The sequence below is a fragment of the Amborella trichopoda genome, chromosome 9 (genome assembly GCF_054954075.1).
Source record: "Amborella trichopoda isolate Santa Cruz 75 chromosome 9, AtrichopodaSantaCruz75HAP2 v2.0, whole genome shotgun sequence".
NCBI classification, from domain to species: domain Eukaryota; kingdom Viridiplantae; phylum Streptophyta; class Magnoliopsida; order Amborellales; family Amborellaceae; genus Amborella; species Amborella trichopoda.
Window position 1 is genome coordinate 52,787,454 of NC_142344.1, and position 248,902 is coordinate 53,036,355.

Below are 248,902 nucleotides of genomic sequence, written 5' to 3' on the forward strand. Positions count from 1 at the left end.
ATCTACTGAGTTGAATCCCCAACCGTAAGCTCCAGAACGAGCAGCACACGAGCTCCAATGCCGGGTCCCATTCTTCAACTGGGAACACAACCAATGCCGGGTCCCATCCTTCAACTGCAAACACAATAATGATTCATGAAAGACAAACCATCAACATGAGAGACAAACCAAGAGACGCTAGATGAAAGTGGAATCTTTTCATAGAACATGAAAAGATTCTAAGGCGTACCGGATTTGAAGATTGTACTATGAATGAGCAGCGATTAGAGGTCCTTCGAGCGAGCAAGTATACGAGCTTGAGCTCATTGGAGCGGGCCATTGAAGGCAATTGTGCAGCAATTTACAGAGACAAAAAGATACGAGGAAAGATCCAGAAAGAGACGGCCTTCGTGTTTATTTAGCCCGAGTACATGAAGCGGGCCCAATAAATCTGGGCCCAATAAATTCTTTCGTGATTATTTAGCAGGAGGACGCTAATGAATTCTTTCGTGTTTATTTAACCGGAGAACCGTAATAAAGCGGGCCCAATAAAACGAAAATGGAAAAGAATTCAAGGAGGAGAGCCGCTACGTGGCCCGAGTGACCAAACTGAACTCAATTTATTCATTATATTGCGGTTGTGTCCTCTAGTTGTTCACGATATTGAGTTGCCGACTTAGATTTACGTACTCGAGAGGTGAGATGTTGAATTCGGTGCTATCCAAAATCATTAATATTGAAATATTTTTTAATTTAAGTAGAATTTAGATATTTTTATTCTCTCTAAAAATAGAAAGATATTAGGTTAGTTTCAAAAAAAATATTAGGTTAATTTCATCTCACTTATTTGTGTTGTGATTCTTTCTAAAACAAAAAGATATTATGTTAGTTTCTTAAAACAAATGTTATCCTATAAACTACAAAATGATAATAATACAAATCTATCTAATAATAATAATACTTTAATTCAAGATAAATCTTAACAATAATCCTGTCACATACCAATTAATTCATTTCATTAAATTCAAGATAATTGAATTCTTTCTAGAAACTATCGTATCTAAACCATGGTCAACTTTATGACTTGAATAACTTAAGATGTGAATATCCCTAAATATTTTATCCATCATTCATTGATATCACTTAATATATAATATATGAATAATGGTGGGCAAAGATGAAAAATTCCATTATTTTAACTTTTTTTACTCATCTATTAATAAGTTCAAATTTCAAAAATAAATTTTTTTTTTTTTTTTAAAAAACTTTTACCACTCAATCTCCTCCTATGTCTCAACTTGTAAACGTTGTTTCTAGTTCTTAATAGCCATTTATCGAAAGTGCTTATAGTGAAACACTAATGTAAGGCTTAAATAAGTGGATTCATGATTTTCGAAAGCTTGTTGAGAGTAAAGTATGTGAAAATCATGAAAAGGGCGTGAAAATTATTGAGAGCAAGCTTGTGGAGCTGGAGCATGAAGTTGACGCACACGGTTTCTCCATCGCCGCAGCGGAAATCCTCCTCCTTGACGTCCTCGATTGGGCAGGGCACAGGCGAGAACTCGAAGTTGAGTTCCAGGAGAGCCGGTTACCGGAGGCTGTTAGGGAGGGGACTGGGTTCGGGCCTAGGCTCGATGCTGGGATGCCGGAAATCCGGATCTTGGCTGGTTTTCGTCACTTTGGCTCTCTTACGTCCTCACTTTCTCTCTCTATCGTCCTCACTCACTTTCTCTCTCTAACATCCGGCTCCTCTGTTCTCTCTCTGCATCTCCGGGATCTCTGCGGGACTCCAGCCTCGCCTGCCTTTCAAGGAAAGGGCGTGCGTCCTCTCTTATTTTCTCTCTACCTTTTCTACTTTATTTGGTATAAAATTTCGTATTTTTTCTGTAGCGTCTTTGTATTTGCTTCGTGTTGCATTCAAAGCAGTGTTTAGAGTTTTTGTAATCCATGATTGAATTTTTTGTAATCTATGATCGAATTGTTTTTTTCTTTTTTTGTAATCCACGATTGAATTTTTTGTTTTTTTTTGTTTGTTTTTTTTGTAATCCATGCTCGAATTTTATGTAATCCATGATCGAATTTTTTGTAATCCATGATTGAATTTTTTGAAAATTTGTGATTTTTTTTTTTTAATCCATGATCGAATTTTTTTTTGTAATCCATGATAGAATTTTTTGAAAATTTGTGATTTTTTTTTTTTAATCCATGATCGATTTTTTTGAAAATTTGTTTTTTTTTTTTAATCCATATTATTCAAAGAGAAAATGAGAGAGATGATGATTCTGAGGCCACCCTATCCCGGCCATATTATTCACAGGCCACCCTATCCCAACAGCAACAGTGTAGGGATGAGTACGACAGTGTAGGTGAGCATGAAGGATGGACAATTTTCGGGGATTTTAGATTGGGAACACAACAAAACACTAACACTCAGGGATTTGAGAATAGTCAGACGCCTGCTAATATCGATGATTCGTTTTTAGATCGAATCAATGAATTGTTAAACGAATTCAATCAATGACACCAGCGTGACCAAGAAGAACAATAACGTTGTCTATCATTTTATTTTTAGATCATATGTTACTAATTTTATGCTTTATTGTAGTCCATGTATGTTGATATACTTATTCCATGATAATTATATATTTATCCTTTTGTATGATGTAAATTAAATGCTGAATGACGGTTCATACAGGGAAAGAACATATCAATATTCGCATATTCATTCAAAAACGTGAAAATTCTTAATGGAGTATCTTCATTTCTTATTGAATTCCTAAAAAACAATATTTATAATGAATTTTAATAATTTTTTCTGATTTTTTTTAAGCCTTATTCTTACCGATTCACCCGATTCTCAATTCGAATCGCCGATTCGGATTGATTTTTTGGAAGCCCGATCCGAGTCACCGTTTTTTAAACCATTGATTCAAAGGTTTCGAGTCCTTTTGGGACCGATCCCCCTTTTTCCACTCTGAATTCCGCTCCGTCGTTGGAAAACACCTCTCCCACCATAAAGCCGCCTGACCCGCAGGAAAGCGCCTTGAAATCACCGAAAAAAAATAAAGAGTTTTTCGAATAACCCTTCAAATCGCCGAAAAAGAAGAAGAAACGAAATAACCCTGTTTTTCTCTCTCTCTTCTATTTGTTGGGTTTCTCTCTCGGTCTTCTCTCTCCTCTTTTTTGCATTTGTTTGCTTTGACTTGTTAGATACCTTTTAAAAGGTAGCCTATTGTGCATCCTTGGAGATCCATAGTATTAAGTTAATCTTGCATAGGGGTTGTTGATCCCTCTTTCTCCTCTTCTTTGCTATATATGAAAACTTTGTTTCGCCTCTCATGTTTATTTGGTCTTTGTTTGGTTCTTCTGCAATCAGTTTGGGTAATTTGTTTCGACTATCTGATTTGTCTTTCTACTGAGTCGTATTTCGACAATATGATCTGTCTTTCTGTTGAGTCATGTTTCGACTATCTGATTTGTCTCTGTGTCGAGGCATGTCTCGACTATCTAATCTGTCTCTTTGTCGAGTCATGTTTCGACTCTCTGATCTGTCTCTCTGCCGAGTCATGTTTCGACTCTCTGATCTGTCTCTCTGCCGAGTCGTGTTTCGACTCTCTGATCTGTCTCTCTGCCGAGTCGTGTTTCGACTCTTTGATCTATCTCTCTACCGAGCTGTGTTTCGACTCTCTGATTTGTCTCTTTGCCGAGCCGTGTTTCGACTCTCTGATCTGTTTTGGATCTTAATGTTCTCAATCCTGAATCTAAGGTCCAATTGTGCTTGTTGATCCACCGTTGATTTCTGTTAGCTTTTTCACGTGCCTCATGTTTGATGAATGAATTACTCGATCATGTCTATTTCGATTGCCTGTTGATTTGCTATTATGCGAAATTGTGTTGTTCGAGATCAAAGTAAAGAGATTTTTTTTCATTCTTGAAGAAGTGCATATCTTGCCTAGATCTTTGTCCATAATGGTACGGAATATCTGTTGTCCATCTACTACGCCTTTCAGCCTGATCTTAAGCTCTGACTCACCCTCTGTGGACAAACCTTGTGGAAGAACTCTTAGGTTTTTGGGGCATACCTCTGGGGTAGGAAAATAAAATAATGGTCGAGATAGTGGAGGCAAAGCTATGGAACTTGGGTGTGGGTCTTTTTTTAAAAAATTTTAATTTTATTGTTAATCATTGTAAATAGTATTCATGATCCGAATCAACGTATTTGTGTTTTACTCCTCGTAACTCTTCCTTAGCCAGGATTGGGCAGAATAACGAAACAAGTATTAGTATTATCTTCCTTGTCATTAATCCGATTGCCTGTTGATTTGTTGTTATGCGAGATTGTTCTGTTTGAGATATCGATTTATAATGATCGCTAATTTACAGTTGCTCAAACTTCTTTTGTTCCTGCTTTGTTACTAACGCAGGCCTTTAGTTGTCCAAACTCAAGTTGTTATCTTTTAATGCATCTTGAGTTTGAGGGGGAGTGTGCAAAATATAAAAATCTGCATTGATGTTTAGGAGCAATATTTTCAATTGTCCAAACTCGAGTTGTTCTCTCTGCATCTTGAGTTTGAGGGGAATGTGGAAAATATAGAAACCTGCATAGATATTGAGAAGCAATAATTTATTTCTTCTTATGTATAACCATATTAGGAAGGTGACTCATTACGTATGTTAGTTTTTTTTAGTAGTACACAACTTTGTAATCCTATAAATTGTGGCGCTTATTCGCATATTTGATAAGCTCAATAATATATCTTCATGGGGGCTTAAGACCCAATTATACAGAAATATAGTTTTTCACTATAACTTACCTCAATTTTTTGGTGATCTGTATTTTTTACCTGATTGTTTTTATCGAATTTTTGAAACAAAATTGATTCATTACCGATGTTTTGGCTTGCCAACTTTTTATTATTCCCCGACTTGCTAACTAGGATTGAAACTAAATATAATAATACTTGAACTTCAAGTTATGAGAGACTTAGAGTTGATTGTACGTCCAATACTTCGATACAAGACATTCAATGGGCCATTCAATGGGCGCACAATCTCTACCCAAGCTCTTAAGTTTTATTTATTTATTGAAATAAATAAAAGATGGAGGACGAAGACAAAGATAAAAAAGAAGTATTTTATGTACTGAAGTAAATAAAAGATGGATGATGAAGATAAAAGATAAAAAAAAGAAGTCTTGAATGGTATTCGGTTGAGCGCAGTGATTGAAATTGGTTGAGTCGAGTCGGACTCACCGGGTTCGATTCGGGAATCGTCTGTTACAGAGTCGGTTCCACGAAAAAACTGGAAATCGCCCATGTCCAGAGATAACCGGGCAATTCCAAACAGTAAATCGTGAGTTTCACCTCGACTCATCCGGTTCGACTCGAGAATTATCTGCTACCGAGCCGGTTCCACGAAAAATAGGGAATCGCCCATGTCCAGAGAGAACTGGGCGATTCCCAATAGTAAATCGCAAGTCTCACCTAAAAAATATTTTCTTTACACATGCACATCTCACGAGAACAACGCATGCCCACAAGTGGCCGCCCCATGGGAGCAACAAAACTCACCTCACATGTCCTCCCCCTCACTTTTCTACACGTACAATGAAGCATCTATTACAAAGGACTTTATAGAGAACCAAGCAACACTCATCCTTCAATGTAGGATAATTCCCACAAAAAATCAGTAAAGCAAGATGTTTGAATATATATTATTATAGAACCAAATAAAATCACATGAAGTGAAGTGGTTGTGTTGGTTGACAACTTGGATTTTGTGGTGGACATTTAGGGTTCGAACACCTTAGCGCACAACAAAATTTTTTTTGAGTTCGAACCCCTTAGTGCGCAACAAATTTTTTTTTTAGTTCGAACCCCTTAGCGCACAACAAAAAAATTTTTGTTGTCAAAAAAATAAACAAAAAAATACTGTTGTAAAAAATTAGAAAAAGTATAAAATGAAAGACTTTTCAAGATAAAGATAAAAAAAATAATACAATATTTTTTTTATTTTTCTTGTAAACAAAAATACAATTTGTTGTCAAAAAAATAAACAAAGGCAGAAAATACTGTTGTAAAAAAATAAAAAAATATAAAATAAAAGGTTTTTCAAGATAAAGATAAAAAAGATAATACAACATTTTTTTATTTTTCTTGTAAAAAAAATACAAGGTAATATAACAAGTATTTCTTGCAAAAAAAATAAAACAAAAGGCATAAAAAAATAAAATGTACTTTGGTAGCATCATTTTTTTATTTTTCTTGTAAAAAAAATAAAAAGTAATACAACAAGCAAAAAAAAATGTAGTACAATATCTTCTTCTTTTGTCAAAAAAAAGAAGAGAAGATAATCAACAAGTATCATACTTTTCTTGTAAAAAAAAATAAAAAATAACACAATAAGTATTTCTTATCAAAAAAATAAAAGGTATTTCTTAATACAATCTAGGAATAAATGGTCTAATTATACTTTTTATTTGTATAACATGATGGTCTTTAACATAAATTTAGTAATATTAATTTAAAGATAGGATTCATACAATGAGGCTATTTGAAATCTCTCTCTTTCTACTAACAATCTCTTCAACTAATTTATTCTAGAAACCTAAAAAATTAAAGAAAATTGGTACGCATTCCAATAATTTCTATATTGATAACCAAATCTTTTATTTTATTTATTAATTTTTGTATTATAAATCATGTAGTGTACTATTTATCTTACAGTTGTCAATAATACATTTTAAATTAGATGATATTATAAAATATTTTGGATTTGTTATTATTTATATAAGAAAATAATTATAAAATATTGTTGGTATATAATATTATAGTTAGTTAGGTTGTAACAATTTGGGTTTTTTTAGCAGATTAGGGTTTCCGTCAATTCAAGATTTTAGTGGCCAATTTTTCATCGATTTAGTCAACTCTTTATTGTAGTCCATATATGATTATATACTTAATCCATGATAATTCTATGATTTCTTTTGTGTGTTGTAAATTTAATAGTCAACATAAATTTATATAGGGAAAGAACATCTCAATATTCATAAATTGATGAAAACAATGAAAGTTAATAATGTAATACCCTCATTTCTTATTGGATTCCTAAAAAACAACATTTATAATTAATTTTAATAATTTTTTTGAATTTTTTTAAGGCTTAATAGAAACGATTCGGCCCTATTCCTGATCCAGATACCGATTCACCGATCCGGATCAATTTTTGGGATGCCCAATCCGGATCAATTTTTAAAATGCCCGATCCGAATCACCGATCCGTTTTTTAAATGACTAGTTGAGCGCATTGCCTAGCTTAGTTTTAAGAGTGCATGATTGCTTAAGCAGGTCATGTGCATCATTATCGTTGAACTTCTTCTCGATCTTTGAACTTGAAAATTTACATATAACTTTTTAAAGTTACAATTTTCCCAAAACAAGAGTGTTATATTTTTATTAGAATGCAAATCTCACAAAAGAATACATGATAGGAGCAATCTTAATATATTTACAAAATCTCAAATAAAATATTAGCAAAATCTCAAAAAAAAGAAGAAAAGAATACATACTAGGACCAAATCAAATTGTGGGCTCAATCACAAAAAGTGAATGGTTCAAATTGTGGGCTGAACCAGCAATTGGTATCTCTCTCCACTCGATCGCCACGATGTACTCTCTATCATCTAACAAAACTTTTTTTCCCATTAAAATTTTTCACTTTATCTTCCGCATTAAATTTTTTCACCTCAAACATTTGAGATATTATTTTTCCAAAAACACTATGCTAATTCCTTGACCTCTGGTATCACTTGTTGTAAAATCGAGATAGCCCAATCACTCCTTTTGAGCAAATTGGGATATTTCAAATCTCACTTTTCAATACTTAAATAACATGCTCAAGATGCAATAACAAGTGCAATATAATTAAGACAAATATAAAAATAATAAAACAAGCAATATGAAAAATCTTCAAAGCACAACATAAATGAAAGTAGGGTGGGACACGCACATATACGTGATTCACCCAAGGTGAGCTATGTCCACATGCAAGATGACAAAGATGTATTCACTATCAAGATGAAAACTTTAAAAGATTGGGGTTATGTAAGCTCAAACAAAAGAACTTCCTACCATAAACAGCTACTTTTTCGATTCATCGATGCTGTGAAGCAATACCGACAAATGGCCCAAGATGAGTCCGAAATAGTGGTGCTAAGGTTTTCTTGTTAAAAAAATAAAAAACCCAAAAATTTATCCCTAACCTTCAATCTACATCCCAACGGCAATCTTATTATATTGGTAAAATCTCAAATAATATATTCACAAAATCTCAAAAAAAAAGAAAAAAAAAAAAAAAAACTTGCTAGGACCAAATCAACTTGTGGGCTCAATCAAGTGAATCCAAATTGTTCAAACTGTGGGATGAACTAGAAATTGGCATCTCTCTCCTCTCGATCGCCACGATGTACTCTCTTATCATCTCTAACAAACTTCGAACTTCGATGCATCGTCTTGTGCAGTTTTAAGAGTGCATGATTGCTTAAGTAGGTACAGAGCAGTATAATCGTTGAACTTTTTCTTGATCTTTGAACCTGACAGTTTACATAGAACTCTTCAAAGTTACAATTTTTCCAAAACAAGAGTGTTATATTTTGATTAGAATTTAATATATTCACAAAATCTCACAAAAAACCATACAAGTAATCCAAATTGTGGGTTCATCCATAAAAATTGATTTATAAAAAGTGAATCCAAACTGTTCAAACAGTGGGCTGATCTAACAATTGGCATCTCTCCTCTAACCACTATGTACTCTATATCCTCTCTAACAAACTCTAAACTTCAATGTTTGCATGTTATCAAACGCACCATAATGATTTATTGGGTCATGACCTCAAGTTAGTTGCTGTGTTATTTTTCATATATGGGATCAAGTTCAATTTTTTATCGTAAGATATTTCACTTATCATCCACCACTACTAGATGTATAACATAACACCACTAATAGATGTATAACATAATTTGATAGAAATAAAATGAAACTACCCTAGATACTGGATGTTCTTTGGCAATTCGCTTTTACAAAAGGGAAAGGTTTGCATAGAAGATCTATGCTTCTCCTACCATCCAGCCATACAATTTTTATCAAATGAGTCACTCACCGTTTTATCTTAGATTCGATGCCTTAGAATATTATTATTTTTATTTTTATATAAATTTTGTGAATATAAATTTTAGTACGTTCGATCTTCTCATTGGGGCACACATTTACAAAATAAATTTTTAATAAAATATAACGGCTAAAATACCCCTTGAAACTTTTAGGGGTATTTTGATCATTTTATTTTATTGAGAATATTTTTTACAAGTTCATGTTTTATGGAGGATTCGACGCCCCAAATTTGGTGTGAAAATAATTTATATAAAAAAAATTAAAAATAAAAGAGTATAGAGATGTGACATTGTGATTGGGGCAATTTTAGCCCTCCATTCAGAATGGACGGTTGGATAAGGAGAAATATATGAGTTTTATGTTGTAGAGGAAGCATAGAAAGCTTTGGCCTCTACTAAATTACTTATATTTTATAGTTTTGATAGATGATCAAGAGTAGCATGAAAATTTTAATTTGATTTGATTTCTTGAAAAATAGAAAACAAATATACAACCATTTGATAAAAAATCATCATTACCTAAACAAGTTACCATAATATTGTAATGTACCTTTTCGAACTTGTCGTCTCAACAGGTGCCCACAAGTTCGTATCACTTGTTTTTTTTGTCATTCTTTTTTAAAACTCAATCTTTTTAAAAACCAAAAAAACTCCGCTCACTTGCTTTTTTTTTTTTTTTTCTCTAAAAATAAAACAAATTAGGTAGGCTGCATAAACAAACGTTATCGCATAAACTACAAAATTATAATAATGGGGGTCTATAAAGATAATATTTGGGAGAATACCACCCTAAATAACTATCAATTCAAACATGAAATAATCTTAACAATAATCCTATTACGTACTAATATTTTAGACAGTTAAATTCAATTCATTTCATTAAATTTTAGACAGTTAAATTCTCCATTGTTTCTAACATTTTGTCCCTCATCCCTAAATAATCATCAAATATAATATAGGACATATAGGCATATAAATCATCAAATATAATATAGGTCGTATAGGCATATATGATAAATATCTGCAATAGCTTTCTAACAGTTTATCCCTCAGCTATTTCAAATTTAAATCATGTAGTAATTAAAATTTCATTTTTTTTTAAAAAAAACTTTTTAACATTCAAATCTCCTCCCATATCTCAAGCTAGTTTTCTCATTCTTATATCCATTTATTCAAACACCAAGGCTTAAATAAGTAGGTTCGTGAGTTTTGAAGGCTTGTTGAGAGAGATTGCAAGTTTGTTAAAATCATGAAAGGGGTGTGAACACTACAATACAATGAGGTGGCTAAAACGTAAAGTCATAAACAAGGTAGGCATATCAAGATCATGAAAATGCATGTGCAATGAGAGCCGATCCTTCAAAACAAGTATTTCAAATCTCTCTTGGTACAAAAGACACAATCTCTCTCGCATGTCGGATTTTAAATCGAGTGGTTGTAAGAGTGTCATTTACTACACTTAAAGTTTCAAAAAAAAAAAAAAATTGAACCCATGACACATCCTAAACCATCCAATTTGACATCTAATAACTAAAAATACTTGCGACCTTCTTATAGCAAGATAAATGAACACATAATATACTAATATCATTCTTAAAAATGACTGCACTAATTTAAGGTAATTATTGTCCTCATTCCCATTGATGCAAGATACATTTGGACCAAACTAAGCCCAAATGTGATATACTCTTACTTATCACTATAAGGAATAAGACAAACAAACCAAGAAAATATAGACAATTTTAGAACATAAATATCTTAATGGTATAAAATCAATAGCATGTCCTCACTGCCCTGTTTAATCGCCGTCGTTGCCTTGATCAGTTAGGCCTCAAGTAGAAATTTGATTTGGTAAAAAATAAGTCAAATGAGTTTTTTACTAGTTATGGCAAGTTGAACTATCCATTTCGACCGGCTAAACAAAATTGAGAAAAAAATTCTAATGTATTTTATTCTTCTGAGTTTTTTTAATATGATCCAAGGTCTAACCTATTTTAAGTGAATTATACTCCTTACCAATGTGGTGGCTGGTTCTATATTGTCTTTTTTTTTTAAAAAAAAATATCACTTAAATCCTCATGTTATATTACAAAATTATTAAAGTGATAAAATGATCCACTTACCACTACAAAGTCCTATCTCACTCCGGTATCTCCTCAAAAGAAAAAAAAAAAAAAACAAGCTTTCCTAAATTGCACTTATTTAGGGTTGGAAACTCGAAACAATTATAGCAGTTTGGTAACTTGGACTCACGTAGGTTGATCATAATGGTGATAATACCTGTAGTTATTAGGATTGAATAAACCAACTAAGAAATCATGATGAAAACGGGTTTTAACTCTGAACAATAAGGGGTATTATTATCATTTGCCACTTAAGTGAGACAAAGTACGTTTATAATGAGACTTAAATATCAAACACTTACTCGTAAATGGGATAATTTGGCCACCTTAATAATATTGTAAGTTGCTTTGCACATTTAAATTATATTAACAAAAAAAAAAAAAGTTGTTGAAGAGCATAGGGATGCAATAAGAGAACATTCGCTAGTTTTTTCCTAGCGCATGTACACATGTTTTAAGGAAAAGGCCTTGTCATTAGAACCAAATGGTCTCTTTTGCTTAAAAGCCATTTTTTCTCTTCTATAAAAATAATGTTAGCGTCTCACCCAACACACACATGCAAGCACCCTTTGGCCCCCCTCAAAATCCACTAAAAGATCTTTTTAAAATTTAGGACCAAAATATCATTCCAATGTTCAAAATATCGACTCGACTAAGGTACTTGGACATTGGTCGAGGCGAGTTATTTGGCCAAGTTAACTCGGCCGAGTTCATGTCAAGTTAAAAAAAAATAGATTAACACAAAGGCAATAAGGTACATGTATGATAAGTTACATATTTCTATCATTATTATTGGAATAGCATACTGGTAAAAGGATGCAGAAGAGGTTTTTAGTATCAAACCATCTCATGCCGGGGATTTTTTTTTTGCTTTTTTAATAAAATAAAAAACAACCAATTTTTTATTTAAAAAATCAGATTGCGTACACCACAGTTTGGAATTTGCGCCCTATCAGCTTTCATGGCAGTACATGCAATAACATCACGAGGTAGTGGCATTGCTCCAATCTGCCTTCGTTGAAGGTAGACAGATTCTAGACCGAGCACTTGCAGCCCATGAGTACTTCCATTCAAAGCAACATGATCGGAGGATAAGGGTGATTCATAAGCTTGATATGCAAATTGTTGACAAAAAACTTGATGGGGATTACCTCTTTTGTGATGCGCCTAGTGGGTTTTGGCAGTAAATGGCGGGCCTAGGCCCAAGGTTAATTTCAGACAATTTATATGTGAATCAAACGGGTTCTTCAAGGCTAATAGAGGTGTCAGGCATGGTGATCCAATCTCCCAATTTCTCTCTTCTATAGTTGCAAAAGCATTTAGAAACAGCCATTAGAGGTATCAGGCATTTCTCTCTGCAAAACCATTTAGGAAGATGTTTTAGGAACTGCATGCTGAGGGTCATCTCCATGGCTCAGGCCTCCCTATGATGGGCCCAATGTATCGCATATACACATTTGTTTTTAATGTCTCAGCAGAAGAGATGAGAACCTCTGGCTATTCTACAAATGCTTCAAGCTAGCCTCAAGAGTCAAGACTATGTGCTAACATTGCCAAAACTAAGTTATTAGGCCTAATGCTCTTGAATGCGAGTTCTCGAGGAGCTCGCCTCTGCCGATGGGTAAGCATCTTATAGGTTTATTAGGTGTAATGCTCTTGAATGCGAGTTCTCGAGGAACTCGCCTCTGCCGATGGGTAAGCATCTTATAGGTCTCAAGGGGGAAGTGGTAGAGGGATTCAAAAGAAAGCTAGAGCTGTGAGGAAGGGAAAGACCTTCCCCTCATGGAGAGGATAACCTTGATTAAATCCAGAGTCTCCAACTTCCTTGTGCATTTAATATCACTTCTCCAAATTCAGGGGTGTCTGGGAAACTTAATTTGGTGTGGTTGAGAGGTGATGCTGGGAAACTTAATACAGCAAAAATAACACAAATTTTCAGATAAACACATGCAAAATTTGGAGAACCCCTAGAGTTTACTTCTCACCCAAACTAGCGTTCAAGGGTGTCTGGGAAACTTAATTTGGTGTGGTTGAGAGGTGATACTGGGAAACTTAATACAGCAAGAAGAACACAATTTTTCAGTTAAACACATGCAAAATTTGGACAACCCCTAAAGTTTACTTCTCACCCAAACTAACGTTCAAAGCCTAAGTTTTTCTTTCTTTTTCAATTCTGAAAATTATGTAGAATGACCCCTCTAGACCCCACACACCTATTAAATAATAAAATTTTATGTACAAAATATTAAATATCCATACAATAATTAAAAAGAAAAAGTTTATATAAGGTTGCAACCTTAAAATGTAGAATTATAGATGCACCTCAAAACTCCATTAAAAAACTGATGTTTTAATGTTGAAAAAACCTCTAATTCATTATCTTGACATCAAGATGTATGAATATGAAACATAAAATAAAATTTGATTTCCAGAAATAGTGCATCTTGCAATACAATATCTAAACCGTCCATTTTCAAGAGTTTCATATGTTTATAGATCTACTTGATTTTAACCATTTTTTGAGTTTAAAATTTTATAATTAGATATGAAAATAGATTTCGAGATAATCCTAATAATGTTTTCACCAAAATTACATGTTATGATAAGATTTGGAAGTGCGCCTTAATTGGATTGTTTAAGGTTGCAACCTTCTAGAAACCACACCCTAATTAAAATGACCTAAAAAAGTCTAATTTAAACATAAAATTCGTATTAACAATTTTACCCCTAAAAATAGTAACCCATGAATAGTTACCACCGAATAGTAAAAATAAAAAGACAACCCTAAAGTCCTAAAAAATCCTAGAAACCCTAAGCCTAAAATAAAAAAATATATCCCTTGAAATTGAATAAAAATTAAAAATATGAATAATTTTGAATTAAAAATAGGAATAATTTTCTCCCGCTTCAAAGGACAAGTAGAATTTTCACTTAATAAGTGGCAAACGTTGTGTAAATCAGAACCTTGCCCAACCATAGAAGTGATGGTGGAGATCCGCTACTGAGGGAGACGAAACAACATACTTTATAGAGTGTGTGGTTTGGTGCGTGCTGCTGCCAAATGCCTTTTGCCAACTACTACTCGTTTGAGACCAAAAACGATCCAGAAATTACTTTTTTTTGAAAGAAAAAATCTATCCAGCATTATTATCAGCTTCTTTGGTTTAGTAAATAATACTAAGAAAACCCAGCCATAACTGTAAGAGCATCTCTGCCATAACTGTAAGAGCATCTCTCTCAATATGTAACTAGTAAAAGAGAGGCAGGAAACTAATGGCAGAATTGAAAAATCCAATAGAGAGAAAAAACCATAATTAAAAAAAAAATTATGGAAGAAAAAATGCAGACTTGGTTTTAAATAAAGGCCGAATCAATCCTGGAAAGGCCACCAGAAGAAAGGAAAGTGAAATGAGTAGCAAAGCTATAGGTCTATCAGCCTCTTCCTAAGTTACTGACTGCATTACACAACATGCAACATTTTTTTCTCCTTTTTCCTTGTATGCAGAAATGCATGCAAGTTGCTATACTATAGTCGCTGGTTTTTAGGTATATTTCATGGATGATGATAGCTTATGCAGCAATGCATGCAAGTTGCTACACCATGGTCCCTGGCATTCAGGTATATTTCTTGGATGATGATAGCTCATTTCCAGTATTCTTCATTTGAAGGGCTGATTCCTACCAGAAGGAACAAGAAGGCTTTCAAGTTCATTTTGAGATACTATTCTTTTGGATTCCCCCAGTAAAAGGCTAGTTCTTATCAGAAGCTTAGATGGTCCATGTAGAGTACTGCTCCCAACAAACATAATCTGCTGGCATCAAATAAGTAATGGATGTTCTAAGCACCAATACACAAGAAATCAACAAGCAAAAGAAAAGATAACATACTTTGAGAGCGTAATGAAAGCTTACTAGATAAACGAACAGAGCTGCAGGATGAATCACTCAATATGCTACACACTCAATAAATTTTCAAGCCTTGCTCAAAGCCAGGGGGGGATAACTATATGTAAAGGCCAGTAAAGGGCCACTCCAAGGTGGGATATCCTTGTGTATTAAGACACAAAAACAATCAAAATGGTTTCTTCTCGTACATTACCAGGTCATGTATCCCACCTTCGACCTGTGCAGCTCCTGTTCAAACCTGGAAACAGAGGCCCAAGAGAATCAAATTTTCACCATAATACAAGGATACTCCCCAGGCAACCAACCAGCTTGACAGTCCAACAAACAAACATTTCAATGAAAGTAAGAAATTCCATTATTATTTCTGAAACACAATCTCAAGGTAGAGTTGGACATCCTTGCACTCTTTGAATATATAATTCTATAATATCTAGGCACAACTTGAAAAATATCATTTTTTAAAAGAAGTACTATAACAGTCTCATCGCGTTTAGGAACTACACAAATAATTACCCAGAAAAAAAAAACTACACAAAAGAAGCTAATTACAATTCTAAAGATTAAAAAAAAAAATTGCAACATAAGTACATATGACAAAGGAAACAATCATCATAAGTATATTACATATAATCCGACAGACTATGATTTACTCACAGTCCAGTGACCAGTGGGATGGAGATGGAAAGAGAGCAAGACCCACCCACAACTGGGGTCATGCCCTGTTTTGACAGGCGCTCTCTTTCCACCACCACCCACAATGGATTGTATGGCGATGACCATAGGATTTTCATGACTTAGTAGAGTACGAGCATACATCGGATTATAGCATAATCTCAAACAATCAATACCAAACCATACCTCTAACTTTAGAGCCCCTGATCTGCAATGGTCATGAGCAGATTGTATACTTGAAACACCAAGGTCTTGGAACCCTTGCCTAACAGCTTGCATGGTGTATGGAATTAGTTTCAAAATAGAACAATCTTTAGCTTTGACTTATCACCCAAGTATCGAGCATCACTCCCCTTTAACATGGCATCAAGGGAGCCCATGCCCCTGTAATTCTTGAGCCGGCGCCCATTCTAGGGATGAAAGGTTAAAAGAGTCAATACACAAACACCATAATGTCCCAAATATATATATATATATATATAACCATTGTGTCACAAATATCTCATTCTTCTAGGACTCCATAACAAGCATAAGCACATTTAATTATCCTGATCTTAAAAAAACTATGGATTTATAACTCCAACAAGAGGACAGTCAGCAGATATCATTTTCTACACCAAACTGTAGTGGTCCACAGGGCGAAGTTTGAAACTTCAACAAATGACAAAATTTATTGACTAACCCACAGTTGGGAATGAGATAGATCCCTTCCCCAGTTGATTTTCCTAGCCTTATCTTGTATCTGGATATTTAATTTGGTGGGTGTTGGAAAAGAAAGAAGTCTCTAGACACTACATTGACTTGGTGAGAGATATGTACAAGGGAGCACTAACTGGTATGCGAACAACTGGTAAAGTGACGAGTGAGTTTTTAGTGAGAATAGGTCTACATCAGGGGTAAACGTTGAGCCTACATCTCTGTCTTACTTATGGACAACATAACTAGGCACCTACCAGATGAGGTACCATGGTTTATGTTGTTTGAGGACGACATAGTTTTCATCGATGAGGCCCGAAGCGGCGTCAACATAAAGTTAGAACTTTGGAGGGATGCTCTAGAACCTAAAGGTTTTAAAATTAACCGGACTAAGACAGAGTGTCAGAGTATATGGAATACAAGTTTAATAATAATAAGAGTAAAGACGAGGAAGTAGTTAAGATTGATGGTCAAAAAATACCAAAAAGAGTGCACTTTCGATATCTTTGGTCGATCATCAAGGAAAATTGAGAGAATGAGGAAGATGTCACATAGAATTAGAGATGGGTGGGCAAAATGGAGATGAGCAACCTAAGTTTTATGCGATCGCTATACCAATAAAGCTAAAGGACAAGTTCTAAAGGATAGTTGTGAGACCAGCTTTGCTTTAAGGGGACAGAATGTTGGGCGGTCATACCTACATGATGAGTGTAGCTGAGATGAGGATGTTGAGATGGATGAGTGTAAAGAATCAACCCTAATTTGTATCAGTGATAAGACAAGAAGGTATAGAATTCAAACTGAATACATTTGGGAGAACTTAGGTGTTGCTCCAATAGGCGATAAGATGTGAGAAAGTTTTCTTAAGTGGGCTGGCTATGTGCAGCGCAGACCCAGTACAGTACATATCAGGAGTTACTTCAAATAGAAAGCTAAAAAAGGACAAGGGATAGGCTCAAAAGGACATGGTTAGATGTAATGAGAAAATATATGAGGACTTACAGCCTCACTAAGAGTATGTCCCTTGATAAAGCAGAATGGCGGACCAAGATTCATGTAGCTTACCCAAATTAGTCGGAAAAAGGTTTTGATGATGATGGCGTTTATGATGATGATCTTGTAACACTTGATATCCAAAGAATACTTGCTGGTTTTTTAAAGGACTGGGGTGAGATTTGGATAAAGATTGCAACTCATTTGATGCAAAAAGAAATTGCTGTCTTTCTGAGAGTTGCACATTTTTCTCTCATAAGCTTACTTTTTTAGCACTCCAAAGGTGCCTTAGACAAGCCAATTAGTAAACTTCAAGTCAGATTTTTTAAATGCTATAAAATGTGTTCTAATTTGCATCAAATTACCAGACTTATGCTCCAAGAAGTAAGGGTCGAACAAGGTAAACAAGAATGTTTCCTTCAAAGGATCAAGCATGAGTATATTCCAAACCTATGCGGGTCCAGTAATGTCGTCACACCTTGACAAAACCATGTCACAAAAACGGTCATCAAAGGTAAATTAAAGTAGATCCACACAAGTATCAAATACATGGGTGACAATGAGGGCTGTTATATAGCCAAAGCCTCAGAATAAGGAAGGCACAGGAGAATTAGAATTAAAAATCCAATTCTAATTTCATCTGAATGTGGGAATTAGCTGAAAATTCTCATAGATGACCTGCATAGCACTGGCTCTGAAAATTAGATGAATGATGAAACATAACATTGCTTCTTGAAGCTAGGGCTAGCTAATGTTAGTAACTCAATGGAGCCAGTGTACTTAGAATTCAGATGGATAGCAAGCAGTCTCCATAGTCCATACTCTTGGTGATCGCCAAGGATGGTCATATTTAATCATGATATTTGATTGGATCACAGCTAGCTGAATGCTGGGATCATCAATATACATAAATTATGTTGGATCTGTCAGGAGTATGTTTGATCCTTTTTTAGTATAATGAATATTTTAAAACCCTTTACATATCACAAAGCAATTGAAAGCTTAATCCTTGAGAACGTAATTTTCAAGATGCTTAGAACTACTCAAAACTAACAAAAGGCTACAAAGACAGTCACATGTTTGCGGACTGAAGTACATAATTTGCAAGAGAAAAACATAAGAAACCCAAGGTTGTTTTAGCGACTAGCATTTCCCAAAAAGGTCTCCCAAGTCCTTAATCAGTTCCCATTCGACACAATGGTGGCTTCATGAGAATGTGACTGACGATGTATCAAAGAAGGTAAGAAACTACCTCATTTGGGTACAGAGGAATTTAAATTGCAAGTACAAATAAACACACATTAGAACTTAAAAGGAAAGGTTAAAAAACAAAAATGTAACATGAGCATGTTGATTATATGATCTGTCAGGTAATGAGTATAACCAGGTAGAAGTAGCTACCAGGAGCCTCTTCTGTGCCTACCAAGAAACTCCCCATCATAACAGTTGATGCCCCTAGAGCCAAAGCTTTCACTATATGTCCTGAATTTGCTATCCCACCATCAGCAATGACAGGAATGCCATGGTCCTTAGCAATGGATGCAACCTTGTAAACTGCTGTTGCCTACAGATATTCGAAAAGAAGGTTCTATCAAGGAAAAAAGACACATTCTTATATCCTAGTTGATATTAAACAGAAACAAAAGGTCCTGTATAAATGTATGTAGAACTACCCATGCATTTTGTCAAAAAAAACACAAATACTCACCCACATACCACATTGAATGTATGAATATGTAAACATACAAGCATAGATGCATGGATACAAAATTTCAAGAATGGGAAACTTGCTTCACAAAAATGCAGCAGACATACAACATCAGAGGGAATAGAAGGCCGAAGTACTCAGTATATAAGAAGCCAAAATTAACTACTGGAAACACACACAGCACAATAAAAAGAATAATGGATACATGTTCAAACATAGACATAAAACACAATACAAACAAACAAATAAAAGCACGATGATATAGAGTAATAGTTATCATTGTCACCCTTTACCTGAGACGCAGCTCACATGCATTGAAGTGAGAAAATTACGCTGATCTCTTGCCAAAGACCAAGTAATGTTCCTCATAAAATAACGGTCAGCCAGTTTAGCTAGTATCTTTTCATGGATGACATAGGTGAGAATTATTTTGACAATGTACCATGCAATGCTATATAAAACATTGGCTATCAATTTCAATACACTTGTAATCATTGTGTATTGAAAAGAGGAACTCCAAGGCTCGAATCATGAAGCCAGTTTTCTGCCCTTTTGTCCATGTCAAAAGAAGTATGTATGAAGCCCTAGAAAGGAAATTGAAAAACCAATTAAAAAACAAAACAAGATCATTAACTATTTACTTGTACAAAATCTTTTGGGAGTATATTTACTGCTACAAAATTAGAATTTTTATGTTGCATAGAACAGTGTTATCAGGGCTAGACTGGTGACTGGGGACTGGTGAGGCACTGGTCAGGTCCAAACTAGTTGGACCAGTAGGCCCATTCTTCAAACAAGGCTGGAAAAACGCATAAGCAATATACAAAAATTTAAAATATGATTAAAACCAGTATGAACCTGCAGGTTCACACCAGTTCAACTGGTTCGATAGGTCTAAACTGGCTGGTTCAAACCGTTTAAACTGGTTTTGACTGGTTCAATGCTCCTCTTCAATAGGGATCACCCAACCAACAATTGGGGCCAGTTCCCAGTCCAAACAGGCTGGTCAGGTTCTGTCTTAATAAAACTGGCATAATAAACAACTCAAAAAGTAGCTAGGTTTTTCTAGGTGGTCCCATAGCCAAGTGAAATGCTAAAACTTGATTCTGCCTCAACATAACACAAGTCAAATGGATAGGCCTCTGAAGTTAAGGTAGGTGGACCAATGCTTGGGATCTGTATGTTGCCTTAAAAAGCCAAGTTGGCCATTATTATACATGATCACTGTGTTGGAGTAAAAGGCGCTTCACCTAGTTAAAGTTTACATATAGTGGTCTTGTAAAGCCCTGCATCTGCATGTCTTTGTTATGTGTCAAGCCTTTGATCCAAAACCAGTTCCTTCAATACTTAATTTTTTGGCCTATGTCTATGTAAAACCTCTGAGAACAACATCACTTAAACAATTTCATTGGCAATGAAGAATATCTCTACTACCAATTATTAACAAGTAAATCTTGTTGAAATACAATATTGAGGCCACATTTACGACATTTGCAACATAAAGTAACCCTTAAAGAAAAGGCAAAGAGGAATGACATCAAACTCTTCAAGCATTCCATACCAATATCAGCGCATTAGAACTGAAAAGAAAAGCCAACCATCATGGCAAAATAGATCATCAAAGGGTAAAACTATGTTAGCAGAATGGATAGTCAATGATATACCCAAAGAGAATGACAGTTGCAATGATGATACGTCCAGTAATCAGAATAAGGGCTGAGAAACGGAACATACCTGTCCTCTACCAACTGCGCAGACCTCCTGAGTGGTGCAAATAGACCCTGATCCCATCCCAACTCTCAATACATCAGCACCAGCATTTATCAAATTTTGAGCCTGGTAAGCTGTCACCACATTCCCTGCAATCACATCCAACCCCTGATAATTTTTCTTAATATACCCAATCATCTCCATTTGATAAATTGAGTCCCCTTGCGAGCTATCCAAAACCACAACGTTAGTCCCAGCCTTCACAACATGCTCCAACCTCTCCTTATCCGACTCCCTAGTCCCAATTGCTGCCCCTACAAGTACCTTTCGATCTTCTCCAATGGAAGAAGGCACACTCAAAGGTGGGAAAATCCTCATTCTCTACACATCCTCCCTCGTCAACAAATCAACTAGTAATTCATCATTCGAAACAATGGGTAGATACTTGAGCTTTGTGATATCAAAATTGCAGCTGCCTCATCAAAGCTTAGCTTAGAACTAGTGGAGACAGGGATCCTGGTCATCATGTCTCTCACTTGGGTATCGAGATCATTGACCGAGAAGAAGTCTCGCTCAGTGATGATGCCCAAGAGCCTGGAATTTAGGGTCCTGATTCTGTGATTAGGGCATAGGGGGAAGATGAGGAGTCCTGAATCAGGGTTCGAAGAGTGTCAGAGGGGGAGAGACCTACCGGGTCATGAGTGAAACCAATGTGAAAAGATTTGGCCTTTTGAATAATGCATGCCTGATCAGAAGGCTTGTTGTTACAGTGGACAATGCCAATACCACCTAGAGCAGCCATTTCAGCAGCCATGGAGGATTCAGTTACAGTGTCCATAGGAGAGGAGACGCAAGGAGTTGAAAGAATGATGTTTTTCGAGAGGTGGGTAGTTAGGTCGACTGATTCAGAAGGGAAGTCAATGAAGTAAGGGTGGAGGATTACATCATCGTATGTATAGCTTGTGCCCTGGTTGAAGAGCTTTTGAGCTGGGAAACCATCTTCAAAACCAGGGATCGCCATTGACGGGGGGTTATATGATGAAAACTATGCAATTTTTTGGGGATTTAACCTGGTTTTCTCCTGTTTCAATAAAAAAAAATCAGGAGTTCAGTTGTCATACCAGATAATTGGAACACCTGTTATGAAGGAGATATGCCATTCAATGCTCCTCAAGTGCCACTTTTTTATGTGCTCTTAGGTCTGCAAAATGCAAATAACCAAAAACTTGTCATGAATTAGAGTTCATCACAACTCATTTAAACTTAGCAGTATGACACCAAATTATCTTATATAAAAATGTATAGTTCCGAGAACTCTCATATTTTCAGGAGTAATCAAAAGATAGAACTCCTTTGATAAGTGCGAAAAAGAAATCCCTTGGTAATTGGGAAAAACAATAAAGCCCCACTGTAATTGGATTCAACTAAATGTCAGATTACTGCAAAATTAAAGGAAACTTGCAGGCCAAAAAAAGATGTCTTACGACAAAAAAGCTAATAAATAGAGCAACCAAATAACAATGTATACCACCAAAATTTTCAATTTTATTTCACTATAAGAACCCAATGATCATTTCTCACATGTACTCATCACTCAAAATGGGGAACTTAACTACACTAAAATAAAAACAAACAAAAAAGAAAAAGGGATATATGATAAAAATTTAAAAATAAAATAAATCCAGCCAAACAACAATGTACACCATAAAAATGCTATGTTAGATTCCCTACATGAAAACCCAGTGATCTTTATTCCATTCTCAAACTCAACTAAAAGGAAGACCGTTTACACAAAATTACAAATCAAACAAAATATATATATGAAACTTATCGAATTTCCAGTAGAATGCATGCGGCAACCAAAAGATCGATAAGGTAAAGGACCTAAAGCTAAGAACTTTTAACCTACACATGAAAAGAAGAAGAAGGGGAAGATAAAGCTCAATCCTTTCCTTAACCTTCAAACAAACAAACAAAAAAGTCTCAACCTTTTCATCCTGCAAATAGAAAGAACAGGAAGAGGAAGGAAATGGACTCTCCAATCCTTTAAAACCCAAAAGAAGAGGATGAAGTAGATTAGTGAGAGGTGAGCTCGTAGATGATGAGTTGCAATTTTCTTCTATGCGTGACTTACTTGTTAATGTAAAATACCTCTAACTCAATAACTCATTTCAAAACACTTCAGAGAAAGAAATGCTTGTAGAATATGCATGTTGCTATTTCTTTTATGGTTGAGTTACTTCTTACATTAAAATAATCTAACTCAATAACTCATTTCAAAACGCTTATAGAGAAAGGGAGGCTTGTAGAAGATGCATGTTGAAAATTGTCCAAATCAAGAAATGAAAAACCCCAAAGATGGGGTTTAGTAGCTGCAAATTGGGCCACTAAAATTCCCTCTTTAAATAGACTTAATCTTGATAGCGAGATATGAGTTGTTTGGATGTGTTCATCGTAAAAATATTTGAGATCAAATTATAGGTAGTTTTGACATTCGAGAACATATTTCGCAAGGCCCCATTTGGGTGTTCATCGTACATTATTTGAAATAAAATTATAGGTAATTTGACAACCGAGGACATATTTACCAAGGCCCCATTGGGTTCCCGGAAATGAGTATCCAGGGGAGATGCCTTTCCTGGAATTAGTATCTTATGGAATTGGCATCTCTTAAAAGTCATTTTCTTGTCCTTTCCTCATATCTTTGGTCCAGTGCAGAGAGCAGAGAGCTCTCTCTTCAAACCCTGACACCATGCTCTATGAACGCCATAGCTCTCTCTGTCTCTGCATTTTCTCTCCCTCTCTGCCCTATTCCCCATTGTCTTTCAAAACGCCATTACTCTCTCACACCTTCTCTCTCTCTAAACACCACCAAGCTCTTGATTCTACTTCGTAACATGCTCTGATTACTAGCTTATCAGGGTTTATTCAGATAATTAATAAATAAAGCTCGGATAATGGAACCCAATCTAGTTTAGATGACACCCAAGCAACAAAATTCAGCAATCAAAGATCCCAAAACTAAACTCTAGAGTAAAGGAAAACATGGGCTTCAATTTATCAGAGAAACCAGTTGAGAAGGCACGATCCAATGCACTGTACAGCCTTTATCATAAGACATGGATTCCCGTACCGTACAACGCCCTATTTAAAATTTTGGACGCGTTTTTTAACTGTTGCAGGGTTGTCAATAAAGGTCACGCCTTTAGAGAATGAAGAGCAAAATTTATAGAGAGAGAAAAGCGCGGAAAAGTACCTCCAGAAAGCACTGTTTCAAAAAGAGCATCCTAGAGAGAGAAAGCGGGCTCTCTCAGTATCTTGATTAATCACAATTGCATGCCTCCCTAAACGAGTCTTCTGTCTATTTTCTTTATACATAAAAATCTTTATCTCGATTTTTCATTCCCTCTCTCTTTTCTCTTTCTAAAAAGGAGAGAAAAGCAGAAGAGATGAGGGAGGTTTGGGAGAGAAATGAGAGATTTTGGCAGGGTTTCATAGGTTTGATTTTCTCCAAAACGCCTAAACCCCAACCAGAAAGAAAATTAGCACGGAAACTAAGTCATGTCAACTCAATTTTCTCTCCAAAATTTTCTCTAAATCAAACAGAAGTAAAAGCAGTGGACCCGTACTTAAACCCTTCTATAACTACTTCTAAAGCAAACCCTAAACCCTTCCAATGAAATTCCCCACTCTCTTAACTATTTATTTTTAGTAACAACCTTAAAAGCTCATGTGATATCCATCAATCCATTGTTAAATGGAAAAAGTTTACATAATGTTGCAAAAATTTTTTAGAAACATCAATAGGCGAAATTAAATAGTATTTTCCCTCGTTACGGACTTGTTATGTTCATTGTGATTTTGTTTTAAAAACTTCTAAAAATATATGGGAGCCATGATGGTTACGCATGTTTTTTTGCATGAAAAATAACGCCATGAACATGCTTATGCTGTAGTCTTTTAATCCACACTGTCCAAAAAAATTAGATGACACCAAGCCTATGGACAAAAATACTGTTCATTTTCATCCAAGGGCATGGCATAGTGGCTTCTTAAGGTTGCAACATTATTAAATATTAATTTTGAAAAAAATAGTTTACCTTCAAACAAGGTCATAATTAAAATTTAAAAATACAAAAGAATTAAAACATTATTTTTTAATGTACTAATATCAAGCTATTATTGTTCTATGCAGGTGATGTCACATCTTATATAGACCACATCATTCTCTATTATTTCTAATAAGTACTTGTTTTATTAAGAACGTTTACCCCTAAACAACAAAGGTATTATATTATAGGATAAGTGTATCTAACACGCTACATAGGAAAAACACAACAAAAACCATTTTCAATAAGAAAAAGTTTATATAAAGTTGCAACTTTAAACTGTAAAATAAAGTGTATCTCAAAAATCCATCAAAAAATGATGTTTTGATCCTCTAATTGATTATCTCGACATGAAAAATAAAGATTTTGAATACAAAAAACTGTGCATCTTATAGAATATTCTCTAGACCATCCATGTTCACGATTTTCATGTGTTTATATAGATCTACTTGACTTGAACTATTTTTTAAGTTAAAAAATTTATAACTAGAGATGAAACTAGATTCTCAAGCATCTTTACAAATTTTATAAAATTTAGAGATACGCCTTTCTTGGATCGTTTAAGGTAAGATAAATACCAAAAAATAATCCCTAAAATACTTGAAAATAAGTAAGGTGACCACAAAATTTTGCTGGAAGATGTAGTTCCGGTGTCGAAAGCCCTATAATAGCGTAACAATCCATATTCAACAATAATTATGAAATTTAAAATTCTAAAAATAGTGTAGATTGAGTAAACTATAAACACTTCAAAATATTGAAAATAGACGGTCCAAATAACTTGTTACAAGATGAACTATTTTTCGAGCTTAAAATTCTTTTTCTCTTTAAAACATGCATGTGTGAAGATGATCAATTGGAAAGCTTTTCAACTTTGGCACACTCTTTTCTACTGGATTTTTTAGGTGCATACTACATCTATAGCATAGGTTGCAACCTTGTATAGACTTACCTATTTAAAGTGGTTATTTTATCTGACAATACCGCCAAAGAAAGAGGATCCCATAGATAAAGGTTTACTATTTAAATTTCATTTCATAAAAGTACGGCAAAAAATTTGTCTATTATATCTTTAAAGAAAAATTTATATAGAGGCGAAATCAAATTAGAGACCACCTCCAAAATATCATCAAATTGATCACCTCAACATCAAGATGTATGGACATGAAAAAAAAATGGACTTCAAGTTTTAGAAATAGTGCATCGTGTAACATATTTTTGGACCCTCAATTTTCAAGTTTTCATAAATCTACTAGATCTACACTATTTTTTAAGCTTTAAATTTTATAATTAAATATAACAATATATTCCAAGGCTATCACAAAGATTTCCGGTATTAAAACTACAGTTCTCGATACTATTTGAAGGTGCACTTTACTTTGATTGTTTAGAGTGTCGGCTCTATACATACTGCACCCTTTTTTAAATTATCATTATTTTAAATTTGAAAATCCATAAAAAGGCATTTTAATAATTTGACCTATTTAAATGGCTCAAGATAATTACAAAAAATACTTAGCGCTCAGGTTTGGGAAAATAAAAATATAATACGACTAAAATACCCCTAGTTATTCCGAAATAGCAATATGGAACCATGGGATATTTTCTTCACTATTCCAAACCGTGAACAACTGTGGGTATTCTCAAATTTGTCTCAAACCACATAACTAAGCTAAATTGCCAAAATGTTCTTATTATTCACGATTATCAAACATTTTGAGGAGGTATATTTACAAAAAAAAAAGAAAAAGAGGTGAACTCCAAAATAATAAATGAGATATTTGAACCCTTTAATGATGGGAGGGCTTTACATGTAACCCCACACAAATATAAAGTATATTTGAACCTTGCTGTTAGCCGTTAGGCAGCTGGGATATCTTGAGTAACAAACTCTCAAGATTTGACCTTGATTCGATGGCTCAGACTATTTTATTTTTAATATTTATTCTATAAATCATTTTGGACGAAATCTGACAGACTCAAATGATAAAAAAATAAAAAAATAGGATACTTCCGTAATGTAAAATTACCCAAATCCCCTAAAACTTATGGTGGCATTTTAATCATTATTTTCACAACAAATTTTTTTTTTTTTTTCCTGCTAGGTGCACTCCAACGAGAAGACGCCCTGAACTTACCTTTTTAAACTTTAGTACAAAAAGAAACTAAACATAAAAAAAAAAAAAATTCATAACATTGCAACGAGCAATCGTGGTCGTCCATTCAAATCGAATGGTTGAGAAATAAAGCCACATATAATTCATATATGAAGGGGATCGCATAGAAAGTTTTCTCTTTAACGATATTTTTGTCCGCAACCTTATTAAACTCCTAATACTCTACAACAGTCTATTTACATTGGGTAGTATAGATTTGACGCATTTAAAAGCGTCAAAATTTACAAGCCTTTTAAGGCCAACACATAACGTACTGTGTCATAGTAAAATGGTTGGCGTAGAATACTACAGCTTTACTTCAATAAGTAATTTTGCTTCCCTATAAGAACTTCGTTTCCTAGTCTTTGCATTATCCCTTGTTCTCTGATTTTCTTAACCCCTTCTTTTTACTTTGTTTTTTGAACCCAGGAAAACAAACATAGAGTAGGACAATTTAGCCATTCCCTGAAATCAAATTCAATATAAATTTATTTGTTATTTAAAAGGCTAGCAGGTGTATCGTGACGTTCTTTAAAAAAATTATTCAAGGCATTGTTGCTTTGGAAAATACGTTCTACGATATAACAAACAATGCAATGTGAATTGCACAACTGCATCGTAGAGGGGAAATTGGAAAGGAAAGAGAGATGGGTTGAAAAGAGAATTCATAAACAAAGGGAACAATGGCTACATTTCCATGGAAGCGGAGGGCTAGTAAAGGAGCTCCTCGTAAACAGGATCGACTCTGTTTTCCCACTTCCCATGATACAAATCTAGAAGCTTCTCTGCGGGCGTCACACCTGAGTAAAAATGATAATCTGAATCATTCGGAATTTCAGTAGTTCAATGCCCTCTCTCACTCTCTCTCTGCGCACGCACACGTGTGTGACTGCTGTATTGTACAGTATATATGCACAAACATATTTTTATTGTGTGAACTAACTCTTCAGGCTACAGCTACACCATGGAAAAGGAATTGAACTATTCAACTCTTTACTAGTGCTAGCAGCAGTACCTGTTCTAACAACTTCGGCAACTTCGTTGAGGAATCCAGTTTCCTTGTAACCTCTTCTCTCCAAACCTTCCTGAAAATCACAAATACCTATGTGAGAGGAAGCCCACAAAGTAATCTTTTGTGGGTGGGTGGGCGGGCGCAAATATGGATTATTTATCCCTAGTCCTAATTTACTTTTTACTTCCATTAGTCTGGGCATGCTTTGACAATGCTCCGTTAATTAATTTGTTACTGATGAAATTTGAAAGTAAATCTGAATCGTACAGGAGAAATAAGCAAAAATTCAGAAAGAAAAGAACTTACCTTGGCCAGTTTTACAACATCTTGTGCAACATGTCTCAGTAAGCCATCTCGAAATGGTGTCCTCAGACCAGTCTTAGGTATCTGTAAACCTTAATAAATAGTTCTTTTAAGGGCTTTGGCAAATATTCACAGACAAAGGTGGTACTTTTGAAGGCAAAAGTCAAAGGCCATGTTCAAGAGAAAATAATAAACAAACTTCTTTGAAAAAACAAAAACAAACTCTTAACAAGATTTAAGGTCTGAATCTATCAAGATCGAGTCACTGACTATCAGTAAGGATGACAAGTGCTAATCTCAGTTTTCCATTCCTCAATTCAATAATTAAACTGTATCTCCAAGTTATTCTTTTCTTTCCTTGATCATGGTCAACGAGTTTCAATTACGAGGTGGGTATTGAAGAGAAGGGGCGAATGACTTTTACTACTTGTTAAATACATGTGAGTAATACTCGTATCCACGATGATAACGTCTTTGACAATTACTCTGTTCTAAACATTTTCTAAATGTAAATATTAGTATAAAAAAATAGAAATTTTCTAAATGTTTCCAGTATTTTCACCATCTTTGTATTTTCTACTTAAAATATTTTACTTTAGTCCAAGGCTCCAAAACTGTTTCTCTGTTTTTGATGAACTAGCTTTTGTATTGATTGTATAAGATGCCTAGTTACCAGGATCCATCGATCAATGGGTTAATCTGCTCCAGAATCCCAATCACGCGCTCCAGGGAAGGGAATCTCACTCTATGATTCTTAGATTTGAAATCTCAATCCTTCCTATTGGGATAGAGGCTTTGAGTTAGATGGGATCGAGATTCCCTAAGATTGCAATGTAATATAGCTGTGTAGTATAGTATAGTATAATCTAGCAATGCGTATAGTATATTAGTATAGTAAGCAATATGGTATAGTATAGTAGTACATACTATATAGCCGAGACATTAGATTTACATATAGTAGCATATAGTAAAGTATAGATGAATACGGTATATAGCATGCTATTATCGTATGGTATAACAATATGGTATTGTCTAATAATGAGGTATATTATAATAGCACTATAATATACTGTGCTACCATACTAGTTAACTGCTCTCGAGGGCCTTGATTTTTAACTAGATGGAGCTCGGTCCTATATAAACTATCATTTAGTCCCAATTAAGTATGGATCAAGCTCCCTTGAGATCCCCAGATTTCAGGGCGTAAGAACCACGAACACTACCATAGGGAACTTCCTGCATGCCACGATCCCAAACCCGGATCTGATTTGATCCTGATCCTGGTAACCATGATTAAGATGTACATTGACACATGAAAGAGCATAAACAAAATTGTGCGGTTAAAAAAAAAATGGATGGGGCCATAGCAGGAACCCTCAAGTGGGTTCTGCCAATTGTCGCCGAAGGATTAGCAAGGAGGTCGCCAGACCCTTTGGCTATGGAACCCACAATGGAGTCCACCCCTTTCCACATGTGACTAGAGGAAACTTGTTGAGAGTAGCAAATATGAAAGATGTGGTCATAAGTACTCCCAATCTCAAGGGATATAAGAAGGACCTGGTGGGCAGCGACTTTGCATTGGATAATGGAGTTTGCCTCTCCAAAATCTGAGGAAAAGAAACTTGTGAGAGTTGCAAATATGAAGGATCTGGTTGAAATTCTTTCTCAATCTCCAGGAACATGGGAAGGACCATACGGGCAGTGATATTGCATTGGATGGAAAGAAGGGAGATCAACTCATCTTTTCAGCACATGATGCATGGGTAAGGGGCAAAAAGTCCTATTTTGGGGTTTGGTCAAGCTCAGAGCCTTATTTGAAATTGCTAGCCAAATGAGGGCCCCAATTTTGAGGGGTGCAGATGTGCTCTAAGCCCTGCTAGCTGTGGCAAGTTCCAGACTTGGATAGGCACTGAAGATTCTCTTCGCAACGAAATAGAAAGAGAGCAAAAAACAATCTCGCAACATTGGTCCATATTGGTGCCATGGACAACAAAATATGCAATGGTTTATCTTATTCATCTTACTCTGTAGAATTACAATAGAATGAAATCCATTGAGACCAATTTGGACACCCACAACGATTAAATGTAAACTTCATGAAAAGAGGGAAAAGAAATAAACAGAATATAGAAAAACTTTTATGCGCATTTTCTGGATAATAGTCTGGCCACTGAACTATATTTTGCCACGGGTTACTGACCTTCGTCCTTAACATCTGTCTTTCCTCAACTGTCCAGTCATAGGTCATGTCTAATACTGTTTGTAACGCAACCTCATCATATAACAAACCCACCTGCATATGATTACATGAATAAGTTTCATGTTGAGTTGAATATGCCTAACCCCAAGGAACATGAATACAACAATAGAAACAATATTGCTCTCTTTTTTTAATAGAATATGATATGAGCTGGTAATTCAAATCAAATATACATACCATTAAAATGATATATATACATGGCCGTCCATATTTATAAAAAAAAAGAAAAAGAAAGATGGTTACCCAAAATGCAGGCAATGCGCACAATCGTCGCCAAGGGCCTCCATCTGCACCTCTCATCTCCAAGTACCTCTTCAGCCGGACCTGCAATGATAGTGAACGATACAATATGGGCACCAATACCATTTACAAATTCCCACAGCCAACAATTTCCAACGTGTTTCTTGCAATTTGTTTTTTTGAGGAAGAGGTTAAAGGATGTACTTCAGGAAAGATTGTCGTTAAGTGATTCTCCCAATCATTGAGGGTCGGTAGTTCTCCAGGAATTGGAGGTAGCTTACCAGCCATAAAATCCTACACGAAAGCTCAAATATTGACATTTCAAAAAGGTCCATTAGAAACAAATATTACATTGCCATAAGGCCAGGAAAGAACGAGAAGCTAGGTAGACGGCGAACCCGAAATGACATCCCACTGCAATTTATATACTTCTTATTCCGATAGACAAAATACATAGGAACATCAAGAGCATAATCCACATAGCGTTCAAACCTACAGCAAAACAGACAAGAAACACCACAGAAACATCATTAATCAAGTGGATATCTTTAATGTTTCTCAAGATTAATCAATCAGAATGTACATATCAGAAAAATAAAAGGCTGAGGATTCCAGTTAAGAGCATCAACAAACAACAATAACGAATATGCAAAAAATATGAATAGACCAAGAACACCAACCCATGGAACCTTGACCTATGCCAAACTACTCGTCAGAGAATCAGTTGAGTTCTCACTAAATTTTAAGCAAAGTGTGGATCAGTTCATGAATTTCAACAAATGTTAGGAGATTTCAAGTACCTAAGCCACAAGGCTAGTTCCTTGTGTTAACATGGAATAATCTCCCGCTCATGCCTGTTCATGAGAGAGAAGCAAGCAAGGGGAAAAAAGGACATACAAACAACAGAAAGAACCTGGAAGACAGCCATGTGGTTTGACAGCCCATTTCATGCCAATAAAAAGACCGATTTGCCTAGAACAACCATGGCTTAATTCGACAAGTTCATACATTCTTCAACTTTTTCTATTTTCTCCCAAGAACCAAGACTATCTCTAGGTCTCTGGCTGCATTTACAAGTTGGGTGGAAAATATATATCAAGCACAAAAAGAATGCCGCGGTGACTGGCTTGCATTGCCACAGCATTCACCCAGAAGGGCCTAGTTTTTTTGCAGAAAACATTTTTACATACAACAAAATTCAGTAAGAGGACAAACCTTCACAAAAAGCACTGAGTAAACACTCAAGAGAGAAGGCTAAAGGGAGAATAAAGACTTTTTCACATTAGATAGATGAAACACTGCAACTTTGGCTAAGATATAGGCCATCTCATTGACAACTTCTCAAATGTGAGGAGAACAAAATTTTCCAGTGCCTAATAGTATCGAAGACCTCCTCAAACAAATGTAAAAATTGTGGGGGGACAAGTGATCTTGGAAGCCCAAGAGATGACCTTAGATAAGTCGCATTCAACTAAGAGACGACCCTTAATGAGAAGTATTATAGGCCCTTGGGAAGAGATCTGGCTTCAAATCTATTCCAAAAAAACTGCAATGAAAATTAAGGGTCAAAAGTTACGGAGTGCCAAAATTTTTTGAGAAAAGAGACATGATTATTTTGGATTTGCCGCACAAAATGGACTTAAAAGAAGTTAAATGTGTATTTTTAAGATGTATTTTTCTAGGGGGGGTGCCAGTAAAATCAATGAATTACAAGCAAAACAAAGGATCCTTAATTCATAATGTAAGTAATAAAGTAATCAAATAAAGATCGTCATTAAGAAGGGTGTGGACCTTAAACATTCCCTCAACTTGTCTCATGTCCAGGTAAAGGAGTTGGGTTGTGTTAGGAGGTAGACAACGTAAAACTTCGTCAAAACTTATCATGAATCCCAACCTTGGAGGAAAAGTATTGTGGTACCTATTTAAGAACAAATGAGACATAGAATTGTGCAAACTATAGATGGATCAAACTTATGAGCCACACTATGAAGCTCTGGGAGAGAGTGTAAAAGAGCAATGATTAAGACATAAAATGAGTGTATCAAAAAACCAATTTGGTTTTATGCCAAGGAGGTCAACAACCGAGGCTATTTTCCTACTTAGGCAACTGATTAAGAAGTTTAGGGCAAACGGAAAAGACCTCCACATGGTCTTTTATTGATCTAGAGAAAGATTATGATAGAATACTTCGTGATTTAATTTCATGGGTGTTGGAAAAGAAAGGAGTCTCCAAACACTACATTGACTTGGTGCGAGATATGTACAATGGAGCACTAATTAGTGTACGAACTAGTGGAGAAACAAGTTTTCAGTAGTAATAGATCTACATCAGGGGTCAGCATTGAGCCCATACCTCTTTGTCTTAGTTATGGATGACTTAACTAGGCACCTACAAGATGAGGTACCGTGGTGTATGTTGTTTGCAGATGACACAATTTTGATCTATGAAACCCAAAACAACGTCAACACAAAGTTAGAACTCTGGAGGGATGTTCTAGAATCAAAAGGTTTTAAAATTTAGAGACAAGCTTTTTTTTATTACCGTACCTGCCCTGACCTTACTCGCCTAAAGGAACAAGTGGAGTGAGCGAGCCTTAAAACGAGTCAACTCCATGTGAAGGTAAGTGTATCATGGTGACCAGAACGGGTAGGCCGGACTAAGACATAGTATATGGAATGCAAGTTCAGTAATAATAGGAGTAGAGACAAGAAAGTAGTTAAGATTGATGGCCAAGAAATACCAAAAAGAGCGTACTTTCGATATCTCGCGTCAATAATCCAGGATAATGGAGTAATTGAGGAAGATGTCGCTCACAGAATTAGAGTTGGGCGGACGAAGTGGAAATGTGCAAGTGGAATTTTATATGATCGCCGCATACCAATGAAGCTGAAGGTCAAGTTCTATATAACAACTGTGAGACCAACTTTGCTCTACAGGGTGCACTATTGGGCAGTCAAAAAATAATATACCCATAAAATGACGGTAGCGGAGAAAAGGATGTTGAGATGAACAAGTGGTAAGATAAGTAGTGATAGAATTTGAAATGAATACATCCGAAAAAATTTAGGTGTGGCACCAATAGGCGATAAGATGAGAAAGACCTAAGTGGGCAGGTCATGTGTAGTGCAAACCTAGTATAGCACCTGTTAGGATGTGCGAGTTAGTTCAAGTGGAATGTTCAAAAAGGGTATGGGGTAGGCCCAAAAAGACATGGTTGGAAGTAGTAAGAAAAGATATGGGGACTTATAGGACCCTTAATAGAGCAAACTTGCGGACCAGAATTCGTGTAACCAGCCCCAATTAGTTGGGAAAACACTTTGACGATGATGATGATAATTAAGACCTCATTTTTAACCAGTAAAATCATTCTACCAATAAAAATGATGAAGGCTTATACAATAGAAGTATGCATATCAAGTTTTATGGCTTTGAGAGATCAAATGTAAAAGGAAAGCAAAATTTAAAGAGAGAGAGAGAGAGATGGTTGAATATACCTTCGTCCCTAAACCAAGGGAGATAGTCACAAGTACTTTAATGTAGTTTTAAAAATATCTTTTAGAAGTTTTATAAGATAATATGGCAATACTTCATTTTATTCAAAGCGAAAAAAGCTCTTGAAGATTTTAAAATGTGTCTTGGAGAACAGTCCTTCTAAAAAAGTCAAGTTTCAAAAGGAGTATGGCTAAACTACAGTTTGAACCCCATAGAATGCTTCTTCCCAAGTAGGGAAGATTAAGAGCATTGTCGTTTAGAAAGGTGATTAGACCAGGTGGACAAATCAATGATGTTGTGCCTGTGTATGAACTCCGAAAAGGCTTCTCCTCCGTTGTTCTCAAAGGACCAGCGTACACCAAAGTCATCCCCTAGACACCAAGGTATTCAGCCAGAAGCTATTACGTCATCGCGCTCAATGCAAAGGAGCTCCCTGAGCTGAGGATATTTGGGCTGTAAACTGCTGAAAACTGTCATCCAAATCCATCAGATAGGACAGAAAAGGAATTTGTACCTGCAAAACAACCAACTCGGGACTCTATAATAACATAATTGTAGGACAACAAAGAATCCTGATGCCTAATGAAACCCTTGGGCTAGAAGACCAGATCAAGCAGCAGGTCTACGGCCCAAAAAGAATAGAACTTAAATCGAAAAGGAGTGTCTTTTTTTCTCTTGGAAATGATGATGATATTTGACAGGTAGGTATGAGAAAAAACAGAGTTCGAATATTGGGGTAGCCTAAAACCCCTCACATTCCACGCAAGAATCCTAATGAGGAAGGATCCAAGGTAAGGTGCCTGGCTGAGCCTCAACAATGAGCAGAGACTAAGGTTTATCATAATTTATTTCACAGGCGAAATTCTTGAGTTCCCTATTTCCTTTTCCTTTGGCTTTCAATCCCTTGTCTATGTTTGGTCCCCCATTGATAGTGCTTGCCCATAGTTACCGGCATATCCCAACCAAGCGGTCTATCACGCTCCAAAAGCTTGCTCCTATGCTCCAGATAGGGGAATCATGCTCTTCTGCGATTTTTGAACATTCAGATCTTGATCCTTCCGATTAGGGATTGAGATCCCAAGTAACATGGGATCCATTTCTTTGCATCATATCTAAGGGTCAATAGGAAAACAGAAATGAGGTTCCACCAACATGGGATCAAATTGCCTGAGTAGTAGACCCTATTGCTCCTCTTGTCCTCTTTAATAGATAATGGACCTTGAGCTTCAATTAATGCTAAGTAATGGCTGTTTTGCATAACTAATTGACATTTTTAAGTATTATATAATACATTAGTTGCACGTTTTGTTTACAAAATTATTACAACCTAGCTAACCATAATATTATATACTGAAATTGAATTTGTTGGTTTATATTTTATAATTACTTAGTATACAAATAAGAATAAATCTAAAATGTCTTATAATATCATCTAATTTAAAAAATCTTACTTACAACAACAAGAAAAATAATACATTACATAATTTATGATACAAGATTTGGTTATCAATGTATAATTATTAATTATGATATAATAATAAATTCAGTCATTGAAATAAGAAAATCAAACATAGGTGACCAATGACAAGGCTATTTCAGAATTACACGTAAGATCTCAATAATTTTTAAGTTTAAACTCAAAACATTTGGCATTTTTGAGGAAAGCATTAATTAGTTATTAGCATAAGGTTTCCTATGAAGCGTGGATACCTAGTTCAATGTCAATCCTGTGTGTATCTATTATATTCTAATCATAGTACATAATTTTCCTTTTATTTAGTTATTAATTTATTTATGAATTTGTTCCTTATCTCGCCACAATAGTGTAGACCCACGAGTGGTTACCACATATTATAAATCTTTTGGAAAAGCAAGGCGCTATTGGTTGTTGAATGTTTAAAAAAGAAATATCGCCATACTCCTTCGATAGAAGATGAATAAATGAGCTTGTAAAAGATTTGTCCCACATCAAAGAGATGTGGGAGCAAATGGGCATATAAAACGAAATGAACTCATGTTGTCCTCAAGCACGTGACAAGAATGGTAAGTTTGAATGGATATTGTGTGGTTGTTCCATGCCCACGTATGTGGTGGGCCCACTTTACAAGAAATTTTAAACAACTCCACAAATTTCAAGATTTTCAAAAAGTCAAGACCGTTTGATGGCATCATGATACTGATGTATGACAACATGGTACCGGTTCCTGTGTCAAAACGGCCGGATCCCATTTTTTAAGTGGATCCGGAGCGGGCTAGAGGATACCCGATTCCAGATCGAGTCACCCACTTTTTAAACATTGCTTAACATAATAATTTGTATTCAGCAAAGACGGATGGCCATGACTATTATTACATTAAATAAAGTCGTAAAATACAATAAAATAATGTAAAAATCAAATTATTATATAATGATTAGATTTTCTGAATTCTTTTTATACAGTTTGAATCTCTTTAAAAATTGTATTGCTTAATAAAAATATAATCTACACTCAGAAGGAGTACAAAATATTAAATTATTATTAGAATGATTAGATTTCTTACATTGTCAATAAAATATTGATTTTTTAATAAAACGCATTAATTACTTGTGCTACTATATGAACTGCATTGCTCAACTAGGGAACCTTAGGCAAGCAAACTCAGCCTAGGGAAGCCTAGTTGAGTGCATTTGAGGACCTTGATTTTTTCACCAAATGGAGTTCGGACTCGCATAACTTATCATTTGATACCTACAAGTTAGGATCTAGCTCCCCAACATATTGGGATCTCGATTGTTAAATTTTGGGGTGTATGGAAAATGTTCCCAAACCTAGGGACCTACTTGCCTTTCACGATCCCTCGCACCCTATCCGATCTTAGAACCGGTTCGAATCCTAACCCTTTGCCTTCATAGGTGACACCCACAACATTTCACATCTCTTTGATATTTTCGTCTGCCCCAAAGCTTCTCTCTATCTCATTTGAGTCTACTGCGTAGTGAGAATGGTCAAAGGATGACGAGAAAGCACCATCACATTATGGTTTGTCCTCCCCGCAGCACATTTAGTAGGAGCAAGGAGAAAGGGAAGGTCTATGGGAGATTGAGGGTGGGATGTAGGACTGGGGATTGGGATATTGGAGCTTCAGGGTCAAAGGGACACAAAGAAACGGGTAAAGGGTTTTAATAAAACCTTGTTTTCGCCAAAAAGGAGAAGACAAGAGGAGGTCAGATTAATCACGATTATTAGGGGAACTACATGGGGAGGCAAAGGATTGGATAGCTTCAAAGGCAATATTGCAGTGCGTATGTTTTGAGATACGCTAATGAGATGAGGCAAATAAGCTAGCTTGAATGGGTATGGAGTTTGGGGGAAGAAAGGTTAGGGGTTTGAAGGGATAACAGACAAGGGTGTTCCATAGAGAAGGGAAGAAGGCTAGCAAGGGATATGGGGTAAAATTTTGCCCCGGGAGGCAGGGGGTACATGTGTCAAGACGAGCCGTTTGATTGGATCCGATGAGGGGTCATGGGTTGAGGGGGTATGGCATCCAATGGACTAACTGGGGCAGCAGGAAAAGAAGTGATGAGGCCAACTATTTGGGGCAAGCAAGAGAACAGAGGGGAGTATCAGGCAAGCAGGTAGGCAGCTGCAAGCCCATCAGGCAGAGAAAGAGAGAATAGTTGTTGAACGGAGATATGGACAAAGGGTGTTGCCAGCTGTAACATGGGGAGGGGATAGAACATGGGGGTTGAGGACTCTCTGAGGGGGTAGGGTGGGAGATGGGGTCATCAAGTCAGCTGCTTGGGGGGTGACTTGGATACAGTGTGGTTGAAGATTGAAGAAAGGGTGGGCAAGTGGTGGGGCCTTTCGTGGGATGAGGCCTGTCAGATCACCTATCTCGGATGCGATATGCATCAAGGATGGAAGGGTGGAATTCAAAAAATACAAATTTAAATTTTAAGTGGCAGAGTGGATTTGAAAAAAAAAAATTAATTTTATTTCTGAATGCACTATCTTGAGGGCGCAGATATTTTCTTTCCCTGCTGGTCAATTGGAGGCACAACTAGGCTTCTCATAGGCCTAGAGACACTGACGTTCCAGCTGGCAGGGGCCCTTGTTCTAGGCCATTTAGCTCCATTGATGCATTTCGCAGCTGCTCTAGAGGTTTCCAATCTTTGGAATCTCGAAGTCTGGGAAGATTCCAGAGGGCAGGAGAGAATTTGGTCCAGGGAGAGAGCATACCATAAGCTCTCAGGACGATGACTAGGATTTGGCCTGCATTTTTTGCTGGTAACAAGTTTTTATCTGTTGTCTTGAGGAATGGAGGTCTAGGATGGACCAAATTGTACTTGTTCTAGTGGAATAGTTTGGATCTGCTCACTGATGATCCTGACTCAATAGACGTTTTGCAGATCGAATGGAGATAACCTGGGGAATGGTCTCTCAAACAAGGCTTTCAATCTGCAGGGAATGGAATCATGATTGGTCCTAGCAAAACCCATCCAATCTACTGCTTTAAAGGGTGAACACGATCGTCTTTGAATGGTTCAATGTTACAAACATGGTGTGGGATGCCTTCCGCTTATGTCTAGACTCCAGCAACGTGGTGCAGCCTTCTGTTGGGTTCCAGGGGTACAGGAAGAGAGAGGTCCCTTTGAAGGAAAGCCTTTTCTGTTCAAGAAGGGGTCCTCCAAGTCTTGCAAGCCCAGGACAAAATGCCTTTGATAGCATTTAAAGGTGGCTTGAATACACTGACCAAAGAGGCCTGTAGGGTGAAAAGGCATTCAGAGATTATGGATTCCTTAACCGAAATGGGAGTCAGACCAGTCATGAGGACACCTCGTGATAGGGGGTTAAGCATGGTACGATTCTCAACAAAGTGGGAGCGGGAAGGGGGATGAAATGAAGAATGAGGAAATGGGCCAGGAGAATGAGGGAGGCTAGGGATCGTCATCTTTGAGGATTTCTGGTGAGGAAAGGCCATCTATTGTTAAAGTTTGGGATGGGGGAAGGCTGGGAATTAAGGGAGGAGAAGGTAGCCTGATCTGTGGGAAAATAAAATAAAATTAGACAATGGGGAATATGAACTACTGTGGCTGATGGAAAAGACAGAATAGTAGACCAGTTTTCCAGGACTTGGCCAAGTTGACTCGAACTCCGCCGAGTTACTCAGCCTCCACACGGTGTAGAGAAGATTATCCTCACCAACATTGGGGACACTGCACAAATAGAGTACTCGGGCGAGTAGTGTAGAAACTTGCCCTAGTAAGTACTGTGGAACTCGAGGGTGGCTCAGGCAGACTCACCCCAAATTTTACAGTACTCTGGAGAGTTGCTACAGTACTCACTCGAGAACTGTTCACTGATGCAGAAATGTAAGGAGGGTGAAAATCAGCCCCCATTTCATTCCCTTGAACACTGGAGCCCCAAAACCCCATATTTTCATCCAAAAATTCAACCTAAGCTAGATTTTCATTAGATTTACCAGTTACAAGTCGTAGATTTGAGAAACAAATACTACATTTCATCAATATTGTAGATCAAAGACTTGGGCAAGTTTTAACCTGCTTTTGAAAATTTTCGATTTCTTCGAATCAAATGATCATATTTTTGACAAAATCAAATCCTGGGCCAAATGTAGGTGGATTTGGGGGTGGTTCTTAATGTTAACCTCAAAGTAATTGCCATTTAAGGTACAAAGAACAAGTCCCTAATGTTTACTTATAGTTAATGTGTCAAGATTTAATCCAAAGGAAAACAACAGCTATAGTTTCTGACCCATACACTTGATGTGTATGAAAATTGGGGCATCCATAGTTAAAACATGGCAGGTATATCATGTGCATCGCTCTAGGCCAGACACATGATGTGTATGAAGTAGAGGGCTTCACCCATAAAAACAGGAAGGTATACCATAAACATCATGATACATCACAACAAAGCCAGGGTGAAATGAGTTCAAGACCCTGTGGCTGAAAACATTTACAACAAATTGCTTGATAAATATTAATCAAATATAGAAATAAACATCAGTCATCCAAGCCCGTCAAAGTCTCTCACATCCACAGACAATAAATAATAAAACTACTTTTCCTTTTTCAAAGCAAAGGTCTCCTATGGAAGCTAAAAAAGTAAAATTATTGATATCTCTTTTGTAATATTTTTGCTTGGGAAAGAAGGTCCCTGTATTTATTGCATAGGTACATGCATTGGTTCTTGTGAGGTTGCACAATCACAAGCATCTGATCTGAATATTCTTGGATATTAGTGGGAAAAAATCTACTTTTCACCCGGTACATGCTTGCTCTTTTGTAATATTTTTTCACCAGAAAAAATGTTTCTTGGATAAAAAGTATAGTGGGCAATTTATCATACATTGATGTGATTGAATCTTTAGGCCTGCAACCATATAGGACTTGTCAACATTATTATTTTTTGTATATGGACTTGTCAACATTATTTAATTCTTGAAAATCACTCGTTAGTCACGTGTGTAATATCATTAATGCAGAGAAATAAGTTATTGTATGGTTGCAAATTTTCCATTGCACTGATCATAATATTTCTCAAAGTGGCATTGTCCATGCTCCATACTCTTAGTTGGCAAAGGGTAGAGTCATGATTGTTTATCCTAAGTCAAATGATCCACTAATATTCTTACTAAACGATCCCACAGCTCAAGGATCATGTCCCATCACCTATGGAATGACATTCATAGTTAACCTGCTCCTGGATCGTAGGACTGCAATTCTGAAGTGGATTTGCCATCCTGGGATGGCAACCTCGGTAACCATGCACCACCTGGAATGGTTGGTGGCTTCTACCACAGCCACCAACACCAAAGAGATGATGGTTGTGGTGTCCCAGTTGTGGGCGGAAGGCAACTGATGTTATCATCTTTGAAGGATGTAACCTTTACTAGGATGGCCATTTTGAGTGATCCAAACCTTAAATCATCTACACACCTAACCCTACTATTTCCATCCCCAACCCTAAATCATAACCCGTGCTGCACATTGAACCCACATAAAGTTCACAAACCCGGCTCAAGTTTCTCCAAAACCTAGATCAACACCCCCACAACCGAGCCGCACAACCCTCATACTGCTCATCTTAGGATCAATGCCTTTGGTCCTACATCAGAAACGGCAACGATGTCGATTACAGCAGGGTTGTGGTGCTGGTGTTTTGGCAGTAGGGTGGTGGTGATCACTTATCTAATCTGTACCATACATTAGAATGGATGGTGGATAGCGGGGAGGGACACCAATGAATGTATTCTGACTGGAACATCATATCAATTCTTCATAGGCAACCCAGATGGAGTGGTCTATAGTCTTAATGCACTGAGTGGGTGACTTGCAATCGATTATGTGGAGGCTCGCCATGGTGTGAACATAGGGGTTGTGATCAATGCTGCCTCCATTCACAAGCCGAGTACTAGGTGGTGATCCGCTTACGAATTACTGAACTTAGCCTTCATCTGCACATCTTTTGTTCCCAGGGCAGGGGCAAGGCATCTTTGTTCTTCAGATCCCCCCTGTCAGATCTCAGCAAGTGTTTGCAGTTCAAGCGTGCACCTAGGCGAGATGCATCCAACAGCCCTGCCTCTGGTTGCCGCCTTCGATAACAATGTTCTATGTAGATTCTTGTCAAGGGGCTTCACCTATTTGAAATTAGTCTTATCGACATTTCCCATGTTGCGGATTTCCATAGCAATCATGTGCTTCTCCACAAAAAACAGTTTCAATGATTTGGAAATTACAAGGGACGACATAGGCTTTCAGGTGGTGGATAATGCCCAAAGTGATTAAAACCTACACATCAATTTCGCGTGGAACCTGCTGAGTCCCCAATACTCTGACCTCAATGAATCAACCGAAGTCTAGTTAAATATTGACCGAAATGGTGGCTGACCAAGCTCACACTCTAATTCTAGTGCACTCCCAACTTGAGACACATAAGTGAAATCAACCACGGGGAGTTCATCATCATCATCATCATCAACGCCTTTTCCCCACTATTTGGGGTGGGTCGGCTACATGAATCCTGGTCCGCCATTCTACTCTATCAAAGGCCATACTCTCAGTGAGGCCATAAGTCGACATATTTTTTCCCACTACTTCCAACCATTTCCTTTTAGACCTACCTCTTCCCTTTTTAATCCTTCTACTTGAACCAACTTGCACCTCTTAACAGGTGTTGTGTGGGGCCTGCGCTGCACATGGCCAGCCCACCTGAGTCTACTTTCTCTCATCTCCTCACCTATTGAAGCCATATGTAATTTCTCCTGAATGTATTCATTTCAAATTCTATTCTTTCTTGTCTTGCTACTCATTCATCTCAACATTCTCATCTCAGCTACACTCATCCTATGGGTATGTTGTTTCTTGACCACCCAATATTCTGCCCCATAAAGCAAAGTTGGTCTCACAGCTGTCCTATAGAACTTCCTTTCAACTTCATTGGTATGCGGTGATCACATAAAATGCCCAAATTGCACATGTGCTCAAAGACACAGATAGCTACATTCTTATAAGAAATTCTACAAGTGCACATGTGGGTAAAATAAATTCTCTGCTCACCATAATGAAAACATAAGCATGTAATTCATGTTCATCATAGAGAACTCGACATGCAGAAAGTATAACCAAGAAGTGAAGCGAAATAGCAATATAGTGGCAGAAAGAATATAAAATGCTGCGAAAATAAGTATTCATATAATAGATATTTGATGAACAAAGAAAAATAATTTCAGATGCATTACCTACAGAAGAGAGAGACTAGAAATTACCCAAAGTAGTCGTCAAAAACAAATGGAAGCATGCCTGTGCGATTGTTATCAGTATCAGACCAAACATGGCTGCGACGGATGATAAAAATCAGATATGAAAATACTCTTAAGCAACTAATTTATTTGTTATCTCTATTAATCCATGGGTACTAACCTTCTCATACTGAGATAGCCATTAGGCTTTCCTTCAGTGAAAGGTGAATTAGCAAAGAGTGCAGTTGCAATCTATCACCAAAAGTAGAATCCAATTTAGCCTACCAAAAAACATGAGAAAAGACAACTGTTACTGCAAATCTCAAATGGCATTATTCTCACAGGTTGTAAAGCTAGACCAGCACGAAATTTCCTGATCATATCCAATTCTGAAATGAAGTCAAGATTGACCTGAAAATGACAGATATGTAAGCATGAGTTTCATTCACCACCATGTCCTGATTATTTGAAAAAGCTATATAGTAGTATCTAGATTGTCAAGACACTTTTAAAATGACTAGGCATGGAGAAAGGTAGGAGGAACATTAATAATCAAAGCACAAAGATAAAAATAACGTTTTACTCCACCTGAACTGTGCATGTCCGGAACATCATGTCAAGTCCCAAAGTACCAACTCTTGGCATGTAGTTCCTCATTATCTCATACCTTCCCTGCACCATTTTAAGTAACTTAAATCCATGTCAACAGACAACATTAAACAATAAAAAAACACATAGAACAGATGCTGAATTCCCATGAAGTATTTCACAGAAAACTCTGAGCAATATAAAAACAATGACAGTGAATAAATATGAAAGGAAAAAAAAAAGACCAAAGTTTGCACCATTCTATTTACTAATTGGAAAGATAGTAAATGAACATATTGCCCAGTTTTTTGCTTCGCGTTTCAAAACGATGGGGGGAGGGGGGAATGTTACACCTTTATTATAGTCTATTTATTTCAGATATAGACTTTTTGTTTTGGCACTATAATCTATTTATTTCAAATAACAATATCCCAATAACTTCAAATAGATACATGAAGGAATACACACAATATTGTTTTTACTTTTTCAGAAAAATTCTTTGTTGCGTAATATGAAATCATATATTGCACTGATCCGTAGTCAAATTTCTTACAATTTTTTGTGGGGTTTAGCCAAATTTTTAAATTTTCTTATAACTAGTCTTCCATCCGACCAAAACGTGCAACTAACCCTAATTCGTGAGAGACCCTTGCACATTTACTTCCACATATCGTTGAGACTGGTCCTTTTTATCAACAACAATCATTTCAAAATCATGTTTAGAGAATGAAAGTAGCTAGCTATCTTTCTGAAATAATCAATGCAAATCACAACTCGATTTCTCAAATTAACCATTAATTACTCCTAATCAACCATTAGTTTCCATTAGAGCAGCACAAATTCAGTGATATAATCCCAAAACCAGTAAGCCCCCCCCCCTCCAACCTAATAATAGGTTTATTAAAGGTTGACCAAGTTGTTCCATGGCGGGCGCCTAGAAGCAAGGACGCCCAGGGCGCCCAGCAAGGTGTTTTGGCTCCCCGGCTGCCTCCAAATTTTCAAACATTAAATGTAACTTAACACCCCATCGACCTCAAAACTGACTAAACAGCTCATGAAAGAACAAAGCTTTGGTACAGGTGAACTTGACATTGAAAACATAACTTTCTACCATGTGCCATCACTCTCACTTATTATGCCACTCTCCCACACACTTGAAACACGTCCTAGTTGTATTAGAAAATCACTTTTGAAATGTCTTATTTACAGTAGGCACAGTCGGAGACATAAAAAAATCCCCTCCATTATTAGTTTCTATGTAAACCAAATGAGGAGTTAATGTATATTAGCATATATCAAATATAAAAATCAATTCTAGAAGGAAAAAAAGATGCAGAATTGCCACGTTGATTCATCTAGTATAATAATATCACATGCATCACTTTTCTTACTATTCACAGGATGGATAACAAGGTACCTTGGGCATTATGGGGATGTCCTTCACTCCCCACTTTGGCTGGAATCCTATTCCTAGAAAACCTATTGCCATGTCTTCTGCTACAGCTTTCACCTGTGAGGTAGCATAAAATTTGAGACAGCATGTCAAATGAAGGTCAACTTTACCAACTGAAAACATTACAAGTAATCAAATGTCGACTAACCCTTAATGATACGTCATTTCCAAAGGAAAATACCATTCATGAAATCCATTCTTAAACCACAGGTAAGTGAGAGTCCTAAATTACGGCATCAATATACTGAAACATTCAGATCAAAATCCTAAGCAGGGAAGCATGGTTGAACAAAGCTTCAAGATTATACCCATATAATCACATGAAACTGTTTCTTATGACCTGTTAAAAAGAAAAATTACCTTAGGAACCTATAGCAGAGATACAACCCACGAAAGAAAAAGGTCAAAAGAAATTTTTCACATTAACCCAGCCCAATATCTTGACCATGAGCAGATCAACAACAATTCTCACCAGTAGAATAAGTCACTGTTGGGAGTGTATCCCAATCCAAACAAGGAGTACAAAACAATGTGCTTTTGACAGGACTCAAGACTCACCTGAAATATCAGGAACGGAAATTAAAAATGGGCAAACCACGAGCAACATAGAGATGTATTTATCAGATTGTTGTGGAGGAGCTATTTTCGTTTCAGAAGCTCTTGCCTCTATTTTGGCAGCACGGTTGGACACAGACAAGGCAGGATGCATCTGACCCTGTACAACCCCTTGAGGTTTCTGTGTTGCTCGACTTTCAAATGATGTAAAAATACTGCTTGGTTCTTTATTGCAATGAAGTGAAGAGACAAGCCACCAATATTTTGTAGAGTGTATCATAGGCAGCAGATTGTCAGAAAATGAACTTTGTTCAAACTGTCACCAATACTTACATGGCAACTTTATGACAGTCCAATGAATGAGATTCTAAAATAAATTCAATTATATGGCTTTTTATGAACATATGAAACATTCAGCACAGCTTTGTCATTTTCCATAAGTGTCAAAAAGTATCATGAGCAATAAATACAACAACTCAGAGCACAAGTGGAATGTCAGCATCAGCAGGAAAGTAACTTGTTTAAATACACCTTGCTCCTGAGAGCCATATCATCATTCATAATACAACTTGAACTTTTTAAAATGTAGAGTGAAAAATTGATCACAATAGAAGCTCAACTTGGAGTGGCGGCATCTTGGTTTTGGAATGAAATGCAAAGGGGTTGAATCTAGTCCTTGTAATAGGACAAGTAGTTGCAGATACATATGATATGAAAAGCATAAATAATAAAATAAAATCTACAAAATAATCACAAAAAATAAAGTACCGGAGAACTGGTCTAGCAAGATATTCCTCACAAAGTAAAAGACAGGTAACAAAAGATTATATATATAAATATATATATATAAAAGGAAAATGCCGAGGTTAGCCCACTAGCTCATATCTACAGATGAGCCCAACGGCCCAGATTGAATATGGGCTGATCAGAAGGTCATGACCTCATTTCGTATTTGACTTTTAACGTTCTTTCTACCAATCCAAATCACTTGAAATTTTAGGTCTCCATTCTTCTCATCAAGGTGCACCTAATAAAAATATTTTAAAAATAAAATACCCCTAAAACGTTTCGGAGGTATTTCGGTCAATTTATTTCTTGCAAATTATATTTTTGATATTCTTATTAGATTCTCCTATTTTTAAAATATACACGCCTAAAATTTTAAGTGATTTAGATTTGTCGAAAAACAATTAAAATTCAAATACGAAATGAGGTCGTGACCATCAGATCGGCCCAGATTCAATCTAGGCCGTTGGGCTCACATGTAGATATGAGCTAGTGGGTTAACCTCAGCATTTTCCTATATATATATATATATATATATATATATATATATATATATATATATATATATATATATATATATATATATATATATAAGGAAGTTGGGAATCACCTGATAAAGATGTGAGTTGACTTCTGCACAAGTTTGATGTAGCGTTTCTAGTGGAGCACCACTGAGCTCAAACTGACCACCAGGCTCCAATGATATGCTTTGCTTTCCCTGATCAATTTCAACAATGCAATAGTCTTGTGAAGTTACCCAAGAAGGCCCATCAAGATTGCAACAAATTATTACCAATGAAAATTAAGCCTTTTTTGCAATGAGTGAAAATTCCAGAATCTAGAAAATCCTACAATGAAATAATAAATATGACTTCCACCAAAGATGTTGAATATTTTGAAACACATGCCTAGCAAATGATCGTGTCGAATCTCAAGGTGTGAAGCAATCAATACTAATTTCGCTAGTACAAGATTCTGGTAGTAATGAGCGAAAGAGGACATGAAGCCCATAAAGGGTTAACTAAGAAAGCAGAACATACTGATACCTGTACGAGGCCTATAATATGATCTCCTTCCATGACTTTATCCCAATCAAACCTCTCAGCAAGTCCAGTGAGTAAGTCAGCAATCTGATCATATCTAAGAGGCCGTAGACTTCCAAATTCAAAACCAAACTTCTCATGCTCAGTGCCAATCCTGGTCAGACACAATTCATTATTTTGTTTGAAGAAGACACAATTCATTATCATCATAGTTTCAGGAGTAAAAATCATCTCACCAATATGACCTCTACAAGCTACACTTTTTGAGACCCTAGATATTGAAAAACATAGAGAAGATGAGAGAAAATGGGTACACTTGAAAACACATAATCAGGGCACAGCCCTAACTCTTGTATTATATATAATGTATAATCTTACATCTTGAATAAGGATAATTTGGCCTTATACACTACAGAAAATGACTTCACAATCAACCATTAAATTACGCACATATTACAGAACTGCCCCTCATTGCATTCTAAGACTCCCCTCAAATTTTTTTTTTTTTTTTTTTTTTTGAGAAATATTGACCTTTGTATTGCTTTGAGAATGAGAGTACAAATCGTTAGCGATAGCCTGAGAGTGCCTTACTTTATAGGACTCTTGGTAAAAAAGAATAGGTCAACTGACACTATACAAAATGGGGATATAAGTTTACCCCCTTACAAAGTATATAGTGAGTTTACAAAAAAAAGAGAGTCAAAAAGTTGCCCATTCCAAGAGAGGGGTACTCCTAGTCTTCATCCTTTGTGGCCAGCCCAATGCAAAAAAATGGTATGGGCCTAGTCTTCATTGTGGGCCTTAGCTCCGTCCTTGGCTAGCAAATACGCGAGCCCATTTGACGTCTTTGAGGTATGAATCCATGAGACGGGTATATCCCTGCAAAGGTGCACAATCTCATAAAGAGGTGCAAGATACCAGGGGGGAATAGCTTTCCTGGATGCCCAAGAAATGATGTTTCGAGCATCCCCCTCCACTAATAGGTTTTGTCCCCAAGATCGATCGAAATTTTGCAGGCCTCTGAGGAGGGCCAATGATTCGACATACTGTATATCTTGGATGCCAAGGCATTCAGAGTAGGTAAAGACGATGTTGTATTGGTGATCTCTAAAAACCCCACCTGCACTTGCATGGCCAGGGTTTCCAAAAGAGTATCCATCAAAGTTTAATTTGATTGCTTCTTGAAGGGGGGTTTCTAGGCAACACTCCCCCTCATATTGAACATCATGTTTGAACATATATAACTTGTTCTTTAAGAAATCACGTCTATCTTTTGCAAGCCCGTTTTGAAGATATCAGCTATTTGATTTTCGGTCCTAATAAAGCAAGCAGTTATCTCCTCGGCTTCATTTCATGAGAGTTTCATTTACACTAACTTCTTGCCGCCCGTTACACTTTCTTTTGTGATGCACTATAATATCTTTGGCTGATCTATAAGGGATTTCACTTTTACAAGAATCTTCATTTGAATCTTGGTCTATATATTCCTTGAACGCTTTCCCAGGTCATGGAGGAGTTTCATCAATGATCTCCCCCTCAAGACCGTGCTACTCACCACTTCTATCCACATCTTTATTACTAAAAAATGGTGTCTCATCCACAACTTGATTCACGGGTCGACTATGAATTTCATGATGCAATGGTAATTCACGTTTACCTGAATCACCTGCATCCATAAAACAAGGTGGCATATGCATCCTCCTTTTATCAAAGATAGAATTTTAAATCTAGGATAGCAACACCTATATCCCTTGTATTCATTAGCATACCTTGAAAAACACAAATGTCTGCCTTTGGGGACAACTTATTTCACTGGCCTCATCAATATGTACATAGGCATAAAATCCAACCGAGCACCATGTGGAATAATCAAGGTCCTTCCCAAGTGGAACCTGGTAAGGTTATTTTCCATAAACATTTGTAGCCAAACGATTAATGAAATAAACTACTGTATGAAATGCTTTTGTCCAAAAAAATTTAGGAACTCCACTCATAAACATCATGGACAATGCAACTTCATTGATATGCCTATGTTTTCTCTCTACTACTCCATTTTCCTTAGCTGCATGTGTACATGATATTTGTTATTTCACCCCCATTATTCACCAGGAAGTTCTAATGTTATACGATGCAAACTCTCCCTGTCCATCACTACGAAAGTAGACTATAGGTTTTTGGAAGCATTTTTCAAAAGAGATTCTGAATTTCATAAAGACATGAAATGCCTACCATTCCTTCTTTAGAAAGAATATCCAGGTGAAATGAGAGAAAATCCACAATTGTAAACATAATATAAAGAACCAGATAAAGAAGATTGTGGAGCGGGAAATGTAGACATAATAAAAAGAACCAGATAAAGAAGATTGTGGAGGGAGAGCCCAAACATCAGAATAATTAATTGAAAGGGAGCAGAAGCTCCTTTATTATGATGGAAGTTTCACATGTTTCCCCAAGTCACATCCTTTGACACATAAACGAAGATTGAATATCAAGATCAAAGGGAATTAGGCCCTATTTACAAAATTCATTCGAAGACTCGAGACTGCATTAACCTAAACAATGATGCCAAACACTGGCATCTTTATGAGCACTAGGAGGAAAAAGCAATGATGGGAGCTTCTTCTTGATATGATCATCAATAATATAAATCCATGACGAGATTCTTTAGCGCATATTATACCCGACTGTCATTCCTTCGTAAAAAACAAAATGGGGGGTAAACACACATGAAATAGAATTTTATCAGGCTAATTAAGAATCTGAAATAATATTTCGACAAATCTTAGGAACAAAGAAAACATTTGATGAATAGGTAGGACCACATAAGTAGAGAACTCTGACACTTCCTACATGAGTGATATTGAGGAAGGTCCCATCACCAATCATAAAAGAGCCATTACCAAAGTGAGGAACTAGGGATGAGAACATACCACTATCACTTGAAACATGATTAGCACTGCTAAGTTCTCTGTAGAAGACATGATAGCTAAGTACTCCAGAGAATGATTCTGGGCAGCAGCTTGACTTTCAAATGGATGGCTTTATAATGATAAAAGCGCTTAATGGTTGCATCATTTTCTTTCCACATATATGGTAAACACAATCACCATCTGAAGGGACAAATGATCCAGTCGAAGGAATAGGTAACAAACCACGACCCTGATAAGGAAGAATATTAATTCTTCTACCTCGACCAACACGTCTCTACTTTTGTAGCGTTTACCTCGTCCATCACAATTACAATTCCAGCCGGTATTAATATTTGAATTATTATTTGATAATAAAACAGGATGAGAATCACTAGTAGATGAGTTTTCCAATGACGGTTTAAGGTTGAATAATGCTTCATATTGCAACATTAATGGCTGCAAATCACTAAACCAGGGAAATGAAGTCTTCACCATCACAGAGGAAACAAACACTTTATAATCATCCCCTACACCTCTCAAAACATAATGGACCTTGTCTCTTTGAGGATCTTGCACCATAGCAAACTGATCTTATAGGGCTTTTATCGTGTTATAGAATTCCAAAGCTGACATATTATCTCTTTTAGAAGTATGAAGCTCACCTCAAAGATGCATAATCAGGGTTCTGCTTCGTGGGAAATAGGTCACAAAGGGCCCCCCAAACTGCTGCAGCGATTGGTTAATTAATTACTTGAGGAATAAGTTCCTCTGAAAGGGTAGAACAAATCCAATCGACGAAGTTCTGGTTCTTATATATCCAATCATCATAAGCAGGATTACTTTCTCAGTTGTTTCATCTTTACGAATCTCTTCTTTTGTAAGAAATCCAACCGTAGGCTTTGATGAACCATCAATGTGCCCCAATAACCATTAGGCTCTTATATAAGTTAGAACAAAATCTTTCGAAGTAAAATAGTCCGAGGCATTAAGTTTAACAGGTATGGCTTGAGGATTAGGAAGACCAATAGTACAAGATGACAAAGCCATTGTCAATAGAATAACAAAGAGCGAAAGAGCAAGAGATCTCAAGGAAGAAGAAAGAAGAGAAAGAAACCAGCAGCTAAATTTTGATGAGCAAGAGAGAGAAAAATAATTGGGGTTTTGGACTGGATTTTAAGCACTGAAAAGGCGAATAGCAGTAAGGAATTTTATTTTTAAGAGAAAGAAATAGGATATGAAGAGTAATACTATAGATTTTAAACAAGATCTAGGGGTTTATATTGAATGAAGAGAGAATCAAGAGTTTTGTGGCTTGAATATGAAGCTTAGAAAGGAAGAACAGTAGCATGAATAGTAATGTGAAAAGCAGCATGAACAGCAAAATAAACAGTAGTTCAAGTGACATGAATAGTGTATTAAAAGTCGGTGATCCGGATCGGGAATCGGTTGGCTGATCCGGATCCTGCTAAATATCAGGATCCAGCCGGTTTCCCCTCTAAACCGACCAGTTTTGACAGGTTCTTGTCAGAGTACCGGCGATACGGATTGAGCAAACCATCAAACTCCCACCTTTTTGTTGCTTTCAAATTTACTTTTTTTTTATTTTTTATTATGGGACCCACACCCTTTAACACTTGGGCAGCGGCCTGTAACTTATTTCACTATTAGCAAGCCGTCTTTTTTACTCCTCCCTTCAAATTTGTATTTTAAAATTTCTTAATAAAGGAGGGGTGGTCCACGCTTCAACTTGGATGCATGACATGCTACATTAATCTCCCAATTTGGCATTCTTATAGCACCGCAACCCCAAAATCCTTGCTCTACTCCTGATGTGGGATACAGATACGTGTTGCAACTTGACCTTTCAAGGTATTGGATTTATCTTAAACCTTTAAGGGATTTACTAAGTCTACGAGTTAAAAATATGGGCTACATCTTAACATCTTAACCTTTTAAGACGGATATGTCCTTAGTCTTTAACAATTATTCCAAAGAATCTTTAACCTTTTAAAATGAGGGACTAAATCAAAAGAGCTCTAATTTTTTATTTTTTTAAATAAAATCACATTGATTTTTTAAATTAAATCACCATCGAAAAAATGTTCTTTTCTCTCTCTATCTTTTCAAAAAAAATTGTTGGCCATCCTTTTGTTATGAAGGGTTACTAAGATTATCTAGCTTATGGACACAACATAAATAGGGAAGGAAATACGCTCTATTTCCAACGTCAATACTTCAACAAAAAGACAAATAAATAAATAGGGAAATATATGTTCCTGGGCAACCGATTCAGGTGACTATAACTGCATCTCAAATATTTATAATTTTTAAAATATCTGAATGTGCATTTAAAAATTAGTATTTAAAAATGGATCCATTTTTTAGTTAGAGAGATGCAATTTATTGCAATGCATTAAATTTTAAGCATCAATTTGACTATAAAATGAATATAATGGATTACAAATACTCAGAAATGAGATAGGTTCTCAGTGTTTATGTATAACAAAAAAGCCATAATGCAATATAACTATTTTTTTCGAAACTTAAAAAACTAGATTTTTAAGAAATTTTAGTGTTTTTTTCTAAATTGTTTTATACCGGACCTTGCCGATCCCGCCGATTCTCCCATCCGGATCACCGATCCACCGATCCAACCCGATTTTTGCGGTGGCCAATCAGGGTCACCGATACGTTTTTTAAAACCTTCGACATGAATAGTAGATGCCCTTAGTATGGAGGAAATAGAAGAGAGAGAAATTAGGGTCTAGGAAATAAGGATGAAAATTTTGAAAGAAGGTAAAGATGAAGAAAGAAAGATACAGGTTTAGAAGAGAGAGAGATAATGAATCTTCAAGAATGAAATATATATTTTTATTGATTAGAGTTGATCATGCTGAAGGCATATTCAAACCTTTCTCTGATACCATGAAATACATAGAGAAGAAGAGAGAAAAGAAGCACGCACTTGAAAACACACACAAGGGGCACAGTCCTAATTCTTGTGTTATAATATATATAATGTTATATCTTGGGTGAGGACAGATTTGTCCTTATACATTACAGCAAATGACTTCACAATATAGGCCACTTAACATACACACGAATTACAGAAGTGACCATCATTACGTTCTAACAGATAATGGCTCATGTAATAGTAAGTATGTGCATTTCAAAAAACAAAGGTCAGTAAGTAGACTCAATATGGCAAAACCAAACGGATAACCACATCTCAAACTATCAAAGCTAAAATGCGTTTAGTATGAATCTTTTTAATAAGGGCACCTAATATGAAGTACAGATTCTCATAAAGCCCTTTAAGAAACATCAGAACCCTAAACATTTGAGACCAAGAAATGACTAAATTGCATAACAGCAACAACACATACCAATTACAAGGTGTGCTTCATCTAATCCAAGCTCAATGCAATGGTGTGTATGATATCGAGAGCACAGAAACATGAGGAAGAGAAGAAAGGATTGTACCTCCATGCCTCTTTTGGCTTACACCCAGAGGCAAGATAAGACACAAGGTCCTCCTTCGTCAATGGATCTGTAGCAACTAGAGCATCATCTGTTGGAGGACTTGCAGCAACAATGTAACAACCAGCTCTTCTCCATCCAGTGGTCTGTGACCTTGATAACCATCGAGCTCTCAAAGAGTTCCAGGATAGGGAAGATGGGCCCCTAACATTCTTCACAAAACATGTGCTCTGGCCTAGATTGGAGCTGCCAGTTTCAGAACTGCAACCCAAATTCACAGTTGCATTCTTCTGAGATCTGTAACTGAACAGCTCTGAATGAATGTTAGAAGACAGAGATGCCCGGGATATCACTGCCATCATGCACCCCTGTAAAATGATATTACAAAAAATCAAGAAAGGTGCACCTGAATACCAAGGGAAGATAACAAACACATCTCAAATGCTTGACAGACTTATAAAAATAGAAAAAAGTGATATTAAAGGTTTCAGGAAAGGCACAATCCTGCAAACCAAGTAAAAGTAAAAAAAAGAAAAGACAAAGGAAACAACGGTTCTTTGAAAAGCGCTGTCATTGTTTCTCTATCTGTAAGCAAAACATTTATTAGCAATAATTAGACTGAAACCCAGAGCAAGAACATAGGCATCATTCACAATAAGCTGAAAACTAGAGCAATTAGGTTTGATGTCATATGGTTTCTCAGAAACTTATCACAAAGTGCATCAGGTATAAAATACACACATCCACAGCACATTAATGTTCGAGTGCCAGAAACAAAGATTATTGCTCACCATGCACCAATAGTTATTAGAGGTGTATCTATCACTGACACTCAAGGAACAGTTTTGTAATCAAAAAACTGTGTGCTCGTAGTTATGTCCATATAAGTGTCCGGCATCAAATTAATTCTCTCACAACCTCAAGGTTAGGGTTTCTAGAATAAGTTGCGGTAAAGAACTCATTTCCAAGAATTACGAAAAATCAGCAAGAATATATTCCGGACCATTGAAGAATGTACATTGGAAACATCGGAATGTGCAACAAAATCATAATATTGGTAAGCCTTGGCAGATTCAATTTTACTTTTACAATAATGACTTCATTATAAGTATGATGAATGGTGCTTGAACAAGTCCATGGAAAACATACAACAAACTATAAACCAATAATTTGCAAAAAAAACTTATTTATGTACATATGAAGAAGTGGAGTAAACACTTTGGCCGCACTTTGAATGTGGTTTAACTTATTTCACCAACAAAGGTATATTTATGTACGTATGAAGAAGTGGAGCAATAAACACAATAAGCAACAAAACATCACTGAAAACACGAAATTTAACGCGGTTCACCCTCAAGGGGTTACATCTGCAGGAGAGAGACAATCCAATCGACTATGTAAATTGAAAGTTACAAGTATTGATGGAGACAAATACCTAGTCTCCCAAGACACACACACACACACACACACACACACTCTCTCTCTCTCTCTCTCTCTCTCTCTCTCTCTCTCTCTCTCTCTCTAAATCGAGGATCTAAAACCGAGAAGGGATCTAGTTGATTTGAGGCTCTCTCATAGACATTGTTCTACTTAATCTCCAAGAGACTATTTCCCTCTCCTGGGATCGGGTTTTTCTCTCTATAATTTTGGGTCTCACAGTGGGGTGTCTCTCTCTTCCTCGTCAAGAGGCTCTCTTTCTCTCTTGAACGCTGAATGACTTGGGTATCAAGTCATTTTAAACAAGGGTTTTAAACCCTAATGCTTCTAACATCCTTTTACAGTCTTCCCTTTTAAGTAATGGTCCCCCTCTCTCAAAAATATGGGAACTCCAACAAAGCCCCTTTAGTCTCATGAGGAGGGCTCTACCTTGCCCAAAATGGGTCGGTGCGCATATGGAACCTAATCTAGTCATGCTTCTGCATAACTCTTGCTTGTCTTTAAATAGCCCTTTATCATCATATTCATATCCAATGCATAATTGTTGTTATATATCTTCTCAAGTTGAATCAGCTTGTTCTCTTGAGTCATCCCTGAACACAATGCTACTGCACATAAATGTGCTTTGTCCTTAGGTGGAAGCTTGTATTATTGTTTAAGTGGATGGCACTTTGACTATCATAGTGGATAACATATTTGTCATGCTTCCTCTCTTGAATTAATCTTTTAATCCGCAACATCCTTGTAGGCTTTGGTGATAGCAATATATTTGGCATCAGTAATTGATAGGACACACACTTTTGCAACTTGGATTGCCATGGAGACTAGTTTTTTTTTGAGATAAGGTTCACTTGTATTAAAAGAGAAGGAAATTACAAAAGTACAGTTCCGCAGTCACCCACAGGCGGGGACTTGATAAAAAATGAGAGGTCAGATATGAACAAAGATAATACAACAATATACTATAGCTTATCAAAGCTGTGAATTCAAGTATAGCCAAAAACAAGGGCTTATAGAGCCGCCCTTTTACAATAACAGACAATAAGCTTTCAAAAAATACGCTCCTACGCAAAGAAATGACAACTGGCAAGGCTAACTGTCAGACTGCCCCCAGTCCTACATCAAAAGGGGGCCCCTGTCTTCTAGCTCCTTCTTTCGCTAGTCGATCTACATACGCATTGGACGTCCTACAAGTATGCGTCCAAAAGACATCCATACCCCTGCAAATGAACTGTATCTTGTCAAATATATGAATAAGGTGCCAAGGTGGGGGGGTTGAACCACTAGCCCAAGAGATCACGTTCAAGGAATCCCCTTCAACAATGAGGTGAGAACCCCATGATGGATTAAAAAATTCCAGCGCCATTAACAAGGCCAGACTTTGAGTGGAATCCTTGGTACCCATGTATTCTTAACATACAAGTAGGGCAGAACTTGCATGGTCTCGATAGATACCTCCTGCCCCCGCTGGGCCCGGATTGCCTAAGGAACACCCATTGAAATTCCACTTGATAGTTCCATAAGGAGGAGGCTGCCAGTTATTGCGATCGAAGGTGGACGAGGTTGAGCCATTGGGGGAGGAAGAAACTCCCTGGAATGCCTGCGAAAGTCTTGTGGTTGGAAGCCCAAAAAATGACCGAGGATAAGGCTCGATGAAAGATAGCCAGAGGTTGGAGTTTGCTTCCACGAAAGATTATAGAGTTTCTTTCGAGCCAAATGGACCAAATGATTGCTGCAACCTCTGCCCTCCCCAGGATTCTCCCAGCTTTTGGCCATCCTGAATCCAGGTCAAATGAAAAAAGGTCCTTGACCGAGGATGGGATAACCCAGCTAATCCCAAATAAAATCAAAACTTTTCCCCAAAGCGCCAAGGAGAAATCACAGAGGATGAAGAGATGAAGGTTGGTTTCCTCCTCGTTTTCGCAAAGAGCGCATCTATTGGGGAGTTGGACTCCTCTATGCTGGAGTTTGTCTACTGTGAGAGCTTTGTGAGAGAAGGCTAACCAATTAATTGTTTGAACCTTAGGTGGAGCAATGGAATTCCATACTTTAAAAAGTGTCGCGGAGTGATGATCCGAGGTCATTGGTTGGGCTGCTAAACTCTTATAGAAGGAGGCAACCAAAAAAATACCCGAAGGTAGGTGTGTCCAAGCAATAACATCCCTACCTTGATGCAGGAAGAACCGAGAGTAAAGAGTAGAAGCTAGGACCTGGAACTTAAACTTCTTCTAAAGAGGGGCTCCATATTCTTCGGTCTCCGAACAGGACAACCTCTTCCTCTATAGTAGAGTTTGTACTGCGAGTAAGAGAGGACAAAGAAGCGAAAGACTGATTCAGAGGGGTGGACCCCAACCACAGATCAGACCAGAACTTGATTCTTGATCCATCTCTAGGGATGAACCTGATTGACTTGTTAAAGAGGGTAAAAGCCTTAGAGAAAGAAGTCCAAGCACCTGAGCCATTATGTCGCTAGGTCCTATGGGGTAGCCCATCTTCTTCAGCGACTTGGTATTTGTGCTTGAGGACCCGAGCCCAAAGGGCTTTTGGATGGTTGGCGAAACGCCACCACCATTTCCCTAGAAGGGCCACCTTGTGCAAACGGAGGTTCTTGATGCCAAGACTACCCTGCAATTTGTGACGACAGACCAAGTCCCAAGATACTAGGTTGTATTTCTTCTTTTCCCCTTGACCTGACCAAAGGAAATTCCTCATGAGTTGGTTGAGGCAATTGGCCACAGAGGCAGGCATGTGAAAGATGGACATGAGATAGATTAGCATGTTCGCCAGGGTGGCTTTAATCAAAGTGGAATGACCTGCCAAAGAGAGGAAACGTCCCTACCACCCTGCCAAACGTCTATCTACCTTGTCTATCACAGTCGACCAATGTCTTTTCTTAGGCTTGCCTAGGCCTAGGGGTAGACCTAGGTAGGCGGTAGGGAGGTCCTCCACTTAGCATTCCCAGCTAGGCACTAAGGTACGGACTTGACATGAGGTCAAACCAACCCCCAACAGTCTGGATTTGTGCATGTTAACTTTGAACCCCATTGCCTTCTGAAATCTATGGAGGAACAATTTCAAAGTGTCAACCTCTTTAGCAGAGGCATCCAAGAAAACAAGGGTGTCATCCGCATACTGCAGATGAGAAATAGTTGGGCCATGTCTACTATTCTTAAAACCAATGAGCGAACTCTCCTGATAGATTCTAGAGATGGATTGGCTGAAGACTTTAGCCGCGATTGCAAAGAGGAAAGGGGAAAGGGGGTCCCCTTAACGAAGTCCCCTCAAGGAGGGGAAGAAACCTTTGGGTGTGCCATTAATGAGGATAGAGTAGTGTGGATGGGAGTAGCAGCCTCTCATCCACTTTCTCCATCTATCCCCGAAGCCCATTCTGGCCATGGTCTCGTCTAGAATCTCCCAGTCAACGTGATCATAGGCCTTCTCCCAGTCGATCTTGAAGATGAGACCAGATATCTTGGAGAGGTGTCTAGAATGGATGCAATCGTAGGTACCTTAAATCCACTTACATAGGCCACAATATGTTGCTATAAAATTAAAATAATGCCCTAGATAAAACCTAGGATCTTTATTTTTAATGTCAAGAGAAATAGAACTTATCCAAGAGCTTTAAACTAACTTCCAGCTTAATTTTTAACAAAAAATGAGTTCCTAAAATTTACAGAAAATAAAAAATAATATTGTAAATTAATTTAAAACTATTGGGAAGACTTACTAGAAGATGCATGGAGCTACCCTACCAGGACTTGGTACACCCCACACCAATTTTGTGACCAATGGCGCATTTTTGCTCCTCAAGGTGTTGCTGTAATTCTAAGATAGAGAAGCTTTACAGGCAATACTTCTTTCTATAAAGTTTTAGAGATCTCAAAAATATACTTGGATTTTGGGAAGAAAATATGGTTGAGCTTAAAAGTTGATCTCTCGCTCTCTCTAGGCTAGACTTCTCCCGTCTTTTTTCAAAATACAGCAACTCTCTCTTTTTTATTTGAACGATCCCCCGTTTCTTTATTTTAATGGAAGCCGCCCAAATAAGGAGAGAAAAAGAGAGAGAGAGAGAGAGAGAGAGAGACATGACTCTCTTTAATAGGGGACAAAGGATGGCGTGGAGAAATAAGAGAGAGAGAGAGGATGGCATGAAACCAAATAGATGAGAGGGTGGAGTGAGAAAGAGAGAGGATCTAGTTGTGTTTATAAAATGGTTCAAACTAGATCTTTAAATAGAAAGAAATCTATATCATAATTAAAAAAGATTTCCTTATTATGCCTTATCTAATTTTCAACAAGACCTTTGCAAGATAATTAGGAAATCTGTTGGGTAAGAGAGATTTAATCAGAGTCATCTATCCCATAGATTAACCATCATGATTATGGGTAGAAAGATATGAACCTTATCCCTTTAAAAATTGATCTAAGTCCAACTCCATCTTAAAAATTAAATATAATCAATCTTTATCATAGATCTCCCATAAAGATAGGAAACCAAATCTAATTTGAATTAGATTTTCCTAAATAAAATCATTTTCCAATTTTAATTTATTTTAAAATTGAACCAAAAATTAAGGTGGGGCGTGCCACATAAAAAAATAAAAAATAAAAATAAAAACCTGACCATAAGAAAAAGTTTGGCATGCCCCCCCACTTCCTAAACTAATGGCGTAGAGCCATTTTACCTAAAAAAAAGGGCATGCCATATTTTTGGCTAAAAAAAAATTTGCATGTCTACCCTTAAGCTTAAAAAGAGGTATGCCATATTTTTGCTAAAAATTTGGTGCGCCTCCCCTTAGCTTAAAAAGTAGTGCACCACCCTATGAGTTCATGTGAGCCCCACATGGGTCGCACACACATTTGGGGGCTGGATCCCTAATCCCCATATGTACTATATAAAGTTCTGAAATTTCAGAAATACTCTTTTATTAAAAATTACAACATAATATTTTAAAATTCTGAAAAAATATTTAAAAATCATAGAAACATCTGTAATACTAAAATAAAATATACTAAGAGTGAACTGGTACTAATAGGTCAAAATTAGCAACAGTAAGGCACTCCACTATGCCCCAGAAACCATGATCTAGTACTGTTTTCTTATCCAACCCAACAAAATCCAATGACCCATAGTCTCAAAGCAAGGATTTATGATTGGCTTGTCAAAGTTGGACAATATATAGTGGGACCATGATCCTGGAATTGGGATTTCAATTCTCCTTTAAATAGCAAGTCTACTATTTGTCACCACAGTGCAAAAAGGGCTCTCTCTATGCACATGTACACGTGTTCCTCTATTGGACTACTTCCCATCAATGCGACTGTCATGTGTACATGCCTTGCAGAAGTTTGTTGAGGTTTTGGCCCTTGCTCTCACAGGCCTACTACCGCACACAGGAGACCACACAGCTCTCTTGACCTACAAACATGATCCATAGGCATCTCTCTGACCTCAACAAGGGATGACCCACTGCAAACCCTTCTTGGTGGTGCCACATGCCCAGGTCCAAAGACTTTTGGAATGATCAGAGCCATAAACAGCCCAACCCTTAGTCAGTCAACACACACACTCCCACTGAAGTGCATATTCCATTAAAAATATCAATTTTACAAGCTCCCTAGGGCATTAAAGGCCACAAAACCCAACAAAAGCTTCATGGCAAAGCACTTGCTTAACTCTAGCTTGAACCTGTTAATTTTCTCAATAACCTATCCAATAATCAGCATGTCATAATTAAGTGTGGCAATAGGCTAGGTGGCACGGCCCGGTCAGCTCGGCCCTAAAAACTAGGGCCCAGGCCACAAAATGTGGCTCGAGGGCCGGCCAAGGCTTGGGTCAAGGCCAGCCCAGTTCGGCCAACCGTCTTTTCATTGTTTTCTTCTTTCGTTCTTGTTTTGATTTTACTTGGCCCGGCCCGGCAAGGCGTGTCCTAGATAAGGCTAAGTCGGGCTTGGACCAGGGCCTCTGTGGCCCGATTAGGGCCAAGCTAGACATGGGTATGCTTTATAGAGACTAAAGCTGGGCTAGGGGCAACCCGGTTAGTTGCCACCCATAGTCAAACTAGAGTAAAGGAGCAGTGCTTCAGATCCATAGACAAGAGAGAACAGTGTTACGCTGGTTGGAGCTCTGATTGACATGAGATAAGACCATAGTGAGTGCAAACGACAACTTTTCATGCCATTATCTTCCTAATTCCTCCATCTTCTCAATTGTTGTTCTAATCAATGTTTTGTTGGTTGCTTTTGCATGCTGGGGGATAGTAGGGATAATGATGTCATCATCAGAAAATTTCCCAACAAACACATAATCATATGAAGTCATTCTTTTGTGCTCATGATCCCACATTAAGGATCGAACCAAACTACTTGTACCACTGCCTTGAGACCTATTTCAACCCATACAGGCTCTTCCTCGGCTTGCAGACTATGTGCTCCTTGCCTTTGACCTTGAATTCTTCTAGTGCTCCATATATATCTCTTCCTCCAAATCTCTATGAACAAAGGTAGTGTTGACATTTAATTGCTCAGCTTCTATACTCATGCCTTCAGCCAAACCAATACCTCATGAATCGATGAATATTCAACATGAGACAACACATTTGTCAATTGATGAACTTTTTTTGTCTGAGACCTTTCCCGACCAGCCTTGCTTTGTAAGAGCTCTCATCTTCAGTCTTCAGCCTAAATACGCACTTGTTCTTAAGTAACTTCTTCGTTTCTAGCAAATTTACCAGGTCATAGAACTTCTGATGCAAGGAATTTCTCTCCTCTTGCATAGCATTTTTTAGCTCTTCGTTGTAGTTATCATCGAAGCTTCCTGGTAGCATTGTGGCTCACCACCATCAATAATCAAGACATACTCTGATACATGGTACTCGTTTAAGGGCTTGTGCATTGTAGAGGACCTTCTCAACTGACCTACAGTTGTAAGACGAAGAGGTTGTCTACAAATGATCAATTCAGACAACTTCTTGAATAGGCTTCACCCCCTACTCCACATCACCTGGCCCTAAAGCATCACTTTCATGTGGTTCGTCCTCTTGTTCTTCTTTTACTTTTACCTCGCCATCAATGTACCACGGTCAGACATTCTCAAAAAAAAAAAGGGTACCACAGTTAGAGGAATCGTGACCGTATCATGGAGATCATTATTGAAGTATAGTGGTGTCTGTATTTGTCAATTCTTCAATGGTTAGGTCTTCCTGGATAAACACATATCTACTTATGATCAACTTGTTTCCAAGGTACCATAGCCTATAGTCAAACTCCACATCTGAGTACCGCCAGAAAATGCATGATAATGCTTTCTCATGCTAGATTTAAGGATGAATCTCTCTCTCTCTCTCTCTCTCTCTCTCTCTCTCTCTCTCTCTCTCTCTCTCTCTCTCTCTCTCTCTCTCTCTCTCTCTCTCTCTCTCTCTCTCTCTCTCTCTCTCTCTCTCTCTCTCTCTCTCTCTCTCTCTCTCTCTCTCTCTCTCTCTCTCTCTCTCTCTCTCTCTCTCTCTCTCTCTCTCTCTCTCTCTCTCTCTCTCTCTCTCTCTCTCTCTCTTTATATATATATATATATATATATATATATATATATATAGAGGGAATGGATGCTGTCAGCCCACAGGCTGACTGCTACAATGTCAACCAATGTCCTAGATTGCATCTGGGCCGATCTGACGGTCACGACCTTATTTCGTATTTGAATTTTTATTTTTTATTTTTCTACAAATCCAAATCACTTGAAAATTAAAGCGTACATTCTACTCACCAAGGAGCACCTAATAAAAATATAAAAAAAATGATTCGCAAAATATAAATCGACCAAAGTACCCCCGAAAAGTTTCAAGGGTATTTTGGTCAATTTATATTTTTAGAATTATTTTTTTATAGTTTTATTAGATTCTACTATTTTTTAAGAATAGGCGCTCAACTTTTCAAGTGATTTGGATTTATATAAAAAAAATGAAAATTCAAATACGAAATGAGGTCGTGACCATTGGATTGGGCCAGATTCAATCTGGGCCGTTGACTGACACTGTAGCTGTTAACCCGTAGGCTGACATAATCTTTTCCCATATATATATATATATATATAAACCAATCTATTATGTATCTCTTTTCCATGGGCTTTGCACATGCTACAATCTATCGCATGCGTATTAAAAACACCATGTTTTGTGTCATTATAGCCTACCAAAGATAGAGCATTATACGTTATAGGATCAACCAGAGGCTTTTATGCATTGTTTTTTTGTCTAGGCAATGCAAAGTTTGGTAATGTCCTCGATACAAGAATTTAGTGGACAAGTAAGCAATGCATTAGGCAAAAACCAGATTAGAAGTAATTTTAGGGTATACTTAGAAACAATGTTGAAAGCTAAGTGGGTAAGAGGGGGTAATGGAGCAAGGACGAAGATCACATAGGGGATTTGTTGTCAATCATTTACTACACTTTGAAGGGAGGTATGTTGGGGAGTTGCCAGGAGCCTAGGACGTCTAGCATCTACAATAGGGTAACCTAGCACTTCTCTAGGTATTCCTTTTTGGCTGAATAGCCATGATGAATAATAAGATCATAAGAAGAGACGGTCTACAAAGCATTATGTGTCAATGAGAAAAGCCGACACCAGAAGACATCCCAATGCATTGCCCTTTGAAAGAAATATTTAGAGCTTTAATATATCTCTTCAATGCATGTGGGTGTTGCTAGCATTAGTGGGAATCATCTTGGTTGGCTATTTAATTGATCCATTACCCCAAATTACTTGAATCTTTGGCCCACCATGAATCTTTTTGAGAACATGAAAATAGAGCAAGTGAGAATGAAACAAAACATTTCATGATTTCATGGGCTCATATCAGTTGCAGCATTTGTGATACGTGGTGTACAACAACCAATATTACATGGACACTAACACAAGTGCCGGTGTTTATCGGTGTTGCAGATGTCTAGTATGTTGGCCTAAAAGTCAGATGCAGTTTGACACGTCCATGCACTTCTCTTTATAAGTAACACTATATATTGTTTTATGACGTATAATATAACTTGTCACTCTACACCGTAAAGCAAGTGAGTAGAGTGGTATAAGTAGCGGGGTTGACTCAAAATTTCTTGAGTTCTAAGCCCCACATGTTCTTCCTTGATATTTTTTATACAGTTTAACACATAAAAAGTGTCCCCACATGTCAACAATTGTCCACATGTGTCGACACAAGGCCAAGGGCCACAATGTACCACCGACAAAAACACATTCTCTGTCATTTTTTACTCTTTTTCCTTTTTTGTTTTGGGTAGTTCATTAGTAGGATTCAATCGTTAACACCCCAACAATCAAGACCTAAGTGGAATCTCAAGAATATGCTTCTTTTTCAGGAAAGGCAAGCTTTCCTCAACAGAGGTTACTTGCAAATAAATTTGAAGACATACATAAACTAGATTTTACATCTATCAATAACTAGAAGGACAATAAGATTCAGGCTTGGGTCAAGGCGCTAGCAGCTGAGTTTTATAGCACTACATCTCAAGTTCCATTCTTATGTAGTCTTGTCCAAAAAAAAGGGTTTTTATAGCACTACATCTCAAGTTCCAATTATATGTAACCTTGTCCAAAAAAAAAAGGACAATCATAATCAACATTTACGAAATCGGCTTGGTTCAGGTACTCAACCCTGACACGAGCAGAGTACTTTCTTATTTGAAAGGTAAAGAAGAAATTAAAAAATAAAAATAAAAAAAGGAGAGGAAACTGAAGCTTCACATGGGGCGAGGACACCCGCATGCCCAAGACAAAAATGATGGGTCAAGCCATGGCCAAAGGAGAGAAAGCTCGAGGCCAAATTTTCGCCACATCTTTCTCTCTCCTATGGCACGTCTCCCTCGCTCTCATTGGTGCACCTCTCTCTCTATCAAATCTCACATGTACAGCTCTCTTTCTCTCTTATCCTCTCCCCTCTCCCATCTCATTGGTGTCTGTCAAATCTTACAAGTACAGGTACAGCTCCCTCTCCCTCTCCTTCTCCTCCCTCCCTCTCTCTTCCCCCCCCCAAAAAAAAGACAGGTACAGCTCCCTCTCCCTCTCCTCCCTCCCTCTCTCTTCCCCCCCCCAAAAAAAAGACAGGTACATTCACTCTCCCTTTCTTGTCTCACATCTACCATTTCACTGGTACATCTCTTTCTCTCTCACACAGCTAGCTCTCTCTCTCTCATCCTCTCTCTCTCTCTTATGTCTAGATCTTTCCCTTCCCCTCTCCCTATGTATGGGTCGTTTTCCTCTCTCACTTACCCAAAACGGGAGTTTGCTGGGTAGAGAGAGTGAGAAAGACATTTAAAAGTTCTAGCCCTTACAAGTTTTGAGATTTAACTCATGCAATGGAATGCAGTATAACTCGGCTCGCCAAAGGGGCAAGTCCAAGTAGCTCGGGACTTGGTTCAATCACTAAACACTAGTCATAAAAATTTTAAACAAGGTTTAAAAAAATTAGCAATCCGGATCAGAATCGCCTAAACCGAATCGGATTTCACACTGGACAAATCGGATCACTACATATATCAGGATTCGCCAGATCCACCCCTTGGATCACCGATTCTACTATTGCGAATCAGCGATTTGCTACAGTAGAATCACCGATCCACTGTAGCCCACCCATATAATTTAAAGGCCTCCTCTTACGTTGGACAGCCCAACTCCTATGATTGAGGATCCACCACATGTAGCTCGATGGCTCACGCTCCCCAACAACTTTTTCCCTAAACTCCTGTTTCTCTAACTAGCACTTGTCCCCCGTGACTCTGTGGGATTGCCTGATGTGGGAGTATTACTGTAGGTGATAATTTGCCCAACAGAGCAATAAAAGCGGGAGAGAGGGACAAAGATGGGTAAGCCAAGAAAGAGTGTTGGGTCAAAAAATGCCCACCGTACTAAGAGAGAGAGGGAGAGAGATGGGTAATGCAGAAGAGAGAGAAATGGGTATTGTAAGGGGAGAGAGAGAGAGAGGAGCATTGGATGATGTAAGTTGTATACAAAAAAGGGACTGTTAGATAAATTTTTTTATTTAATTTAGGTTAAGTTTGACCCAATTTCAGTTGGGTTTGTGATCTTAAGAGATTTAATTATTATATAAATCAGGTATATTTAATTATCATTTCGTATTTTTTTTCTACAATGTTTTTTGCATGAATGTACCACAGATTTTAGGGATCCACTATTTCAATCAGTTCAATGGATAGAAATCAACAAGAGCATGGATTTTGAGCCATAACGCAGACTGGTTTAGGGGATTTTGAGAAATCGTGTTTTAAAAACTAATAATTTACTAAACAAATTGGGGATTTTGATGCGTACAGTTTATGGATGCACATGGTGTGTACTTCAAATTTTTTTCATTTTTTAATTTTCTTAAATTTTATGTCGTTATTTTCCATTGTTTTAGGGAAAGAAGTCATTGTTTTTTAATTTTTTTAATCATTGAAATTCATAAGGGGTTTTATTTTCATTTTTAAAATCTTATGATATGAAAGTGTTTTTTAATATTTTTAAAATTATGATTGCTGCAATATTATAATCAATAATTATATATTAAAAACCAAACCTTGGATTCTATTTATTACTTTATTTATATTATGAATTATATACTGTATTATTTTGTGCTATAGTCACAAATAAGATTGTTTCCAATTATATGAAATTATAAGACAAAGTTTAAATTTATTCTTAATTGTAGAGTAAAATAATTATAAAATATAAACTAATAGTTCCAATTTAAATTTCTGAATCATGTTTGATGCAATATTATATTATATTCTAATTAATAACTATACAGATATCCATACAGGGAAACAATGCCTCAATATTCACCTATTTTTGTAAAATAATGAAAGTACATAATGTAACACCTCCAATTTTTTAAAAACTTAAAAACCACTATTTTAAAGGATTTTTATTTTCAAATTTTACTTTTGGGCTGAAACCAGCCTATTTGGCCGATTCTCCGATCCAAGTCGTCAATCTACCAATCCGACACGGTTTTTGGAATGGCCGATACGAGTCACCGATCCGTTACCTTGATTTTAAATATGGATACTACATATTCAGAGCATTAAAATTGAACCACCAAAGGTACGATGAATCCCAATGAATTCCAAAAGCAAAGCACTTAAAAAGATCCAATTATGAATTTCAACTACGAGTAATAATACATTCAAAAAACAAATCATTTGAATAAGACATTCGAGATTAAGGAGGTTCTGTTGGATGCCTGTTATAAACCCAATCTGCGGAAAAAATAAATATAGATGAGAATTTAAAATCTGAGCAAGGATGAATACCTCTTATTAATGCATTATAAGAGAATCTCAATGCAGCGTGAGTATGGTCCTTAAAATTCTTGCTCAAAACCACCATGAAAATTCAAGAAGAGATTCAATTGATTTAAGAGGCTGAACCATGATTGATGGCACCTGATTAAGACAGATAAATGTGACTAGTTGCCAAACACTAAACAAAGTGATAACTAAAATATCTGCTTCTACCACACCATACATTTCTAGGGTTTGACATGTCCACCATCAATACAATCAACTAAACTATCAATAGAGCCGCCATTTAAAGGAAGCTAAATCCAACAAAAATGAAACAGAGAAAATAATCAAATATGTGGTTCAACGTAATCGTAAGAGATGAATTCCCATGTTTCATATGAGAAGATTTCTTGGATTTCAAAAACTGTGATTTCTAGGTTAATGGACTGGTTTTTACTTGTTTTCTCATAGCTTTGTTGAAGGGATTCAAGTATTCGACGAATAAGAGGTGGGAGAATAGAGAGAGAGAGAGAGAAGTTAGAAGGCGGTTTATATAGGTGACTGGCTTCCATAGAGAGAGGGGATCACTGGTTAAGCAGGAAGCTCAACCCTGGTTAAAATTAATTGTCGCTCGTAGGACCATAACATATGTGGTCCTGAGGGTCAACATTGTCCTATCAATAGGTTGGACAGTGATGGAGATGGAGTGGACCTTTCATACATGAAATGGCTTTGATTGTATGTCTTGTCCCCCATCACCGTCCAACCCAAGGAATTAACGGTGATGGCATATACGACTATGTAATTGTTGTACCCAAGGGGACTTGGTCAATTAAAGTACCAGTTCAAATGTATATTTTCCAAAATTTATCTTAGAATTCAAGGGGTTGTTCGTATACCTTGAAATCTATTACAGGGAAATAGATTACAAGGAACTGCTAGAATAGGCAGGAAATGAATTGTGATTACCCAAGATTACCCAGGATTTCCCCAAAAAGCTCGTAATCCATTTCACAATGGGAGGGCAGGGAAATGGATTCACTGTGACAGATAATCTTACTTTACGTGAGTCCTTGCAACAAAAATATTCTTCTTAGGAAGCAATCATAAATAGCTCCCACGATTCAAGAGCTAAGTTTGTGTTGAAATTTACCATTTTGAGCATCACCAACATGTACCCTCAGGGGCCGTTTAGGTACCTGGAAATATATTGTCTGTGAAATAAATTACTAGCGTAATACATTACTAAAGTAATATATTTTCTGAAAATGGAATGTTGTTGTTTGGGTAGCATCTGAATGCAACCTGGGAATGTATTGTTATTGTTTGGCTACATCTGGAAGAAATTTGAAAAATGCATTACCAGTATTTGCAAAATCAAACCGGAACGGTTAATTGGACACGGACCTGGAAGCGGTTTAACCGACCAAACCGGTAAACCGGCCGATTCAACCGCTCTAACCGTGCAAGTCCCAAGCTGTCAAAAAAGTGTCAAAAAAAATACAAAAACAAAATATTAAAATATGAAAAGCATAACAAAACACATTCATATGAAATTGAAAATTAATGAAGAAAATGGATTTTAACCAATTTAATATTTTTCAATGGTTATTTTTAAAATTTTTCAAAACATATGGGAAAATATAAAAGTGAGTATTAATGACCAAAACAATTTTTAATCTTTACCATAATGTAAACAATATTTAAAAATGCATTACAAATCAAATTATTTTTTTTTGAGAATTTATATACATTTTTTTCAATTTTTCTTTAAAAATACTAACCGCTCAAAACCGAAACCAGCTACTGGCTGGTTCCAATCTAACCAGGCTGTTAGCGGTTAGATCAGGCGATTTTGTGAACAATGTGCATAACTGTCATTTTGTGGAAATACCGCATCAAAAATTTGCTTAAAATATAATTATTTTATTATAAAAGTTAAATTCATTTAAGAAGTTTATTTTAGGAAGTTATAAATTGGTTAAATAGTTTTATTAAAAATTACAAAAAATTTGTTGTCTTTGTGATTAAAGGTAATTTCAAATAAAAAAGATATAAAATTAGTACTTTAGAGCATTTAATGTAAAGTAAATGATGACGTATGGGAGATAAAGCCAAGGCCAAGGCACTTTATTTGAAGGGGAAAATTGTGAGGAGATGGTCTGCATTACGATATTGTATATTTACTTTCTCATGAAAAAATCTCATTTTAAAAATATTTTTATCTGAACATTAAGATTCATTTGAGAATGTTTATAATATTGTAAAAAATGAGATAATATTTCAAATTGAAATTAGTAAATTTCATGGTTCAAACGTCAGAACAGCTCCTGAGAGAACATGTTGGTGATGCTTAAAAGGGTGAACTTCAACACAAACTCAGCTCTTTAATCGTGTGAGCTATTTATGACTGCCACCTAAGGAGAATATTTTTGTCGCAAGGCCTCACTTAAGGTAAGATTACTCATCACGGTGCAATCCATTTCCCCGCCCTCCCATTGTGAAATGGATTACAAATTTTTGGGGAAATCTTAGGTAATCTTAAGTAATCTCAATTCATTTCCTGCTCTAACGTATCTAAATGGTGTAAATGATAGATTTCCTTGTAATCAATTTCCCTATAATAGATTTCAAGGTACCCAAACAGCCCCTCAGGGTCTACTCGAACATATGAACTTTAAAATTTAGTATTATCAATTTCAAATATTATTTTTTAAAAAATATTCTAGACATTTTCAAATAAATCCCAATGTTTAGATGAAAATATTTTTAAAATAAGATTTTTTCATAAGAGTAAATATACAATATGGTAATGCATACCATCTCTTCACAAATTCCCCATTCAAATAAAGTGGCTTGGCCTTGGCTTTAACTCCCACATGTCATCATCATTTACTTTACATTAAATGCTCTAAATTTATATCTTTACATTAAATGCTTTAAAGTACTAATTTTATATCCTTTTTGTTTGAGATTATCTTTTATTTCAAAGACAATAAATTTTTTGTAATTTTGAATAAAACTATTTTTACCAAAATCTATAGCTTTCTAAAAGAAATTTCTTAAATAAATTTAACTATTATAATAAAATAATTATATTTTAAGCAAATTTTTCATGCAGTATGGTAATACATTTTTCAAATTTCTTCCAAACGTAGCCAAACAATAGCAATACATTTCCAAGTCACAACCAGATGCTACCCAAACAACAATATTCCATTTCCAGATAATATATTACACCAGTAATGTATTACGCTAGTAATTTATTTAACAAACAATATAATTCTAGGTACTCAAAAAGCCCCCAAAAGTTTATAAATGAATAATCTGCACCATCATAATCATGAGCCAAATACATAAAGTAAAACATGAAAGGTAAAACTACTCTACTTTGAACTTTTTTGGACCGTTCATTTTAATTCTTCGTATAGCTTAAAATCTGCACCATTTTTGTTGCCACAATGCATAAATCTAAGGTAGAATGCATTTGCAGAGCTTCGAATTGTCTTTCAAATCTTGAATCCATAGACAACTAGGATGTAATAATGTGTCATTCGGCGCATAATAAACTTGTCCAACAAAAAAAAAAGAGAGAATGTTTATAATACCAATTTTCATGTCAGTGTACCTCCATATATATTGTCAACAGTGTATGTGGACTGTCCATATACAGTATTAACAGTGTTAACAGTCCCTAATCCCTATTGTTAACTGTGTATATAAACTATTAACAGCATAACAACAGTCCATAGAAACTGAATTACACAAAAAGTCCATAGACACCGTTAACAGTGTCTATGAATTGTCTATCTAAATGGTTAAACAGTGTTAACAGTCCATATACATCCCATGTACACAGTTAACAGTCCCTAAACACTGTTAACTGTGTATATCAATTATTAATAGTGTACATGGACCAGTAGGAGTCCATACACACTATCAACAGTGTGCATGAACGATATATATTGTTTGTAGAAAAAGTCCATACACACCGTTAACTGTCCATCTAAACCGTTAACAGTTAACAGTCCATATACATCCATTTACACAGTTAACAGTCCCTTGACACTGTTAACTATGTATATCAATTATTAATAGTGTATATTGACCAATAACAGTCCATACACTATCAACAGTGTGCATGGACAATATATATTGTTAATAGTGTTAACTGTCCATATACATCATACACTGTTAACAGTCCACATACACTATTAGCAATCAATATACACTATTAACATTGTATATGCACCATTAAAAGTACATATGGATTGTTAAACAGGGTGTATGAACTGTCCATTAAACTGTTAATAGTGTGTATGGAGTGTCCATGTACACAATTAATAGTGTTAACAATCCATATACACCTGTAAACACTCTTAACATCGTTAACAGTGTGATTATAGTTCAAATATGGACATTATACACGGTTAAAAGTGTGTATGGACTTACATTCTCAAAAAAAAAAAAGTTTGTATGGATCGTTAGCAGTCTTATAGGGATACTATACACTGTTAAACAGTGCATATTGTCCATATACAATTGTTATAGTTACACAATTAACAGTCCATATACACTGTAACGATGCATATGAACAATATACATTGTTAACAATGTACATAGATTATAAAAAAGCAATGATGCATAACAATTAATCCAGCATTCAAATAAATGCAATACAACTATCATGCATATTGCCCATATACATTGCTATAGTTACACCATTAACAGTCCATAGACACTGTAACGGTGCATATAGACAATATACATTGTTAACAATGTACATAGATTATAAAAAGGTAATGCAATACAACTATCATACATATATGAGAAGCTATCAATGCATAGCAATCAATCCATCATTCAAATAAATGCAACGGCTAACCTGGCCTGACTATAATTAGGGATGGCAACAGGTCGGGTATGGGTCGGAACCTGAATGTATTCGGGTCCAGGTTTTAGACCCGGACCAGACCCGTCAGGTCCAAAAGTTGGACCCATACCCCCACCTGTTAGGTCCCGGGTCCAGCCCGTTGAGACCCAAGTCTGGTCAGGTCCATTGCCACCCTCACCATGAGCTTCTTCTTTCTTTTGGCCTTTCTTTACCATCATATATCCAAATTATTGGCAACAAGGTCACAACCCGCTATTAGATTTGAAGCCGTCTTATTTGTTGCTTAATAGCTAAAGATGATTATGAATTCTTATTGTATACAATCCTTAATACACCCAAATGAATAGGGCTTGAAGTATTTCATCTCCAACAGTTTACGGATACGGATCGGGTCCAATTTTTGGACCCGGACTCGACCCACTGAGTCCAAATGTTGGATGCATACCTGGACCCGTTCGGGTAACCCGGCAGGTCCCAGGTCAGGACTAGATCCATTGCCACCCCTAATTATGATAAAAACTCAAACCCCCCTTCTTTGGCCTCCAAGTTCAAAAACATTGCAAAAATATTCTATGATGCAACATTCAGTCATTCAATTAGACAAAAAATCTGTAATTCAATTGTTAACAAGAATATATGCACAAGAAACTAGTACAAGCAATATGTGTAGAAACACAATATATTAGAGCATAAAAGACGGTAAAGTTTCTAGACACAACATGATACATATACCCAACATATAGATTCAGAAAAACAACTCCTCAAAAACATAAAAGAAAAAAAAAAGTACGAGTGAGCACGTATAGAGATCCATAAACTACACTGAAAGGAATGCAAGATCATAAAACTAAACCCAACTCTAACAAAGAATTGGGTAAATTACAAGAATTCAAGATTATAGGGTGAACTACATTAAATTGAATTTATTCTAAAACTCAACTCTATGTCGTTGTTAAAGACAATACAGGGTAATTTCTATGAGAAATGGAAACATAAGAAGAATGAATTCTAACTTCAAAATTCAAAAAAAATATGATAAAAATCCCCAACCAAGAGGTGAAATAGGTTAAGAAGAACAGGAGTAAAAAAAAACAACCAAAAGAAACATGTGCTTTTAGGGATGGAAATGGCGATCCTTGACGTCTTCCCCTGATTCACTAATGGCGATCCTTGAGGTCTTCTAAACCCTGCCTCCCCCAATGCCTCTCCCTTACCTCTACTACCAGTACACTCATATCCTTAAACCCCCTCCCTCTGTTCCTCCCCCCCTCTCGTGGTCGTTCCTACCAGTCAGCCTCTACCTCCCCCGCCCTAACCCCGCTCGCCACACCTACCACTTATCATTGCCACTCCTACTACAAAATCGTCTCCCATCCAGTCCAAGCTCTGCTCATCCCAGGTGGGCTCCTTCCGACCTAGGCATGACAATTTCCATGCCATCGCAAAGTGGGGGCATCGCCTTTGGGAGAAGCCTCAGCTCGGCTGTCGTAAGCTCTCAGTCGGCTCCATCCTCTTCAATTTCCCTTATGAAGATAGTGCTCTAAGGGCCTTGCAGTCTTCTGGACCTCTGGTCTTCAAAGGGGCCTCCTTTGCCCTCCTCCACAAATGGTTCAAGGTCGATGAATCTTTCCGGAAACAAAGAGTCTGGGTTACCACCTCCCACATTCCCCTCCACTCATGCTCTCCAGTAACCTTCAAGCGCACCGCCCACGCATGCAGCTCTTTCGTCACCATCCATTGGAAATTGATAGAATTCCTTCCCCTTGGCTCCAACCAAGGTTTAAAAAAATAGATTAGCAACTCAGATCGTCCACCCCAAAAATCATGTCGGAACGGTAAATCGATGTGTCAGATCGAAGAATCTGCCAAATCGACAAGTTTCTTCTCAAAAAATTTTCAAAAAATCACTATAAACATCACAAAAATAGTGTTCTTTTAGTTTCTAAAAGCAATTAGGAGTGGTGCATTATGTACTTTCATTATTTTGTAAAATATGTGAATACTGAGACGTTGTTTTCCTGTATGGATGTCTGTATAATTATTAATTATAATATTGTATTATAATATTACAAAAATATAATTTAAAAAGATTAGAAAACACTTCCATATTATAAGATTAACAATAATAATTTCTCATATAAAGTGAAATTAGTATTACATTAAAGTATCAAAAATTTATTAATCGCTTTACTCATCCAAAACTATGACAACCTAACTAGCTATAATATTATGGGAAAGCTTTTTAACTTCCCCCTACAACATAGAAGTTCTATCCTCCCCCTACCATCCAGCCATCCATTTTTTATCAAGAGAGCCACTCACCGTTTGATCTTAGATCCAATGTCTCAAAGCATTTTATTTTTAGTTGTTTTAATACAATTTTTCTGAATATGAAATTTGGTATGCGCCATCTTCTCATTGGAGCACACCTACAAAAAATATTAACCATAATTTTTCAATAAAAAATAATGACCAAAATACCCGTTGAAACTTTCAGGGGTATTTTGGTCATTTTATTTTATTAAAAATATTTTTTTTATATTTTTTGTTAGTGCCAGTTTAATAGAGGAATGGACATCCAAAATTTGGTGTCAAAATAGTTTATAAAAAAAAAAATTAAAAATAAAATAGTGTAGAGACATGACATTGTGATTGGGGCAATCTTAGCCCTCCATTCAAAAATGGATGGTTGGATAAAGGGGAGGATAGAACTTCTATGTTGTAGGGGGAATATAGAAAGCTTTCCCTAATATTATATACTGAAATTGAAATTGTTGGTTTTTATTTTATAATTTTTTTACTACACAAATAAGATTAAATCTAAAATGTCTTATAATATCATCTAATTTAAAAAATCATATTAATAACTATAAGAAAAAATAATACATTACATAATTTATAATGTAAATAAAATACAAGATTTGGTTATCAATGTATAATTATTCATTATGATTTATAATAACCATGATTAAAAATTATTAGAAAACACTTCCATATCATATGATTAAAAACAAAAATAAAACCCCTCATAAATTGTAATGTTATCACATTAAAAAAATTCAAAAAAACATTTTTACCATAAAAAATGGAAAATAAAGATATCAAAATTAAAAAAATTAAAAAAAAATGCCTCTTGGCAACATAATTGGTGAATTTTCAAACCTTGCTTAAATGGATTCTAAAATTTTAAATTAAAAAGAAAAACTCCTAAATAATAATTTTATCTCAAAAAGTTGTTATACAATATGATCCTACAAGAACATAATAGGCCAATTTCCAAATAAAACATTTATTAAAATAAATTTTCCTCGTCTACTAAGGTTGAATATTATTATTATTATTATGGCCTCAAAGATGAAGGGATTTCAGGAGCTTACTCCTTCAACATAGCCTTTTGCAAAAGCGTTTAATTACCCAGAAAAAGAGGATGAAGGTACTGGGGCTTAGACATATTTTTTTGGGTAAGTAAACAAGGAGTTGGTAACGCCCATTAATCGATAGGCGAGAAAATGTGGAAAGAACTAGGAGGGCTTGAACAAAATATGTAGCCCTTGATAGGGTGAAAAAGGGATAGGTATTGGGGCTTAGCGTGATGGACCAAAAATAAATGGAGAGAGAAAGAGAGCACCAAAGAAGAGAGAAGAAAAGTAAAGAAAAAAGAACCCACATCGAGGATTCTAAGAAGAAAAGTGAGTTATAAAATGTAACTCATGCATAGAGCAGGTGCACACACGGGTGAGAGTGTGAGCTGGCTTGCATTGCATTGCATAGCTCATACAGTTGGAAAAACGTGTTCGGTGTTGTGTGAGAAACGTGTTGGGTGCATGGCTTCCCATGATCTTCCTAAAAATATTAGTTCCAGAAAAATTTCAAAAACTTGAACACATGGTGGCCTATTATAGGAGCTGGCTGGATCCCGAAATATCCGGAGATCCGGAACGGCTCCTAAGATATCCGATCCGGAACAGCTCCGACAATACCCAATCCGAATCGGGTGAATCCAAATTGGTTCGACGGATTTTCAAACCTTGGCTCCACCCAACTGCTCTTGGAAGTCCTGGACCCTAGCCTTATCCCTTCTTCTCTCTGGCTCAAGGTGGAGACCTCGTTTTTCCGCATTTCTATTTCTTGGAACCCAACCTCGCCTACTTCCCATTTCTTCCCTCCTTCGTGCCAAGCATAGGTTATGCCTCGTAACCAACTCCAAGACCACCGTCTCCAAGAAGCTCTACTAGCTTGGGAGGTGCCACCCCCTCCCTACCCCCTGTCAGGCCCCCGCTCCCTGTACCAACCCTGAAGCCTCCGCTGCCTCCCTGTATCCAAAGGATAGTAAACCTCAACCCTCGCCTCCCCACCGGCAGCACTAGCCCATCCCTCGAGATCCCAGCCACCCTTCCCACGTGACCGCCGACTCCTCGATGTGCCACGTGGCCTCAACTTCATAGCTTCCCTATCCACCGCTTTGCCACCTTCCATTAATTCACATGACAGGGTCGCTGCCCATGCCGCCCCCCCCTCATCATTCCAACCTCCCTCCTCGGTCTGACCTTCTTCACCCCTGCTCCCTCTCCCTCCCTCTCGTCCCTCTTTCCTGCCCAATAGCCCGTCCCGCCAACTATCGGTCTCCCTACCCCAGGCAGTATCTCTTCTTTCTCCCCATCTTGCTTCCTCCCTCGTCAACTCACCTTACCCTTGTCACCTCCTCGCTAACCTTTCCTCTTTCTTCCCCTCACTTGGTCCTCCTGCCGTCCTCTCTCTCTCTCCCCTCCTATCAGGCCTTTTCACCTCCCATCATCACACACCCCACCAACCCTTATTTGACACCTCCCCCCTAACCCCAATCCATTTGAGGACACTTGTTCCCCTCCACTGCCCCCCTTTTGTCTCGAGATCCCCACCCCCCTCTCAAACCCTTCCCCGACCTCCTCCCTCCCTCCTCTCTCTTCCCCCTCCCCCACCCCTCCCCCTACCCTTACCCCTCCCCCTACCCTTACCCCTCCCCTCTCTCTACCCCCCGCTTCTTGCTTTCTCCCCCCCTTCTCCTCCTAACGACTTTGCTTCCCTCTCTCCCCTCCCTTGACGCCACCCCCCCTTTCCCTTATCCAGTACACCACGGTGTCACGATCCTTTCCCCTTCTCCCCAAAGACTCGGAACCCGCACCTCCTGTTCTCTCAGCCCAGCCTTTGCCGACCTCACCTCCCTCTCCCCAGCCCCCTATGGAGTCCCTACTCCTTCTACTCCCCCTCGAAGCCCCGGAACCTGCCCCCTGACCCCTCGGAGGCCCCCCTTCTTCTCCCCAGCCCCCCATGGACTGGTTAGCTCCCCTTGCCTGTGAAACCGACGACCCTACACCGTTGGACCTTTCTTCTTTAGCAACCCTTCTCTCTCCTCTGCTCCCCCACCGACTGACCCTTATCCCTCTCTTTCAAGCTGCCTCTTTCTACCCACCTATTCCTTTCCATGTCCCCCCGTTGACCCCATTGCCACTCCCTTTGTAACCTGGTGAGGCTAGTAAGATGGGTTAGGGGATGAGCCGAAAGGGCACTTGGAGAAGTCACAGATCCAAAGTTAATGTGATTTTCTGTAGCAGTCGGAAATATATCAAGGGATTGAAGGTGTGTTAGTTTTTTAAGGGAGGCCCATAACACGTTTCCATCATGGCTACAAGCTAATTGGATCTTGAGTTTCTTGAGTTGGACCAACTCCCCTGTCTACAAAAATTTCCCTTTACTCTCATATGTTTCAGTGTTTCAAGTTTTTTTAAGCCCTTTATGCTCCCCCCCACACATCCATTATAGAAAGAATTTGTTTCACCACATCTAAGCAATTTAAGCAAAATTCGTTCATGAGAAACTTGATTTTGCTTTAAGAATAGATGGGTCATATGTTTCACGCTTGAGATATCAGGCAATGCTTTCAAATTGCTCCCCCTAGCGTCCAACACTTCCAGCTTACAAAGATTTTGCACTGACTTTGGAAGATCTTTGATCGAGGTATTTCTCAATCCAAAGTACCTAAGAAGCTTTAAATTTCCTATTTCACTAGGTAACTCTTCAATTTTAACACCTCCCAAGTCTAATATCCTCAAATATTTCGACTTTGAAAGAATAGAAGAAATGGATAAATGCAAATGATTAACAGTGCCGCTAAAAGTAAGAATCGAGTAGAGATGAGACTTACATGTGAGCTTTTATAGTGTTCCATCATTATGAGTACAATGAGAATGATGGAACACTACAAAAGCTCACAAGTAAGCCTCATTTCTACTTTATTCTTACTTTTGGCGGCACTGTTAATAATTTGCATTTATCCATTTCTTCTATTCTATCAAAGTTGAAATATTTGAGGATATTAGACTTGGGAGGTGTTAAAATTGAAGAGTTACCTAGTTAAATAGGAAATTTAAAGCTTCTTAGGTACCTTGGATTGAGAAATACCTCGATCAAAGCGCTTCCAAAGTCAATGCAAAATCTTTGTAAGCTAAAAGTGATGGACGCTAGGGGAGCAATTTGAAAGCATTGCCTGATATCTCAAGCTTGAAACCAATGGTTTAAAAAACGGATCGGTGCCCCGGATCGGGCACCCCAAAAACCATCCGGATCGGTGAATCGACGATCCGAATCGGGAATCGGCCGAATCGGTCTGATTAAGCCTTAAAAAAATCCAAAAAAATTTATTAAAATTCATTATAAATGTTGTTTTTTAAGAATCCAATAAAAAATACGGGTATTACATTAATTTGCGAATATTGAGATGTTCTTTCCCTGTATGAACTTATGTTAACCATTAAATTTGCATCACATAAAACAAAAAACATAGATTTATCATGGATAAAGTATAAAATCATACATAGACTACAATAAATAATGGATTAAATCGATGAAAAAATGGCCACTAAAATCTCGAATTGGCGAAAAACCCTAATCCGCTAAAAAAAAACCAAATTATTACAACCTAACTAACTATAATCCAAAATTATTACAACCTAACTAACTACAATATTATATATTGAAATGAAAATTGTTGATTTACATTTTATTATATAAATAACAACAAATTTAAACTATCTTATAATATCATTTAATTTAAAATGTATCATTCACAACTGTAATAAAAATAGTACATTACAAGATTCATAATGCAAATAAATAAATAAATAATAAAATATTTGGTTATCAATATAGAAATTATTAGAATGCGCATCAATTTTTGAAATAACACTTCAATTTTTCAAAAATATAATTTTTTAGATTTCTAGAATAAATTTAGTGGAAGAGATTGCTAGAGACGGAGAGATATTTCAACCTTGTATGAATCCTATCTTAAAATTAATATTCCTAAATTTATGTTAAAGATTGCCATAATATAAAAATAAAAATTATAATTAGATCAGTTATTCCTAGTTTGTATTAAAAAATATTTGTTGCATTAAGAAATACGTTTTATTGACAATAACTACTTGTTGTATTACCTTTTTTTTTGACGAGAAAATATGATACTTGTTATATTACCTTTTATTTATTTTTGACAAGAAAAAAAATATGTTATATTACCTTTTTTTCTAGTTGTTATATTACTTTTTATTTTTTTACAAGAAAATAAGAAAATAATGCTGCCAGTACCTTTTATTTTTTATACCTTTTATTTTGGTTTTTTGACAAGAAATACTTGTTTTATTACCTTTTTTTTTACAAGAACAAAAGAAGATGTATTGTCTTTTTGTTTTTTAGCAAGAAATGCTTGTTGTATTACTTCTTCTTCTTTTTTTATGATATTATTTTCTTCTTTTTATTTTTATTTTTGAAGACAAAAGTAAAAACCTATCTTCTTTTTATTTGTCTTTTTTTTTATGATAGTATTTTCTTTTTGTTTCTTTTTTTTTTTTAAGACAAAAGTAAAAACCTATCTTCTTTTTATTTGTCTTTTTTTTAATGATATTATTTTCTTTTTTTTCTTTTTTTTAAAGACAAAAATAAAATTGCACAATGGCGTCCCCAAAGCTCCGATTCAAGCTTGGGACGTCCCAAGAAGAAACATAGTTGATAACCACCGCAGCCCATCACGCGTTGTTGAACAATTTTCTACAATAATTGTTTATATTGAATAACTTTTCAACATTATATCACTCGGCGCAAATCCCACATCAAAGAATCAAATAAAGTTTCAACGCTATAAATACTGGTACAATAGCATTAATGTTAGTGCGATCGAAAGAATGGGTACACCTGCGGTCCTACCTTTTAAACGAAATTACCAAAATATCCTTGGTTAGTGACTCGTCGACCTGTGAAGTCACTAGCCATTTGGAATTGTGATTTATGATGTCATATAAACGATTCACTGTTCAAAATCGCCCGATTCTCCTCTAGGATTGGGCGATTCCCGGCTTAAAACCCTACTTGAAACAACTAACCCATCTATTCTTAAAGCAAAATCAAGTTTCTCATGAACAAATTTTGCTTAAATTGCTCAAATGTTGTGAAACAAATTCTTTCTATAATGGATGTGTGGGGGGGAGTATAAGGGATTAAAAAAACTTGAAACACTGAAACATATCAGAGTAAAGGGAAAATTTTGTAGACAGTTAAAGGAGTTGCTCCAACTCAAGATCCAATTAGCTGGTAGCCATGATAGAAACGTGTTATGGGCCTCCCTTCAAAAACTAACACACCTTCAATCCCTTGATATATTTCCGACTGATACAAAAAATCCCATTCACTTCGGATCTGTGACTTCTCCAAGTGCCTCTCCGGCTCAGCCCCTACCCATCTTACTACCCTCCTGCCCCCTGGCCCGTTCCGCATCTTCACCCCTCCTCTTTTTTGACCCCCCGCTCTAACCCCTTCACTCCCTCTCGTCTACCATTTTCCCCCTTCCCCCTCCACCCTCTCCTCCCTCTTGGACTTTTCCCCATCCAGGCTAAGCACCCTTCACTCCTCACCTACTCTGTCACCCTCACTAGACCCCCTACTCCCTCTCTCTTACCCCCGCCGATCCTGCCAGCATCATACCCCAACCCTTCTCCTCCTTCAACCTCGGCGTCTGCCGCCACCTCCCATAGGCCTCTTCCCCCTACCCCCCTCCCCCTACCCTCATGAGGTAGGGAGCTCTTTTCATATGAAAAGTGTCATTTTGTGGTAAATATTTTCCTCATGAAAAAATTTTCACATATATTTTCACATGTTTAAGGTAGTCCCTAATAACTTTCTCTGCAATTTCCCGGGGAAAATCCCAGCTGTTGAGTTTCCTAGAATCTGGGAGCAAAGTGAAAATCAGTAGCCTTAAAGCCGGAATGATAATTTGTGGCGATGGTATTTTCATATGTTTGGTATTGGAAAAGATGGAAAGTGTTTGTCTTAACCGTTCATTATGTTTTTCCATTGTTTTGATGGGTGAAATTCATATTTTGAATAAGATTTTCTTGCCACTAACTATCTGACACATTTCCTACCAAATTTGCGGTTAAGGTTGAAAACACATGTAATATATGTGTCTCAACACACAATGGAAAAGGATACCCACTAAAACAAAATATTAGAAAGAAATCAATAACAAACAACAAAAAGAATGTGTATGCTCCATAGAAAATAAAAGTTTCATTATCAATAAAAAAGGAGAAAATATGCGACCCAAGTGAACAATTTAAAGGTGTAATGCTCATTGAGCATTTAGAGCACAAAAAACGGCAGGGCATATCCACAATTAGAAGCACAATTCTTACATTCAATTCCACTAAGTGTTGTTCTCGTTGTCTTTGAGATGAAATGAGAGTCAATGAAGTCAATAGATAGCAAACATGTTGATCAAAGAGAGGCAGAGATCGGGCTAATAATATCGAGAAGCTCAATGGAGAATTACATGAAAGCTACATGCCAAAATTCAAAATTTAACAGAAAAGGAGTGGAAACTCATGTATTCAATAGAAATAAAAGTTAACTTTGAAATTAGCTAGAAATTACAAGCAAATTACCTCAATGAATTACTCAGGAAATTTCCATAATTCAATACAAGTCATTGAAAATAAACTTGACTCGACCAAGAAACAAACTCTAATCCAAAGAGTGAAATTAACAGAATAATTTCTCCTGAAAACCAAACGAAAGGAGAAAAAATCCCACTCCAACCACTCATTTTAACCACATAGTCTACCCAAAGAAATTGTAAATCAGAAAAAGCAAATTATTACCATAATAGCAATAACAATAATTAGCAACAATGTGGAACAAAACAATTGACTAATCGATTTATCCATGCCAGAAATTTAAAAGTAAGTGCATAAGAAAAAATAAGCAATAATGATGAATAAATCATGGATAAACTAAATAAAATCCTCATGGAGGAATCCTAAGATGTGAAAAATTACAGAAATGGCAAAGCAATAGCTACAATAAACAGATAAATAGCATATGAATAAAACCCTAGAAATAACAGAGAAATAAGTGGATAAAAAACAAGGACGTCTGTAGCATACAAAATATTAATTCAATTACCAGAATCATGAAATAAAACACAAATAAACATCACAGTTCAGATCAACAAGGTGGCCAACTACTAACAGATCATTAAAAACCAGAATCTGATCAAACCAGAACACGATCAAATTCCTCCTCAAAAATTCATTAAGAAAAAGAAACCCACCTCAAAAGAGGCAAATAATCCACAAAGTAACCACAACAAAGTTTTAAAAAAAATACCTGTATGAACACGCCATTCATGGAAAAAGACCACAAAATGCAGAATTTGGAGAAACAAATAAGAAACTAGACAACAAACCTGTGAATGATTCTTCGAGCATAATCAACCAACTTGACCCTGTTAAGAAACTTAGACAACAAAACCTATGAATGCTAAACTTGACCCTGTTAAAGTTGGATACCTATGAATGTTAAACTTGACCCTGTTAAAGTTGGATACCTATGAATGTTAAACTTGACCCTGTTAAAGTTGGGTATCCCTATAATCCCTTTAACAACAAAACCCTATTAAATTTTCTTCTTCTTTTTTTTTAGGTACTATTAAATTTGGTTACTCTCTGCATCAAAACCGACTCTAACAACAAAACCCTGCTAAATTTCTAGAAAGAGGCCAACCAGAGCTCACACCACAATGTCGAGAGATCCGAAATCATCTCAAAGTTATAGGGAGAGACTAAAAACCGACTGAAGTTCGATAATAACGAGAGACACCACAAAAATGGGCCGAGCAAAACCAGTCCCAGAAATTCGAGAGAGACAAACAAAAACACAAAGACCAGAGAGAGATGGATGAACGTACTGCGTGTCCTTCTGTCCAGAACGACAAAGTAGGGTTCCTTGATGGCGAAAGCGAGCGGACAGCAGGGTTTCTATCAGACAGGGAGATGGGAGAGAGGTGACATACATACCCGGTAGGGCTTAGAGGGGTAATAAACCTATCTGTGCGCTGGACTTTCCTTAAACTACAGTTAACCTTTACCTCAAAAAATCCTATCCTTAAGCTACAGTGAATCGGCAAAACATCGGATTTTGAGTTTTGAGTTTCCCCGCCAGAGCGTCAGTCAAACGGAGGAATACCCCGTACGGGCTGGACCGCATTTCTACAGCGATCCAGAAAGTGTAAATCATCCCTCTTAAAAGATGGATGCTAAGTATGTATTTTTCATATTCGTGATCTCCATGTTAGGGATTACATATCTTTAAAAATTAAGCCTTAAAATCTATCTAAAAAAAAAATTTATTAAGAGACCCGCATTTTTACATATGCGGGCTTGGCTGCATAGAAGACGGGGTCCAACTCTGGGAAAGCAACAAACTTTCTCCTAATTTATGTAGTCATCAAACATTGTTCGGAACAGCGGACCATAATTTATGCACTGCACTCCACTTTAAATAGTTAGAAAAAATTTATGATGATGATGATTATGCATTGTCTAAAAGTGTAAATTATGAACCCAATATATAATATATATATTATAATATTTTCAAGAAAGAAAAAGCTAAGGTCAGCCCACCAACTGATAGAATAGTATAAGCTCAACGGTCTAGATTGAATCGGGACTGATCTGACAGTCACAACTGTATTTTGTAATATAATTTTGATGTTTTTTATACAAATCTAAATAACATGAAATTTGAAGTATTCACTTTTCTGATCAAAGCACACCTAATAAAAGTATTACAAAAATAAATTGTAAAAAAAAAATTTATCAAAATGCCCTTGAAATATTTGAGAGGTATTTTGATCAATTTATTTTTTACGAAATTTTTTTTTTATATTTTTATTATATTCTACTATTTTTAAATAATATATGCTCCAAATTTCAAGTGAATTGCATTTATAAAAATATAAATTCAAATATAAAATACAATCATGATCATTGGAGCTGCCCATATTTAATATTGGTCATTGGGCTTACACTATTCTATCAATCTATGGGCTGACAATAGTGTTTTTTTTAAAAAAAATATTTTATAAAAATATGATCATAATGAAAGAATGACGAACCATAATTCATACAGCCAACCCCAACTAGTTGAAAAAAGATTGTGATGATGATAATTTTTATATAAACCCCACTTCCCTATTAAATCATTATAGAGTCGCATGGTTCTCATGGTGGAGTATGATAAATAATATTATTATTGTATATTTTAAAGGACAACAATTGATGGGTCCAACCTATATTCCCCAATCAAATCATTATTTTGTTTTTTAACATTATAGAGCTGATCTAACTTTGAATGTATGATCTACAAATACTATGCAAAAAGGTCCCCCCCACAAATGAGTACCATAGATAATCCACCATGTAACTTGAATCTAGACCGCCCGTTTAATTTCACCAAACATATATATAGGACAAAATCAATGGTCAAAGCACATTACACTTTTTGGCATTTGATAAATTAATGGAAGGATGCATTGGTGGTCCATTCAAACTTTGTTTCCTTTACTTAAATTTCACATCACAATTAAAAGTATTATGAAGTTTTAGACTAAGGTAAGGGCTCAAATCCCTATTGATTCACCCAAGAAAGGATGATGGCCCATATCCCCATAGGTTCACCCACTAAAAACAAAAGTCGTAGTCACATGGTGGGGGAGAAAGAGCTTTTATTTTTTGTACATTCCGCAGCCGAGAGAATCTATCACAACGGGTCCCATTACCTTTGTAAGGCTCAAAAAAGATAAGTGATACGTCCAAAAAAACATAGTTAAAAGCAGCGATTAAAAAAACGTCGAGTCCGGTTCGATTTGTGAATCGATACTGGACGTGTCGAATCGGTCAAAAAATACGGAATCATCCGGTTCTAGAGAGAATCGGGCGATTCTGTACAGTGACTCGCCGATTCACTGTATGGAATCGGTAAGTCCCGTGAAGAACACGGGCTGCACAGTGTTCTTCACGGGATTCTTCAAAATTTGTCATTTTTTTATCATTTTTTTTGTTTTTTTTGCCCTGTGATCGAATATGTAGGCTTTATACAGATTTTTTCAGCCTTTTAACGGATTAAATGGTGGAGAAATTTCGTTTTTTTTTATCATGAAAGTTGGGTTTTTAGGGTTTCCGCCATTCCTTGTGTTTCATGCCAAATAGGGCATGAATCTGTGAATATTTGTAGTCATTTTGATCGTAAAGTTGTTCATCAAAACATTTTGTTACAAATTTGTGATAATCGTTGAGAAAAACAGAGTAATTTGGAGATTGAATGCTCGGGTCACGAAACCAGGTAAGAACTTTGGGTTTTTTTTTTTTTCCGCCATATGATTAATTTTACAGCATATTTTGAAAATAATGAGTTACATTTGTAGGGTTTTTAATCGTTATTGTGTTTTTTATCATTTAACGTAGTCAATTTTGTTTAATTTGCTCAATTACAGCCTCATTTTTTAGACAAACACAGTGATATCTGTGAAAAAAAAAATTTGCTGTTTTTTTTTTTTTTTCCGCCTTTCGATTTTTTGTTCATGATATATTACAATTAATGTGTTAGATTTCTAGGGTTTTTAATCGTTATAGTCTTGTTTATAATCAGATGTACTCAATTTGATCTGATTTATTCAATTTGAGCTTCATTTTTTAGATTAAATGACTGTTGTCTGTGAAAAACTGTGTTTTTTGTTTTTTTGCTCATTTTAATCGATTTGATTTGATTTATAAATGATAATGTGTTTAAAATTTAGGGTTTTGATTCATTTGATTGTTGTTTATCAGAAAATGTACTCAATTGGATGTAATTTATTTGCTTGGAGGTGGATTTTTTAGTTAAATTGGCTGATGTAAGATGGCTCTGTGAAGAACAATTTTTTTTTTTTTTTTTATTAAGCCATTATAGATTTTTTTTTTTTTTGTAATCCATTATCAAATTTTTTGTTTTGTTTTTTTTTTTTTTTGTAATCCATGATCGAATTTTTTGTAATCCATGATCGAATTTTTTGTAATTCATGATCGAATTTTTGTAATCCATAATCGAATTTTTTGTAATCCATAATCCATGATCGAATTTTTTGAAAATTTGTGATTTTTTTTTGTAATCCATGATCGAATTTTTTTTTGTAATCCATGATCGAATTTTATGAAAATTTGCTGTACTTTTTTGTTTTTTTTTATCCATGATTGAATTTTTTGAAAAATGATGATTTTCCGAAAAGATGTGAAAATCGTGACAAGGTTTAGATTATCATGAGGTATTAAACCATATTTTAAATTTTTATTGTTAAAGTTTTTGTTGAAAAATTTGTATGTTGATAGATTATTTATGCAAAAAAATGCATGTTACTATATTTTTAATGCAAAACTGTATTTTTTTAATCTGTTGTTAATGCATTTTTGAGTTGGAATAACTTATGTTAGGTGGCTCTGTGAAGAAATGTTTTTTTTTGTTTTTTTTTTTTGTACATGATGGATTTTATTTTAAAAATCGTGATTTTTCGAAAAGATGTGAAAATAGTGACCAGGTTTTGATTATCATGAGGTATTAAACCATATTTTTAATTTTTATTGTTAAAGTTTTTGTTGAAAAAATTGCATGTTGATAGAATATTTATACAAAAAACATACATGCTATTATATTTCTAATGCAAAACTGTATTATATTTTTTATGTAGTTTTGCATTAAACATGTATTTTCAATTTTTAAAATTTTGAACGCAAAAAATACATGTTGTTAAATTGTATTATCGTGTGGAATTAAAGTGAATACCATTGTTAAAAAATCGTGGCATATATGACAATTATAATATCCTGCATTTTTTCAATTTTATTATTAATTTTTTAATGCAAAAAATGTATGTTCTTGATAATTGAGTTGTAGCCATGTTTGGAGCTTGCATTTTGTATTATATTATCTTGTATGTTTGTAATTGATATGTACGAAAATATTATTGTTAATAGAGGTATTTTACAATAACAAATAACAACAAATATGACTACATGAACTACCCCAACATATTATCACTACACATGGTGATTATTTTTCTTGTTGAACAGTCAGGTTAATTTATAACTTTTTACATATTAAAACAGTTTAATCATATCAAGATCTGCAGAAGACTCTGCATGGCAACATGGGGTCAGAGTTGATCCCAACAAAAAAGACAAAATTATTTGTAATTACTTCCAAAGAGTGATAAGTAGTGGGGTACATAGGTTCAAGCAACACTTGGCAGGGGTTAATGGAGATGTTTCTGCATGCAGTAGTGTCCCTAGTAATGTAAAAAAACAGATGACGGCAATTCTTAATGCTAACAAAGGTAAAAAAATTACAAAACATAGGATGAATGATGAGATAGCTAGTTTATATACGCTATCGAGCAGGAATGATACAGAAGAGCAATATAATTATGACCTAGAAGAGCAATATAATAGTGACCTGGACATGGCCACAAGATTGAGTTTACATGAACAATATCAGAGAGAACGTGGGTTTAGAATCCCTGGTGGGTCTAGCTAAGACATGCATGGTGGGGTCTAGCTCAGACATGTATGACGGGCCCAGCTTAGACATGTATGGCGGGCCCAGCTTAGACATGCACGGCGGGCCCAAGTCGAGCATGTATGGCGGGCCCAGTTCAAATATGTATGGAGGGGTTGGTGGCAGTATGTGTCAACAATAATTAAACGTTGAAGAAATAGTTCCTAACTTATCTAGGAATGCCAGTATTGCAGGTCATGGTCATATAAACCCATTTATCTCAAAGCCTAAGTCACAACAAATGACCTTAAAAGGCATGGTTAAAGGTACAAAAAAGATGTTGGGGAGATATGTTGGTAAATGGTTCTACGATAAAGGGATTCCCTTTGATGCAGCCAATAGCCCATATTTTCCACCTATGGTCAGTGCAATCCAGAGAGCAGGGCCCAGGGTAAAACCCCCGACGACATATGTGCTCAGTGGGCCAATATTAGATGAAGAGGGGGAGGAAGTTACTAAGTGCATTGAAGAATATAAACAGAGTTGGTCAAGGACAGGCATTACTCTTATGAGTGATGGTTGGTTGAATAAAATTAGCAAAAAGGAGTTTTTAAACTTCTTGGCCTATTCCCTAAAAGGTACAGCATGTAGTCCAGTTTATTACGGACAATACGCGTGCATGTGTTTCTGTGGACAGCAAGTTGATGGATAAGAGGAAGCATCTAGTATGGATCCCGTGTGTTGCACACAGCATCGATCTTATGTTAAAGGATATCAGTGAGATCAAAATTGTGAAGGAGACTCTAGAGGAAGCAAGGTTGGTGTCGAGATTTATATACAACCACTCTAAAATTTTATTTCTGTTTAGAGAACACTCTAAGAAAAAAAAGATAATCAGGCTTGCCATAACCCGCTTTGCGACCGATTACTTAGTTGTGGACTCCATTCGAGAATCTGAAGATGCATTAAAGATATTGTTTACCTGTGAAGAGTGGTTAAATGACCATCTCTCGAAGTCCAGTACTGGTATAAAAGTGAACAACATAGTCTCAAATAGGCGGTTCTAGTCTCGATGTTCCAATGTTGTAGAGGCCACTGTCCCTTTGGTCACGGTGTTAAGAATGGTGGATGTTGACAAGAAAGCTACCATGGGCATCCTTTATGAAGGTATCGAAAGAGTGAAATCAGCTATTGGGGAGAAGTGTAGTTTTGCTAGCAAAGTGATCGAGATTATAGAACGGAGGTGGAACACCAAATTTGGACGTCCAATTCATTATGCAGGTAAATATATTTTTATATCATTATATTGTTTCATTGTAAATTTATTTTTTATGAAATTTTAAATGACATTTCTCTATCGATATATTTTCCAGGTTACTTCTTCAACCCAAAATTTTTCTATTTGACACCTGAACATTCCCAAGAGATTATGGAAGGGGTCAGATACATTATTGCCAGGTTAGGGAGAAGCCATCGAAACCAGGTAACAGCAGTACAAGAGGTATTATTTAATATTTGGGTAAGAACTTTATTAAGTTGTTATATTTGTGAGGAATAATGCATTAAAACGAAATATATTTGTTTTAGCTTGCTATGTATAGGGATGCTATAGGATCCTTAGGAACTAGACTTGCCAGGAATTCTCGAACTAAGATGAATCCAGGTTATCCCCTAGCTAATATTTTGTTCATTCATATATTTAATCTTATGAATTGTTCTTGCCCTTACGATGCTTTTTGCATTTTAATACAGCTGAATGGTGGGAGATATATGGTACTGATGCACCTCACCTAAAGAGGATATCAATCAAGGTGCTCTCCTAGACATGTTCTGCTACTGGCTGTGAGCGCAACTGGAGTACATTCCAATGGTTGCACACTACTAGGAGAAATTGACTCGCTTCGGAGAAGCTTCATAAACTATTATACGTTTATTACAACTTAAACCTCCGAGAGTGACAACTAAGAAGGAAGCTTGAAGACTGTGGGCCGACAGACACAGACACAATATTTGTCACAAACACAGCAAACCAATGGATTGTAGAAAAGGAGGACAATATTGCACAAGAGAGCGTTCCTTGAGGCTATCGGTGAGGAAGATCTTGAAGAAGGTGATGAGCAATATGAAAGAGGAAGCAGTCAGCCAACGTATCCACAAATTCGTCGGAGATGTCGGTGATATTGCACTTAATGAGGGAGAGTGGGAAGAAGTTCCAAGGGAAAATGAGAGAGATGATGATTCCGAGGCCACCCTATCCCAGCTATATTATTCACGTATCGAGTCCCAACAGCAACAGGGTTGGGATGAACACGACATTGTAGGTGAGCATGAAGGATGGACAAGCTTCGGGGATTTTGGATTGGAAACACAACAGAACACTCAGGGATTTGGATATAGTCAGACGCCTGCTAATTTCGATGATTCGTTTTTAGATCGAATCAATGAATTGTTAAACGAATTCAATCAATGGCACCAGCGTGACCAAGAAGAAGAACGACGTCGTCTGTCATTTTATTTTTAGATCGTATGTTACTAATTGTATGCTTTATTGTAGTCCATGTATGTTGATATACTTATTCCATGATAATTCTATGTTTATCCTTTTGTGTGACGTAAATTAAATAGTAAATATTAGTTCCTGCAGGGATAAAACATATCAATATTCGCATATTCATGTAAAGAAATGAAAATTCTTAATGGAGTACCCTCATTTTATATTGAATTCCTAAAAAACAATATTTGTAATGAATTTTAATAATTTTTTCGGATTTTTTTTAAGCTTTAATATTACCGATTCACCTGATTCCCGATCCGGATCGCTGATTTGCCGATCCGCATTAGTTTTTGAGGTGTCCAATCTGGGTTACCGATCTGCTTTTTAAACCATTGGTTAAAAGTAATGAAAAAGAAATAAGGAGATTTATTACATCTACAAATCCGGCTGAACACACACACACAGTACAAGAGGTAGCAACAGTACAAGAGGTAGCAGCAATACAAGAGGTATTATTTAACGTTTGGGTAAGAACTTCATTGAGTTGTTATATTTGTGAGGAATAATGCACTAAAACGAAATATATTTGTTTTAGCTTGCTATGTATAGGAATGCTATAGGTTCCTTCAAAACTAGACTTGCCAGGAATTCTCTAACTTAGATGGATCCAGGTTATCCCCTAGCTAATATTTTGTTCATTCATATATTTAATCTTATGAATTGTTCTTGCCCTTACAATGTTTTTTTTATTTTAATCCAACTGAATGGTGGGAGATATATGGTACTGATGCACCTCCACCTCTTCATCTAATATTGGCCCACTGAGCTCATATGCCGTCGGGGGTTTTACCCCGGGCCCGGCTCTCTGGATTGCACTAACCATAGGTGGAAAATATAGGCTATTGGCTGCATCAAAGGGAATCCCTTTATCATACCAATATATCTTCTCAACATGTTTCTTGTACCTTTAACCATGCCTTTTAGAGTCATCTGTTGTGACTTAGGTTTTGAGAGAAATGGTCTATACGACCATGATCTGCAATACTGGCACTCTTAGATAAGCTAGGAACTATTTCTTCAACGTTTGATTCTTGTTGGCACATACTGCCACCAACCCCTACGTACATATTTGAGCTGGGCCTGCCATACATGCTCGACCTAGGCCCGTCATGCATGTCTAAGCTGGGCCCGCCATACATGTCTGAGCTAGACCCACTATGAATGTTTGAGCTAGACCCACCATGCATGCCTATGTCATAACCACCGGCCACTCTAAACCCACGTTCCCTCTGATATTGTTCATGTAAACTCATTATTGTGACCATCTCCAGGTCATTATTATATTACTCTTCTAGGTAATTATTATATTGCTCTTCTAGATGACCTGTTTGATGACGTATATAAACTAGCTATCTCCTCATTCATCCTATGTTTTACAATTTTTTTACCTTTGTTAGCCTTAAGAAATGCCGCCATCTGTTTTTTTACATTATTAGGGCCACTATTGTATGCAGAAACATCTCCCTTAACCTCTGCCAAGTGTTGCTTGAAACGATGTACCCCACTACTTATCACTATTTGGCAGTAATTATAAATAATTTTGTTTTTTTTGTTGGGATCAAGTCTGACCACATGTTGCCATGCAGGGTCTTCTGCAGATCTTGACATGATTCAACTGTTTTAATTTGTAAAAAGTTAAAAATTAACTTAACAGTTCAACAAGAAAAATAATCACCATGTGAAGTGATAATATGTTGGGGTGGTTCATGTAGTTATATTTGTTGTCATTTCTACAACTCAATTATCAAGAACATACATTTTTTGCATTAAAAATTTAATAATAAAATTGAAAAAATGCAAGATAGTATAATTGTCATACATATCACGATTTTTTTACAATGATATTCACTTTAATTCCTCACGAGAATACAATTTAACAACATGTATTTTTTGTGTTCAAAATTTTTAAAAATTGAAAATACATTTGTAATGCAAAACTAAATTAAAAATATAATACAGTTTTGCATTAGAAATATAATAACATGTATGTTTTTGCATAAATATTCTATCAACATGCAATTTTTTCAACAAAACGTTAACAATAAAAATTAAAAATATGGTTTAATACCTCATGATAATCAAAACCTGGTCACTATTTTCACATCTTTTCGAAAATTCACGATTTTTCAAAAAAAATCGATCACGTACTAAAAAAAAAAAACAAAAAAAAACAATTCTTCATAGAGCCACCTAACATTAGTCATTCCAACTCAAAAATGCATTAACAACGAATTAAAAAAAATACAGTTTTGCATTAAAAATATAATAACATGCATTTTTTTGCATAAATCATCTATCAACATACAATTTTTTCAACAAAAAATTTAACAATAAAAATTAAAAATATGGTTTAATACCTCATGATAATCAAAACTTGGTCACGATTTTCACATCTTTTAAGAAAATAATCATTTTTCAAAAAAGTCGATAATGGATAAAATAAAAAAAAAGTACAGCAAACTCAAACAATAAAAATTAAAAATATGGTTTAATACCCCACGATAATCAAAACCTTGTCGCGATTTTCACATCTTTTCGAAAAATCGCAAATTTTTTAAAAATTCGATGATGGATTAAAAAAAATATAAAAAAATAAAAAAAAAATCTGTTATTCACAGAGCCACCTTATATTAGCCATTTCAACTCAAAAATCCACCTCCAAACGAATAAATTGCATCCAATTGAGTACATGTTTTGATAAACAACACTATAAGGAATCAAAACCCTAAGTTATGAACACATTATCATCAATAAATCAAATGAAATCGATTAAATTGAGCAAAAAAAAAAAAAACGCAGTTCTTCACAGACAACAGTCATTGAATCTAAAAAATGAAGCTCAAATTGAATAAATCAGATCAAATTGAATACATATGATTATAAACAAGACTATAACGATTCAAAACCCTAGAAATCTAACACATTATTTGTAATATATCGTGAACAATAGATCGAAACGCGGAAAAAAAAAAAAAAGCAGCAGGATTTTTTTTTCCATAGACATCACTGTGTTCTTCTAAAAACTCAGGTTGTAATTGAGTAAATTAAATAAAATTGAATATGGTAAATGATAAAAGACACGATAAAGATTTAAAACCCTACAAATTTAATTGATTATTTTCAAAATATGAATTGAAATTGATCAAATGGTGGAAAAAAAAAAAACGCAGAGTTCTTTCTTGGTTTTGTGAACCGTGGCTTCAATCTCCAAATTAATCTGTTTTTCTCAAAGATAATCACAAATTCGTAACAGAAATTTCTAATGAACACATTTACGATCAATATGCCTCAAACTTTTCACAGATTCATGCCCTATTTGGCATGAAACAAAATGAAAAGCGGAAACCTTAAAACCCGCAACTTTCAAGATCCAAAAACACGAAATTTTTCCACCATTTAATGCATGAAAAGGCTGAAAAAAGCTGCATAAAGCCTGAATATTCGATCACATAGCAAAAAAAAGAAGAAAATTGATAAAAAAAAAGAAAAAATTTGAGAAAACTTGTGAAGAACACCGTGCAGCCCGTGTTCTTCATGGGACTTGCCGATTCGGTACAGTGAATCGGCGATTCATTGTACAGAATCGCCCAATTCTCTCTGAAATCGGGCGATTCCATGTAAAATACTGGAACCGGTACGGACTGTGCCGATTCCCGAATCGAACCAGACGAGTCCGGTTCGACTCGCCGTTTTTAAAACACTGCCCAAGAATGATGTAATCCTTTTCCAACTCACACTTTTACTTGAGCATTGTACCAAGGCCAGCTCACATTAGATGAATGATTCACAAAGCCAACGTAGTCCTTGCTACTTTATTGCAACACTACCTAAGACACAGCATAGATGATGGGCCCTTACCAAAATAAATGGGGTAACCACTATTCTTAAAAACAAATTGGGGATTTTATATTGGAAAAATGGTTTATGGGTTAGGGGGCGCATAAGAAAGCGTAGAAATGGGCAGGCTTAACCCGGACGGGCCCACCCCGTGACGCCATTAGGTTAACCCGGGGCTACCTTGGCCCTACCGTGCAAGGCCAAAAGTAAATTAAGAAAAAATAAAAGAAAAAACAAGAAAGAGGACTGGTCTGCGCCAAACCAGACCAGCATTGATTCTAGCCCGGCCATCAAGCCACAATTTGCAGCCCAAACCCTCTTTTTTAAGGGTTGGGCAGGACGGGCTGCCTGGCCCATTGTCAGCCCTATGCATAACTGCATTTGCATCCTCCAAGGCATTACATATCCATCTTAAAGATAGTGTGGAGTTGTGGTCTCTCCATGGCAAAGGCAAAATCAATGGTATGATATTTTTCTTGAAAATTATCAATTGTAAATTTATAAATTTATTTTTGCCATATTCATGATGTTCATGTTAACAATTATATATACCTAAAAAATTAGGTCCAAAATCCATCTCAAAATGGATTATGAAGAGGGCATGCATATTTACATATGAGTCCTAGGCCTCACAAAACCTGTCCTTCTATATTCCAAGACCACTTGCCTTGTGTAGAGAAGTGACAGTCGTCCACAATCATTTGCACCCGTCAGATGTTGAATTCAACAATTCTAGCATATAAAGTTTTGCAAATTTTCCTGTAGATTTTGAAATAAGTGAATGAGACAGCCTCAGCCATTGAATTTCACATTCAACAATCAAGATGGATCGTCGTGACTACTTTATAGTTGACTTTGAGAGCTATGTCAATTTATACCCTCAGCTACCAAACTTCACACCTCAAAGCCAGATTGATTATATTTGACTTTAAGCTATGTCAATGTATACTATCAGTTACCAAATTTCACATCTCACAGCCAAGATTGATTATGATGTATTTTTACGAAATATAATTGGTCATTTTTCATATTGTTCCAGAATAAATAGTAGGCATCATCTTTTCTTTTATTCGTAACTGACTCGAAATATGAAATTCTAGATGTTACGATGTGGCATCGCAACCCTAACCATCCAAGCCAAAAGCCCAATCCACAGTGGCCATCATCGTAGACGATAATGGCCTTATTACCATTATTTTGGCGCCTGGGAGAAATCAGTACCTTCACTCTCCAAACTCGGTGTCCAGCAATTGGGACTTTTAAATTACTCAAGGCTGGTATTATTTAAAGGAGAAAGTAAATGCACCAACTCTAACCCACATCTAAACATTGTAGGCCCTCCCAAAACAATCTGTTTTTTCATGCGTAGGGGACCAAAACCCCTTATTAAGCACATGAATGCTAGTTCACCCTAAAAAATTTGGATTTGGAGGTCCACCAATATTCATCGAAATGGACACCTAAATCATGTGTTTAGTGAGCAATTAAGATATAGCAATTTTAAAGCATCGAATTCATTTTTTTTTTCAAAATATTGATGTTCGAGTTCAAGAGAATGGATCTGCAAATTTTTGGGCCCTTTAGTCATTTTTCGAAGGAAAATGCTTTGATAGACTGCCGCCCTATCCAAATAAATACGCCCCACCTCGAAACTCATCAAAGATTATAATTTTGACATAAAAAAACCTTCAAATTGGTAATCTCAACCTTCACCATTATTGTTGTGAAAAAAAACTAGGATTTAAATTCCTAAAAATAATGTATATTATAATACATAATCTAGACTGTCCATTTTGCCCTAAAAATGAGTGTTTATAGATCCGTAAGATCTTGACTATGTTTTTAGCTTCAAATTTCATAGTCGGTGTTGGAAATTTATTTTAGAGCCATGGTGGATATTTCCTCTGCTCAATGTGCTTTCCGGATGAGGTTTTACTTTGTTTTCATAAAGCCTAGGCCTTATAGAAACTACATCCTATTTCAAATGGATTTTGATAATGCGTGGCTTTAGGGCTACTTAAGCCCCACCAAAACTGCTCCCTAAATAAACTAAGGGAAGTGTAGAATGAGAACATTTACCTTTGATACAACGTGGTCACATTAATCTTGACCATTTGATGTGAAATTGGATGGCTACAATTATTTCATTGACCAAGCTCAAACTTCAAATGAAATTTTCTCGAACTTTGTGACACATCCAAGCTTTCAAATTTCACATCAAATGGTTGTAAGCAGTGTTTCAAATAGCGTTAGGCGGTACCTAGTAAAAAAAACCCAAAAAAACCTCAAGGAGCCACATTTCTGCCTCTGGGTGGGGCGTAGTCAGGGCGGCCGCCTAGGTAGGTTCAGGCAAGCACCTAGGCGGGTTCTCGGGCACCTAGGCAGACGTTTAGGGATATCCGCCTAATTTGGTTGCCTAGGCCTGGGAGATGTGCCCAAGCCTTCTGGACCACCTAGACGGTCGCCAAGCACTGGGTAATACGCTTTCTAAAATATTGATTATAAGAAATTGTGACCACCTTGTATCAAATATAAATGATCTCATTGTATATAATTCCATACACTAATTGCCAAGAGTTTTGTGCGGGGGACGCACGCGTCAAACATCTATTTCAAAGAGGGATGTTTTATATTGGTGGTCCCTCTAAAATCTAAAACAGAGGGTATTAAAACACATTAAAAAGTGTTATCATTTATCATTACAATTTATTTTTTATTTTTTATTCATTCTTACCATATGGTGAATTCTTAATTTCCTAAATTTTTAGATCCAAAATCCATCTTATGGTGGACTCATTTAAATCGACGAGGGACACATGAAACCTGCTAAATTAACATAACAAATTCTTTTGTGGCCAGTCTGCCACTCACTTTATTTTAATCATCCACCCAACACTAAGGGGAGCCAAACCAGCAGATCCCATATTACAACACAAGTTATGGGTGGTGGAGTCAAAGAAATCCCTACGGGCCAGATTGGATGTCAAATAAAGTAACTTTCACATTGAAAAGAATTATAATTTTTTCTAATTTTATTTATAATTTTTTTTTTTTTAATTAATTTGTTGGATTGTTTGGATGGCGTGAACATATTAAAATGAGTTTTGCAGAGGGACAAGGCGCTGAAGCAGGGGTGGGTGGGAGGCATATTTGCACTCCTCTCACAATAACATATGCTCTCTCCTCGTACTCGAGGCATGAGGCATATCAGTAGCAGGGTAATGAAGGCCAAGATAGGGCTTAAGATCAGACCGCCTAATCTCAGCAACAACCTCACCAAGCTCATCCTCATGAGACTTATACACCATGACTCTATCATAACCAGTAAATTCTCCAACATCCTCAACCATTGTATCACACAATAAGCCAATATCACCAGCATGAAGAGGTTGGAGCCTCGACATCTCTTACTATAGAGCAAGCAGGGTCCTTTGATCGAGCAGGCTCTAAGTCTATAACAATACCCACATCAATCCTATGGAGAATTGCATAAAAGGGTTTTCCATAATTCTTACAGAGAATCCAAACAGGGTTCAGAAGAGTGATTTCTAGAGCCCTAGCTGCCTTTGCCAGCGATAAAGCACTCGAAGGGGTGAAAAGGGTTCTAACATCAGCACCCACTTTGAGAATTTCAGTCTAGTCCATGCTTGGAGCTGATTGAGGTATTAAATCAAGCATCTCAATGGCGTTTTCACTATAGGCTATGACCCCGAAACTCAATTCTTCAATGGCAATCATGTACCCAAATGGTTGGAGATGACCCCCTCATTGAATTTAGAGAGATAAGCAGTGATTTGTTTTTCAAGAACTGATTCAGTGGTGGACTTGACCGATTGAGAATAATCAAAAGACTTACCTGATTCACCGGATTGCTCAAACACAACATGAAACCTTGTCGATGTGAGAGAGAAAGTTCTGGCGTTTAGAGAGATGGGGCTTCGGTTTTGGGGTGTCTATGTTATTCATGAACAAGTGAGAGAAAGCTCATCAAAAAAAATTCTAAGTGTGATTTGAAAGAGTGAGCGGTTTCTTGTGGGTGGATCAATGGGGAATACAAGCCCCTACTCGTTTATAGAAATAAGTAGCATTTTTTGAATGCATCAGTAGAAATGGAAACCTCTAGTAGCTGAGGCTCAATTGGTGCTACCACCACAACCTCAACCCCATTCCCGAGTGAGTGGGTTAATATGCCTAGCATTTTTCTGTCATCAAAATGACTAGAAGGGATTGCAACGGCTCTTTATAGAAAGTGTTTGCCTTTGTACAAAATCACAATCACTTATAGCCATCATACGTGAAGTCGGGTAATTGAGGATGTGTTACAAAGTTTGAGAAAATAATTTTTTTTAATTTGCACATCTTCAACCGTCACATTCTACATCTAATACAGGTGAGAGTGATTATAAACTTATTATACCGAAATTAAACGGACTTGTTACATACTTTCAAAGACGAGAGCGTTTAGAGTACGGGTTCCACGAAAAAGTAATTCAGTGGACAAAGAAAAAGAGCAGGGATTAAACCAAGGACTACTATCTATGCTATTCAGTTTCACATCCTATGCAATTTGTATCCAATCCGTCTAAAGTTATTGTTTAGGTTCAAGCCATAGTTGGAGAAATTTATCAATATGGCATATGGCATGTTCCCGCCAGAGCATACTGTACAACAACTCCCTCCGTTAAAAAAGTAACTTGGGATTTCATACAAAGTTTGGAATCCAAGTATCATCGTATGATTATCTTTAAGGGCTAAAAATGGATTTGAAGCTCTTGAACACTTAGATTTTGCCATAAAAAAATCATACAGCTCCATTAAGTTTTTGAGGCACATAGAGGTTCCTATTTAAAATTTTCTCCTTTGACCAGGGTTGTTAGGTACTATACGCTGCATTCCCAAAACTTGGGTCCAAAAAGTATTAACATGCGTTTTACCCCGAGGAGTAAATGCACAGTATAGCAGCAAACGTTTATGCCTATTTTAAATACTAAGGCCTCACCTCAAAATCTTATCGAGAAAACACTTCGGACATGGGAAATCTCTATAATGCCTCTAAAGTCAATATCTACCATTGATTATGAAATTTGTAGCTTCAAAAAACATACAAATCTTGTGGATATGTGAACACTTAAAAACAAATGGTCTAGATGATGTGCTATAATAAACATTAGGGCTTATATTTTTTCTTGTTTTTTGTAGCGCCACAATGTTCAACTTTGAGATGATCGATTTGAAGGCTTTCTGGTACTGAAACTGCAATTTTAATTGAGTTTTGAGCTGGACTTTACTTTTGTCCATAAAACCTAAGCTTTATTTTAACCTTTGATCCTAGCCTCTCTATATGTCTATTTCTCTCCAAAATTCTCTCTTTAACACTATGCTTATATCCTTTCTCCCTCCAAAAGTCTCTCTTTAACACTATGCTTATATCCTTTTCTCCCTCACGCATGTTGTTGTTGTTTGTTGTTGTTGGTTCTTGTTATTGTTGATGTTGTTGTTGTAATTATTTTTATTGAAATAATAATTATTGAAATATATTTTATGATAATATTATGCTATTATCTTATTATATTAATATCATATTTATTACTATATAATGATTATAAATATGATATTATAATATTTATATGTAATATTAGTTTCATAATATTTATTATGGAATATCATCAACATTATGAATATTAGTACTATTACACTACTAAAAAAATGATATTTTATTATAATATAATTATTAGAATAAAAGTAATAATTATTATTATTATTTATGACTTTCTATGAAATATGGTCAATATAGTACTATTATATTTGAGTATAATAAAATTATATTGTCAAAACTGGGTTTTACGTTTAGATGAATCAGCAAGGGATTTGTCAGATGAATCGAACAAGGGATTTGTTTTATGCTAGGTTAATCCGGAAGGTACCCAAACAACATTGATCCCTAGACCATGTTTTACAAATACTAAAATTTATATATTCAGAATTTCATGCATAACAAGGTTTTGCAAATACTAGACCCCAAAGGGCCCATAAAGGAGGAAGGAGTTTTATATAGTGTCAGAAGCTAACAGGTGTTTAGCCATAGAGAGGGATTTTAATAGAGAGAAAAATATAGGGTACAATTGAAGTAAAAGGTGCTTAGTGTTAGAGAGGTCTTTCGATAGAGAGAGAAAGAGGGTACAATTGCAGTAAAGAGTGCGCTTAGTGTGCGTGAAAGAGAGAAGGTAAGGGAGAGAGAAAAGAGGCGACGAGAAAGAAAACCTGGAGGGGCAGAACCGAAAAATAACATTGTCCTTTGATGGGATTTATGAGATTAAGTACAGGTTGTTAAAAATTAAATTATAAAACAGAATAAATTAAAGGGTGCGGTTTCTATAGGGTTGCAACATTAAACAATCCAATTAAAATGTACCTTCAAATTTTATCATAACATGTACATGTAATTTTGTTGTAAAATTGTAAAAAATTCTTAAGATTATAGATCTTGATTTTAATTATTTTTGAAGTTTAAAATTTTCAAATAGTTAAAATCAAGATCTATAAATATATGAAAATCTTGAAAATGGACGGCTTAGATAATTTGTTGCAGGATGCACTATTTCTGAGACTCAAAACACTTTTTTATATTATATATTCATACATCTCAATGTCGAGATTATATATTTATAGATCTCAATGTCGAGATGATCAAATAGAGAATTTTTCAACATTAAAACAACCTTTCCGATAGATTTTTTAAGTGCATATGCAATTCTATATTTTAAAGTTGCAACCATATATAAACTTTTTCCTAAATTAAATTTTTTTTTTATATTCATACATCTGGATGTCGAGATGATCCAATAGAGAGTTTTTCAACATTAAAACAACCTTTCCAATAGATTTTTTAGGTGCATCTGTAATTCTACCTTTTAAGGTTGCAACCTTATCAGTTGAACTATTTACTGATGAGTGCTTTTTGATAAATTTCCATCATATCTATCATGGAATCTCATACTATGAGACCATGTACTTACAATACAAAGAGGACACAATCAACTCACCCTGCCAGGAGATATAAAATTCAATGGATCATCACCAAAGAAACAACGAAAATCCCTAGTTTTAAAATGCCAAAAATATTGTCGAACAATAAATTCAAAAAGATTAACAATTAAGAAAAAAGTGCTTATTTTACTAAAAAAACTGAAAAGATAAAAGATATTCAAAAAATTAAAGCCAGTCTCGCAATAATAAAAGCAGTACAAAGGCAGCAATTTGAGAGGCCCCAGGCTACCAATGACACACAACCGGATTAGTATCCGAGACACTCCACCAAAGATTGTTACTGGAATGAATATACACAAAAAAATATTCCAAGTTCCAACCATTCTGGGCCTCAACTTACACAACGATATATCACCCTATATACAACATGAAAACATATCTGATTTCCAATCCAAATAAGGAATAATTGCAATCACGAAAACAGCGGGGAATGCAAGAATTGATCTCTATGGATGGGGGGCATGGATGCATCTTTTAGATGCAATTTGCGTTCATAATACCTTGTGAAGCAAAGCTGCAACAGGGGAAGGTCCAGAAAGCAGGCACCAGGCATTGAATGGGACATAGGGTTACAGAGGAGAGAGAATTTGTGACTTGCATCTTAGCAAGGGCTCTCCAAATCAATGGTGCTGCTGTGTAGATCAGTTATATGACAAGGTCGTCGAGAGAAAGTTCGTCTTGAGCACTCAACAACTTAAGTTTCTGCAAGCTCACATGAGTAAGCATTAAGCACTAAACAGCAACCCGGGTGTGAGCACAAGCGTGTGCATATGTGCACAAGTATGCGAACGCGCAAACATAACTCTATAAATAATAACACAAAAAAGTAACATAAGCAAAAAAAAATTTCTTTAGATGAGCAATCCAAAGTTCTCAAACACACGCGCGCGCACACAGAAGCAGGCCAACAGAAACGATGAACGATCAGAGTACGACAAACATATTTCTTTTCATAACCAAACAGGAACACTGAAATCGGTATGAGCTAAATCTCAAAAATATGCATAAGAGTCATAGATAGAACAGTTGAATGAATTACCGTCATAAACTGGGGAGGATCATCAAGACTGGAGGAACCGAGCACAACTTCCCGCGTGAGTTTTGTTGTCAGTTTGTGAGCAGCACGGAGCTGAAAAAAATTGGGTCAGAAACAGGACCATTATGGTTTGTCACATATAACCAGCAAAGAAAGCAGGTCCAGGCTTCTCAATACCTCAGACCTTGTAGCACCTCCAATGATAAAAACAAAAAGGCGCTGGCCCATCTTCTTAAAATCGCTTGACGCATGCCTCAAAATGGAATCACTAGTCAAAAGCCAATGAAGTAGATTCAGAACAAGCATAAATAAGTAGGATGTCAGCCAGAGAGAACTTTCAATAATTTTAAAATACAATCACTGGCAACTAAAGTTTAGGTAGCCTAAGTCACTTACGCAGAAGAAAGATTTCATAAGATAATTTCATAGGCTTATTTACCACTCCCATAGATGTCATAGAACGTTTGCTTGTAAAAGAAGAATGTTTTGTCTTTTCTTATATGGACTTCTTTGGTTTCTCTCCCTCCTTCCCTCCCTCCCTCGCTCCCTCTGAATTATGGCTCTCCATTACTAGAATTAATACAGTTACAAACATGTTACCTACAAGCACTATGCCATTATTTGGTGCATTAGGAAAGAGTGAATGGAGTTATTTTTAGGTATCAAAGGGTGCACGATGGTCCTCAGGGAAAGGATTAGTAATATAGTGATCTTCTTTGGCCAGAAATTCGAGGTTTCAATGCCATTGACTTGGTCAAGGATTGGAAGACTTTGGCCTTATCAGGTCCACAAGTGCTTTAAACCATGGCAGAATGGATTGCTCCAGTGGAGGGCTCCATGAAGCTAAATTTTGATGGATGTTCACAGGGTAATCTGGGACCACCATGTATGGGTGAGATTTTTAGAGATGAAGGTACGAAGCTTAAAAGCTATTCAAGTCCGCAGGGGATATGCGATTCTACATTAGTGGAGGCTTATGCATTGCTTACAGGTCTAAGAATATGTTCATTTCATTCAAGTAGCCGTTTAGTAGTAGAAGGGGATTGTTTCCTCTATTCCATAGAGGTTGACTATATAAGATCTTTGATATTTGTGACACAAAGAATGTGATCTTTGTGCACATTCTTAGGGGTGCTCACTGCTAACCAAGAGGCCAGTACCCTTGCCAATGAAGGGGTTCTTCGAGAAGCACTAGATCTCGATAAGATTTCAATATGAGATGTTGTCTTGACATCTCTTGACCTTTGATTTTTATTTTTGATTCTTTGGACTCCTATTTTGTTAATGAATTTTTCTTTAATGATGTATATATATATATATATATATATATATATATATATATATATATATATATATATTACCTAGAATATCCATCATCTGAACTGCGAGGCCTGGCCCATGTTGCAGGTCTTCGCGATCTCATCGAGTGAGCAGGCTGAACTTGCGTAGACCGGACTGATGCACCACCTTGAGATCCATGGAATGTTGGACTGGGATCATTCATGCAAGGGTATTCATTCTTTGGCAATTCTCCCTTTCCAAGTTTTTCAATCAAATCCTGCAAGCAACAAAAGTCATAGTAACATGTTATTGCATGGGAAATGAAAAACACAGCCTAATTTGATATTTCTTCAACTTAGAAACATATTCTTATAGAGAGTGTTCGCATCATCAAGTGTCCCTTTCCATCATAACTTAAAAGTTTCACCAACCAGATATAAAACCTAGGTCACTCATCATAATAGATGTCAACACTGAACAGTCTAATAAAGGCATTTTAGCAGCAGCATTAATTCCTCCAACAAGGCTTTCTTGTTCTTAAAAGGTAATTTGGATCACAAGACTAGCAAACAATTGTTGCAAACAAATCTTTAATAAACTAGTCCACGAAAATCTAGTGTCTTATTGAGGAAATTCACCAATAAACAAAAGAGAGAGATGGGTGTAATATGTATCAGACATAAATACCTCAAGCATGGGGTAAAACCGTGATAATTGCCATTGTTCCTCCTCAGTGGTTCGTTCCTTTCTTGCAGCATGCTTCTTCTGATAAGCATTTAGAAAACCGGTACCCAAAACTCAACATTAGAAGCTAAGGGATGGTAGTAGGAAGACAGCTTACGCTTTTTTCTTTTTCACCCACTTTTGCTTACCTTCTGAACATCAAACTTAAGTGAAAATACACCCCCTGAGGACTTTTTTGAATCTGACCCCGCCAATAATCTCATATTATTGACTGCATTCATATCATCAGGTGATAGACGTGCTAACTGCAAAATAATGAGTTAATGACAACCATCACCCATATTTACACAGAAAAGAAACAGAAAAAAAAAAAAAATGTAAGACAAGTCAGTACTAACAGCCATATTAGACTGCTAAGACAGCACAGAAAGAGTCAATACATGCTGAAAGTAATGCGGGAAAAGGGCCCATATCAGCAAGCTCAACACACAAGTAGTAGTTGAAAGTTTGGGAACAGCCCAAGATCATACGCCATAAAGTCACCAATCAAAACAAAGAAGTCACCTGCATCAGCTTGACACCTTTGTCAGCTTCAAATTTCTCAGGATAAACTGAAGCATAAATCATCATCAGACGCAACTTAGTTTCAGGAGAGGCGTCCTACATTGCAAGGGAAATTATCCATCAAAAACACTGTTAGCATCATATACAACAAAGACTGCACCGTAGAAGCAGTGGGACGAACATAAAAACCTAAAACCTTCCTAAGCAACCTGTTTCAGCCTCAAAAAGTTGATCACTTCTTTTGTCCCAGCATCCCCAAAGACAAGATCCTGCTCCAAGTGGCCAACTTCCTGAAGCCCCAATTCCTTGATCTTCTCATTGAGTTTTTGAGCAATCTGCATCGAGGATAATACTTTTATGATCAAGTACGAAGTATAAGCAATGACTATACTTGGTGTGAGTTCCACAAAGTGACTTGGGTCTAAACACTTGCTAAGTCATCATCACCATCATCAAAGCCTTTTCTCAACTAATTGGGGTTGGCTACACGAATCCGGGTCCACCATTATGCTCTATTAAGGGTCATACCCTCAAACACTTGCTAAGTATCAGGTCATAACCTGCTCTTACCAAGCAACAAGAGAAGTAGTTCCCTTTCAAAAAAAAAGACATCATTTTCGATGTTCTCGACCAGCTATATTCTACAACTCAAACCTTGGATGTAAGGGCCCAACTAATAGTAGCTCCCATAATCACAAAGCTCGAAGGTAGCTAAAAGGAAACTCCCAATGAATACATAGGCTTGCTTTCTCCAAAAAAAACTAAAAATGCCAAAAGTCTACGTATTCAAAGCCTCATCAGCCTGCATAGGGCCAGTAGATATCTAAACAGAAACGACCCACCTTAGTGTCCACGATGGGTGAAATTAAACTTATGCTATATGAATCAAAGGTGCAAAGGAAGTTTCTGCTTTCCAATACTTAATTTTACAATTTTATCAGATGTCCCCGAAGAGACTTCTTTTTTTTCTAGCATTTTTTGGGCCCCGTATGGGGTGTTTGAATCTGAGTACCCAGAATGTGGGTGGCTCAATCTCTTGTAAAGCTCCTTTCTTAATACAACAGGTAACATTTTTAACAAAAAAAAAAAAAAAAAATTATATATATATATATATATATATCATGTGCTTTTATGGAAAAACTGAGGAGGTTATGCCAATATAATGGTGGCACAATCCAAATAGTCAAGGCGGTTATGTGAAAATGCCCAGAGCATGAGCATTGCACAGATCTTAACAATGCATGGTCAACTATGCAAGCTGGATAAAACCAGACCGGTAGAAACGGAAAAAACTACCAGTCAAAACTTGTCAAAACAGGTCGAACCATTCAAAGAGAAATTGAACAGGCCAATCAGACCAATCCGTCATTTTTTTCAATCTTTTAGTACTTCTATTAGACAGGTGAAACTGGTTGGACTGGTTTGGACTAGAAAGACAATCATTAGCTACAATGCCGACAACATCAGTTTAAGAAAATTTAAAAGAAAAAAAATAAATAAGACTCATGCTTGGTTCATCTGGATACACACATGATAGATGATGACCATCTAGCAAAAACTTTAAAATAGAGAAATCCTTGATAAACGTCACATAAAGTATCTTCCAGGTCAGTGTTAAATACCACAAAGAAAAGTTCCAAAACTACTTTAACAGAATGTACTAAATAAATTAAACAGCTATTCAAAACAAATTAATCTACAATTTGGAGCAAGTAAAAATGTAAAGGCACCAAACAAAGAACTCACATCAACATGAAGGGTAAGCTTGTCCATTTGCTCACTATATTGGGGCAAAGCTTGAACCATCTTTTGTAGATCTCTTGTTGATAATTCACTTCCATCTCTGAATTGAAAATAGAAAAGATGTGCAAGAAGCATCTTACAAAACATCTCAACAACATTATACCATTTGGCAGACTTATGTCATGACTGATTATGATGCCAACTAAATATCAACATTCACGAATTTTATACAAAAATTTTATAAAAGTTATGACTTTCAAAGAGAAAACAAGAGTACAAGAAGCATAAAATCTCCTTCAGAAAGAAAGCTGAACAAGGTCCTCATTCACTAACATATTTCAGGAGAACAATGGAAAAGAACCATGGTGGGCATAAGAATTTTATTATTCAGATATTCAGAATAAACTAGCTTGTAGTTACTCTTTTATCCATGTTAAGAAAGAATAAGCATGGAAGCCGTATGTTCAATGAATAAAGGAAAATAAAATCAAATAAGAAAGATGACCATCACATAATAAACATTGCATGTAACAAGATAATATTTACGACACCTTCAATATCTCTGAAGACAGTTCCAGTACTGTCTTCATTCACTTTTCCGAATCATTGTGGGCTACCTTTGCCATCTATAATCTTTCCAGTACAAAGTTTTTGATGCCTATATACAATAAGTAGGTTGAGAAAAGAGGAAAGACACTAATCTATCCATGCTACTGATTTCTTTTAATTGTTCCATGCTATTGAATTCTCATAATTCATGTAGGATTGCTGTAGAATTGGGATAAAAATGCAAGAATATGAAAAACCCACTTTCTGGGGAATTTGATTATCTTTTCCTATAACAAATGGCATGCTTTAAAACATTTGCAGGAGATGACATTTTTACGAGAGGATATTTGATATGATTGATTGGAAAAGAGAAAATAAAAGAAACATTTTGAGAACAGAAATTTGAGCAATTATGATATATTGCAGCACAAGTGCAAATGTTCCAGGAAAAATGAAAATAACTTTCAGTTATGTAAATACAAATAGTTCATTCCTTACAAACCTCGAGCCTTGACGGATTTGTGCAGCTTTGTTCTTTGAAACAAAGTTAGACATCTTCTCATGCAGCCGTAAACTAGCCTGACAACCCAGACAAAAGTCAAAGATGTATTGATAACATCAAATATGCAGCATTTAAACTCTATATCTGGTTCAGATAACTTACATCAGCAAAATGCAAGTCACGGAGTTCAAGCCATATAGGATCATGATCCTCCAAAAGGACCTCTTTTTTCTCCTTTTTTTCTTGTTGTGTTGTAACCTAATGATGAATCTCACGTGTACATTACCAAGGAAGTCCACAAAGAATAACCTTACCAGAAACCACTACTCACATACTCAAGAGAAATTCAAGCATACCTCGTATACATATTTATTTCCTTCCATGTTTAGAAGATCATGGCACATGGCGTCATATGTCCATTCATGTATAACAGGAGCAATCTACAAGTCCCACATCAACATGATACATTTCAAATTCCATAGAGGATTTACGTGAGTACCAAAGTTGGTAAATCATAGCTATTAAAGCTCCAGTGATGAAAGTAAGCATCTTAACCTGGTCTATAGATCTGTCTACAATGAGCAACTCGCAGGTTTCAGTCTGGGGAAAATTTGGAATTGTGGATTTATACTTGGTAATGCAGTTCCAGAGTGCAGCAGCCAACTTTGTCGGAACTAAATCACGAACTGTTGTCAGTGTGGATGCATCAAGAGATGACTTAGCAGCACGGAAGCGCACAAGTGGAAGTTCCTGTATAATAGATGGTTAAACTATCCACAATAAGGAGGAAGCACAAAATGCACAAAAATTATCTTGGCATCATAATAGCTTTTATCAAGTTTAACAAAAACATTAGGTGGCCCCTAGTCTCCCTGTCTGGGCACGGATGCCTAGGGGGCTGCCCAGAACCTCATGTACATATATGTGTCATCCAAACGCACATATATGTAGTTATTTGTGTCAATTTTGTATCTTTTTTCCATTTACAAGCATTCTAGCTAACCTTTTTATGCAAATAGATATGCACAAATGTTCAACACATTCAAAGCGTCAAATCCTTGAGAATTTTGATTGTTTGAATAACTGAAATAGTGAAAAACATAAACAAGCCCCTAGTGTATGTGTCCTTACTCCATACTGGCATAGTTCATACTTATGGTTCATACAATCATCATACACAGACTCCAAATCTCTAATGAGACCAATACAAAATGACGCACTAGAAAAGATAAGATGCAATACAAAACACAAGAAAGAGATCTTTGATTCTTCCAATCAACACTTTAATCATCATCTTCATTCACTTTTTAGATTTCAGGATTGAGATTTTTAACTTTGGGACTAGGGGGTTTAGCATACCCCCAAAACACCGTTTTCCAGTTTCAAAAAAAAAAAAGACGTTTTCCCCTTTTTCCATGGTTAGAAAAGACCCAAAATTTCCTCACAGGCAAATTTATTGCCACCACAAAAGGCTCAGGTCCTAGGCGTCCGCCCAGGGCTGAGCGTTGGGCACCCAACAGCCTGGGCAGGCACCCAGGAAGTGGCATCCAAACACCCCCGCCAAAGCCTAGGCAGTGACACCTAAGGCCCTTTGGGTGCCTAGGCGCCCGCCAGGTGCTGTCTTGTAACTATGGCTTATTAATGATGACAATAAAAGCATTATATTCTCTAATATAATTAGAGAAACTGAAAAGTGCAAATGAGTCCGCAGTTTACAAGAATAACAGACTTACATGAATATGTCCACCATTATTATTGATTATCAGGAGCATCTATAGTTTGAACCTAATTCAGAGTGTATGAAATTTAAGAATTTAATGCTATCTGAAGCCGGCAGCAATCACATCTAGCAACATTGTGTATTCTGAACCTTAAAAATGTGCGTCTTCTGCCCACATTCCTTATATAATAGGACAAACATAATTATCAAATCTGTAATGATGGAAACTATCATATATTCAATAAAATCATCATTGGCAATAACACCATTATGCAGTATATTTAAATAAGCAAGACAATGGCACGATATCACTGTCAGCTTCTCCAGCTGACATTCATCTTGAAGAACTGATTCACAATTATAATAATCATGGACCAAAAGGTAAAAGTGAGAGCAATGCACCACAGAGGTCAAAAAACAGAGTAATAGAAACGAAGCAAAGAGCAGAAAATCAAGCCAAAGGAAATACATATCGAAATGTATTCACCCAAAAAAGAAAGAAAAAAAAAAAAACAAAATGTCAAATGCTACCAACTTAATGTGAAGAAGATTGCATACCCTCATGGAAGCAAATACAGTAGCAAGGCGGACAGCCATCGAGTTTAAACAGGCATCGTATTTACGAGAACTCTCCACATTTTCCCCATATAGTTCCTCAAGTGCCCTCTCATGATCAGTGGTAAAACCCTGTAAAACAATAACTAAATAAGATAAATGTTGGGCAAAGAAGAACAGTGCTACTAACATTCCATTAACACAGCCACCAACAGTGACAAATGGATATCCATCCACTTGTGTTCTCTAGAAGAAATAGCTATCATAACCAAATTCAAGGTACCAAACTACAATTCTCCCTGAATTTACTGAGGCCACAAGCAGCATAACAGGTCAACAAAGAAAAGAGAAATAAAGGAAAGCATAAGTGATTACCTGGCCATCGATGGCAAAATACTCCAAATTCATCTGCATGTCATCCAAACAAAAGAAACCTTTTATTAGAATTTTAAATTGTATGATTTAAAGAGAAAATGATGGATTCACTAACCGTAAGAATCTAAAGCGAATGTACATTTTGGAAGGCTACACCAGTTATTTTTAAGATTATTAACTTTTTTGCATTTCATTAATTCTACAAAGTTATACAACATTGATTACTGTGTCAACAATGGGATATAGAAAATTAAAAAATTTGACAGTATGAACAGGACTGCATAAAAAAAAGTTATACAACATTGAATACTGGTGTCAACAATGGGATATAGAGAATTAAAAATTTTGACAGTATGACTGCATAAAAAATGTTTGCCGAAGTGTTTAAAAAGTAAGGGCTGAAGAGGATTCTAATGCCAACCGAATGATTGTGAGTAAGCCTTTTTGAGATCCCTCTTTAGCCAAGGCATCAGCCAATTAGTTTCATTCTTGACAAACATGTTTGAAAGTAGAAAACTGAGGAATTCACTCTAGAGTCTTCTTTTTCAATAATAGTTGGGTCCCAAAGGACCCAAACACCCCTAATGAACCTTGAGCAAGGAACACAACATTTCTTTCATTTATTCTCGTGTAGGGTTGCCTAATTTTGTTTATGAGATGGATAGGATGGTTGGGTTTCTAATTGGAACCAAATCAAACACAGAAAGATTTTTTCTAATGTTGCTGAGATCCCTGATGTTCCAAGAGAAAATTTCCATTGTTTCTTATTTCGTAGTGATAACAGTAGTGATTGTCCTGAACCTGAGCAGTGGCATCGTTTTCTAATAGTTGATTCCCATTAAGGCTTTTCTAACTCTCTACTCTACTTTGGTGCATTCCTCCCGAAGGTATCTGGAAGAACCTCAGTGACCTTCATATATCGGGCCCATAACCTCAACCATGCCTTCAATAAGATCAACTGAATTCAAATTTCCTTCCTCTTCCTCTGGGTCTATTGATAAGTGCAAAGCATCTTCAGATGTTCCCGCAGATCTGCCCATCAATTACTTTTTTCAACCTGTGTGTGGAAGGGGTCATCACTACATGGTACTGTCAGAAGAGGTCTCAATTCACGGTACCCAAGATCTGAGGAGGATGATAGAGTGTCACTCATGTTCTGAGCAGGTGATTTGTTTGAGGCAGAGGATCCTTCTAAAATGTTATTTGCACTAGAAGGGTAGAAATACAGTGCGCAGAGACATCCTTTGCATGCATCAAATTCCATGCCTCCTGTGGCAAATCCACTTAGTTTGGTTTGACGGGGTTTATTAGGCAAGCTGTTGAGGAGTTTGAGAACAAGGTTGACTCTGCTTTTTCTGCTTTCAATTTCCTGAAGTCTACGGTTTCTTTTGGTGGTTCTGGAGTTGGATTTTCTCTTACAGAGGTGGCATAGAGTCAGTAGATGGCAGGGTGGTGGTGCTGGGATATGTGGTTCATTCACAGGCTTGGTCCCAAAATTTTACGAAGGATAGTGATTTTGATTGCAGCAGGTGAGTGCCATGGAAGAAGGTATGGAGTTGAAGGGCTCTGCAGACAACCAAGGTGTGTCAGTGGCAATGTTCAATAAAACAGAGGGGGGGTGCTAGGTGCCCAAGGGTCCTGGCTGCCTAGGCAGTCCTTGCCTAAGTGGAGGGGTTCTGGTCCTCTGGGTAGTTCTAACGGGCAGTTTTTTTAACCCAAGATCTCTTGAAATGAGCCTAAAACCCCTATGAACATCATTTTCTGGGTTTTGTGCATTAAATTGTAGTTTAATTCTTCTATTTGAAATTTATACATAAATTGCATTGAAACTTGAATTTGAAATACCAGTATCACCTAATCAACAAACCTGAAAATAAAACGCAAGATCAAAGTATTAAATGAAGCAGGTCATCTTATATCTCTAGGTATAGTATACTATACAAGAAAATAAATTTCAACTTTCAAATGAAGTAAAGAAACTGCCGACCCCAATTAGTTGGCAAAAGGCTTTGACGATGATGATGAAATGAAGTAAAGAAACTAGAAAAGACCACTTAAAAAATGTGGAACCCAACCATAAATGTGGAACTCAACCATAAAATGAGGAAACCAACCATAAAATGAAATATAAAAAAACACATAAGATTTGGTTCTCCAATCTTAAAAAAAATTTAAATAATATCAATCTAAAAAATTCAATCACATAATATCCCTTAGATTTGGTTTTCTAGTCTACAAAATCACATAATACCAATTTGGTTCTAGATTAATGTCTTTTTCAGTCTTTCCTATGATTGGAAGTCCCATTCTAGAGAAAATTTTAAAATAACCGAAACCAAAACCCACTAGTAAAAATGGGAGAATAATCCAACTGCAAGCATGTAAAAATATCACAAAACAAAAACAAAAAAAAAGAAAGACTAACAAATCGTAACACATTTTACACAAAAACTAACAAACACGAATTCAAATATTGTAATCCACTAACCTTTTCAAAATGAAATTGATATGGGCCCAAATCGGTGAACTTTAGTTGCCAAAAGTTCTCTTTTGCAACCACTCCAAGCTCCAAAGAGTACCAAGAAGTATATCTTTGGATTTTGCAAGAAATCAAAAATGCGGTTTTGATATTGAGAGAAATCTCAAGAAGTTTTGGTGAGTTCTTCTCTCGAAAACACACAAAAGGGGTTTCGAGTGACTAGAATGCCCCCCAAAACCCTTTTCCCTACCCCTAGTCAACTGCCTATTTCCACCCTCGGCCAGCCTACATCAAGGCGCCGGCCTTAAGGCGAGCGCCTAGGAGGCACCTGGTCGGTGCCTAGATGACCCGACCTAGGGAGCCCACCTACTACATGACTAGGCATTTTCATTTCCTGGCAGCGTAAAATTACGAACATTGGGTCATGGTAATTTTGCAAGGATTTACAGTTTTGTTGTGTTAACTGTTTTGGGTAGAATGGATGGGGTTTCGACGCAAAGGTCATTATTGCTAGGTTAGGTGAGCTGAGGTGCATGGCCCTGGTTTTTCCATGTTTCTCTAGAACTTAAATGGATTATCTGGCAACCACTAGATGCCCTGGGCAGTGGCTTGGGGTAAGTGGGAAAAAGAATGACAGGTGATGAACTGTTAGAGAGAGAGGATATCTTGTGTGGGGATGAAATGTAAACCGCCGCTTCAAATAATCGTGGAATGGATGAGAGAACTTGAGGCAGTGGGATACAATAGAGGGGAGAAATTTAAGCTGTTGGTTCCAAGAGATAGGTGGGCTAGGCATTTAATGCTTTGACAGTTGTCTTCTCTTCAGCTAAATCAAGAGATTTGTAGTTAATGAATCAAGTAATATCGATGGGCTCCTTTGGGTTCTAGGATTCATCTACTGTGGGGAAATAATTGAATTTCAATTTTGAATTTCTGTCTTCACTTAAATGCCACCATGTGTCTTCATTTAGCATGTGTGGCTTCCCCCTCAGCTTTCTTCCTCATTCCTTCCTTCTGATGAGAGCCCATTTCTTTTTCGTGCTTCTGTTTCCTTCCTATTTTTTTCAATTTTTTTTGTTTGACATTTCTAAATATTTATCCATCCATCCATCCTCGTCTTGGTTAATATGGGCTGTTTGAAATCTTTCCAAGCTCTGCAGTTGTGTTTTAGGGTGTTGGTTTTGGTATTGGGGCGTAATTTTTGGGAATAAGGAGCCTGGCTAGGTTCTGGAGGTTAATAAAGTTCGGATCCAGAATTAGTTTCAGGTTTCTTGGGTTTTCTCCAACCTTTTGGTTCTGGTTTTCAGTAAGGATGCATAAAGTGAAGCACTCACCCCCCACTGTTGTGTGATGTTTGGGGCTATCACAAAATATGGACGCATTTCTATTTTTATCTGAAAAAATTCTTAAATTCTACCAGATATTGAGCTGCAATCCAACAGTAAAAATCTCCCACAACCATCACCTATTTTTCAAAGAACCTTAAAGTACCAGCCATGTAGGGGGATGCCACTTACAGTGATCCAGGATATTTAAAGTTTGAGAAGTGATTTTGAGAGATTTCGAAATTCGGATGAAATGTGAATAATACTGCAACTCCGAACTCCCATCTCTTGGAGAAGAAAGCTCATTTGGCCTCTCTCTCAGATGGCAAGATGAAGACAACATCTTCATTTTTTATGAACTGACATATGACAGGAATAAGTATTCCAAATCTTGGTGGCCCAACCCTCAATAGTTTCAAGGTTCTTTAATTTGGGCTCGAAATATCCTATAAGAGCTCCTTTAAGCATTTCTGTTCTGTCTTCGACAATTTCATCAATTGTCCAACCATCCAGAGACTTAAGGTTGTAGGCTGTTCTAGTAGGTAATAGGCTTGTAGTTGCTGTGGCTCTTCAGGGCTAGAGTTCCATCTTCTGCCACGCCCATGTTGAAGGACTATTTCTTGAAAAGTGTGCGGGTGGGATCTACCAATGTAACTGCTGGTGATCCAGTTCATGAAGGCCTACTTTCACTTGGATATTTACAGTAGCTGATGGGTATCACAGGGGGCTACTGTAAATGATAGACATCCCCATGGGGGCTTGTACACATCATCAGATCTCATCTAAATCAGACAAGACCTGTGTACTTTTACACCTAAAAATTTTCACACACATGAATGGATTTTCGACACCGTTAACAATAAAGGAAAATATATATAGGATAAAACAAAAAGTAACTAGTAATGCTAACCTCTCGCAATGCACCTATGCGAGGTAAAACACTGGTATCATTCTTTATCATGGCAACTAGATCCTTTGTAATCGGTGAACTGAAAAACACATGTGCCCTGAAACAATAACATCGAATTAAAATGCAGAATCCTAAAGAAAATAAAACACTGAAAACAAACAATTTGCCGAGTCTAAATTGACAAACTGAGAGAATCCAGCAAACATCTTCCACATACTTTTTGTATAAAGGGCACCTCCCTGACATATCTGACAGGAACATGACAACACTGCATGGCATTGAACAAGCATCAGAAATCAAAACTTCACAATTATTACAAGGCTAATCACTTAACAATTGCATATAAAGAAAAAAGGGAGCAAGGAAACTGCATGCTGCATGCATGCAAAAGGTTAAAGAGACAATACGAACAAATCAGAAATATTGCCCACACGGGATTACTAAGACCATCATGTTTCAAAATGGTAACACATTCGGATGAAAATTCTAGAGTACAAGAGTACTTGGAGCAAGAGATAATGACCCACATTCGGATGAAAATTCTAGAGTACAAGAGTACTTGGAGCAAGAGATAATGACCCATCGAAATGACAAGAAGATTAATCATTACACTAATTGGGATAAAAATTAACATACAATCTATTAAATCCTCAAAAGTACAAATAAAATTCAGTATACATCTCCATGTCCTTCTGGTTTCTATGAGGAAAACACAAACTGTCATCTCACTTTGTGTATTCTTCACAAGTATGATCATGAATGGGTCCTACAGGTATGGGTTACTGATTAGCCTCCATGAAATCTTTTCAACACAACACTCCATGTGTTTACAGCAGTTGTAACAGAAGGGTTAAGGCAACCAGGACAGTGAAGCAATATATCCCATCCTCAGTCCATAATACTCCAACCTTTCCCATCAATCTATCCATTCAATATAAACCAACTCCCATATTTGTCCAAGCTTCACTATACATGTTTCTGAATAGTCGTCTCTTCAAGACTGGCTCCCTTAATTTACGAAAGCTCAGAGCTTTCATCCCCGAACAAGTCAGTGATCTCAAACATCAAATACAAGCGATTCAGATGTGTAGTATTAAAAGATGCCCTCCATGACAAAAACAATTACCAAATTCAAATGAATGAAGGAAGAGAAAGCATATGCAATGTGTTCGAAGGTGCCGAATTCAAATGCACAGCTCCGATATTTCAGTTTTAGAACAGCTTTGCATCCGAACAACTTTTATAAACTACGACATTTATGAAAACCATCAAGTTTATCAGCAAGAAGGCCAATAAAATGCAGAAAGAAATTTATATTCAAACATGTAATAGCCAGTATGAATAGCCTAAGCTTGGGCTCGGGACTCAGACCGTGCCCGAGTTGAGTAACACAGGAGAGTCCAACTAGAAAAAAAAGCTCAAAAAATTGGAAACTAAAACATAAGAAATTTGCTTAAAAGTAGTAACAAGAAAATTAAGTTATAAAAAGCACTAAAAGTCTATAAAAGACAAAAAAAATACATAGGAGATTAAATATGGAAAATTTTGATTTATAGCTTGAACAATTCATAAAGATCTAAAAAAGGGAAAAATAGAAAATATGAGTGTATATTAAAATAATTTTAGAAATCATCATAAAACCATAAAAACTATGTAGAAATATATTTATACAACATTTGTAAGGAATATAGTAACCAAAATTATATAGAAATACACCAAAAACTCACCTCAACACCCAGCCGAGTCCAAGTCAACTCAGCCGAGTCTTCAAATACTGGTACTAACCATGAAATAAACAAAAGAAACTGGAATGTACATTTTATCTTCATGAATATTATGTATAAAACTTCCCATTTCAAGGGGAAAATTATTTAACTATCAAAAATATATCTTGCATCCAAATCTCTTAGGGCCTGTTTGTACTCGTTATCACTTTTAATTCACTGTTTCAATAAAATTATTCCTAACAACAAAAGATCTGCTTTTTTTGTAGTGTCCATTATAAAGTTATCTGAGATAAACTTATAGGCAGTTTTATACATAAGTTTATCGTTTTTAAAAGCTGATTTTGCTTTATTTGAAGTGATTTGCTGGAATTCACATGTTTTGGCCAGAAATAGCTAAATATAGTAGCAAACCATTGAAAAAGTCAATTATTTAAAGGATACTATACATAATGCAAAATGCAAACCAAAGAGCTAAAAAATAACATTATCCAGAGTATATAGATTTTAAATAAGATAAAGTAAATTATCCTCCAAACCAGCCCTTAATATCAATAGACGTTACACATTCAACCTCTACATTACAACTCATCTGGTCTATATACCTTAAAGAGCTTTATTTTCTTTCGAAATCTCATTGCCATTCATAACAATGATAAAGTTACAAATGAGAGTCAATCAAGCAAGAGGATAAAATATATAGACTAAGGGAACTAAACGATGCCAAAATAATGTAAAACTTACTCAATTAAGCAGGAAATAAAGAATACCAAAATTAAGTAAAACAGAGTCAAGGAAGAGAAGGTAACAGTGTCAAATATATACTTACTTTTCCTTCAATGGCTGGATAAAATACACAGCATCCATTGAGGGCAGTGGTTGCCTTCTCTTGTACAAGTCCTCCACCACTGCAAAACATTAGGAAGACTAACACACTCACTTTAAACGGGCCTAAAATTGAAAGAAAATTGGAATGATTCATCGAAACAGTTTTGACAGACAAATAAGCACAGCTAATAATCTCCAAGTAGCACGCTTTATTAACAAAGCATATTTCCTCCAGAAAAATATAAGAAGATTTCAGATTACCTCAATGAAAAGAAAGGGACAAACAGTACCCTATGACATGTTACACACATGCACATAGATAGGTTATGAACAAGTGATAAAGGGAAAGAACACACACCACCTAGTCCCTGCCAGAGAAGAGGAGAGAGAGAGAGAGAGATCTGGATCAAGTGTCATTTAAACACCTTAAAATGTGAGCACCTATCAAGGGACACTAAATGTCAGCTCCACTACCAGTGTGAGGCATTATCATAAGATACAAATAATCCCCAGATATCCATTCAGAACCAAAAGTCTATGACTGAAAAACATGACATTTGATTTCAGCTCACTTCTCAAAGCAATGATGGCCAATTTTCCACTGTGAAGCAAAAGTCGATAATGCCCTAAATGCACATCAAGGATCTCAAACAAATTTTACCAAGAGATCAACAATATTCAGAATTTCTCTACACAAATCATTGGAGCATGCTGAGCACAATAAGATATGATTTTAAATTTAACTCTAAATGTTCCAATCAAATGCCATTCAATGAAGGCAAAGTTGGAGTTATTACCAGAGAAGAAATTCACCTAAACAGCCTTGTATAGAACCTAGACTAGAACAACTAGCTGCTTAGGCAGGAGGGAGTTGCTAACCTAAATGTAACTGATCACACTAAGTCATAGGCCTTCTTCCATCCGATCCACATCACTAACTTATCCCAGTTTTCTTTTTCAACCCATGTTACAAATGCTTTTAACAGGTAATAATGTTCCTGCAACTGGGAGAAACAGATGAGAACCTCAAGGTCCGCACCTAATGACTTCTGACAAATTATGCCATCTGATGGCGTTGCCTGACTCTATCCAACATGTATCAATTACCTTCTTCTCGTTTATGCTGTTTCAGAGCAATTTTCATATTAGAATTAAATTTTGTAAAGCAAACCATATATAAGCAAACAATTAATACAAAAGACAAAGTACCCTAGTTTATTAAAGAGTGGCAGCTACCCAAACCAAGCCAGTGCAATCAGGGATTCAACACACCGATATAGATGCATTCCTGACCTCCTATCTTGCTGGCATCCACTTCCCGCAAACAATACAAACAGTGGTGCACTACAAGCATCTTTTAAATTACTAATCAAATATGTCTTCCATGTTCTAAATCATAAAACCCAGCTCACGATCCACTTTGCTCCAAAAAGAATGATTTACATCTTAGACAAACAAACCCAGAGGGGCAGGGCATATTAGTCCAACAGATTAATCACCACTAGTTTGGAGTTCATGGGGAAAGGCAGTATGCAAATAACAAGCTCATAACACATGTTAAATATCATCTTTCTGTTCCATATTGTAGAACAAATGCCTGGTTCAAGATCCACTTTGCTCCAAAGAGAGTGTTATGCAAAACCAGAGCACATTAGTCGATCAGATTACTCAGGAAAAGTTTACAATTCATGGGGAAGGGCGCCATCTAAATAATATAGTCATAACGTTTAAAATGCATGTTGCCCTCCCATCACAATTTCTGAAGCAACACGTTCAGAAAGTAGCCCAGAAAATGAGAAAATGAAGATGGATAGAGGGAAACAAGAACAAGTGGAGATCAAAATTAACAAAAAAAAAAGAGGTAACTGTTAAAGAACGAAATAAAAAACACAAGGACATCCAGAGAAATAGGGGAAAAAGAAAAAGAGGAACACATTTATATGCATTTTTTATTCATTCGATACTTACAAGAAATGCCTTCTTCTGTGATGTCTGCCATTTTGCAAGAGTATGACATAACTTTGACTGTGATCTTATCCATAATGAGTACCTGTAACATATCAATTAATATCAACCAGAATGACAAAGTAGAATCGGATTGAAATACAAATGCAATAGAAATAAAAGTCTATATCAAGGGTTTCCATCCAAATTGTTAACTAACAAATAACTAATAAACAAAAGACAAGTGAATTACAAATAAATTAACTATAATAAACTTGTATATAAAATAATCTTCCATTAAACCCCTAAGAGCATCTGAAATTAAAAAAAAATAACTCCTGCAATCAGCAGCAACAGGGAGCCGCAGGGTTGAATCAAGAAAAAAATATCAAGGAAAATAATAGTGTGGTACCCATCACACGTGCTAAAACACCAAAGTATAATTTCTTTCCTAGTCAAAACATATATACATAAAGAGGAAAACATCTAGGCCAACAAATACAAATGTCCAAAATATTATACCCAAAATAGCTTTCCTTCATCGTGTGTATGACTAGTGTCAACAATGCTAGTTCCCAGTCTTCTGCTTAACAATGCTCCCAATAAATATCCTCATACTCCAATCTGTTAAATATGTTCACAAATGTGATTAGCCTTCTGAACTTACTTCCATCAATGGTCATTTTCTCCAACACCAAGTAATTTCCAGTACTTATACATAAAGTCTTACATTTATGGATGTTCTTATTCCAATGCTTGAATCAACAATATTTCAACTTTACTTTCCTGGATCCATGCCCTAATAGGTATTCTTTAGCCAAGTCCATCCAAACCACTATAATCCCAACTCCCTATACAAATTGCAGAAAGTATAAGCCCACTCTCCACTTCGCCCCCTTGTCTTAATGCCTTCTTAGACCAATCATAATTGCTTTTGATTATAATTCCTTGTTTTCCATTCTTCCTTTGATTTGTCTTCCCACACAAACAAATAGACATACTATACAAAAATGCATTAAGGTTCAAAAAGTTTATGCTAGAAAATGAAAATAAAAAAATAATATTAGTGATTGGTAAACTTGAGATACAGTGCAGTAATAAACAGATAGCCACCATTTAGAAAAAATTCTTTTTTGGCACTGAAACACTTTTCTACTCCCTCCACGAAATCAAAATGAAGGCCATTGTAGTATCAATATTACAACATACAACTATATCCTCCTTTTTAGGTGATTATAAACTATATCCCTAATGAATTCATGATAATTCAAATTGAGTGAATTACACGCAAATTAAAGAGTGTATGTCCGGGTAACTGTACACATGAAACAATCTATAATGAATTCACCCATAAAAATAGAAATGACTAGGATCAGACTTGTAGAGAAAAGTCTTGCATGCTCCAAAATACTAAACATTACAGAAAAAGCAAACAGGATTACCTATAAACAGACAAATCTTGCACCAGATAAAAAAGATGAAATAGACCAACTTTACCTTCCAAGTTGATTTTGAATCCCCTGATTTAGTTGAACGAAGCATTTCATGCAGTAATCCTGAAAGTTCATATGTGCACACTCTTTGTGAGAAAGGGAACCCATAAAACAACCATGCAATATAGAAGAAGTAATTTGCACAAACATCCAGCAGCTAATTAGGTCTACAGCTCATTGTTCTCCATAATTACCCAAATCTCCAAAGACAAAACTAAAGCAGGTAAAAAGTGCATCAGTTCAGATATAATATATTTAAATTAAATATCCTGTGGCCAAATAAATAATATATAAGCCACAAATGATACAGAGAATAGCCTAGAAGTATAATCAATAATATCTAAGTGAAATAAGTTAATTTAACTCAAATCAGGAAAAAAAGAGGAGGAAATTTTCTTTTAAGTGTTCTAATAGATTTTCAATTAAGCCTATTAAAATTGTGACATTGACAAGTTAATAAAATGTCAATATGTTGCAAGCCTTTGCAAATTCACCTTTGTTTCTTTTCTTCTTTTCTTTTAAAATTTTGCATTAATGAGAAGGAATAGATTCCCATTGAATTGTAGACAAAATTTTATAACCATTTAATACAATGGTTGTACGACAGGACCTCTTGCTACCACTCAATCATCATCAGAGCATTTTCCCAATTATTTAGGGTCCGCTATACGAATCCTGGTCCATCATTCCGTTCTATTAAGAACCATACCCTCAGTGAGGCCATAAGTCCTCATATCTTTTTTCACTACTTCCAACCATGTTTTTTTGGGCAGCCTACCCCTTGACCCTTTTGAGCCTTCCACTTGAACCAACTCGCACCTAACAGATATTGTGTTGGACATGTGTTGCACATGGCCAACCCACCTAAATCTACTTTCTTTCATCTTATCGCCTATTGTAGCCACACTTAAGTTCTCCCTAATGTATTCATTTCGAATTTTATCCCTTCTTGTCTGCCACTCATCCATCTTAACATCCTCATCTCAACCACACTCAACCTATAAGTATGTTTTTTTTGACCGCCCAACATTCTGCTCCTTAAAGCAAAGCTGGTCACGCAGCTGTCTATAGAATTTCCCCTTTAGTTTCATTCGTATGCGACAATCACATAATACTCCGGTTGCACATCTCCACGTTGTCCACCCAACTCTAATTCTATTGCGACATTTTCCTCAATCTCTCAATTATCCAAGATTATCGACCCAAGATATCGAGAGTGCATTCTTCTTGCTACCATTCAATACAATTCTATAAAATGGCACTATAGTCCATAATGCCTTTTGAAGTTTATTCAAGATATTGCAAAATATCCAAGCGAATATAATCCTGCAAGATCGCTCCACTTCTTCCATGTTTTGCAAATGAATTTATGAATCAACATAATATATGTGACCATTCACTGATGGCCACAACCTTTACCAATTTCTTATGTGTTTTGCAAACGAATTTATGCATGAACATAAATTTTTTATGAACAAATAACAAATTATTCACAGATGACCAGAACCTGGACCAAAATTGCCACCCTAGGCCTAAACCCATACGGTTTACAAATATAGCAACTGAACATGGAATATTGCCCTAAACCACAAAAACAACATGACCAACTAAAATGGCCAAACGTGAGAATAATATATCATCAACCGATAAAACTCAACAAAAATTGCATATAACTCAACACAAATTATTTGACTCAGAATCAACAAACCACCAAACCCAATGAATTTTACATGGCGAAGATGCCCTGGACATGAATCATAAAAACAAAATGGGGAACATTTCATTTCTATGAGGAAAGCAATAAGAGATTAAAATAATTAACTGCCACAAACTCAACAAAATTTTGTGCCCTTACACATCCCACCAAATACAACAACTTTCACAGAAATACATACCGCAGAAGAAAATCATACTATCTATTGCTAAAAAGATAGTTAGCAGAAATCTCATCAAATTAGCCCTAATCTTACATTATAACCAGCCTCATTTCCTGAAACAGCACATAAAAATACCATTTCTGGAACAAAAAAATAAAAATGAAATCATCACTCTCTCCCTATCTCTATCTAAAAAAGCGTAACTAGGGTAGGGCTTACTATCTCGACTGATTTGGCGGAAAGATCTGTAATCCCCGCCATGAGAGGAATCGGAGTCCGACATGGTTGCAGAGGTGGTAAGCCCGAGAGGTTACAAACCGTTCCACATAACAAAAGGACGCCAAAGCCTGGTTAATCACGCGGTTTTATCAATGAGGTAGGGCTGCTTTCGCTTTGAGTTTTGACCTGGAAAACCAGGCCCCTCCGTGCTCACTCTCTCTCTGGAAATTTCTCTCTGAATCTCTCTCTCTCTAAGAATTACGAAAACGCAGAATAGCCACCTTTGACGGTTAAAAGCATGGCGTCGAGAAGCCCAAGAACGGGCGTGTTGACCCCTTGTAATTTCTCTCTCTTCGATTTTTCTCTCTCAAACCTTCTTTCTGTTGTTTCTCTCTCCTCACTTCTCTCTCTATCTTTTCCTGCAACGGCACCCGGCCGGAAAATTCGGAGTTATAAATGATGAGACGGACATACGCACATGCACATTGTAAAATGACGTAATAGTTCATGATCGTAAAGCATAGCAAAATAGCGGTCATGGAATTCATTTCTTTATCTTCTTTATTTATTCACTTGCGACCGTACAAATTGATCCTCAAAAAAAATTTTATACCATTTCAACACTCTATAAAAGAGGTTTATTTATTCATTTTTATGATTAAAAATTAATTATAACAAACTTTTTTTATACCATTTCAACTCAATATAAGAGAGAGATAGGTAGCTCTCAACGAGCGGTTGGAAAGACTAAAAAAATATATAATAAATAAATATTTTTGAAACTTTTTTTAGTTAAAAAAAATATAATAGGGTAGGAGATATAATGGAGTGGATTAAAAACGTTTTTAGGTTAAAAATGTTTTTGAAATGGTTTTTGGTTGAAATGGTATAAAAATATTTGTTGGAGTTAATTTTTATGGTCAAAAGTGAATAAATGAAGGAGATGAGTGATGAGAAAGCACAGTGAAATCCTTAGGGATTTTTTTATGCCGTTTGAAAAAAAAAAATGAAAGGAAGATCTACGATGAAATAAGATAGAGAGAATTAGGGTTATGTAATAATTTTTTCCAAAAATATAGTGTGCAAACCAGATTTAGACCCAACCCAAAAATTAAAATATATATGTATATAACTCTAGTTAAATTGTTAAACATATTTCATAAATTGGGACCCAAAAAACTTTACCGGGCCAGGACCCGGATTTGTCCAATTGTTAGTTCCATACCAAAACCCAGATCTAATATACCTCTCGGATCTCGGTTCAGGTCCATGCCTATTGCCACCCTATAAAAATGAGCGCAATGAAGTGTTTGTTGAAAAATTCACATCACCCTAACTGTCAGATGCGAGCAATGAACAGTTGGCGTTTACCACTAAAAATGGGAGTAATCGGGGAATTATCTAAACTAGGGATGGTTGTCTTCTCCATTTTTTAGATTTTCATAAAATAATTTCTATGATTGTGAAAGTGGATGGACAACACAAGCACCAGCTAAGGTCGAGGTTTGCATAAGGTGTCAACCTTATATTATTGAAACAAATGACAACTCAAAACAATGCTAAAAGATAGTTTTGGTGTCGAAAAGCTTTGATGTGACATAAATATATGTTGTTATTCTTATTTAAAGCTTCACAAATCAAACAAATCTATATACAATTCAATTTTTTGAAAATAGACGATCCACATAATGTATTACGAGCATTGTTTTATTACTTTAAATATTTTTATTTTTATTCATATGCATGTGTGTAATTTTAACGTTTGAACAACCTTTCCTAATATTTTTTTGAGGTGCAAGATAACATTGAAAAAAAAAATGCATATAAATATATGTAAATTACATTATTATTTTGTGTATTGGAGATTTTACCCTAGAAAACTACCTCTTAGACTTTACCTTATCAGCACATTTGAGCTGATAATGTTGGGTAAAATCTCCAACAATTCAGTCCTTAACTCCTAAGCAAATTATCGGCACCTTTGAGCTTTAAGTTAAGGGTAGATTAAGTACTTAACCCCTAAGGATTAGACGATTTTGAATATATTTAAAACTTAAATATTTTTCTTGGTTATTAAAATGAGGACGGCAGAAAGAAATTTAGCCTCATTATTAATAATCATGTAGACTGTTAGGTTTTCATAAGGTTGCAACCTTAAACAATCCAATTGAGGTGCGCCTTCAAATTTTATCATAACATATAATTTTGATGTAAAATATTTTTAGGATTATCTCAAAATCTATTATTATATCTAATTATAAATTTTTAAACTCTAAAAATAGTTAAAATCAAGTAGATCTACAAACATATAAAAATATTAAAAATGGACGGTCTAGATAACATGTTGTAAGATGCACCATTTCTAAGATTCAAAATCCATTTATTTTTCACAATCATATATCTCAATGTCGAGATGATAAATCAGAGGGTTTTTCAACATTAAAACAACATTTTATGATGGATTTTTGAGGTGCATCCGTAGTTCTACATTTTAAGGTTGCAACCTTGTATAAACTTTTTCCTATTAATAAAGGCAACAAGAGTGTCCACCTATGTTGTATAGGCATTGATGGGTGTATTTAAGAAGAATTGGGTTTGCTAAGTGTCCTAAAAAAATGCTTTATCATTTATATGTTGACACGCACAAGAAGGAACATGCATTTTAGGTTACATAGGTATCATTTTCGTCCTTTTTCGTTAGAAAAATGTTAATTAAGGAATTGAAAACTTTTACAAAATCACCAAATGGGTCGAACGATCACAATTTAAGCTTTTAGGGTTTGTTCTTATATTGATATTCCAATCAGGTTTGCCCTCAACAAAAAAAAAATCCCAAATTATCCAACTTTAAAAGTTTTAAAGCTGGGAAGCCTCAACAATTAGAGGCATTTTGATAATTTTGCTTTAAAGAGGCCCTAACATAATGATAAACAAATACACTGTTTGTTCGAGATTATAAATAATGAACAACTTGTTGAGGGTTTAAAATGATAAATGATACAAGATTTACGTTACTTGAGCACCCAATGCTTTTCTGTATCAAATACCATTTATATCCCTTATTGTTCACCATTTCAAATCCAGAACAAGGATAATTTGAGAGAGACATAATTAATTGAAAGAGAAAAAAATATAACCCTTCAATAATTTTGTAAAAAGTTTCAATGACTTAATTTATATTTGAATGAAGTTTCTATAGGGCCTAAGTTTTATGAAAACAAAATAAAGCCTCACCTCAAATTTTGAAGGTGAAATTGATGGTTTACATGATTTGTTGCAATATACATTATCTTTGAAACTTGAAATCCTAATTTGTTTTTCACACCCATATTTATGATCTATTTAAAGGCTTTTCATCACCAATTTTGTTATGAGTTATGAGGTGAGGCTTGACTTATTTTGATATGTTTTCTTTTAATCGAGGTAATCACGTAATTATTGACCGAATCATTAGCATTACCTCAATATTCAAGGCCTCAAATATTGAAACGATAGTTTACAATTTTGGTCAAAAGCTTGGTTAACAACCATAAATTTTTTATGATTGTTTATTTATTTTTTAGTATCATTTTGACGACCATTTAAGATGAAATTTCAATGCAATTTACAAAAAAAAAAAAAAGGTTTACATGACTACCAATTCAACATGAAATTTATGGAGAACTCTAGGTCCACAAAAGAGATTATCAAAGACCCATTTGGCATCCGACAGTGTGGACTACTGACTGAAACAACTTTTGCTTGTCATTAATGATGCATAGAGTATTATAAATGTATCGTACGCGTAGGGGTGGCAATGGAAATGGATTCGGACTCGGACCTAGACCTAGACCCGGGCCGGGGCCCGATATTGGACTCCAACTAGGTACGGGTATGGGTCAAAAAATTAGACCCGGTCGGTTGGGTATGGGTCCGGGTCCAAATATTGGACCTGAAAATTATTCGGGTCTGGGTCGATGTGGACCTGACCTAGTTGTTACCCAAATAGAGTTATTATTTAATAATACTGAATATATAATATTTAAATAAATATAACTATATAGTTTTAGTTATAATGTTTAAAGAGAAAAGTTTATATAAAGCCAAGGCTCTAAACAATCAAATTTGAGCTTACCTCAAAACTTTTACTAGAATAAGTTTTTTTGATGCCCAAATATCATCAAATTGATCATGCATAGACATGAAAAAAAATAGATTTCAAGTTTTGAAAATAGTGTATATTGTAACGCATTTTTGGACTGTCAATTTTTTAGATTTACAAGTTTTCAAGATCTATCAATCTATACTATTTTTAAAGCTTCAAACTTTATAAATAAAAATGAAAATATATTTTAAGGCTATCACAAAGGTAATCAGTATTGAAACCACATTCATGGACACTATTTTAAGGTAGGCTCTAATTTGATTGTTTAGAGCCCAAGCTCAGTACAAACCGCACCCATATTTAAATAATACATGTATATATTTTAAAAAACACTTAAGTATATTTTTTATTTATTTTTAATTGGATCTAGTCAGGTCCAAGTCTGGGTCTGGGTCCAGGTCCAATAACTTCAAGTCATGCACCGACCCGGCCCATTACCACCCCCTACATACACGCGTAATATAAAGTACCAAGTTAGTAAGGCTTTTTTGGATAATTCAATGGGGGAGATGAGTTTTGAAAGGATTTGAATGCGTTAGGTGAAAATAGAAGCCTAGATTTTAGCTGGGTGGTGATACTACCATCTCGACCCCAAGCCCATTCTATTATATGCTACCTTAGGAGCATATTATTCACCGAGAGAAAGAGCCTCATCTAGGAATATTTTAGGGCCTAAATTTTGGGGATGCAATATCTTCAACCTAGACACTATCCTTAAAAATAAATAAATAAATAAAAACACTTACTCCATATGTGCCTTAAAGAACTCAAAAGCCAAATTTATTTTAAATACTTCTTTCGTGATTCAACAGTAGTTCTCAATTTTATAGAATCAAAATTCTCACCTAGTAATTATTTTGCAATGGGAGCAATTGTACAGCGTGCCCCCATGGGAGTACATTGTACATGCTCATTTGAAATGCCCTTTATTATTGTGAGAATTATCTATGATATATTAAGAGTGGTAAGCTGGGTTGTCAATGAGAACCTGCACCACGCCTCTCCTACCTCCATAACAAAAGAAGACAATAATTCGAAGAGCGGCATCTTTCACTTTTGATCGTTTATTGCAAAAAAAACAGATGCGTTAATTCGAAAAGCTGCATCTTTTACTTCTAAGCGCTTCACTTCTTGCAAGAAAATGGATGCGTTAATACCGATCTTTGCTTCTTGATTTTGAAAAAAAAAATGCGTTAATTCGAAAAGCTGCATCTTTTACTTCTAAGCGCTTCGCTTCTTGCAAGAAAACGGATGCGTTAATACTGATCTTCGCTTCTTGATTTTGTAAAAACAGATGCGTTAATTCGAAAAGCTGCATCTTTTACTTCTAAGCGCTTCGCTTCTTGCAAGAAAACGGATGCGTTAATACTGATCCTTGCTTCTTGATTTTGAGCTGTAGTAATTTGCTGGGCGCAGTAAGTGTAAAGAAAAATAGGTATAAAATAGTTGCTGGGCGCACTAACTGTAAGGAAAACTACGTATAAAATAGTTAATGTCGGTCTTGTGAACCTTATGCTCTACCACGGGTAACGACGCTTCTCCATCACTTGCTCGTTGCTCACGGGGACGATTCTCCTCCATGAAATAAACGCCTCTCGAGTGAGCAAAAAGACATTTCTACCCATATCTTTGTTTCTTATGACAGTCACGTTTGCCGGACAAGGAAAAACAGTACTGCGTGAAGAAGGGTAACGTTGGCATTTTTTTAAAATAAAGTAACCCTTTTATCTTCTCACTTTTCGCTCTTTCCCGCGCGTTCAGTGCGTATAAAAGCCGTTAAAAATTTGGCGGTATTTATGGTAAATTTCAGCTTTCTTCGCGAGATTCGGGGTCGAAATTTGGCCGAAAAATTGCGAGTTTTCGTTCAGAACTGGAAGCTTTCTCTGCAAATTTGGCTCGCCATGGCGATTCAGTTCAAATTTGTGGTGTTTATCCCCATTCCGTGAATTTATCAGTTTATGTATTTATGCCGGATATCGCCATTAAACTTGTGTTATTCTAGGGTTTTGGGATTGTTCATCCAAGCTTCATCGCTAAAGGTTCCGTTAATCAGCTCATTTTGTACCAGTAGATTGAGCTCCAGTTCTTCAATGGAGCCTGCTAAAAAATCCATGAAAAAAAGGTCAGAAGAAGGGGCCCCCTCAAGTAATGGTAGATTGTTGAAGAAACTGAAAAATAAGAGTGGAATAGGAATGGAATCGGAACCTGAAGATGAAGAAACTGGGGTTAAGGTTCAATCAGGGAGAGTTAGAGTGCTTAAAGCTGGAGAAACTGGGGGTAATGGGCCTGTTGTTTACTGGATGTTCAGAGATCAGAGATGTAACGATAATTGGGCTTTGGTTTATGCTTTGGAGCAAGGAGCTAGATTGAATGTTCCAGTGGTTGTGGCGTTTAATTTGTTTGATCAGTTTTTGGGGGCAAAAGCCAGGCAGTTAGGGTTTATGCTCAGGGGTTTAAGAGATCTTGAGCAGAGCCTGAAGGTTTTAGGCGTTCCATTTTTTCTATTTCGGGTAAGTTTTTCCTTTGTAGATTCTTGTTGGTTTCTGTTTTTGTTACTCTCGTTGCTTTTTGTGAGGATTTCCAAGACCTCTTTCTCTCTCTCTGTTTAATTGTTGGGGCTGGAGTCTCCATCAAATAGTTCATGGGTTAATTAATGCCTCAGACCAATTTGTTTGCCAATTTCAGGGAGAAGCTGATGAAAATATCCCTAAATTCACGAGCCAATGCAATGCATCCCTTCTTGTCACAGATTTCTCGCCCTTACGGATCATTCAAAATATAAAAGAGAATATATGCCATAGGGTAACCGAAGAAATTCCAGTTCATGAAGTGGATGCTCATAACATAGTACCAGTGTGGGTGGCCTCTGATAAATTGGAGTATGGTGCAAGGACTATAAGAACCAAGATCAACAAGCTTCTACCAGAGTACCTCACTGAATTCCCTGATTTGAAAGCCCCCCAAATTAGATGGAAGGATGAATCTCCTGTTGAAATAGATTGGGAGAACCTCATCGCTGAAGTTCTGAGGTATTATTACATGTTATCATTAATTTGAATTTCAAATATTTCTGCATGTTTTTTTAGGCAACTCAAACAATTCCACATCATCTGGCTCAAATTGTTACAGTATACGAATGTTAATCTATTCCACTCTTTGTTGCTAAATTTGTTATAAAGAAAATATATGCTGTAGTCGGACAGACCGTGGAGATGGTGGCTCTCGGTATCTTCCATCGCCATCCACTATTTGAGTTGAAAATCATGACCCCTATTGGCTATAATTCCATAGTTCGTCTGGTTACATTGTTTTACTTACATTTAATAGTCGACTTGATAGTTAGCAACTTCGAATAACCGATCCGATAGAAAATATAACGAGAGGATCTTAGAATAACTGGTCTTATATTAACAGGAAAGGTGGTGCGGTTCCTGAAGTACACTGGATTGAACCTGGTGAACAAGCAGCATTGGATATGCTTATGGGTAGCAAAAATGGCTTCCTTTCGACAAGATTGAAAAATTATTCAACCGATCGAAACAACCCATCAAGACCTAAGGGCCTTTCGTGCCTTTCTCCTTACTTGCATTTTGGTCAAATCTCTTCACAGCGCTGCGCTTTGGAGGCTCGTAAATTTCGAAAATTATATTCCCAGGTTAAACCAATTTCTCAGTGTTGTTTGCTTACCCTTTCCAAGCACACTTTACATATTGTTTTGATTCATTATAAACTTATGACTTGTCATATCATGGGTTGATGTTCACTTGATTTAGCTATATTTGTTGATATTCTCGAGCAATGATTATGTTTTGGGTTGACCACTGTCACTGAATCTAATGGATGTTACTTCCAAATGATATGTGCCAAAAGTGAATATAATGGATAATTTGAAAGGAAATATAGGGCTCCCCTTTTTGGAGTCGAAGAGTATTAGTAGTAAGGCATAATGCATGAAATTTTTGAATCGATGTGATTGGGGTCGAACATCCTATGATCGTCGTGTCTTATGATTGAGTATGTGTCAGCATATCTTTTATGAAGCACTAACTCGTTCTAACTCAAGAAGAAACATCGTGTTCCTGTAATTTCTTCGCATTCATTCATAAATTAAAATCCTTAAAATTTTTTGTCATGGATTCTTCTGCTTGTATCATTTATATGTCAAAGTATTTGGTTTTATATCGTGATCTTTGTCATGAGTATCACTCGAAATTCTAGTTCCTGGCTACGAGCTTGGCAAAGTACTAAAATGTATTGAGCAACGACTCTTTGGCTATGAACAACTTGTATTTTGAGAAAACTTTTATGAATGGCTCAAAATATAAGAGACATTATGAAAACGGAAATGACTCCCACACTCTGAATCCTGCCTTGATACCCCCATCTTTGCCTAGAACTTGAAGGACGTCGCTTGCCTATGTAAGCTCAGAAGTTATAACAGTCTCTTCTAAACTATCTGCGATCCTCTATATCCATTAGAATTACTGTTCAACCTAATAACATTATGAGAGTCTTGCTCAACAATTAAGGAACCAGATAAAGATCTTCAATCTGCATTAGAATGTCTTAGCCTCTGCTTCCATGGAGCCCGTTGGTCCAATGAGCCATTACGAGGCCCCTTATTCCCTCCCCTAAGCTACGTGGGAGTTAACCACACTATAGGACCCTGTTGTCAAATGAGCCACCATGAAATTTTAGTGCTGTTATGAGGTCTTGTTAGTCTTACTTGTGCACGTCAATGGAACAGTTCTTAGGACACACGAATGAAAATGCTAGCTCATTACAGGAAACTTCTTGATCACAACTGTGTTATGGTTGGTTTCATGGGATCTTTCCTCCTTTGATCTCTTGTTATGATTCGTATGCATATTGCTAGTGGAAGATGGTTTCTGAATTTTGTCATTTACCTTTGTGAAGTCAGTAGATTCGTTTTTGGAAGAGCTCATTGTACGAAGAGAATTGGCTGACAATTTTTGTTTCTACCAACCAAATTATGATTCATTACAAGGAGCATGGGAATGGGCCAGAAAAACCCTAAGGGATCATGCTGGAGACAAGCGGGAGCATATCTACACGTAAGTGAAAATGCACCTTTTTGGGTACTGACAGATTGAAAAATTCTCAGTTGGGAAATAAATGGAAAGTGAAGTTTACTTTGATTCTCATTTGAAATTTATGGAACCAGCATGCCAGTCTTTAGGACAGTGTTGCAATCCAATGATGACAGAGCCCTGTTATGCTTTTTGCAGGATGGAGCAGTTAGAAAAAGCAAAAACGGCAGATCCTGTTCGTAGTTTCTTCAGTTCAACTCATTTATGTACTATTGCATCCATTGCCAATCATTGATTCTATTACTTATGTTAGTGATTTGGAACTGCCCTTTTTCAGTTATGGAATGCGTCTCAGTTAGAGATGGTTCACTACGGAAAGATGCATGGATTCATGCGGCAAGTAACCTGCTAACAATTTTATTAGTATTTTAAATTATTTCCTGCCTTTTGATGGTGAGTGTTCTATTGCTGATAGTGTCAGGCATTTGCAGGATGTATTGGGCAAAGAAAATACTTGAATGGACAAGTGGACCCGAGGAAGCTCTTTCAATTGCGATACATTTGAATGACAAGGTACCGAAATTCTAAAAGCATGTCTACATAAAGTAGTTAAGTTTTTTTTTTTTTGTTTTCTTTTTGAATGGAAATGAGAGATCATCTTAGTTTTATTTTGACAGATATTTGTTTTTTTGCTTTTCCTGTTTTTTTGGAAGAATCGGTTCTTTATATGACAGTAAGACCATTTTACTTTTGGTGCAAGAAGGTCAAATTCACTCTTAGCCTTTAGATGTGAAACTGGGTGGTTGGAGTATCCTATTGACCACGCTCAAAGTTCAAGTAGAATTTTGTCTCACATTGTGACACATAACTAGCCATTTAATTTAACATTTGTCTGCCAGTGGTGATTGTGACCTTGTAACAAAGATAAACGGTGTTAAACCATACAATTCCTATTTATATTACCATTGTTTTCCCAAAATGGGAAAGTATACAATGAGATACCTTGTTACAAAATGGTCAAAATCACCTGCCTCCATGAAATGTGAAATCGGGTGGCTGCAGAAGTACAATTGAGTGTGCTTGAAGTTTGAGAAAAATTACCCCGGACTTTGTGCAAGAAATGGCACACCCTAGCTGTCCCATTTTGCATTTGATGGCTTGAAGTGTTTGCGACTTTTATCTTTTGCACATAATCCCAAACAAAACATTGCCATAATTTTGTCTACCCTAATTATCATTATTTACTGCAGTATGAATTAGATGGTCGAGATCCAAATGGCTATGTTGGCTGTATGTGGTCAATATGCGGTATTCATGACCAGGTCTGCATTCTTGTTCCCCGTACTCGAAAATATTTAATATGTTAAAGCATTATGAAAATCATCTTCTCATTATATAAAATCATAGAAGAACATTCAAAACTTCAGCTTTTGGGTTTTAAGAATCAGCTTTAACGAGCCCATTAAAATCCCATATCATAGCTTTTGACTTCTACTAGAAATCTACTTTAAAAATGCATCTAAAGTGGGATCCGAATCCAAACTTATCCCTTTCAGGTCTCATAGATTCAATATCTAAGAGACTCTAGCATGCAGTGACATTTCAAATTATATGCCATCGACTCTGTTACAACTTAATTCTAAAGAACTATCTGTCATGAAGTTTCGATTTGAAAGAACTTCTATCATGAAGGTGCCATCCATGTTACTTTGTTTGATGATATCAGGGATGGCGAGAAAGATCTGTGTTCGGGAAAATACGTTACATGAATTATGCTGGCTGTAAAAGGAAATTCGACGTTGATGGCTACATAGCTTATGTGAAGAAACTTGCAGCGGAGACAAAGAAAAGGGTTCCAATTAAGGAAATCATGGAACATAACAACTAGAATTCTCGCAACCTCGAAAATAACTGGTTAAGTTATGGACATGCAGCCATTCCTTAGTTTAACCCTCTCAAAAAAAAGGCTTTTTCCTGTGGATTTAACCACGATTAGAACCAGGACTCAAGGCTTTTGTACCAGGACAACCGGGGTTAGAGCTGAGGGCTGAATGGCTCTTATTGTGGGTCAGACACTAGGGCTAAGGTTATTCTCCCAGAGTCGAGGCCAGAGCAGTGCCACCATGCTCGTAACATTCTCTCTCTCTCTGTAATATTATTTGTTTTTCTCTCCTTTTTTGTAGTCTAAAAATAGATATTGTCCAGACTTTAATTGTATTGGATACATGGGCACAAGCATCACGTGAAATGGTCGTTTTTCACAGGTGGTTCATGTATCCTTGTTTTCTACGTATAATAATCCCTCTCTCTTCTTCTACGTATCATAATCTCTCTCTATATACTTGAACAGTTGATGAAGATTTCATTAAAAAAAGACCAATTTTTAAAAAATTTGTTGGTTCACCGGTCGTTTTTTACATACCATCCATGTATCCTTCTCTATTTCTCTCTCTCTCACACACACACAAGTTGAACATTTGATAAAGATTTCATTAAAAAGTACCAATTTCTTTTTTCATTATTTTATACTAGAAAATAACATTTTAATATTTTATGTGTTGACCAGGAGAATCACGAATCTGGTTCACTAAGAAGCTTCTTGTCAATCCGGTTTTAAACACCAGAAAATACGAAAGAAAGGAAGTTCCAAATAATCCGGTTTTTAAAAACCGGAAAATACAAAAGAAAAAGAAGGTCTGAATAATCTGCTTTTTAAACTACCCAGCCCATTAGAGATAAGGTGTGATAGATCTCAAATGCTGGGAAATTCTCTGATAGGCATTTTGAAAATAAATAAATAAATTAGATAGGCACAACATATGGATTGTTCTAGACTTCCAAATCAAGGTTTGGTCTTGGGCCAAGGTACTCAACCCTTGGCCGAGGCAAAGTACTCTGCCCTTGGCCGAGACAGTGGACTTGGCTGAGTTTTTTGTTTCCTAAAGTGTTAAAAAAACTAAAAAGTTTGCTAAAAATAGTTATAAATAAAAAAACTAAAAGAAGTAATAGAAATCATTTGAAACCGAAGAAAATGAAAAAATCTATAAAGGACAGGTGGTTGAAAATTTTGTTTTATACCTTGAATATTTAAAAAACTAAAAAAACAAAAAAAAAATAGAAGTTTCGTAATCGTCCTAAAAACTATCAAAATTATCAAAAAAATATATTTCTAAACAATATATTAGTATTTCCCTTTTTTATATATATATATATATTGTACTTTGAGGCTTGCCTAGCCAGTAGCACGAGGCCAAGTTACTCAACCGAGTCCGAATAGATGCGGTCGAGTCTAGTTACTCAACCGAATCCGAATAGATGTGGGCAAGTCCAAAAATATTGGTCGAATCATTTCTTCTCCGAATAGATGCGGCCGAGTCTTGTTACTCAACCAAGTCCAATTAGATGCGGCCAAGTCTAGAAACATTGGTCAAAATCATTTCTTCTCATTTGATGAGTCTCTAACCAGTACCGTAATACAAGCCAATGGACTGATAAAATCTTCCTGAAAACCTTTTAGGAGTAGCATTTCCCTTTCCCACAAACCAGTCTTTCTCTAGAACCTTAAAATTCGATAAGCTTTGACTCTTCTACTTAAATTCTAATATGACATTTTATAAATTTGATATGCTAAACAAATTTCGATATCCACCATTACAGAGCCCTTTGAAAATAGGAGGCCTTTGCCAAATAGAAGGGAAATTAACTTGGCATTCATAATCAGAATTCAGGAACAGAAGCTTTTGTTTAGCAAGATTGCTTACGAAATCTCCAAGAGGTCTAAACAAGGGTTTCTTGGAACCAACAAAGGAAAATCATGAACTCTTTTGAGTAGCATATTTTGATTTTGATCTTTTGGTTGGTTTCAATGGGGAATACAAGCCCCTACGCGTTTTAGATAAAGTTAGTGGTTTTCAAATGGGTCAGTGGGAATGAAAATCTAGATCGGTAGTTAAGACTCGGGTGATGCTGACCTCAACCCCATTTCTGTCTTCTTATACTATAGTCATTATAGTGGCATTTCTCTCCTTGGAATCTGCTCTTCTTTCTCTCTTTTTCTCAATCAGCCGAATTTCCTGTCTGTGTTGTAGTTTCACAAGAATTCATATTTCCTTTTTTGTGTGGAAATCACTTTTTCTTAAACCTCCTATGACTTCACGAGATGCTACAATTCCAATTACATGGCTCCTTTAAATATTTATTTTTGGTACATTTATAGTTATTGTTCTCTTTAATAAGGTGATCTTCCTGTTTGTTTCAAATATTTATTTTTGGTACATTTATAGTTATTGTTCTCTTTAATAAGGTGATCTTGTCGTTTGTTTCAAGGACGCAGTTTCTATAAGGCCTAGGGTTTATGATAAAGGTAAAACCCACCTTAAAACCTCGTTTTGAAAAAGACTTTGAGCATCGGAAATCTCTATGGTAGTTCTAAAATCAATTTCTACCACCAATTATAAAATTTGAAGCTCAAAAAATAGTATGGATTTACAGATTTATGAACACTTGAAAACTAATGGTCTATTTTAGGGCCTGAAATCCTTTTTTTTTTTCTTTTTTTTTTTTGTACAAATGTATTAGTCAAAGTCGAGATAATAGATTTGAAGGTTTTCCGATGCCAAAGCTACAATTTTCGGTAAGCTTCAAGGTGAGGCTTTATTTTTTCCCATAAGTCCATTTCAATGATGGGTGATATAGCCTTCTCATTATCAATTGAATTAGCCATGCTTTAATTCTTTACCACTGCAAATGCTAAAACCATTGAGAGGTTGGAGATGGATTTATAGTTGATGGGGTTCTCATAAAGTTGGATTTCTTCATAGGTTTTTGATGGGAGTACAATAATTATATGAACTGCACAGTTTGGTCCATGCTTTAGGGGAATCTGCATTTTAGAAGTATTTAGAGAGGGTTAAATTTCAGCTCTGAAAATTTGGAATTCTTCGGAGAAGGAAAGGATTCCTTGTCTGAATCAATAACGTAATCTTTCAAAATACTATTATGAGTTTGATTCACAAAATAGCTGAATAAAGACGCAAAAGAAAATCACAGAAACCCACCTTAGAAGGTCATACATGTAGGACACCCTCCTAAGTTTTTATTCACAGAATGTACTCTATCATTCTCTCTCTCTTGGAATCCACCTCCTACTTGAAAATTTTGATCATGGGACAAAAGTGCTTCCCAAAAATGCCCATGGATGGTCAACTAAGGGGGAAGTTTCTCGTCCATTAGTGGCATAGAGAGAGATAGAGAGCTCTTGAAGGAGAAGACCCAATCGAAGAGATTGTATACTATAAGACTATTATTTTAGAAGTTACAATTATTCTTAATCATTGAATGTGAAAAAAAACTGACAAATTAGTTTAATCTTTACACCCAATCAGTCACATATCTGCCACAAATTTTTCATCTTACAATGAGTAATGATTGTGATCTCTTTGTACAAAAACTAGTGTCTACATTTTCCGAAATGGTTTCCATCATAAATGGTTTCCATTTAGCTAACCAACTTGGGAAAATGAGACAAACTGGGCATCAAAGTGCAAGGCCTCAAACCCAACAATACTTTTCTACTAAGATATTGCCTCGGGGGACCATGGAAGATCAGACTTGGTTGCTTTCAAGTCAGTCAAATTGAAAGTCCAAGCATAAATTGTCCTCTTTAGACAATTTCAAGTACTGCACTTTCAAGTTGGGAATCATGCCAAAGTTTAGCTTTCAAGTCAATCAAGTTGAAAGTCCAAGCATAAATTGTCCCCTTTAGACATTTTTAAGTACTGCACTTTCAAGTTGGGAATCATGCTAAAGTTTTAGCATATTCTCATCGATCTTAGTACTATAAAATTCACCTTGCAAATCAATGTTTTGAAAATCGCTGATCAGACTCAAAATCACCCAAGTTGGATCAGTACCGAGAAGTGGGCAACTCTGGTCTGAGGATGAAATGAGCCAATTGTCCAGTTCTCTAATTCTTTCAAATTCTTTGCGAATTGTGGCCCTATGACTGGGGAATCGTCCGAATTGGACCGGGCAAATAGAAATCAGGTATTTGGTGCCGGTGCCCTATTCTGGCTTTGGAACACTGCTCCGAATCTTATGTATTGTGCATCGCCCTTGACAATCATTACACCCAAAACAACTAAAATTTGGAATGAGTTTCAAGCATTTGATCCCTACAGGAGAAAAGGGATTAGCAGACCACCAAAAGGCATTTGGTAGAATCTTAACATCATCCATCACCGATCCCAGAAATACGCTCAAAACATTTTCTGCTTTACTCAAGCATTGCTGAATGAAACAAAGAGTAAAAGTTAAAAAAATATTTCCTCATCAGACTTTCTACTTTCTTGCTCAAAGCAAAAACATCAGCCATTAAATTAGATAATATCTATAAGTTCCCAGCAACGCAAAAACTTGGGGTGAGGAGGGGGGGAAGGGTTCGTATACGTACAGGAGTGGAGGTACATATCAACCAGAAAATTCACATATATACTATCAGAAGAAAAGACCCATATGATTCACTTGCTAAGAACAAAGAAACAACCCATACAACTCCATACCTCTCATTGACAAAGTTCTCAGTTTGCATTTTCCAAAGAGCTGGAAGCCGCCTCCATCAACCCATTGCGTATCTGGTCACTTATGTCTCTCACATGTCCGGGGCCATGAGGAATGAAAACGGTTGTGTTCTTTGAGGAGTTTCCAAGGTCTCTTATGGTGTCAAAATACTGGGTTATCATGATCAAGTCCATTACGTCCTTTGCTGAGGTCCCTGGAACTCCATGAGAGAAGTCCAATACATTTTCTCTCAAGCCTTCAGTGATGGCCTGCCTTTGACGTGCCACCCCGACCCCTCCTAAAAATTTGGCTTCAGCTTCACCTTCTGCCTTCTTCACCTGAAGCACTTTTTCTGCCTCCCCTTTATACACACTAGCAAGTTGTAGCCTTTGAGCTGCAACATCAGTGCAAGTACGTCACTAGCGTCTTTCATATGAGATTATATTTTTCATGGTGACCTTGGTCAACCAATTGCTTAGTTATTCATAAAAAAGGAAAAGGTTTGAGAAACTTGAATCAAGACATTTGCAGGCTCTTCGGAGCTTATCAACTCAGGTTTTATGATAGGGACCATGGAAGTATGTTAAAACACAGTGCCGAATATTAATCTCGGAGATTTTTTGATGAAATAATTTTGTGATGAAATAATTTTGTAAGTTATTGTTCAAAAGTCATGGATTTCCGAACGACAAACTTCTTAGAGAAAATCATAGAATTAAAATAAGGATAATGAACATTCTAAAAGCACAAAAAATACTCAGAAAGAAAGACCATAGTTTCCCATACAATTCTTTTAAATATAAGTCTATAGAAACACATAATTCTTTTATAGAGAAAATACTGTTCTCCTAAATTGTGTATTCCATTTAATTCATGCATAATGTACATGGCACTCAGCTATATTTTGGAATAAAGAGGCCCAATGAATGCAAGCAATAGCCTGAAAGGATATATTTAGCACGCGCGTGCACACACACACTCAGCGAGAGAGAGAGAGAGTTGGTGCATTTCTCATACCAAATAACAGGTGCATCCAATTAGCAATTATTAATTGCTGAAAGATATAAAAGGAGAACAAGATGCCCACCTGCATTTATCTCATTCATTGCCTTGCGCACTGAAGGGTCAGGTATTATATCAACCATCAATATTTGCTCTATGTTGTACCCATAAGCCCCCATAACCTGTGTCAATGTGAAACATAAAGAAGAACAGAAAATTTAATTCATACACACATGATGTTCCTTTATTGTGCCAATGATTTTGAAGTTTCAGCAAGTCGTCACAAACTACACATTATGACTGGGAGTTGCGCCTGCCAAGGATGAATTCATGGAGACTTTTACAGATCTCTTCTCCCATGCAATGATGTTTTGGGCAATGAAGAAAATTCCTGTGCACTTATCCCCAAGATAAGTGAACAGTCGAATGAAACAAGCCAAATAATCCACTATGATAGAACTAAAATACATTGGTAGGAGTTTAGTTATACGTGAAAACAACAAGCCAAATACTTTGTTGTGATAAACTATAACACATTGGTGGAATTCTTAGCTACCTTTTCAAGTTCCTCCAATACAGCCTTACCAACATCACCTTTCTGCTCAAACAAGTCATCCAGTGTCATTCTTGGTACATGTGCTCGAACCACTGCGAATAAAATGAAAACCACCATGACAAATGTGGCAAATTTGCAGAAATAATGTAAAGCATTTGCATGGAAAGTTACCAAACCATGCATAAAGAAACTTAGAAGAGACTACCATCAAACACATAAGCTTGAATCTGTTCTTGGGGATTTTGAAGCTCATAGAATGCATCATCAGCATTCTGCCGAACTATCCGGTACTGAATTGAACATAGCAGTTGAACAAAAACATTGTCCTGAGCCGCACAAGAGAGAGAATCAGAGACACACTTGATCTACCATAATATCTTCAACTGAATAAAACATTCTAGACTGAAACCCCTCTCTAGAAAAAGAAGACTGATCCATTGAACAGTGATGCATATAATGACTGCATGGTGACCAACATTTGGTCTTAAAACTACAGTCCAGGCAGACAAAAAAAACCAACTGTACATAGTGATAATATAATCGTACATGGTCTTAAAGAAAATATAGGAATGAAGAAAACTTCAAACAAGACCAAAAAAAGTGAACTAGAAGATGACCTCCTAGATCCCGTCTAGGATGGGCCATCAAACAGAGTATATGATTTCTACAGGGTCTCAAGAGTAAAACAGCAAATTGTTGTAGTAGCATCGACCAAGTTGAGTTGGGCCAGCAAATTGTTGTGCAAGGCAATGTAGTGGCATCCACCAAGTTGAGTTGGGCCATCAAACACAGTCTATGATTTCTACAGGGTCTCAAGAGTAAAACAGCAAATTGTGGTAGCATCCACCAAGTTGAGTTAGACATAAACTTCGTACTAAAAAATATTTAAGTAATTAGCAAACCCACAGTCATTTATCATTTTTCTTTGTTTTGTCTTTTCTTTTTTTTTTTATGAATTTTACAATATTTTGGCTTGTAAATGACTCGTCCGATTGGGCTTGTACCATCCACTTGGACTCGGCCCCTACAGTCAATTGCTTGAAACAAACATATAGATCATAATAAATGACAATATACATCGCGATCCAGATCAAAGATCAACCATAATTGTTTTGTAACCCAAGTGGTTGAAACTAAATATAAGAAAGAATAATTGGAACACAACCGAACAGGAAGACATGAAACGACAAATCTTTTACAGACATCATCGTAGATCTTCACACAAAATGCTATAAATCAAAACAGTCACAAGATCGACTAAAATTAGTAATCAATTGCATCTAAAATACCATTATCACAAGTTCATAACAGACCTGAAAAGGAACGAGGCACAAAAATCGCAGAATTAGATGAAACCACACAAAAATCAATGAAAAAGCAAACAAACCTTTGTCTTTGTCTCAACACGAACATCAAGATAACTGAGCCTTGTTGACAATATGCCTGCTATCCATTCCCCAGCAAGTGGATTGATGAGATGGAAGCCAGGCTCTGCAAGTCTCTGAAAACGGCCCCATTTCTCCACAATTCCAATGCTCGCTTGATCGATACAAATACAACCGATTGTATTCCCCATCGTTGGATCCTTCAAAGAACCAGATATCTTGTGTTAAACCGGAGATCTTGTGTTAAACAAAGGTTTTGTGCATCTGGTGTTAAACAAAGGTTTTATGCTTTCTATGAATAATTAGGGTTAAGCCTGCAATTCGTGGACGTTGAATCCGGACTAATAGGACAACCAAGATATTTTGAAGAACTCTCGGTCTCACTTTCTTGAACTTTTGATGAGATTGTATATTTATAACACAAGATATACTTACTGGTTTGATTTAATAATTGTTACAACTACTATTCGAACGAATATTGATCAGAATTAGGGTTTGGGGACTGCAATTCCTGATGGCCCGAACCTGAAGAACACGAAAAACTAAAAATTTCGCGGGATGGGGAATTTTAGGGTTTAAACTTTAAAAGAAGAAAGAAAATTAGAAAAGAAAATGGAAAATAACATTTTATAGACCTTTAAAGGTCTAAGGTTCTTACACGTGTAATCTTACAGCCCGCCTCTTTTTCTACGTAAACTTCATCTCAAGAGATTATTTATTTTAGGGATTGTCTCTTAGATTTAGTTATAAGAGTGTGATACAAAATTCAAAAATAAACATTTGAAGACTTTTGACGTTTATCTCAAGCTATTAATTTGGCATCTAATGAGTGAGAACAGTTGTGTTTTTTTTGTATAAAAAATAAATAGATTTTTTTTATAAATAATTATTTATTTTTAATAAAAAAATCATAATCAGTATTGTATGTCAAATTTTAATCAAGTGCTGTGTTATTGACTAGATTGAAAAGAACTCTATCACACACACCAGGTCTTCAACTTGACATTTAAGACCCTGTCAATGGGACTCATAGAGTAACATTTTTATGAAAATAGCCTGGATTGACCGCTTGGCTCCTTTTGAGTATGGAATTTACATTTTTGTGAGAGTCTTGTACCTTCATGTTAAGCCAAATTTCAAGAAATATCAATTTCACCCAAATAGTTGGAATCAACATTTTTTGAAAATCAAAATATGCATAAACCTTAATGATATTATTAATATTACTACTGCTATTGTTATCATTGTTATTATTAATATTATTATTGAAAATATTTAGAGAAATTATTGCAAATATACTTTATTTTAAGGTTAATTGGAAAAAAAAAACCCAAACTTTCATTTATCTCGTCTACACCATTTTTTCTAATTTTTGGCTTTTTTTAACCAAAATGACCTTTTTACTACTGTAATACTTATCATTTTATACGGTATTTAAAATACCGTCAAATAATATTACAATACTTTAAGTACCGTAAAACTCTGGCCATACCGTGAAGCCAGTTACTATACTTAAAATACCGTAAAAACTAAAACCTATTATACGGCATTTTAAGTACTGTAAAAACTAACCCCATCTTATGTACTTAAATTGTCGTAAATTCTTTTCTCATTTTATTTATACTTATTTCTTTCATCTCTAATTATATCTTCTTTATCTCTTTATTTTTTTTTAATATTTATCTATCTAATTCTTTTTCTCTTCTTCTCTCTTTACAATCTCATCGTCGTTTCTTTAGATAGATCATGTCCTCTGTTTTGCATAGTCAAAGTTAGTGTTTGATTACTCTCTTTAAGGAAATGATGATGATATTGTAGAGAGAGAAATGAGAGATAAAAAAGAAATAGAGAGATAAAGAAGAGATAAATATTAAAAATATTTAGAGAGAGAAATAATAGATAAACATAAAAATAATTAGAGATGAAAGACATAAACATAATGAGAAAAAGGTTTACGACATTTTAAGTACCGTATAACATAGGTTAGTATTTACGGTACTTAAAATGCCGTAAAGGTTAGTGTAAGTTTACGGCATTTAAATTACCGTATAAAATGCCCTCAGTATTATGGTATTAAAAGTACCATATAAAAATCTCTAAGTATTACGGTACTTAAGTACCGTGTAACATGCACTAACTATTACGGCAATACGATCACCGTGAAGGCCATTTTGGTAAAAATAAAAAATAAAAACGGTGCAGAAGAGATAAACAAAAGTTTGAGGTTTTTTTCTAATTAAGGTATATTTACGATAATTTTTCAAATATTTACTATTGAAATAATTATCATTTAATAATTTTTGTTTCTAATATTATATTATTATTTTAATTTATTAATATTGAGATTGTATACCATTTATCGTTTGTACATAAAAGTCACAATCATTCTTGTCCCTTGTAAATATTTTCTAAGATATTCCTACAACATGCACAATACTATAGATTTTTAGATATGGGAAAAGCTTATATAAGGTTGCAACCTTAAAATGTAGAATCACGGATGCACCTCAAAAATCTATCGGAAATACTATTTTAATGTTGAAAAATAGTCTAATTGATAATCTCGACATCAAGATGTTTGAATATTAAAAAAAAAAAAAACGTTTTTGAATCCCAAAAATAGTACATCTTGCAACACATTATGTAGACCGTCAATTTTCAAGATTTTCATATGTTTATAGATCTATTTGATTTTAACCATTTTTGGAGTTTAATATTTTCTAATTAGATATGAAAATATTTTTTAAGATTATCATAAAAACAAAAAATTACAACAAAATTACATGTTATGATAAAATTTGGAGGTGCACCTTAATTTGATTGTTTACGATTGCAATCTTATAGAAACCACACCCTTTAAATATTATAATTTCAAAAATATTCCTTTACGCTTTCATGTATTTCAAATATGAACTTTAATATTTTATCATTGATAATCAGGCTTATTTCTCAATTCCAAAGTTTATAACCTGAATCCAAAGACGGAAGGTATACTTATTATGAATAAAGGGAAAAGTTCATACAATGTTGCAACCTTAAAATGTAGAATCACATATACACCTAAAAAATCCATCTATTTTAATGTTGAATAGACTATCTAATCGATCATCTCGATATATTGAGATGTATGAATATGAAAGAAAAAAGTTTTTGAGTCTCGAAAATAGTGCATATTGCAACACATTATCCAGCCGTTCATTTTTAAGATTTTCATATATTTATACATCTACTTGATTTTAACCATTTTTTAATTTAAATTTTTCTAATTAGGTATGAAAATAGATTTTAAGATAATACTAATAATTTTTTATAACAAAATTATATGTTTGATAAAATTTTAAGGCATGCCTTAATTAGATTGTTTAAGGTTCCATCCTTATAAAAACTGCACCCAATAAAATAAAAAATGTAAAGAAAACAAATTGAATATAGGTTATAAAAGTGCCCATAAAACAAAATTCCTCTACACCCCCTACCCCAGCACAGATCCCTATGTGCGTACGTAGACCCCTTGGTTGCCTTGGCTGCCTCCAGACGTTTTTTGAAACAGTAAGTATGATTGTACTACCATGGCTACCACAACTACCATAATAATACACCCACTACTACTACTACTCTACTATAGCAAATCCACTAGCACCGCCAACTTGCAACCGGTACCACTATTGCACCACCGCTATCATTCTACTACCACCACTACACTGCCTACCCGTGACCACCACAACCACTACTCTTCCTCCACCACCACCACTCCAACCTTCTCCAATGCCGCCACCACCACCAGCTGCCATCGCATTCCCATCACCGCTACTTTTCCTCGATCTATACTATTTTTTAAACTTCAAATTTTATGAAAAAACTTCATAAAATTATCATATTTAATGGGTGGATTTTTTTCATAAGTTTCTTAATGGCTTGAATTTATATTTTAACTCTATTTTTAATGAGGATAAAGTTTATATAGAGCCGAGGCTCTAAACAATCAAATTAGAGCCCGCCTAAAAAATTCCACTTTAAGAGGTTGTTTTAATGCCCTAATATCTTCAAATTGATCATCTCGACATCAAGATGTATGAACATGCGAAAAAAATGGATTTTAAGTTTTGGAAATAGTGCATATTGCAACGCATTTTGGACCGTCAATTTTAAAGATTTTCAAGTGTTCATAGATCTACTCGATCGACACTATTTTTGAAACTTCAAATTTTATAATTAAAGATGATAATATATTTTAAGGCTATCACAGAGATTTTCATCATTGAAAACACATTTCTCGACACTATTTGAAGGTACGCTTTACTTTGACTATCGAGAGCCTCGGCTCTATACAAAACGCACCCTTTTATTATTGCATTGGCTTTATTTTGGAGTTCTTTTTTCATAACTCTCTTAAAAGTTTTTTTTTCTATGACTCAGTTAAAAAATATATTTTTTTACTCTATATTTCTTAATGGCTTAGATTTATATTTAAACTCTATTTTTATTAATGGATTGGCTTTATTTTAGAGTTATTTTATCCATAACTCTCGTAAAAGTTTTTTTCATAACTCTAAAATACTAGTAGTATGCACATGCGTTGCAGGTGTTATATTACATGCATAACATTTTAATAAAGAAAATAAATTTATAAAATCATTAATAAAATATAAAATGAAATAAAAATTAAACTAATTTCCACAATAAAATAAAATTATTAGTTTCTCACACAAGTAGGGAGAAAGCGAAAGAGTGATGAAATACTTTTCATAGCGAAAAAGAGATGTAATACTTTTTGATTGAATAGACATAAATTTAGCGAAAGAGTGATGAAATACTTTTTGATTTAGCGAAAGAGTGATGAAATACTTTTTGATTGAATAGACATAAATTTAGCGAAATGAATAAATTATTTATGTATTATGATAAATAACACACAAAATTTTAACATATCAAATTAAGTAAATATAGAAAGGATATAATTATGATTATTAGTTCAATTATAGTAATATTTATTATTTATCAAAAATAAATGTATATTATATAATTATTCATAAGTTACTAAAATAGATTAATATAAAGAACCCAAAACAATAAATTTAATATTATTCAGTTAAAATTCTAATAGTATAATATAATTGTTGTATCTACGACTAATCAAACTATATTTACTATTGTTAAACTAAATGAATTATTAGATGTTTACAATTATCAATGTATAATTATTATTGTTCAGGTACATATGTTGTTCACATTTACAATGTCGGCCAAAGTATATCCGAAAATAATAAAACTAATATGGAATATATTTTTATAATAATATTATTATTAATATGGGATTTATACAATGAGACCATTTACATTTGGTACAGGGAGGTCCAATTACTTACAACCATCTGATATCAAATCTTATAGCTTGAGTGTATCACAAAGTTCAAGAAAACTTCTTTTAAACTTTGAGCTTTGTCAATGAAATAAATGTGACCACCCAATTTCACATCCAATGGTCAATATAATGGCCGCCTTGCACCAAAGGTAAATAGTCTCATTGTATATTTTTCCTATTAATATATAGTTACATCTATAACGATACAATTTGTAATTATAATTATTTGTGTAATAATTATAATATTTAGTAAAATATTACAATCATATTCTGGCCTTTTTTTTAATGATAATTATAGTTGTTTTTGTTATATATATTACAGTAGATATTATAAAATTTCGATAAATTTAAATTTATGCATATTAATATTTATAATCATGTTAATTATTATGAATACAAGTTTTCATTAATTCTTTATATTAATTACATATAATTCATTATTAATAATGAACTATGCTAATACATTATCAATGAAAGTGTCATTATTTATTATAATTAAGTGTTATTATCAAATTAATATTTTACTAATGGATTAATTAAAATATATAATTGTCATAATTGTATATAATACTATAGTTATAAAAATAAACACAACAATTAGAAAATACTACTATCATTATTCAAATTACTCAAGCCACATGAAATTCTTTTTTATTTCTGAATCACATAATAAATTCAATTTATAAATTTAATAAATAATATATAATTAGGTTAAATGGCAAACGGCACAGATAAATATAGTGCCAAACTACAATAAATAAAAGAAACTCATTTTGTCACCTAACATTTAAAAAGGGTATTTAAAATTTGACAGAGATCTGTGATTAATTGGTATAAAACCACAACAATTATAAAATATTGTGATAATTATTCAAATTACTCAACGACAATTACTCAAGCCAAATTATATTATTCTTTATTTATGATTCACACAGTAAATTAAAAATTATTATTTAAATATTTAAAATATAATTAGGTTAAATGGTAAACGACATAAATAAATATTATATCAAACTACAATAAATAAATAAATAAACTCACTTTGTTACCTAAAATTTTAAAAGACTGTTCAAAATTTGATAGAGTCCAAAGATCTATGATTAACTGGTTTATTTGACTGTAAATCACAATCTGGCAAAATAATTCAAAATTAGAATAAGACAAAATAGATAGAAATATAAAGAGAGATAGATTTTAGAAAGGTAAAGGGGTAGATATTATAAAAAAGCATTGAGAGAGAGGGAGAGAGCATTACATCATGGAGAGGGAGGGAAAGAGATTTAATGAAAGATAAAGAAATAGATATTTCAGGAGAGAATGACAGATAATTAAGAACAAATGGATGAGTGAGAGGGGAGAAATAAATGAGAGAGGAAAGTAATTACATATGATATTAAATTTTTAAAAGAGAGATAATCAATTTAACCCTTTTGGAGATAGATTATTGGGAGCGATTCAAGGAGGTGGCAACTTTTAGTTTTCAAACCTTTGAAAAGAAAGTCAACATAACCCTTATTTAGAACGAAAAAGTTTACATAAGGATGCAACCTTATAATCTAGAACTATTGATGCACTTCAAAAATACATCAGAAAAAGTAGTTTTAATGTTAAAAAACCCTTTGATTGTTCATCTTGACATCGAGATATATGACTATGAAAAATAAAAATATTTTAAGTCTCATAAATAGTGCATTTTACAACATATTATCTACACCATCCATTTTCAAGATTTTCATATGTTTATGTATCTACTTGATTTTAACCATTTTTTAAATTTAAAATTTTACAATTAGATATAAAAATAGATTTTGAGATAATCCTAATAACATTTTATATCAAAATTATATATCAAGACAAAATTTGAAGGTGCACCTTACCTTTAGAGCTACGGATGCATCCGTATGCCAACTACACCATTTTTAGAAAGAGAGAAAATAAGGTATTTTTTTACTCTATATTTAGATTTATGTTTTAACTCTACTTTTATTAATGGCTTGGCTTTATTTTAGATTTTTTTTTCCATAACTCTTTGATGCATGAAATTAGTCGACAACCGCGAAAGAAAATGATGGATATGTTGAGGCCTTTTGAATCTGATTTCAAAAACTTTAAAACAAGCCGAAAATCATATGATTTGGTGTAGATATCATCAAGAACAATGAGCTTCGACGGATTTTGTATATATTCATGAAGAACCTAAAAATCCCGAAAAATTCATGATAAATTATTATTCGAAATTCTTATTAGGAGAGGCTTTTGTAGATAACTTAAATAGATTGAAAAATGACCCATCATCAATCAATTTCGTGAAGAAATAAGGGAGAACGGAAGGGATTGGCAGATTTTGTATTTATCCATGAAGAACCCTAAAAACCCAAAAAATTTGTGATAAATTATTATTTGATGTGCTAAACAGAAGAGGGCTTTTGTAGATAATTGCAATAGATTGAAAAATAACCTATGACCAATCAATTTCGTTAAGAAATAAGGGAGAATGGAAGATATTGGCGGATTTTGTATTTATCCATGAAGAACCCTAAAAATAAAAATAAAAAATCGTAATAAATTTTTATTCGATTTGGGTTATCATGAACCAAAAACCTATGATAAATATAATATTATTGTTAAGCTTCTAAAAATCAATCAAAATCAAATGTATGATTTTCAGTTAAATAAAATTTTACTTATCATGAACACCGAGTTTAATTCACGAAATACATATAATTGGGCGAGTTCCATATTTTTTCAGGGCGATTATTAATTTTTTACACCAAGTCATGTACATTCATCCCTATAAATGTAGTTGTACAAGCTACTCGTGGCTTCTCGGCCTTGGTGGTGGGGCAAGGTCGAGTCAACTCGCCCGAGTTTAAAAACCATGATAACAATTGTACAGTCATATACTTATGGGGAACTAATAGTTGGTCAATTATAAAATAAAAAAAAATATTAGTTGAAAACACTTTGCAATGAAGTAGTCCATAAATAGTTTTATAGAGTAACATTCCAAATTTCAAAATTGATGATGCATTTCACAGAAAACAAAGTGAGGTCCCCAATTTCCAAAAATTAGTTTGGGGACTTTTAAGACCGACCATTAGCTTTGTATGTCCTATAGTTTAATTTTTGTTATGAGATTGTCTATAAAGAGACCATTTGTCTTTTATACATAGATGATGTCATAATCATTATCACTCATTAGATGTCAAGTTGGATGATTTGGAGTGAGTCATGAAGTTCAATAATTTGTTTTCAAGAACTCTGTCTATATTCAATGATACTTTTACAACCACTCATTTTTAAAATTAATAGACAATAATGATTTGTGATATCTATGTACGAAAGATAAGTGGGTATCCTTATAAATAATACCTTTTACTTTTTTATTTATGGAAAATTGGTTTCATGCAGCACAAACTGCATTTCTACATTTGCGGTCACCGAGGTATAGATAAAGCCAATAGGTAGTCTATCTCAAAATAATTGAAATTAACGGTTTAAATGTTTTCTTAATATAATTATTATTTCTAATTTTTAAAATTTATTTATTTTTACATATTCATGACCTCCATGTTAGGGATTATATGTCCTTAAAAATTAAGTAAAAAAACCATCTAAAAAATAGAATTTTAAGAGGTGACTCATTTCTACATCAACTCCTATAAACCATGTAGATGAAAGGACATGGATAAAATAGTGAAGTGACTTACGATGCTCATTTTCTTGAAGAGTAATGATCCTATGAGATCCTCTCACACCCATGTGTGTAGGACCCCTAATGATCACCATTAAATTCGGCATAGATTTCTAGAAAAATCAAGTCCCACACCTATGTGATAACTGTTCTAGAGATCTATGCCAAATTTAATGGAGATCATTTATGGTCCTACACACATAGGTGTAGGAAGGTCTCCTAGGATCATTACTCTTTCTTGAATTACCTTCTAACATGAACTTACAATCGCTACAGTACTTTTACACTATTGAAGTAAGGTGTAACCTCAAAAATCTTTAAAAGAGAGTATTCTAACACTGGAGCCTCTCAAATTGATTATCTTGACCTCGATATGTATGGATATAAAAATAAAAAATAAATTTTAAAATTTCATAGCATGGGATAAAAATAGATTTTCAAACCATCATAAGGTTTAGAACACTTGGAGTGCATCATGCTTTTACGAGGGCGCCTTGTATAAAACTAATTTTGAGTTTCTAATCACTTAGATTTAACTGTGGAAAATGAACAATCACAATTCAATATTTAGACGTCTTTTATTTGTGCACCAGAATGTGTAAAATTTTCTTCATCTCTATTTATGAAGTTACATCCTCTAATCTTGAAAGGAAAAAATTTATATAAGACTTTAACATTATACTGTACAAGTAAGGTGCACCTTAAAAACTCAAGGGAAAAAGGTTGTTTCCTCGCTATAAAACCCTCAAATTGATCATCTTGACCTTGATATATATATATATATATATATAAAAGAAAGAATGAATTTCAATCATTAAAAATAGTAAAACTCGTAACACATTATCTATACCATTCATTGTCAATATTTTAGAGTATTCATAAATCTACTAGATATACATTAATTTTTTAGTTTTCAATTTCATAATAGGGGTGAAAATAGATCTTTAGGCCATCACAAGAGTTTTGGCATCACAAATATATGTTTTAACAATATTTAGAGGTGTACCTTACCTTGATTGTTTACCTTTGACATCTTATACAAGCCTCACCCAACTTGGAATTTAAGAAAACACTCTTGCATAGGGATTTTTTCCGAGACAAAATATACTTATGATAAAAAATACATCGTTAGACCCCTAAAAATATAAGTAAGTTATAAGAAATATAGCTCAAATTTGTCTAATTGAAAAAAAAAACGTCAACTTTCATAAACCTCGTCCACATCATTTTTCCTCATTTTTAGCATTTTTTTAACCAAAATAGCATTCACAGTAATCATATTACTATAATGATCAGGCTAAACATTACAGTGCTTTGAAAACCGTAATGCTCATTGGGCCTCTTGCTCCTTCATTTGCCACATCTCAACAGGCTACTGAAATTTGAACATTATGGTCTTAAAGTACTATAATGCTAAGCCTGGTCATTACGCTAATTAAAGTATTATAATGCTTAGTTTGGTAATTATGATACTTTATGTTACGGTACTTTAAGTACCGTAATGTAGTAATCATTAGGTAATACAACAACCATGAAGGGTGTGGACAAGGTTTATGAAAATTAATGGTTTTTTTTTTCGAATTAGATGAAAAATAAAATATATTTATGATAAATTTCCAAAAATCAAATATGAAAAATTCATAATTTTTCTCTTTACAATCTTTGTGAGTTGATAAGTCTTGCAATAGGGTTTGGGAAATTACTTATGATTTTCATGACATTTGACCAAAGCATAAAAAAAAATATCTATAGAGGGATATTTAAGACCTTTATTTTGCAAATATGCTTTGCTTTTATATTATAAAAAAAATTGAGCTACTAAAATTGTAGATCTTATTTAATGTCCAGCCCCACAATGAAGTTTCGGACTCTATTATCACCAAAGAGTAATTGCCCAAATTCCCACTAACTTATCTTTTTTATGTATTTATTTATAGCAAGAACAATAGCCGTCGTCTAACAAATGACCCTATACATATTGATTTTACATTACAAGGTTGCAACCTTATAGAAATTCACACCCTTTTATAATATATTTCATCATAGTTTTTTTTTAAGAAGAAAAACACATAGGGTTTTTTAAAATAATATCATTTCCAAAAGCCATAGTTTTGAAAAAGGTGTTTTTTTCTTATCATCTTGACAGTATAGGGTTTTAGTTACCTGTTTTTAAAATTGGAACAAAATACTCAAGCATGTATTTGCTCAAAATGTAACTCTCTTTGAATGAGATTAGAGAAATTGATACCCATTGAGCAAGCCAAATTCATTATTTTTTAGGGTATATTATTTATTCAAGGGCAAACATTCTTAGAGCACCTGTAGATGCCCTGTTAATTTACTCCATACTTTATGAAACCTATGTTTGATTGATTAGATCAATGATCAAGAATATTACATTCGACCAATAAAGAGAATGTTACACATAATGGGCTTATTATGTTATCTCAGCCCTTTTTGAGATTTTTTTTTTGTTTTTTTTTTTTTTTTGAACAATTAACAGTGACTTTCATTAAAAAGTGAGAAAAAGCTCCAAAGTACATACAAGACCAACAATTTACGGGTATGGGTTGGATATGGTTCGGGTCCAATCGGACCCGATCCGAATAGTTTTCGGATCCGGGTTTTGGATTCAAACCCAACCTATCGTGTCCAAATGTTGGACTCATACCCGAACCCATGTCAGGTATACCCGGAGGGTCCCGGGTCGGGTCTGGGTCCATTGCTATTACTAATAATGGTCAACTTGTTTGGATCATACAATGTTAAATTCCCAAAATGACTTTTTAATTGCTCCAATGAACTATTTCCACAATATTTTTTAACCTTCAATTTCAATTTTCCCCTCTATAAAAAAAATGCTTTCATTTGGGTTTGTCTTAACAGACTCCTTAATCGAAAAACCAATTGCACTCCCTCGGTAACCATTGTCGATGCTACTGTATTACCAAAATTCGTGTTGTAGGCAATAAATAGTAAGACATAAAAATTTGGGATATATAACTAGTGAGGGTTTATAAAATTTAACTTTTACATAATAGATTTGGCAAGTTGGCCCTGCTCGTGGGCAAAATTGAGCAATACAATGAACTAGTAAATAAATCAATTATTCAATCTAATATTTATCCAAAAAATCCACTTCAAAGATATATAGTAAATATTAATACAAACATAAAATATTACATTAATTCATTCAATTTAATCAATAGTATAAGGCAATTGTTAAAAACGTACCAATCACGTCAAGGCACAAGAGTAAATATGTTCAAGTTCGCAGATTAGAGAGAGAGGGTGAGTGGTAGAGTAGGGGTGAGAAAATATTTCTTGGAACCCTAAAATATAAAGGATTGCTTCTCAGATAGTTATTTCAGGTGTTTTAGCACAAATTTGTTTGTTTTTCAAAAATTGAAATTTAAGAATATTTGGTTTTTAAAAACCAAAATTTAAGAATTTTTGGATTTTAAAAAACCAAAATATTTAAATAATTATGTTTGTGAAAAATTGAAAATAAGTAGTTTATTTATTTATTTTTATTTTTATTTATTTTTATAAATATTATTAAGTTGAAAAAACGGATACATGTGTAATAACAGAAACTTTAAGATATGTTTGTAATTATGGTAAATATAATGGACCTATACGTAAGTTTTCCTTCTCATTATACTCCACCCGAATTAGGGTTTCAGTACAAGTAACTTAAAGAGAGAGAGTGCACACGACTGCTTGGCCGACTGAGCATTGAGCAGAAGCCTCGGGTTTTAGGGTATTTAGAGAGAGAGAGAAAGAGAAAGAGAGATCAACAATGGCGACAAAAACCGGGCTGTCTCAGAAAGAGGCAGACATTCAGATGATGCTTGCTGCCGATGTCCACCTTGGCACAAAAAATTGCGATTTCCAGATGGAACGATACGCTTTTAAGAGAAGGACAGATGGTATTTTTATTTTCCTGTATGAAAAATGTGGTTTTTGTGATCAATTTTTTCTGGTTTTTATGCATTCCCATGTTATGCTCGTAAATATGGGTTCTTGCTAAGATTGAAGTCTTTTATGCTTATATTAGTTTTTTTTTTTTTTCCTGATTTTGGGTTATTGAGCTAATTACAAGGTTCTTGTGGTTAGTGTGGCATAGTGTCTGTTTAATTTGGTGTTTTTTAGGATCTTCACATTATGGCTATATCTACTTGAAAGTTAATATTTGGGCTTGGTATTAGGATCCTAGGATTAAATACGGTGTTTACCTATTGATGTTAGGGTTAAACGAGATTAAGGATTGAAGAAGAACCTTTTTCACCGTTTAGAGAGAAAAAAAAAACTATAAAGATCGTGTCATTGAGATTTGAGGGTGGTTTATCATGGCTAATCACTGCAGTGTATGGTACTATTGATCCAAGATATTAGTCTTGGTTGAGGCCAGTGTTCCAAACCTCGGCTGCTGAGTTGAATCGGACTCAGACTCTTCCGAGGTACTGGGCCTTGGCACTATCCAGGCGAGTTTACTGTACAAATTTGGGTAAATAAGAAAAATCAAAAGAATTTGTATATTATGTTACTAATCATTTACAAATGACATATAAATATGGTTCTATATGTTTGTTATTTTATTTTGTGGTGATTTGTGAATATTTCTTGTTATATGTTGTTTTATTTTTCCTTTCTTTGGATTTTCGTGATTTTTTCAAGCTATCAATCATTTTTTTTCCCATTTTCCATTTGCTAAACTTTTTTCCTTTTTTTGTGGACTTTCTATTTTTTTTTTTGTGAACCATGGGTAACTCTATAGACTTTTAATGCTGTTTATAACTTCTTTTTCTTTTTACTGGTTTTTCTTATTTTTAGGAAATTTAATGTTTTTTATTTTGCAATGTTTGAGCCATTTGTGCAGTTGTACATAACTCCGAAGGTACTCAGCTCTGGCTGGGGGTGACCACTGAGCCTGAGCCGAGTAATTTTACATTGATTGAGCTTGATGCCGTTTGTTTTTTGATAAAAATTCTATAATTTGGCGATTTTAATGTGAGTAGGTTTGCCTATGAGAAGAAAGGCTGTGGTTGACTGAATACTAATATTTGTAGAAATTTAGGATTTATACTGAAAAATCTGACACGTGGTAACAGTCTCTCAGATGGATCAGGTTAGTATTTGGCATTGCTATGATTTACGTCTGCCTGCAGGTCTGGATAACTTGTTAGAACTGAAATAGGATTTTCATAAACCGTGAAAGTTACATGGCATCCCTTATGTGAGATGTTGTTTGTGGGTATAGTGGTATAAATACATTTTACATCTGCCAACATACACAATAGGACCAGTAACAAAAAAACACAATCGATATGTAGTCTATACCCAATGTATAGCTGCAAAAATACCACTGAGCCCGATAGTGGTTCATAGGCAATTAAGAGATGTTTATTCTTTTTCTAAGGCTGTTGACTTCTCGCCCTTTCCACTTTGATAATAAAGTTCATTTAAATGCATTCATTTTGATGATTGGTTGCCATATTTGTGTGAATTGTAACTGTGTTTAAGTGTGTCATTAAATCTTTTGTATCATTATCATCTTGGGTGTCTTAAGCAGGTGTCTGTGTAGGTTGATTAACTCTTAGTTTTTATTGCTATCTCTTAAGGTCTTCGGTTCTGTGTTTGGCTTAGTGTGATATGCATCATTAGGCATATGAGTTTTTGACGTATGTTAGCTTGAAATAATGCCATCATGTGTATCAAGTGACCTGAAAGGAAGATCCAATACGGATTTTATCCTTGTAGCAATTTTACTCTAGAAGCAAATGAATTACAATTATCACCCAATCTCAATTGTACAATAAAAGTTCAGTTTGGTAGCATATTTTCTGTTTGTGCTTTATATTTGTTGGGGAAAAATGAAAATTTGGCATATTGATGAATGATTGAGTGTAGCTTTCACTTCTGTGTAATTCTCAGTTCTTTAATTGTATAGAGTTGCAGCATGTATCTGCTTAGTGAGACTGTGCATTACAATTCAACTTCTTTCACCTGCTTGCACTGAATTCCACTTGATTGAGTCATGCATTCCAACCTTAAATTAGAATCATTTCGATCATTATTGCATTGCTTCATGCTTTTTCCTTGTGATGATATATATCTTTCACTTCCAATTTACTAATCTTGTGAATGGGTTTTATTCACAGTGTTCTTCTGCATCTTTCATTAGAGAGAGAGTTATACTCCAATTGGTGTTTCTCCATAATTTTCTTTAATAATATATGTTGCAAATGCGTGGGGAGGGAAAAAAAAAAAAAAAATCAAACCGTTTCACTTAACCAAAAGCCTCGGAAAAGAACACCTTTATACTGAAACCCTGCAAGTCGATTTGTCAGCTCTTTCTTTTGTTACATTTGGTAGGGATTTACATCATCAATCTTGGGAAGACATGGGAGAAACTTCAACTTGCTGCTAGAGTTATAGTTGCTATTGAGAACCCTCAGGACATCATTGTCCAATCTGCGAGGCCCTATGGTCAGCGAGCTGTGCTTAAATTTGCACACTATATTGGTGCACACCCCATTGCAGGGAGACACACGCCTGGAACATTCACCAATCAACTGCAGACCTCATTTAACGAGCCTCGTCTTCTTATCCTGACTGACCCCAGGACAGATCATCAGGTAATTCTCTTACCCTCCAGGATGAGCTGTTCAGTATGTGAATCCCTGTCTCTCTTCCCCTTCCCCCCCAAATGGTGAACTTGTGAATATCGTCCTCTCTCCCCAGGATGAATTTGGTTGGGAATCTTTCTCTGTCTCTCTCGCCACACCACCACCCCCCCTGCCCCCAACCCCCAATTCAGGATGAGCCTGTTTAGTATGCGAATGTCTATATTTCTCACTTTATCCATTCAGGATGAGTCTGTATGATGTGTGAACCTCCCTCTTTCTCATCATAAACACACACACGCACAAAAAAAATCTTTCCTCCACGATGCTCTCTCTCTCATTTTCCTCCCCCCCTTCTCTTCTTTTCTCTCTCCCCCCTTCGTGTGCACAGCAACACTCCATCCATAAGCATGGCTTCTAAGCCTTGCCAACTAGCCGTTTTTTCTCTCTATCTGTCTAGGGTGAGCCATTCAGTGTGTAAGCTTTAGTCATCCATGAACTTTGATTACTTTGAATTTATTTGGCAGCCCATCAAGGAGGCAGCACTGGGCAACATCCCGACAATTGCATTTTGTGATACGGATTCACCCATGCGACATGTGGATATTGGTATTCCAGCTAACAACAAGGGCAAGCACAGCATTGGCTGTCTCTTTTGGCTATTGGCTAGGATGGTTCTTCAGATGAGGGGCACCATTCAACCAGGACATCAATGGGATGTCATGGTAAGTGACAATGGTAGTGTTCTCTGTCTTTCATGGTTTCTTAACTCCCCTTCGGCAAGGGTTGAAGATGAGTGCTTTAGGTGTAGCTATCACATGATTCTATGAGTCATTGGAATCTAAAATGCATGCTTATTATTAAATGGTTGCAATCTCTCTCTCTCTCTCTCCCTCTCTCTCTCTCTCTCACACACACACACATACACACTCACAGATTGAGTTCTCAAGAACTGATGCATGTGTAGTTTGAAAGGCTACTTCAATTATCATTGAACTATTCCCTCATACACACACACACACATACACACAAGTATAGTCACAAGCCCTGATGCATGCTCAGGTTAGAAGGCTGCTTAAATTATTACAGGACTATTGGACCTCTCTCTTTCTTTCATTATGGTTTAAAAGCACAGTTGCGTAGATTGCATTAGAGTTAAGCTCAATTATATCTGCGTTGTGCCATTCTTTATCAACCTTTTCCCCTGTTACTCTTTTCCTCATATTGTTAACTGCTTCCCATTTAATCTTTGCAGGTAGATTTGTTTTTCTACAGAGAACCTGAGGAGGCTAAAGAACAAGAGGAGGAGGAACCTGTTGTTGCCCTTGAATATGGGGCTCCTGATTTTGCAGGGCCCCCTCTTACTGGCATGGATCAATGGGCCACACAAACAAGCGAGGTTCAGTGGGGTGGTGAAGTGGCTGCTCCTCCTGCGACGGGAATGGCTGTGCCTGTTGATTGGCCTGGGGCTCCAGGTAATTCTGATGACTAAAACCTTTCTAGAGCTTCTTCCCTAATGATTATTGCTTAAAGAGATCAGTGTGTGCTCTCCATGAAATTGTTTAAGATTGTACAATCCTGCCAAAGTGAAACTTTCATCTAATACTTAATCATTTATGATCATATTTGTTCTCCATGAAATTGCAAAGAAGATTCTTTGCACTAATACATATTAATATGCTTTGGACTCGGTCATGCTTCATCTTTGATAATTAATATTTGTTTTCTGGCATACAGGTGCTACTTCAGGAGACGCGTGGGAACCTGCTGCTCCTCCGCCACCAGTGGCGGTCCCAGGACTTGACACCCTCACTCCAGGACTTGACACCCATCCTCCGGCAACAGGTTGGGACCCTGTTGCTTAAGACCAGTTTGGTGCTTTTAAATCCATGGGCCAACAACAGCTTCTCTTATAGAGATTAGCACAATCTGTTGCGGAGTTTTTACAAGCAGTTTTGTAGGAAGAGATGGATTATCCGCTCTCTCACTCTCTCTCAATCTCAATCTCGATGAGTTCAATTCGTTTTTTTCCCTTTAATACTTCGATCTCGTTTGAGGAATGTTTATTATTTTAGTATGAAGGTTTTTTATTTTAGGCAATCATTATTTGACAGAAAGTTTCTAAAAGGCCTAGCTTAATGAAAACAAAATAATAAACCTCGCCTCACATCTTTGTCTAGATTGCACTTTCGGCAAATGGAAATCTTCGTGATTGTTTTAAAATCAATTTCCAATTTGGAAAAAATTTATATAAGGTTCAAACCTTAAAATGTAGAAGTCCAGATGCACCTCAAAAATCTATCGGAAAAGGTTGTTTTAATGTTGAAGAACCCTAAAAAATGGAAAAAAAAAAAAGATTTTGAGTTCTAGAAATGGTGCAATCTTATAACATTATCTAGAATGTCCATTTTCGAGTTCTTCATATATTTATAGATCTACTTGATTTTAGCTATTTTTGGAGTTTAAAATATTATTATTAAAGTAGATTTTTAGATAATCCGAAGAATTTTTTATAGCCAAATTGCTTGTTATGATAAAATTTGGAGGTACGTCTTAATTGGATTGTTCAAGTTAGCTTTGGGTGGTGTTTGTATAGAGCCTAGGCTCTAACAATCAAATTAGAGCATACCTTCAAATAGTGTGGAGAAATGTGGTTTTAATATTGAAAATCTTTGTAATAGCCTGAAAATGTATTTTTACATTCATTTATGAAGTTCAAAGCTTCAAAAATAGTATATATCGATAGATATATGAAAACTTGAAAATTGACGGTTCAAAAACACGTTACAAAATACATTATTTTCTAAAGGTGAAATCCATTTTTTTTTCATGTCCATTCATCTTGATGTCGAGATGATCGATTGAAAGATATTTGGGCATCAAAAGAACTTCTAGTTAAAATTTTGAGGTAGGTTTAAATTTGATTGTTTAGAGCCTCGGCTCTATATAAATTTTTCCCATTAGTTTTAGCCTCATGATAATGAAAAATGCTTTCATGCAGGTTGGATTGCATTTCTATATGTTTTTTTATTAGAATTATTATTTCTAGTTTTTAAAATTTATTTATTTTTTCATATTCATGATCTCTATGTAATAGATTACATAAAAACTTAAATCTTAAAATCCATCTCAAAAATAGATTTATTAAGAGGCCTGCATTTCTACATATGTGGGCTTGCCGTATAGAAATCAGGTGCGATAATAATTCACCCTTTCACACCCAAACACCAGAGAAAAAGTGAGATTTTCTCATGTGGATTGTTTTTTTGTTTTACATAATTTATTCCAGGCCCTTTTCCACTTTTGCCCACTCTATGTTTTTTGGTAATTCAATGGGAATATGGGCTTTTACCCAATTTTTTTTTAAAAATAGTTTGAGTTAGTTTTTTGAAAGCGTTAGTGGTCCGGTGGTATCGGGAATGGCTAGTTTTTTGAAGGTATTAGTGAGCTGATGGTGTCGGAAATAGAAATTACGATGTGGTGTCGGGAATAGAAATTACGATGTGGTGACTAGGGTGTAGGTATGCTACTATCAGGCCCTTTTCATTACACTTCTCACTGAACATTGATTTTGCTCATGCTCCCACTAACGTAAATTTAACCATTCAAGGAAAATTTGGCGTGGGCGGTCATCGATCTGGGTTAACATTGACCGTATGTGTCAAGTTTTGATGTGTTGATCATCGAATATAGAAGAATTGAGACTTGCGTAACAAAACAAGTCATTTCTAATACTAAAAGATAGCATCTCTCTGCTTTGAAGAAGCCACAGCCCGATGCTTGGTAGCGTCCTCCGGTGGAATCATATACATTTTTATTTATTTATTTAAAATTTTTTTTTTTTTTTGTTGATCGTTATGATGGAATCTTACACACTTGCACCCCAGGGTTAAGCACCCACCAGCCAACACCTGTTTGATGCAAGCTGGACCGCATTTGTACAATATATGGTCTTGAGGGATAAAGTATCCATCTTAAAGATGGATGCAATTATTTTTTAATTTTTCATCTTCATGATCCCGTGATTATATATTTTCTGAAAATTTAGATCAAATTATATTTAAAAATTATTTTTTAATTTTCAAGCCCACATTTCTACAGGCTGGCCACATAGAAACCGTGGCCGTTTGATAATAGCCAGCATCTAACCAGAGCACCTGTTTGATAATAGCCTGTATCTGTTTAATACGAAATTTTTGAGAATCATCTTAGAGGTCAGCTAGTTTGCCATTGGGGATGCTAATTAGAATTTGACATTGCTCACCGAAAAGTTTATGGCTTACCTAAAAGTTTTTGGTTTGAACTTAGATAAATCTTCAAACGCCACCGCAAATTAAAGGGAGAGCTTTTCCCCTACAACATAGATATTCTATCCTTCCCCTATCATTCAGCCATCCATTTTTTATCAAGAGAGCCACTCACCGCTTGATTTTAGATCCAATGTCTCAAAGTTTTTTATTTTCAGTTTCTTTCATACAATTTTTCTGAATATAAAATTTGCTATATGCCATCTTCTCATTGAGATGCACCTATAAAAAATATAAACAATAATTTTTCAATAAAAATTAATGACCAAAATACCCTTTAAAACTTTCAAGAGTATTTTGATTATTTTATTTTATTAAAATTTTTTTTTATATATTTTTCGTTAGTACAAATTTAATACATGAATAGATGTCCAAAATTTGGTATCAAAACAGTTAATAGAAAAAAAAAATTAAAATGAAAGTGTAGAAACGTGACAATGTGATTGAGGCAATCTTAACCCTCTATTAAAAAAAATAGAAAGTTCGATAAAACAAAAAATAGAACTTCTATGTTGTAGGGAGAACATAAAAAACTTTCCCCCAAATTAAATTAGTGCGATATTGTACAAGATAACCTAAACAACGTAAATTATGATGCACTTCAAAAATTCGCTAGAAGAGGTGGTTTCGACGTCAAGAAAACCCTCTAATTGATCCTCTTAAGATTATTGATGTGCAAAAAATTAGATTTCATGGCTGTTAATTTTCAATATTTTCAAGTATTTATAGATCTGATTGATCTAAACTATTTTTTTATGTTTAAATTTTATAATTACTATTCATACCTCGTGAATATTTTTGCCATTGAAAAATTATCTTTCGACACCGTTTAGAGGTACGCTTTACTGTGATTGTCTAAATTATACTTTCCAAATAAAACAGAGGTTACTCTAACCTCCTGCAAATAAAGTTGCAACTCTTCAATTTTTTCTCAAATGAATTTCTGTTGGTCCTAAAATCAATTAAAAATAACCTTTGGGGTGAAGAAAGCGGCTACATCAATGACTCGACCTAAAATCATATGAAATCAACTTAGGCATCCATAAATTGTATCACAAATGAGAAGCTGATTTCAAGCTCAAGCACCCCACATCTGATGTCCATCAAACTGAAAGAACCATATTCAGTTTTGAAGAAGATTTAAATTTTGAGGCAAGCTCAAGATCGTGCTTTTCTTACTCTCTAAAATCCATTTACTAGGTTTTTGACCTGCAGTGATGTACAATATGGACCGGGGGTGTATGCAGAGAAGAGATCTTGATCTTGCACTAGCTTGTCTTTGACTGTATCGATCAAGTTTCCCTTTAGAGAGGAAAATGTAGTAAGTAAAGGAACTCATAACGTTTAGAAGATAGTACAACATATCAAAGATCTCAGGAAAAATCAACAAGGCTGGCAAAACATGAGAGAAGCTTAATAATAAGCTTTGATTTATTTCTCCAGTGTATGATTTCCTTGTTGAATCACTGATGAGACTCGAAAGTAATCTCTGCAATAGAAGCATCTCAAACAGGTCCACGATCCTTGATGGATTAATAATAGGGTCTTGAACCACGTGAGAGATATCCACCTCTTGAATAACCATAGGCTCCCTGTCAACACCAAACACAAATATATATAAATACCCACTTCAATATATATGTATGTATATGCATGTGGCTTGCATGAGGTTGCAACTTTAAACAATCAAAGTAAGGTGTACCTCCAAATTTTTTCATAAGATGCAATTGTGGTGTCAAAATTCTTAAGACCGTGGGAGAATTTATTTTTATCTCTAATTATAAAATTTTTAACTTCGAAAATAGTTAAAATCAAGGAATGGGATTGAGGTCAAGGTGGAGCCACCACCTATGACTCAGCTACTAATCTCCGTTTCCATTCCTACCAATGCTAGCCCCTTTCCAAAAAATACTAATGGTTCCAAAAATTGCTAACACATTACTACCAGTTAACATTAAAAAAACAGCAGTTAACATCAAGTAGATCTATAAACGAATGAAAATCTTAAAAAATTGATGGCGTAAATAATGTGTTGCAAGAGGTACTATTTTCAAGACTAGAGAACTCTTTTTTTTTCTCCATGTCTATATATCTCGATGGCAAGATAATTAATTTGATGTTTTCCAAACATCAAATAATCTTTTTCAAAAGATTTTAAAAGTACACCTTAATTCTAAATTATAAGGTGTCAACCTCATATAAACTTTTCCATATATATATATATATAGAGAGAGAGAGAGAGAGAGAGAGATGGGTAGAGTTGGAGGCTGAGTGTCTTCCTGAGTTAAGGCAGCAAAAAGATACTTCTCTAATAATCACAGATTAAGATGCAGCCTGAATATCACTGATCTTAGTGGTCATGCCAATTTCATATTAAATAAGGTTAGGCTTCTTTCAATTGATAAGCAGGGGTGCCTCAAGAACTTATCTAGTATAAGTTAAAAATTTCAGCACTTTTGGGAACCCCTACGTTATAACTGAATAGCATGAAATTGAGTGAAAAATTCTCTCTTTCTTTTATTGGAGCACATATAGATCCTTCAGTTCATCTTTGTTAACAGAGAGAGAGAGAGAGAGAGAGAGAGAGAGAGACCTCGCGATATTCCGCATAGGAAGGTGGAAGTGTCCCTGTAAATGCAACATCACCAAGAATAATCAATAAGAAACGGACTTGGATATATATATTCCCTATCTTCTTATGCCTATATGTTCACAATATTTCCTGAAAATTTTAAGCAAATTTTTCATAGTTTAAGTGTTTAACTATATTCTGTTTCACAAGTTCAGATAGGTCAGCTAGCTAAATGTTTAATTGTTTTCATCTCATTTTCCAAAAAGAAAATTCCAAAAGAGATGCAATATACTTACCTCCTCCATAACCATAAGCATATGCAGAACTACTTGGTTGGCCACCATAGCCAGCAGCTCTGCCAGGCCCCAGAAAAAAGCAGATTAGTGTCCGCGAAATACAATGAACAGGGAAAAACAAAGAATTTTTTTTTTACTCTTTATTCTTTATCAGTAAGAAAAATAAGACATTAAGACGAAGAAAACAAAGCCTTTTTTCTCATACCCATACGATGCTTGACCTTGCCCTATTGAAGATGAAACGTATCCTCCACGGGGGTCCTGAACAACACAGATTCTTGAGAAACGATTTCTTTTATAGGGCAACATAATTTTATTGAGGGTAAACATAGAGCAATTGATGATTTTATTTTGTATTCATAAAGGGATAGTGGAGCACGGCCAATTGACTCAAAGGCAATATCCACTGTCCAGTCTCACTGATGAATAGAGATTGACGCGAGGGGACCCCAAAGGCACATGTACCCGAGCACATTTGCTCAATTAAAATTAAGGGAAAATTTCCTATAGAACCCTAATTCTTCTCATTATTTCATGGTATACCCTCTTTCCGTTTTTCTTTTTCTTTCAAGCGGCATAATGAAATCCCTAAGAATTTCACCATACCCCCTCATCTCTTATCTCCCTCTTTTATTGACTTTTGACCCCAACAAATATTTTTTATACTATCCATCCCAAAAAAAATTTTAACCCTCTTTTTCCCTTTCCACCCATTAAAAAGGTTTTTGGGTTGAAATGGTATAAAAATATTTGTTGGGGCTAATTTTTATTATCAAAAGTCAATAAAAAAAGGAGATGAAAGATGAAGGGGTATAGTGAAATCTTTAGGAATTTTCTTATGCCGCTTGAAAGAAAAATAGACGAAAGGTCTACCATAAAATAATACAAGAAATTAGGGTTCTATACGAAATTTTCCCTAAAATTAATCTCCATCCATCATCGGGAACATACAGTACACATATTACTTCGGGTAGCAAATACCCCAATCCAATTGACAAAGGCCCGCTGTCCCATTCATCTGAGCCAATAAAAATCTAAATGGCGTACTGCACATTATGAGTAGAACAAGCTGAACTGGTATTTTACCAAAGCCAAATATCTCGAGGAATAGTCAGCTGCATATGGCTCCCTATAAGCATATGAGGGAGGATACTCTATAGGCCTAGCAGGCCTATAGTTTCTCTCGATAGCCATGTTCCTGGTAGGAAAGCCATGCACATTGCCTGGAAAAAGATAATAGGATCATTAAGATCAGCTTCAGTTTAAAATTCCCCAGTTTACAAGCCCACCTATCCACTTGTGTGTTGTCTGTATGTGTCTGTGAGAGAGAGAGAACCATCATACCGTAATTGCTCCTATCATTGCGTGTTCTCTTTGGAGGTCTACGATTATCAATTTCTTGGTCTCTCCTATTGCGTTTTCCTTGCTGAGCAATTTGCCCCCTATTAGGATGTTTATCTGCTGGTTTTGCCTCATGTAGCTTCCCTTTTGCGCCTTTTGACTTCAATTGGCCTTTAGCCTTGAAGCGACCTTGAGAATTCATCCCTTTCAACTTGGAACCACTCGGCTCACCAGGCCCTTGGCCAATGTTCTCTCCATCTTTCTTAAGCCTAAAACCTCCACGTGCCCCTTGCTTGGCAAGACGCCCTTTGTTAAGGGGCTTAGCAAGGTTTGCTTTGATCTGGAATGCCAGAAATTTCAAGGATTAGGAAACAATAGCAAACTGAAGCCTAGTTGAGTATAATTCAAATTTCAACCGGAAAAAAAAAAACCAAAACGAGCAACGGAGAAAAGTGGATCACCTTGGTCTCCCCCTCCCCAAGTTCGGCTTTGTTTAATCCCTCCACACAATTAAGAGCACTTTCTCGAGAAACAAAAGTAACGAATCCAAAATCTTTCCGCTTCGAAGTAGTAAAATTTTTGGAGAGTTGAACTTTCTCAATGTCACCATATTGCTTGCAAAGATCCTTAATCTTTGCCTCATCCCAAGAGTTTGGCAAGCCCTCAACATAAACAGTTTTCACCTGCAAAACCATCCAATTATCATTCAATCTTAAATAGTAGTTGGAAAACACATTATTAATAGGTATGGAAGCAGCAATCACTCCTAGCCTTTTTTGTTCCCCATTTTACTTTCCTCAGAATATTAGTTTAACCTTTAGCAACCACATCACCATGCCCAAAAAGGAAAATTTAAGCAGAAAAAATAGATCCAACTTAATCCAAGTGGACACAAAGCTATGTCACATAGCCAAGGAAAGAAAAGGAAAACACCCAAACAAAGTTACATTGCAAAGTGCACATAATAATAGAGCACATATATGCTCCCTCAGGAGCATAGTTTGCTTATACTCCCTAGCTCATAAGATCTACTTCGGAGGATTTTTTTCAATCTGAAATTTTGGGAACCACTTAAGAATTACTAGATGATTATTCTCAAAAAACAAAACATGAAATTTGAGTTTTCTAACATTTAGATCTCACCATCTAAAAATAGGATGGTCTCTATTCAATCTCAAGACATTTTTTTTTTCAAATGCATAGAGGGTACAATTAGGATTTTTTTAATTGAGGTTAATCTATGGGTTGACGAGGTTACATCCCCGAAATTTGGAGTCCTAAAATTAATTCTAGGTTGGGTTTAACCCAAGGGAGTAAATGTACATTCTACTCTCGCGGGAGTAGAATATCTTTTGGCATAGTTATAACACTACTAGACAGGAATACAATAGACTTTCCTAACCTGTGAGAGGGCCTCCTCACTAGGATGCATCGAACATTGAGCAAATGACACCTTTGCACTTCGATCACAACCAAAAACAGCATTTGGTTTCCGCAGAATTTGGAATGCTGCAATAGCATCAGAATGTGTACTGAACTCCAGAAAAGCAAAGCCCCTACTCTTTCCTTCACTTTTTGGATCATCAGGTATAAGCATTTCCTCAATCTGTTCAACCCCAAGGCTCTTCAATGTCTCAAGTACCTAGACAACATAAAATATTGCATTTTCTTGTTAAGTGAACTTTGTCATTGTATAATCTGATACGAAGAGAGAAAACCCAAGGATTTTAGAGAAGAACAAAGGGAAACCAGAAAGTAGTTTCTCCTATCCACAACACCCTGATTTCTTTCAGTTTTTTACCGTTACATTATTCAAAAACGCTAATAGCACACCAGTCATATGATTTCCAACTACCCTGGCGGAATATGAAGTGACACGTATTACCTATGATTACATGCGTAGAATCTTGACAAATAGAAATATGGACGTTGGAATTCAAACATTCACAAACACCAAATACGCGAAAGCACATGCATAACTGCACATAAAACATGCAGTAGCAGTGCATACTCACTTGGCTACCATATAAACGACATACATGAAATACTAAAACACTGAAAAAAAAGATGGTAAAAGCTCATAACAGACTGCAGAAATCCAAGCAGAAAATCTTACTTTATCTTTTGTCCAAGTCTTGCAAATGTTGCCCACATATAGGGTGTCATTGTCCTGGCTAGCTGATATCCCACATCGCTTGCCCCTCACCTGATAAAAATGGTGAATGTAATATTAAGAGGTTGGAGGGGGTATAGTCAAAATTCCAAATTAGAGAAGGGCCAAATTGAGAGGAAGTGCAACCTCTGGTTCCTTCAGTTCTGCCAAAGCCTTTCTGGCCTGCTCTACAGTAGCGTATCGAATAAATGCAAAACCCTTGTTTTTCTTGGTTGTAGGATTCTTCAGAAGCCTTACATGTTCAATCTCTCCAAATTCACCAAAGACCTTGATTAAATCTTCTTCAACAACTTCCTTATCCAACCCACCAATGAATATTTCAAATTCTTTCTCTTTTTTTCTCTCTGATAGAGAAGCTTCCATATATAAAGAAGGGTCTTCTCCCTCAACATTTTCTTCCATGGGTTCTTCCTCTTCATTATCACTTTCACTTGGGTTAGCATCTTCACCCCCTTCAACCCCTTCATCAGCTTCAGCAGGTCCATCGCTGTCTTCATGCATATCGGTAGTGTCTGCAACATTACCTGCTGTATTTTCTTCAACTGCATCCTGCTCGGCATGCGAGACACCTAAATCAAACATCCAAATCAGTAAAAAGTAGACATAATCTGCAAAGAAGAAGAATGTCTAACAAGATACCCAGATCCAAATGATCTTTCTTTCTCAGTGTGTGTTTGTACACAGTGTAGGAAAAAATCGGACGGTTCAAATTCTAACTGTCCGGTTAGATCGGAACCCGCCACTGGCCAGTTTCAGTTTTGGTGAGCCGATTGGGTATTTTAAAACAAAATTAAAAAAAGTTATATAAAATCCCAAAAAAATAATGGATTTGTTTGTAATGTATTTTTTAATGTTTTTCATCATTTTAGCAAAGATTGGAAATTGGTTTGGCCATTAATACTTCTTACATTTTCCCTTTTTTGGAAAATTTCAAAATACCCCTGGGCACAAATCCATTCTTTAAAATACATTTTTTTCATTAATTTTCAACTGATGTCTTTGATTTTTTTTTTGTATTTTTTTAACACTTTTTTGACAGCCCAGGACTTGCCGGCCAGTTTACCGGTTAGGCTGGTTGAACCGCTTCCAACCCCATATCCGGTTAGCCGTTCCGGTTCGACGTTTCCTACACTAGTTTGTACATAAGAAAGATGGCCACAAGAAAGGAAAAAAATCCAAACACCACAAAAGCAACCTTACTAACAACCACCAAACTATAGTCAAAGAATTCAGCAAGAACTCCAGGAACTCATCAAAGTAGCAGTATAGACATGAAGAAAACCTTTTTTTTTTAGTCAGCGGGAATAATAAAGTCCTCAGTCAATGGCATGGATAACCAACTATTAGCATGGACCTTATCAAGTTTCAAAAAAGAGATTGATCACAAGATTATAAACTTTCAACATTCTCCTATGGCATAGAATTTCATTATTGATTTACAATATTTTTTTATAGAAGTTATCTTTCTTCACAATTTTGGGCCAAAGAGAAATATTAGAGACAAAACCAATAGAGCTCCGCAAGACACTTAAAAGAAAATAATAATAATGATAATACCTCACCAGGACATTACAGATAATTTCCTTTTTTTGTAAACTAGAAAAAAAATTAATTCATAGTTTCTTTTTAGTATGACATCCAAAGAGAAAGTGGAATAAATTTAGTTGCACCCAATACAAACAAATGAAGATGAGTATAAAGGTGCAATCATGAAACGTGAGGGGGTTAAGGACATAGAGTGATATAGGACACATAAAGGAGTAGTTGTGAATATTATGCACAATGTTCAAAAAGGCGGAGCCGGTCAAGGGTCTGGGCTGCCTAAGTGGGCACCGAGACACAAAGGTGGCCCATAAGGGAAGGGGTTGGGGTGGGGGCCATATGTTGTTTTTTGTGTGTGTATTTTGTGAATGTGTGTGCATATATGTTTCATGTGTGTGTGTGCGCATGCACGTATGTGTGTGTTTGAGGTCTCGCATGAAATTCTTAACGATCATTCTCTTTTTTTCTTTTTTTGAATTTATATTTGCGAGAGAGAGGTCTCGAACACTTGGAGGATATGTCAAGAGAGAGAGAGAGAGAGAGTTTGTGAGAGAGAGGGACCTGACATCGAAGACTTGGAGGTCGTCTTCTTCTTTTTCTTCTTCTTACATGTAAAGAAGGAGCATATGGGTCCATGTGTATCTCTGTGTGTGCATGTGTGTGTGTGTGTGTGTGTGTGTGTGAGAGAGAGAGAGAGAGAAGCCGCGCATCGAACACTTGGAGTCCATCTTCTCCTTCTTCTTCTCAAATGTAGAGAGAGCACATAGACCCGAGAGATAGAGAAAGTGAGAGAGAAGGCCAATACCAGGCCTTATTTTTGTTTGGGTGGATTTGAATTTCCTTTTTTTTTTAAGCGCCTAGGCAACAAGACGGCCAAATTTTTGTTTATTGATTATGTAGGAAGAAAACTTAGAGAAACTAGATGGAAATGTTGTCTGATGATGGTGGGAAGGAGATATGGATGTGTTGCCTATTGTTCTGGAGGTGCTTCAAGGGAAATCAATTTTATGCATCATGTGGAATAATAACAGTGTGAAAAGATCACAGATGCATCCTTGGGGAACTTTCTGTTATTCAATCTCTAGAATTATATTCACACATTGATATATGCTTTGACTCTGATTTATAGACCCAATAACCTCGGTGACATGGAGCAATTATACAGTGAAATATATTCTCTTAGGAGCAACACAAATCAAACATCGTGCATGGGGAAGATTTTATTGTAATTAGGTTTCCAACGAGAGAAAAGGGAGCAGTAGGATAACCACAAGAATGAAGAATTGCATGGAGTTTGTGGATAGACTAGCCATTCACACTCCATGAACAACTTCTGAATTATTGGTGCCAATTTGATTGGGTTCAATAACTATGAGGACCCTAAATTATGACAATTAACATATTTATTATCTTAATGGATTGGGAAGCTCATTTTCATTGGTGACCTAACACGCAATAGCAAGGTTGCCTCAAACCACTGCTCTATCAAGTTGGCATCATTGAGCTCTATATGGAAATGTTGATAGAGCAAATTGAAGAAAGCACAAACGTTCATAGGTGTTGTAGATCTTTCTCTACGAGGGGCTAGGTCGGTATAACAAACTAAGCGCTACCACGGATCATCTTAAGCCTTAGGCCCCATTTGGTTCCCTAGAAATGGAACTCCTAGGGAAATGTGTATTTTGGAATTGGTATCTCCTAGAATTGGCATTTCCTGGAAGATGGATGTATGTTGTTTGGATAATTGGCAAAGATCTAGAACATGCACCTTCACTATTTGGATTGCCTGGAAGATGTATCCTCAGGAAATTGAAAAATTTTCTTCGTATCATTATTTTTTAAAAAATAACCATTCTCAATGTTGTGATTATTGCACTTAAAAATTGTTTAGTCCTTTTTAGTGTTTGTCCAAGTGAGGAATATATGGCGAAATTGCCAAGTTTGTCTTCTAATATCTAGCAACAACCAATATTTGAAGATAAAAATTAAAAAATTCAACAAGTTCAAATATAATATCAATACCTGCAAAGGTGAGATCCCTTCATTCCAACATTACATTTCACAAACAAAGCCAACACATTAAAAAAAAACATTACATTTTCACAAAACATGTGCATTCAAACATTAACATCACAATTATAATATTTATCAATAACATAATATTATTTTATTAGTATTAATATGATAATATAGTACTATATTAATTATTACAATGCTATTATTAGAATTATTTATATCAATTATAATACTTAAATAATATAATAACTATTATATTGTAATGATAATATTTTAATATATTTTTTAGCATTAACATGATATTAGAGTGTTATTATATTATAAAAATATTATCATATATTATAATAATATTATTGTATTGTAAAGATATTATTAATTTATTATAATATAATATACTAATTATCATCATCATCATCATCCAAGCCTTATCCCAATTAATTGGAGTCGGCTAATTATAGTAATTATATAAAAATATAATATCTTTTATTACTATTAACATCATGTTATCATTTAAAAAATATCGATGGAATTGATATTTCCTAAAATTTGGCTTAAAATGAGAATCCAGGACTCCCTACGAAATGTCAATTTATGTCTTCAGAAGGAACCAACAGGTCATTCTAAATGGGACTCCAGGAGTCCCATTTTTGGGGAACCAAAAGGGCCCCTAAGGAATGAAATAACAACAAATTTTGTATCAAAAGGAAACAATAAGAATAAATAACAACTATGTTTAATTGGTTGAGAGCAGTGTTTTAAAAATCCGTGACCTGATCCGGAATCGAGCGATCCGGATAGGGTATTGTCCAACCCGTGTCGGGTCCAACGAAAAAACAGGATCGGACAATTCTCCACATTAAACCGAGTGTTGACATAACGGGGTCTCCTGCTTACGTCATGGACTGCCACGTTTGTACTACTGTTTCATTTTTTTTTCAAAAATTACGAGCACCTCACCTTTTTGCTGGGAAAGTACAATTGGCCAGCCTTCATCCACAAGCCACATGATACAACGCATCTGCAGTAGTTTTTCTCAGCATGCGTTGCATGTGACAACCAACCGTTCAAGCCCAAGACTTTTATTAAGCCTTGCTCTTCCTAAATTCCCCGATGTGGGACTTGCTCCCCCCCTTAGCGCTCCAAGCATCTTCAAAATAATGCGTAGTTTTCACCAAATGCTGTTGTATAATTATAAATATTTTTAATACTATAAATAAAGAAATTCTATTTAATTATTTAATAATATTTATTCCTTTTCTTATAATGTACAAAAAATAAAAGTACATATAGTTAAGTTTTAATTGCATATAATTACATAAAGAAATTCTATTTAATTCATTTACAAAAAATAGTACAATTATATAGAAAGTCGTATTAATATTTATCTTAATAACTGGTTAAACTTATGTCAGTATACTCATATGAATATGATCACATTAAAATTTATGGGGGATATTATTTTGTTTTTAATCATATGATATGGAAGCATTTTCTAATAATTTTTAAACATGTTTATTATTATATTATAATTAACAATTATACAATGATAACCAATCTTGTACTTTATTATTAATTTATTTATATTATAAATTTTGTAATATATTATTTTTTTTTATAATTGAAAATAAGATTTTTTAAATTAGATGATATTATAAGACATTTTAGATTTTTATTTATACAATAAAATAATTATAAAATATAAAGTTATAAACCAACAACTTTAATTTCAATATATACTATTATACTTAGGTTGTAATAATTTTGGATGAGTAAAACAAAATAATAAATGTTTGATACTTTGATGTGATACTAATTTCACTTTATGTGTTTAGTAAAATGATGATAAAATAATAAAATACAAACCAATGATTCTAATTTCAATGTATAATATTGTATCTAGTTATGTTTTAATAAATGTTTGATGAGAATCTTCATATGGGAAAGAAAATCTCAATATTCGCTTATTGATGCAAAAAAAATAAAAGTTATTAATGTAGTACCCTCATTTCTTATTAGATTCCAAAAAAACAACATTTATAATGATTTTTAATAATTTTTTTTGAATTTTTTTTAAAGCCGAATCGATTGGGTTTGATCTATTCCCGATCCGAAACGCCGATTCACCGATCCGGATGGGTTTTTGGGGTTCCCGATCCGTGGCACCAATCCATTTTTTAAACCACTGGTTGAGAGGTTAGAGAAGTGTAGAATGAAATAAGCAACACTGATGCTGGAGGACAAAAGATTCTATAATCAGGAACGTACTAGAAATGTCAAAATAAGGAAAGGATTTTTCTTTGGATAAGAAATGAGGAAAGAATATGCATAGCGTAAGCTTGGATTGCTAGAGTGAACCTGGTTGGAGACCCAAAAAATGCGGCTTATGGTAACTCGAGGTTCTTTCACACAAAAGAAACTAGAGAGATGGAGAGAGAGAGGGGGGGAGGGAGAGAACCACAGTACTCTGCGAAAGGGAAGGAAAGAGCAAGAGGAAGAGGAAGAGAGAAAATGTGGGGGAAGGAGAGAGAGAGAGAGAGAGAGAGAGAGAGAGAGAGAGAGAAGGTGAAGTGGGGTTTGAGCAGCAATGTGAGAAAACAGTACAGCCTGGGAAACAAAGATAAAAGATAGAGATATACGAAGAAAGATAAGAGGCAAGAAGGTAGAAAAGGTAAAAACCCCAAAACAAGAAGAGAAATAAGATTGAGAATAAAGAGGAAGGTAATAGGGGAGGTTGATAGAAGAAGAAAGAAGACTGATGGGTAGAAGAAGGGGAGAATCAGCGAGAATTCTTCCTTTTCTTTTCCTTTTTCTTTCATATCCCCCTTTTTCTATTTTTTTATTTTTTAATATATATAAGTGGGGAGAAGGACATAAGAAAAAAGAGAGAGAAATATAGAGAAGGAAGACGTAACTGTAGAGGAGAGAACGGAGAGAGGTTAGAGCGAAATCAATTTTGTGCCAAGAACACTATGAGCTCCATCCTTTGTGAGGCTATCTGCTGCTGTGTTGGCTCCTTGGATAATATATTTGATGGTGACTGGCGGTAGGGATCTGCACATGAAGGCAATTTGGTCTAAGATGGATGTCACGCGCCAAGGGGGCTGTTTGAGGTTGGATGCCCAAAGGATTATATTGCTGAAATCACACTCAACAAGAACACCAGTGGATTGTGTGCCAACTTGGGAGACCCTCTTGAAGCCTTTGAGCAATGCCAGGGCTTCAGCTATGGCACATTCTAAGATTCCTAAGGGCCCTGAGAAAGAAATGCAAACACCCTCAAAGTTGGCGAGGCTGCCACCAAAGCCCAGTGGGCTGGGATTCCCAAGAAAAGATCCATCAGTGTTCAGGTTTGAGAAGAACCCACTTACACTCCCCCCGAGGGAAAGGAGGGTTCCATACAGCCCTAATCTGAGATGAAGGGGAAGCAAGGGATAGCAGGCATTCCCAATTACCCCAAAAGTGAGTTAAGAGGAACGAGGTGAAGACTGAAATATTTTTTGCCCAGAAGGAGATCAAGGCGAGGACGGAATCAAAAAGAGGGAACTGGTGTCGAGCAACACCACGGAAAGTCCTAGCATTCCTTTCTATCCAAATAGACCACAGGAGAGCCACCATCGAAATACGCCACAATTTTCTTCCGTTTGCAGGGAAAGGAGGACAGAGTTGACCCGACCTGAAAAGAGCTGCGATAGGGAAACAGGGTGACCCATTGAACGCCAAAGAGTTGAAGGCGGGAGGCCACAAGGAGGAGGACACCACGCAGTGTATAAAAAGATGGGGTATGGTCTCCTCTTCTTGAAGGCACAAAATGCAACGGTTAGGAGAAGGAAAGACCGCGCTACTGAAGTTGATCCAAGATTAGGACCCAACCTTGAAGGAGGATCCAAGCAAAGTCTTGGACCTTTCGGGGGATAGGAATGGACCAGAGCTTGTTAAGGAGAGGGGAGGGATCCAATGTGGGACGCAGTAAGGAGTAGGAGGATACACTGAAGACTCCCGAGGAGTTGGGGGCCCAAATGATGGAATCTTCCCTAGAAAGGGGATGTTGGAATCCCAGAAAGGTTCCTTATATGGGTTAATGAATCAGACCATAGTAGCAAGGGCCAATTGCCAGTCACATGGTGCTCTACTCAATCATTGATAGCCATTGCAGCAGACAAACTCACAGAACTATCCAATGCAATACATCACTCTCTAACTTTACTAGGTATCCTCTGAATTCCCATACATATACAGCATATAGAATTGTATCTTGCCCATGCCCTTTCTATAAATTCTTATGCGTGTGAATTGAAAAATTACATCTTCTTCTATGAAAATCCATATATGCACAAGTACAAAATTTATTGCCTAAGTTCTACCAACAAAAATCAGAAAATTAAAGCGAAATAAAAGTCGTTTACCTTGATCGAAATCCATTGATTCAGCCTTGTGCTCTTTAGCTTCACCATCTTCCTCTTGGATCTCTGGTTCTTCTTCCTTCTCCATCACAACATCACCCAAACCATTATCGCTTTCGGGCACCTTCTCGTGCTCAGGGCTCTCTAAAACAGAGGCTGTTTCAGAATCTTTCAGAGAAGATGGAACTGTAGGAACCTCTGTTTCAGAAGTCTTTTGAGGAGATGAAGAAACTACAGACACGTCTGGCTCGGTGACCTTCTGAGGAGATGAAGCCACTATAAGCACCTCTGGCTCAGTAACGTTTGTGGGAGAGGAAGAAGCCATGGGAACCTCTGTTTCAGAAGCTTTATCCACATCAACAATGGCTGGTTCTATCACCGGTTCCACATCAACAATGGCTGGTTCTATCACCGGTTCCACATCAACAGTGGCTGGTTCTATCACCGGTTCCACATCAACAATGGCTGGTTCTATCACCGGTTCCTCCTTCACATCCTTGGCTTGCGCTTTCTTTGTCCTGGGTGTTGTCTTCCTGGCTGAACCCCCTCTCTTTCCTCGAGGCGGCATCGCGCACTCGTATAAAGCCCCTTTTTTAAAACAAACAGGGGTTTTCACGAACCAGAGCAAAAATCAGATGGGCAGTAGTGCGCTAGGGATTTCACAGAGCGAGAACAAAAACAGCCGAGAAATGGCGAGTTAGGGTTTCAGTGAAGAACCAGAACTAGGGGTTCCAATAGCTAGGGAAAAAACAGACGAAGACGGCGAACCAGAGCTAGGTTTTTAGAGAAAGAATCGTGAAATGGAAGGAGTTAGGGTTTTTGAAAGACGATAAAATGTGCCCTTCAACGCAGAGACGGAAATGAAATTTTGGTTTGTGTTTTTTTTTCTCTGAGGGGAAGGGGAAAAGGAGTAGGATAATAGATAGAAAAAAAATAGATATTAAAAGCGAGGCCATGAACTCATCCTGACCGTCCGTCCTCCTCAAACTCATCCTGAACCTCGCTCGTGCGACAGGTCTCTATTCTTGGTGCGTTAATACGAGAGCGCGGAAGTTTGCGATTTCGGACGAGATTTTAGGCGAAATTTCGCCTTGAGTTGATTAAGTTTGTAAAGTTTTTTAATGCAAGTATAGAAAGTTTATATAAGTGAGGAAAATTTGCGCTAGTATATGATGAATTTCATAGTGCAATCAAACTAGCTATTACTCCAGCTGAGAAATTAAATGAAAGACAACTAGTTTAATTTCACGAATTGATAAGAATAATGCTTGTTTTTATTTTGTTTATTCAATTTGTAATATAGTATCTGATTTTACTCCCATATTATTGTAAAAAAAATCATATGATTAATTTTGTCTTATCAGTGATATAATTTTTTTACATATAAATTTTTTTTTTCTTATCATTGATATAATTTTCTTATATATGATTACTTTTTTCTTATCATTGGTACAATTTTTTTACATAAATATTTTATTGATGGGCTTCTCTATAATTAACAATCCATCATAATAGAAAGGTTAATGTCAGAACATTCAATTACTAGGCTTAGGCTCCAGACTTGAGCCCTACCTGATCTAGGTAACTCGGGTCTTGGGCATGTTCAAGCGGACTTGAACTCATACATGCCCGAGTTGTCTATGATACCACAAAAGAGTTAAAAATATAAAATATTAAAAATAAATCAGTAAAAAAACAAACTAAACTATAAACAACATTAGAAGCCCAAAAAATAAGAAAAATATATATAAAAAGATGGAATTTGAAAAAAACAAAAAAAATTATAGATGGAAACTATTTTGAAAAATCTAGAGAAATGAGAAAATATAAAAATATATCATATGACAAGAAAAAAAATCACAATTTATCATTAAAAACATTAAAATATATGTAGATATTTATAAATTGATTTAATAACAAAATAATTCTTATGATTTTTTGTATAACCAAGTTCGTACCTTGAAACGCAACATAACAAGATGCTGAGTTTGAGTCAGCTTAGCTGAGTCATTAAAATAGGGCCAGAACAAGTTGTGATATGTGTGTTTTTTTTTTAAATCATTTACTTGGTTAAATATTATCTTTTATAAGTAGTCTAATGTTCAAGTAATGGTATACTTTGATTTTTTACAAAAGTACAATAATATTTTTAATTAATTGTTAATGACTTTTATTTGTACCAATGTCTTGTAATAATGTCAATATTGTATTTAGTAATAAGTACATATGTAGCCTTAATATGGAAGTTAACCGTAAAAATGTTTTAAAAATTATTGGTGCGGGTCAATAATCAGTTGGGACCAATCCAGTACTGGGAAAGTATGTGTACCAGCCCAATACCCCACCTAAACCCCTCCCCCATAACAAAAAAAACCTATTTTATTTTTTTATTTATTAATATTTTTTGGATTCTAATTCGAATCAATCAGGATTGAAAATCCGATGATCTGACCCATATCAATGTGAAACAATGATAAAAAGTAACTAACGTCCACCTTCGATTTTTTTGTGGTGACCCAATACAGATTATCCCTTTGTTGTATGAAAAGTATCCTTGTTTGAGTTTAGTAATGTAATTCCCATTTTTTAGGAATTTTTATTTTTTATAAATAATTTTATCTTAATAGAGATATTATAGGAATTCTAATTTTAACTTTAAAGGAATTGTAGAAATATTATTTTCAAATGAAGTTCTATTTCATATGCACATTTTGTATAGTTATAGTTTTGATTACTGAACATCAAAAAGTAAATAAAAATAAATAAATAAATAATTACTGATAGATGGAAAAGTTTATGCTTAAATCGACAAGCACGCCATTAGCTATTTGATTCAGATTGTCGAAACTCTAATAATGGTTTCTTGTCCTTTCTACCACTATCGTATGACATAAAAATGAGACTTTCTACCTTCATCATCCCAATATCCTCTTTTTATCCTTTTGAATGTTTTTTTTATTGATAATTTATTAATCAATATTTATTCACTAAAGAGTTAAAATCATCTAAAATGGCTAAATCAGTCAAAGAAACACCCCTTCTTAGCAAGTCCATCAGTCATGTCATTAGTTTCTCTATAAATATGTTGAAAATAGATTTAAAGGGAAGCCGCAATTTATATAATATTCAACCAATATGATATCAAACTCCAAGGTGATCTCTGCTCCTTATTACACTATTTAACAAAATTAAGTGAATCACCTTTGACAAAAGATATCCACCTATGTTATTTTATTTTAAAATTTTGAGTCCCTATAGAAGAGAAGCTAACTCCGTGTGGTTAGCTGTGGTAAATCCACATGGCCCAGCATAACAGAAAATGCCTTCATCATTCCAACCTCTAAGCACCCCTAATACTCAAAAATCCCTAGTTCCCAAACGAGCATTCATCAAAATCTGAGTTTATAACAACCTTTTAATTGGGGTTCCACCTTCATTTCGGTCTATATTTACAAGTTCCCTGATTAGCCAAATGTCCCAAGTTCAACATTACACAAACTTCCAATAAATCATAACCTTTCTTAGTAACCGAAAGCTAACACCACAAAGTATGTTGGATTAAGGTTTGAATATTATCATTGGGAAGCTCATTCCCTTCAAAAGTCATTATGTTTCTCTGCTCTAAATCTCCTATTAAAAATGCCCTTCTAAAAATCTTTCAAACTAACTACTAGGGATAGTTGAGTTATAGTACATCTTTATGACTATAAAGGTAACTTCAGCAACACACCCATTCATATAAAATGCTAATACTAAATCTCGGTTTGTGAAGTTATAATGCAGAAACGAGTGATCCCCAGTTTCCTCATTCCCCTCATATATTAAGCAAATATTGGGTAAAATATTTTTTATCTTATTTAAATTGTCAACAATTCAAACTTCACCTTATATCGCCAACCATAAGAAACACATAAACTCAAGCTACTTCCAAATTTGTTTGGTAGCTGGTTGTGTCCATCTCATCCGATAGAAAAAAGTAATCGGTGTATACTAACTTGTCTGTAAACTGACCATCGCTCTCTGCTTCCCATATAGCCTCATCTTCTGCATTGTCGGAGATATAAACTCAGTCCAATTCTTGCATTAGATATAATTGAGAGAGCACCACATCTGGTGCCATGTTATAAGAAAATATTGCAATCCATACTCTTCCACACTCCCCCATTTGACAATCTCATTAACCTTAGCCAAAGATTGTGATACTTTAGCAAAAAGATCGTGATTATAAATCCTTAAAAGCCTACTCCCAATCATTTGTGAAATCAAAAATATGTTTTATCATCCTAGCCTACTATATATCGAGCGTTCCTCTTAATAATTGGCTTACAATTATAAATAGCTCTCGACATATATGACTGTTGAGCACCTCCTCTATGAATTAATTGTAAATGTCTATCCACCCTATATTATGCCAATAATACTTTCCTCCACAACATGAAATTCGTTTTGAATATTTTACATCTACAATTTTGCTAGTAATGATTTGTTCAATCAAATAATCTTTTTAATTCCCAAACCTCATTTTTTTGGGGTGCACGCTTTATCCACCTCAACAAACGATACTGCTCATCATCAAAAGATCCCCATAAGAAATTTTACATCATGCACTTAATACTTTTGGCAAGTGAAGTGGGCATAGACATCAGTTAGATAGGTAAGTTAGCCAAGCAAGTCTTGATGTGACCCCCCAATGAAAATAACTTAGATTTATGAATGTCGAGTTTAACTTAAAACATTTGAATTACCTTATCCCATGCCGAATGTGATAATCTTGCATCCAAGATTGATAAACCAAGATATGGGATACGGAAAAAGTTTACCTTGCAGCAAATAGCATGTCAGGGTCGTGACAGAGCATCTGCTAAGGAGTTCATTAAGTTAAGCCCACATAAGATTGAAGTATCATTTACATATTGCACGTGGGATACAGCTGGAGCATTATTTGAAGAGTGAGGTTTGTATAAGGTGTCAACCTTAAACAATCACGGTAAGGCGCTCCCCAAAATCTCATTATAAGATGTATTTTAAGCACCAAAACTCTTATGATCGCCCTAAAATGTATTTTTCACCCCTATTATTAAGTTGAAAGCTCCAAACATATTGCAGATCTAGCAAATCTATGAACACTTAAGTATATTGATAATGGACAATCAAGATAATGTGTTACAAAATGTACTATTATTAATACTTGAAATTTAAATGTTTTTATATATTCGTACATATTAAAGTGGAGATGATCAATTGAATGCTTTTCTAATGATGAAACAACATTTTCTGATGAGTTTTGAAGTACATCTTACTTATACAGACACCTTATATAAAGCTTTTCCTTATTTGAAATGTTAAAACCGTTGAATTTGCCTCTATCTTCCATATTCCCTAACAACAAATCAAAACTTTACACCACAATTGTGAATAAGAATGGTGAAAGAGGGTCACCTTGCCTCAACCTTCTCAATGTTTTGAAAAAACCTTAGGACTTCCATTACTCAAAACTGAAAAATGTGCACTAGAAAGGCATCTCTTAATCCATTTCTTCCACATCTTATGTTTTATACTGTTATACCCACTCTCTCTACCCAAATTTCTATTCTATCTCTAACTTGAATTTTTTATCTCTATCTCTCTATATTTACACTACTCTAGTATATATAATATGTTTCAAGTTCATATACATATAGATTAGAAGCAACATTTAAGGCTTTCTGTTTTCTTGTCTCCCGATAACAACTTTACCCATTTTATATATATTGATCACAATATATAAATGGGGCAAATATTGTCATGAGAAAACGCTATTGCGTACCTAAAATCAATAAGATTTTCTATATATTTTCTCTCCTATTTTGCCCCCTTATACCATAATGTGGGCGCCCTAGAATTTTGGATTTTGACGATGGATGCTTGTACTAAGTTAGGAATGAAATTAGATTTTGGTTTGTGATTCTTTAGGGGATACAGGTCTCTGTGAGGTAATTTCAGGTTTAGAAATGGACGGTTAAGATTTCATAAGAACTTTAGGTTATTAGGGTTCAAAATTAAATATTGGTTTTAAGAAATTACTAAGTGATTGGATTATTTATTTTTGTTATTACTTTATTTATGGAATAAAATTTGAAACTTGGCATGTTTTTTTTTTTTCCCTTGTTTTGCTATGTGTAGACACCTCGATCTCGATTGAATAAGTTATGGATATGTTGAAATGTCCCAAGCAAACTACCAAGATATTTTAAACCATTTACCCCACCTTAACCCCTGTTTAGTAAACCTAGCCTCCACCAAAAGCACTAAGGGACGAGATAAGGCAAGACAAACTCAAAATGACTTGACGATGAAGCATTTTAGAAAGGAATGCTCTGATGTTACCCCAACGGCCACTAAAGCCGTACCAAATGTCCGAAGGTACGTTAGTCACTGAACAGGCAGCCCAAAAGACCAGAAGCCTGACACCATTCTTATTGGCGCCAGAGCTAGTCTAAATAGCACCAAGCCCCATGCCTCCCTCTTTTGAGTTGCAAAGTGACTAGAAGTCTGGCGGTAGTGCCAATGCCGCCAACTCCATTCCAACCAGTGTTAGATCCCGATACCTCCACCAGGCGAGAAACAGCTTGGCCGACATGACTGAGATGACACCTGATGTGTCATTTGTACGCGCCGACATGACAGCCCCGTACTGACATGTCAGACGTCAGTACAACTCAAGGTTATTGGAGTTTTATTGGATGATAATCAAAAAGAAGGTGCAAGCAAGATGACGTGCCAACTGGTATCTAACGCCATTCCAAATGTCACTGGCGGCAGTCAGAATAGCTTTAAGTTGTGATTAGTCGATCTGAACCAGATCATAGTCACCAGAACAAGACACATGTCAAGAACAGCGTTTGAAGACAGTCAGAATGTCGTCGACGCCATTGCCAATAGCGACAGACACTGACAAGTTTGTATCAAACCGCATGAATGAGTAATTAATGTTTGTTCATTATTGTCGTATTAATGATATGACGTCATTCCAACTAGCACTAGCACTAATCCAAAAGTCATCAAGGTTCTGATGACCTAAAAATCACATAAAACCGACCTTCAGGCTGTCATGGGTCCATTTTACCTATAAATAGCCCGTTTTGCCTCAAACATAAGGTCTGAAATCTTGATTTTTTTTAACCTAGGTTATGCTCAAGTTCCTTTGATCTTAATATTGGTCTATGCTCAAAATCCCTTGATCTTAAGCTCAAAGTTGAGGTTGAGAGAAAAGCCACAATGTGAGTCCATTTGAGCAAATCCTATGCTACTAAACTCTTTCAATCCAAAACCAAAACCACCAACTCCTTCAAGTTACACTATCAATCGAAGACGGTTCGGATAATTAGAGAAAGTTCAGAATTGACTGTGCATCCAACTGCTCCGAATCGGTGCCAACTTTGGGCACCGGGCCTGGGGCCCAGCCTAAATGTTGTTTTATTCTTTCTATGGTTTTTATAGCATTCATCTTCATTTATTGGACATGGTTATAATTTTCATCATTTCTTCCTTCATTTCTTGATGTAACTCTCTCTCTTTCTTCTTTTAAGCATCTCTTGCATTTATTTATTTTAGTTAAATCTATATGTATTTTTCGTTACTTTCCCCTATTTAGGATATTTATCTTCTTTTGTTCTCCATTTAATGTAGTATTATTACCATATATTAGTTACATCATCTTTTCTCCCATTTTCATCTTCTTTATTGCATGATTGTCCTCATTTGTTGATAGCATTTATTTCATTTCGAATATTGCATTTACTCCTCTCCCTTATTTCCCCTATTTAATAATATGGACCTTCTTCTCTCATCTAATCTCTTCTCTTTTTATTATTTGCTCGTTTATCTCTTATTTGTTACACTTATTTATTTTAATTTGATATATTTGCTTCTTTTTCCCCTTTCTTACTTGGTTGATAATGTAGAGCTCTCTCCATCTCTCATCCCTTTCATTAAAAACTTATTTTCTTTCATTTAGTGTGTTTCTTTTCTTTAAGATAATGTTATCTACTTTTCTTTTCTTATTTTTCTTGATCTTATAAGCTAGGTCTTATTTATTCATGTTTCTATCTCATTCCCTTTCCCTTATCTCTTAAATTAAATGCTTATTATTCTTTCTATATGATGCTCATCTCATTGTAGTTATGGGTATTTGCTTTTTCTTTCTCCTTTTTCTTTTACCTTGTAGCTTAGATCCCATATCTTTCATTTCTCTCATCTCCCCACTCTCTCTTATGTTCATTTCATCTTTTCTTTTATATTTTATTCAATAATTTAATTTCTCTTATCTTCTTCTTGTTATATTCATTATTCTTGCTTTATCTATCATCTTTTATTAGTAATCAATCTCCACCTATGCTTCTCTCTTGCTTTCAATGAGTAATTCTCTACTTATATTTATCTCGTTTATTTTAACACTCTTTTTAATATTTTAACACTCTTTTTAATATTATTTTCTTTCATCTTTTTCTTGTATTTGATTTTATTACTTTCACTATATGTTATTTATGAGTGTTAGTTTTCTTTTTCCTCTTTCTCTCATTTTATGTTCTTCCACGTTGTATTATTATTTTTATCCTCATCTCGTACTTATATCTCTTTACCTCATCGACGAAGACCTCATCTCCTTCTGTTTTCGTAATCACGAATCTCCATAACCGTTTTTGTCTCTTTTATTCTATGTTATACATGTTTAGATTTGTTGTATTCCCTAATCTCCATGCTCTTTACTTTCGTATTCTTCTTGCATCTTGTAGTTATATTATTTATCCCTGTTTATTTACGTCTACATGGTTTAGTTGTTTATTTGTGGTTCTCTTCCCCTCGTTCTCTTTCTAAATCTATTTTTCTAAAATTTTCTTTTTATCTCAGATCCCTTTTGAAAGCTTTATTTGTTGAGTTTCAAAGTTAAGATATGAGGGAAGCCGGCTATATTGGTGATCCGAGACAGCTAAGGTCTTAGGACCTGATTCTTTTTAAGAGCATAATTTGTTAACATTTGAAAAACCAAGGCAGGGGTGAAGTCCCTACCCATAATTTCGAGTATAAACAATACGTTGTGCACAATTTTGTAATCATCGGCTTCATTATATATGTGCTTAATATTTTTCATGAAAAAAATATAAAGGTTCGTGTCAATTGGTGTTAGAGCATAGCAATGCGTTTCTAAGGGTTCGAAGATGTTAGTGAAAATATGAGCTTTTGCTACATATCAAAATTGGTTTCCTTTATTGATCGTATAAGATTTACTTGATTAATTTTAAAGATTTTAAATTCTTAAACAACTAGTTTTGACTATTAAAAATTGGATAACTCTCATTCAATCTTACTATATGCCATTAGGTAGAGGGAATTCATAAATATCAGTCTCGCAACCGTCTGATCTGAATGGATGGTTGTGATAGCTTTAGCCATAATGTTACAATTACGCCTTTGACTGTTTGGCCAAGATATAACGTCTCATAGTATTTTTTTTTATTTATTTTGTACAAATAATATGAATATCATATTTGATGCATGCTATCATCTCAATATAGCATTGCAACAAAAAAAAAAAAATCCAAAAATACATGACCAAACTATCCCTGTAACTTTCAAGGGTATTTCAATCATTAGATTTTGTCACGAATGCTTTGTTATATATTATTGATAGGTGCAACCATATGAAAGGATGAGACATCCCAAATTATGAATCAAAACGGTTTATAGAAAAAATAAAAGTGTTTAGGCATGACATTGTGGTTGAGGCCATCTCCCATTCGTTTAGATCAAATGTATGGGAGGTAGCATTTGTGAATTGTACCTAAAAGGTGTTTAGCAAAAAATAATCATTCTTTAATAAAAAAAAAAAATAGAAAAAAAAATTGGAATGTTATGATATGGAAATTTATCCTAATAAATAAGTTTGGGGATTATGCAGGCAAAACTAAAGCTAGGAATTCATCTAAAAAATGCTTTTTTGAAATCAAAATAGTAAAAATATATCTCCCTGGTTGCATCCATATGCTATCCAAACAATAAAAATATGTTTCTTTAGGAAATATATTTTTCAAAAGGGTGTGCTTTGCATGATATTGCAACCTCAAACAATCAAAGTAAGGTGCACCTCCAAACTTTGTCATGAGATATAATTTTGGTATCGAAAATTCTTAGGATATATTTAGGTATAAATTTAACCTAATCCTCACTTTGTCATGATACATCCTTGAGAAGCCTTATTCAAATTTCTTATAATAGAAATCATATTTGGACTAAAGTATTAGGGATTGTATACAATGAATTCATTTATCTTTCGTATAGGGAGGTCATAATTACTTACAACCATCAAATGTGAAAGCATGCGTGTGTCGCAAAGTTCGAGATTTTTTTTTTAAAAACTTTGAGTTTGGTCAATGAAATAAATGCAACCACCTAATTTCGTATCCAACTGTCAAGATTAATTGTGACCACCTTGTAGTAAAGACAAATGGTCTCATTATATACTTTATCAAAGTATTAAGCTCACACAAAATTACACTTTAGTGCTTTGCTATGATTTAAAGTACGAGAGGTACACGTATAGTTATAACTTGCTTAGTTTGGATCTTGATTCTATTTACATAGTGACATTGATTTGCCCATTACGAGACTATCTGGTGAATTTTAAAACACTTGAGAGACTCTCCACTGAATCTACTTCATACACTATTAATGCTCTATTACATAAGCATGCCCCATATAAAACGTGAGGTTCAATGACAAATATGCTCCTCATTACACACTTTATCATATAAAATGTGACGTTCAAATATTTGTAAATACATTCCAGATGGCAACAAAATCAGAACTTGTCAGAAGGATATAATAGAAATATAAAACCCTCTCTTACAAGTCGCATATGACGAATATTACATTCTTTTAGAATGATGTGCCAAATAAAGTAATGACATAACACATCTTAGACGAGATGAATATTATAGAAATACAACAATCATGCAAGACATGTGTTATCATTATAGCAAGACACGAGGACCATTGCATGCACCGCATCACAAGTACTAGACATAATCGAAAACTACCAATCGAATTGTTTGACGACTATAAATAGTCTTATCAAAACAAGATACAACATGAGGAACAACAATAGAAAAAGAAATAAATGCAAGAGGATGAAGAAGAAAACGAAAGATGTTTATGTATTTATAATGTTGTATAATTATTTGACCAAATTCATACAACCAAGAAGAGCAGCATGACTTACTTGCTAGTTCTTTCTCTCATGTTCCTCCTCTTGGTGGATTCATTTGCGATTGATTAAACAAAGGTATTTCACATCTCTGTTGTAAGAGACAATACAGATAATTAACAAGCCCTCCATAGACACCTTGGAATTGTTTGATACTTAGAAATAAAATAAAGCTTTGTTTATGGATATACCCTAATATAGTGATTGTTGTGTTTTGTGTCGATTGCACATGTCGACTTAAAATCACCTTGACAGAATGGTGCGAGAATCTATTGTTTTTTCTAAGTATAAAATTTTAAACTCCAAAAATAGTTCAAATCAAATAGATTAATAAACACTTGAAAATCTTGAAAATAGAGTACCAAGATAATGTGTTACAAGATGTATTATGTTTGAGAGTTAAAATCTATTTTTTTCTCCATGTCTATACAGCTCTATGAGGTGATCAATTTAATATTTTTCCAATATCAAAGCCGCCTTTCTCGAAGGATTTTAGAGATGCACCTTCATTCTATATTTTAAGGCAGTGGTTTAAAAAACGGATCGGTGACCAGGATCGGGCATCCCAAAAACCAATCCAGATTGGTGAATCGGAGATCCGAATCCGGAATTGGGCCGAATCGCTCGGATTAAGCCTTAAAAAAATTCACAAAAATTATTAAAATTCATTATAAATGTTATTTTTTAGGAATCCAATAAGAAATGAGGGTAATATATTATTAACTTTCATTGTTTTTATCAATTTATGAATATTGAGACGTTCTTTCCGTGTATGAACTTATGTTGACCATTAAATTTACATCACAAAAAAAAAATCATAGAATTATCATGGATTAAGTATTTAATCATATATGGACTACAATAAAGAGTTGACTAAATCGATGAAAAATTGGCCACCAAAATCTCGAATTGGCGGAAAACCCTAATCCGCTAAAAATATATTATTGACAACTGTAAGAAAAATATTATTGACAACTGTAAGAAAAATAGTACAGTAAGAATGTATAAATCTAATTTAAGAAAAATCTAATTTAAAATGTATTATTGACAACTGTAAGAAAAATAGTACACTACATGATTTATAATACAAAAATTAATAAATAAAATAAAAGATTTGGTTATCAATGTAGAAATTATTAGAATGCGTACCAATTTTCTTTTATTTTTTAGGTTTTTAGAATAAATTAGTGGAAGATATTGTTAGTAGAAAGAGAGAGATTTCAAATGGCCTCATTGTATGAATCCTATCTTTAAATCAATATTACTAAATTTATGTTAAAGACCATCTTGTTATAAAAATAAAAAATATAATTAGACCATTTATTCCTAGGTTGTATGAAGAAATACCTTTTATTTTGTTGACAAGAAATACTTATTGTGTTATCTTTTATTTTTTTTAAAAGAAAAATATGATACTTGTTGATTATCTGTGTTTTTTTTTTGACAAAAGAAGAAGATGTTGTAGTACATTTTTTTTTGCTTTTTGTATTTTTTATTTATTTTTTTTTACAAGAAAAATAAAAAAATGATGCTGCCAAAGTACATTTTATTTTTTTATGCCTTTTGTTTTACTTTTAGCAAGAAATTATTGTTATATTACCTTGTATTTTTTTTACAAAAAAAATAAAAAAATGTTGTATTATCGTTATCTTGAAAAGCCTTTTATTTTTTATTTTTTTTATTTCTTTACAACAGTATTTTATGCCTTTGTTTATTTTTTTGACAACAAATTATATTTTTTTTACAAGAAAAATAAAAAAATGTTGTATTATCTTTTTTTATCTTTATCTTGAAATGCCTTTTATATTATATTTTTTCTATTTTTTTACAACAGTATTTTCTGCCTTTGTTTATTTTTTTGACAACAAAAAGTTTTTTTGTATTTTTTTATTGTGCGCTAAGGGGTTCGAACTCAAATTTTTCTTTGTTGTGCGCTAAGGGGTTCAAACTCAAGACGTCCAATGAAAAATCAGCGTTGTCAACCAATACAGCCACATCGCCTCGTGTGATTCTATCTTATAATAATATATATTCAATTATCTTTTTTTAATGATTTTTTGTGGGAATTACCCCACATTGAAGGGTGAGTGGTGCTTGGTTATCTATAGAGTCGTGTGTAATAGATACTCTATTATGCATTGTGCTTGTAGGAAAGTGAGGGGGCAGACGTGAGGTGAGGTGTGCCACATGTCACTCTTTTGAGGCGGCCACGTGTAAGCTTAAAAAATACATTTTTTGGATGAGACTCGCGATTCACGAACAATTCCCGATTTTTCGCTTTTTGGGTGAGACTCATGATTCACAGGCGATTCCCGGTTATTTCGTGGAACAGTGAGACTCATGATTCATGGGCGATTCTCGATTTTTTTGTGTAACTGACTCGGTAACAGACGATTTTCGAGTAGATCCGGACGAGTCCGACTCGACTCAACGAGTTTTTAAAAACTGGTAAGGTAATTCGAAGATCCAAACAACCCCCGTAGGCAATTTGTCCGAGGGAGCAAATGTTCGAATTGCTCCCGCGGGAGCACAGGGCTTTTTATTCACTTCGTTTCAGAGCTCGCACGTTTGTTTAGCTTGCAAGAGCAGCAGCCAGCACGCCCAAGACTTGCAGGTTTCGATGCTCTGAACTCCACTGTGAGACCTCCGAGCAAGAGCTTCAGAGGACATCTGTAACCCTAAAAAAACCCTAAAAAATGGCGTTCGTTTCATCGTCTGTAATTTTAGGGGTTCCTCTGGTTCCACTATCCATCATCTCTGCAATCGTGGGCGGCCTCTTAGTTCTTTTTATCTTCTCAGATTACTATCGCCGTAGAAGAAATGAAGTCAAATTCATTGCCCAGATTTCCCCGGAAACTTCGAACCGGAAGCCTTTGAAGCCTCATATTCAGAGCTCAAAGAAATCTCATGCTAAGCCTCAGTCATCAGCTGCTGACAAGGTACATTTTGTGGCGATTTCTTGTTCAGTTCTTAGGAATTCGTGTTTTAGGCTCCGTAGTTTAGGTGTTGGATCTATTGATCATATTGTTTTCCCGATTTATGGTTGCATCGTAGTGTAATTTGTTATGTTTCTGGTTGTACTGCTCACAAGGTGCATTTTTCTGGTGATTACGGCTGTATTCTCTATGGTTTCGTGTTTTAGACTGTGGATTTTAAGTTAGGGATTTTTGTCAATAATTTTCAGGTTTGAGTTGCATCATTCTGTAGTTTGTGATGTTCTTCTGATTATTTATTATTCGGTTCTTTATGGGTATGTGTTGTGGTCTATGGAATTTAGGGTCTAGTGTTGATTACCAGTTATTTTTTTGATTTGGGTTGTGCAATACTGTAATTTGTGATGTTTCTCATTTGGTCGTTTGTAGGGTACAAATTCTGGTGATTTATGGTTCAGCTATTTATGATCTTGTGTTTTATGCCATGGGTTTTTAAGGTTTTGGGTTACTTAACGGTAGTATCCAGGGTTAAAGGTTCCATACTATAATTTGTGATGTTTCTGTGTATAATTGATGTTTAGGATCATCATAAGAGGCACCATCCTTTGGATGTGAACACTCTAAAGGGGCATGGAGATTCTGTACCTGGTCTTTGTTTCTCGCGTGATGGCCGGAGTTTGGCTACTGGTACGAGCTGAATTATCAATGCAAATTGAATCATTTGTTTCAATTTGGATTTCGTTATTGTTTCGATGATTACAAATGTTTGAACCTGTATATATTTGGCTTCCTGCATGGTTCTGGAACCCTATTGAGTCCATTGATCTGATACAAATGGGTTATTCAAAACCCTCTTTGCATTCTTTCACGTCGAGTTTTGTGGTTCTCATGGCTTCATTTATTTATTCGTTCATTCATTCATTTTTTTGATAATTTGTAAAGACAAACAAATGCAATCTCATAAGTATCCTTGCATTTCTTACATGCAAGAGTAATATATTGGAAATACACTTTGATATAAACAATACATTTTGATCTTAACAACATTCAGATGTTAATATTGGAAATTTGTGTTGGAGTTCTAAAAATAGGTTCATAAAAACTCATGAGGCTAGTTTCCAAAAAGATAAGTTTTTATTCATCAAAACAAATGCAATGAAAAGACTGAGTTTACTTATTTATGCCGATTTTCATTTTATGTTTGCTGTTTATAGCTTGCGCAGATGGAGTTGTCAGAGTATTCAAGCTAGATGATGCTTCCAGTAAGAGCTTCAAGTATGTTGTCTGTAGAAAAATAAATTCCTTGCTGTCACTTAGCCATTTTTATCAAAACAAAGTGCTTTTTATTCTTATCTCCACTTTAGCAGTTTGTGTCCATTATGCTTGTATGGTTCATATGATTTCCATTTATTGTCTCATACATGCCTTTATCTTATGATTGTGCAGATCACTTAAGGTTAACTTGCCAACGGGGGGTCACCCCACCGCCGTTGCATTTTGTGAGGATGCATCATCTTTTGTTGTGGCTGCGCAAACAATTTCTGGTTCTGCCTTATATATGTATGGTGAGGCTAATACTAAGACAGAAAATGGAACAAAGCAGCAACCCAAGCTTCCTCTCCCCGAAATCAACTGGGAACATCACAAAGTGCATGACCAGAGAGCTATCTTAACTCTTTCTGGTGCAACTGCAAGCTATGGAACCGGTGATGGGAGCATGATTATCGCTTCATGTTCTGAAGGTATGCTTACCTTGTTGAAGGCTTGACTTCAACCTTGTTCTTGATGCATCGAGGATTGAGTTTATAACTTTTTCACTCAAGAATGATGGCCTCACCTTATTTATTTAAATATGCTGGATATCTCTTACTTTTCAGCAGCCACACGGCATCATAATTCCTTGTCTAGACGAGCTTATGACATTTGTGGTGTTATGGTGGCTAATTTCTTGATCCCCAAGGCCATTGTGATTGATAGCTATTCACAGCAGTTTGAAGATTGTAATTGGTATCTGAATGAATGTAGCGCCTACATCAATTTTAGGCACCTGATCTATCAACAAATATGGATGTCTTGTTTAACATTGTTTTCTTTTTTGATTAATTCAATCTTTTGACATTGTTTTATTTTTTGATTAAGTCAATCTTTTGCTGAATTAATTATTATAAATAACGATGGGTTGCATTATAGGCTAATGACTTGCAGATTTTTGTCTTATGAGTGTAAATCCCATGCTTGGTAATAGAAATTACTACTGGAGATTGTGTGCATATTTTTAACATTATTGTTATGGGTTTGATTTGTCTGACTTGTGCCTATTTGTGGGGATAAGATGGGGCCATGATTGATGTCACACATTCAATATTGGATCTGGTCTTTTTCTGTATACACAAAAAGGGGACAGTGAGGCAAGGTTAATTTAGATCTGGATGCAGATGCCAAGAAGGCAATATATCATGTGCTAAATGGTTCAGGGGGGACGAGATGAAAGAGAAAGGGCCATGTGGTAAGCTCCCCAATAAGAAGATGTACCCCGTATTGACGGCGGTGTGGCAAGGGACTCTTGAGAAGAGCCGATAACAGTATTGAATGTCTAGCTAGTGGACTTTGGATGGAATGTCAAAGCTTCTAGATTGGGGTTGCGTGGAACAAAGGTTGCTTAGGTTGTAGTAGAATTTGAAGGGGCTAACTTGAGGTGCAATAGGATCTCTTGGGGTTTGGCTTTGATAATGAGAGAGTTTTGGTGTTTTCTTTGGATGAATGGCGTAGGAGCATAGTGAAGATGTTTGTACTTGTGGATGTATATTCTAGGACACATTGGGGTTTCCTGACAATGTTGAATAGGTGGGAACTTTTTGCTTTTCATGCTAAGTAGTGAAGGGGGGAGTTATTAGTGAAAAAAAGAAGTACATGGCTTGAAGGTGGACAGACAGTTTATGTGGTAAATAGAGGCTTATTGTGATAGAAGTGCAGGGTGTTTGCTTATGACACATGAGGAGGGGAGGAGATGTCTTGGATGGACATATAGGAAGGTCAAGGGACCGTAGTTGATGGCTTCTCAAACAGTGAGGGTCTTGGATGTTGGAAAAAGGGGTTGGCATTGTTTGATAAAAAGGGGGTGAATGTCTGAGGAGGTGGACACACGGGTAAGTGAAGTGGTTGGATAGACTCTAATTGGGAAGCTGTTGGATACTAAGTTAGGCATGCAGAATGTCTGAGTTTGAGTTGCAAGATGGGTGCTGATTCAAGAACTTCATCAGGTCTTTGTTACTTAGCGGGGCTAGCCAAAGATGAAAGTGAGTGTTCCCCTGGGGACATGGAAAAAGCAGAAAAAACCAGATTTCTAGAATCCATCTGTTTCAGCATATGTTCTGTATGATATTTTACACTTTGGCAACACCTTGCGAGAAGTGTGGATGTTATGTGCTTTTAATCACATGGGCTCCAGTTAGAAAAGCACCTTAGTGAGCGGGACGGTTGATTATGTGGGTGGGGGATGATGTAAAGTATTGAAGCTCCTCAGTGCTGTTTTAAGGAAGTTTGAAGAGGTCCACCAGAGGGAGTTCTAAGCTTAAGTTTGACAGGAGCACTATGTGTAGCCTTGGTGATATCGGGATGCCAAGATTCAGGAAGGATGGATCTAGCAATGCGAAGACAGAGGTGTGATTTGCCAGTCCAAAGGGGAAGTGTTCATGATTAGAGGGATCATGAAGTCCACAAGACTTTGTGAAACGGCTTTGGATGATAGCTGTGAGGAGGTGTTTCCAGCAAGGGATATGATAAGTGAGAAAATAAGGGTTCTCGGTTTGGGAGGAAAGATAAGATGTTTTGAGCTTTGCATGTGTGGAGGCCTGGTTAGAATCACTTGTGATGAAGCAGGTGTTATATCAAAAAATAGTTAGTTTGATGTGACATGGGAACAGGCCTTACGTCCTTGACATTTTCAAGATTTCCCAGCAAAAGTGAATCACGTTATTTTTCCTTTCAGATGGGGAATAGATGAACTCTAAACCACCACCCCTTCCAGGTATAGGCTTTAGAGATTCCATATGTATCAGTTGCTGAGTGCATTAACCATCAAAGAACACTCACCCCTGTCCCCCCCCCCACTCCCACCCCACAAAACAAAAAAAAAAAATAAAAAAAGAAAGAAAGAAGGAAAGAAAAAGAACATTCTCAAAAAAAGAAAGAAAGAAAAAGAAAAAAAAGAAGAAGCTGATTGCATGAGAGGAGGCTGAAATTCTGTTTAATTCTCAACATTTTTTGGTTTTCACTAATAAAGTTCCATGCAAGTTAATTAAAAAAAGAAAAAGAAAAAATAGATTGTTTAAATTTTGGATTTCAGCTGTAAATTTTTCTCAGAATATGATTACAGAATTGCTTTCCACGACTTTCCTGTTATTTTTATGGTTGTTTAGGCACTAAATTTATTTTATGCAGTAGGCAATCTCAGCATGTGTTCCCTGGGATGTTTTACACTTGTTTACCAAATTAGGTACTGATATCAAGATTTGGCATGGGAAAAGTGGGAAACTCCTGGGAGTTGCTGATACAAATCAGCTCAAGAATACTATGACAACAATTTCTCCCAATGGGCGTTTCCTGGCTGCTGCAGCTTTCACAGCAGATGTCAAGGTTGGCTGTCTCCAAGTCACTTCTAGTAATAAAGATGAATTGCTTGAGTGGATGCACCGTTGATAAATAATTCAGTTTCTCTTGGATGTGCTGTTAAGAATATAATTAGCTTTGCATAGTTTTCTTGCCAAGATCTTTTCTTTTCAATCATGAAGTGCCTCTCTTTTTTTCTCCACTAACTTCATAGAACTGATTAGGTTTATTCAAGTGTTGCATGATGTTTAATATCAAGTGATGTGGATACATTGTTTATCATTACTATTATAATTATATTTTTGGTAGTATTGATCGTAAAGACTTACTTGAGAACTAGCTCACTGAGCAAATTGAACTATAATTGGCCTTAACATTGTTTTTGCTTATATTTTCACGATGTTGCGGATGTCAACTGCCATGGTGCTGTTTTCTGGACATTATAATCATGTGAAAAATAATGCTTGTTCCTATGCTCCTTGTGCATGGTAACTTCTTCTTTGATCTCACACAGGCCTTGCTTTAATAAGAGATTTTGCTACCGTTTTCTTCGTTCATTTGTTCAAAAATATGGACCATGTGATGGAGTCCCAATGATCTACTTGGAAACTGCCATTGCATGCAGAGCTTCAGTATCTAGCTTTGGATCACAAACCCTCAGCATTTGGCTAATTTAATCATTCGAGGTCGACTGTTCGACAGGTTAAGAAATATTTATATTTTAGATTTGGCTAATTGTGCCCGTTTTCAACGGAATATGTCCGGTTTTGTCCTTTGTTGACATCCCTGCCCTGAGTCTTGTTATAAGATGTTTCAGTTTGCCCCATGGATGGTAGAGGGGAAGCCTCTGCTCTTTAGGTGTTTGAATTTGAATTCTGATTCGAAGCTCAGGCCTAGGATGGGGTTGACGTGTGCAACATGGGGAATCTTGGTTATCCATGTCTGGAAGCTTTCAAAGGTGGGAGGTTAGCCATTCCATAATTGGGTGCTATACGAGCTCTTTAATTATCAGTTCTAGATTGTCGCGGTTCAGAGGTTATCATGTGGCAGTATGGCACTCAATCAAACAAGAACACTTAATATATGAGAGGACCTCGGGTGGGGGAGTCCAGGGATGGAGCGATGGGAAATTTTTTGTTAAGAGAGAGGTGTGAACAGAAAAGAAAGAGCATACTGTCCGGAAATCCCCTTGTTTCCTACAATTTTAGAGATCTTCTCCTCTAATTTACCCTATTCTCTTATTATTTTCATAAAAAATTCATTGTAGAAATAGCAAAATTATATGATTTCTTTTGTCCTCCATACCTCTTTGGTATGAACAAAATTTAAAATCTTTTTTCTCCTCACTTGTTTTTATGAATCTTTTATCTCTTTTTCTCATAATTACGTTTTCAAAAGAAATTAGCTTTTCCTCTCTATACATCTTTTCTATTTCAATTACATTAAGAAAAAATGCCAGCTTCTTCTCTTCACCATCCAAGCTGTTTGAAAGTCTTGCTCTGGATTTTCTAGTAGATCTTCACTTACATTTTATTGTGACTGGTATGATTCATTTGATTTTACTTCTTACCTTTAACTAATTTCCTCCATAATATTAAATTATTTTACTTTTTAAAGAGTCAATATGTTGATGTTTGACAAGATAAGTTTCTTTTGTGTTTTACTTTTATGTTGTAATGTTGTTCGAAATGGGATTAGAAGTGCGTTGGTTTTCCTATATTTGTGTATTTTCTAGATTCATTATAAAGCTAATTTCCTATGTTGTTTTTATTTTTCTATTTTCGTATATTTTAGAAAAAATACTCTATTGTCTTGTTAACATAGTGTTATTTTATTTTATTGTTGCATAGTTGGTGTTTGATAAGATGTGCAAATCTCTGCTTTTATAATTGAAGTTGGCAAAATGGCTTGCTCTCTATTTTATTTAAATTCTTCTCTACATATTTTTAATGTTGAATTGTTAATTATATATATTTTTTATTTTATTAGATTCATTATTTTTTATTGTTTTTCTTTACTACATTTCTCTTCAATATGTAGATTACTTTTTTTTTTTGGTATTTGATAAAATGGGGACTAAGATTTATTCTTTAGAGACGTAAAATCTTAATTAGTGGCTCTAACAAGGTTAATCTGGCCAATATTATGAAAAAGAAGCTGAGAACCAGCCCTAAACAGTAATGTTACGCTTGGTGGCAGTTTTTACTATCCCAGTACAATTCACAATTGAAAAAATTCAAAGAAAAGATCATCATCTTCCTGATGCCTTAACAAGAGATATGAAAACGGTAAGGACAATATCAAGCATATCCATAGCTTGGGGTTAGAGATATTTTAGTCAAAGCCCAAAAAGCTCCCCCTGAAATGCTGTGAAACACTCCTCCCCAGTTCTCAATTTCATGAATTAGGAAAGCCTCTGTTGAAATCCAATGCTTTGCTTTTCTATTCAGAGGAATAACCACTATTTCAGGAATTTCCATGGGAAAATGGTATCAAACTATGTAGGGTAAAATTTGTGTTCATCATGTTCTAGATATTCTATATAGCAAGGTCTTTTCTCCTAGGCTCAATTCCTAAGGGTAGGGGCCCTCTCGCCACTGATTCACCCCAAAAAGGAATTTTCTCTTTCTTTGAAATGGGTTCTATATGAATATTTTGGTAAATCTATGGTGAGGCCCTTTCACTAAGGTATGAAGGCTGCTAGGAAACAGTGGAGAAAAATTAGGTTGTAACAAAAGGTAAGAACCAAATTCCCACCATGCTTCTGCAAGCGGGAACAGGAACAGACCCTGGGGCTCAAATACCAGAGGGCGGGCATTGATGCGCATTGGGCTAAAGACAAAATTTTATTTTAATTGAGCAGTATGTATATATGGACGTTATCTAATACAGAAATATTAATATTTTCTTAGGATGGTGCTCTGTGGCAGCTCGCATTCCTTCTTGTTTGGTTGGTTGCATGGAAGCTACCACGTGAAATACTTGATCAGGAGAATCAAGCATTGGGAAGCATGTGGTTTCTAGGGATGCCTTTTGGTTGGTGGTGAGGCCTTGAATATCTTTGGCTGAGTATAATCTTGTTGTTAGTTATGATCAGAGGGGGAGAAGAAAGAAAATCCCGATGGATAGTTCTGCAATATAAATATAAACTATTGAGCAACTTTGTAATAAAAAATGTGGGATGCTTTCTTCTTTCTACCTTGCAAGAGTAACAGTAAGAAGGGGGCTGAAATTTCTCAATCCATCTTTACATTACTCCCATCTGTACATTACTTTATCCATTTTCTCTTATCTATCTCTTTATAGCAAGAGAATGTCTCCATTGAAATTGCAAAATGAAATTCTTTTAAGGTTTTCCTAGCTTCTTCCTGTTTCATTATGGGATGACTATCTAAAGACTAAAGTTCTCGCAGCATTGAATTAACTGTAGGTTTCTGGACATGGTTGGTCACCACTGAAATTAAAGTACTACTACTTGGATAAATCAAAACGGGTGTCATATTGGATGCTTTTAAAACTTATGCAAGATCTCGAAATTGATGTTGTGGCCATGATCAGCATCATATTCTTCATGATAGATCACTCCAGCAAAGTTCCCTAGTACTTATGAGAAATTTCAAGTTGTTCGAGATCTTTTATCCTTGTGATCTTGTGAAGGTATCAGAGATCGATATCCTTCTTACATATTTTGAATCAACTAGCCAGAGTTCTTTGCCCCTGCTGATTTCTTGAGTTTATTCCAATTTCGTGTTCATTATATTCTTAAAGGAAGTTTAGCTGACCCCAAATGGTTGGGATAAGGCTTCGATGATGATGGTGATATTCTTAGAGGAAGTTTAAGTTACCCTACTGCAACAAAGTTGTTTCTTTAGGGCTGTAACAGTTTTTAATTATTCATTACCTTCTTTCCATCTATTCAGAAAATTGTATTGTTTAAATTTTTTGCTGTTATTTGTAATAGAGAATTGCTGGTTGTAATATTTTATCTAGAAATAGTCATCATCTTCTAATGAGCTTTCTGTTTAGAGTTCTCATTTTAGTTCAGTGTTGCTGATTATAAGTTGAATTTCTTTCTCACCTTATCATGTACATGCTAAGAGAGAACAAGTATCATTTTGTTGATGTTGCCTCCTGCATAGGTGTGGGAGATTGTTTATGCTAAGGACGGCGCTGTGAAGGAGATTTCAAAAGTTATGCAGCTCAAGGGTCATAAGGTAACCACTATCGTTAGTTTATGCACTTGCTTGTGAAAATTGTGTGCACATTATTTATCTATTTCCCTCACTTATCTTAAACAAAGTGTTTGAACTGTTTTCCTTTTCAGTAGATCCCTCCCATACCCTCATAATCATGTTATTATTTTTAGTTATTTTAATTTATTAATTTATGCATGATACTAACCGACCCCAAATACTTGAGATAAGGCTCAAATGATGATGATGATGAATTTATGCATATGATATTCGACATGCCAATCTTATGGAAAAACGATGATCCAACATGCCAAGACTAGAATAATGTTATGGACGATTGCAATTTATATTGTTCATATGGCTCAAATGGTGATGATGATGAATTTATGCATATGATATTCGACATGCCAATCTTATGGAAAAAAGATGATCCAACATGCCAAGACTAGAATAATGTTATGTACGATTGCAATTTATATTGTTCATATGGTATGACAATCAATGCTTTTGTAATGTGTTATGGGGAGGTATGGCAGTTTTAACTTTATGGAATTTATATGTTTTGATTAATTGCCATATTCTTTTTTTCTCTTATCCTAGTTTTATGATTTGTCAATTTCAATTATTCTACCTGGGATAACATTAAAAAAAGAAAAACAAGAACCACCTGGAAGGTTCTTCTGTGCATAGGTTCTGCTCCTCTAATTGCCTCTTTAATTCACTTTGACTTTAACATTAGAAATTGCTTTCAAATAGTTTAGTAAACGCAGGGCAGTTATCACTAGAAGCCTTTGGTTTTATGAGATTTTTTTTGCCATCTTTAGAGCTTGTCCTCAGTTTGCTTCGTTTTCGTTTGATATGAGATTGAAGTTTTTATCTGAGAAAAATCAGATGGATTTTTGTTCAGCTTATATTGCCACGTAGTATGTGATGTCGTTATGGATGTTTTCATGTATTACTTATGATTATTTGCTTGTTGAGATCTCTTCTTCCCCCTTGGAGGCTGGTGATGTTGGTGAGAACGTTGCTAAGTTTGGTGTTCCCTGTTCTATGCTAAGTGAGTTCATATTCCCTTTGATGATGTTCTGAGGTTCCATTGTCCTAGTATGAGTATTATACTGTGTTCTTGTTACTCGTGAAAGGAAAAAAGAATAAAACTACTACCCTTCTCTAAGAGGGTTCCATCATATCAATTGTTCCGGTTTAGCATTTATCTTTTGGGATGATGGCAACTGCGTGTGTTTCCTTCTGGAAAGCGGTGGCCGGCAGTATTTTTGGTTGTCATGGTGAGCAAAGTGATGATCCCGGGTTCAATCAATGATCTTGTATATTTGGATTTACCCAGATGATTGTAATTGTAAGCTACGGACATATTACTGAATTATATGAGTGTTGTTTTGTACACCAGGACATGTCAAATTTGTATGTGTCCTCTATTTATTCTTAGCCACATCTGTTTACAGTTGACTAATTTTGCTTCTCAGACCTATCTAGTGTGGCACTATTACATGTTTTTGCTTGAAATGCCATTGAGTGTTGGCTGATCAAGAGGAGAAAAAGGTTATTTGAATTTTTGTTTTGAGGTTTTATGTGATTGCAAAAGAACATTTATTCAATAGTGATTACTCATTCCATGTTGGTATCCTAAATCTGATGCAAAGGTGTCTACATTATTTACTTATTTATTTATTATTTCTTAGCTTGTTAGTATCGTCAATGTCTTTCTTCCGTTCCTTTTCATAAGATTCTAAACGTCTATGTCAACATTCAGAGTGCTGTGACTTGGCTGTGCTTTGCTCCAAATTCAGAACAAATCATTACAGCATCAAAGGATGGTTCCATCAGGATATGGAATATTAATGGTGGGTATCCATTTTCTTCGTTGGTGGAAATTTAATGGTTGGTACCAATTGGATGGCCTTTGTGTGGATACTAGTTTGTGGTGTTTGAGTTACCATTGTCGCTTTCATGTTGCCATTGGGGTGGCTTCTTTCTGTTCTTGTATTAATTGGCATTTAAGCATTTCTGTTGTTGTACCTTCCCTTTTCATTAGGGAGTTTCTTTGGAGATGTTTTGACATGTTTGTTTCTGTGTATTTATGTATATATATGATGCACATGTATTACTAATAGATAATTCTCATTTCGAATCTTAGGCACTGTCATTGCCTTGCCGCATTGGCAATGCCTAATGGATTGGCCCTGGCTCTTTACTTTCGGCTTTATTGCACTGATATCTTATGCTACTACTTTTTTCTTTTTTCTAGTTCGATATCATCTGGATGAAGACCCAAAGACTTTGAAGGTGTTCCCTATACCACTACGCGATGCAAATGGCTCAATTTTGCATTATGACCGCCTCAGTGTTTCGCCTGATGGAAAGATACTGGCTGCGACCCATGGATCCATGTTGCAGTGGCTAAGTATGGAAAGTGGAGAAATCTTGGATACAGCTGATAAATCACATGAAGGCAAGGAGTTCCCTTTTTTTTCCCTTGATTATTTCTGTAGTTGAGATTTTTTTTCAGTGCATACTGACATCTTTTGAATGGGATGCCTATTATGTATACTTTTGGAACCTTTCTTTACCATATTTTTTTCATGTAAGATCGTATTTGCATCCACTCTATTTCAAGCTGAATGTATCTGACTTCTGAAGCATATATATCTTGATCTCAGGCTTCCTTAAGCTTGTGTTTCACTGCTGCTTCTATAATACATGCACTCCTATGCTCGAATACAGATAAACTATAGGCATTTGGAATTTGGGATGACTGAAAAGCTGAACTTTATCCTGGTGAAAGATACCTGTGACTAACTGCTCCTTGCTTCTTGTTCCTCAGGTGATATCATGGGAATTGCCTGGGCATCTCAGCCTATCCTGACAGGTACCTCTATAGTTATTATTTAGCTATCTATTTCTACCTCATCGAAGACCAGTTTTTAATGTGCTCTCTTTCATGACGATCCAAGCACGTATAAGGTCTAAGATCAATTTTATATGGCAAATATCAAAACAGAAAGGGTAACAGATTGTTAACATCGATGACAGAAGAAAGTGCTAATCAGTCATAACCAGTTTTTATAAGCTACTCATATGACTTACTGAATCATATTTGCCTATATTATTATATCTTGCATTTGCTACCATCTGTGTATCAGGGGGTGAGTTTGCGACAGTTCTAGCCACTTCGGGGGCAGACAAGAAAGTGAAGTTTTGGGCAGCCCCTAAACGCGTTCTGTCATAAAGAATTTATTGCGACAAGTAAAATACGAAAGAGCAAAATGGACTAATTCTTTTATGGATACGAGAGGAGATGGATCATGGGTTTGTGGCAAGGACTCCGATATGGACTTCATAACCAAAACATACCTCAGTTAAGACATAGAGAACTAGTGAGTAAATCTATCTTTTTTATTTTTTATTTTTTATATTTATTTTTATTGGTTTTGGGGATAGCTCTTTGTTTGCATCTCACAAATGAGCATTTCTTGGAATGTCCAGTCTGTTTTGAGAAACTGTGTTTTTTTTGGGTTCAACAGTTTCATTCATAGATTAGAAGCTAATAATGATAAATAATAGTTTGGAAATTTTGTTTTGTAACATGCTGTATTGGATAATCATATTCTCTTGGATACAATGCTTTTGAGTTTGAATGTGGGTTCACGTGCATGGGTGCACCCACAAATCTATGAATTGTTCATGTCTTTTCGGTGGATTTGTCCATGTTTTTTCTATGGAAAAAGTTGGTGTAGGGTTTCGACTCGAATCTTGCAGAAAATTGCTGTTTTGGCAAAGCAAAAACAGCAAATCGATCATCTAGAAAGGATTTCAAGCCTTAGAAATAGTGTTTCTTGTAACGTATGTTTTGGAATGTCCATATTTAGTGTTCATAAATCCGTTAGATTTGCACCATTTTTGGAGCTTCATATTTCGCACTTTATGGGTGCACATTTTCTGGCCATTATAATGGTTTTTGGAACTAGAACTGCATATTTGGGCAGTGTTTTGAGGTGCGCCTCTGCGTTTTATTGTAAGGCCTAGGCGTGAAGAGGTGTGCTTTTACTTTTTATTGTAAAGCTTAGGCCTTATGCTAATGGCTCCTCTTTTTTGTTATCCATGTTTTTTTTTTTTGACAAATCTATGAATTATCCGTGTTTAACAACCTTAAAATCCCTTTTATCTGAAGTTAACTTATTGCTTCTCAAAATGATAAAAGTCAGTAGCTGTGATTTTTGGGATTTATCTACATAGAGACTATTTATCTTTGGGTGAAGTTGGCATACAGATGTGCTGTAGAGGTGCTGTAGAGGTGAGGTGCGCCTTCAAATTTTTTCATGGCATATAATTTTAATGTAAAATGTTCTTAGGATTATCTCAAAATCTATTTTTATATCTAATTATAAAATATTAAATTTAAAAAATGGTTAAAATTAAGTAGATCTTTAAACATATGAAAATCTTGAAAATGAACGATATAGATAATATGTTGTAAAATGCATTTTATTTCTGAGACTTAAAAATGTTTTTATTTGTCATGGTCTTACATGTCGATGTTGAGATGATCAATCAAATGATTTTTCAACATTAAAACTACTTTTTCTGATGGATTTTTGAAGTGCATTCATACCTTTACATTATAAGGTTGCAACTTTATATAAGTTTTTTTCGTTATCTTTTGTATATGGAGGTTTCAATCATTTTTGTCTATTAAATTTCAAAATGGGTGGTTGTAAGAGTGTCATTGAATAGGTGTAAAGTTTAAAAATAAAATAAAATTCTCTGACTCGTGGCTGACTCCAAGCCATCTAATTTGATAATTTAATGAATGGGAATTAATTTGACCTCCATATGCAAAAGATAAATATAAATGGTCTCTTTGTAGACAATTTCATATTTTTTTTAGCGGGAGCGAGTTTGGTTATTTGTATGGAAATTCATGATAAGTAGTATAAGATCCCTGGTTAACCACCCAAAAGAAAAAAAGATCACATGTCATTACAAGAGCACAATGAAAGCCTGTTCTTAGGTACAAAAAGACCCCTCTTAGTGCAAGCATGTCATCAATGCCTCATATTATCTGAGCATGACATCAGCACACCATACCCCCTATTCTTTGGCAATTCTTTTGTTATTCTTAATAAATAAGCAAATTGAGAACCACTTTTCTGTTTCTTGTTTTTATCTTTGGCCCTAAGGAGGATGACAAAAGTATAAAATAAGAGCATTTATTAATAAGTCACAATCACCTCTAGGTGTAAAAATCTTGTGGCTTGGATGTGTCATCGATCCTGTTTAATGTATGAGAAAATTGGTTTGAAATTGTGTGAAAAATGACTACCTAAAAATGATACATCTCTAATTGTTAGGTTTGACATTTGATGGATACGGGTGACTTATTAAAGATCAATTGTCTTATAATATACAATCTATAACTTGATTAGGTTTGTCAAACTTTTGTTTGACATGCTTTTTTTCTTTTGGTGAAGCTATGTGTGTGTGTGTGCGTGCATATGTACTATCCATGTTGACTTGTATTGAATGTTTTTTGCGGTTTATATTTCCCTGCCGTTTCATTCAATATCGGCGCAAAAATGTGCTATGTGATGTGCGTGATCGTTAAGATCAATTGTGTTTTGATTTTTCAAAAGTTTAATGAATCAGAGTTTATATAGAAAAGATGTTGTCCTACTTGTAATTTAAACATGACTTATGGTTGGATTTATAGAACATTTAGATTTGGTAAAAGGCTGACAAAGGTTTTTTTATTTATTTTTGACAATATCCGAAAGTATTATTAATGGCTAAAAGATGTTACAATAAGTTACAAAATGGAATTTAGGTCATCAGCAACCACAATAGACTCCATAGTAAACCCTTTTTAGCCAATGCATCTCTAAAGGATTTTAAAAATCGGCGAGTCGCAACGGATTCACCCGAGTCGACACAGGAATCAGGCACTCCGTGTCGATTCTTCTACAAAACCAGAAATCGTCCGATCTTAAAAGAGAATCGGGCGAATCGGCAATTTTGATTATTAATGGCTAAAAGATGTTACAATAAGTTACAAAATGGAATTTAGGTCATCAGCAACCACAATAGACTCCATAGTAACCCCTTTTTTAGCCAATGCATCTGCAATAGGATTCTAAAAATTGGCGAGTCGCAATGGACTCGCCCCGAATCACAAGAATCGGGCACTCCGTGTCGATTCTTCTATAAAATCGGAAAGTCGCAATGGACTCGCCCGAGTCACAGGAATTGGGCACTTCGTGTCGATTCTTCTACAAAACCGGAAATCGTCTCATCCTAGAGGAGAATCGATGCAGGAATCGGGCACCCCGTGCCGATTCTTCTGTAGAACCGAAAATCGTCCGATCCTAGAGGAGTCGTCACATGAGGACGTTTTGGTAATTTTTTTCAAAATATCATAACTGGTGTACCCTTTCTCTCCATGGCGCTAGTGTTAAAGCTTTTGTAAAAGTATTTATACCTTCTACACTTTCTACAATTCTTCGATGTAGGATTTGTGCTAAGCCATATTATATTGAAAATTCATATAATATAGGTGATTATTGTACAAAACTCTTTAGTAGCACGTGAGGGGTTGCCATGGTTAGCAGCATTGGTTCTTATGCGTGATGTTCCAAGTTTGAATCCCAATTGGGATGTTATTGTGCAAAATTCATTTTTTTGTTTTTAATTTTTTTTTAAAAATAATATCATAAAAAAAAGAGATAGGTTTTTACTTTTGTCTTAAAAAAAAGACTAAAATTTATCTTCATACAAAAAGAAAAAGAAAAAAGATAATAATATCATAATTTTTTTTTAAAAAATAATATCATAAAAAAAGAACATAGGTTTTTACTTTTGTCTTAAAAAAAAGCTAAAATTTATCTTCATTAAAAAAAAGAAGAAGATAGGTTTTTACTTTTGTCTTTAAAAAAAAACTAAAATGAAGGAAATAATATGATAAAAGAAATAAAGAAAATAAAAAGTAATACAACAAGCGAAAAAAAAAAAGGTAATATAACATCTTCTTTTTTTTCTTGTAAAAAAAAAAAAAAATAATATAATAAATATCATATTTTATCGTAAAAAAAATTACAACAAGTATTTCTTGTCAAAAAAAAAAAAGATATTTCTTAATACAACAAATACTTTTTAATACGAACTAAGAACAACTGATCTAATTATACTTTTAATTATACTTTTTAGTTTTAGTTGAAAGGAGACCTCCAACTTATCAGTCAAATCCAAATTTGCTGTCACAACTGATGCACCTCCCATGGGACACGCCACTCCGTTTTGCACCGTTGAATCGTGTTTAAGGAGTCACCCTCAACCACACAAAGCTCCCCCCTTAATGTCATGCCGGTAGAAGTGAAGCCATTTCAGCGGTATTAGCGGAAACCACTGCACAAGGTCCTGCATAAGCAAATAAGGCATTCCCATTCCAATCTTTAGCCACTCCTCTCAAATACGATGCACATAAATTGTCAAAAGAGCTTCCATCAAAATTTAGTTTATAGCAACTTACAAATAGCAGGGGAGTCCAAAAAGTCTTCGGACAGCTATTAATCCGCCTCATATTTAAAAGATTCGAAACATTCAGACGTACATCAATTTCAGAGATCCCCCACCTTTCTTTTGTAATAGAAAACCAACTCCAAGAGGTGTGAAGGATATTATTCAAAATTCTATCCAAAGGTAGAAAAAACTTTGAAGGTTCTCCGATTTCTGTCTTAGAAGTTCCACAAATGATAATTGCGTAAGGATGCAGAAATAAATGAGTCCCCAATTCCCCATCATTTTTGCATATTAGACAAACATTTGGTAGTACTTTTTCCCTTTTTAATAAGATTGTGAACAGTTAAAATTCTCTCTTGCATTGCCAACAACAAAAAAAAAAAAGCTTGAACCTTATGTGGAATAGGCTACTTCTGTATACCCGACAACCTACAATCTGTCCACCACTACCGATCATGAAAAAAAAGTTTATACACATATTTAACTGAAAACAATCCATCATTCTCTAACTCCCAGGCTATTTCATCTACCACCTGCACTTCTAGAAAAACGTGGGCCAAATTTTGCAAAAGGGAGAGATATTGATTAACCATCCCACTAGGTATTCTATTATACCGAAACTTAATATTCCAAAATATTTGATCTACTCTTATTTCGACCAGTTTTGACACCTTTGCTTGAGGTGCTACCGTCCTCTCATAAATATATGGGAAATAAAATGTGACAGTTATTATTGGCTCTTGGATGTGAAACCGGATGGCTCAGATATGCTACTGATCATGCTCAAAAGTCCCTAAAATTTTTGATCTTCACTCCTCAGGCTAGGGATGGTTTTGACCTTGTATCAAAGTAAATGATTTTATGATATACAATTCTATAATTTTCATGGTGAGGTTTGTATAATATGCCCACCTTATACAAGTGTGGCACACCTTGAAATTTTGCTTGAAGATGTAGTTTCGGTATTGGAAGTCTTACGATGGCATGAAAATCCATGTTCAACTTGAATTATAAAATTTATAATTCCAAAAAAAAACAGTGCAAATTGATCAAATTTATACACTTTAAATTCTTGAAAATAGATGGTCAAGATAACTCGTCATAAGAACTATTTATAAAGCTTGAAATTTCTTTTCTTCTTCTTTATACTATACATATTGAGGTTGAGATCATCTATTGGAAGGTTTTTCAACTTTGGCACCTTACTTCTATGGTATAAAGTTGCGACTTATATAAACTTTTTCCTTATAGGTTATATATGACCTTGACATTTTTGACATTTTATAGGCTATAAGAAATAAATTGACATCATTATAGGCTCTACCGTAACGTATGATTATGTTAATTCATCTCACAAGACCGGACCCGTACCCGATTGAATTCGACCCAAAAAATAAAAATTAAATTTATTTAAAAATATTGTTAAATATATACATATATTATTTAAAGGGAAAAGTTTATATAGAGTCGAGGCTCTAAATAATGAAATTAAAGCCTACCACATAAATTTCACTAGAAGAGGTTGTTTTGATGCCCAAATATCTTCAAATTGATCACTCGACATCAAGATGTATGGACATGAGAAAAAAATGGATTTCAAGTTTTGGAAATAGTATATTTTGTAACGAATTTTTGGACCGTCAATTTTTAAGATTTTTAAGTTTTCATAGATCTGTCGAGCTATACTATTTTTAAAGCTTTAAACTTTATAAATAAAGATGAAAACATGTTTTAAGGCTATCAAAAAGATTTCCAATGTTGAAACCACAGTTCTCGACACTATTTGAAGGTAGGCTCCATACAAACCGCACCCTTGTTATTATAACTAAATATATATAATTATATTTATTTAAAAATTAATTAGAAATCATTAAATATTAAATATTATTTAAATAATAACACTATTGGGGTTGGGTTGGGTCCGGGTCAAGTCCACATGGACCTGGACCTGGACCCGGACCGGGTCCATTGCAATCCCTACCAATGACAATCTCCGTCTCTCTCTCTTTCAATGGTTGGGGTTTTGGAACATTAGCCAATGCACAGTTCAAATGCCATCTCATTCAAAAATCCATCTGCAGGATCGATTTTGGACCTTGCACATGATGATCTAAATCTGAAAAAAAAAGAAAAAGAATTTGAAACTTAAAAATAAAATTACTTAAGTATTTATTTTTGGACATTTTATACTATTTATTTTAATTGTTTGTAGATCATCAAATCTACACAAGTTTTTAAGCAACAAAATCATGGATCTAAAGCAGAAATGGCATTAGAGTAACTTGAAATGCGTTTCATATCCTAAATTGATGGGTTTAGGTAGGGGATCACATTTCAATAGGCCCACATTTAAACTTAACCTTCTTTACAGTTGGAGCTATGTTTGAATGAAGTTTTGTGACAACGGCTTTGCCTTGATTAGAGCTTTTCAAAATGAGTGAGTTGGGTTCAAGCTGTAGCCACGTATCTACATGGACTAACTAAATTGACTAGTTGCAAAAATATCGGTATTAAATCTGAAACTTCCGACAGATGGCAAGTGGCCTAAAGAAACGAAAGAGTCGGTCACATATTTTATATGTGACTCTTCTAAATAGGATTAACAAAACCAAAACGAAACAGAGTTTTTTTGTATCATTTAACTTTTATTTAATTGAAGTTCCTGAGAAGACCCCTCCTTTGACTTGATGATAACTTTTCATAAGGATTGAGATGGGTTCAAACCATAGCCAGGTATCAACCTTCTTGGTACCTAAACTAAAGAGTGTTTTTCAAATGTAACCCCACCCACATGGACTAACTAAATTGACTATCGTATTTCATCAAATACCCCAATCAAATGGAAGTGACATTAAGGAGAAAACAAAAGTGATCCTAGGCACAAATTAGAATCAATAAAAGGGCAAGCAAGGCATAGGTAACCTAACCCAAATAAAAATGAGAAGGGTTAGAATATTCACTAATGAGCAGTACGGTGGTCATTTAATTTTGAACCGATAACACCCCCGTAACACGTTATCACGTTGTGGTTTTCAATCTTGCTAACATCTTAAAAAAGCTAACTCCTTGATCTATCTGAAAAAACAAGTGGGGACATGTCTTCTCCAATGACTTATCAATAAAAGGGGAAGCAAGGTATAGGTAACCTAACCCAAATAAAAATGAGATGGGTTAGAATATTCACTGATGAGCAGTACGGTGGTCATTTAATTTTGAACCAATAACACCCTCGTACCACGTTATCACGTTGTGGTTTTCAATCTTGCTAACATCTTAAAAAAGCAAACTCCCTGATCTATCTGAAAAAACAAATAGGGACGTGTCTTCTCCAATGACTTATCAAAAAAAAAAAAAGGAAAAAAACAAAGAGGAAGAAGAAAAAGGAAGGTGCCTCTGGCTAAGAAGAGGATTGGCCTTATGTGATTTAGATGAGGAAAGCTCAGGGCTATTAGGGTTTTCTCATTGCATTTGAAGAGGATTAGTTATTTTCTTTACATCCACAACTAAGTGTTGGAAAAGTATATAGGGAAACTATTTGCTTTTGGTATAAGGTGGTAAATTAATCTTGACTATGGGATGTAAAATTGGGTGACTGCATTTATTCTATTAACGAGGTTCATACTGTAAAAGACATTTTTTTGAAATTTGTGATACAACTATGCTACTAGATTTTACATCAGATAGATATAAGTAATTTTGAGCTCCTTGTACCAGAAGTAAATGATCTTATTATATACAATCTCATATGTTTTTTAGCTAAGAAAGACACAGATAACTGTGAACATTTGCTATGGTAAGAAACGCTAATATTAAAATTGGTTTTTTAGAAATCATATTGTATTCATTATTAAAAATAGGTGAGATTTTAGTTGATATTAAATACTTTTGTAATGAGATTTATATAAGATGTATTAAAAAATATTGATGTTAAATGGGTTTCTCATCGTTGTTGTCTTGATGAGTGCAAAATGACATGAGCCCGCATGTCCATGCTACCTAGGTAGCTTGTCAATTGACAATAATGCATGTATATTTGTTAGCTGGATTGCACTATCAACTACATAACGATATTCTCGAATAGGAATGCCATCCATATTGAATTAGCATTGGTTTGGTCATGTACTACTATGTGTTTGTATATACATGGTACCATAACATCCGTGGCCAGACCTCCATCTTATATGGAAGCTCCCTAAGGTGCATGCTTTATCACGTTCCCATGAACATTATCCTCTCTTTCTCTCTCCTACATACAAACATACTGGCAATTTTCTTGTTTCAAATGGTTATATCTGTCATAGATAATGTCGTAGATATAAACATTAAAAATAAAAAAAATTGTTATAGATATATTTATGCCATATTAATTAGGCTAGAAAAATACTTTTTTATTATGTGTATTTTTTTTTATTATGCTACACCATTTGTGGTGTAGTCTCTTAAAGTCCTCAAAATTTTTTGACACTTAGAAACCATTGATTTGTAATCATTGTTCACAAAATCGCCTAATCTAACAGCTAATCGCCCAGTTAGATCGAAACCGGCCAGTGGCCGATTCTGGTTTTAGGCCGCTCGATTCTGGTTTTAGGCCGCTAGGGTGATCAACCGGTATTTTTTTTAAAAATAAAATACAATAAAGTATATAAATTCTCATTAAAATGGGTTAAAATCCATTTTTTTCATTAAATTTCAACTTCATTTGAATGTGTTTTGTTTTAATAGTTCTTTATATGTTTTTCATATTTTAATAGATTTTTTTATTTATTTCAACACTTTTTGGACCGCCCGGGGTTTGCTCGGTTAGAGCACTTGAATCGGCCGGTTTACCGGTTAGACCATTTCCAAGCCTAGGTCCTGTTAACTGTTCCGGTTCGTTTTTATGAACGCTATTTGTAATACAAAATTTTCAAAGAAAATGCATTTTTGGTCATTAAGAGGAGTAAAATGAATATTTTTATAAAAAACTAGTGACATTATATTAATAGTTAAAAAACAATTAATGCTCAATAAGGTGATGTCACACATCATGACAATGCTTTCACTATCCACTATAGTTAATAAATACTTTTGTTTTTACTATGAATTTCGACTCTGCCATGGACTAATTACTTAAAAATACTCATAAACAAAAAGTTACTGCATTATATGATAAGAGTATTAAATGTCCAAAAATGTTGAGTACATTAAATATATACCTTATATGTAAGAGTAGTCTAACGAAACCCTTTATTTATTTATTATTGCTCATCGAATGAAAACAATATATATCTAAAAGTTAGGGTCAAACAAATGGCCCTAACATGATTTTTTTAAGATTGTTCCATTATATTATTGTACTACTATTCCATAAAATTACTCCCCTAGGGAGAGAGTTTTTGAAGAATGCTAAAGAGAGAGAGAGAGAGATTTTGGATATAAGGGATTAGTCATTTTTGAGGATGATGGTATAAAAAAAGAGAGAGAGAGAGAGATTTATTTTCTTTCTTTTTTTTTATCGGTGAGTCAGTGAGGAGAAGGCCCTTACCCTTTGTAGGAATTGAGTGTAGCGTTGCAAACCGTGAAGTGCTAACCAATTAAACCCGGGCTATTTTTTTAGAGAGAGAGGGAGAGAGAGAGGATTTGGATGTAGTAATTTATGAGGATGATGGTAGTTGTCTTTATTTGGAGTTAAGGGGCTCTCGAGGCACTCATGCCGTCGTCCTTCACAAAATGTTTGTTGCTAAGCTCATTTTCCTCGTTTTAGTTCAGGGATGCCCCCTCATATTATGAGAGAGAGAGATGCAATGTGCGGGCACTAGAGAGATGCAATGTGCGGGCACTAGAGATAGAGAGAGAGAGCAAGGGGAATTATAAGGGGCAGTGGAAATGGGCACTCAAACTGGGCATGCTTCACGGCTTCGGTCTCAAGCAGTGTTTAAAAAAACGCCTAGTCGAACCGAACTCGCCCGGTTCGATTTGGGAATCGCCATGGACGGATCGAATCGGCGAAAAAATCGAGAATCGTTCGGTTCTCGGTTCTAGAGAGAACCGGAAGATTCTGCACAGTGACTCGCCGATTCACTGTACGGAATCGGCGAGTCCCGTACGGAATTTTTTTTTTTTTGCAATACTTGATTGATTTTTTTGTAATCCATGATCGATTTTTTTTTTTTGTTTTTTGTAATCCATGATCGAATTTTTTGTTTTTTTTTTTTTTTTGTAACCCATGATAGAATTTTTTGTAATCCATGATCGAATTTTTGTAATCCATGATCGAAATGTTTGTTTTTTTTTCTTGTAATCCATGATCGAATTTTTTGTTTTTGTAACCCATGATAGAATTTTTTGTAATCCATGATCGAATGTTTTGTAATCCATGATCGAAATGTTTGTTTTTTTTTTGTAATCCATGATCGAAATGTTTGTTTTTTTTTTTTTGTAATCCATGATCGAATTTTTTGTTTTTTGTTTTTTGTTTTTTTTGTAACCCATGATAGAGTTTTTTGTAATCCATGACTGAATTTTTTGTAATCCATGATCGAATTGTTTTTTTCTTTTTTTGTAATCCACGATCGAATTTTTTGTTTTTTTTTGTTTGTTTTTTTTTGTAATCCATGATCGAATTTTATGTAATCCATGATCGAATTTTATGTAATCCATGATCAAATTTTTTGTAATCCATGATTGAATTTTTTGAAAATTTGTGATTTTTTTTTTTTAATCCATGATCGAATTTTTTTTTGTAATCCATGATAGAATTTTTTGAAAATTTGTGATTTTTTTTTTTTAATCCATGATCGAATTTTTTTTTGTAATCCATGATAGAATTTTTTGAAAATTTGTGATTTTTTTTTTTTAATCCATGATCGATTGTTTTGAAAATTTGTTAATTTTTTTTTGAATCCATATTATTCAAAGAGAAAATGAGAGAGATGATGATTCTGAGGCCACCCTATCCCAGCCATACTATTTACATATCGAGTCCCAACAGCAACAGTTTAGGGATGAGCACGACAGTGCATGTGAGCATGAAAGATGGACAATCTTCGGGGATTTTAGATTGGGAACACAACAAAACACTAACACTCAGGGATTTGGGAATAGTCAGACGCTTGCTAATATCGATGATTCGTTTTTAGATCGAATCAATGAATTGTTAAACGAATTCAATCAATGGCACCAGCGTGACCAAGAAGAACAATAACGTCATCTATCACTTTATTTTTAGATCATATGTTACTAATTTTATGCTTTATTGTAATTCATGTATGTTGATATACTTATTCCATGATAATTCTATGTTTATCCTTTTGTGTGATGTAAATTAAATGCTGAATGGCGGTTCATACAAGGAAAGAACATATTAATATTCGCATATTCATTCAAAAACATGAAAATTCTTAATGAAGTACCCTCATTTCTTATTGAATTCCTAAAAAACAATATTTATAATGAATTATAATAATTTTTTCGGATTTTTTGAAAGCTTTATTCTGATAGATTCACCTGATTCTCGATCCGGATCGCTGATTCACAGATCCGGATCGATTTTTTAAGAATCCGATCCAAAGCACCGATCCATTTTTTAAACCATCGGTCTCCAGCATATAAAAATATTTCACGCCCTTTTTTAAGCACAATTGCCTCACCTTTGTAAACGTGACAGGTGTTTCATCTTCATCACGTGTTTGTTACCCCCTCTCTCTCATTCAAATAACTTTCTCTCTCGTATTCAAATATGTGACTCTCTCTCTGTCTTTTTTCTTTTTTTTTAACCCTCTCTTTCTCTCTAGAGTCTTTTGAATGTTCAAATAAGTGTCTCTCTCCTCTAATTACTTGCCTCTCTCTATGAAAGGGTTGGCAGTAGGTCAGGCCGCCCGGCCCTAAAAAAATAATTCTAGGGCCAGATTAGGGCTATGGTTGACCAGTTTGGCCTAGCTCGGCTCTTTTTTATTTTTTAATTTTTTTTTAATTTTTTAATTTTAAAATTTTTTTTAATTTATTTTTGGCCTGACCTGGCTCAGCCCTAATCTTGTAGGGCTGGGTTGGCCTTATATGAATAAGGGCCGGGCTTGGTTGACCCCGGCCCACGCCCAGGCCCGAGCTGTTGCCACCCTTGATGAAAGAAAACTAGTACATGTAAGGGGAGGCACAGTGCGATTCTGGTGGGGCACCTTTTGAAAGGAAAAGGGTACGTGTACACATGCATACCCATTATTACATGAAGACGGCCTTTTCGAATGAAAACGTTAGAATTTTTTGATATGATTTAAGCACTTATGAAAAGTTAAAACCAGAGGGGTGGTCCCTATGTTCCTCTCACTTTTTTTATTCCCTGCAATTCTAGGTTTCTTCTTACTTTTTTTTTTTTTAAATCCATAAATTATTCTGATGATGATGTTGATGTTATGTGCAAAATGATAAAAGCGGACCAACAATAAGTCTATATCTTGAAGGGCAAGCATAACATACAATAGTAGTGTATTGCATACCACTCCATTGGATACTACTATGGACCATATTGGACTACAGTGCATTTACACCATGCCGAAATTTTAGCACTATTTCTTGGTCTAAGGCTTTTCAAAAGTAGATCAGTGGGGACTTGTTGTGCTGTTGAGAGCGATTATCAAGTGGTGTAATAAAGAACAGAAGGTGCTTTGGGTGGTTAGATTAGTGTGACTTGAGATTCTAGATTTACGAGCTTTTGACTATTTTTTTTCATCACATTTATAAGGAGGCCAATTATCAGGCACATTCCCTCGTTAAGAGTGGTTTATTTTGCTTTTTTAAATTGATTTTGATGATGTAATTCATTTTCTGTAATTCCTTCTCTCAATAAAATTAATATTGGTAAAAAAAATGTCAATGATGGAGAAAATCAATAATTTTTTTTTTTAAAGTATTCTTTTTCAGCACACAACTCTGAGAAGTCTAAAGATTTTCACCAGGTTTGAATCTGTCTTGGGGGCATCTTTGGTAATTTCCCACGGTGGGAGCTCCTATGAGAGCACTAAGCATTGTTTGGTAGCACAAATAAGGGCCACAACGCCCACTAAGATGAACGATTTTGGGTGTAAGGGATCACTTTTTGGAACCCGAACCACCACGATTGTTGGGTATCATGTCGCATATAAAATTTGTTAACTGATGAGTTGTTTTACGGCTGTTAATGTCGAGTCACAACTCTTCAAGAGCATTGATATGTCATATTGGGATGAAGGTGAAAAGACATTTATTCTCTCTACATGTGAGACTCCAAGTTCTCGTTTGAAATACCATTTTGCCTCGTTTTGAATTCTCTCATTTGAAACAAAAAGACGACTCTAGTGCTCTAGATCTTGTCGTATTTATGCATTTCTATATAATATATAATATTCAATCCGCTCTTTTTATCTAGATCTTGTTGTATTTATGCATATCTATATAATATATAATATCCAATCCTCTCTTTCTGAGGACAAATTTTCTTTTGAGAGCTCAAATTAACACTTACTGCCAAAAGAGTCTTGTAAGTGAAATTTTAGTGCCTGAAATCAAGATGACTAATGCTCCATTTTGTTACCTCTACATATTATTTGAGAAACAATAAATTTTCTGCCTATTTCGCCCACTATTTCCAATAATATTGACCTTGATTGATCAGTTTCACCCTCAATCAAGGTCTACCTCAACCAAAAAGGAGAGATTCTCTAGGGTTTAGCTTTCAAGGGCTGAAAAGCCAACATGACTTATCTTATTTTTTTTGCAGTATTTATAGTATTTGTAACATATTGAAGTAAGATTAGGTGTTTAGTGAGTCAGCATACTCATTAGCCCTCACAATCACAAACATCCATCTTTAAGATGCACATCTACAACTACATATTCCTATCCGATAGATAGGAAAATGTTCTAATAAAAATATTTTATTTTTTATATTCATGATCATCGTAGTGTAGATCATGGATAACTACAAATTTGGATCCAAGATCGATGCAAATAATGGGTGTTCAAGGGGTCTTGCATGAAAATAGTATGAGTCAGGGAACTCAAAAACCGTGTCCTTCAACAAAAGACCTCAAATCTCACATGTGAGACTGAGAGAAATGGAATAGTGCACCAGTGAATTTCAGAAAAACATCAGGAGTAAAATGGTGGGTCCAACCACAATACCATAGTACACAACTTTTCCTTAATCAATCATGCTACAAAATGGTTTGTTCTGTACTTTTTATTTGTATTAATAATAGACAGTGGAGGCAGGTAGCCAAAATGGGTGCAACTGTAACAAACACAACAAACCCTCTATGTCTCATCACTACAAGAGAAGTACCAATTATGTTCATACATATTTTATCCATTTGTTTGAACTTTTTTTCTAAAAATATCCTAAATTTGGAATTCGGTCGTCTGAAGTATTCAAATTAATTTTCATTCAAAAGGAAAACTTTGGAATTTGAATATCCAAAATTGTTTGTGTATTGATGTTTAATAAACAAACCTCGGATTTGGAAAATCCGTTGTTGTTTCTGGATTGTTGAACTTGTTTTGTATTTGTCTTTCAAAAAAAAAAAAAAAAAAATGAAAATCCGAGATTATTCCTTCATCAGAAAAATTTTGAATTTTGAAAATCTGATGTCTTCAATGGTTCCTAGTATTTTTGGCCCTTTGAATATACAAAATCCGAATTTTGAGCATTTTTATCTTCTTTGGAAAATGATGAATACATCGGGTATAAATGTAATGAGGTAAGTAAAAGGGACATTACTTTAGAGGGATATACCCATTAATTCCTCAAATAATAAGTCACTAGGACACCTCAAATCAACAGGCAAAATAGGCCCCCCAATCCTATACATGTGGAAGAGATTAAGAAGGACACTAACATCATAAGCATTGCCTCATGCATCATTAGGCAAGTCAATCAAGCAGTAGATAGAGTGTCTAGTCACTTTTGGTGAAGCTCCTTTCTCTTTTTGGATTCCTTGCCCCTCTCCCTCTGTCTCTATATACTCTTTATTGGGGTTTGAGGTCCATTACAAAATTTTCTTTTAATTGCCAGTTAGAGAAATCAATGTTTTAAACAAATGGTTCGGTGACCAGGATCCCCCTTCTGGATTCCCAATCCAATTCAGCAGATTGCCGATTTGGTGACCCAAAAAAAATTAAAAATTTGAGAAAAATGAAAAGTAGGGCTAGTTCTGACCGATTCTCTGACAGAACACGCTGATTATATCATGAATCAGCCTGTTCAGTAATTAAAAAAGATAAAAAAAATAAGAAAAAAGGTGGAGCCTGTTCATACCGGTTCATTGGTAGAACTGGTCGGTTCTGTCATAGAACCAGTACAGACTGGCCTGAACTGGTCGATTTTCAATATGTTACAAGATCCAGATTGGCCCAACTGACTCCCAATCTAAATCAATCAGTTCCGATTCTGATCACTAATTTTTTAAACATGAGAGTAACTAAGACTCTATGTCTTGTTGGGGCTTTGGTAACTAAAGCCTTTGAATTCAACAAGAAAGGAATTTAGTGGCAATTGATAATGCATACAAGGTGTAAATGCTTGGGTCCCATGCTTACATTAAAGAGAGAAAACCCTAATCTTGTGTCAAGGCCCGAATTATATAAGTGGTTATGTAGTAATTTAAACTTTTTTAAATAACTAAAGTAAAAAAAATACCCAGCCTCAATTTAAGAGCCGTCATTATTAACAAAATGAGAATAAATCATATCATATATGTGGAGAAGAAAACGTGCACGTTAATCCTTTTAAAGTTAAAGTTATGGTTATATAAAAGCCATGTAATACATTTATAAGAGAGGACCAACTTAGCTTTGACATTCTAAGAACCACTGAAGACCTCATATTAGGGGAGCGGTGAATGGCACTCATCTTTAAATCTGGACCGTCCATCCAATTAAATCATCAATTAAGATTGGCTCATCCAAACTGTACCTCGTGATAAGGATTAGAGTGGAGGTCCAGTTTAAGAGAGCTAGATCAATTGCTTTCTATTGCAAGAAAACAATTATACCAAATTTACATAATAATAAAAAGGAAAAACATTTATTTAAGGTTGCAACCTTATACTATTGAAGTGAGGTGCACCTCAAAATCCTATATAGGAGAGTGTTTTGGTGTTGAACGATCATCCTGACCTTGGGATGTATGGACATAAGGAAAAAAAAAAAGAATTTCAAGTACAAAAAATAGTGCATCTTGTAACAAGTTGTCTAGACCGTCTAATTTTAAGATTTTAGGTGTTTTTTATCTGCTCATTTTGTAATATTTTTTAAATTTTTATAACTAAGGATGAAAAGAGATTTGGTTTCAAGCCAAAAAAAGCTTTTTGACACCAAAACGACATCTCTAAGTAAATTTTGTAGTTGTGCCTTATTTCACATTATCAGGAGGCAACACTATACAAACCTCACCCTAATAAAAATAAATTGTATTTCAAAAAGTAATAAAAAAAGGGATGTTCTGATGGTAGAAAGCCTTTAAAAATAGTGCATCTTGTAATACATTATCTGTAACATCTATTTTTAAGATTTTCAAGTATTTATTGTTTTGCTCAATTTGCACTGTTTTTTGGAATTTCAAATTCATAGTTAAGGAAAAGCAAAATTTCAAGCTATCTTGGTGATTTTTGACACTAGAATACATCTTTTAACAGGTTTGGTGAGGGACACCTTTTATAAACTGCATCCTATATTATAAGGAAAAAGTTTATATAAGGATGCTACTTTATAATGTAGAACTACGGATGCCCCTCAAAAATCCATCGAAAAGGGTAGTTTTAATGTTAAAACACCATTTGATTAATCATCTCGACATCAAGATGTATGACTACGAAAAATAAAAAGATTTTTAAGTCTCAGAAATAGTGCATTTTACAATATATTATCTAGTCCATTTTCAAGATTTTCATATGTTTATAGTTCTGCTTGATTTTAACTATTTTTGAAATTTAAAATTTTATAATTAGATATAAAAAAATATTTTAAGATAATCATAAGAACATTTTACATCAACATTATATACCATGTAAAATTTGAAGGTACGCCTTACCTCTACACCTACGGATGCATCCATATGCCAACTGCACCCATATTATAAACTATGTATTCAATGCTATAAATGGTTCACTGTGTAGGGCTCATGGGACTTTCCCTGTGCCTGGCTTATATGGGCCGCCTGTTCTTGTGATCCCTCCGAGTGATGCCCAGTGTGGGGCTTACATTCAAGAACTCACTGAAATCCACACTGCTTGATTGGATTATATATGAACATGGACGGTCCAGATGCCCTAAGTGCAAATAGAACCATAGAATAGTTATTTTGTTTTTGGGTAAGTCAGTGGGGAATAGAATAGTGATGTTAATATGTGCATATGGGACCACAGAATTAGCATATTAACATGCAATTATATTGCTAATGTATATGGGGATGCAAAATTTAACGTCAGTGTCCAATTCCACTTTACGCTTCCTATTTTTCGTGGCCATAAAAGGGCATTTTTATTGCAGTTTTTCAAATAGTTGGGAAAAAGGCTCCGATGATGATAGTAGTGATGGTGGTTAAAACACCCTTAATTATTACATATATATAATACATATGCCAAAATTGAAACACTATTTTCATTTTCTTTAGCTTGATATATCTTTTAATCTGACTATGTATGTGAGAAATCAATTACAATACTACTAATTTATAATCACTTTAAAAGGGTTCAATTTTTGACCAATTATAATTTGTTTCTCTAGGGTTGGTTGAAGTAAGTTAGGAGCCATCTCCCCAGTCAATGTTGCATCTTTAGAGAACATCTGGTAGTTAGTTTTTCCATCAATTTTGGTTTCAAAAATGACAAACAAGATGTTATGCACAATCTTAATTATTATTTTGAGACTGTTAACATTATTTTTCTGTTGGATTAGGTATTTATTCTTAGGTAAAATATACAATAAGGCTACTTATATTTGATACATGGAGGTCACAAGTAATATGACTATCGGATGTAATATTGGGTTGCTGTATTTACTCCATTGACCAAGCTCAAAGTTCAAAGTAAGTTTTTCGAGCTTTGTGACATACCCTAACTGTCGAATTTTACATCAAATGGTTATAAATAACTGTAACCTCTATATACGAAAGGTAAATGGTCTCATAGCGTACAATCTATATACCAAAGGTTATAAGTAACAGTAACCTCCATGTACTCTAATCACCTTATCAGCTTCCAACATTTAATAAAATTTAAGACTTCATTTTTTTTGGATGTTAGGACTTTTCACTACTTAATTTTTTTTTTTGTATACATTGGATTAAGAAATTAAAAAAAAAATTAAGAGTCAAACCAAGTCACAATTCAAATCCAGGTAGGGGTTAGCATCCTGCTTAGCCAAACCATCTGCCTCCATATTTGCCTCTACGTAGCAATCTGCAATTTTGAATGTCACAGCCTGCAAGGATGTTTCTGGTCTCCTGTATAATTGGGGTTATTTTCCATGGAAAGTTAACTTCATCTCTATACCATCTAATTATATTTTGTGATTCTCCTTTTACCAGTATTTATCCTTTAAATATTAGTATTACTTTAAATATTGAAGTAGTGCCCTTACTTCAACTTCACCTTGTCCCAGTAACCATGAGAAAGCTTGCACTTTGTGGGGGATAAGAGTGTCCATGCCTTAGCTAGGCCATTATCCAAATCTTTGTGTTTTTCTGAAAGTAACAATATGCAGAGGGAGCTCACTGTATATTCTTCTGGTGCTATGAGTTTTCATATAATTTGATCTTCTCTCTGTAGGGAGTGGTACACTTATTGCATGAATCCTATTAGACTAGTGAACTACTTTATAAACTGATCTGACATTCTTTTATGGACATGGTCTCTATGAGTCCATGTAGAAATGAGTCACCTTTTGAAAATCTATTTTTGAGATGGATTTTTGGACATAATTTTTAATGACATGTAATATCAAACATGGAGATCATAAATATGAAAAAATAAATAAATTTGAAAATTAGAAATAATAATTCTATTAAAAAAATATTTTGATAATTAATTTCAATTGTTTTTCAATGGACCACCTATTTGCATCCATCTTAAAGATGGATGCTTATACTTGGGGACCACAAATGTAGTTATGCCTTCCCTGCTGCATGAAACAATTTTCCTTCTTTTATGGACACGGTTTAGACACGGTTTAGGTGAGTCAGCCAACTCACCTATTACTGTGCCATCCCTTGTCTAACTAATGTCAATCTCTAAGATGGATGTAAAAAAATGTTACATCCATTAAAAGTTTAAATGGACGACAAAGATAGAAATTAAAAAAACAACATTTATAATTTTTCAAAAAGAAAAATTTCACCAAACAACTTTTTCCTTCTTTATACTACATTGAATATTCCACTATGATTTATTCCTCTCTCTTGTGACCTCACTGCTCACCTCAGCTTGGGGATCCACCTCAGCAAATAACTCAGAAGCAAAGGAATAGTTTGATCTCCTTGTTGAAATTCCAGTATCTAAGGAACATAGTGCTATTGTGGTCTTCCGCCGTCCATACACGAGATGAAGCCGTTCTCTACCTAGGGCTTTGAATTACAGAGAGATCGAGATCTATCCCATATTTGTCAATCAACATTTAGATTCTAGAGCTTCCCTACCACCGCTTTGAACGTAATAATGTTCATCAATTTGAGTGCTCTTATGTCTAAGCCACCCTCCCTTTTAGCTAGGGGTAGCAATGTACCTGGGACCTGACGGGTATACCTTTTTTTGATGGAAGTTCAAAATTTTTTTGACCAAGCACTAAAAGAAATTACAGAATCAGAGACCATAGTCTCACTAAAAGTAATCCCACCTTTGGCAAGATGGTCAACTAATACATTCGCTTCACGGTAGACATGTACAAAAGAACAACAGAACGTCGTAGAAATGTCCAAAAGCTCCAATAGAAAGAATCGGAAAACCCATGGTGATTTTTGTTCCATTGTACACCACTTGATGACATTGAGCGAATCACCCTCCACCACACAAGGCACACCAAAATTCTTGGCAGCAAAAACCTTTAAACCATAAAGAAAAGTCATATTCTTCACAAAATTAACAGTATTAACACCCAACGGCCCAACATATGAGAAAATCACAGACCCATTCCAATCTCTTACCACTCTACATAAACCAGTAGGACCTGGATTATCTATAGAACTCCCATCAAAATTTAGTTTAAAAAGTCCCAAAGATGGTGGTGTCCATCTTCCCAACGGTTTAGTAGAAAATAGCTTAAATTGGAGAATATTAGAAAAGTTCCTTCTCACATCCGCCTCACATCCACCTCTTGCACATCTTTTCCTTCCTTAGTCGTTAAATAGGAGAGCCAAATTGACTGTATAATTTATCCAAAATACTCTCTACAGACAAAGAGCACGCCTCAAAGATCCTTCGATTTCTCTCATTCCAAAGTTCCCAGAGAATCATCCTCTCGAAATTTGCCATAATATTAGACCTGTTTTTGGTACCCAAGAGGCTACTAAATGTGATAAGATCCCCTTAACATTCGCAGGTATCACCAGTGTACCCCCCAATCGTGCAAAAAACTAATGCCAAATCTTTTGTGTAAAAGGACAGTGCAAAAATAAATGAGCTCTTGATTTGGCATCACTCTTACACAATAAATAAATATCAGGCAAGATGTTACTACGTTTGATGATGTTATCAACAGTTAGAATCTTATCTTGTGCTGCTAACCATAAAAAAACTTTGACCTTGGGTAGCACGGGCCATTTCCAAACGATTGCAACTTCTGACAAAGTCCATGTCCATCGATCATGAAATAATAGCTTGTACATGGACTTAACCGAAAACATTCCATCCGGAGCATGGTTCCAAACAACGTCATATGAAGCATTGTTTGGGATATAAACTTCTTGGAGACCTGCTAACAATTGAACAAACTCCTGAAAGACCAACTCTGGAATGCGATTATAAGGTAACTCAATTTTTTAATGCACCTGATTTCCTGTAATGTCAACGATGTCTGAGAGCATTGCATTAGTATTGGTCATTTGCTCAAAGATCAAAGGGAATGAATATTTAAGGGGTGAATCCCCTATCCATTTATGATGCCAAAAAGCTATATTTTGTCCATTCCCCAAGTTCTATCTAATATCCCTTTGTATCAACGGCTGACAATAATTAATAGACCTCCAGCAGAATGACATCCCCCTAATACCATTCATTGATCCAACCCACATATCAAAGCTATCTACACCATATTTGGCAGCAATAACTTTATACCAAAGATGATTTTTTAAATTAAGACTCTACCATCACCATTTGCACAATAAAGTTTGATTGACTAGGGATATCTTCCTAAAACCCGAACCCCCATCTCTAATAGGAGTGCACACTCTTTCCCATCTAAGGAGGTGGAACTTCTTAGAGCTATCAAAGGACCCCCATAGAAAATTACCCATTAAAGTCTCTATGTTTTTAACCACCCTTGGGGGAATAAAAAAGAAAGACATTTAATAAATTGGGAGATTCAACAAGCAGGTTCTTACCATATTCTTCTGTCCAAAAAAACGTACTTATACTTCCATAAATCCAATTTTGATTGAATCTTTTGAATGATTCTATCCCATACTGCCATAGGAATACGTCCATATGAGATTGGCATGCCTAAGTACCAAAATGGGAACTAGTCTATCTTGCAGCCCAACACCCCAACAATATCATTGATTAATGCCAATAACTGAAGATTTATTGAAATTAACTTTTATACCTAATGCAATTTCACAACATTGTAAGAAGGTAGCAATTCTATCAACTTGGTCAATACTTGCTTCACAAAATAAAAAGGTGTCATTAGCATTTTGTAAGTGTGAAATACACAGTCCATCATTAGGCATTTGAAAACCCATAAAGTATACCTGACGGGTATACTTGACCTTGGGTTCAGGTATGGGTCTAAATTTTAGACCCGAATGCTATTTGGATATGGGTTTGGGTCCAGCCGTACCCGACCCGACATACATATGTAGTCATAGGGTATATGATGGCAATCATGTGTCGTTAGGCATGTGCTAAGTGTTCATATTGTTACAATATTTGTAATATTTACAATATTATTTAAAAAAAGAAGTTCATAGTCATTAGGATATATAATAGTAAAAAATTAGCAAAAAAAAAAAAAACTCATAGTCATAGACTGGCAATGGATCCAACTAGACCAAGGACTTGAGGGGTAGAGACTTGGGATCTGACGGGTCTATGTATGGGTCCAAATTTTAGACTCGAATACTATTCGGGTCTGGGTCCAGCTGGATCCGATGTGTTGCCACCCCTACTTTTAGCTGCACATACCTTATTCCTTTTTACAAGATGAAATTTCTTACCTCCTCGATTCCACCCACAAATGCTCTAATTAGAGCTTCCAGGGACTTAACATTCTGCTGTTATCTTAAACAGTGGAATGCATTGGAGTGGGGTGCGTTTGACTTCATCGTAGCAGTCCTCTCACCTAAAGATAAATACTTAAAACTTCTATATGTCAATTTGTTTTTTTTAATATTCTAATTATTGGGTATCATATTGATCTTGGTGGATGAACTTGAAGCAGAGCATACCTAAGGGGCTGTTTGGTTCAATGAAAATAATTCTTAGAAATTTTATTCATATGACAAAATACAAATATTTAGTTCGTACGTTTAAATACGAAAAGAACTCCCTACCTCAAGAGGTTGGGACAAAATTATGTAATGTTATTTTACCTCATTGGGTCAGAATTAAATTATCTCAAAATTAAAGTTTTAAAGAGAAACTTATCTCAAATTTTAATTTATAAAGAGAAAAACTATTTGAATTTTTTTAAAAAAAATTATATCAAATTTCAAGTTTTAGGGAAACTACCTCAACATTTTTATACAGAAAAACTATTTTAAAATTTTTAGAGAGATGAATTATCTCAAGGCTTTTGCAAAGAGAAGCTATATCAAATTTCAGAAGTTTAGATAAAGGAAATATCTCAAAAAATTTTAGAAAGAGAAAATATCTCAAAATTTTTTAGGGAGAGAAACTATATCAAATTCTAAATAATAGAGAGAGAGAGAGAAAATATCTCAAAAAATTTTAGAGAGAGAAATTATATCAAATTTCTAGTTAAAGAGAGTTAAACTATCTCAATATTTTCGAGAAATTATCTTAAATTTTTTAGAGAGAGAATTTATCTCAAAGTTTTTAGATTGAGAAGCTACTTAAAATCCAAATTTTTAGAGAGCTCTCATAATTTTTAGAGAAAGAAGCTTTCTCAATATTTTAGAGAGAGAAACTATAGCAAATTTTTAGAAAGGAAACTATCTAAATTTTTTTTGATAGAAAAGCTATCTCAAATTTAAAAATTTTAGAGAGAGAAGCTAAGGAAATTATCTCAAAATTTTTCGATAGAGAAACTATCTAAAATTTCAATTTTTTAGAGAAAAAACTATCTTAAACTTTCTGTTTTAGATAGATAAACTGTCCGACAGTTTTTAGAGGGAAACCTTATCAAATTTCAAGTTTTAGAGAGAAACAATATCAAAATTTTTAGAGAAACTACCTTAAAATTTTTAGAGAGAGAAACTATATCAAAATTTTTAGAGAGAGATAAGCTATCTCAAATTTAAAATTTTTAGAGAGCGAAATTATCTCAAAATATTCAGAGAGAGAAACTAAAACTATCTTAAATTTTAAGTTTTAGAGAGAGCAATGATTTCAAAGTTTTTAGAGAGAGAAACTATATCAAATTTTAAGTTTTAGAGAGAGAAACTATCTCAAAATTTTGGAGAGAAACTATCTTAAATTTTTTTGAGAGAAAAACTATCTCAAAGTATTTTTAGATAGAAGCTACTCAAATTTCACATTTTTAGATAGAGAAACTATATCAAAATTTGTAGAGAAAGAAACTATATCAAAATTTTTAAAGAGAAAAATTATATCAAATTTTAAGTTTTAGAAAGAAACTATCTCAAAGGTTTTAAAGAGAGAAGCAACTCAAATTTTAAATTTTTAGAGCAAGAGGACATCACAAATTTTGTCGATAGAAAAGCCATCTCAAATTTGTTTTAGAGAGAAACTATATCAAAGTTTTTAGATGGAGAAACTACATCAAATTTCGAGAGAGAAACTATTTCAAAAAATTTAGAGAGAAACTGCATCAAATTTCAATTCATCTATGTTCAAAATTGTGGATGAGCTCTATGTAACCTTTTACATCACTTGCATAAGCTTTGTACAACTTTTTATATTACTTGTGTTTTCATGCGATACTAAGCTCAGTAACCAGATGTTTAGGATTTGAGGCTTAATGCTTTAACAATTTTTATAGAGGGCATACACTATGCTCCCTTGGGAGCATATTATACATTTACTCTCTAGGGGCAAAACAATAATTTATGAGTTTTTCTTCTTCAAGTTTCGGGCTCCATCCAATTTTGAGTTTATAAACATCTACATCATTCCATCCAAAAATTGGAATGGTGCAATCTTGGGATGATATTTTTCTTAGGCACATAGAGAGTGAGAGTAAAGTGTTTTTTTTTTCTCTTTAGGGTTATCACATCCCCAAAACTTGAGATCAAAAGAATATCCTTAGAGTAAATTTTGCTCGAGGGAGTAAATAAATAGTACACTCCTACAGAAGGAGGAAATCTTTAGGCTTTTTAATATCCCAAATCCAGATGTATTGACATGTATCAATACACAATGGAAATATAATATCTTGGGTTGCTTTACCTCATCTCTATGAAAGGGATAAACATAGATTTTAAATTCATCGTAAGGTTTTCGACACCGAAACTATATCTCCAAAAAGTTTTTAGAGGGTGCCTTATGCTTTTCAAACTTCAAAATACCCGTATTTAGATTTGGCCTGGTGTGGTCGGAACCGATCAGCACCTATCATTGTATTAAGGTTTGAAATGAGAAAATAAAATGATAGCTGTTAAAACATAATGGTCATAGATGCACTTTATCATGTGAATTTTTGAGAAAATGGGAGATAGAGATTGTACCACCGTTTTTGCCCTAGTTCCCTCAGCTCTTGGTAATTTTTTGATTTTGCTATATATAAAAAAGCGAGAAATGAAAGGCAATTCAGGCCACTGTCTGGGTTTTAAAACACCTACATTTGATCGGCAATTTTCAAATTTATATACCAACCGATCTTACTAGTGTTTGAATTTTCAAATTTATATACCAACCGATCTTATTAGTGTTTGAAAAATCATTGATCCAGATAGAGAACTAGTGATTCACATCAGATTTAGCAGCTGACGGCTCAATTCTTTCATGCAATGAAGAATCGTTATGACTTGGTGGGAATCACGAGTTCTGTCTTTAGAATCAGCTATCCAAGTTAGAGAACCTAGGGTTTCACTTGATTTAAATTTTTTAGAAATTTCTTTATGCTTTTACAGTTTATTTTTTTGCCATAACAAACCGCGCACATCTGGCTAGGTGATGCCGATTTAGATCTGGAATCTTTGAGGCAGCTTGGAACTGGTCAGGTATTGGATTGGGTCTTAGACCCCCTGGTTTTGCCCCAATTCACACAGTTTTTTAGTGGCTTTTATTGTTATTTTTTCTATACATAAGACCAGGGGAACTGACGAGCCCGCGATGAACAAATGGCGAAAGATTATGGTCGCTTGTTTGGGTTTTAAAACACTGTATTTAATCAAATTGGCAATTTTTAACTTTACAAGATATACCACCACATATCAATCTCATATGGCTGCATGCAGGTCCAACGAATATAACCAGTGTTTGAAAAATCGCTAATCTGATAGGAATCGGCAATTCGGATCATATTTAGTAGGTGATGTTACTCGTTCTTTTACTCAACTAAGAATCGATTTGACTTGATGGGAATCGTCCAGTTCTGTCAAAGACTCAAGTAATTTGTTTTTAGAATCAGAGATCCAAGTCGGATAACCTTGCGGTTCTACTGGATTCAATTTTTTATTTTTTTTGCCATAAATAACCGTTTCATTCAACTAGAAATCTTCGATCCAGATCTGGAGTGAGACACTAATGGCAAATCCACCACCCAATTTCGAATTTCACAACCCTCAATGCAATTGATAATTCTACTTTTTTTAACATTCATGGGTAAAATTGTCATAATAGAATGTGACAGGTCCAAGAACTCGACCATCAATACATGTGTTAGGGACACTTGCATGTGACATGCAAATGACCCATGGTATAAAGTGAAATGAGAGGCTACCACTTATTACTAGAATATTGCTATTATAGCTCTAAGTCTAAACCAACCACCCTATTTGTACTGTAATGATATCATATTTTGTTATATAAATGACTAATTTATGCCTAAACCTCTTATTTGTTACCTAAACCTTTTATTTGTGAAAATTGAGAGTTTTACCATTATATATGAGGTGGTATTTATGGCTGTGGAGTGGAGGCCATGTGAAAGGTTATCGATGCTTTAGGAGCCCCATGCAATGGTGCTTGCTCTTTGTCATGAAGGAATAAGTTCAAGAAATTTATGGCTTTTGCTCACAAAGGGTAGGACATGCCCTACAAAATCTTTTCACAGTTGAAAGCTTCTTAGGTTTTCACTTGAACCACCCCACCCTTTCCCCTATGGTGAAAAAAAAAAAGGGTGAAAGATCACGAGTCGAATTTCTTGTCACACACCATGGGAGAACAAGGCAAACAGTCAGATTCGCGTAATTTCAAAAGAAATAGGAGATATGCAGATATTAAATTTTGTACTCTCATCATCTATATCTAAAAGCACAAAACATAAAAAATAAAAATTCTGTTAAAGTAAAATAAATCTGTCATTTTCTGCTGTCTAGATCATCTTGTGTTCATTCAGGGACATCCAACCTATGCTGTTCTAGGAAAGCCACCATGAGAGTCATCTTCCAAACCAAAATGATGAACTTTTTAGGTTGCTTCCAAGGGTAGCAAATGATCCATAAATGATTCTCTCTCTCTCTAAACCATGAAAAACAATGGAAAGAAATTGAAGAATTCTTAGTTTACTTGTGTGTGGGGGCATGACCTGTTGATGTTGTTTCATGACTTCAAGTTTCTTAGGGCTTTTTTTGTTTTTTTTCAGTTGGAATCCCCATATTATTACTCTACTAAAGGAAAAGGAAAAGGAGATGGAGAAATGGAGAAATAGTTGAATGAGAATAGTGGGAAGAGAAAAAGAGGAAATCTAGGGTTTGAGCATTGGGAATGATTGGCTTCCTTAAATAGTAATGAGGGCTTTAAATTTAAGTTTGACTCCCTGTTCCTCAACCCCAACGGTCTCTTGAATTGGGACCATACATGAAAGAGGGAAAAGAACTCATATTTTATTACTTTCCGCTTTCTCAAATTTCCCTTTTTTTCCTTTGTTTATTGCAACTATATTGAGCCAAGCAGAGAGATATATATATATATATATATAGTAAGCTTTGCATCTCTCTCACACACACCATGTATATATATATATATAGTAAGCTTTGCATCTCTCTCACACACACCATGCATACATGCAAGTTTAGTATATATATATATATATATATCTGAAAAACATTATAAAATTCTACAATACTTCACTTACATCTCATCACCATCCAAAATTCATCACACGGTCACGGTTGTCTGGTAGTATTTGAATTTTAATAATTATTTTACAAATCAGATTTATTTAAAATTTGAAACGTGTGTACATATCATCAAGTCGCACCAAAATAATATTTATAAAATAAAATGATAAAATACCCCTGAAAATTTATAAAGGTATTTTAGATTATTTTTATCATCCAAATTATTTGTTTTATATTTTATACAGGCACACTCACTAAGCCGCATACACTTACAAAATTTCAAATCAATATGATTTGTAAAACTAATATTAAAATTCAAATACTAGCAGACATATGTGGCCGTGAGATGAACTTTTGACAATGATAAAGCCGTATGTGAAGTACTGTAGAACTTCATCTATAAACGTTTTGTGTTTTGTAGTGTTTTCTTTTATATATATATATATATATATACACCCACCATGTACACATGCAAGTCTAAGGCGGCCTCTATACGTATAATTGTTGTGAAAAACCTAATTCGATGGATCAATGATAATGCAAAAAACAATCTTGTCAATAAAGAGAAAAAGATAATATAAAAAACAAGAGAAAAAATGACAATAATAACAAACATACAAAATAATGTTACAATATTCACGGGTAAATATGGTCAATAATTTTATTATTACATTTTAAGACATAATTACATAATACAAGAATATTAGCTTTGATTTTCTTGTGTGTGCATGAGAAAGAGAGAGAGATGTTATGGAGCTTTAGCCCCACGAGACATCTAGAGGGCCATGATTGTCATTTCCTTTCAAACATGGAAAATATATCAAATGAGAAATTAGAGTTAAACTATTTAGTATCTTTTCAGTAGATATACTTTCAAACAACACATCATTCTCTTGATCAAATTTCATATAACAATGGCTATAAACTGTTGAAAATACTTGAAATTGTTAGATGGTGAAGTGTTAGATAGCTGATCCGGCAGATAAGATTTGATAAATTTCGCCCGAAATGATAAACCTTGGTGTGCTTTTAGAGAGAGAGAAAGAGGTTCAAGGACTTTCTGTTATCTTCAAGAAATAGTAGAGGAAATAGTGGAGGTCTTGCTTTTTTCGTTCTTTCCTTTTTCTTTTTCTTTTGCATTATAGAATAATATTTTACCGTAAGAGAGAAATATTAGAGCATTTTGCTTCTATTTTTTTCTTTTTTCATTTGGAGTTACAAACCTTGGTAGAAACTCCCTCTCTCAAGTCATTTAAGAGAGAGAGGGAGTTCTCTAGTAGTTCCTATAAAAGATCGGACTAATGACATATATAATACTAGTAGTTCTTATAAAAGATCGGACTAATGACATATATAATACTAGTAGTTCTATAAAAGATCGGACTAATGACATAAATAATAATTGAATTATCAGTGCACATGCTGCATAGTTGGTTCTCGACTTCTCATTCTTTAAAGACTACAAATGTAACAGGAACATCCTGCATAGTTGGTTCTCGACTTCTCATTCTTTAAAGACTACAAATGTAATAGGAACATTTGTCGACAAAAAGATCGCCTAAGGATTTTGTTTCTGTTTTTTTCCTTTTTCTTTGGAGTTACAAACCTCGGTAGAGAGAGAAAATCTCCCTATCAAGTGATTTTAGAGAGAGAGAGCTCTCTATAATTTCCAGTTAACAGTTTGAGAGAGAGAGAGAGAGTTGTGTACTTCTTTGTAATCATATTCTCATGAGAATTTATATAAATGATAAATTACAAGTTCATGACTAATCTCTTTCTAGTTGCCAAAGATTCAAATTCAACGCGCTTTCAAAATGGGAAAAATTCAAACGAAATTAAAAAATGTTTAGGACAACTCTTTCTATTTTAAATCTTAGTTCTGTAACTACCCGACACCCTGTCTTTTTCGTTAAGAATATAACTTCTTTCCCTTTGATATCATTTCCTAGATTTTGGCATTTCGTCTTATTCTTGACCATAAAAAATAAAAAAGAAAACCACTTTTTTTTTGAATTTTTTTCTTTTACTTTTTTTTTTTTACCTTAACCACTTTTTAACCCTAGGGCGGTAATTTGTTTAAATGAAATGGGACTGGGGTAAAATATTTTGGAAAATTTAGGTAAATGTCACTTGTATTTTTGTGAATAGTTTTAATATTTTTTATTTTAAGCTGTATCCCACTTTTTCAGAGCATGTATCATATTTATTTTAGTGTTTCTCTATGAATCAAATTAAACTTAATTTATGGGTGTCCATAGTTTTTACCATAATGCACTTGTAAAAAATATAAAAATAATAATTATAAATGAATAAAATTATTATAATGACTAAAATGCCTCTAAATTTGCATGATATTATGGTAAATTTTAATTATTATTACTATTATTATTATAGAAGTATGGTGGCAAGAAATATGAACAAACAAAATTTGAGCTCAATGCAATGTACAAAAAAAACAGATAAAATTGGAATACTAGATGCAACATGTATCGAAAATACAAAAATCATTGTAGGAAAAATCGAACAAGAACAGTTAATCGGACATGGGGCAGGAAGCGGTTAAACCGGCCTTACCAGTAAACCAGCCTGTTCAATCGGCGTAACTGGGCAAATTCCGGGTGATAAAAAAAGTGTTAAAAAATAAAAATACAAAAAAATCTAATAAATTATAAAAAAAAATATTTAAAACATGATTAAACAAAAGCACATTCAAATGAAGTTGAGAATTAATTAAAAAAAAAAAAAAAAATTTAAATAGTTGATTTGTGCATAACGGTATTTTTAAAATTTTCTGAAATGATGGAAAAATATAAAAATAAGTATTAGTGGCCAAAACAATTTCCAATCTTCATCAAAGAAAAACATTAAAAAAATGTATTACAAACCAAATCCCTTATTTTTTTGGATTTTATATAATTTTTTGAATTTTTTAAAAATACACAGCCAGTTCGCCAAAACCGACCGAAACTGGAACCGACCAAAGGTATGTTCCTATCTAATTGCGCACTTAGAATTTGAAGACCAAATTTTCCTTGATAAAAATATATATTTTTAAAATTTCACGTATATTTTCCTAAGATTTACAGCCAAAAAAGCCACATGCTTTTCTCAAAATGAGGTCAGATTTGGGAAAAAAAAGAAAGAAAAGGGGAATATTAGGGCCAGAACCGAAATTTCGCCGAAAATTTGATCAGTGTATGACCTTTTGAAAGTAACATCAAAAGAGGAACCAGAAAATACACTTCATAGTTATCTAGGTTTAGTAATTTAAAGTTAAAAAGGTGAAGTAGCAATAAAAGGGCGGAGATTCTTAGGGAAAAAAAAAAAAAAGAGACTTATGTCTTTCTCTCTCTAGACCCAAACACTACTGATTACTGTAGTGCTTTTAGAAAGCCATGAGTTGGGGAAGAGAGCAAACAGTGAAAAGCATTTCACCCTACAAAAAAGGGAAGAAAGTTAATTAATAATAATAAGGATAATAATAATGGTAATAATAATAATAATAATAATAGAGGGAGGGGGGCAAGGATTGAAGTTGGTGAGGGGTCAGTATTGTAAGCTTTGCCGACAGCCACCACTGTCTTTACATAAAGGGTAATTTTTTGGGGCAAATACCAAAGTTTGTATTCTTTCACCCTTTTACCCCACTATTTCTAGAGAGAGAAACACTATTTCTAGAGAGAGAAAGAGAAAAGAGTTAATGGGGTGGTTGCTAAGCTACCCATGATTCTAACCTTTCGATTTGGGGAGGTGAAAATTGTTGTTAACTTGCTGTCTGGTTCTTTATGATCAGAAGAAATGATGACCATGGTTTCTGAGATTCCTCCCCAAAAAAAAAAAACAAAAAAACTAGAGAGAGAGAGAGAGAGATTGAATTTGTAGATGTTGGGTAGTTTTATTTGATCTTTGAAAACATCACAGCAATGATCCAAAATTGGTTGCATATGATCAGAGGAAATCATGCCTTTAGTTTCTGAGACCCCCCCCTCTGTACACATATGTGTAGAGAGAGAGAGAGAGAGAGAGAGAGAGAGAGAGAGAGGCACTCATGATTCTAACCCGCTGATTTCAAGGGTTGAAAGCATAATGTTCAAAACTTGCTGTCTGGTGCTTTATATCAGATCAAATGATGGTTCTGATTTATCACATTCCTTAGGGAGAGAGAGAGTGTGTTCAAGTGATAGTCAGATTTCTTTCGCTAATTTGTAGAGAGAGAGAGAGAGAGGGAGAGAGTCTGACTGTGCAGGCCACTGAGAAAAGGGAATCCATAGCAGAAATAATATGGTGAAGATTAAATGAGAGGGGCACGTATGGCATCAAAAACTTCTATATCTCTCTCTAATTCTTGGATCCTCATTCATGGCATCATTAGTTGCCATTTCAGGCACTATTACATGACACTGGTTTTTTGTAGTAAGTTTTGTTATAATAATAAATTCAATCATGACCCAACCTCATGCTTTCATGTAGTACTGAAATTTTCGCTACCAAAATCTCATGTATAGAATGTAATTGGCCTCAAAGCCATGAATATGCTGTTTCTCATCCTTGATTTTAGGTTTTAGGTTTAACAAAGCAGCTCACATTCTGGTTTTAGTGATTCTATGTGCTCCAATTCTACTCACTCTATCTGCTTCCTCATTGATTCTCTCTCTTTCCTTCTCCACGGTTGTATGCAAAGAGACAATTTATTATTTGTACATGGAAGTCATAATAATTATTATTTTTAAATATCAAAATGGGGGGTTGTATGCGTGTCTTTGAATAGACATTAAATTCTTAAAAAACAAAAAATGTTTTTGGACTTCGTGGCTCATTTCAAGTCGTCTAATTTGACATATAATGAATAGAAACGATTGTAACCTCCATATGTAAAAGATAAATAATCTCTTTGTAGACAATCCCGCTTATGCCTTAATGAGCCCTTTTAATTTCTAATGATCATCGGTTCTCTCTCTCAAGAATGTTCAAAACTCACAGGCCCAACTAAAAATCTATGTAGATTAATTGTTCAAAACCCAAGTATGCCCAACTAAAGATCTTCCTCTCTCTCTAAACCTGATGTGAAATGCTCAAAACCCATGTAAGCCCATGTAAAAAGCCTAATGGGACAGTCATCAGCAGATGATGTTTAAGGGAGGCCCATAAACCCACTTTTCTTTGACCAAGACAAAAGCTTTGAGAAGGACATCCACTGCTTTCATGGTGGGTGTCCACTCCATAGAGACCAGAAAACACACACCAGGCGTTACACTGGTTTGGAGGATCTCTCGCTCTCTACTCTATATCTCCTCTCTTTATCTCTCTTCCGAGGTTGACCGATACAACCATCTGGTTCGCCATTGACCCAACCAGCTCTGATAAACCTTACCCTTACCATGGCTTGATCCAAGTATCACCACAGAGAAAACCTGCAAAAATTGCATCATTTTGTTGCTTTTGAACTTAAGTCATTGCCATTCTTGTGCTTCATCTAGGCACACTTTTTGAGCATCACAACCATTTCTATAAACAACAAGTTCCTACCACCTTAGTGGCTCTCACAGTACCCCTCTATCTTGTCACTTTCTATTGTCACCTAGTGAATTCATCCACATTTCTCTCTCTAAAAAATTGAAACATCATATTCCCTGATCGTTAAAGAGGAGCTTCAGGGTCCTCCCATGTTTGAGAAAGATCAGGCTTTGTAAATTCCCTTTCACCAAATCTGCTAATCGACATGCAAATGCATGAAATCAAACGTGGCTTCAGCAGAATTTTGCAGTTAGATTGAATACCATTTTGGTAAGGAATCCAGAAAAGCCGGTCATTCGAAAAGAATTGTGAAAGATTTCACGCTTCAAAGCACACATGAAGAATCTAAAGAGAGTGCATATGGCAGATGCAGCCCAAATTTAGAGTTCGATTCGGAACTGCTATCGAAACATAAATTGGAGGTAAACAATAGATGGAAACTGAAACTAAAACGTATCTTCATTATGAGAGCATAAAAAGGAAAACTACAACCAGATTCAATCCCACTATCTCTCCTCTCTTTCTCGCTCTCTACCACAAGTCCTTGCAAAGACAGAGATGGATCAACCAAAAGTGGAGCATGTTTTCGATGCCGATCTGATTACTAAAAACTCGGAAGCAGCAGGAGCCATTTATAGAAGGGAATCCAATCAAACCCAACTAAAGTGTGGTCCATCAAAATACAGTCTTCACTGGCTGGTTCCTTCCCAATATAAGTTCAGAGAAACCCGTCCATGTCTACTAAATAGATGGCAACATGGATGTACTTTTGCAAAGGAATGGCCAAGAGAACCCATCATATTGATTTATGAGGATTTAGAGAGAAATAAATATGGTGGCATTTTCCAGTAAAGACTCCTTTAACCTGTATACATCAAGGTCCAACTGTAAGAATGCAGGCTTCTATTTAGATCAGTCCTTCCCATATTGACATTATCTGCCATGTGAACCAGTAAAGCTATTCGAGAACGGCTTACCGAATAAAGGATTGTTATGATTCTCATGATGTGAAGGAAAAGGATGGGTACAATGGGTCCAAAAGGAGCCCAGTTTGGAAGCATATTACTCACTGAAGGAGCCTAGTTTGGAAGGAAATTCGGTGGAGAGAGAAAAGGATGGGTGTAGAGAGAGAGTAAGGAATGCAAACCACTTTTGAAGCTGAGAAAATGTGAAGGAACTGAATCCTGAACCACTTTTACTCCACGAACATCTAGTCGAACTGCTTAGAATGATCAGACGTATCTTCATTTTTGCAAAATTGAAAGGATGAGCCCATATCGCGACTAAGATCAATCTTTCAGGAATCTCTCAGGAAAGAGGTTAGGAAAATCAATGCTTCATCTCAATTAGTGAGAACAGGGTGACAACTGAGAATAAGGTAGTGATTCTTATACACATTTCATAGAGAACTTCGGTGTCCCTTTCATTTAGCAATCACGAGCATTCTGACGAAGACAAGAACTAAAGAGTAAATTTCTCCACAAAATAATCAAACTGAGAAAAGAACACACAGATTGGCAGATGCCCTATACATGGTTCATCCATATTCATAAACCTGCTAAATAGTTACTAACTGCATAAATTCAAAATAATGATATATGAAGTTGTTACATGAAGGTCCAATAAAAATGAACTGAGTGTTCTGTACAAATAAGAGAAGCATAAAGAACGAATCAGATGGGAGGCAGCACAAATAAGAAAATTAGAGAAAGAGTGAGAGAGAGAGAGGACCACAATGGAAGCTGCAAGGCAAAGAAAGGTATAGCAATCATGGAGCCAAAAAACAGAGCTTTCTCAATCTCAAACCAAGGAAGAACCTTCCCTCCACATAATTATTATTAATGTCCTCTAGGGATCAAAAGGCTACATCTGTTTTCTTCAACATTCTATCTCTTGTTTGTTTCTATAAACAACAGGAGTTTTTTAGCAAACTCAATAAACCCAAAATCATGTTTGGGTGGGGAAAGCTCTATTGTCCCCCTACCCCCCAATCCCTCCTCTGGTTAAACATCACAAAGAGCCTAGGGCTCCTCCCCACCCATTAACTAAATCAGTAAAAAAGTACCCCCTAAACGAAAGGGCAACAGAGACATAAGATTAAGAGAAAGAAAGAAGAGTAAGAGAAAGAATTCAAATAAATCCTACAAATGTTACACAGATTGATCCACGAAAACCTCATTTAGCACTTCGTCCTCACCATTCGCAAAGAGGTCAGCGTCCTTCTCCTCCTCGCTCGAGAAGTCTCTACGCTCAAGCTTTGAATGAGCAGCTATAAATATCATCTTTTGAGCTCTCTCCATTCCCAACCTCGAATGCCCATGCGTGTAAACCCACCTCAATAAGCTCCAATTACACTTAAAACCAGTGGAAGTAGCATGAAGAAAGATTAGTCTCACTGCTACTTTCCCCAAAGACTTGAACTCACTCAAACAAGTTTCCCAAACCAGCCGGCTACTTTGTGGGTTTGCTATTTTCATCTTACCGGTAATAGGGTCTCTCTGTCTAACCTGAACAGCTTGTGCATATAAAGGATCGAGACCTTCAGAGCGCCATTTCATGAGCTCCATTAAAGCAATGTGAGCTTCTTCTCTTGAAACTAATCGAGTTATAAGCTTATCAACATCTTTCTCTTGCTCCTGTGTGAGGCATTTGAAGGGAGGGAGATACTTACCGCTCGCGTCACGGATGAGATAGAGAGGGTCGAGTATGAAAGCAGCTGACCACGCTGGGTGATAATTCTTTTTGAACCTCTTCTCCACTACTTTCTCTACTTGCCCCTCCTGTACATTGAACTTGACACACCATTCTTTCACTTTGGTGCGAAGCTCCTCCCACAATGGCAGGCATTGCCCAACTAAAGGCCTCTCGGTTTCGATCTCTTGAGCCATTGTCTTGACCAACTTAGTGAGAGAAAGAACTGCCTCTAATTCGTTCCAAAAACCCATGTCTCCAATTATATCTGCAACTTCTCTGGCAAGAGGATCCTGTGAGCAAAGAAGCTTAAAGGAGTCATCCATTACAGCAAGTTGCAGAGCTCGAGCAGTGGCCATGATGTCCTCTAAAGTGGGGCAAATCAGAGGGAAGTTTTCGCCAGAAAACCCACCTGATAAATGGTTTTCTGGCAAGACTCTGATCAGCCCCACCTGATCAAGCTCCTGCAACTGCGACTTCTCAAACCCAGCTCTCAATTGAGCTTTCGAGTTAAAGACATTTGCGATTTTTAGGCAATTCTCAGCTACTTTTCGAAACAAAGGGAGCTGTTTGCCAAAATCCTTGATCAAGCTATTGAACCCTTGGAATTGGCAAGAAAGGTTCACCATCCAATGGTTTTCAGACTCCAAATTCCTCAAAGCCTTGGCTTTGAACCTATCGGCAACTATACCAACACATCTCTGAACAACCCCACCATTGCAAATTGCATTTACGCTATCCCAAAGTGTTTCCTCTGCAAAATTTGAAGGAACAGAGCCAGTAGTGAAAACTGCCTTTCTAAAAAGACTGGTTCCATTAGGGAGGTTAACTGTGATCGAAACCAAGTTCTCTCCAAAAGAAGAGAAGGGAGAAGAGAAATGGGGTTTCGGTTTCCAACCATCAGAAGAGACCTGAAAGAACATGGCGTCTCTAAGCTTCGCTTCCGATTCGTTTTTCACCTCTTCATACCTCGCATCAAGCCTTGGGCCTGCAATTTCCTTACGAGAAATCGGGGGGACACCTAGATGAGAGAGAAAGGACTTGAATTTAGGGTGCTCGAGGCTAGAGAGAGACACACCACCACAAGACTCATAGAGCCAATCACTGAGAAGGTTGAAAGCTGTTTCGGCCTGGTTTTTGGTGAGAACAGGGCCTGGAGAGGCCTTACCACCTGGGCTCTTGAGCTTTTTCACACTATCCTCAAGCATAGCAAGAGCACCCAAATCCTCTTTTCCACCCGATAGCATCAGAGGGGTGGGGTAAACCACCTCGCAAAATCGAGAGGATTCGACCATGGCGAGAGGTTGGGGCTGAGAATGCTGATGGTGGTGAACGGGGTTTCTCTTTCTAGAGTGGTGAGAAGAGGTAGCAGTTGGGGTAGAGAGGGAAGATGGTGAGATGGGGCGAATGGTGGGGAAGCTAGAGAGAGGTTTTGGGAGATTTGCAGTGAAATTGGGGCAAGTTCCTCGCTTTAGGTGCTCGGAAGCGGTTCTCGAAGGGTTGGAAGCAGAGAAGAGAGAGTTGCAGAGAGAGCATCGAAGCTTTACAGCTTTGGGCGCTCCAGTGTCCTGGTTTTGAACCAGGATGGGCTCGAGATGAGCCCAATACCAAGCTCCCTTGCCTTTAATGGCCTTCGAGCGGACAGTCGTCAAGCCTTCATAGCGCTTGAGCACTGCTTTTGTAGAGACATCGTCTTCGAAACCAGGGGTGCTCGCCATGAGAGAGAAAGCCCGTTTCTCACTCCTCCATGGCACTCTCTCTCACATCAGGGGACACAGCTCGAGCCCCAAGCTCGCCAGGAGCTCGAACCCGGCCACGGCGCGAGACCCACCATCTCCTCTCTCTATAAAGCTCGCACCTTTGATCAACCCACCTCACATAAGGTCCTCTCACCTCTGTTCCACCACCTGGGTCATCGATATTTCTCTCTCTAGACGACTTTCTCTCTCTTCACCCTGATTACACCTGCTTGGGCTCTGAGCGCCGGTTTTCAACTGGGTCTTCCCTATGTTCCTCACAGTCCGTGCTTCCCTACTTTCTCTCTCTACACTCTCGCTCTTACACTGAGGCAAGAGCAGTGGGCATAGCCGCCGGGTTTAGAGTGAAGGGGAGAATATGTGGGGGTGTTTCTCTCTCTAACTTAGAGTGAGAGAGCAATATGTGGGCGTCTTTCTCTCTCTAAGTTCCTCCACATGCCTCTTTGTTTCTCTCTCTAACTCGACTGAACCCCACTGTATTTCTTTCCCTTTCCATTTTCCTGTCTCCTTTTCTTCCCTTTTATTTTCTCTCTCTTCTTTTTCTCTCTCTCTCTCCCCCTTCATGTGTGTGTACTGCTCGTCGAGACTTTTATCATCCCCTTTTAAAGTTTTAATCATTCGCGTGTGACCCCCCAATGTCTTATGTACCTAAAATGACTGAATTGCCCCTTTCACTTATCATTTGACCAGATGGTCCTTCTTGTTTAAATGACCAAAATACCTCTCCCACCCTAAATTTTTTTATTTTTTTAGATTTGGCGCTGCTTTTGAATTCTCAAATAGGACATGCAGGCTATGTTGGATGTGTCTACTCAATGGAATAGATGGACAGTATGTTCCTTCAGGAGTATGAAATCTTTTGGCTTACATGTTTGATACTAATAGCTTCCTTCCAATCTTAAGCAACTTAGAGACTCTTAACATTTATGTTTGAAACCAAACAAGTATTACATATATATATATATATAAATAATAAAGTTTGATATCATTTTATGGAAGATAGGGCGGTTCTTATGATCTCTTCATAGGTCCGGCACTTCAATTGTTGTAATGAATTATTGATGCATTTTTTGTCATTTTGATCATGTTAAGAATGATGGAGTGATAAAGTTCACTTCTACAATAACTCTCGGCTTATTTTGATTATATGTATAAGGCACTGACAAAGTTATCTTATATGTCCAATGCCAAATGTTGTATTTTGATGAAGTTTGAATTATCCGGACCATGCAATTAGATGGCTAGGGTGCATCATTGATTGTACACAATGTTGAAGAAATTTTTTTTCGTCGCCCTCCAAATTTCAAATCTAATGGCTATAGTTGATGTGACTTTTTTCTATACCAAAAAAATAAAAGAAAAAGTTTATATAGAGCAGAGGCTCTAAACAATCAAATTAGAGCCAACCTAAAAAATTTCACTAGAGGATGTCGTTTTAATGCCTAAATATAAATTGATCATCTCGACAGCGAGATACATGGATCAGAGAAAAAAAAATTTGATTTCAAGTTTTGAAAATAGTGCATCTTGTAATGCATTTTTTGACCGTCAATTTTCAAGGTTTTCAAGTTTTATAAATCTGCTTGATCTACACTATTTTTTAAGCTTTAATTTTTTATAATTAAAGATAAAAAATATATTTTACGGCTATCACAAAAATTTCTAATATGAAAACTATATTTCTCAATACTATTTGAAGGTTGGCTTTACTTTGATGGTCTAGAGCCTCTGCTCTATACAAACCACACCAAAGAAAAAATGGTCTCATAATATATAATTCTTTTGATTTATATACCATTTAATGTGTTTTATCACTATATTGGTTTTACTATGTCAAGTGCGGCCATACATGTGCATCCAAACTAGTTCATATGTCACAACCTATTGCTTTATGTCCTGCATTGATATCAACAAGTCTTGCATCTTTAAGTAGACTTGGTGATGGGTCAGGTGGCCCGGCCCTAAAAAATTAGTACTTGAGCCACAAAATGTGGTAGGAGGGCCGAGTTAGGCTTGAGCGAGGGCATCTTCCGCCCAGTCGGCCTGTGGTGCTCATGGCAACCCTAACGGGACGAGGTCCTAGCTAAGGCCAAGGCTGGGTTGGTCCAATTTTAACCTCTCAAGTTTCTCTCATATTTGGGCTGAATTCTAACATGATATTTATACTTCTCGTGATTTTTCACTGAAGTTTAAGAAAAAAATTATTTTGCGGATTTTCTTCTATTTTAGGTAGTTAAAGGCTGCATTTGGGAATGGGGTTTATGCAATAAACTATGTGGTGTACTGATTGATCTTTCCTACGTTTTACAGTGCAGAGTATAAGACCTTATCTTGTTTACAAGTAATGGCAATTAATAAAATAAGGAAAACCACATTTGAAAGGTGGTCACGGGTGTATTTAGAATAATTCTATACAACAGTGGAAACAGAGGGAAAGAGTAGACAAGGAATGAGTGATCCAATTGTGTGTTATAGGAGAAAAATCTAGATCAGAGCCCTTAGCCTTGAAAAAAAAGGACATCCCTTGAAGCCCGACAACCAATCCTTATGTTTTTCAATTACCAGAAGCTCTTAGCTACTCTACTATGAGACAAGACTCAGGGGTCTTACTTGCTCTTACTAAATATTAAGAGTATTTATATTACGGGGAGCTTCCCCTTCTTTAATCTGACTTATATAGAGGTCCTAATCAACTTAAGGAGCACAAATATTAATAGTATATACCTCGAGAGGGATGAGAGAGCATAGACTGATTCAGCATAAACCACAGCTCAATTCCTCTTCTTCTATACAGCATAACTTTTTTTTCTTCTTTTTTACCAATAAAAATACAACATAATTTTAGTTCTAGAGGCTGGCTAAGTTTCAAGAACAGATTTGTTTGAGTGGGATCATATACCATGGTTTGTGATCAGAAGGGAGCATAAAACAAAATATTTTCGCTCAAGAGTTCTATACCATGCTCCATGCCCACAAGAAGGTATTGTGCTTCATGCTCGCTAATGAGCATACTGTACCATTCCTATAGTAAGCATGTTGCATTAAGATATGGCGAAATACTGCTCCTTGGGGAGCATATGGAAAGATTGTAGTCCAAAAGAGAATCTACAGCCCACCAAATGTTGTCGGTGGAGATCGGAAGCTGGTCGCATGGTGGATGTTCCTAGTATGCATGCTACATTATACACCAAAGGAGACCATAATTTGTTTTCACAATGCTAAAGAGCAAATTGCAAAAAATTGGTCCTATTTTGGTATTTTGTTTTGGTGAGGGTATTTGCTGCAACATTTTGAATGCAATGCTATGGAGATTTTTTATTTTTATTTTTTTTAAGTGGGTGTTTTGAAATTTATTTATTTTTAAGAGGGTGTGTTGAAATCCCAATCTACTCCTTAGTGCCCTTACCCCGTGGTCTTAGCCACTAAGCGCCCTCTCCCACTCTCTTTACATGTTTGTGGTTTATTGCGTTAGATATTAAAATATTTTTATAAAAAATTTTTTACGTAAAAAAATTCGCTCATGTAAATAGTTAAATAAATTTTTTCATAGCAATCAACCGCAACAAAATTTTCACAATAATTGACAACCAATTAAGAAGACAAAACTCCACACTTGATATGAGAGTTCTTCCACATAATAATATTTTCACGCATACCAAACGTTTCCGAAAAGACGCATGGACTCCATTAAATTTAAATATCTAAAGGATAATTTGTGATTAAATGTGGGATAGAGATTCAATTAGATTTTTTGAAATTTAATTGTATAAAATTAGGAGAAGCCAACCCATGCATTAGTAATGTCCCTATTTTCATTTCAAGATTGTAGCTTACAAATTTGGTGTGAATTTAAATGAATTACTTAAATACATTAACTCCAGCGCGCATTGCTTTAAATAGGTGGTCAAATAGGTCTAAGTTCAATTGAAAATCTAATAGGAATCAAACAAAATAAATGATAAGGTAAATTTTTTGGAATGAAATTTTTGTGAAATTCACCGAAATGCACCCCATAATTTATTTATTGGCTAAAATGGGAATAATGCTGATTTAATCAATTTATTTATGAAATGCCTTATGTGAATGATTGGGATGATTACACACTTTAAGAAATCTTGATGAATAAATTCTTAAAAATCTTGAAAATCATCTAGAAAAATCTTCGGCGTAAAATTTGCACTGCATTTAGCATTATAGATATTAACAACTTTCGCGGTTCGGTGGTTCAGGGGAGGATGCCTCAACATAATGTCCCACGCTTCATTTCCATTGTTAATATATCAAAACAGGCTGCAGTTTGCATACGGATGCATCCGTAGGTGTAGAGGTAAAGTGCACCTTCAAATTTTATCATGGTATATAATTTTAATGTAAATTGTTCTTAGGATTATCTCAAAATCTATTTTTATATCTAATTATAAAATTTTAAATTTTAAAAATGGTTAAAATCAAGTAGATCTATAAACATATGAAAATCTCGAAAATGGACGGTGTAGATAATATGTTGTAAAATACACTATTTCTGAGACTTAAAATCTTTTTATATTTCATAGTCATACATCTCGATGTCAAGACGATTAGTCAAATGGTTTTTTAATATTAAAACTACTTTTTTTTTTCAATGGATTTTTTAGGGACATCATAGTTGCATCCGTATATAAATTGTTTCCATCAAAAAATAAAAAAAAAAGAAGACTAGGAAGTTTCTAGGTTCTTTCAATTGTGACTAAAAAGTTCTCGAAGGAACCAGAACCACCCACTACCTCAAAGAGGCATGTGCTCCAAGTTTTTGAACACATGACACACAAAATAAGCTCCAATTTAATTAATTAATTAATTATTTATTTATTTATTTATCCGTAGATTTGGGCCCGTGAAGAAGGAGAGGGAAAATCCAAGAAGATATTAGAAGCCTTAAATTTTTATAAGTCTGTTTTATAGTTATTTTTGGGGTGCACGGTTCATGCCCCTTGTATCCACGTCCTGTGATCGCGGTAAATTTATATGGTATCCAACTAAGGACATTTACTGTGTCGGTGTTTATATGCGTCGAAAAAAATTTGTATTTTATTGGGAGTTCAACGGTTGGAATCAAACTTTTTTTTTTTTTTTTGGATAAATCAATTGGGAAAGGGCCCCTTACCCATTTTCATTAATTCAAAGAAAATAATACATTAAGTATGTTATATATTATTAAGTATGTTTATAATGCCCTTTGATGGCTAAAATTTGTTACAGCATATTAAAGAGAGGGGTGCGGTTTGTATAGAGCCTAGGCTTTAAACAATCAAATTAGAGCCTATCTTCAAATAGTGTCGAGAAATGTGGTTTCAATATTCGAATATTTGTGATAGCCTTAAAATATATTTTCATATTTATTTATAAATTTTAAAGCTTAAAAAATAGTGTAGATCGATATATCTATGCAAACTTGAAAATATTGAAAATTGACATTCCAAAAATGCTTCACAAAATACACTATTTCCAAAACTTGTGATCCATTTTTTTCTCATGTGCACGCAGCTTGATATCGAGATGATCAATTTGAAGATATTTGGGTATCAAAACAACTTTTTCCAGCGAAATTTTTGATGTAGGTTCAAATTTGATTGTTTAGAGCCTCGGCTCTATATAAACTTTTCCCTAAAGAGAGAGAACCAAATGGAATGTACAGGTTGAACTTGCAAAATCATTGACTCGGTCGACCTTGCACCTGTTGACAGTAGGAATCGAACTTGAGATGTAACAATACTAATGTCAATTGCTAAACACTCAAGTTGAAGTGCATCTACTAAAGTGTTCAATATTTTGATTTAAGAAGTAAATACTATTGTAAATTTATGTAAAGTTATACCATGTAATACAAGTCCACTTGTTTTTGGTACAACAAGGTGGCAATTAATCCTAGGTGTTAGATGTTGAATTGGGCAACTAAGTTGTGTCATAAAATTCTTGGACCATGAGCTCTACTAGTAGCACATCACAATTATTCGATTTTACCTCTAACAAATTATGACTATTTTATTAATAATGATAAATAATTTAATTATATATATATATATATATAATTAATTAATTAAATATAATTATCTTTTGTAAAATGTAAGAGGTGGACGAAGAGGTAGTGGAACCCTGAAATTAGCTCTTCTACAATTTCTAGGTCTATTTTATAGAATCATGCCTTTTAAATGCTGGTGAAGTAATCAAAAGGTGAAGTGCCATGGTAGTGCTGTTATCGGGTGTGACCTTGTTAGGCTCGTTTTCATGCCTTTAGAGTTCGCTAGTGTCAACGAAGTATTCACATGCGACACCAACCAAAAACATGAAGTGCCACATTGATATTGTCTCCAACCTAGTCGAGCTTGTCCACATGCCTCAGAGTGGCCTAGGCATGCATAGTAGGCCTTATCAAATTCTCGGTGTTGTTAGACTGACTCTAACTCAACCCATAATTTGAACTTTTTTATGCTCCATATACTATATTTCTATGTCCATACACAATACCACATATATGAGTATGTACCATAGTTAGCCAATCTTTGATTAAAATATGATTTTTTTTCGAAAAACCAATTTTTTAAATATGTTAAAAACACCGAGTTTTTCAAAATAGCTTTAAAAATCCTTCTTTTTTTTTTTTTTTTTTTGTGAGGAACCAATGTAAATGCACATCTTACCTATTTTTTTTTAAAAAACTTAGTTCTTATTTCATTGTCCTCATTTTTCCAACTTTCTAGAATTTTCTCTCTTCCTGGATTCGAAATCCTTGAACTTTAGTCTTGATAAGCTTACCAGAAGAGAGTCTAATTAAGAAACTTGATTTAGCAAAATATTCCATCTAAATTTCACCGAAGCATCACAGAAAAATATATTCCCCTAAAAAATGTATGATAAAAAAAAGATTGTATACAAAGATACCATTTACTTTTTGAGTAAGAAGGTCACAATTATTCTTATTCATTGGATGTTAAATTAGATAGCTTAAGGTGAGTTATAAAGTCCGAAAAAGTTTTTTGAACTTTGAGTCTATTCAATGACACTTCTATAACCATCTTATTTGAAATCTAAATGGCATGAGTGATTATGACTTCTTTGTATAAAAATAAATAAATTGTTTCCTTGTGTACTTTTTCGTAAAAAAATAATCACCAATATATTTCAAGAAAAGGAATAGGTATTTCCCAAAAAATTGTAAAGTCCTAATAACTCAATGAATTATTATTATTATTTCGTTGAACAAGAGCAACATTGCAAAGAAGAAGAGAGAGTGACAGGAAATTAGGGGGGAGACTCAAATACGTAGGCTTTGCTTTAACTTATTCCCTAGAAAAAGGCTTTTGTTAGTTGCTGTGTATATACTCCCAATGAAATCATCATATGGTTTGTAGAGTAATATTGTGTTTGATGAAAATTTAGACAAAAAATTATTCACCTGAGACCCTATATACTACCAAATCATGACACAAGAATATTGTTCAATGGCTTTTTTTGTATCCCCACATATATCCTATTTTTTTTACTCTATTTTTTGAGTCAGATATGAAATATTCATTATTTCTTAGCATACCTAATTTTTGTTGTTTTGTATTTGCAATCCAAGGTTTTGGACACAAATCAACTTATTGCCAACTTTTGGGTTTGCCCATATATTATTATTCCTTGACTTACTATCTATGACATATACCACATTTTATAATATAAAATGATTTGCAGCCCTGTCAAAATAAGTAAAGCATTGTCTCACAATTCATAAAAAAATTGTAATTCAAGCGTTGAAAAACATTTACATCGATAATCCAAGCTTGAACATTATGGTTCTAGAAAACAAATTAAGATTTCAAGCTCTTAAAACACTGTATATTGTAACAAATTATCTAGACCGTCCATTCACCCTAAAAAAACGTGTTCATAGATCCGCAAGATCTGTACATTTTTTTAATTTTAAATTTTATTGTCGATGTTGGAAA

General features: G+C 35.3%; 9 protein-coding genes, 1 long non-coding RNA gene and 2 pseudogenes across 26 annotated transcripts in view; 3 read left to right on the top strand and 9 right to left on the bottom strand.

Annotated features, from left to right (window-relative positions):
- The window catches only part of LOC18441567 (chaperone protein dnaJ GFA2, mitochondrial), a 21,869-nt gene extending 21,370 nt beyond the window's left edge, over nucleotides 1-499 (bottom strand). For 5 of the 6 annotated variants that reach the window (XR_016040322.1, XR_016040321.1, XR_016040320.1 and 2 more), the window contains exons 1-2: nucleotides 230-499; nucleotides 24-114 (exon numbers count right to left, since the gene is read on the bottom strand). Coding sequence is in view for 2 of the 6 variants with exons in the window: in XM_020671861.2 (XP_020527520.1) it covers nucleotides 24-114; nucleotides 230-319 (181 nt within the window). In the remaining 4 variants the exon portion in view is untranslated. The remainder of the gene's footprint in view (nucleotides 1-23; nucleotides 115-229) is intronic. The other variant, XM_088846157.1, reaches the window with a different exon arrangement.
- Nucleotides 500-14,983: 14,484 nt separating this feature from the next.
- On the bottom strand, nucleotides 14,984-24,629 carry LOC18441565 (inosine-5'-monophosphate dehydrogenase 2-like; annotated as a pseudogene). The gene is made up of 6 exons (XR_016040323.1): nucleotides 24,214-24,629; nucleotides 20,982-22,158; nucleotides 18,924-19,103; nucleotides 16,037-16,260; nucleotides 15,185-15,416; nucleotides 14,984-15,081 (listed from the first exon to the last, which is right to left on the bottom strand). The product of XR_016040323.1 is annotated as an inosine-5'-monophosphate dehydrogenase 2-like (transcript).
- A 3,054-nt stretch (nucleotides 24,630-27,683) lies between these two features.
- On the bottom strand, nucleotides 27,684-84,136 carry GSH1 (glutamate-cysteine ligase). 3 transcript variants are annotated; one of them, XM_011627757.3, is made up of 17 exons: nucleotides 83,988-84,136; nucleotides 67,846-67,977; nucleotides 54,093-54,457; nucleotides 47,704-47,854; nucleotides 47,268-47,375; nucleotides 45,281-45,373; nucleotides 43,864-43,947; nucleotides 43,618-43,686; nucleotides 43,457-43,527; nucleotides 43,303-43,371; nucleotides 31,436-31,529; nucleotides 31,242-31,331; nucleotides 31,041-31,121; nucleotides 30,738-30,830; nucleotides 28,541-28,621; nucleotides 28,238-28,307; nucleotides 27,684-28,022 (listed from the first exon to the last, which is right to left on the bottom strand). In XM_011627757.3, the coding sequence occupies exons 3-17, from the start codon at nucleotides 54,449-54,451 to the stop codon at nucleotides 27,934-27,936; spliced, it is 1,602 nt and encodes a 533-aa protein (XP_011626059.2). In that variant the 5' UTR covers nucleotides 54,452-54,457; nucleotides 67,846-67,977; nucleotides 83,988-84,136; the 3' UTR covers nucleotides 27,684-27,933. The 3 variants fall into 3 exon arrangements, with proteins under 3 accessions (XP_011626059.2, XP_006851855.3, XP_088702284.1); XM_006851793.4 differs by having other exon boundaries at nucleotides 83,487-84,136; XM_088846158.1 differs by lacking the exon at nucleotides 67,846-67,977.
- On the bottom strand, nucleotides 49,021-49,592 carry LOC148780654 (uncharacterized). The gene is made up of 2 exons (XR_016040324.1): nucleotides 49,470-49,592; nucleotides 49,021-49,366 (listed from the first exon to the last, which is right to left on the bottom strand). It is a non-coding gene; the product is annotated as an uncharacterized LOC148780654 (long non-coding RNA).
- Nucleotides 84,137-98,067: 13,931 nt separating the features above from the next.
- Nucleotides 98,068-99,195, bottom strand: LOC18441559 (phytochrome B1 pseudogene; annotated as a pseudogene).
- A 3,005-nt stretch (nucleotides 99,196-102,200) lies between these two features.
- KEU (Sec1/munc18-like (SM) proteins superfamily) lies at nucleotides 102,201-124,275 on the bottom strand. 7 transcript variants are annotated; one of them, XM_088846161.1, is made up of 22 exons: nucleotides 123,853-124,275; nucleotides 121,761-121,819; nucleotides 120,786-120,887; nucleotides 120,288-120,369; nucleotides 118,321-118,399; nucleotides 115,985-116,035; nucleotides 115,768-115,864; nucleotides 111,054-111,086; nucleotides 110,682-110,810; nucleotides 108,959-109,153; nucleotides 108,760-108,843; nucleotides 108,566-108,661; nucleotides 108,404-108,480; nucleotides 107,356-107,452; nucleotides 105,819-105,944; nucleotides 105,610-105,705; nucleotides 105,234-105,350; nucleotides 105,049-105,126; nucleotides 104,442-104,638; nucleotides 103,258-103,348; nucleotides 103,084-103,173; nucleotides 102,201-102,746 (listed from the first exon to the last, which is right to left on the bottom strand). In XM_088846161.1, the coding sequence occupies exons 4-22, from the start codon at nucleotides 120,358-120,360 to the stop codon at nucleotides 102,690-102,692; spliced, it is 1,863 nt and encodes a 620-aa protein (XP_088702287.1). In that variant the 5' UTR covers nucleotides 120,361-120,369; nucleotides 120,786-120,887; nucleotides 121,761-121,819; nucleotides 123,853-124,275; the 3' UTR covers nucleotides 102,201-102,689. The 7 variants fall into 7 exon arrangements, with proteins under 7 accessions (XP_088702287.1, XP_088702290.1, XP_088702285.1 ...); XM_088846164.1 differs by having other exon boundaries at nucleotides 118,321-118,418; XM_088846159.1 differs by lacking the exon at nucleotides 120,786-120,887.
- Nucleotides 124,276-129,812: 5,537 nt separating this feature from the next.
- On the top strand, nucleotides 129,813-135,371 carry PHR1 (photolyase 1). 2 transcript variants are annotated; one of them, XM_006851787.4, is made up of 9 exons: nucleotides 129,813-130,506; nucleotides 130,682-131,025; nucleotides 131,411-131,651; nucleotides 132,914-133,071; nucleotides 133,246-133,282; nucleotides 133,385-133,443; nucleotides 133,539-133,620; nucleotides 134,298-134,369; nucleotides 134,774-135,371. In XM_006851787.4, the coding sequence occupies exons 1-9, from the start codon at nucleotides 129,955-129,957 to the stop codon at nucleotides 134,933-134,935; spliced, it is 1,707 nt and encodes a 568-aa protein (XP_006851849.2). In that variant the 5' UTR covers nucleotides 129,813-129,954; the 3' UTR covers nucleotides 134,936-135,371. The 2 variants fall into 2 exon arrangements, with proteins under 2 accessions (XP_006851849.2, XP_011626057.1); XM_011627755.3 differs by lacking the exon at nucleotides 134,298-134,369.
- Nucleotides 135,372-139,390: 4,019 nt separating this feature from the next.
- Nucleotides 139,391-143,103, bottom strand: LOC18441556 (SPFH/Band 7/PHB domain-containing membrane-associated protein family). Of its 2 annotated transcripts, XM_006851786.4 has the most exons (6): nucleotides 142,984-143,103; nucleotides 142,551-142,748; nucleotides 141,369-141,489; nucleotides 141,164-141,255; nucleotides 140,693-140,789; nucleotides 139,391-139,999 (listed from the first exon to the last, which is right to left on the bottom strand). In XM_006851786.4, exons 2-6 carry the CDS (start codon nucleotides 142,737-142,739, stop codon nucleotides 139,626-139,628), a joined length of 873 nt encoding a protein of 290 aa, XP_006851848.1. In that variant the 5' UTR covers nucleotides 142,740-142,748; nucleotides 142,984-143,103; the 3' UTR covers nucleotides 139,391-139,625. The 2 variants fall into 2 exon arrangements, with proteins under 2 accessions (XP_006851848.1, XP_020527521.1); XM_020671862.2 differs by lacking the exon at nucleotides 142,984-143,103 and having other exon boundaries at nucleotides 142,551-142,936.
- Nucleotides 143,104-155,321: 12,218 nt separating this feature from the next.
- On the top strand, nucleotides 155,322-160,333 carry LOC18441555 (small ribosomal subunit protein uS2). The gene is made up of 5 exons (XM_006851785.4): nucleotides 155,322-155,536; nucleotides 157,983-158,245; nucleotides 158,761-158,958; nucleotides 159,489-159,708; nucleotides 159,971-160,333. The coding sequence occupies exons 1-5, from the start codon at nucleotides 155,407-155,409 to the stop codon at nucleotides 160,096-160,098; spliced, it is 939 nt and encodes a 312-aa protein (XP_006851847.1). The 5' UTR covers nucleotides 155,322-155,406; the 3' UTR covers nucleotides 160,099-160,333.
- A 3,352-nt stretch (nucleotides 160,334-163,685) lies between these two features.
- On the bottom strand, nucleotides 163,686-177,757 carry LOC18441554 (uncharacterized). The gene is made up of 11 exons (XM_006851784.4): nucleotides 176,884-177,757; nucleotides 169,049-169,491; nucleotides 168,866-168,955; nucleotides 168,152-168,391; nucleotides 167,211-167,432; nucleotides 166,753-167,089; nucleotides 166,495-166,631; nucleotides 165,614-165,669; nucleotides 165,409-165,467; nucleotides 165,134-165,168; nucleotides 163,686-164,132 (listed from the first exon to the last, which is right to left on the bottom strand). Exons 1-11 carry the CDS (start codon nucleotides 177,446-177,448, stop codon nucleotides 164,073-164,075), a joined length of 2,244 nt encoding a protein of 747 aa, XP_006851846.2. The 5' UTR covers nucleotides 177,449-177,757; the 3' UTR covers nucleotides 163,686-164,072.
- Nucleotides 177,758-190,725: 12,968 nt separating this feature from the next.
- On the top strand, nucleotides 190,726-203,496 carry LOC18441553 (Transducin/WD40 repeat-like superfamily protein). The gene is made up of 10 exons (XM_006851783.4): nucleotides 190,726-191,061; nucleotides 191,637-191,742; nucleotides 192,270-192,330; nucleotides 192,502-192,797; nucleotides 195,551-195,690; nucleotides 199,803-199,877; nucleotides 201,628-201,718; nucleotides 202,123-202,326; nucleotides 202,699-202,743; nucleotides 203,018-203,496. The coding sequence occupies exons 1-10, from the start codon at nucleotides 190,819-190,821 to the stop codon at nucleotides 203,101-203,103; spliced, it is 1,347 nt and encodes a 448-aa protein (XP_006851845.1). The 5' UTR covers nucleotides 190,726-190,818; the 3' UTR covers nucleotides 203,104-203,496.
- A 34,791-nt stretch (nucleotides 203,497-238,287) lies between these two features.
- On the bottom strand, nucleotides 238,288-241,784 carry LOC18441552 (uncharacterized). The gene has a single exon (XM_006851782.4). The coding sequence runs from the start codon at nucleotides 240,894-240,896 to the stop codon at nucleotides 238,638-238,640; it is 2,259 nt and encodes a 752-aa protein (XP_006851844.1). The 5' UTR covers nucleotides 240,897-241,784; the 3' UTR covers nucleotides 238,288-238,637.
- Between the last annotated feature and the right edge of the window lie 7,118 nt (nucleotides 241,785-248,902).

What these genes read in the sequence shown, in the direction of transcription:
- LOC18441555 (XM_006851785.4), top strand. Translation starts at nt 155,407, where the DNA reads ATGGCGACAAAAACCGGGCTGTCTCAGAAAGAGGCAGACATTCAGATG. An exon ending in ACCCCAGGACAGATCATCAG is followed by an intron (nt 158,246 to 158,760) that starts GTAATTCTCTTA and finishes TTTATTTGGCAG; the next exon opens with CCCATCAAGGAGGCAGCACT. An exon ending in TGATTGGCCTGGGGCTCCAG is followed by an intron (nt 159,709 to 159,970) that starts GTAATTCTGATG and finishes TCTGGCATACAG; the next exon opens with GTGCTACTTCAGGAGACGCG.
- GSH1 (XM_088846158.1), bottom strand. Translation starts at nt 54,451, where the DNA reads ATGATGGCAGTGATATCCCGGGCATCTCTGTCTTCTAACATTCATTCA. An exon ending in ACATCCCCATAATGCCCAAG is followed by an intron (nt 43,948 to 45,280) that starts GTACCTTGTTAT and finishes AAAATGGTGCAG; the next exon opens with GGAAGGTATGAGATAATGAG. An exon ending in CTGGTCTAGCTTTACAACCT is followed by an intron (nt 43,528 to 43,617) that starts GTGAGAATAATG and finishes TTTTGGTGATAG; the next exon opens with ATTGCAACTGCACTCTTTGC.
- LOC18441552 (XM_006851782.4), bottom strand. Translation starts at nt 240,896, where the DNA reads ATGGCGAGCACCCCTGGTTTCGAAGACGATGTCTCTACAAAAGCAGTG.
- LOC18441554 (XM_006851784.4), bottom strand. Translation starts at nt 177,448, where the DNA reads ATGCCGCCTCGAGGAAAGAGAGGGGGTTCAGCCAGGAAGACAACACCC. An exon ending in CAATGATAGGAGCAATTACG is followed by an intron (nt 166,632 to 166,752) that starts GTATGATGGTTC and finishes ATCTTTTTCCAG; the next exon opens with GCAATGTGCATGGCTTTCCT. An exon ending in CAAGGTCAAGCATCGTATGG is followed by an intron (nt 165,468 to 165,613) that starts GTATGAGAAAAA and finishes GGGGCCTGGCAG; the next exon opens with AGCTGCTGGCTATGGTGGCC.
- LOC18441553 (XM_006851783.4), top strand. Translation starts at nt 190,819, where the DNA reads ATGGCGTTCGTTTCATCGTCTGTAATTTTAGGGGTTCCTCTGGTTCCA. An exon ending in AGTCATCAGCTGCTGACAAG is followed by an intron (nt 191,062 to 191,636) that starts GTACATTTTGTG and finishes ATTGATGTTTAG; the next exon opens with GATCATCATAAGAGGCACCA. An exon ending in ATCTCAGCCTATCCTGACAG is followed by an intron (nt 202,744 to 203,017) that starts GTACCTCTATAG and finishes TCTGTGTATCAG; the next exon opens with GGGGTGAGTTTGCGACAGTT.
- LOC18441556 (XM_006851786.4), bottom strand. Translation starts at nt 142,739, where the DNA reads ATGGGGAATACAATCGGTTGTATTTGTATCGATCAAGCGAGCATTGGA. An exon ending in TCAAGCTTATGTGTTTGATG is followed by an intron (nt 141,256 to 141,368) that starts GTAGTCTCTTCT and finishes TTTTATTCGCAG; the next exon opens with TGGTTCGAGCACATGTACCA. An exon ending in AATGAATGAGATAAATGCAG is followed by an intron (nt 140,000 to 140,692) that starts GTGGGCATCTTG and finishes CTGATGTTGCAG; the next exon opens with CTCAAAGGCTACAACTTGCT.
- PHR1 (XM_006851787.4), top strand. Translation starts at nt 129,955, where the DNA reads ATGTATTTATGCCGGATATCGCCATTAAACTTGTGTTATTCTAGGGTT. An exon ending in CTCATCGCTGAAGTTCTGAG is followed by an intron (nt 131,026 to 131,410) that starts GTATTATTACAT and finishes TTATATTAACAG; the next exon opens with GAAAGGTGGTGCGGTTCCTG. An exon ending in CGATACATTTGAATGACAAG is followed by an intron (nt 133,621 to 134,297) that starts GTACCGAAATTC and finishes TATTTACTGCAG; the next exon opens with TATGAATTAGATGGTCGAGA.
- KEU (XM_088846159.1), bottom strand. Translation starts at nt 123,916, where the DNA reads ATGTCGGACTCCGATTCCTCTCATGGCGGGGATTACAGATCTTTCCGC. An exon ending in CTGTATTTGCTTCCATGAGG is followed by an intron (nt 109,154 to 110,681) that starts GTATGCAATCTT and finishes TCTATTATACAG; the next exon opens with GAACTTCCACTTGTGCGCTT. An exon ending in AAGGTGTCAAGCTGATGCAG is followed by an intron (nt 105,351 to 105,609) that starts GTGACTTCTTTG and finishes ATTATTTTGCAG; the next exon opens with TTAGCACGTCTATCACCTGA.